Source organism: Bos mutus, chromosome 3 (genome assembly GCF_027580195.1).
Source record: "Bos mutus isolate GX-2022 chromosome 3, NWIPB_WYAK_1.1, whole genome shotgun sequence".
In the NCBI taxonomy this organism is placed as follows: Eukaryota; Metazoa; Chordata; class Mammalia; order Artiodactyla; family Bovidae; genus Bos; species Bos mutus.
In genome coordinates this window covers 46,901,241-47,189,598 of record NC_091619.1, presented here as the reverse complement: position 1 = coordinate 47,189,598, position 288,358 = coordinate 46,901,241, and the positions used below count along the sequence as shown (strand labels likewise).

Sequence of the window (288,358 nt, the reverse complement as noted above, 5' to 3'; positions counted from 1 at the left end):
GCATGGCTCTCTCCACCCTGATTGTCAGCAAGCCAGCATGCACACACTCTGTGCAAGTGGAATCTAGGCTTCTCTAGTCCTTCTGTCTGTCTCTGCAGATTTTCTAGCAGTCAAGGGGGCTAGTCTCCTCCACACAGGAGTCCAGGATGTTGATGCCCAGATTGTGGCTTGACAGCTTGCTTTTCAGGGGCACAGGTCCCAATGCGATGCCTTTTTGTCCCAGCCAGTTACATGGAACCACTTTTTCTTGCAGGTTTGGTTGTATAGGAGTTCTTCTGCTGGTTTCCAGTTAGTTTTCTAAGAGAATTGTTCCACATGTAGATGTATTTTTGATGTGTTTGTGGGGGTGGGATGTGTTCCACATTCTCTTGATCCCACTCCCTACTTCTCACAGGGGACTATCTAGCCATTTTGAAGCTACATACTACGGCTGATTATAAGAGGACCTAGGATCAGTGATTCTCCAGTAGCAATAAACATACCCAATGTCCAGAGCTTTGTTTCTAAGTACTGTTCTCCAAAAGGTCTGATTTTAGGCCTTGAATGAGAGAAATACCAGATAAGCCTGGCATCATCTTGTCAAATTAGAAAGTAAGGAAGTGCTCAAGGGGAAAAAAAGGGATTGGCCATGTCAAAAGGACACAGGGGCCAACCTGAAATACCTCCCAGTGGACAAAGATGGAACAATTTGAGCAACTGACTAAATAACAATCATACTGGATTATAACCCAAAGAATATATATCCATGAGTCCATACTTACATAAATAAGAGAATAAGTAATAAAGGGGAGGAAAGGGATACATCTTTACAGAGGGATCTCTGATAATGTGTGTTGATATTCATCCTCCAGGATGTGGAAGTTAATTTCCTTCCTCTTGAGAGCAGGCTGGACGCACTTTTAAGAACAGAGTGTAGAAAGAGAAAAAATACTTACATTCCAGTGGAGAAATCTGGCAGGGCCCAGCCACCTTAACTGAGTGATTGTGGTCTAATTCAGCAGTGAAGTCAGGCTGCTGCCATGTCCCCAATGTAGTCCTCTGAGAGCACTTCCCCTCGGTGACGTTCTTCCCCTAAACCCGTTCAGCTCAGTCGTGTCTGACTCTCTGTGACCACATGGACTGCAGCACACCAGGCCTCCCCATCCATCACCAACTCTCGGAGTTTACTCAAACTCATGTCCATTGAGTTGGTGATGCCATCCAACCATCTCATCCTCTGTCATCCCCTTCTCTTCCCGTCTTCAATCTTTCCCAGCATCAGGGTCTTTTCCAATGAGTCAGCTTTTCACATCAGGTGGCCAAAGTATTGGAGTTACAGCTTTAGCATCAGTCCTTCCAATGAATATTCAAGACAGATTTCCTTTAGGATAGACTGGTTGGATCTCCTTATAGTCCAGGGGACTCTCAAGAGTCTTCTCCAACACCACAGTTGAAAAATACCAATTCTTTGGCACACAGCTTTCTTTATACTCCCAACTCTCACATCCATATATGACTACTGGAAAAACCATAGCCTTGACTAGATGGACCTTTGTTGCAAAGTAACGTCTCTGCTTTCTAATATGCTGTCTAGGTTGGTCATAACTTTTCTTCCAAGGAGTAAGTGTCTTTTAATTTCGTGGCTGCAGTCACCATCTGCAGTGATTTTGGAGCCCCAAAAAATAAAGTCAGCCACCGTTTCCACTGTTTCCCTATCTATTTGCCATGAAGTGATGGGACCGGCTGCCATGATATTAGTTTTCTGAATGCTGAGCTTTAAGTTAACTTTTCACTCCTCTCTTTCATTTTTATCAAGAGGCTTTTTAGTTCTTCGCTTTCTGCCATAAGGGTGGTGTCATCTGCATATCTGAGGTTATTGACATTTCTCCTGGCAATCTTGATTCCAGCTTGTGCTTCTTCCACCCCAGCATTTCTCATGATATACTCTGCATATAAGTAAAATAAGCATGGTGACAATATACAGCCTGAGATACTCCTGTCCCAATTTGAAACCAGTCTGTTGTTCCATGTCCAGTTCTGACTGTTGCTTCCTGACCTGCATACAGATTTCTCAAGAGGCAGGTCAGGTGGCCTGGTATTCCCATCTCTTGAATTTCCACAGTTTGTTTTGATCCACACAGTCAAAGGCTTTGGCATAGTCAATAAAGCAGAAATAGATGTTTGCTATTCTTTGGAACTCTGCATTCAGATGCTTATATCTTTCCTTTTCTCCTTTGCTTTTCACTTCTCTTCTTTTCAAAGCTATTTGTAAGGCCTCCCCAGACAGCCATTTTGCTTTTTTGCACTTCTTTTTCTTGGGGATGGTCTTGATCCCTGTCTCCTGTACAATGTCACAAACCTCATTCCATAGTTCATCAGGCACTCTATCTATCAGATCTAGGCCCTTAAATCTATTTCTCATTTCCACTGTATAATCATAAAGGATTTGATTTAGGTCATACCTGAATGGTCTAGTGGTTTTCCCCACTTTCTTCAATTTAAGTCTGAATTTGACAATAAGGAGTTCATGATCTGAGTCACAGTCAGCTCCCGGTCTTGTTTTTGCTGACTGTATAGAGCTTCTCCATCTTTGACTGCAAAGAATATAATCAGTCTGATTTCGGTGTTGACCATCTGGTGATGTCCATGTGTAGAGTCTTCTCTTGTGTTGTTGGAAGAGGGACTTTGTTATGACCAGTGTGTTCTCTTGAAAAAACTATTAGCCTGTGCCCTGCTTCATTCCGTATTCCAAGGCCAAATTTGCCTGTTAGTCCAGGTGTTTCTTGATTCCTACTTTTGCATTCCAGACTCCTATAATGAAAAGGACATCTTTTTTGGGTGTTAGTTCTAGAAGGTCTTGTGGTCTTCATAGAACCATTCAACTTCAGCTTCTTCAGCATAGAACTTCAGCTTGGTTGCAGCATAGACTTGGATTACCGTGATATTGAATGGTTTGCCTTGGAAATGAACAGAGATCATTCTGTCGTTTGGGAGATTGCATCCAAGTACTGCATTTCAGACTCTCTTGTTGACTATGATGGCTACTCCATTTCTTCTAAGGGATTCTTGCCCACAATAGTAGATATAATGGTCATCTGAGTTAAATTCCCCCATTCCAGTCCATTTTAGCTCGCTGATTCCTAACATGTCGATGTTCACTCTTGCCATCTCTTGTTTGACCACTTCCAATTTGCCTTGATTCATGGACCTGACATTCCAGGTTCCTATGCAATATTGCTCTTTACAGCATCGGACCTTGCTTCCATCACCAGTAGCATCCACAGCTGGGTGTTGTTTTTGCTTTGGCTCTGTCTCTTTATTCTTTCTGGAGTTATTTCTCCACTGATCTCCAGTAGCATACTGGGCACCTACTGACCTGGGGAGTTCCTCTGTCAGTATCCTATCTTTTTGCCTTTTCATACTGTTCATGGGGTTCTCAAGGCAAGAACACTGAGGTAGTTTGCCATTCCCTTCTCCAGTGGACCACTTTCTGTCAGACCTCTCCACCACGACCCATCCGTCTTGGGTGGCCCTACATAGCGTGGCTCATAATTTCATTGAGTTAGACAAGGCTGTGGTCCATGTGATTAGATTGGTTGGTTTTCTGTGATTGTGGTTTTCAGTGTTTCTGCCTTCTGATGGAGAAGGATAAGAGGCTTATGGAAGCTTCCATAAGCCTGACTGAGGGGGAAACTGAGTCTTATTCTGATGGGCAGGGCCATGCTCAGTAAATCTTTAATCCAATTTTCTGTTGATGGATGCAGCTGTGTTGTCTCTGCTATTTACCTGGGGCCCAACCATGGTGGAAATAATGAAGATAATGGTGACCTCCTTCAAAAGATCCCATGCATGTACTGCTACACTCAGTGCTCCCAACCCTATAGCAGGCCACCGCCCTAAACCTGTAACTGCATCTAATCATGAGAGAACATGAGGGTCATTCTTCAGCTTGCAGGACATTTTATAAAATACCTGACCATGAATCTTCAAAAGTGTCAAGGTAATGACAAATAGGGAAAAACTAAGAAATTGTCCCAGACCAAGGGAGACACAACAAATAAATGCACTGTGGTAGGGTGGTGGTGAGGAGATACCCCTCGTCCAAGGTAAGGAGCAATGGCTGTGCTTCGCTGGAGCAGCCGTAAAGAGATACCCTACACCCAAGGTAAGAGAAACCCAAGTAAGATGGTAGGTGTTGCAAGAGGGCATCAGAGGGCAGACACACTGAAACCATACTCACAAAAAACTAGTCAATCTAATCACAGTAGGACCACAGCCGTGTCTAACTCAATGAAACTAAGCCATGCCTGTGGGGCAACCCAAGATGGGCGGGTCATAGTGGAGAGATCTGACAAAATGTGGTCCACTGGAGAAGGGAATGGCAAACGACCTCAGTATTCTTGCCTTGAGAACCCCATGAACAGTATGAAAAGGCAAAATGATAGGATACTGACAGAGGAACTCCCCAGGTCAGTAGGTGCCCAATATGCTACTGGAGATCAGTGGAGAAATAACTCCAGAAAGAATGAAGGGATGGAGCCAAAGCAAAAACAACACCCAGCTGTGGATGTGACTGGTGGTAGAAGCAAGGTCCAATGCTGTAAAGAGCAATATTGCATAGGAACCTGGAATGTCAGGTCCATGAATCAAGGCAAATTGGAAGTGGTCAAACAAGAGATGGCAAGAGTGAACATCGACATTCTAGGAATCAGAGAGCTAAAATGGACTGGAATGGGTGAATTTAACTCAGATGACCATTATATCTACTACTGCGGGCAGGAATCACTCAGAAGAAATGGAGTAGCCATCATGGTCAACAAAAGAGTCCCATATGCAGTACTTGGATGCAATCTCAAAAACGACAGAATGATCTCTGTTCATTTCCAAAGCAAACCATTCAATATCACAGTAATCCAAGTCTATGCCCCAACCAGTAACACTGAAGAAGCTGAAGTTGAACGGTTCTATGAAGACCTACAAGACCTTTTAGAACTAACACCCAAAAAAGATGTCCTTTTCATTATAGGGGACTAGAATGCAAAAGTAGGAAGTCAAGAAACACCTGGAGTAACAGGCAAATTTGGCCTTGGAATACGGAATGAAGCAGGGCGAAGACTAATAGAGTTTTGCCAAGAAAATGCACTGGTCATAACAAACACCCTCTTCCAACAACACAAGAGAAGACTCTACACGTGGACATCACCAGATGGTCAACACCGAAATCAGATTGATTATATTCTTTGCAGCCAAAGATGGAGAAGCTCTATACAGTCAACAAAAACAGGACCAGGAGCTGACTGTGGCTCAGACCATGAACTCCTTATTGCCAAATTCAGACTTAAATTGAAGAAAGTGGGGAAAACCACTAGACCATTCAGGTATGACCTAAATCAAATCCCTTATGATTATACAGTGGAAGTGAGAAATAGATTTAAGGGCCTAGATCTGATAGATAGAGTGCCTGATGAACTATGGAATGAGGTTTGTGACATTGTACAGGAGACAGGGATCAAGACCATCCCCATGGAAAAGAAATGCAAAAAAGCAAAATGGCTGTCTGGGGAGGCCTTACAAATAGCTTTGAAAAGCAGAGAAGCAAAAAGCAAAGGAGAAAAGGAAAGATATAAGCATCTGAATGCAGAGTTCCAAAGAATAGCAAGAAGAGATAAGAAAGCCTTCTTCAGCGATCAATGCAAAGAAATAGAGGAAAACAACAGAATGGGAAAGACTAGAGATCTCTTCAAGAAAATCAGAGATACCAAAGGAACATTTCATGCAAAGATGGGCTCGATAAAGGACAGAAGTGGTATGGACCTAACAGAAGCAGAAGATATTAAGAAGAGATGGCAAGAATACACAGAAGAGCTGTACAAAAAAGATCTTCACGACCCAGATAATCACAATGGTGTGATCACTGACCTAGAGCCAGACATCCTGGAATGTGAAGTCAAGTGGGCCTTAGGAAGCATCACTACAAACAAAGCTAGTGGAGGTGATAGAATTCCAATTGAGCTATTCCAAATCCTGAAAGATGATGCTGTGAAACTGCTGCACTCAGTATGCCAGCACATTTGGAAAACTCAGCAGTGGCCACAGGACTGGAAAAGGTCAGATTTCATTCCAATCCCAAAGAAAGGCAATGCCAAAGAACGCTCAATCTACCGCACAGTTGCACTCATCTCACACACTAGTAAAGTAATGCTCAAAATTCTCCAAGCCAGGCTTCAGCAATATGTGAACCGTGAACTTCCTGATGTTCAAGCTGGTTTTAGAAAAGGCAGAGGAACCAGAGATCAAATTGCCAACATCCACTGGATCATGGAAAAAGCAAGAGAGTCCCAGAAAAACATCTATTTCTGTTTTATTGAGTATGCCAAAGCCTTTGACTGTGTGAATCACAATAAACTGGAAAATTCTTCAAGAGATGGGAATACCAGACCACCTGACCTGCCTCTTGAGAAATTTGTATGCAGGTCAGGAAGCAACAGTTAGAACTGGACATGGGAACAACAGACTGGTTCCAAATAGGAAAAGGAGTTCGTCAAGGCTGTATATTGTCACCCTGCTTATTTAACTTATATGCAGAGTACATCATGAGAAACGCTGGACTGGAAGAAACACAAGCTGGAATCAAGATTGCCAGGAGAAATATCAATAACCTCAGATGTGCAGATGACACCACCCTTATGGCAGAAAGTGAAGAGGAACTCAAAAGCCTCTTGATGAAAGTGAAAGTGGAGAGTGAAAAAGTTGGCTTAAAGCTCAACATTCGGAAAACAAAGATCATGGCATCCAGTCCCATCACTTCATGGGAAATAGATGGGGAAACAGTGGAAACAGTGTCAGACTTTATTTTGGGGGGCTCCGAAATCACTGCAGATGGTGACTGCAGCCATGAAATTAACAGATGCTTACTCCTTGAAAGGAAAGTTATGACCAACCTAGATAGCATATTCAAAAGCAGAGACATTACTTTGCCAACAAAGGTCCGTCTAGTCAAGGCTATGGTTTTTCCTGTGGTCATGTATGGATGTGAGAGTTGGACTGGGAAGAAGGCTGAGCACCGAAGAATTGATGCTTTTGAACTGTGGTGTTGGAGAAGACTCTTGAGAGTCCCTTGGACTGCAAGGAGATCCAACCAGTCCATTCTGAAGGAGATCAGCCCTGGGATTTCTTTGGAAGGAATGCTGCTAAAGCTGAAACTCCAGTACTTTGGCCACCTCATGCGAAGGGTTGACTCATTGGAAAAGACTCTGATGCTGGGAGGGATTGGGGGCAAGAGGAGAAGGGGACGACACAGGATGAGATGGCTGGATGGCATCACTGACTCGATGGACGTGAGTCTGGGTGAACTCTGGGAGTCGGTAATGGACAGGGAGGCCTGGCGTGCTTCGATTCATGGGGTCGCAAAGAGTCGAACATGACTGAGCGACTGATCTGATCTGATGCTGGAACAGAAAAAGTAATTGGTGGAAAATGGTGATCCAAATAAAGGCTGTGGTTTAGTAAATAATGTAGTACCAGCGTTGATTTCTTAATTTTCACAAATGTACTGTGGTTATGTCTGATGTTACATAAGGTGGAGGTGAGGGAAGGTATGTGGGAGCTCTCTGTACCTTTTTTGTGATTTTTCAGTAATGCTAAAGATATTCCAGAATGAAAGTTTCTATTTTAAAATGCTTTACTGTTCTCCAGCCTCAAATACTCTTATAATGTGTTGTTATTGTTTAGTCATTGAGTCGTGTCCAACTCTTTTGCGACCCCATGGACTGTAGCTTGCCAGGCTCCACTGACCATGGAATTCTTCAGCCAAGAATACTGGAGTTGGTTGCAGTTTCCTTCTCTAGGAGATTTTCCTGACCCAGGGATCAAACCTGAGTCCCCTGCCTTAGCAGGCAGTTTCTTTACCACTGAGCCACCAGGAAAGCCCCTTATAATGTGTAGGTAAAAGATTTATGAGAGTAACAGTTTTTTTTCCTACCTCTTTTTTGAAAATCCCAGCTTGGTGGGGTCTGGTATCTCATTTAGGGATGTAATTTTTACTATTTTTGACACTCAGCTGCAGACTGCTATTTAAATTTCCTGTTATGTTCATATATGCTAACAAATATCTCTATGGTGATGTACAAGAAACTAAAACCTAATGGCCTGTGGACAAATGTACTTCAGTGGCTCAAGGAGAAGAAAGAGCAATTTCTTATGGTTTATTCTGATATACTTCTGGAATCTGAGCCATGTCAATGTATCACATCTGTAAAATTTTTAATTTAAAAAAATGGCTTGGTTGTATTACTCTTGAATCAATATTTGATGACTCAGGAACTGTTTTTCTACTCTTGTGCCTCCTGAGAAAGATCCTTCTGTATGTTCTATGTTGAGATTCATTGGGTGTTTCGAAGCCATTTTTCCTTCATAATGCTGTAATGTCATTTGCATTTGGGTTCCCTGCCGGGGTCCTGCCCCGGCTGATCCAGGGTATTTGAAGTGGGGACGGCGTTGGCGACCTATTTATTTAAATATTTTATCAAAGATATAAAGAGTAATAGAAGAAGGATAGCTCAGTAGGAAAATTCAGTGGAGAAAAGAGGCTGAGTAGCTTGGTTTACACGGGAGACCAAAAAAACTTCAAGACAAGAAGTTTGCACCACTTACGTAGGCCGCAGGCGTCCTTCCGTTCTCCCAAAGGAGAGGAGACACTGAGGCCTCCCCGGTCGGATCTTAGAAGCCCAGGCATAATTAGTAAGCATGGTGGGTTCCGCGCTCCAGATGGAGACTCAGCCAGAGTGAAAGAGAGAGAGACATGGGGAGACCAGTATTTCGAGAAACTGATCCCAATTCTTTATTTTCCATGGTCTACTTTTATACACTGAGATGTTATGCAAAAGTCACGTGGGGTCAGCAGTCCTGACTTTTATCAAAGTCAGGTGCTTCATACAAATATATACAGAGGTCTTAGGGGTGTTACATCATCTTCTGGCCAGGGGGGCCTGCTGACAATTTATGACTCTCTCCTTGTGACAACGGTCAGTCAACCAGGACACTTATTTCTCCAGGGGTGATTATTCTTAAAACAGATACCACCCAAATAAAGTTACATTCCTACAGGGTGAGGGTGTAGTGGGTTTTAGTTAAGGAAAGAATTTACTTAGCCTAAGGTCTAACGTGATTAATATCAAAGGTTAATACTTATTTCTTCTATATATTCATTAATGTGTGTAAGGGCAGGGGATGTGGAGACTTAGCAACAGACATTGGCTCAACAAATGAAAAACCCTTCACCAATACAATTTCTAATCAGCCCATTATACTTATACTAATAGTTTTCTAACTTTTCTAAGGAACCTGTTTTTAGAAGGTTTAAAGCATCTCATGCCTCTCATGGTTGGGAGGCTGTGAGCAATCACATGTGGCCGGACAAGCCTGTCAGGCAGGCCAGAGAACCTTCAGAGGAGTTTGTAGGTTAAAACACTCTTATCACGCCCAGGAATTATTATTAACTGGAGCTCTAGGTTAACTCCTCCGAAAGAGGTCGTGGGGTACAGCCCCCCTTAAAGTCAGAGATGTAGGTGAGAGCACAAAGTAGTAAAATAGGCAGGCTCTGGTAATGGGGGTAGATGCTCGAGGAGTTCCAGGGGGACTCCTGAGGCTCGATCCCGCCTTTGCGTATGTCGAGCCTCCTTCCTCATGACCTTTGTCACGGGCGGAGTACCTCACTCTGGCCCCCAACAGTTCCCCTTGCTTCATCTTCACACATTTCACAAAATATTCGGTAACTGCCTAATACTTTAGCAATTTGTCAGATAATTAGGGACTTCATGGGTTGGGATTATTTCCACTCTTTGGGGCCCACAGAAGGAAAGAAGAGTGCGATGCTGTGAAGGTATTTGTGGGTACATTAAATTCATTAGGAGGAACATTCCTGGGCATTTTTCCATTTCAGGAAGGGCTCTAAAAGAGGTCAGCTTTCTCATCTACCTAAGACAGGTACCACCCACAGTTTCACTCATATATTTATCACTCATTTCTAAAGCACTCATTCTGTTCATAACAAAACTCTCAAGCTTTATATGTCTTCATAAAGAGGATAGAAATAAAGCTTGTGGTTTCATTAGTACACCTTCTGACTGAGCCAGTCTTTAGCTGTAAAAGTTCCCTAAAGAAATGTGATTCTTGTGTTGGAGTTGGTTGTTGTTATCCAGGAAGGGCCAAGATATGAGACTCAGCAATGTCACTCCCCGAGTTTAGGTTTTGGGTGTCTGTGGGTCCCTATAATCAGTTTCCCAGCCAGGCATTAGCTAAACACTGACAGCACAGATGCTTGGCTTTGTAAGGTGTACATTGCAAACAGGGCTTTAACCTTCTTTTTATTACTTTAGATCTTATACATTTTGGTTGCTGAGAATTTTAAATAAGTATCTTTTTTAAGATAAATGAAATCAACATCTTTGCCACTTATTCTATCTTTTCTTTTTAGCAAGTCTTTTCCCTTGTTTAATCGATGCATCCCTCAAACTCCTGAGTGTTATTCTCTGTTTGCATCTGTTCTGATCAATGATGTGGACTCCCTCCATCGAATTCTAAGTGGAATAATGTCAGGAAGAGACACAGTCCTCGGCCTCTGTATCCTCGCCTTTGGTAATTTTTCATTAATTTTTCTTCAATGACTATTTATACCAAAATTTCTAGCACTTATGTGTGCTGTACAATGAAAAACTTCACTTCATATCTTTTCTTTGTAGATATTGTCAGTGTTTCAAGTTCAAGTGGGGGAGGGGTAGTAAGACTGGGAAAAGGCCAGCTGATCCTGCCTAGAGGCCTCACTAGGTGGAGGTTGCCTTAGACATTGATGATGTTCCAGGGTCTGCTCCTCAGCTCTGCCTGAAGATGGATGTGCAGAGCACATTGCCACTTTGTGAACTGGCCATGGAAGGTGCCAGAAATGCATGTCCAGCAAGTGTGGACATTCTGTAGCGCCTCTTCCTGCAGGCAAGCCAGGTCAGAGCCTACTGAGGAGGGGAAGGAGGGTGTGTCCATCATGTTAGCGCCAGAGGGCACTGAGCCGGTGGACCCAGCTCCTCCTAGGAACAGGCTTGCTGGGTTGCAGGCAGGTCAAGGCTTTGCACCGGATCCTGCCTTTTCCGGGTCTTTCTGGAAGCAGCCACTTCTCCACTCCTGATGGTTTAACTTCCCTTTTGCTATTTTAGCTTGATGAGTCCTTTTAGGAGTCAGCCTTCTCTTTGAATGAGTTAATACTCTCTGTTGCTCTAGGCAATAGTAGTTAGTGGCCTGTTATTTACCCCTGTCATTTACAATGGCTGCCTCCCAACCTTGGAAGGTTGAAAGAAGCTCTTTGATCATCCATTAACATCATGTTTCCAGTTTATAAATTGAGGTTTCCATAATTTCATTACCCAAAGTTTACTAATTCCTGAATGCTTGGGGGTGCTTAACTAGCCACCACTGTGTAACTTCCAGACTTCTTATGACCCACATGCGCCAGGCATTGTGCTTATTGTTAACTCTTTAAACCTCATCAGAATCCTGTCACCATTTGTATGAGAGGAAACTGAGGCCTAGAGAGGTCTGAGCCTTGACCAAGGTTACACATCTAGTGGAGGTGGCAGAGCTGGGACTCGGCCCAGATCTGTCTGATTTCAAACCCATGATCTTAATCACTACACTGAAATGCCTATATGTAATCTTGAATTCTGGTTCAGAAGAAAAGTAAAATAGTATCTATAAATTCACTGAAGTTCCCTGGTGACTCTGATGGTAAAGAATCTGCCTGCAATACAGGAGACCCAGGTTTGATCCCTGGGTTGGGAGAAGTATTTTTGCCTAGGAAATCCCATGGACAGAGGAGCCTGGTGGGCTACAGTCCATAGGTCACAGAGTCAGACAGGACTGAGTGGCTAACACTTTCATTTTCAATAAATTCATAAGCTTAAAAACCCCCAAAGTGGAAACAGATATGCAAATTTTTATACATATATCTTATATAATTATCTTACATTTTTCATTTTTAAAGGCATTCATCTTTCATATTTAGTGAGGATATCTGAGAACACAAAATTAGAACTTTTAAGTTATGAAATCAAAAGAGTTAATTTTAATAAAAAAATTTTAGATGTTTCATTTGGACATAAAAAAAAAGTTTAGGGTATTTGGGAATAATACCTGCTTTGAAAACATTTTTATAATTCAAGAAGCATGCTAGCGCTTTCAGGACATGGCTTACTGTCACAGGCTGAACTTGTACATGCTTCAGGGGGTGGCCTGGGTATGTCTTGTTTTTCTGTTTGATAGAGGTCCGAGATATTTCGAGATTGAAGAAAGTCCTCAGCCTTCACTCTTTCAGAAGGTTTAGTCATTCCAGCCCCATCGTCATCACCTTCATGCCTTGATTGTCGTTAGAATTTGTATGTTTTGCTTAATTTTCTAGCCTTGTCTTTGGCCATGATGTTCACCTTCCGCTTCATCACCACCCTTCTGGTTCACATTTTCATTGCACTGATTGTTTTGGGATTGTTGTGTAAGTATTTCCACTTGATTGGTTTCTTCTTGATCAAATGAAAAACCTTTCTATTACATGTAGAACTTAAAAGCTGGCATTTTTGAGCTACATGGGATCTTAGAGAAGCTCTTGTCCATCCCCCTCATTTTATGTAAGAGGAAACACAGGCCCAAAGAGGACAGGGAGGACTCCAGGACTGCTTCTGTCTCACAGCTAACAGCAAAGTTCCTGCCTGGCCTGCCATCTCTTCTGCACTCTCAGATGAGCCAGCCCAGTGAGTGGTACTGGTTTTATCCATTAAAAGCCAATTCTAGTGCCTGTTGCTAAGTCGCTTCAGTCATGTCCAACTCTGTGTGACCCCAGAGATGGCAGCCCACCAGGCTCCCCTGTCCCTGGGATTCTCCAGGCAAGAACACTGGAGTGGGTTGCTAGTGCCTGTTGGAAGCCCTTTAAAGAATTTTTTCTGAATTTTCATATCCCCCATTGGCACGTAGGGGCCCATATTGCCCTGCAAAGGCTCAGGCCAGTCTGAAGAGACACAGCCCTTGAGCTGGGCAGGGTACCAGAGACATGTCCCATGCCCACTGTTTGCCTTTTCAGTGCTGGATCCTGGGTCCATCCAGTTGTTGTCAGGGAAGAAGATCTGAGGGACAGGGGCAGGCAGGAAGATCAAGGCAGCAGTATAGGATCCTGGTATAGGATATTTTAATTTTTAATAATTGGTATGACCAAATAAATACTTGGCATGACCATAGTGTTTCATCTTCTGAACAGTCAGTTCTGTCCTCAGCACCTCCCAGCCCTGCAGCTCACAGGTGCCCCGTGTGCCTGTGCTGGAGGACATGCAGGACGGCTTGTGAGGGATGCCCTTTCCCACCTACAAGTGGTAAAGATGCCCTCCCTGAAGCCACTGTGGAGGTGGTGCAGGTGTCACCAGGTCCCTAAATGCAGAGCATTTGTGATGTTAGGACATCTGCCAGTTTTGTAGGTGTCAAGCCAGTATCCATATAGTCAAAGGTATGGTCATTCCAGTACAGATGTGAGAGTTGAGCCATAAGGAAGGCTGAGTGCCAAAGAATGGATGCTTTTGAATTATGATGCTGGAGAAGACTCTTGAAAGTCCCTTGGACAGCAAAGAGATCAAACCAGTCAGTCCTAAAGGAAATTCACTCTGACTATTCTTTATAAAGACTGATGCTAAAATTGAAACTCAATATTTTTGCCACCTGATATGAAGAGCCAACTCATTGGGAAAAGACCCTAATGCTGGGAAAGACTGAAGGCAAAAGGAGAAGGGGGCAACAGAGGATGAGATGTTTAGATAGCATCACAGACTCAGTGGACATGAATTTGAGCAAACTCCTTTGAGATAGTGGAAGCCAGAGGAACCTGGCATGCTGAAGTTAATGGGGTCGCAAAGAGTTGGACATGACTTGGCAATGGAACAAGAGCAAGGCCGATATCCAGGCTCCTCTGGAGTTGTCACCTGCAGAGCTGGTTTGGAAATTTTAGCCTTTGGACTCTAATGTTGTTCCTCTCACCATCCTGTCTGTAAGGTTTCCTCCAATGCTCACACCCAGCCCCACCTGTGGGCTAGGCTCACAGGACACACCTGTGTTTTGGAGTCACCTTCCTACATCTCCCAGAGATCCACAGCCACCCTAGGCCTGGCAGCTCCTCGATGGACCGCCATGGCCCTGCCTAGCTGCTTCAGAGGGTTGGTCATTGCCTGTAAAGCCCAAGGGATTTGGGACCCACTGCCTGAGCAGGGCCACCCAGTGTCAGGGGGCAGGGTGGTTACCTCATGGCATGTGTGCTGAGTTCCACTGCTGTTTTGCTTTCCAGTTGTCTGCAGTGTCTTATGGTGGCTGTACTATGACTATACCAATGACCTCAGCATAGAACTGGACACAGAAAGGGAAAATATGAAGTGTCTGCTGGGATTTGCTATTGTATCTACAGTAGTCACGGTAAGAAGCACTCTTCCAGCAGTAGATCAGGTAGCCTGCCAGAACTCTGAAGTCCAAACAGTTGCATTTTAACCCCAAACAATGAGCATTTGTTTTTTTTTTTTTCACTGCAGAAGGTGCGTACGTAGTAATGTAGTGACTGTACATACACATTTAGTGCCTTCACATTTCATTTGAGATACCTGTGTAGGAATGCAATGCAGCCTCAAAAAGTGAAAAAACAATCTTACCTCTTTCCAAGTCATTTCTGCCATCTCAGCAGTTGACTCGTTACCCTTGCTGATCCGTCACCCTTGCTATAGCAGGACCGCTTTCACCCCCAGGCAGCTGTAGGGTGAACACTACCGTGTGGAGAGGGAGGCAGACTTGTAACAGTTCCTCCTTCCTGGTTTGAGAAGAGCCCCACCACCTCCTCCAGCCAGTGGACGCTTTGCTCCCAAAGGCATGACAGCTCCCACTGCCCTTGAACACAGAGAGCCCTTTGTCTCCAAACCTGCCGGCCACTAGGTTCATCTGGTTTGCAGGGAGCCTGCTGCCTCCCCAGTGAATTCTCTGGCTGAGAGCGGGCAAACAGAATATTGAGCCTGGAGATATAGGTTGTTGGGGGAGGATGGTTGGCAACTGAGAATCATTCAGGCCACTTCCTGGATGCCGATCGTGGTGCTGACATCACAGGCCTGGACAGGCCCTGGGGTTGGCTTCAGGCGGCCCATGGGCATCCTTTAGTGTGTTGCTTCCTAAGCGTTATGTCATGGAGGCATGACGGGGCGGGGGGGTGGTTTCACATGCCCATTAAATGTTTCAGCAACTCAGTTCTCATAAGAGCCTCAAACTCTCTCACTGACTCAGCTCTCTCCTTTAAGGAAATACTTGAGTTCTCACATATGACACAGGCCTCACATTTTCTCTTCTCTAGGGAAGGAAATGGCAACCCACTCCAGTGTTCTTGCCAGGAGAATCCCAGGGACAGGGGAGCCTGGTGGGCTGCCGTCTATGGGGTCGCATAGAGTCAGACACGACTGAAGCGACTTAGCAGCAGCAGCAGCAGGGAGGTGTCAGGTTTGTGTTCCTCACATGAACTGCATCTCAGGGAGCAAGTATCCGATACAGCAAAGCTCCTGGTTTGTCCTGGGTCCAGGCCCATGGCTGAGCCGGGGCCTGGACAGGAGGCTGGAGAAGAAAGGGCTCCCACACCCCAGGCCAGGTGCTGGGCTGTCGGGCACAAGAGGCAGGGAGAAGCAGGGCTGGGAGCCAGGGGCGCTCACCTCCTTCCACTTCCCCCACGACCATTATCCTTCCCAGCCCTCCATAGGGCTCCCTTTGTCTTCTCACACTGAACCATCAGTGGCCATCAGATGCCAGGTCAGGGGATTCTCTTCATTGAGTGTAAGGATAGAGAAAGGGGAGGCTGCGAGAGGAGAGGGAGGAACCGCACCACAGCTCACACACCATTCATTGACACGTGTGTCACTGCTACTTCATTTCTGCCAGGTACCAGTTTCTGGTGAGCTTGTTCTGATAAGATCCCTAGGACTCTCTGTCACCATCACCATTTCTGAACACCTGTTTTGCACAGGGCCCTGCCCTAGACAATGGAGCTGGCCAGAAAAAACACACAGCCAGCACACACCCCACCATGAGATGAACTACAAAGCCAGCAAGGCCATGACGTGATGCACAGGGCAAGATTCCCGCCGTGAGGGGAGCTGCCTAGGAATATCATTTCAGTGGTTTCAATATACCCAGTAGCAGCAAGAAGAAAAGGGGATGAATGGCATTGGCTGCCCACCTCAGGGTGTCAGCCTAGGGCCGCAGGCTGAGATGCAGCAGTTTGCAGCCTAGAGCCCAGAAAGGGGAGTAGAAGCTTGACACCTGTGGTGACTCAGCTCTGCTGCCCACCCCACACCCCAGCACTGTCCCCAGTGGGTAACGCTGATCTCCCTGAGACTAGGGAATAATGGGATAGTTAACTCTTCAGTTCTGGTCAGTACCCTCGTGGTGTACTTTGAACATGAGGAGAGCCTTTTATATACACATACACATATTTAAGTTGAAAAGCACACACATATTAAATACACACATTTTAGCATTCCATTCAGGAGCTACCAGCCACTCAGGAGATCCAAGTTTATTTGCCTAAAGATTCTATCATTTTGCTTCATTAAAATTTTTAGTAAAAAACGAAGTCCCTCTTCCTTGTTGATTGTGCTAGGCATTGAGGACACAGAAATGGAAATTCCTACTCAGCTTTCACAAGTCTCACGTCTCCTCCAGGCATCTCTCCCTGGGTCCTCAGGCCAGTCCCCACAGCTGGGTCACAGCTGGGCCCTTCAGGCCCCGGGAGCAGTTTTGCACATTTTATCCCTCTGTCCCTTGACTTCCCTCCACTTGACTATGAGATCCACATGGGCAGCAACACCCGAGTCCAGCGGGAAGAAGAATGGCATCTTGGGCTCCGGGAGTGGTGTGCTGGGTCACGTGGACAAGAGAGGAGCCTGTAGGATGTTCCCTTGTTAGGAAGGGACCAGACAGGGGAGGTCCTGATTTGCGGTGGTGATGATTTCAGTCTTTATCCAGGAGCTCTGGGGAAAGGTCGAAGGATTCTGATCTGGGAGATGACATCCTTGACTGCACGTTTTACAAAGATCCCTTTAGCTTGTGTTGGAGCAGGGATGAGGTCAGGAGTAGGGGGTTAAGGGAATTAAAAGCAGAAGGTAATGAGGAGGTTATTAGGGGTCTAGGAGAGAGAAGATGAGATTTGAGCTGTGGCATCAACGTGGGGAGGAGAGAATAGACTGGGAGCTCTGCCAGCAAACTGAGATTGTGCTATGGCTGTCGCTTTGCCAGCCCTTGACAGTAAGGGATGGCCCTGCCCTCAAGAAGCTTGACGTCAAGTAATGTGCCACGCAGGCAATAAACATCCACAGCAGAGGGTGCTGAGTGCTACAGTAGGGGAGGATGGAAGCCCGCAAGAGAGGAACCTAACTTTTTCTTGGAGAGTGCAGAAAAATTAGGACTGCTGGAGTAGGGAATATGGGGGAAATAGATTTTTGTGTGAAGATGATGGAGTCAGTTCTGGACACGTTGAGTTTGGCACACTGGAGGATGCCCACTGCCTGGTCAGTAACTGATTGCTTACTCATCCATCATGTAGAGAAAGGTGAGGTTGGAGATTTTTGTTTTAAATTGACAGCATTGCATAGCTTGTAGGATCTTAGTTCCCTGATCAGGGATTGAACCTGTGCCCTCTGCAGTGGGGGCATGGCGTTCTAACCAGGGAACTCCCTGGAGGTTTTTATTTGAAAGTTTCAAGCATCTAAGAAGGATGCTATAACCACAAAAGAGCAGGAAGGACTACCCAAAAGATCCCAAGGAGCAGCAACTGAAGAAGAAGGAGACCCAAAGGAAAGAGCGTTGTTCTGTGGTCCCTTGCCCTTCTGCAGTCCTTCAGCATTCTCTGGCATGTGAGGTGCTATTGGGAAAAAGAAATAGTTCCCTGATGCCAAAGGACCTTATTCTCTCTCTCTCTGACCAGACTGCAAGCTCATTTAGGGCAGAGGCTCTATCGTGTCCACTGTTGTAGCAGCAGAATCTAGCATGAATATCAGCACATAGTAGATGCTCAATTAGTACTTGAGAACATGTCTATTCCATTATAATAAAAGTAGGAAGAACTGTTTGCTGAGATGTCAGTAAAATATTAGGGTTTAAGTTCGTCTCAGTTCTTCATTATTTTGAATAATTTAACCCCTTTTTCATCAGGCAGTTCTACTCATCTTGATTTATGTCCTCAGAAAGAGGATCAAATTGACAGTTGAACTTCTCCAAGTCACCAATAAAGCCATCAGCAGCTCTCCGTTCCTGCTGTTCCAGCCGCTGTGGACGTTTGCCATCCTCATTTTCTTCTGGGTCCTCTGGGTGGCTGTGCTCCTGAGCCTGGGGACTGCAGGTAAGGGCCGTGGGGATGGGGTCCACGATGCTGGAGTCAGGCACAGAGGCCCCAGCATTCTGGAACCACTGGCCTGTTTTTGTAGGGACCAGACTTCCCATGCAGCTCAAGGCCTCTGGTGGCAGCCGTGATGGTGTTTGAGGCTCTGTCATGGGGAGATGCAGGAAATTCTTTTCCCTCTACTGTATCAATATGTGAAAAAAAAAAAAGACCCTTCTGAAATGTTGTTGCTATCTCAGAAGAACCAGTTTAACAGGAGTGCACACAGACCTCTGCATTGCCTTGCTCCTGAGAAGACAAGGCTGTTTCATTTGGGGGCAGCCGTGCACAGTTTAAAAATAAAAGGTTCTGTTACCAAGAAAAGATGAAAGAACAGAAATCATGAGACAGTTGGAAGTCTCAACTGGGGCAACATTGAACAATCACGTTCTAGCTCATTTCCTCGACGCAGTCTTAGTCCTGGTCGGATAGGAAGGCAGTGGCCTCGGTACCTGCAGGAAAGTGAATGCTTGCTGAAAATTTCCTGAATTCTGAGCTCTGTACTAGGTGCTTCCTTGTGTTCTCTTCTTTAAGCTTCGCAACCCCCTTTTTATGCCAGTGTTGTTATGTTCGAGTTATAGGCAAGAACATTGAGGTTCTAGTAAGTAATTTGCTGAAGGCCATCCAGCTAGCTGACACCAGCGCTCTAGAACAGCTCTAGCTCTAGAACCTGAGCTCTTTCCACTGCCTCACATGTCCCTGTGTCTCAGATACGGGGCTAGGAAATCAAACTAGGCCTCCTGAGCTTTATTCGTTCAAGTCGAAGCAGTGTTGTGACCACAGAGACTGGCTGGCAGATGCGGGCTACGCCCATACTGTGGTGTTTGCAGCCTGTGACTAGAGGGCAACATGGCAGGCTAGGGGCTGAAGCCAGAGCGGGCTGGGAGTGAGGTGTGGCAGGGGGTGGCAGGACTTGACGCCCTGGGTGGTAGACTGTGGTGCTGAGCCCTCGTCCTCCAGAACCACAGGGACGAGGTGGGGCCTTGGGAAGCATGACTTGGGACCAGGGAGGGACCTTCCTCCTCCAGCCTCCAGGGCACAGTTGCCCACTCTGCTGTCATTACGGGCTGTGAGTCTGGGTGGAGGGAATTGTCTCTGTGGTTTGGAGCAGGACACATTCTTTAGTTCTTTCTTTAATGCACAAATGTTAGGTGAGGGCTGTGGGGCAGGGTCCTGGCAAGGCACTGGGGAAGAGAGGTGGCCTCTGCCCACAGTGAGGATGGCAAAGGTAGGGGAACATCACTAGAGGAGAAATTTGGGGAGCTGTGAGAGTACCATGGCGAGGCTCCAGCCGACTTTGTGAGACAGGGAAGGCTTCTCAGAGGATGGGCTGGAAATCACCAGATGATCAGAAAGTACAGAAAGAAGCAAAGGGGTTTAGTGGGGTCATGTCCAAGCATAGGAGAGAACCTGGTCCTAGAGGACAGGCGAGAGCTGGTCCTGAGAGTTGGGGGCCCAGTCGGAAAGGAACATGCCCCAAGGCCAATTCTGGCAGGGGGTGACTTGATCTGCTAGCAGGGTGCCCCTCCAGTTCTCCTTCTTAGGTCCCAGTTGGGTCCAAGGCCTGGGAAGCATTAAACAGCCTGGGCCCCAGGGCTGAGAAGAGGGTGGGGACAGTGGGCTGCTCTGTAGGGTAGAAGGCAGCATGTTGGAAAGTTATGTATTAAAGCATGGCCATTTTGGAAGGAGATAAATGAGCAAAAGTGAGATGAATTGAAGAGCAGGAGGGACTTCCCTGGTGGTCTAGTGGCTAAGACTCTGCTCCCAAGGCAGGGGCCAGGGTTTAATCCCTAGTTGGGGAGCTAGACCCCACATGACCACAACCAAGAGTTTGCGTGCTGTAGTTACAAGATCCCGCAACCAAGACCAGACCAAATAAATAAAAATAAATATGAAGGGCAAGAAAGGAAACTGGGTGCCCAGGACGTGCTGCAGGAATCTGTGAGCAGGTAGATACCAGGCTTCCAGGAGGCCTGATGTTGACAGAGCTCCTGCCTTCCCTCCTCCCCAGGGTTGGGCAGCATAGAAACCAGGCCACCTGCCTCTCCTTTCCACTCACCTGTGGGCCAGCGTGGTACACAGAGGTCCCTTTGTCTTCAAAGGCCTTTTCATGCAGTGCCAGGATGACAAGCCCCAGGCCTGGGCGGGTCATCTGCTGCTGTTTGGATCCTCAGCAGATGCCCATGTGATAGGCGGGTGAGGGACGCCCGCACAGCACCTGTCTCATTTCACTTTCCCTCAGCAGATGCCCAGGTGGGGGGTGGTGAGGGACGCCCGCGCAGCACCTGTCTCATCTCATGTCCCCTCAGGCAGTCACAGAGCCCTCAGCCCCTTCTCCAGTCTCCGCCCAAGGTCCCCAGTGTTGTGGGGGTGTCCTCAGTGGTACCTACTATGAGATTTTTATTGTGTCACATGACTGAATAGTTAATACTTTATTGTGTAAAACAGAAAAAATGCATAAAAAGTCAACTTAGGTTGATAAGTTTTTGCCATTTTTTGCTGAGCTGTTTATCTAGTGACTGTTAATAAGTCCCTTAACTAGTTGACAAACTTGGGCTTGTTTGGGGATTCCTTCAGTGGAGCAGAAGAAATGACAGGCCCCCCAGAAATGACAGTAATTAGTCAGTTGGGACTTGTATGCTACCAGCAATGTGACAGTGATTACTAGAATCCAGTGGAAGAAGTAGCTACAGGAACACAGTAATAGTAGGTGCGGTTGGCAGGTTGAAAAGAGCCCAGATGACCTGATGACCCTCAGTTATCATTAGGTGGTCAGGAAGCCTCAGAGTTGAAACAGTAGAAGAAAGGGGCCTGTTTGGGCTGGGGGTGGCTTTCTCTCCCAGTGGTACTACAGTCAGAAGAGATCTGTCATCACAGGAATGTGCCTAGCGTGCTGAAAGGCAAAGGACTGCTTGGAAAGGAAGAAGCAGGGTCAGCTAGAGGGACTCCCGTCAAGGGACCTGGGATCTAGGCTGGCTCTGGCCTTCCTTGAATGTTAATCTGGGCTTCCTTTTTCCCATTTTTGCAGTAGATAAATTGTGCTTTCCCCAGGCTGCCTCATAAAGAAGTTAGGAGGCTGAGATGGGACTCGAGCTTTGCTTTGCAAATAGGGGGCTTGTATGTGTTTCTTATATTAGGAACTAATGTCAACCAAGGAATGTCTAGTACTAACTTCAGGTTTGTGGTTTGTTCTCTGCCTGGCATATTTGAGAACACAGTCTAAAAGAAAACTGTCCTCTTTTTAGGTTATCAGAGATCTAGAAGATAATTGAAGTTATTTCACAAAAGCTTCCTAGTAGCCCAGCCCTGTCCTAGGAACAGGGGGAAGAGGGGTAGCTCTGGAGAGATTTGAAACAGCTCCTGCTTTTCCGAAGTTTATGTACCCGTGGGGAAGTGTGAAGGGAGACAGCCTCCATGAACATCTAGTTGTCTTTGCACATGCTGTGATCTTAGTCTAGAATCTTCTCCCCTTCCTAAGCCTCACCCCAACTTTCTGCCCATCACTGCTTGGAAAACGAGTCATTATTCAAGATTTGTTTTGAGTAATATATTTCTTGGAACTATCCCTGGCGGCTCAAACAGTAAAGAATCTGCCTGCAATGCAGGAGACCTGGGTTCAATACCTGGGTCAGAAAGATCCCCTGGAGAAGGAAATGGCAACCCACTGCAGTATTCTTGCCTGGATAATTCCATGGACAGAGAAGCCTGGCGGGCTACAGTCCATGGGGTTGTAAAGAGTCGGACGTAACTGAGCGATTAATACTTTCACTTTCAATATATTTCTTGGAAACTCTCTTATAAATTGCCTAAGCATACCGAGCTATTTCTTCTTTTTTTTTCCTTACATTTTGTATATGCTTCATTCTTTTAAGAACTATTCATTGAATGCCTGTTGGGAACTAGAGATACAGCAGTGAACCAGACACAGGGAATGGGGAAAGGAGCATAAATGTGTTATGTCAGGCGATGACAAAGCCTCTAAACAATCACACAAGATAATGACTTGTGTGCTGTCCCCCCTCAGGAGAATGAACATCTGGAGGGCAGGGACTGTGTATTTTTCTTTCTGTCTCTAAGGTCCGTGCACAGCCCTCGAGTGAGTTCAGCGTGTGCTGAGTCAGGGAGTGAATTCACATCCATGTTGTATTGAGTGTGATGTATACACAGAAAGACCTAGGTAAGCTCCAGGCATGATGGCCATGCGATTTTCTTCTCTTTTTCCCTGCCCCGTGCTGTCAGAGCAGAAGCTGAGCCAGTGGGAGGCACAGGCAGGCTGGGTGTCAGCAGGACACCAAGCCAGTTGGCTGGAAGAGGCCAAGTGCACAGAATGTGGTAGAACATCGGACTGTTTTAAGTTGGGCCTGCATCATTTGGGAGATTATCCCAATCAGCTGCACTGCCTTCCTTGAGAAACTGCCACTAATGATTCACACTAATCATTAGTAACATGTCAGTCTTTCAAACTGCTTTAAAACTTGCTTGTAATACCCAAATTTACAGCTAGCTGCATGATGCATTTCCTCCAGGTTATGATGATGATCTCTAGGAAGACTTCCTGAAAGTTGTCTCAAATCTCTTTGATTGGATGTATTATTTGAGGAAGATTGGTTCATTCATTCAAGCAGTCGTTCATTGAACAAGTATTTATTGAACATTTACTATATCAGATCCTGTTATAGATGCTGGAGATACAGCTTTTCTTCCAGTTTGAAGGCTACAGGGAGATAAGCATTAAATAAAATGAGTAAGTGAATTTTATAGTATATTCAAATTTGATAGGTGGTAAGGAAAAAAATAGAGCAGAGAAGAATAATAAATGCTTGTGTTGTACTGTGTGTGCTCAATCATGTCTGACTCTTTTGCAACCCCATGGACTGTAGCCTGCCAGGCTCCTTTGTCCATGGAATTTTTCAGGCAAAAATACTAGCGTGGGTTGCCATTTCCTACTCCAGAATAAATGCTTAAGGAGCCCCAATTAACCTGTTCTACTTTTTGCCATAACACTTATCAGATTAACTTATCATAACACTTTAAATCAGATTCGAGACAAGTTTACCTTCAAGCCCCTAAAGCTTAAAGTTCAGGGTCTTTCATTTGCAAGGACTCTTGCAAGGTTCAGTACCTAACTACCTAACTTTGTATTCTTCGTCTTATCAAGGGACCCTCAAACTGTGTAAAATTCAGACATCTTAAATGTATTCTAGCATTTATTATATTTCCATAGTATATTTTTAAAACAAGAAATGCTTGAGGAGGGGATTTAATGATTGGGGAAGGCCTTATTGAGAAGATAATTGTGAGCAAAGATTTGAAGGAGGTGAGGGCAGAGCCCTGAGACTATGTGAAGGAAGGGGAAGTGTTCTAGGCAAAGGGGCCAGCAAAGGCAGCGGCTCTGGGGACACAGGAGGGCCGCTCCCCAGAGTAGTGTGGTTGAGGGGGAGCATGGTTCAGGCTGGGGTCACAGGGTCAGATACTGGGCCTCCTGGGCCATTACAGAACTTTGTTTCTGAGACAGGAAGTCATTGCAGCATTTTAAGCAGCAGAGTGGCATGGTCTGACTCACATTTTCATGGCAGTGATTCAAGGAGGAGGTGTTAGTGACTTAGAACAGGGTTGTAATGGTGGAAATGCCGTGACATACAGGTTCTGTGTCTATTTTGAAGAATTTCCTAATATTACATTAAGGATGTGAAAGAGGAGTTGGGGATGACACTGAGGTTTTTTAGCTTGAGCAACTGGAAGATGAGATGGCCATCAGCTGAGACAGGACAGGACTTTGAGTGGAACATCTTCCAGGAAGAGCAAAAATTCATTTTTAGTTGTGTTTATTGAAATATCTTTTAGACATCCAGGTGGACATGTCGGGCAGGGAGTTAATGGTTTGAGTCTGAAGTTTCTGGAGAGGCCCAGCTAGAGGTCTACATTTGGGAATTGGGGAATACATGAATAGTATTTAAAGCCAGGAGATTTGAGTGAGTGCAGATAGAAAAGAAATCCAAGGACTGTGCTTTGGGCCATGTAAATGTTAAGAGGTCTTGGAGATGAGGAAGAAAAAGGAAAGGAAATTGAAAGGGAGCAACCAATGAGCAGGAGAGGAACTGGGGTGAAATGTTGAATGTGTCGTAAGCTGCTGATCAGGTAAGAGCTAAGGATTGACCATTGAAGTTAGCAGCACGGAAGTGAAACAGAACCGTTTCAGAGCAGTGTGGGGGAGTGGATCACAATTAGAGCGGGTTTAAGAGAAAGAGAAAAAGAATTGGAAAGAGTAAGAGACAACCTCGAGATATTTGGCTGTGAAGAGGAACAGAGAAGTAGGAAGGAAGCTGGAGGAGTAAAGGGAGTTCAAAAGTAGGGGGTTTTAAGATAGGAAATTATTAAAAATGATTCAGTAAAGAAGAATATTTTAAGGAAGCAAGAAACAGAGGGAAATTTTCTGAAGTGGTATCTTCAAGCAGATGAGAAAGGGGATCTAGTGCAGGGGCTCCCCTTAGAACCACGGACACTTTATCGTATTAAGGTGGAGTGTCCAGTTATGGACACACGCAGCTGAGGGGTAGAGATGGGGTAGATGCTCCCAGAGACTTTCCCATGGCTTCAGTTTTCTCAGAGAAACCAAAAATGAGGTCACTGACTGAGCATGAGGATAGGAAAAAAACTCTTAGACAATTGGAGGAGCAATTATAAACAGTCCAGAAGAAGGGGAGGCGAATAAACTAATGTAGCAGCATGTGAGTTCCTGATATTCACTCTGACTGTATCTTCTTTCTGATTTTTTTTGCTTGCCTTTTTTTCATTTTTTTCCCGTAATAGCTGACGTCCAGCATAAATCTAGAATGCTGAATAAATATTTATTAACTTCACAACTGAAATCATATCTACTTATACCTCAATTACAGCTAAGCAACTGCCTGTTTAATCCTTATAACAGCTATACGTATGGCATTTAGAGCCACGAGACTGGTTGGAATCAACAAGGAAATGAAAAGTAGGTATTAGTATCTTCAGATTTTAAAAGGCCCTGCAAACTCATAACCTGCCTGAGGTTGTTCAGCCGTTAGGAGACAGAAGAGATATATGAATTTCAGTCTGTGTGACTCAGACTCTGTAACCCCTGCTCCGAGTTCATCTTGTCTTCCCTCTTCATGTTTACAGTTAGAGAACGGAGGCCCAGGTGGCTTATCACAAATGTCAAGGCCGAGATTGGACCAGGCCTTCATCCTGTTCAGTGCCCTTTTCACTACCATTCCAGATCAAATCTCATCTTGGGATCCAGTTCCCTAGCATCTGTTAGCTACAGGTGGTGGTAACAGTATTGTAATGTGTTAGTATTATTAACAAAGCAACTGATACTTTGATGAGAGGCTCTTGCCTGCACTAACCTAGCTATCCAGGAGAGGGCAGTCATGTGTGCATAAACACATCTGCCCCACCCACAGTCGTGTTCTAAGCTTCTCCCTGAAGCCAGAGCTCCTTCACAGATTCTTCACAGAACGTTTGCTTAAAGCTGTGGTTATCAAGCAGCAGTTTGTTTACAGACATTTGGGTTGTCTTAACTGGAGGAGGGGAGGGAAGATGCTTCTGGCATCTAATGGGTAGAGGCCAAGAAAGCTGCTTAATGTCCTGCAATGCATAGGGCAACTCCCCCACTTCGCACCCCTAACACTCATGTGATCCAAAATGCCAATTGCTATGTTGAGAGGTTGAAAAACCCTGCCCTAAAGGAAAGTCTGTAAATAGCCTGGTTATTACTGAACCAGAAGAATGAATAGTTGATGGTTTCAGTAAAGATGGTCAAAAACAGTCAAGTGGTCAGTGAATAATATCTGTACCCATTGTGCTTCTTTGAGGAATGCCAGCAGTGTGGTGGCCTGTATGGGTCCTGATGTATCCCTTTTAGCCATCCTCCACTTGCTGACTGCTGCCATCAGTGTGCCAAGCTGGGGTGTGTGTGAATGTGCCATTGGCAGCCCCAGGGAGACACAATCCCTCCTTAGCACCCAAGGCCTTTGTATTTACTTGCCTTTTGTCTGTTGAGGAAATCATCTCTCCTCTTCTTTGGAAACTTCATCCATCCCCAAATCACGTGTGATATGGTAGTCCTGTGCTTGCAAACGCCAGTGTGTCCCCGTCACTGGTGACCCCATGCTTGTTGACTGGCCCCATCACTTCTGCTGTTCCAGAAGCGGCTCTCCAAGTCTCCACTCACCTGATCTACTACATACGTGTGCCTGTCAGTCATGAGGGGCCGCCTCCTTTGGGACTGGGAATGCTTTTCTAAAACACATCCATTTTGGAAATGCGTAAGCATTTATTAGCGCCTTACCTGAAATAGAGATTGCCTCCAAGCCAGTGAATCCAGTGTTCAATAAAATATTAACTTCTGTCTGAACCAAGCTGATCTAGTATTTCTCACAATGTGACTCTTGTTCGGCAGAACACAAAGCAGGAGTTACTAAGAGCAGCCTTCGTCTGTGGAATCAGTTTCTTCTACAGCATGATTATCTTTCCCACCTCCTTTGCCCAGACCCTATTGTGAATGTCTAAAGACACGAATTATGAACCTGAGAGCAATTTATAGCTATGAAAGGAAATATTAGTATGAAACTCTCTTTAAATGTTCTTCAAGTTGTAGGTTTTGCCAGAGACTAAAGTGCATCTTCTTTCTTGCAGTTTGTTTAAAATATACAGCAGGGAACTTCCTTGGTGGTCCAGTGTTTAAGACTGCCTTCCAGTGCCGGGGGTATGGGTTCAATCCCTGATTGGGGAGCTAAGATCCCCTATGCCTCACAGCCAAAAACCCAAAGCGTAAAACAGAAGCAATATTGGAACAAATTCAATAAAGTTTTTTATTGATCCATATAAAAAAATCTAATAAAACAAAACAGAGCAGAGAACATCTAGAAATCAAGTGTAGTTGCGGAACTGAGATTTGGTATGGAATTGAGTTGAATTGCAGAGCCAATTCAAGGGCTTCTTTAGATGAGAGCAAATAAAGCGGGACATAGTCAGTGACTGGTAGAGCATTGCTGGGGTGATCGCACTGGCCTCAGTTTAATATAATATTGTGCTCCTGAAATTTAAGTAATAATCGTCATCACTTGTGGACTGATATTTCTATGGGCCAGTACTCACCAGGTAATCCCATTCTACTCTTTCTTGAATAACCATCAGGAAATGAGTATTACAGATAAGGATACTAACACTCCAAGAGGCCAAATAACTTGCCCCAGGCTACCCAAAAAGGATAAAGCTGACATCTGAATCTAGGAGATTAACACTGAGGCCCACTAGCCATTTTAAATGTACTAGGAGAGTTTGCTCTTGAAATCTGAAATTAATCCTTTTGAACAAATGAAGATTCTTGTCTTTATTGACTCTAAATTTTTGGTGAAGCATGGTTCTATAACATAGGGTTCTATAACACAGCTTTCATCAACATAAGTTTTGTTTACATCACAGAGTGTTGTGATAGAAAAACCACGGGTTTTAGAGTCCACTGTGTCCAGGTTTATATTCTCCCTCCGCTAATTATGAGCAGTGAGACTTTGCAAAAGTTACTTGACTCTTCCAAACCTGTTTTCATATCTGCAAAGTGGAGCGGCCATTAGAAGATAGATCAAGTGTCATCTTATACAAGTTGCCTACCAGTTATCATAATTACCACTATTAATATTATTCATAAGTTAAATGTGGGTTCTCAATTTTAGTTTTGCTATGAATCTTAAGTTATGGTGGGAACTTCAAACTTGACGTTGACATCTGTGTTTCGTGTGATGCCAAAGTCTAGAACTGAGGAAGAATGGCCTCTTGAACTTGCTTCCATACTTAGGAAAACACAGATATAAAGCATGTTTGTGTTTTAAACTTTAGGAGCTGCACAGGTCGTTGAAGGTGGCCAAGTGGAATATAAGCCTCTTTCAGGCATTCGGTATATGTGGTGGTACCATTTAATTGGCCTCATCTGGACCAGTGAATTCATCCTTGCATGCCAACAAATGGCTGTAGCTGGGACGGTGGTGACGTGTTATTTTAACAGGTAGGTCTAGCATGTTACTGCTATTGATTTGCCTATGTGCTTCATGTTGTGTGTCTCAAAAGATATTTTGGAATTTTGACATGACCTCTCAAAAGAGATTGGCAAGAGAAAAAGACTAAGCTCAAAGTTAGGCAGAATGGTGGGATGAATTGAGAGACTGAGATTGAGATATGTACACTATTGATACTATGATAAAATAGATAACGAGAACCTACTGTATAGCTCAGGGGACTCTACTCAGTGCTCTGTGGTGATCTAAATAGGAAGAAAATCCAGCAAAAGAGGGGATAAATGTATACATATAGCTGATTCACTTTGCTGTACAATAGAAAATAACACAGCATTGTAAAGGAATTATACTCCAATAGAAATTAATTTTAAAGAGTTAGGCAAAAAAAATTTGGCAGGATGTTTATTTAGTAGCAAAAAGAAATACTATATCTTGAATCTGTCACATTTCCAACCTCTTTTGCTTTAAGCTAGAAAACCCAAAAAGAAGCCAAACACAGAAGTAATCAAACTGCTTAGAACTGAAAGATATTCAAAAGAAAGGGTTGATTTCTCCTGTAAATATCCATTCTTACTGACTTCAAACTTTAAAAAAATTACTGATCTATTTGGAACACACTTCAGTAAGTCCTATGAGCATCATTTCATCCTATGTAAAATGAGGAGAGTGTTTTCTTTGAAAGCAGTTTTAAATCCTAAGGGAATTGTACGTGACTATAAAATACAATTCATGTTCTTATAGTTAAATGCTAGTGAATTCATTACTTGCTTTTCTGTTCACTATGATGCTTGTTTAAGTGTTTATCCTCCGTTACCTCATCAAAATACTTGAGGACACATGCACGTACGTCTCGACTCTCTACCTCTTTTGTGTTTGTGAGATTCTCCGTGAGGTTCTCCGTGAGGCAGATAAAACCACAGGCAAGAAGGACACAGCCAGTGCAATGACAGGCTTGGACTCAGAACAGGAAGTTTACTTCTGATGGGGCTGGTCCTCCTCTAATGTCGCAGACTAAATGGGCAGAAAAACATGAGAGTTCCTGGGGGCAAGAAAGTCATCTAGGGATGATTCATGCTGTAGAACAATTACCTCCCAACGATAAGCAGTGCTATGGGTTTTATTACAGTGGTGCTGTTGGGAGCCTCCTTCTTTAGAGACCCCGTCAGACACACGAAAGGCTGTAGCCCTTGGCACTGAGAGCCTTTGCGCCTTCGGAGGAGGTGGCGTGTGCTGCTTGCTCCTGAGTACATGAGCAGAGATTATTTAACCAAATTGGCCAGCAGCATGTCACATCTCTCTGACAGCAGTGATTTTGTTCTATTTTAGTAACACAAAATCAAAACATTTTCAGTGAGGACTTTTTATTTAACCTCCAGTGAAGTGTATGTATGTATCTCCTAATGCCTTCCCAACTCTAACTCCCCTCCCCCAAAATCATGAAAAAATGAAGAAAGCATAAACACACAAGGGCAGCAGGAAGCAGGCAATGACAGCAGCTGAGAAATGTGATGGCAATCCAGGCCAGTATTCCTGCCGGGATAATCCCATGAACAGAGGAGCCCGCGGGGTGGTAAAGAGTAGGACATGACTGAGCGCGAACGAATGAACGAAGAAGCATCAGTCAAATTTTGAAAACTCAAGACAGGATGAATGAGCGGTGAGCAGATTGGAGAAGCCTCAAAAAACCTATCTCTGTGCATTTGGTGGGAGAGGAGGCTAATTTGAGCCATGAAAATCTAGAGAGATTCAGGAATTCAGGTGTAAAACATGCTTGCAAAGATTAGTTAAAGGTCTTACTAAGGAGCAGTTAAGCCCCACGGCCCATCCTTCATACCAGCAGATATAAGTTGGGAGCTTTGCTCGCTGGAGAAGTCATCAGAGAGGGCCTGGATGTAGGGTATCTGGCACAGCCAAGGCTGGGACAAAGCTCTACCCTGAAAGAAGGGAGAGCAAGTGGAAGTCTAAGAATCTGCCTGCAATGCAGGAGACCTGGGTTTGATCCCTAGGTTGGAAAAATCCCCTGGAGAAGGAAATGACTACCCTCTCTAGTGTATTCTTGCCTGGAGAATTCCATGGATGGAGGAGCCTGGCAGGCTGCAGTCCATGGGATCACAAAGAGTCAGACACGACTGAGCGACTGACGCTTCACTTTCATTCTACTTGCTACCAATCCACACTCCACAGCTCAGTCTCCAGGATGTTGACAGCCAGGCTGATATTTCTTAGGCATGAGATTATCGGATTCTTCTTTGGAGAAACTATAACCCAAAGCAAAGACTTGCAGATAGTACCACGTGGGGATCCCCCAATGAAATGACCTGATGCCCTGACTCTGAAGCAGATGGTGAAACTCACCAGTCAGCAGTCACCCTTGTATAGAACCTCCAACTCACTCTTTGGTTCCTCATGCTTAAATGTAAACCTATAGCCAGTGATTATTAAAAATTTGAAGAAGCCTGTTGTGAAAGAAAAAGATCAAAATGAACAAAACAAGCAACCAAAAAAATTTAGGAAAAATAGGGGCAATGCAGGCAGCAAAAGAAAACTGCAACAGCAACTCTAATAATATCTTCAGAAAGAACCAAAAAATGTTGCTTTCATAAAATAAGAACCAAGAAAAAAAGAATAGTGAGAGAACAGAAAGACCTCTTTGTTGTTAAAAATATGATTGCAAAAGTGAAAGTTTTCTACTGATGGATTAAAATATAAAGTTGAACTCCTCCAGAAGATAGAACAAAAAGATAAAGAGATGGAAAATAGGAGAAAAAAGATAAAATTTAGGACACCCATCACCTGACTAATATGAGTTCTAGAAATAGAGAACAAAGAAAAAAGGGAGGAAATTGTCAAAATTTCCCAGAGCTGGAGGACATGAGTAAAGAGAAGATCCCAGAAGCTTTAGAGAGAAAGACCACAGGTAAAATATCAAGAACTAGAACCAGTACAAGGTCTATACTCTGAAAACTATAGAACACGAATGAAGGAAATTGAAAATGATACAAATAAATGGAAAGATAACCAGTGTTCATGGATTGGAAGAACTAATATTGTAAAAATATCCATACTATCCAAAGCAATCTACATATTTAATGCAAAACACCCATGACATTTTTCACAGCACTAAAAAAGTCCTAAAATTTATACAAAATTACAGAAGACCCTGACTAGCCAGAGTAATCTTGAAAAAAAGGACAAGTCTGGGGGTTTCACACGCCCTGACTTCAGAATGTACTACAAAGCTGAAGTAATCAAAACTACAGAGCTACAGTGGTATAAAAACAGACACAGAGATCAATGGAACAGAATAGAAAACCCAGAAATAAACCCATGCGCTTATGTTCAGTTAACTTACAGCGAAGGAGGCAAAAATATACAGTGGGGAAAAGAAAGTCTTTTTAATAAGTGTTGCCAGGAAATGGACACCTATGTGTAAAAGAATGAAATTAGAACATTTTCTCATACCAAAATAAACTCAAAATGGATTACAGACCTAAATGTTAGTCCAGAAACCATAAAACTCCCAGAAGGAAACAAGCAGGACACTCTTTGACATAAGTTGTAGTAGTGTGTTTTTGGATCTATTGCTTCAGGCAAAGGAAAGAAAAGCAGAAATAAACAAATTAAGCTTAAAATCTTGTGCACAGCAAAGGAAACCATCAACAAAATGAAAAGACAGCCTACTGAATGGGGAAAATGCTTGTAATTGATACGAGCAATAAGGGGTTAATATCCAAACTATTTATTAATGAAGTCATACAACTCAGTATAAAAAAAGAGAACCCAATTTAACAATGAGAAGAATAGATATTCTTCCAAAGAAAGCATACAGATGGCCAACAAACACATGAAAAGATGCTCAACATTGCTAATCATCAGAGAAATGCACATCGAAACCATGAGATATCCCCTCATGCCTGTCAGAATGGCTACTGTCACAAGGACCACAAATGTTGGCAAGGACATGAAAAAAAGGGAGCCCGAGTACACTGTTGGCGGGAGTGTAAATTGATGCAGCCCCTGTGGAAAATAGTGTGGGGGTTCCTTAAAACTTGAAAATAGAATTGCTGTTTGAATGAATGCCACTGCTGGGTATACAGCCAAAGGAAATGAAAACACTAATTCAAAAGATATATACTGCCTCACCACCCACAGTGTTCAGGCAGCTTTATTTACAATAGTCAAGTCATGGAAGCTACCTAAGTGTCCATCAGTAGATGAATAGATAAAGAAGATGTGGTATATTTATACAATGGAATATTAACCATAGAAAAAGGATGAAATTTTGCTATTTTGCAACAATATGGTTGGACCTGGAGGGCATTAGACTTAGTGAAATAAATTAGAGAACTACAAATACTATATGTTATCCTTTAAATGTGGAATCTAAAAAATAATATGACAAAATGGAAACAGAATCACAGATTTAGAGAATAAACTAGTGATTTCCATCTGGGAGAGGGAAGTGGACAGAGTCAGGGAAAGGATAGGAAACCAAGAGGCACAACTACTGTGTGTACTATAATAAGCTGTATATTGACCACCGTGTGTACTATAAATAAGCTGTATATTGACTACCGTGCATACTGTAATAAGCTGTGTATTGACTACTGTGTATACTATAAATAAGCTGTATATTGTACAATACAGGGGATACAGCCAATATTTTAAAATAACTCAAGTGAAGTATGATCTTTAAAAATATTGAAACACTGTGTCATACATCTGAAACCAGTATTATAAATCAACTACACTTCAATAAAAAAATAAATTTAAAAAGAACTAGAATGGAATCTGATGTTCAACAGCAACTCTGAACCAGGGAGATAGTAGGACAAAACTACCAAAATCCTGAGAAATGATTATTTCCAACGTAGAATTCTATACCTATTTGTACTATCAGTCAAAGATAAAGGAAGATAAAGTCCTATTCAGGCATGCAATATCTCAAAAGATTTCCTCACCATATCCTTTCTCCTCTGAAACTAGTGAGTAAACGAGGTGGGAAAAAACATGAGTTTTAGGAAATGGGCTCCAACACTGTGAGGAAGAGAAGGGAATTTCCAGGAGGGTAGGTATTTAGCAGGTATAGAAAACCTCCAGTCCAAGGAGGAGCAAGAGAGCAGTGGGCTCCAGGAGGGATGCCTCCAAGAAAAAATAAAAAGGAAACGTAGAGAATATCAGATATGTTGTTTGAATATGTGGAGAAAAAGAATTATACTTTGATGAAGCATTTGGTGAAGCATGTGGAAAACCACGCAAATAAAAAATGTGAATTTTTTTTTTTTTTAAATAGAAAGTACTTTTATTCAGTATTACTTCCTCCCAGGTAGTGTTGTATTATAGGAGCTAAGAATAAAATGATAGAGAAACAAAATCCCTGCTCTGAGTAGGTTACATTCTGATGTGAAAACACTGTATGTTCTTTTATATATATATATATTTTTTAATTTAATTTTATTTTGTGAAATATTAACTTAAAAGTCAAAAAGCTATAAAGAAAATATAATCAGAATACACTGTTTCGAACAGTTGTGAATGTTATTTATGTACTGATAATGTAAGCCCTAAACATTAATTAAAACATTCTCAGTGGTGAAAGATTGAAAATTTTTTCTCTAAGATCAGGAACAAGACAGGAGTGCCCACCCTTACCATTCCTATTCAACATAGCACTGGAAGACCTAGCCAGAGCAATCAGGCAAGAAAACGAGGAAAAAATACATACGAATCACAAAGAAAGAAGAAAAATTGCCTTTGTTTGCAGGTAATATGACTTTATTAATATATAAAGAAAATTCTAAAAACTTCATCAAAAAAACTGTTAGACTAATCAATGAATTCAGTAAAGGTACAGGATACAAAGCATTCAGAAAACAGTTGCATTTCTCTAACAGCAAAATATCTGAAGAAGAAATAAAGAAGACAGTCTCATTCACACTGGCATTGAAAACAATAAAATACTTAGGAATGAATTTAAGGAGATGAAAGCTCTGTATACTGAAAAGTATAAGACTGATGAAAGACACAAACAAATGGAAATATATCCTGTGTTCATGGATCAGAAGAATTAATATTGTTAAAATATCCTTATTACCCAAAGCCATGTATAAATTCAGTGCATTCCCTGTCAACCTTTCAGTTATATTTTCCACAGAAATAGAAAAATTCTAAAATTTGTATCACAAAAGAGCCCAAATAGCCAAAGCAATTCTAAGAAAGAAGAACACATCTGGAGGCATCGTCTGTCCTGATTTCAAACTATACCACAAAACAGTATGGGACTGGCGTAAAAATAGACCCATAGCTCATTGGAAGAGAACCGAGATCCTAGAGAGGGGAAAGGATAATCTCTTCAATAAACAGTTCTGGAAAAACTGGATAACAACATGAAGAATAAAATTAAACCCCTGTATTACACGGTTCACAAGAATTAATTCAAAATGGTTTAAAGACTCAAACATAAGAACTGAAGTCCCTAAACTCCTCTGAGAAAACATAAGGGAAAAGCTCCTTTACATCAGTCTTAGAAATGATTTTTCACATATGACACCAAAAGCACAAGCCACAACAGCAAAAATTAGTGAGATTACATCAAACTAAAAAGTTCTACACAATAAAAGAACCAATCAACAAAATGAAAAGACAGCTTATGAAATGGGAGAAAATATTTGCAAACCATTTGTCTGATAAGGAGTTAATACCAAAATATATATATAACTCCTATAACTCCACAGTAAAAAAAAAAAAAAAAATTCAGTTAAAAAAGGGGCAGAGAAGCAGAACTTCCTTTCCAAAGAAGATACAAAAAAGAGGCACATGAAAATGTGCTCGACATCACTAATCATCAGGGAATACATATCAAAACCACGATTAGATCCCCCCTTATGCCTGTTAGAATGGCTGTCATCAAAAAGACAAGAGGTGCCTAAGGTCGGCAAGGATGTAGAGAAGAGGGAACCCTCCTTCACTGTGGGGTGGGGTGTGCAAATTTGGTATACAGCAATTATGGAAACTGACAGTATGGAGGCTCCTCAAAAAATTAAAATCAGAACCATAGGATCCAACAATCCCACTTCTTAGGTATATATAGAAAGGAAATGAAAAAAGAATCTTGAAGAAATGTCTTCACGCCTGTGTTCATTGTAGCAGTATTCACAATAGCCAAGACACGGGAACAACCTCAGTGTCCATCGAAGGGTGAATAGATGAAGAAGATTTGGTGTATATAATGGAATATCATTTAGCCGTGAGAAAGAAGGACATCGTGCCATTTAAAATAACACGAATGGACCTTGAGTCCAATATGCCAAGGGATACGTCATAGAAAAACAAAAAGGGATGATACCACTTACATGTCGAATCTAAAAAAGCTGAACTAATGGAAACAGGTAGAATGGTAGTTGCCCGGGAGTGGGGTAGGAGAGAAGGGGAGGTAGGGATTACGGACACAAACTTCTAGTTAGAGGATGAGTAGTTCTGGGGATCTAACTACAGCATGATAATTGTGGTTAACAATACTGTGTTATATACTTGAAAGCTGCTAAAAGAAGAGACCTTAAATGTTCTCACCACAAAAAGAAGAAATGGTTAATTATATGAGGTGATGGAGGCATAAGCTAATGCTAAGATAGTAATCATTTTGCGAAATATATGTGGATCAAATCAACACATTGTACACCTTGGACTTACATGCTGTTACATGTCGATTATATCTCAGTAAAACTGGGGAGAAATCTTTTAGAGCTTCAGTATAATTATACTGAGAAAAAGAGGAGTGGGGAAATGAGTGTACTTGGGAGTTTAAGCTGCCAAGGAGAATGAAACCTGTGTCTTCTGTAGTGGGAAGTCAGTAGACATTCTCTGAGAATGAAAAAAATGAAGAAATTTCAGTAAGAACAAGTAATTTAGGAGTGTGAAGGTGGGTTCCAGAAGAAACAGCTAAAATATTGCCTCTAGGGAGAGACAATTAGTGGTGGAGAAAAAAAACTGCTGTTTTTCCTGTTACACCTAGCAGTGCTATTTGACTTTTTAAGATATTTCACATATTTGATAAAAATAAACTAATTTAAAATAAAGTGCATACTGACTTATTTTTAGCACTGCTATTTCATTTATTAAAGAGTTCTGCATTCTTTTTGACTGTGTGCTAATTTTGAAACCTCAAGGTTTTCCCTTATCTCAGGGCTTATAATTCTTTAATCTCATGTTCCAGTCTGCATGCAGGGTGAGAATTAAATATAGCCAGAGTGCATTCATCTCTGTCATTCATTTAAGCAGTAAGAGGGATGAAGAGGTCATCCAGGGAGCATCAAGTACCAGGACATGGGCATCCTGTGTAATTTCCCTTTTACCACCATTTGCTTGAATTTCAGAGAGGTCAACTGAGAGCCATAAAGATGGGGCTGGGGTGGATAGGAAGGAGCCAGCACTGCTCAGTTTGGAGAAGGGACGCTTGAGTCATGACTTCATCGCTTGCAAGTATACAGAAGATGGTTTCCAGCTGCTTTGGATTTGCTGAGGAGGAAGTGAGGAAGTGGATTCACAGCTGAGCCTAAGGAATTTCGGTAGGAGACACATGAGTTTGCTAACCCTGACAAGAGCTGCTGAGGACCTGTTCTTCATAACAAAGAGTTTCCCTTTTCTTTGGGATTGGATAAATGGACCTCACAGCTTCCCCCACAGTCCTCCCAACTTCATCTTGCAGTGATTCTGCTGAAAGAAATGTCAGGAAAGGACGAGGTCTCTTCAGGGACACACCACGCTCCTTTGCCCAGGACCAGACTGACAGTGGAGGCCAAGCATCCTGTGCAGCCTGATCCTTGTCCAGGAGCCGCAACACAGAATGAATTATCCATGCTGTTGAAGAGTTCTCAGTGAGCACTCGACTGGATCTAACCAGAACTAAAACGTGCCTCCAAGATTCCTAAGTTTCTGGAGTAAGTTATGTTGAAGCAAATCATAGCTGCAAAATAGCACTTAGATACTATGACCCAAAGGCGTTACAGACATAGGTGAACGAGAGCATTAAACGCTTTGCACAGGACTTCCCTGATGGTCCAAGGGTTAAGAATCCGCTGGCCAGTGCAGGGGACGTGGGTTTGATCCCTGGTCCAGGAAGATCCCCACGTACCACAGAGTAGTCGAGCCCTGTGTGCCACAGCTAATGAGCCTGTGTGCCTAGAGCTTGTGCTCTGCAACAAGAGAAGCCGCCGCAATGAAGAGTGGTCCCTTCATAGTCGCTCGTCGCAACTAGAGAAAGCCTGCGTGCTGCTGTGAAGATCCAACACAGCCATAAATAAATAAAAATGTTTAAAAAGTAGTGCTTAAAAAAAAAAATGGTTTGCCCAGGGACTTGAGCTGATACTGTGTCCTGGGACCTCCTGGCTCCATCACACAGAGCCAGGCACCTTCAGCACTCAGAGCAGCCACAAGTTTAAACCTAGAGGAGCTGGGTGTGTTGGGGACATCCTGGAGTCTCCTGCTCTCCCCAACTGCCCGGGGCCTTCCTAGTGCCATTACCCACAGAACCCAGCGAAAGGTGCCCAGCATGCAGTACTCCCTGTAGACAGAAGCGGAAGCCCACCAGGAGACTGTGGCATCCTCATAAGCCCATCACTGAGCTGCTCAGTAATGTCCCTCGCGGCACTGTGGTCCCAAACTCCAGTTCTCAAAATGTGGTGAAGTATTAGTTTAAGCTTCACTAGGTGTAACCAAAGCCTTTTCCTGAAGGCAGGTTTTGCTGCTTGTGAAGAGATGAAGGCCCCAGGGACATGCACAGCAGAGAAGGGGTGACAGGGTAATATAACCTTTGAATGTGGATAAGAGTCTAGGGCAGGAAGATGGTGTCTCCGAGAGCCCCCAATGATTGACCCTTTCCTGTAAGGTGGTATTTAGTTCTTAGGGTGGGGTGTTGAGTGAGTTCTGGCTCCACAGGCTGGCCTGGTTTGTGAGCTGGCCCTCTTTTCAGATTTTCTCTCCCAAGTGGTAAGTCAGCTTCTGGAACATCTACGTCTTCTTCCAGCCAAGCCCAAAAGCGTCTGGAGCCATCACCGGGATGTGACACGGATGAGCGCCATCCAGACAGTGCAGACACCACCCTGCCTTAAGTGGTCAATTCCATCCCTGTGAAACCTCAGAAAACGGATGCCTAAGCCCAAACTTCAGTACCTGGAGGACCAGCCCTTGAGGCCTGTGAATCACTTGTTTCCGTATCAGATGGAGAGCAAGCACTGCCCTCGTCTGCCTGCATCCCTGCTTGAGAACCAGTCAGTTCTAAGGCACATGGATCTCCTCAATGGGAAAGTAAACAGTCTTCCTCTTAAAAAAAAAAAAAAAAAAAAAAAAGGACCGAGGAAAGGGAAAAAAAATGTGTCAGATTTTCCTGGCTGTGCTACTTTTCTAGTTTATCAGATCTAAGTGAATTCATATCAGCAATAGCTTCCCTGGCATTTCCTATTTTCAACAATATTGAGTTGAAACACACATCGCCCTTTTTGTGGGACGACTGGATTGCAGCTACTCTGCTCCCAATATTACTTTCATGTTCTCTCTTCCTTCCTGGATGATTTAAATAACAGCAAAATGTGGCCATTGCCAGCTCTTGAAACATTTCTGGCTGCATTCCTTTTCCTCCCTGAAAACCTAGGCTCTGGTCAAAACCTTAATTCATAGTGACTTATTAGCAACCAGAGCGAGCTGTAGAATAATCCATTATGAAGAAAGCAAGCCTCCCTTGGAGCTTCTCGGAAAGGGCCTCACTTTCTAGAACTGGCCTCAGTGGGCCAGGGGAGGGGTGACATCAGCCCTCAGGCCTTTGTTTTATCTTTCAGGTGTGGGGGAGGGGGAAGAAAGATGTGCCCATTCTGTTCTTTTTCACTTTTTTTCCCTGCCTGTGAAACTGACTTTCGCATTCTTGAGAGCTGTGTCATGACAAGTCCCGTAAATGATTCACAGTGAGGTGACCTTTACAGAACGGAGGAGAAATCAGCTGGGTTTCAGGAGCTGGGGAAGCCAGAACTCTTCCTCCCTCTGCTGTGAGCCGGATACTCTGGCTGCCAATCCTGGTCATGTGATGTGGTAGTGATTTTCATCACCAAGCTAATACTGGCAATATTTACAGATGAAAGTGTGTAATTTAAACCTAGGGGATTATTATATAATTAAACTTCTGAAACTGAAAATGGGATCAATACCCAATTTAATGGATTGGTGGAGGTGGTTAGGTGTTGTAAAGAGGAAAACTTGTTCACCTCATCAGAATGTTTTAAAATTTTCTCTTCTTTGTTTGTAACATTGAATACCACCAGAAATATTTCTTAACTTAGTCCAAGAAATAATTTAACCTTAGCTAGCAAGGAGTATAAAAATTTTGCCAAATGCAGATGGCGTCACTGCTTTCTAAATTGTTAGTACCGTAGATGATTTGAACCAGAGACAAGTTTTTTTGTTTCTTTCTAAATAGTGTTTTTTAAAATGCTGTCTTTTTTTCTCCTGTTCCCAGAAATAAAAGTGACCCTCCTGATCGCCCGATCCTTTCATCTCTCTCCATTCTTTTCTGCTACCATCAGGGAACAGTTGTCAAAGGGTCATTTTTAATCACTGTGGTGAGGATTCCAAGAGCCGTTCTCATGTACGTGTATAACACTCTGAAAGAGAAGGTAAGGCAACACGTTAAAACAGAGTGTGCTCTGTGTTTGGGTCACAGAAAAGTGAATCACTGGAGAATTGCACTGGGTCCCAGGACAGGAATGTGACCTGTGCCAGGGGCCATTCAGAAAGCTCCAATGGGCTTCAGGTCCCATCCGCACCCCACCCCCAGCAACCTTCCTGTCCAGCTCCCTGTTTTGTTTAAGTTTGTTGGATTTTCTCCAACATGGTGGCACAGGTGGTGTAGGGAGGACATAGTTCTTAGCTTGCTGGGTTTTCTTCCTATTTAAATGCTGAACAAATGGGAGAAATTCTTAAGATGAAATTTAAGCAAGGTTTTATGGATATTTATCATGCTTTTTTAAAGAAAGAAAAATATACCGTAAGATGAGGAGATTTCCCCAGCTTCTGTGTCTCCTGGAGGGTGTCAGGGGAAGTTAGTTGCATGTGCCTGTGTGCGCGTTCATGCTTAATAGTGAGAAACGGGCAAGCTGACCTAAATCTCAGCTCAAAAGACAGAAAACTGTGGGGCTTTTGTGCCTGGGGGTTTTTCTTCTCCCTGGTTTTAATTTCCATGCACATTTGGTTATGAATGCCAGTGGAAACCAAAACACCAGGAAAACAGCTGTTCTCGTGGTATTTCTGGCCTGCCAAATAAGGAAAGGTTGGATTTTTCCCAACTTTTCTGTTCTCACACAATGTTAGTTTCCCCACCCCCCCATCCCCACCTCTGTGTTGGTGACTTGGTCAGAGTTTGATAGAGTCCAGCCATTTGGGCATAGGTATGTGCTTTTAGTAAACGGGGAAAGTTTTACATGTGGATTCGTAAATGATACTTTAGAATTGTTTTTGTTTGCTCTTTTGAGCAGAAATCTGAATTGTTGAAGATTTCGATCAGTCAGTGTTAGTTGCTCAGCTGTATTCGATTCTTTGTGACCCCATGGACAGTAGCCTGTCAGGCTCCTCTGTCCATGTTCTCCAGGCAAGAATATTGGAGTGGATTGCCATTTCCTTCTCCAGAGATTCTTCCCAACCCATGGATCAAACCCAGGTATCCTGCATTGCAGGCAGATTCTTTACCATCTGAGCCACCAGGGAAGCCCAATCAAGATTTAATTGTAAATCAAGATTTAAGATTAGTATATTAATTAAGAGCAGTTGATTGGCTTTCATATAAAATTATCTAGCTTCCTTACCTTGAAATGCACACTAAGCCATCACCCCGATCAGAGAGTATTTTCTGTTAAATATTGCTTAACTACGTGTTTGTGACTTAAAGAGACATTTCACCATCCAGGATAAATCTAGCTACTCTGGCTGTTGCATTTTGAAATCAATCCTTCAATTTTAGGAAACTTGGAGAAAGATTTCTTGAAGAACAGAGCAACTTTTTATTTCAGGTAGATTCATATAGTTTATATATATTAAATATATTCATATATGTATATCATGCTCTGCTTAGTCGCTCAGCATCTGCCTACAATGTGGGAGACCTGGGTTCAATCCCTGGGTCGGGAAGATCTCCTCAAGAAGGAAATGGCAACCCACTCCAGTATTCTTGCCTGGAAAATCCCATGGATGGAGGAGCCTGGTAGGCTACAGTCCATGGGGTTGCAGAGTTGGACACAACTAAGCGACTTCACTCACTCACTCATGGACTATAGCCCAACAGGCTCCTCTGTGTATGGGATTTCCCAGGCAAGAATACCAGAGTGGGTTGCCATTTCCTCCTCCAGGGGATCTTCCTAACCCAGGGATCAAACCTGCATCTCCTGTGGCTCCTGCATTGCAGGTGGATTCTTTACCTCTGAGCCATCAGGGAAGCCCTCATATATGTATATATGCATGTGTTATGGCATAAAGTGAAGAGGAACTCAAAAGCCTCTTGATGAAAGTGAAAGTGGAGAGTGAAAAAGTTGGCTTAAAGTTCAACATTCAGAAAACGAAGATCATGGCATCTGGTCCCATCACTTCATGGGAAATAGATGGGGAAACAGTGGAAACAGTGTCAGACTTTATTTTTGGGGGCTCCAAAATCACTGCAGATGGTGACTGCAGCCAGGAAATTAAAAGACACTTACTCCTTGGAAGGAAAGTTATGACCAACCTAGATAGCATATTCAAAAGCAAAGACATTACTTTGCCAACAAAGGTTCGTCTAGTCAAGGCTATGGTTTTTCCAGTGGTCATGTATGGATGTGAGAGTTGGACTGTGAAGAAGGCTGAGCACCGAAGAATTGATGCTTTTGAACTGTGGGGTTGGAGAAGACTCTTGAGAGTCCCTTGGACTGCAAGGAGATCCAACCAGTCCATTCTGAAGGAGATCAGCCCTGGGATTTCTTTGGAAGGAATGATGCTAAAGCTGAAACTCCAATACTTTGGCCACCTCATGCAAAGAGTTGACTCATTGGAAAAGACTCTGATGCTGGGAGGGATTGGGGGCAAGAGGAGAAGGGGACGACAGAGGAGGAGATGGCTGGATGGCATCACTGACTCGATGGATGTGAGTCTGGGTGAACTCTGGGAGTTGGTAATGGACAGGGAGGCCTAGCGTGCTGCGATTCATGGGGTCACAAAGAGTCGGACACGACTGAGCGACTGATCTGATCTGATCTGATCTGATACATTAGTACTAGATAATCATAAGTTAATAAACATCAGGGAACTCACTGTACCCCCCAAAGCTAGGCACCTTAAACTCTTTGGGGAAACAGCTTCCATAAATCTAACCGTCAATGGGTCAGCCTCTCTGGCTGAAGTCTAAGAGGTTATTTCTCACTTCCTAGATCCCATAAGGACTAAGAGGTCAAACTCCCTTTTAGTGATGTCACGGTTGGAGAAATGTGTCCTTTCTTAGGTTAAAAAAAATAGTCTTCCTCAGCAGCCATACAGCCCCATACTGTATCTGCAGTATAAGCATTTCATACGGCCACTGTGAGATCCTTCTTACATTAAATGGCTCATTCACAACCATAGCCAGGCTGAAAAGGATGCAGGTCAGATTTCATCTAGTGGAATTAACACTGGGACAAGAAAATGTCTATATAAGGCTAAGTTGTCCCTGGGGTCCTAATAGAAAACTATTTCAGGATTGTTTTCAGGGATTCTCCCCCACCCCCACCCCAGTCTGGGCAGTAAGATACATTTAATCACCCCTTCCCCCAACAAGTTTTATTAATTCATCCATTCTTGAGTTATACACAAATTCAAGTTGTATTTCAAAGGACTAACTTATCCCCCAAAATTTAACCCTGAAAGTCTTAATATGGGATGTTTTTCCAAAAAATTAAACCTGATTTTTTTGTGTGTGTGGACACATAACTAGTATCTACAATGCATTAGTTTTATTGTCTGTGGGATGTGAATTTCACATGAATATAAACTATGGTTTGAAAAAGCAGAGTTTATGATTGAAGACACTTAGGAAAACATGAAGAAAGAGAGGTTTTTTTTTTTTTTTTTTTACTAGAACCAAAAGGTCTGGTTCACCTTTGCTAGTAAAAACAGGCTAATCCATTTCCCTTTCTGCTGAACTCAACAGCACTCCTAACAGGTAAGCCCACAGAAGAGAACCCTTGCTCATCAGTATAGTAATGATAGTAATTAGTAGTAGCAGTAGCACATACAGAATAGAAGAACTTCTGTACCCATGAGAATTGCTGTGGTGCTTCTCCAGGTACACAGATCTCCAAGTAGGAACAGGGTGTGCTGGAAGACACTTCTGTTGGCCTCTTTCCTGTGCTGTTGGTGACACTGTTCCTTTCTTTCTGAACTGACCCAGCAGGACGGTGCCTTGTCCAGGTGCATGTCCCAGTGCTGCTGCTGCTGTTTCTGGTGTCTGGACAAGTGCTTGCGCCATCTCAACCAGGTACGTCTCCCGCGCCGGGGACATGGTGTGAGGGCCTGCCAGTGGGCACTGTCTCTTAGGCCAGGGGTTAGCCAGTTTTTCTGTAAAGGCCAGATTGTGTAAAAGTTTTCAGGTTTTGGGTCATTTGGGTCTTGGTCACAGCTACTCAGCTCTGGTGCCGCAGCAGAAAAGCAACCACAGACAGGATGTAACTGGATGGGCCTGAGTGCGTTCTAGCAGAACTTATGGGCGCTGAAATCTGAATTTTATTTTTTGTTTTTGCTCCCCTGTGTCTTTGTTGTAGTGCCAGGGCTTAGTTGCCCTGCAGCATGTGGGATCTTAGTTCCTTGACCAGGGATCAAACCCACATCCCCTGCATTGGAAGGTAGATTCTTAACTGCTGGATCACCAGGGAAGTGCCTGAAATCTGAATTTTATATTTTTTATGTGTCAAGACATATTCTCCTTATTTTTAATTTCTCCAACTTTTTAACAGAATTATTCTTAGCTCTGACCTGAGGGAAGCAGAGATGGATGGATGGATCTGGTTCCTTGGCTGTCATCTGCAGTCCTTTACCTTAGAACCTTAGGTCGTTAATACAAGTCTTCAAATTCTGAAAGAAATGTGTCTCTCTTTCAAAAAAAAAAAAAAGGAGGCTTTAGAAACTCTAATACATGCATATGTGTCAACTGAGAGCTAATTTTCAATGTCTTCTCCAAGAACTATAATTTTCCTGAAATAGGAAAAGGACTGCCTCCCTAATTTTTATATATTTCACCAGCCTTTCACTTTCAAGCTATAAATATTCCTTTAAAAATCAGAAAAATTATATACTGTGATTGTTTGAATTTCAGATTTTTTTCCTCCTGAGTCTTTCAAACCGGTGGAAAACTAGATATGTATTTTATTTTTCTGTTGATAATTTAGGAAATTTTAATAACCCTTAGTCAAATTTACACAAAGCAGTATTTTTGTAAGTCAGCAGGCTGTTTTATAATTTAAATGTTCACAGTACTCGCTTAGAAAAGTACTTCTTATTTTTGCCCCTCTTCCTAATAAATGTACCAGTAGAAGTAAAGGGACTAATTAGACCATCTATGTTTAATGTCTTATAAATGGTGTTAAGAATACCTTTCATTATTCGGGGGAGATTGTAGTCTTCTTCTAGTAAACCCTATATTTAAAGCTCTTCTTAAGACTCTTGGCATACATTTTAGAGTGTGTTTAGCTTTCACTTGGATCACATCAAGCAAGCATGTATAAAGCACAGTAAAATACTATTGCACCTTTCAGAATGGTAGGTCCCGTAGCAAGTCAAGCCAGACCCTGTGAATGTCTTGTCACAGTGTAATGTACAAGCCTGTCTCCCCTAGAACTCTGTGTACACATCCAGACACCAACTTATTCTATGAAGATGCTATTGAGATGCATTACAAATATTTACTGTGATAAAATACATATACATGAAAATCAAGCTAAGATACACATAGACGGACTAGAAAGACGAAAGCAGTGGAACCTTTGATATACCGATGTGTTGGCCACATGGTCCTTTAGGGCCCTAAAGCTGAGTTGCTGTTCCCTCACAGTGTTAGTAAATTCAGGTTCTTTCCATGTCCCTCTTTCACTGCTTCATAGACCCCCACCCTGGGGCTCTATGAATACTGCAGGGACCACCGCTTCAGGAGAGGAGAAAAATGGGTGAGGAGGAGGAAGGATGGGCTCTGGGCTCATATCAACATCACCACCTCCCGCCCCTGCCTTCCAACCAGAGCAGCTCCACTTTTATCTGGTTGAGGAGTGAGATTCCACTGAAGGTTTCATTTAAAGACAGGCTCTGCTGCTTGAACACACTTGAAAGCCACTGTCTCAAACTATGTCCTTGCTTGTTTTCTCTGCCCTCTTATCCTAAGGGATATACTTTCTGCATTCTGATGTTACAGCATCTTATATTAACCCTGTACCTTTACTTTTGGGATTTCAAAATGTTTCCAAAATCATAAGCAGTGTTAGTATTAATCGCAGTATAATTATTATAAATTGTTGAAATCCTTTTAACAGACGTACAATGGGAATGATTGTCCCTGAATCACAAAAAGACTCAGCTAGCCTCGAGGATCCAGCTCATGGTGAATCAGTGTTGCAAACAGGGATGGGTCTTTGAATTTTGATCTTGGTGCCAGTGATTGTGCCTGGGCCTAAACCAGCTGCCAGAGCAGGTTTTTAAAAAAAACATGTATACATATGTATTTTTTCCATTCACTTATTTGGCTATGGGATCTTCAATCTTTGTTGTGGCATGTGGGATCTTTAGTTGTGTTACTTGAACTGTTTAGTTATAGCACATGGGATCTGTATCCTAACCAGGGGTGGAACCTAGGCCCCCTGAATTGGGAACTCAGAGTCTTAGCCCCTGGATCACAAGGGAAGTCCCTAGAGCAGCTTTAATGTGGGGTGACTCCTATAGGACTGGGCACTGCCAGGTGATGTGGGCACTGCTGGGACGTCTCAGGTTTAGGAGATTGAGAAAGAAGAGGAGGAAGAATAAAAGAGAAGAAGCAAAGCGAATACTGATGAGGAGGGAAAGGTCACCTGTTGTCCAAACAACTCCTGGAAAGCAGAGTGAAATAAAGATTTGTAGGGACTTCCCTAGCAGTCCAATGGTTTAGACTCTGTGCTTCCAATGCAGGGGGTACGGGTTTGATCCCTGATTGGGGAACCAAGATCCCATATGCCATGCAGCATGGTAAGAAAAAAAAAAAAAGATTTGTAAGAATAAAGATGATTTTTGTGGAGTCGTGGCCAGAGCTATTGTCGATCTTATTTGGCAGTGGACAAAGGAAAGGGAGCTTAAAGTGAGAGAAGGAGTTTAGATTAGCCTTTGAAAAATTTCCTGGCACTGGAATGAGTTACTAGGAAAAGATTTTCTCTGGAAATCCGATTTAAAAGAGTTGAGGCTTTTTTTTTTTTTAAATTTTGCTAGTTTTGTGCAGAAAGAGCCGGGAAATGCTAAAGGGGAATGAGATCCATTTGTTACCATCAGAACCCAGATGCTCTTCTTTACTTAACATCAAGGAGCGGGCTGTGTTTCAGCTTTGCTGCTTAAAAGCCTAATCCGTCTTCCACAGCCCTGGGAGGAAGCCTAGTGGCAGTTGCCGCATTTTGTTGATACCCAGCCTAAGAGTACGAGGTAATTCACCTGCAGGGTAGGGAATGAAATTCCACATCTCATCGTTTCTCATTACTTGCCTCTCTACATTGTAAATCCCAAGTGTGTGTACACGTCACACATTTATCTATCCAACATCTATTTATGCTGTATTCAAACCATTAAGGTGTAACAAGGAGGGGACTGTGATGAAACAGAGTCTATATAAAGCAAGTCAGGGCTTCAAGGAGCAGACAAACTAGTGTGGGGAATGGGGTTCGGTGAGACACTTGCATGAGATATTTATATAACTGTATGTGCTGGAATGCGGAGAAGGCAATGGCGCCCCACTCGAGTACTCTTGCCTGGAAAATCCCGTGGACAGAGGAGCCTGGTGGGCTGCAGTCCATGGGGTTGCTAAGAGTCGGGCACGACTGAGTGACTTCCCTTTCACTTTTCACTTTCATGCACTGGAGAAGGAAATGGCAACCCACTCCAGTGTTCTTGCCTGGAGAATCCCAGGGACGGGGGAGCCTGATGGGCTGCCATCTATGGGGTCACACAGAGGCGGACACGACTGAAGCGACTTAGCAGCAGCAGCATGTGCTGGAATGAGGTCTTTGAAGTTCAGGAAAGGGAGTCTTGGTATGGGGAGGTGCTTTGACTTGATGATTAGGAGAGCTTGCACTGAAGAGGTAGGATTTGTCAGGCATGAGCATAGAGCATCACCGGAGGTCACAGCTGATAGCAACAACAGTAGCCATGGCTTCTTGGCACTCACGGGCTTCCCAGGTGGCGCAGTGGTAAAGAATCCACCTGCCAATACAGGAGATGCAAAAGACACGGGTTCAATCCCTGGTTTGGGAAGATACGCTGAAGTAGGACAGGACAACTGCTCCAGTATTCTTGCCTGGAAAATTCCATGGCAGGCTACAGTCCATGGGGTCACCAAGAGTCAGACATGACTGAGCACATAATACACGCACTTGACCCTCACTGTATGGCTAGTTGTGTGCTCAGCACTTTCCTGCAGTAGATCAATTGTGAGTTTTCACTGAAGCCCCCTGAGATAGTTATCTCCAACATAGAGATGAGGAAACCGAGGCTTAGAGAGGGCCTGTAGTTAGTTAGTGGCAGAACTAGGAGTTGAATCCATATCCATGTTGCCTCTGGGACCCAAGCCCTGAACACTGTGCATTTTAAAACAGCCAGAGAGGGAGTCACAGCCACTGCCTAGGGTGGGTCTCTTGAGCACCTGCTTGAGCCAGAGTCCAGACTGGCTGTGAAGCAAGGCTGATTTCAAGGCAGATTTTTGTGGAGGAGGACAGGAAAGGTATGGGAACAATGAAGGGGGTGAAGGCTGGATCAGGCAATTATAAACCCAGAAAAGGCCAGTCAGGGTGGTCTAAGCTCACCTCCTCCCCTCAGGCATGCCTGTGTCAGAGCTTCTGGGAGGCTGACTGGCCAGGCTGTTCTTAGAGTTTTTCAGATGAGATCCTGCAGCCTCCCCCTCCCTTCTAGCACTTTGCAGGAGCCCAACTGAGAAGGCCCCAAGTGGGACCTTGCAGGCTAGCCCATCAGCAGGAGGCCTGCCCTTATTCTTATGGTCCACACATGGTTCCCCATGGAAATGCCTTCCTGAGTGCACATCTTGTCCACGGAGGACACAGACATCTGAACTAGTGCTGATGGTGGCTTTAGATCAGTGTTCCTCTAGGTTTGACACCAACTGGCGGGCTCACTGGTTTTGGAACTCATCTTCCTGAGGGTTCCAAACTGGTTAAACGTTCCAGAATGTTCTCTCTTCAATTCTTATAGGCAAATGGTAGAATTTCATGGATTTTCATTTTCACGTTACAACTAAAGGCTTTTTACCAATCAGTAAAGTGCCTGGTATGTTTGCACATGCATGGTCGGTCACTCAGTTGTGTCCAGCTGTTTGGGACCCTATGGACCATAGCCCACCAGGCTCTTCTGTCTGTGAGATTTCCCAGGCAAGAATACTGGAGTGGATTAAGAAAAAAATAATGCTGGAGTGGGTTGCCATACCCTTCTTCAGGGGATCTTCCCAACCCAGGGATCAAACCCACATCTCCTGCATCTCCTGAATTGCAGGCAGATTCTTTGCTGTGGAACCACCTTAAAGCTTATTCAAGTGTGTCATTTGGGAATCAGAAGTGGTGTTTTACTTAATTTCCTGAGGTCTCAAATTCAGAATTCTATTGAGATGTCTGACTGCCAAAGTGAAGCCTGATGAGCATTCAAGGCTTGTGAGTGAGCCCAGGCAGAGATGGGATTTTGCAGACTGGGGAAGGAACCTTCACTGTGGGTACCACCAGAGTCCCCTTGGTGTGGCTGTGTTGTTCAACTACAGTCCTACTTGTCTTGTTTCCCACTTCATTTCTGGTGAGTATTGGCTGTTGTTTAATGCATTGTATGTTTATCATGTTGAGCATTGCCTTCCTTTTCAATTCTTTGCTCTTCCAGAAGAAGTGGGAATGGCTGTAGAAAGTGAGCTATGGGCTGAGGTCAAACAGGTTTGAAAACGATTTCCAACCTGTTTCCTGGAAGGAGCTCTTAAGTAAAGGCAGCCCCTGGCCAAGTATGGCAGCAGTTGGTTTCTGCCTTCTTGCTGGAACTTGGGTAAATCCCTCCACCTCACTGAGCTTCTGCAGAAGAAGAGAGTCAGTTTGAATGACCTGAGGTCCTCGTTGGGAGTGCTCAGCCTTGTCCTGGTGGCTTGCGGAGAGCTGGGGCACACAGGTACCATGTTAGCACATTGCAGCTGTGACACGCTTTGTGTGGAATGTGGGGCAGGTTGGAAAACCTGAACTGCGTGTCTTCCCATTGTGTCCAGAACAGCAGGATCATTTTCTTTTTAATATTTATTTATTTACTTATTCAGCTGCACTGGGTCTTAGTTGCAGCATGTGGAATCTAGTTCCCTGACCAGTTCTAGAACCCAGGACCCCTGCATGGGAGCATGGAGTCTTAGCCACTGGACCACCAGGACAGTCCTGAATCTTTTTTTTTCATGTTGTTATTCTTATCTATAGTGAGGACTTACCCTGGGATCACAAAGGTGGGTGACGCTTTATGTTGCCTGGATCTCAAGCCTCCAGAATCTTGTCAAGTGGATTGAGGATGTGAGTGAACTGCTATCTTCATCCCCTTATGGCAGTTCTCCCAACACTGCTGCTGTAATGACAGCAACAAGTACATCAACTGGTGACTGGATGCGGTAAAGTGCCAGTCACTTCAGTCATTCTCAACAGTGGAGGGTAGTGTCCAGAAGCTATTACTCCCCATTTCTACTGTGGGCCACTATGCAGGGTAGCTGGGTGAATCTTCTGCCGTATCTCCTGGTCAGTGACTTGAGAGGATGGAGTGACTCAGATCTGCTTTAATGCAGCCCATCAAGCTGCCAGCCCACTTTACTGTGACGTCTGTCTAGATATGAAATATCAAGAAATGCATGCAGAGATTATTGCCTCTTAGCATTTGACTGGAAATGCCCATAGCTTCCTGACTTCTGACTAACAAATATACTGGTCAGAAAAACTCCAGATAATCCTGTCGAATCCAATACGGAGAAAAACTTGCTGCTACTTGGCAAACATACACATCTCTCCCCTCCCTGCTTCATACCCCAGCCCACACTGCCTGCCACTGCTTGTCTTTCAGGGCACAGAAAGTTGGTCTTTGTCTTCTAAGGCTTTGTGGCAGACTTAACTCTGTAATACCCCAAAAACCTTCTCTCCCCCCGCCACCTCCCTTGAAGTTAGCTCAATTTCAAATGCTTCTCTTTCTCACAGTCCATCAAGAGCGAAGGCACTCTGTGACTTTTCTGTGTCTGGTTTTGGTTCATCCTTAGCCAGCTGGCAAACCTCCAGGGACTCCTCTCTACTCCCCAGAGCAGCATGTGCAGCTCAGAAAAGAAAAGTAATGAATATTGTGCAATTCCTCTGCGTTGATTATGAAAATGATGTAAAGGTTCTTAAGAGGACGTGGTTCTTGGGGTAATTGACATTGCCTCATCACAGAGCGTCCAGACAGCTGTCCTTTCCGTGACAGTGGCGGTTCCGAATCCTGCCACCCCCGCCGACTGGCTTAGAGCTATTCTGGGGTGGCCAGCTGACGGCGAGAGCCCTGGAGAGATTCCTCTGTGTGAGCATGGTGTAGAAGGAAACACACACGTGTGTCAATATGATCATTTACATTAAGGCCCATTTATAGATGATGGTAATCCTCACAGCCCAGCTGTTTTGTGCCAAATGCTACTGTTCTGACTTTAGATAGAAAGGAATTGAGACACCTATCTATCAGAGGCCCCAGACTGTCTGGGAGAAAACTGACTGTGTCCTCATGTTTCCTGGTGTGTGGCTCAGAACCTGCTGGGCTGAGGGCCCTGGCTTTATGTGGCTTCCTGGGGAGCAGCCTTGCTGGAGCCCGGCTCCCACCTGCCGTGGGTGTGTTGCAAGGCTCAGACATCAAGAGGGTGTGGCCCTAAAGCCTTCTGCCCCAAGTGGGCCTCAGCAGCCTCTCGTCCTCCTGGGGAAAGGCCCAGTACACAGTTGCCATCTGTCTTTCCTAACTTGAAATTCTTCTACCTTCTCAGAGAAGCAGTTACTGTTTGTTGAATGAAAGATGGCCTTATTGTAGGGAAGGAAGGGTGAGTTATGTAGGGGGCCCTCAGCTAATCAGAAAATGCTCCTGGGAGACAACTGTTGGGCTCCCTCCAAGGTATGCAGCAATTTCCCAGGTGGCTCAGTGGTAAAGAATCCACCTGACAATGCAGAAGACACGGGTTCTATCCCTGTGTCAGGAACATCCCCTGGAGGAGGAGATGGAAACTCACTCCAGTATTCTTGCCTGAAGAATTCCATGGATAGACAAGCCTGGCAGGCTACTATCCATGGAGTCACAAAGAATTAGACACGACTGAAATATCAATAACCTCAAATATGCAGATGACATCACCCTTATGGCAGAAAGTGAAGAGGAACTAAAAAGCCTCTTGATGAAAGTGAAAGAGGAGAGTGAAAAAGTTGGCTTAAAGCTCAACATTCAGAAAATGAAGATCATGGCATCTGGTCCCATCACTTCATGGGAAATAGATGGGGAAACAGTGGAAACAGTGTCAGACTTTATTTTTTTGGGCTCCAAAATCATTGCAGATGGTGATTGCAGCCATGAAATTAAAAGACACTTACTCCTTGGAAGGAAAGTTATGACCAACCTAGATAGCATATTCAAAAGCAGAGACATTACTTTGCCAACAGAGGTCCGTCTAGTCAAGGCTATGGTTTTTCCTGTGGTCATGTATGGATGTGAGAGTTGGACTGTGAAGAAGGGTGAGTGCCGAAGAATTGATGCTTTTGAACTGTGGTGTTGGAGAAGACTCTTGAGAGTCCCTTGGTCTGCAAGGAGATCCAACCAGTCCATTCTGAAGGAGATCAGCCCTGGGATTTCTTTGGAAGGAATGATGCTAAAGCTGAAACTCCAGTACTTTGGCCACCTCATGCGAAGAGTTGACTCATTGGAAAAGACTCTGATGCTGGGAGGGATTGGGGGCAGGAGGAGAAGGGGAAGACAGGATGAGATGGCTGGATGGCATCACTGACTCGATGGACGTGAGTCTGAGTGAACTCCAGGAGTTGGTGATGGACAGGGAGGCCTGGCATGCTGCGATTCATGGGGTCGCAAAGAATCGGACATGACTGAGTGACTGAACTGAACTGAACTGAACTCACACACATGTGCACACACACACGTGCACATACAAGGTGTGCCGCTCCTCAAGACAGGAATACCTCCCACTTATCAGGCACTGTGTGTGCCAAGCACCAAGCTGTAACTGCTTCACATGTATTAACTTCCTTCATCCTCACAAATAATCCTATGAGAAAGGTACAATTATCACCCTTTTTCTTTTTCTAGTAGAAGATGACACTTAGATTCAGAGAGGTTAAGTAGCAACTTGCTCCAGGTTCAGTTCAGTTCAGTTCAGTCTCTCAGTCGTGTCCAACTCTTTCCTACCCCAAGGATGGCAGCACGCTACGCTTCCCTCTCCATCACCAACTCCTGGAGTTTACTCAAACTCATGTCCATTGAGTCGGTGATGCCATCCAACCATCTTATTCTCTGTCATCCCCTTCTCCTCCTGCCTTCAATCCTTCCCAGCATCAGGGTCTTTTCCAGTGAGTCAGTTCTTCACATCAGGTGGCCAAAGTATTGGAGTTTCAGCTTCAGCATCAGTCCTTCCGATGAATATTCAGGACTGATTTCCTTTAGGATGGACTGGTTGGATCTCCTAGCTGTCCAAGGGACTCTCAAGAGTCTTTTCCAACACAGCAGTTCAAAAGCATCAGTTCTTCGGCACTCAGCTTTCTTCACAGTCCAACTCTCGCATCCATACATGACTACTGGAAAAGCCATAGCTTTGACTAGACGGACCTTTGTTGGCAAAGTAATGTCTCTGCTTTTTAATAAGCTGTCTAGGTTGGTCGTAACTTTTCTTCCAAGGAGCAAGCGTTTTTAAATTTCATGGCTGCAGTCACCATCTGCAGAGATTTTAGAGCCCAAGAAAATAAAGTCTGTCACTGTTTCCACTGTTTCCCCATCTATTTGCCATGAAGTGATGGGACAAGATGCCATGATCTTAGTTTTCTGAATGTTGAGTTTTAAGCCAACTTTTTCACTCTCTGCTTTTTCACTTTGATCAAGAGGCTCCAGGTTACACAGAAGGAAAGTACGAGAGTTGAGTGTTAAGGTTTTGGGGACCTAATCAGTCACCCCCTCATCCTAATAAAGTTCTGAACAGACAGATCCAAGAGACAGCAGATGAAGATTAAAAATACCACCTTGAATATCTAATGGCTGGGGGTGGAAAGTGCACTGTAAAAGCAGGTTATTAATGTTTCACCCTTGAGACGAAGAGACCAAACCATTCTCTCCCAGGTCCAGCCAATAGCGTACCCCAGCTCCTGAAGTCTCCCCTGTAAACTCAGTGGGTGAGCTGAGAAGGTGTGTTCCCAGGGTTAGGTGGATCCCAAAGTGCTGAGCCAGCCTGTGCTCTGCCCCTCCCTCCAAACTCTCAGGACATGTTGCCTTATTGTTCTTTGTCCCTTCCCGTCATGGCATGTTCTAGGTATGCTGCAAATATGCTGAGGGAGATGGCCTGTGGTTTTAACTTTGATCTATGGAAACTGACTTTTGAGTCAGCAAAATCCAGTTTTCCTATAAATAAGGAAGCAGGTGACCCATGAAAACACTGAGCTCCAGGGAACAGTGTGTGACCTGAGGTGGAGGCAGTCGCCCGTTGACTCCTCCTGTGTTCCTCACACCCGCAGTCTAGTGCCTGTGGTGGGCACCACACTTACAACTGAGGCTGGGTCATCATCTGTGGTGGTGGCCCGGGTGGGGGCCGGGCAGGGGGATGGTTCAGATGGAAGATAGAACTTCCACAATCCAAGTTTGCAACATTATCCAAGTGCTTAAACGGAAAGATTATAGATTAGCTTTGACATTTCCCAAATTCATTTAGTGTGGGAAATGAAATTAAACCATCAACTAGCTCCTACCTCAAATCTAATCTTCCTTATGATGGAGAGCAGGTGTCTTCATGTCATTTCTCGTTATCTGCATCTGCTTCTGGAACAGAGATGTTGTCCAAGGCTCAGACTGCTCACCTCTGAAACCACGCCCTCTCCTCCTCACTGCCAGACCCTTCTAAGGGACTGAATATGGTCTTCAGCTGTCGCTCCCCAACTGTTTTTGTCTTAGGCATTAGGCTTGTTGGGAGAAGGTGTTGATTGTTGGCCAGAGACTAGAGAATGCATTCATAAATTTTTTTTTTTAAAAAAAGGAAGGTGGTGTGAGTCACAGTGGTGCAGGGAGTAACAGCCACTTTGATGTGGCAGGTACTGATTTCACATTCTGCTACAAGCTAGAGCCTGACGGTGTTCTGGGCTGCCGCTGCCACCATGTGAGTCTCAGCTTTGACTGACTTCCACACAGTCAAAGATGAACCACAACCACAATCTCAGATGTGAAAGAAATATTATATCATGACTCTCAACCTAATTTCTGGCTGTGAACTCCCATTCCACTGAACTGGCAGAAAGTTAATCCGTTATTCTTGGGCTATCCCTCCATGGGGTTATACAAAGTATCAGGTAGCCCCGGGCATTAGTACACACAGTTTGCCCTTGATTCGTCCATCCTCCTATACTCATGGCTCCTTCAGGACCTGCTGGGGAAGCAGGAGTCTTCTGGAAGGCCATTTATTGCCCTGTCTGCATAGATGTGCCTGTGGGTAGGGTAACCAACCCTCTTGCTTTCCCTGAGATTGTTCTGATTTTAGTTCTGAAAGCCGCAGGTCTCTGAAACCCCCTCCCGCCCAGCAAACCCAGACCTAGGAATGGACACTTCCATTTAGAGTCCTGCCACTTCTCCATGCTCTGTTAAAAAGAAAAAAAGCAGACCTGGACATGTGTTTGGAACCCACAGATCTCTCCCTCTCCTTTCCCAGTTCAAGGAGGGGTCTCATTTTCTAACTGGGGGATAGAGGAAGACCACGACCACCTTTTGTTCCCAGACACTGGGGTCATGTTGGGAACCCCCTTCCTTCACCTTCTTCACTGGTAGGAAAGGTTTAGAGAGCTAAAATTTTGGAAATCAAAAGCCAGTAAGAATTTTACGCTGAGTGTCTTCTTAGTATCCTACCCTCAGCTCCCTCCCCTCACCTGCGGGAATGAGCCACAGATTGAGTCCTGTGGGAATGAAGCAGACAGAGAGACCAAAAACAAGAAAACAGATGCAGGAAGAGAAACAGAAGTCGAGAACAGAGTGAACCATCACACACATTGGGGACCACTAGACAGTCCTCCTTCCATTTGAGGTTTCATCTCTACCAACATTTCAGAAAAATAGGAGAGGAAGTGACTAAGAGCATTTTGGCACAGTTAGCATTTTTATCTAGGCAGGGCTAGAAAATTCCTTAAAGTTTTGTCAAGTGGATCCAGTCTTTGAAGTTCTTCAAGTTTTGTCTTCTCCCTCCTTTTGTCTTTTCCAGAAGACCTCAGCTGGCACAGGGGTGGGGCAGGGAGAAGCATTTGCTAGACTTGCATTCATCCAAGGAGTGAGACAGCTGAGGCTGGATGACTTCATCAGGAAGCATCTTGGTGGGGGCAAGAAGGGCCCTCAGGGACTGTTGGCCCTGCCAACATCTTGCCTCCATCAAGACAGCAATAAATAAACTTCGTGAGGTCCAAGAACACAAACCTGTCAGCCTGGCTCAGTGCCCGGTGCCCAGCCCTGAGCCAGCAGAGGCACACCTTCCATACTTGTCTTTGGATGGAAGGATGAGCCCGTGCTTTCTCAGCACCAGCCCTGGTTTGTGCTGCCGTCACACAGCCTAGAGCATCTGCTAGGGATATCAGGGAGACAATAAAGAAAAATGCAAGCTCATAAGAGGTGCCCTCGCTTGTTGGAGCTGCCCTGACAGCACCTAGGACTGACTGCAAGGCAATCTGCTTTCTGAGCAGAAGTGCTGGTGGTTAGAGGAGGCCAGAATGGAAGAGCAAGTAGTCTTTGGAGCTTCAGGAAGAAGAGATCTGTTATAACAGCCAGTGTCTTTAAACAGATGCATTTTTCTTATAAGAGAGTTTCCATTGCATGCTGGGCCACGCCATGCACAGAGCAGTGATTACCCCCAGCAACCTCTCAATCGATTACCAGGCTCTCTGTCAGCAGGCCTCATAGGTCAACTGTTGCTTTGCCCGCCCCACTCCCATCAACAGCATGTTCATGAAGGGACAAGCACCTGACTTAGAAATTATTCCCCCCATATGTGCAATCTATGAAAACATGTAAACATTCCCATTCATTTTCCCCATCTCCCTCTTGCCATTTCCTCAGGCCTGAGCTTCAAATCAGAGATGTTTGACATTCTCTTAAGAACCAATCTTCTTGAGTCTGTGAAAAACATAGCCATTTCAGCTCAGACAGTGCTCAGTCATGTCTAACTCTTTGCAGCCCCATGGTATAGTCCGCCAGGCTCCTCTATCCATGGGATTCTCCAGGCAAGAATGCTGGAGTGGGTTTCCATTTCCTCCTCCAAGGGATCTTCCCAACCCAGGGATCAAACCTGTGTCTTTTGTGTCTCCTGCATTGGCAGGCAGATTCGTTACCACTGTGCCACCTAAGAAGCCATTTATTGAGTTTTTATGGTCTGTCAGGCACCCTGGTAAACATTTACATACATGGTCTAAGTTTGTCCTCTCAAGGACACCATGCAGGCGTTACTGCCACTGTACAAATGAGGAAGCTGAGGCCAGAGGCTGAAGAGCTTACCCAGGGTGCTAGCTGCTATGTGGGGATCCTATGACTTCAAGTCTGTAGCCCTACTGGCTTCACCGAGCTGCCTGTCAAAGGTAAGAGTAAGGAGGAGGAAATCAATGGTCTTCACTCACCAGAGACAGCCAATCCATTTAGTCTTCTTTCTAATAAAGCCTAAAGTCAAAAAATAGTAAGAGCATTTCCCATCCCCTGTATTTCCCTTTGCACAGATCCACAACTTTAATTTTGCCATATGGACACCCAGGCCTGCCTTTGCCTCCCTCTTTTCAACCACCAATGATTTCCAGGTCAGATGAGGTTGACGCGGGGAGAGCCCTCTGAAAGGGCCTGGGGGAGGCAGGTGGCGCTCCTGTGCAGCCCTGTATCCAGGGCCTGCTCACCACTGAGCACTGCATCCTTGTCCTGGCGGGTTCCCTGGAGGGGCGCAGAACTCTGCTAGCATATCAGTGATGGCCAAGTTCGGCAAGATGCAGGGCCTGACTAGGCTTTTTCTGGATTTGAGGAGAGGAGAGGGCATGATTGTGAATATCCGATTCGTGTCCATTTTTTATCACCTCTGCCTGGTCATTTAGCCTCTTGAGACTTCTGCTTCCTCATTAGTTAAATGAGAGGGTTTTCCAGGGTGGTGTCTGGGATAACCTTTTAATCCTAACATTCTACTGAAGGAACAAATGTACCAATGAATTGAATTTGACTTTGGATGAAGCATTATTTGGAGGCCATTCTTGGTTTGCAGAAAGCATCTTCCTTTATGCATTCAGTGTGCATAAAGCCTCACAGAGAGGGCGTTTCAGCTGCGGGCCTCCCCCCACCCCCTACTCCGTGCCCTGCCCGGACAGAGTCAGAGCAGCTGGCCCAGAGCTGAGTGTCACGCAGCAGAGACAGTGGCTGCGCTGCGTACATGCCACTCAGTAACTAAGACCGTCACTATGGAAGAAGCTGTATGTGTTCAAACCTCTGATAAAGTCACGGCAATAACGAAACACACTAAACTCGGGAGGCAGGGAAAAAACGGGGGAGGATTCATCTTTCACCATCTGTGCTGCTGAAACTTAAGCCATGGTGTTAAAAAAATAAGCACTCTAACCTCTTAACGTTTTTCACAATAATTTTAGAAAGATTGTTTTTTGTTAGAAACCGAAGTCTTGTGTGTGAAGATACGTTTGTCTGACATTCAAATAGTCCAGTTTCAGTTTCGTTTTGTTGAAGTCGAATTCACATTCGTGCTTTCATTTTACAGTACTTTTTGTTTCCAGTTTTAGGACCCATGCTTCCCTGCCCATCCATCCTCTTTTCTGTCTGTCTCCCTGCTGTGTAGCTTTGTGGGGAAACACTGGGGTGAAGTCCACGTGATATTAGCAAGGGTTATTTCTGAGGGGAGGGGTCAGAGTAACTTTTTCTTGCTTTCTTGTTTGTCTCTATGTTGATTGATCTTTTTTAAAGACGAGCATGGAAATGATAGAGCCATTCTTCTAAATAAGCAAAAGGAAAATGTATTTTAAAGGAGCAAACAGGACCACACTGCCTGTGTGTGTGTGTGTGTGTGTGTTAGTTGCTCAGTCGTGTCCGACTCTTTGCAACCCCACAGACTATAGCCCGCCAGGCTCCTCTGTCCACGGAATTCTCCAGGCAAGAATACTAGCACCCAGCTTTACTGGCAGTATCAGGCCCCAGCCAAGGCAAGTTTCTTCCTCTCCCGCCTCCCGATCCCAACCCCGAAGGGTCTGGCAGGTTTCCCCACTCCCCTTCTCCCTGGACTTGGGTAACTGGTGAGCGGTGAACTCTTGGATCCAAGCGGCAGATGCCAGGCCTGGAGGCTGTGCCCCTTCTTCCTCAGCATGTGTTTGTGGTAAAAACGGAGCTGAGATGAAAGTCGCTGGTGATGGTTCCTGCAAGTCTTACCAGAAAAGACCCCTGGATGTACCAGGATGGCTCTGGGCACAGATTTCACTGTATTTCTTTCAGTCCCTAGGAAAGTATGAACACCAGTGTTATTTATTCATCATCCAGTGTCTCAGGTTTGTTTTCATAGTTCTTGTTTTATTTTGAGTTAATAAATATCAGGATTTTGTGAGGAAGGCACTCCAGAAATAAAGCTGACTATTCACGGCAGGGCTTTTGGCAAACGCCTTTCCTCCTGTGCAGAGGGAAACTGTTTACCTTTCTGAAGAGTCAACAGAAGCTCGGGTTCACAGTTCCGCCACCAGAAGAAGGGCCCGCTTCAGTTTCATAGGTGGACTAATAGCTGCCCTTCGCTGATGAAGGACGTGGAGTGGACTGGGCTGGCTTCCGGCTTGAGTTAAGGAGGGAAAATATGCTTTCTGTGTAAAAGCTGCAATTAACATTCTTGGACAACTCTCAGAGTAAATCAAAGAAATAATCCAACTTTTCTGTTGCCTAAAATTACACTTTAATCTCTTTCCTTTCTCTTCAAAAAATAAGAATTCTCTGTGAAATGGGAATAATGTACCCATGGTGATTATTTCACTGAGTTGAGGTGAGAAGCACATCAAGTAAGATGATAGCAGGAGGGTGCCTGGTTCACTCTGAAGTACTGCACAAACATGAAGCATCTCTAGCGAGAACCTGAGAGCGGGTGTTAGTGTGAAGTGACATTACTCAGTGGGGCTGTTGAGCCAGTCTGTGGGGGCAGCGTTAACAGGAACCCAGCCTCTTTCTACTAACCCATCCTGCCACATCCTTGGGTCTTTTTAATGATACGTCTCCTGAGAGCACCACTTTATTATTTTGAATCTTTTGGAAGGAAGCACAAAGTATAGCTCAAAGTAAATGTTTTCCTGATGGGCCTGAATGAGTCAGAGGTCCATTTCTTGTAAGTGACGCAATGTTGGTTGCATGCCTGTGTCGGGGGTATGCTACCCAACATCTCTGCGCTCTAGTTCGCATCATCCACTTGTGGTTGTTAAGAGGATTAAATGTTTTCAGGGGAATATAGAACAAGGTCTAGCACATAGTATGTATTCCGTGAGTGCTTGCCATTTTCAATTATTTATTTACACACAGAAGTTGCACACCTGCCTACTGATAGCAAAACAAAAAAAAAGGCCACAGGAACAAATTAGGAAGCTGCTTCCAGGTTTCTGGCAAGCAGACATATCCCTAAGGCATCTCTTGAAGTGGGGTATAGGGGAGTAGAGTACCTGGCATGAGTTTAATTCCTCATACTCTTATTTTCTTCCCACAGAAGAGTTCTTTTTGGGGGAATCTGGCCCCTGGCTTCTGATAGCTAATGATACCAATGTGCTCAGTTCCAGGGCCTGAAACTGGGCTCTTGTCTAACACTCGGAAATGAATTGTCCAAGGAGACACATGTGCTGACAAAGCAAGGGATTTTATTGGGAAAGGGTGCCCGGGCGGAGAGCAGGAGGGTAAGGGAACCCAGGAGAGCAGCTCTGTCACATGGCTTGCAGTCTCGGGTTTTACGGTGATGGGCTTAGTTTCTGGGTTGTCTTTAGCCAACCATTCTGACTCAGAGTCCTTCCTGGTGGTACATGCCTTGTTCAGCCAAGTTGGATGCCAGAGAGAAGGATTCTGGGAGGTGGTCAGACATGTGGTGTCTTGCACACGTGAACAAGGTACACGCCTTGTTCAGCCAAGATGGATACCAGAGAGGATTCTGGGAGGTGGTTGGACATGTGTCTTGCACGTGTGAACAAGGTACACGCCTTGTTCAGCCAAGATGGATACCAGAGAGGATTCTGGGAGGTGGTTGGACATGTTGGTGTATCCTTTTGTTCAAAAGGACAGGACCTCCTGTCATAAAACAACTCGTGCAAATGGTTACTATGGTGCCTGGCCAGGGTGGGCGGTTTCAATCAGTGTGCTTCCCCTAACAAGTGGGCATTAGGTACAACTCAAGCAGAGCCCAGGAGGCACAGTGGAGGTGTCTGGGGGGGCCCCAAAGGCTTTGGTGAGAATGAGCTTTGGGAGGTGCAGGACTTTCTGGCTCAACAGAAGACGGTGAGAAGAGATCTGCCCTGAGCCTTCACGGGGCAGCCTGGGGGAGCTTCCAGAAGCACAGACTGTGCCTTCCTGTCATCCCCCTTGCTACACAGCATGATGTTTCAGCCCCGCTGAAGTCCGGGTCTGGGGGAGTCCCACCACACTTCTCTGCTTGACCCCTGAGTCTCACTTCACTGTCTCCTGCTGCCGCCTTGGCCCCATCTACCCCCGTTCCCTGCAGGAAGCCAGCCCAATGCCAGTTCTATGACATCTTCCATCCCTTCCCCTCCCCCATGAGCCCTCCTCCCCTGACCCCCGGCTGGGTTTCCACTCCACTATGCTGCTCTCTCCCTGGAGCTTGAGTTGTAGCTCATAATTCACGAGTCCTCCCAGCCATACAAGCCCCCCCACACACCCTCCCCTGCAGCTTGTGACAGACCCTGGCAGACCGTCCAAGAGTCTGAAAGCTGATCCACCTGTACCTGCAGGGAGTCCTCAGTCCCAGGCAAGAGAGTGACAATAGGACCTAGTGTTGAGGTGTCAAGTGGGTAAACCTGCCTTGTATCGATTTTGTGTTTTCGTGGGTTCCATCTCAAGGCATAGATATGTCCACTTGTTCAGTCATGCTAAAGAAACATGCACACTGAATTTTGTCTGGTAATAAAAGCCCGGTGCGGCTACCTCCTTTTTTCTTGTTTCAGGATCCCATGATTAATCTTGACCACCAACACAATCTATTCTCAGTTCCTTATCATATCAATTCTTTCCTAATGTGGTGTTAGGGTCTGCAGATCACTTTAGCGTTCTGTCATCCCAGGAAGATGCCAGTGCTCCACGCCCAGACTTACAGCACTGGACACTTACTGCCGTCCATCTTCCAGCTGCCTGACAAGGAAGCACTTCTCCTCAGAATAAGTATAAGTTAGCTAATGCTGAAACTGCAGAAATGTTCGATCCATATCCTGTGTCGTGAGTGATTCTTCCCTCCCCCAGCTCCTCATTCAGACATTAATTCTAGGTCTCTCTGCAGCACGCAGGGTTGAACCTTGTGGTAAAATGCTAGCGGTGCAGTAGCGGCAGGAAGGCATATATATAATTTCCCTGTCAGAGTGGTTTTAATGCTCTCTTTCATGGAGCATGAAACATTAAAGAAAAGATAAATGGTTACGGGCCCCCAAGATCTGTGGAGTCAACACATGTGTGAGAAAGTACCATTTTAACACTTAATTATTTTAGCCAAGGAATAAAATCTATTTTTATTGCTTATGAGCAGTGGTGCTAAACTGACTATGAGGTTGTGATCTGTAGGAAAAGGAAATCTTCACAGAAATTGTATACCCAGCCTGAAACAGGGAGACCACCAAGGACCGCAGTTTAAGAGGAGACGTGGAGGGGTGGGGGCTGGGGACAGAACCCAAAGAAAGAGGCCGAGTGGCATGTGGCCCTGCTGCTGAGCAAGATCACGTGGGGACCTGGGGTGTCACCTGGGAAGCAGGTCCTGCCTCTCCTGGGTCCCTGCGAACGTGAGGGATTAAAGCCTACAGAGGAAAAAACCGCCAGTCCTTTCCGCACCTCCTCAGTGCTTAAAGAATGGCCTCTGTGTTTCCCAGTTGTAAATGAGATCATCATTGGTGAGGTCTGGAGGGAAATAACCACCCTCTATTACATGCTTTCTATGTGCCTGTGCTTTGCTAAATGCTTTATAGGGAAAATGTTCTTTAATCCTCCCAATGTCCCTTTGCAGTAGGTGCTATAATTCATTTTATAGATCAGGACACTGAAGTCTGACAAGGGGGTAAATCAACCAAAACTGACAGCCAGTCAGTGGTGAAGACTCTGGGACTTGAACCCAGAGATTACCTGCCGACGGGGCCTGTGCTTACCTTAAGCACCATGCTTTTAAATAGCCTTTTGATAGTGTCATACCCAGAAAGTTAGAATGAAAAAAAAAAGCTCCCTGATTTTCCAGAGCACTTGGGACAATGCCCTTGACCTTGGTTTTCAGTCTGTAAAAGACTGATTCCGTCATTTACCTACCTGCCCTGCACATATGTCTTCAGGACGTTGAGTTGGTGGTGAGGGCTCTGAGAACCTTAGATGATCAAAGATGCTTAATCAGATAATAAGCAATGAGTTTTCACATCACTTCTCAAGACTTAAGTCCTCAAACTAGTGGACTTAAGTCTGCCAACAGCCAGTTTGAGATTTTAAAAGTGAATTTTACATGCATTCGTTGTAAGTCGGAAATCCAAAGTTCTTGTGGAATACCATTAAGGCACTTCTGCAGGGACCTCATCTGACATCTGACGGAGAATATCCTGCTGAGGCAGGCAGGGTGCCCTCCCTGGGGAGGTGAATACCCAATCTTTCATCTTTGAGAACCAAATATTCCTTTCTAGTTGACCGTGGGGAAGAGGGAATTACCAAGAGAGGGTGAGTTAGGTTTCAGGTGTGCAGCAAGGTGATTCTGTTGTGCATGTACATGGACTTATTCTTTTTCAAATCTTTTCCCATTTGGGTTGTTACATAATATTGAATGGAGTTCCATATGCTATACAGTGAGTCTTTGTTGCTTGTCCATTTTAAATATAGCAATGTGTACATAGCCAAAAAATAAAAGATAATTCTATGGCCTTACTCCCCTTCTCCTCTGTAACTCGCTCTGATTAAGACGTGCACCACTGGGAGCTGGATTACTGCAGTAGACTCCAAGTTGGTTTCTTTACAGTGTTTTTGAATGGGTGTATGAAAGGATTAGCTTTATGTCATGAAATAAAACTTTCATCCTTTAAGCCAAAAGGAAAGGCAAAACCGAAGCAGGTAGCATTCCAGTGTATTTTCCAAGAGAGATTATAAATTATTGTAAACTGACAGTGCAAGTAGCATTTTAAAGATTTCAGGGGAAATGTAAATAGATGGCTTTGAAGTTATCATATAGTTATAAGGAAAAGGTATTTTGGAAAAATGGCCCAAGAAATCTCATATGAACACATACACCCACTTGTCCTCTTCGATTTAGTAATCCCATTTCTGGAAATTTATCCTTAAACAATGATCCAAAATCATGAAATTAAGATGTTTATTACATAGTTATTTATAATAGCAAATATTTGAAATAGTTTAAATATGTCCTAGCTACATATGTGCATGCATATACACACTCCTGATACAATATGTATTTATTAAAAATTGGAATAATAAAAGTCAGGGAGCAACATGAAGATGCTTATTTCCTATGTAAAGTAAGTCAGATATATAACGATGACACTGTACCATTTAAATTGTATATCTTTTCACTTCTAGAATTTCTGTTCCATTTCCTCTTCATTTTTCATATCATGCTGTTCATTCTTTATGGTCACTCTTCCTTCTCTCATCGTCTTAACATCTTAAACATACTTCTTCAAATGCTTTATTTCAGATTGTTCTCAAGGTGCAGATTCTCTTGGTTGATGCGCTGTTCATTTCCTTGAGTCTCCTGTAAATTTTTCCTACGAACACTTCAACTTCTTCAAGTAGGGTTATCTGTGGGGCTCCACCACTCCCTGCCCTGGGGGATATGGTTTCCTCTGCCTCTGCCCAGACCCTAGTCATTTCAGGGCTCCCAGGCGGAAGTTGCAGTTCTTGACCAATTTCCTTGAATGACTGAGTATAAATTCTGTGATTGTACAGTTCAGTTTCCTGGCATGGGCCTGAGCAGTTTCTTACCCACAAGGGGTCCAACCCCCAGCCCCTCACTCCTAAAGCCCTTACTGATTCCCTGCCCCTTGAGTCTTTGTGGTTCAGTGGTCACCATTAGGTAGGGTCTGCTTTGTTTCTAGTACCTAAACTTCTTTGGCCTCAAACTCTGCTGTGTATTAAGATAGTTATGCAGTACTGGTCATTTAACCCACTGTATTGACCAGAAATATTTCTTTTCCATTTACTACAATTATGTGAAAATGTATGTGCATATATTCCAGAGACTGAAAGGGACTTTGAAATGACTTTTATGGGTAGAGATAGTGGGTTTATAGTAACTATTTTGCAAATATTCTGTACTGGCATTGTATTATCTTTAAAACAGTAAAACTCATCATGTTTTTAACCATTGTCTTTTATTTCAGAATGCATACACTACAACTGCCATTAATGGGACAGATTTTTGTACATCAGCAAAAGATGCACTCAAACTCTTATCCAAGAATTCAAGTCATTTTACATCTGTTAACTGCTTTGGAGACTTCATAATTTTTCTAGGAAAGGTAGGATGTCTTAACTAAAATAATAAAGTAACTTGGGATCCAAAAATTAAACCATACAACAAGACTTTGACAGAGAACTGTTTCCTAAGCAAAAAATTTACTCCGTGCTGGGCCTCATCCTCTCATTTAATCACCAATCCTGTGAAGCATCTCTGTTTCACAGGTGAAGAAACTAGGGCTTAATAATTTGGCTAGGATTCCACAGTAGGTTGAGTCAGGATTCAAATCTTGGTTTTATTCTTAGCAATGATCTACTCTACCATTGTGATCCCACTTTTTCATAGAATGAAGACTCTATGACTTCAGAGAATGAATGTTTTATAGGGGTTGTCATAAAAATATGAAAATTGGAACTTCCTGGTGGTCCAGTGGCTACGACTCCATGCTCCCAATGAAGGAGGCCTGAGCTCAATCCCTGGTTAGGAAACTAAATCCCACATGCTACAACTAAGACCCAGAAGAGCCAAATAAATATAAATGAATAAATATTTTTTAAAAAATGTATGGGCATAGTGTTAAAACCTGATGAAATGTCTACATTATTAAGAGCATTAATTTCCTAAATATACAGAATTATTGATATCTCAGATGGAGCCAGTTGCATTCCTGCTGTCATCTTTTTCTAAGGAGTTGTATGTCATCTTGTGAAAACCTCATTTTTCCTACCTACGAACTAAAAATAACATCCCCTTTCCGGGTTGTAGGTTAGAGTCCCTGAAGTAGCAGTACTCCAGCCCCTTCTTAACCGTGCCTCAGGTTGAAGGTTCTTTATACTGGCTGGTGTCTCTCTCCGTGGAGTTGTCACTCACTGGGCTTCATTCTGCACACCTCAGTTTGCTTCATCCTGCTTCCACCGGACTGCCTTTCAAATTCTTGAAATTTCACAGACAATTTCACAGACATCCTGACCCTCCTTCCACATCTTCACTTTTCTAAGCTAGACGTCCTTGCTTCCTCCAGCCATGCCTCCTCACAGGACACGAATGCCGGTGGCTTTCACGGAGCCCCAGAGAGAACAAGCTCTAGTCTCCACTTGCGCCAGTGTCAAATACGGGGACTCATGACTCCTTGTTTAGCACTGTGTGCTCCGGCGGCATTTGGTGTATGTCTCCAGGGCGTCACTGTCATGATGCCGTCAGGAACAAGTTAGAACACGCTTGGATTGCACAGATGTGTGCTAATTGCACATATATTTTAAGGCACAGCTGGGTCCCAGAGACTTTTCGTGTGACAGTAGCTCTAGAAGCACAAACTGATTATGCCTTTTAAAACAGCCTAATAATCCAAGTTGTAGTTATATCTAAATGGATAATATTGTTTACATTAGCTTGGTAGGGTTGTGGGTGATACATTTTGTAATAACTACTTCAAAAAATTTTTATTAAGAGGTTTCATTTTTATAACAGACTTGTGTTTTATTTTAGGCAGTAATTCATTTTCTTGTATTTCTCAAAAGGAACACATAATTACTGATGGTTTTTTTTTTTTGAATGAAGTGGCATGCAGATTCACATCCATCTTTATGGATATCCAAGCACGATGAGGGCTCTGGGGGGTTCCATTTTGTCTGGTAAAGAATTAGGTTCCTCACGGCCTATAATCATTTCCTGGAAATATAGTAATTACATATAGCAAAAGCCTATTATCCTATTATCCCTACAGCAGCACTGGAAAGCCCATCCACTTTAATCCCCAGGATAAAAGCAATCACATGTTTAACTGCAGTACATCCACTCAATGGATTGATGCATCATTGTTTTTAAAAATAAGGATGTATAAAAAAAACTGTTCTAATGAAGATGCTTGTTGTAGTTTTTAGTAAAAGAAAAAACAGACAAAAAATTTTGTGAGGTACCATTGCTTAGTTGCTCAGTTGAGTCCGACTTTTTTGTGACCCCATGGACTGTGGCCTGCCAGGCTCCTCTGTCCATGGGAATTCTGCAGGCCAGAATACTGGAGTGGGTGGCCATTTCCTTCTCCAGGGGATCTTCCCGACCCAGGAATCAAACGTGCATCTCCTGCAATGGCAGATGGATTCTTTACCACTGAGCCACCAGGGAAGCCCTGAGGTACCATTACATCTACATAAATAAAAAAATTAGGCATAGATAAAATGAAAGTATATATACTCTTCCCATTCTCCAGATTAACTGGGTTTTCTTTTGGTATCATCATAGCTTTTCATTTTTTCTTCATATATTACTGTATCCAGTTTTCTGACAAGTACTCATTATAGTAAGGCATATACACCCCCACATATGCACATATATGAAACTATTACTTATACCTGACAAAAATCTTTTCTACAATATCCTAACTAATTTATAGACATTTTCAACAAACTCTTGTTTTGGACAGGTGTTGGTGGTGTGTTTCACAGTTTTTGGAGGACTGATGGCATTTAACTACCACCGTGTGCTTCAGGTGTGGGCAGTCCCACTGCTCTTGGTCGCTTTTTTTGCCTACTTAGTAGCCCACAGTTTTTTATCTGTGTTTGAAACTGTGCTGGATGCACTTTTCCTGTGTTTTGCTGTTGACCTGGAAACAAATGATGGATCCTCAGAAAAGCCCTACTTTATGGACCAAGAGTTTTTGGTAAGTAAACATCTCATTTCCTTTTTCAACCTCCATCCTCATAATCTCAAAAGTGTTGAAGACTCACACATAAAGGAGGCTGGCACCCAGCTTATTTTCTCTCCCGGGTAGGCAGGCTCTGTGAGCTTCTACCACAAGACCCAAGTGTCCTGAGAGTGAGATTTGCCTTGTATTTTCTGAGGCTGATCCCACCTCCCTTATTGAAACCTTCTTCTTGGAGAAAAGTGAAGCTGAACGATTAACACTTAGTAAATGACCCAGGGTAGGAGGTATTTTGGGTGCAGTAGCCATCCAAGTCCCTAATGGTCTTAATGGCTTATTTTGGCCTGTTGTGTGGTCCGGAGCTTTCACAGTTGATCTTTTTTCTAAGGCATTTTGCATCCCCAAATACCATGTCATACCAGTTGTATTTTAGGGAACGCCCACTCCCATGGAGACCAGTCACCTTCAAGGCCACTATTGACAGACCTCTGATTGTGAGGCCCTTTGTTAACCAGGGCACAAGGCTGAGAAAAGCCACACCCTCAGTAGAGCCCCCACCCTATCTGGAAATAGCAGGCAGCTGTTCCCAACAGCTTTTGCAACACAGTTGTTGCATATTTGCCTTATCCTGTGTAGACAGGGATATTTTAACAGCTGAATGAATCTTCTCATCTCTTTCCCTTGTCTCTGTCAAGTAACATTTTAACAATTTTCTTTCACTGGATTACCATAAAATCTAGGCATTAAGGCCCTTCTGCTTTGAAATAGAGAATGCAAAGCACTCCTTAGTCCAACCAGGCACTGAAGTTTAAAAACACTTCTATGTATCCTTCTCCCAAAAGAACATAAAAATACAATAACACTTTAACATATTTGGTATGTATTCCAAAGAACATGTTTCTTATGGTTCTTATGGTATTAGGAAGTTAACTAGGTCTCTACAATTTACACTTTTTTGATTAAAAACCCACTTTGAAATCTACCCCCCAAGATATCTTAGTTCAACAGGGAAAACTTTAAGGATTAAATTCCCAAAATGATATGGCCAAGTAAATGACTGCCAATCAGTGTGGACACAGAACACTGGTCTAACTCATTCTTTTATTTTTCAGAATTTTGTAAAAAGGATCAACAAATTAAACACAAGGGCACAGAGAAACAAGAACTCATTAACAAGCGAAGAGGGAACAGAACTCCGGCCATTGTGAGACAAGTGCCCGTCAGGTATTCGTACCTGAAAAAGTTTCCTTCTCCTAAGAGCCGTGCGCAGAATAAACGATAAGGCCCAGTGCGGTCCCATTGTGGTCCCAGTTCTTCGCCACTGTTTTTGTCCCCATTGTTTGACCACGTTACAGTACTAGAACCAGAGAAAAAGTATGCAACCTTTTTGTACCAAATGAGACTGAAAAATCTTTTAAGACCTTGTTTATGCGGTCAATTAAAAAAAAAAGCACATTATGTAAAAACTCATTTCAGGGCACCCTGAAAAGGACTTCCTCACTCACAATCAATAAACCTTAGCAGAAATCTCTGGAATATTGCCCTACTACAGAGAACTTTTTCCTAATCCTCCACTCCTGGAAATGAGCTATTTATGTTACAGCTTTTCAAAGTACAATTCTTCAATTTAGGGACAATTAAAACCAAAAGTATAACTGGAAGTACCACCTGATGGGCATGGCATAGAATAGGCACAAGCTTAATCAGATGTGAAGTTAAATTTTGTTCAAAGTACAAGGCTACCTCATAGAAATGAGCAAACGTTCTGCATAAGTGGTTTTCAAGCACGGCCCCACCTGAGAACTGCCTAGAGGAAGATTTCAAGTTCTTCTGCCTGGACCCCATTCCCAGGTTTAGATTCAGTGGTGGGTCAGAGAAATGGGGGCAGGGGAGTCCTTGGGCTGCTGCTGCTAAGTCGCTTCAGTCGTGTCCAACTCTGCAACCCCATAGACGGCAGCCCACCAGGCTCCCCTGTCCCTGGGATTCTCCAGGCAGGAACACTGGAGTGGGTTGCCATTTCCTTCTCCAGTGCATGAAAGTCAAAGTGAAGTCGCTCAGTCCTGTCCGACTCTTTGCGACCCCATGGACTGCAGCCTACCAGGCTCCTCCGTCCATGGGATTTTCTAGGCAAGAGTACTGGAGTGGGGTGCCATGTTTTTCCTTTTTAAAGCTTTAAACAAATAGAAACATCTAACATGTTAATTGGCAGCCTTGCTTCAACTAGATGAACAGGTGAACAGAATTACCCACTCTCCTAAAAGGACAGCCAGTCTGGCTTATTTGGCAGGACAAACAGTGAATATGTTTCCCTAAACCCCTCTTCACGCAGGGCAGAAAACTCCGTGCAGGCTCAGGTCTCCTGTAACAGATGCAGATTACGACTTTTCTCTTAAACAGCACCATTGAATTAGCTGAACTCATCTCCTTTTAAGAAAAGGATTTACAGAGCAGTTTCTCTAAAACATAAAACTTGGTCATTGTTGTGTGATGAGCAAGTCAACTGGGCTGGTTTTGTGGGTGCAGACACCCCTATGTCCTCATTATCTGCCTCAGCGAAAAACAAGCAGGCACGGTTCACCCCCAAGGCCTGAGAGAGCCAGTGCTATCGGAGGAAATCACTTGGCTGAGAACACATCCGCAAGTATGTTAACCACTTGTCTCTTCTTCATGATTGGATTTTTTTATCATTATAACACTTAGATGTTTGACCTCCTCCATGTCATACCCAAAGGTTAGGTTTTGCTAACGCTATAAATCCTCATCTGTTATCAAACAGCATGTCCTATCCCTGATCCAGATGTTTCTTAGTATCTATTCATCCTAGAATATGACATAAAATCACCCTACCCCATCCCTAATGTTTCCCAAGATGATTTTAAGATTATTCCAAATTGGATTTTAGAATGAGGTAGAGGCAGCTGAAGCACAATGGGATAAGCCAAGGGTCAAGTGATAGTTTGAATCCTGGCTGGCATTTCCTGTGTGCAATGGGCAGGTCCCTTCATTTTTCTAAGCTTCGTCTAGAGCATTCAGTCCCAGTGTAATGGTGTGTAGATTCAGTAAAGAAATGTTAAAGTACCTTGTAACAATAGCTGGGAAAGAATACTTAAAAAAAAAAAGAAGTCTGACTCTACCCATCTGAAGTTAGCCAGAAAAATAATCAGCCTGTGGCTCGTATCAATGTTCAAAAAAAATATTTATTTATAAAAAATACAATGGGATAGGTTTATGCTGAGAAATGCAGCAATAAATACAGTGGAAGAAAACAGAGCAATTCTACATCGATACATTGGCACAAACAGGAAGAGCAAAGGCACCCCCAGACTTTGATGTCTGCAGGCCAGTTTTGTACATGCTCCTTTTGAAACACCACTCAGAAAAGATCTCGTCGCCTTAGGTAAAAAATAAGTACACATATAATCACAAATGCACACTGATCAGGACTTTATTTAAAAATTAGCAAACAATACTGTAGAAACATTGATATGTAAATTTCTAAAACGCTGCATCTTAAATTTAGTTGGCAAAGACCACATTTAGCTATAAGCATGTTTAGTCTTCCATGTAGAAACAAGATACTAAACCGGAAAAAAAAAAAAAAAAGCTTCCTATTGTTTGAAAATACCAGTTTAAGTAGAGGACTGTAAAAATGCATAGATTTTTAATGAAAGAATTGACTGTACAAGAGTACTCCCCTTTCACAGTATTCCTTTTTACTTCATATGTGAGTTATTGGTTATGCTGTAGGATTTAACTGTCACAGCACTAAAAGGCAACTATTTAGGGAAGAGGCAGAAAAAGGTAAAAGGAATGTATGTAAGGCAATAGTTCCTTTAGGTACAATAAGCATAATAGTGTTTTAGGAAGACAAGATAAAAATTACTCAAGGCTAGCTTGGTTCTCACTGAATAAAAACAATGGGCTAAATACTGAGCTCCTCTGTGAATCTAATAATCAATGCCTTGGTCACCATACTGGTAATCTCTGGGGTAGTCATCTTGGTACTCGCCATGATATTCATCGGGGTATTCTGCCTGATAATCACTATCACTGATTTCTGACCCATTGGTTCCTGTTCCTTGGCTTCCGTTGTGAATGACAGGTTCTGTGGGAGCAGCACAGTATTTGGGATCATACACTTGCCGCCCAAGCCCATACACACTCATTCCTTTCTGGGAAGCGACTTTGTTGGTACCCATCTGTAGGGAAATCGTCGAGTTGTCCACAGGTTGTAATGTTAGCTTCTGATCGTAGATGTCTCTTCGGGTACCCGGTGCTAACATTCCCGCCTAGTATTAAAACATAGCAAAGTTAAAACAGCAGCTAAAATCTTTTCCTGTGAATTGTCTCTAAATGATGAAATGCACATTGAACATGAACACTAGTAACTTTCATTCGGTTCAGGGGTAAAGCTAGCTTACCAAAATATCTTAATGCTGAATCTCTCTTACAAAGTACTATTCATTGGCTTTCAAGCTAGGTCAGTCCTTCCCTTCAAGTCCTTGCTCTGCTATAACGTTGCTCTGTGGCCTCAGACAACTTAATTTACTTTCAGTTTTAGGTTTCTCATGTACAAGGTGGAGACAATACCACCTCCTTTGGATTAGGGAGGAGACTGGACACAAAGACTAGAAACACAACGCAGAGTGCTGGCATAGCTGAAAGTTATAGCTGAATGCCTACTATGACCATACACGCTCTCCAGGTTGCCAACTTCAAAAGTCTGTAATACATTTAACAAAAACCACACTGATGGAACAGGAAATGGCAACCCACTCCAGTATTCTTGCCTGGAGAATTCCATGGATAGAAGTTCAGTGGGCTATAGTCCTTGGGGTCGCAAAGAGTCAAGACACAACTGAGCACGCACATACGCAATGTATAATATAAAATTTTTACTGCTGTGTAAAGCAAATAAAGATCTTTCTCAAAACATTATAACTTAAAAAAAAAAAATTTCACTCTGAGCAGTCCTTAAGGACTTGAGGCTCTGAGGTGCCAAAGAGCCAGCCATCTCAGAACATCTACTCCCCTCCTTTTCACAGGCCGGTAACTCACCTCATCTCTTCCTTTATGCCAAGCACATGCTTCAGATTTAATCGGTAAAAAATACCTGAGTGGCAGCCCTGAGACAGAGCCCATGTGACAGGACAAGCTCCATAAAGGGCAACAACAACACGCCTCATGAGGTCATGACGAAACGCTTTCTCAAAACTTATCCCCACTCCTGCTGGATATAAGACGTATTCTGCTCTGATGTAGTCATGGGTGCATCTCCTTGCGAGGCACTAGTGATCTGTTTTTCACAGGAAATACCTCCATCGTGCATAGTGTTAGAATACTATTCATAGCATTCTCCTTGTGCTGATTTCCATCCACTTATGCACACATTTACCAGGCTGCTAGCTAGAGTTCTTTGTAAAACACCAGATAATTTTACCTACCAAGTTTGTTGAGGGCTCCTTTAAAACTAGGAAGCATTAGAAATAAGTAAAAAGTCAGAGCAATTCACTTGGATTCGGAGCAAGAACACTGTAATAAACGTATCTTTTTTTTCCGGTTTGGTAGAAACGCCAGCTGTTCTTACTGCCAATAACAGCCGTGGCCACACGGTACTTGTGTGGCTGCAGAAAAGGTCCTTTGATCCTTTTGCTTTCTCAGCAAATCTTACTTTCCTCAAGGAGTATACTCTATATATATATAGCACAAAAATAACCACTTTGAACTTGGTTAATAAGAATAAGGTTAAGTGTGAATTTAAATGGCCCTTTTGTACTCTCTGAAACAAGTATAATCAAGGTATCACTTACCTGGCTGGCTCCTTTGTTGGTGCCCATTTGCAGGCTAATTGTGGTCTGATCAAAAGGTTTGTCAGTTTGCATTTTGGGATCATAAAGGTGCCTCCTCGTCCCATAGGCTGTCATACCTGCTTGGCTGGCGCATTTGTTGGTTCCCATCTTTTAAGTTAAAAATAAAATCACTAATTATCAGAAGTCAACAATCTATAGGACACAACCAAACTTTCTGTTCTGCTAAAAAAGATTTAGCAAAAAGTTGGACACGACTAAGCAACTGAACTAAAAAAAGATTTCTTAGAAGGGACGCCATTGACAAGTCCCCTCCAGAGCTGAGGTTGCCATTAACTAAATACAAAACCTTTATGCTTTTACAAATAAAATTTTAAGGTGCTCATTTGCAAAAGAAAAATTTCAAAGACTTCATTGGATATAAAACCTCACAACATAATCAGATAAAAATGTGCACACAGGAAGAGAAGGACAGACACACACAAAATTACGACACTGGCAGAATTGTGACTAATTTCCTATGCTACTCTTTCTCCCACACTCTGTAGCACAGGCAACCAATTAAGGGGTACCTGCTTCAGCCACTTAAAGGGACAGAGCAATCTCTGGCTCAACAACATGCTTTTCTACTCCAGATGTGTTTTGTATAAAATGTGATAGTAAATGTCAGGTGTCTTGTCTGGCAGCTTAGCAAGGGCTTAAGTTTCATTAAAATCAACATTTTTAGGGGAAAAAAGCTACATTTTATATCTCTAATTCACGTATCATTAGACACAGAGAGGCAGAATGAAGAATTTAAATTCAACCACATTGAGAGAAAATTTTAACTTTTCTTCTCCACTGTGAGTAACATGGCTTCAGGGGTAACCAGCATACCCTGTTCCAGTTGGGGACACATTTCTACTGTTGGTCTTTTGTCCTTAAAAACAAAGATCTATTAAAGGAAAACTGTATCATTACAAGTTAAACCTGTGTATTGGAGAAGATAAAAAATATAGTAAGCAAAAAGCAAGGGGGGGAATCACTATAGTTCTAACATTTAGACACTCACTCGTGTATTACCGTTCAGTTTTACCTTGTTTCTGTGTATATACACAGACACATGTACCTACAAATACACACACACACACAAAAAATATGCATGCGCATTTTAAATATAAAACTGGGATCACGCTGACAACAGTATTTTATAATCCTGATTTGTTTTCTTTAATCTTTGAACTCTTGTATTATCATCTTTTCATTACTAGTTCCATTTATGGAGTTACCGTATTTTTTTTTGAGTAATCAGTTATCATAATTTAAATAACTGATTACTGGAAATTCATATTTGTAATCTCTCGCCATCAGTACAATTTTGTACTGTGTAAAAAACAAATTCATCTGTCAGTTATACTCCAATAAAGCTGAAATTAATGAACAGATCCACCTCATTTGACTCAATCAACAGAGGCGCATTGTATCCAAAAGGATCAGATAGTAAAGCCCTTAGCATACTAGGCATTTAGCAGTGGTGTTTTTGTGACATTCTCTAAGAGAACAACATAAAGGAAAAAAATACCTGAATGAACAACTCCCCAGTACTGACAAACCATGCTTTAGGGTAAATAAATGACTGGCTTTGAGGTTTTATAAAATTGCTTCATTTGGTCAATAACATTTAGGAATTTATAAAATATGTTTTCTTGGAAACTAGGACAACGTAATTAGGACTAAAAAAAACATTTCCTGGAGAAACAATTTCTAAGTCAGAGGGCATGTCTGAGGTTTCTTCTAAAACCATCATTGTCCAATGGGCTTTAAATGGAGATAAATTGTATAAGCCACATATCCATTGCAAAATGTATATATATATATTCCTTAGACACTTTGGATGGTGAAAAATAATAAGCAATACCACATCATTGTTGTCTAGTCACTAAGTCAGCTCTGACTCTTTTGCAACACCACGGACTTTAGCCCGCCAGGCTCTACTGTCCATAGGATTCTCCAGGCAAGAATGAAAAAGTGAAAGTATTAGTCACTCAGTTGTGTCCAACTCTTTGCGACCCCATGGACTGTAGCCCTCCAGGCTCCTCTGTCCATGGAATTCTCCAGGCAAGAATACTGGAGTGGGTTGCCATTTCCTTCTCCAGGGGATCTTCTTGATCCAGGGATTGAACCCAAATCTCCTGCATTGGCAGGCGGATTCTTTACCATTGAAGCCACCAGGGAAGCCCCAATACCACATTACTTACCTGCAAACCAATTACACTCTGGCCAGCTTTTAATTTTCCTTCATCAAAACGTCTTGTTTGTTTTTCTGCATACTTAACTCCAATGTCAATGGTTGTATGGAATCCTTTTGTTTTGGCCTACACAGAAATATGCACACTAACTGAAAAGGAACACTTACACAGATTCTGCCAACAGAGTTTTACAGAAGGAACAGCAAAGAAATTATAGGGTCCACAGATAAAGGTTTCATTCGGTAAGACCAAGCTCGTGGTGAAAAAAATATCTAAGGCCATTCAAACTACACTAGAGACCTCTGAAACGTGAGTACTCTAATTAAGCTATCCAGTATGAGGCAGCTGATGTCAGCAGCCTTTCTCCAAAGCTAATAATTACCACAGAGACAGGCTTCTCCCTGCCTAGCCTGAATTCCCATGAGGGCAAAGACGCAATTAATCACCAATGTAGTAGGGATTTCTTTAACCAGCCATTAAAGACATATACGTACCAGACCTGCTAGGGCCACCAACGTAGTCTGAACCTGGGTCATGTTTCCATTCTCAAAAAGATCATTTGCTTCAAATATGTCATGTGGCTTCATGCCATAAGCCTGAATAGCTTTAATAAAGTTGCCGATATTCTCCAACTATTAAAAAAAAAAAAGCATATAACTTTTGGAGCTAAACACTGACATTCATATTATCTAGGAATTCTAAGTCTTTATGACTAAATACAAGATGCAAGGCAGAAAGCTACTTGGCAAGGATTCTTAACCAGATACATAGTAAGTGTAGCTCTCTTAGAAAAAGGGAAAGAGTATTTCATAGTGGATTACATAATGGTCTTTTTAAGCAGTCAGGTTTTTTCTTTAAAGTCAAGACCTTCCTTACATGTTTTAAAGAATTCAGTGTCTGAGCTATCCAAGACTGGAATTTTCTTTCTCAAATGGTACAAAATTACATTAATGCACAATTTATTGTGTTTAAATTTTAATTTTTAAAAAATGTGTGGTTACTAAATGATTATTCTGTCTCAAAACATGCTCAAGACAAAAGATTCAATTTTACTTAATCATACACATTCATAAACTAAGACTAAGGTTAATACCATGTTCTACAGTCAACCCTTGGTTATGTTAAATTCCTTGATTTTCCCCTTATTCATCTTGTGGTCTAGGTTGTCTTTCTCTGTGTAAGCTGTGTCGACTCCTGAGAGTGCACAGACTAAATACAGAATAGGAAAACTTCTAAGCTAAACATCTAAGAGTCACAGAACTAATTCTAAGTAATTATGGAAACATTTGAAAAGTAACACTATCAGAGAACTAAATATAGTCATGTACACAGATTTCCGCTAAAATGTCTAAAAACTGTAATCAAGTTCTTGCTGCATAAAGAGTAACCAACTAGAATCAGGGGTTGCTGGTTTGGCTGTTACCTGAGGCCAGTTTAATGAGGACTCATTGACCTTCTTCACTGAGCCTGGCTGTAGCTTGTTTATGAGTCTGAAAAGAAAAGCATTAAGTGACAGCATACTTATTGGAACAAACCAGGACTGGAATGTAAAGTTGGTCCTTTCAACATCAGTAAAGGAAAGCATTAAAAACATTTGCAGAATATCAAGGTTTGCCACCCTGGACTGGGAAAGAGGGCATGACAGAGGTGACCCTGGGAGGCCTGGAAGAGCAGCCACGTCAGGGCCAAGACTTACTCGCAGAGGATAATGCCATCTTTCAAGCCCAGCTGGAAGTTGGCGCCAATGCTCATGCCTGTCACCTCTTCTATCCAATTGCGGAGATCTTCTTCTGCCTGATGATCATACTTGGAAGCAATCTGAAATACAAGTTACCTAACTTTAGAAGTTTCACACTAAAGCACCCAAAGCTGCTGGTTCCTTCTTATTAATTATTCATTCAGACCATATCTGTGACCTGCAGTAAATTACCTTCACTGGAGCTCACTGACAAACCTAACCATTTGAGCTTCAGTAACTAATAAAACTGTTGTGATTAAGGAGGTGTCATACAAAACGATGAACAACACATGGAGGGAAGCTGGGACTGAGAGGGAGAAAATATGGATCAAGCTAAAACAGATTCCCGTTCATGACACACAGGAAGTGAAAGGCTAACAGTGTATTTCGATATGGCACTGGCAACTTTAAACGTCGAAGATTAAGTCATCAGCTACCACATGAAGTGAGAGTACGGGTGGCAGCATTCTGATACGTGCAACTGTTTTACACAGTACTGCAACTGGCCAATGCCCAACAGTCTAACAGTTTTGTTGCCTAGAAAGTTTGGGTGTTTCTGTGTCTATTTGGCCAAATACACAGCACCCTACGCATATACACACACCTTCCTCACAATAATTATTGTACTTACACTAGAATATTGAAATTCTGCTTAAGCATAGTCTGTATCATATTAGACTCCTCACAGGAAGGAAAAGCATTTAATTCACTTTTGGACTCTTAGTACCCAGCACTGCCTCCAACACCCAACCATTTAATAAGTAAAAGAAAAGTTTACTCTCTACTTACAGAATTCAACAATAAATGCAACATTACCAACACAGATATCTGCTTTACTATCATACATGCTAAAAATACCTGCTACGAACAGGTTTTAAAAGATCCCTTCATAATAAAACCATAAACCTCAATTACAAAAAATAATAATAAAATGTAAATATTGTTAAAGATCACATGCTCAAGTACTTAAGCTGTTCCTTATCCCAGGGTCAGTCCTTAAACAGGCTGATCAGAGTTATTAAGGAGAACACAGCTGGGAAGAAGGAAAGATTAGGTCATTTTTCTGCTCATTAGCACAGGTGAAAAGTGCCCCCAGCACACAGACAATGCCCAGGGGGATGGCCATCACAGTAAGCTTGGGAGTGAGCTGCAGCATTGATGGAAATGGAAAGAATTGGTAGAAATGTTTGCTTCTATAACATATGACTGAAAGAAATGAGATGGCATGATGACATTTTTGTCATGGAGAGGCCCTTCAAGTTCCAGTCTATCCCAGACACAGAGGAAACCTTTCCCCTCTCCCCACCAAGTTGGGCTTCTGCTCCAGTAATTACTGTGCCTTTAGGAAGACAGGAGCTTCCCAGGTTGTGCTAGTGTCAATGCAGGAGACAACAAGAGATGCAGGCTCGATCCCTGGGTCAGGAAGATCCCCTGGAGAAGGGCGTGGCAGCCCATGCCAGCATCCTTGACTGCAGAATCCCATGGACAGAGGAGACTGATGGGCTACAGTCCATAGGGTCACAAAAGAGTTAGACACGACTGAAGCTACTTAGCATGCACACATGTTGAGACAGCAGTCCTTATCATCTGCATTGCTCCCCAAACTAGAGAAAGAGCTCAACAGCCTTTGACAAAATAGTAACTTATTTAAGCTGCAGATTTACTTGACCAGCTATTGAAAATGGAAATTCAATGAGTTTATATTTTCATGTTAAGGTAAGTTAACACTGTGCAGTGTTTCCTGGATTAAGGTTTGGCTTGGAGATTAGTTTATATGAGATAGTTCAGGCACAGCACTGTGTGTTAACTTCCTGCACGAGGACCCCCAATCCCCCCAAATCACACATCTATCTATTCTGACTTCCTGCCAGTCTGAGTTACATGGGCATCTAGAGGTGTGAACAGGGAGAAGGAGGTAGTGATGCTCAAAGATTCTGCCATGGGAACACACAGCCTCTGGTGTGAAGGAAGGAGCCATCTCCTATTATATATACCTCAGACAAATATTCCTGGATAATGCATCTCCTCCAACATACCAAACATACCTATTTATGCATGGCACCTTTAGAAAATGGAATAAATAACAAATTGGGAAAATTTTAAGACTTGGCTCTATTTTCACACTGAAATCCTGTTCTAGGTGGCTAGAAAAGAAGTCCTCTCTATATAAATTTGGGAGTAAGGGGAAAATGGACAGAAAAGGACAGGCAAAGAAGAAAGCTAGACAGTAGTACTCCTTAAGCACAGCTATGACAAACAATATCTAAGAGTGAGTTGAATTTTTTTCAAAAGCAAAGCGCTCTCAACTGGGAGAGGCATTTCAATGAATCAAAGAAACACAATATCCTCAGCTAGGAGGGGCTCTACCTTGGCTAAAGCCTGGCTCTACCCATTTTGCTAGGGACCACTGGTTAATTCATCTCACTTCCAAACCATTTCCTGTCCATACAACAGGAAGGCTGAATAAGTGAACCAGGTCTGCTCCCATGCTAAGCTTTCTGTTAAATAATTTGATTAATCAGCAAAATTTGTAAAGAAATTCTTTCTCTTATGTGAAAATGAATAGATACACGTACTGATATAACTGAATCACTTTGCCATACAAGTGAAACTAACAATATTGTTAACTATATGTACTCCAAAATAAAATTTAAAAAGAAATTCTTTCTCTTCATATTTTCAATTGTAGAGATGGAATTATGTTGGAGGGGTTTTGTTTTTCTTGTGGGGTGGTGGTGGTAATTCTTAACCAAATCAGACCAATTATTATTCAACCAAAAAAACATAAAAGCATATTTACATTTCCTGCGTTCAAAATGTTTCTGACAGGTTTGGTGCCATGTCCCAAACCACAGAGTGGTTACAGATGTAACATGAAATATCCCTGAAGGAACACCAGAGAGAAATTTTTATCTCCTCTGTTCACTCCAGTACTCTTGCCTGGAAAATCCCATGGATGGAGGAGCCTGGTGGGCTGCAGTCCATGGGGTCGCTAAGAGTTGGACACGACTGAGCGACTTCACTTTCACTTTTCACTTTCATGCATTGGAGAAGGAAATGGCAACCCACTCCAGTGTTCTTGCCTGGAGAATCCCAGGGGCAGGAGAGCCTGGTGGGCTGACGTCTATGGGGTCACACAGAGTCGGACACGACTGAAGTGACTTAGCAGCAGCAGTCAGTGTTCTTATCAAGACAGAGATGAGAGAAAAATCAAGGACTGGACTTAGAGGGACCTGGGTTCAAACCCTTACTCTGACTAGTTACAGGTGGGGCTCTAGACCACTTGCTGACTGTCTCTGAGACACAGACTTAATGTAATAATAGCACATGCAAAGAAAAAAATCATAAGCTCATATGTGCAAAGCTCAACACCCCAAGTGATAAACTAAAAAAGAAAACTAGGTATGCTTCCGCATCATGTAATGATTGGTTTTCACTTAGGAGTTTTCCTTGAAGTGAAGGAGTAGCAAGGACTTTCCTGCCCAAATGCTGCTAATAAGTGACTGCTTTCTGCAGTCATGTCAGCTTAATAGAGTTCAAAACTTAGGAATGTGCACTTTGTTTTTAAGTTTAAAATAACAAATTTATGAAATCATCCAGGGAGAAAAATCTATTTCAATTTGTCTCTTAGCTTGCAGCCTGCAGCTCTGTTCCACTGGATGCAGAAATCATACATTTCCTTTAAAAGTATCCTAGAATACGCCTCAAACTAATGTTTATGTTGTTTAACTACACAGGTTATTTTTAAACTATTATATACATCTTTTAAAATCAAGGGACTGAGAGCAATTAAAAATAAAAAGTAAGCTTTGGCCAATAAAATTTACTTACTATTTTTGTCTAAAAATCTTTCATTTCTAAATGTCAGGGAGTAAGCAAATGCTGACATTCTTTTCCCTTGCACCAAAAAAGTTACCTTGAAAAATTACTTAATCTTATCTCATTAATACCTTATGGAAATTTTATTTTAGTCTGTTTAAAAATCACTCCTCTAAGTTGGTTATAAACATTGACTTCTGTACTAGTCTTTAAGATTTATTTTATTTGACCTTCCTAGGCAGCTTTTAGAATTTCTGCCTGGTCCTTTCAAGTCCACAGCAGTCCCTGGTTCCTCATACGGCCCTGCCTCCTTCCCTAAACACCTATCCTTCCCTAAACACCCAGGAATTCCCTATAGCTGCTGCTGCTAAGTCGCTTCAGTCGTGTCTGACTCTGTGTGACCCCATAGACGGCAGCCCATGAGGCTCCCCCGTCCCTGGGATTCTCCAGGCAAGAACACTGGAGTGGGCTGCCATTTCCTTCTCCAATGCATGAAAGTGAAAAGTGAAAGTGAAGTCGCTCAGTCGTGTCCAACTCTTAGCGACCCCATGGACCGCAGCACACCAGGCTCCTCCGTCCATGGGATTTTCCAGGCAAGAGTATTGGAGTGGGGTGCCATTGCCTTCTCCGATTCTCTATAGCAGGGCCTACAAACTCTTCTCACACCAAGACACTCTTGCAAATGACTTTCCTACAACTGCAGAGAACACCTGTTGGAGGCTTCTCTCAGGAGCTCACCAAACACCCCCACCTTGCCAAATACAATCAAAAAGCAGAAATGAAGACTGGGAAAAAGCCTCCAGGGCATCTGATGGTGTAGACCATCCTCCTGTTACAGTGCTTCTGAGCCAGGCCAGGCCCACAGTGGCTCCAGCCCCTGCTCCTTCCCACGCTCTCTGCAGAGCAGCCAAGAGCTCCAGTGTGGAGTCACCCTACAGTTCAAAGGCAGCACAGCCCTCCAGCTGTGTGAGCTTTCTTTTGGATTTCTAAAATAACTTGTTTAAAAAATAATTAATTATGTAGAGCAATGCATTCTCTTAGATATTACAATAATTTGTGACCCTCCCTCAACAAACTCTGTTCCTTTATATTAAATTTGGGGGAGGTTAGGAGGCAATTAGGAAAAACATCTAAAAAGACTCCTTGGGAAAGAGATGAGGAAAACAAATTGTTGGCTCAGTGGGTAAAGAATCTGCCTGCAGTGCAGGAGACACAGGATATTCAGGTTCGATCCCTGGGTTGGGAAGATCCCCCGGAGAAGGAAATGGCAACCAACTCTAGTATCCTTATCTGGGAAATGCCATGGACAGAGGAGCCTGGTGGGTTACAGCCTGAAGGGTTGCAAAGAGTTGAACTTGACTGAACAACTAAGCGCAAACACACACACACACAGAATTAAAAGTACAGGTCTCTCTTCACTCCTCCCCCAAATCCCACATCCTTCCCACCTCCCCAGGGGTAAGCGCCTGTCCTGTCTGCAAGTCTTCTTCCAGATCGCATTTATCTTACACTAAATAGTGTGCAAAACAGCACTAGAAAAAGAGCCCCTTCAAAAACACAGGCCCTGAGGGCCTACACTTCCTAATAGTAAAGGGAGACAGAAGATCAGATAAACGCCTGCTCCTGCCGGCTGTCACGAATTGCCCAGCCCTTCCTGGCACTGAAGTCTGAGAAGTTTCCCTCAGAATCCCTACAAGGGGACAATGAGTAACAAGGGAAACCAAGCCTCAAAAGCATCTCAACAACTGACCTGCAAGTGCTGTTCCCACACTGTACTATGGAGCATTCAGCCAAGAGGCGATTTAGTAGAAAGATGGAGCAGTAGCTGGCATGAGGGAGAGTGATGATTATATACGTGCAAGAAGTGTCTGAGGGCCCACTTACACCCAGGATATCCTAGAATCGACTAAAGAATAAGGGCGTGTCTTTCCCATATATTCCTTCTCACAATATATATATATATTTTTTGGAAACTCCTATTTTTCTGTACAGTTTCTTCTTTATTTTTAAATTGGAGTATATTTGCTTTACAATATTGTGTTAGTTTCTGCTGTACAATGAAATGAATCAGCGATATGTATACATATATCCCCTCCCTCTTGGGGCTTCCCTGGTGGCACAGATGGCAAAGAATCTGCCCGCAATGCGGGAGAGCTGGGTTCAATCCCTGGGTCAGGAAGATCCCCTGGAGAAGGGAATGGCAACCCACTTGCCGGGAGAATTCCATGGCAGAGGAGCCTGGCACACTACAGTCCACGGGCGCAAAGAGTTAGACTAGACTAAGTGACCAACACTTTCCTTCCTCTTGAGCTTCACTCCCACCACCCCACATCCTACCCCCTAGGTCATCACAGAGCACTGAGCTGAGCTCCCTGTGCTCCACAGCTGCTTCCCACTAGCTATGTATTTTACACATGGTAGTGTAAATATATCAAAAAGACTCTGATGCTGGGAGGGATTGGGGGCAGGAGGAGAAGGGGACGACAGAGGATGAGATGGCTGGATGGCATCACTGACTCGATGGCCGTGAGTCTGAGTGAACTCTGGGAGTTGGTGATGGACAGGGAGGCCTGGCGTTCTGCAATTCATGGGGTCGCAAAGAGTCGGACACGACTGAGCAACTGAACTGAACTGAACTGAATTCCCCAAATCACAACCCCCTCGTCCGTGCCCACATGTCAGTTTCTCTATGTCTGCATCTCTATTCTTTCCCTGTTGTTAAAACCTGAAGTAGACAGACAGGTTTCGATCTCTGGTAGTTACAATAGCATCCCCCAAATTTCAGCTATTCCTGAACTCTCACTAGACTGTTTCAAGCCACCAGGACAATCCAGCATTACCCCAAACTTTCTATGTAAAATCACATTCAATGTCAGCTTCCCTCTTTAAAGTGATCCAAGTGTGTGTCGGATTCTTCCTTCAATTTCCTTCTGTATTCCTTTTTCCTTTCACTCAAATGGTGACTGTGTAACAGGCATGATTCAAAGGCAGAGACTCTGCCCTAAAAGCTTAAGTTCTAGTTGCTGCTACTGCTGCTAAGTCGCTTCAGTCGTGTCTGACTCTGTGCGACTAAACAAGGTGTATTGAGACATTCACCAAAAAAAGAATTATTGTTATTCAGTCGCTAAGTTATGTCTGACTCACTGCGCCCCCATGGAGAATAAAGAAGGGTATTTTAAAAGAATAGAGTATTTAAACTAAAGGGAGAATAGAAAGACGGGGACCACCAGCCTCAAAACAAGAAACAAATAGTCGATTTCCACCTTCCAACTTCCACCTGAAGTATCAAGATGCCGCTTCCCTTCCTTTGCTTTTCACTTGTTCTGATTGATACCTCATGCAACACAATGAACAGGCTTTAACAGGGTTTACCTACCTTAAACCCCTCCCCCAACAGATCCTCCAAGCATGTAAAACACCTTGGTAAATTTTTAAGTATTCACGTCGGGGATACAACAGACCAAAGATCACATGCTTTAAAAGTCCAACTTCCAAAAACTGTGTTTCCAATTCCAGAGTGACCTAAGTAACTTAACTCTGGCGACCTCATTTCTTACAAGTAGTCTTCTTCCTTCCAAGATCACTGTGAGAAGGAAGCCCATCTCAATGCCTCACACACACACATCTCCTAATTAACACTAGCCATTTATATCAGCTTGAAACTGTGCAACTCAGATGGCGACTCAAATTGATCTTTTAACTGAGATCACATCTGGTCTCAGGAGTTAATGAAGCTCAGGTTCTTGATGTCCCATCACAGAAAGAATTCAGCGAGAGACAAAATGATAGGTAAGAAGTGATTTAGAAACTCACTCGACAGAATGTGAGCTATCTCAGAAGGTGAAGAGTGGCCCCAGGATATGGGGTTGTCAGTTTTTATAGAGGTGGGTAATTTCATAAGGCGGGCTTCCCAGGCAGCTCAGTGGTAAAGAATCCACCTGCCCATGCAGGAGATGCAGGTTTGATCCCTGGGTTTGGAAGATCACCTGGAGAAGGAAATGGCATAACCTACTCTAGTATTCTTGCCTGGGAAACCCCATGGACAGAGGAGCCAGGCAGGTTACAGGCCATGGGGAAGCAAGAGAGTCAGATACAGCTCTGTAACTAAACAACAATTACATAGGGTAATGAGTGGATGTAGAGTTGGACTGTGAAGAAAGCTGAGCGACGAAGAATTGATGCTTTTGAACTGTGGTGTTGGAGAAGACTCTTGAGAGTCCCTTGGACTGCAAGGAGATCCAAACAGTCCATTCTAAAGAGATCAGTCCTGGGTGTTCTTTGGAAGGACTGATGCTAAAGCTGAAACTCAATATTTTGGCCACCTCGTGCGAAGAGCTGACTCACTGGAAAAGACTCTGATGCTGGGAGGGATTGGGGGCAGGAGGAGAGAAGGGGACGACAGAGGATGAGATGGCTGGATGGCATCACCGACTTGATGGACATGAGTTTGGGTGAACTCCGGGAGTTGGTGATGGACAGGGAGGCCTGGCGTGCTGCGATTCATGGGGTCGCAAAGAGTCGGACATGACTGAGTCGGAGCAACTGAACTGAACTGAACTGAACGAGTGGAAAGAGTATTCTGGCTCTTTTGGGGAAGGGGTGGGGATTTCCAGGAATCGGGCCACTGCCACTTTTGACCTTTATTGCGGGACTGCAGGCCTTTAAGTCATGGCACCTGTGGGTGTATCATCTAGCTTGCTGATGTGTTACAATGAACACACCCTAAGGCTCAAGATCTAGCGGAAGTCAACTCCATTTGGTTCTAGTCAGTTTAGGTAGTGTCCTCGGCCACGTCATTCTTTTAAAGGTGTGCCCTGCCCCCTTCCTTCTGGTTTCAAGCTTGAGTACAGACCTGTATGAACCAAATCCCACACCAGCCTGTTCTCTTTACCGTCCACAATTCAAAAACAACATGCCACTGCAGACAGGCTCATCCCACACACTGCCCATGGCTCCTGTCCATTCCCATCACCACACATCTCCACTCTTCTTCCTGCCTGTCTTTGCATTCCAAATTCTCATTCTTTTCAGATTACTGCTGGTGAAAAGGGATAAAGTATTTTTTTAAGTGGGTTTGTCAGAAAAGAAGCAGACTCATAAACACAGAGAACAAAACTAGTAGTTAACACCTTGGGGGGAGCAATTTAGGAGTTTAGGGATGGGGCAGTGGCAGGTACAAACTGTTGGTTGTATAGTAGGTTCAAGCATGTATTGTACAACATGGGGATTATAGCCAAGATTCTGTAACAATTATAAATGGAACATAACCTTTAAAAGGTTTATAAAAATTTTTTAAAATTTCTTGAATAAATAGTAAAAAGTATAAAATTGAAGGAAAAAAAAAAGAAGTAGCTAGTACAAATGTTCAGTCTACTATCCTCAGCTTTAAACACTGGATTAAAATTGGCTCCTGTGGGAATGATAAATACCAAGTGCAAGACAACAGCTTCTCCAGCGAAGAGAGAAGCATGGGATCAGGGGCTCAACTGTACTTTTAACATACTTTTTTTAAATGGGAAAAGAAGTTTTTTTTTTACTTAAATTAAAGGCAAGTTTATATCTTATGGAGAGTAGGGGGTAGGAATTCTAGAGAAAATCACTTTACACTGATATCAAGGTAGACTGCAACTTCCTCAAGTTCACTATAGAATCTGAGACCATCCTATGGCCTGAAGTTACTAAATATTTACAGGAAATGACTATATATTTCCCAGCTATGGAAATCCACATCTGCCTGGGGTAAACCAGAGCAACATCTAAGGGCGTTTTAAATGTGGGCCCATCTCTGAGAGGTACAGCTGAACCTTCAGATCAAGGTAGCAACATATGGCACCAGCACAAAATTTCCTCTCCAAATATGTACAGTCAAACAAATACAAAAATACTATGACTCAACATATGAATACTGTGAAATTAACAAAAAATTAGAGATTTTAAAATAAGAGGACCTGATCCAGGGCCTAAAGCAAACAGTATAACTAGGGAATGGCAGGAAAATGCAGAAACAACAGAATGTCAACTTTGTCTTCTCTATCTGGAAAATGACCATCAGACTACAGAATTTAGAATATACACAGTTAAAAAGTAGATTTAGAAAGTTAAAACTTAAAACAAGGAGGAAGTAATCATAGAGGCTGGATTCCCAGAAAAATCCAGACTCAAAAATAATGATGAGTAAAGATGTGCATACTGAATAGCTTCCCATGTAAGGAATCTTGGCAAACAGTTAATAGGAACCTAGAGAGGAGCCCACTCCTCCCCACTCTCACCCAGAGACAAGGGCCTCTCCTTTACAGGCTGAAGAGCCTGGCTGTCATGCTTGAGTGGACTCCAGAAAAGGTGTGTTGGCACTTAGGGGGCAGGACAGTCGCCACCAGGAGCCAGTGTCGGCATGCAAGGCACATCTAAGAACACCTGCCTGTGTCTTCTTGATGGTAGAACAGGCTTCACTCATCTTCCACACTTGCAGCCTGTGCCTGCCTATAGTGGATACTCAGCAAATTGGTTTTTTATTCACCAAGACTATTACCGGACTAGGGAAATGCCACAGATTAAAAAATCTCTCTTGTTACCGAAATGCATCAGCATTTGAATGGCTGGCTCTTATGGGCATCACATCTCCTTGATCTACCAATCTAGTCATCTTAGATGGATCGCTAGGGACATATCTGTTTTACTTTCTGATAAAAAGTCCCTTATGTCTATGGCACTCCTGAAACCCAGTTTTGTAACCCTAGAAGTAGGGCCAGGTCAGAAGCAACAAACGTGCCCACTGTGCTGATCTACGTCAAGGCGGGAGGGGCTCCCAGGGATAGGCAACCAGAGGCTAAGAGTGAGATCTCTGCTCTTCTGTTTTGGTAATTAATGATTTGAAACTATTAGACACACTTATTAAACTTACAAAACATAAATCAGGAATAGTTTAAAAAATTCTTTTGAATTCTGAAAGATCCTAACTTAATAAACAAATTCTTTAAGATATATGTAAAATCCTGCCCCAAAATTCTAGAACTAACTAGTAATGCTTACTCAGTGATCCTAAGAAAAGTGAGTGCTATTTTGGTCTGCAGAGGTCTACAATTATTTATAAAATACACACTATTGCTCATCTTATTTGTTTGATGAAAGCAGCCTCATGAGGTAAATCAAGGAAAGGATTATTTAAATGAAACAAATGTGAGAGGAGTATGTGAACTATAAAGCCTTAGGCAATTATCATCACCCCTACTTTAGAGACTGAAAAAAATCAACCTGCCAAAGCACGGATTGGAATCTTCCTTCAAACCACCTCATCAGGTGATGACATTGATCAAAACAGAATGAGTTAGTGCTCTGTAGTCAAACAAAAGAGTTAGTTAATAATCCCATTGTGCCCTGGTAGTCAGTTCTGTGTGCCACACTCTAAAAGAAGACATTGACAAACCAGGATCAGTTTCTAGAAGGAGCAAACTAGGTGGGGAAAAGATTAGGAAAACCGCATATAGCCTATCATGAGACCGGTCAGCTGGGAGCGGCTACATTTGACCTAGAAGGGTCTCTGGGGGCCCACGAACAGACTAGTACCGTCTAACTATGTAGATGGACGTCGTAAAGAAGAGGGAGTGATTTACTCTGAACGCCACACAGACCCTGGATTAAGCACAGAAATCCTGGGGAGCCAACTAGAGGCACACAGGAGGGGAGGAGACGGGCAGCAATGTGGCACAGGTGGCAAGGACACAACTCAGAGACCAAACAAGATTTTCAGGCACTTGTCTCCTCATAGGACTCTGTGTGTGTGTGTGTGCATACGCACGTACTCAGCCACTCAGTTGTGTCCGACTCTTTGCAACCCCATGGACTGTAGCCCTCCAGGCTCCTCTGTCTATGGAATTTTCCAGGCAAGAATACTGGATCGGGTTGCCATTTCCTACTCCAGGGGATCTCACGGACCCAGAGATTGAACCTACATCTCCTGCATTGGCAGGCAGATTCTCTACCACTGTGCTACCCAAGAAGCCTCTTAAATAATCTGAGTCGGGCATGTGAACAGTACTGAAGATGATTCCTTTCTTTTTCTGTAATTACAAGGAGTATCATTGGCAGTAGTCTTTTTGTAGCTTGAGAATGTCTATTCATTGGCAAGTTTGCTTCATAGGATAAGTCTCGGAGTCCATTATGACCTGAGGCAGAAAGCATGAAATCCACCCTCACATCCCAAGTGTCAACTGTAAACTCGTCCCTCCCCAGCTTGGAAGCCCTCTCCACTTCCAGACCACTGACCACACACACCCAAGTGTTCCCAGCTGCCTACCCTGGCACAGAGTCAGAACACACACACTGCCCCTACTCTGAGCTTCTGATGGACAACAGTGGAAAGTAGACCAAGGAGAAACAGACCCCACCATCTCATTAGCTCTCAGGAGAGCTCCTCCTGGGGGTCCCTTTCTGCTTACTATGATAGAGTCTGCCCATTGGAGAAACGGCTTTATACAATCAGAACAGAATAGGATTGACACATCTTATTTTACATGTAGTATAGATGCTGGCTAGAGATATGTCTTGAGAGTCTTAAGATGTATTGTCTGTGCAAGCTATCACTGCCTTTTTTTCCCCCATGAAAACTAGAGGGAAGGAATTTTCCATGAGGGCACTCTCGCATCTCAACAGTAAAAACTAACTTCACATTGTACCTGATTGTAATGCAATCTGAGAGCACAGAAAGGGAGGGAGAAAGAGAGTTTCTCTGGAAGCACGGAAGCCTCCATCAGATGGCTGCACCCAAACACCAAGGTATCCTGGATGCTGTGTCATGAAGCTTGCAGGTCACCCAGGCACAAATAACAAAATCAGCCCAACTTCGCATCCTTTCCAATCAAGGGCCAAGGAAGGGAATGAAGAGACAGCAGTGCCCAGGCTGCAAAGGGGGCTCCAGGAGGACTGAGCAGAGAAGCGGCTGAATCAACAGTGTTTTCCACATGTAGGCCTTGGCCTGGACCCTCTTCTCCTGCTACTGCTGTGTATGCCATCAGATATCAGGGGGTCTGTGAGAAGAGCAACACAGCACTCGCAACAGAAAAAGGGTGTCTTATCCACCTCGGTTCTGTTTCTCTGGTCCTCATCCTTTATATTGGGTTGGCCGAAAAGTTCATTCGGGAAAATCTGAAAAAACTTTTTGGCCAACCCAATACCTTCCCCGTTTTTCATGGCAAAGCTTCTTCTCTGTGCTGCTTTGCTCCCACCCGCCATGTGTATTGAGCCCTGGCCTTTATCTAGTCCATCAATGGGGAAGCGCAATGAAACAAGTGCATCTTCAGTTGAACCTGCTGCCAGCCTCGAACACTGTCTTGTTTCTCTTCTTATCAAGACAACCCTCCCCATTTCCTCACTTATTCCTAAACTCCACTCCACTCCCATCAGAAATTTGCTCTACTGAAAATGATCTCTTAAAAGCTCACCAGTGGTCTCTCCGTGGCCAAGTCCGGTGGCCTGTTTCCTTTTCCGGGCCTCTCTGCAGCACTCCTGGGGCCCCCTCCCACCTCTCTTCCTTCTGACCTCTTGTTAAAAGATCTGGAGCTTCCCCCTCTGGTCTGCCTTCTCCTCCTCCCATGAGAGATGCCAATTTGCCCTGAGTTCTGACCTCAAATTAAAATGGTTAGGAGCATGCGCCCCAGAAACTGAATGCTCTATTTAGAATCCCATCTCTGCCATGCCCATTTCCTCACCTGTAAATCAGAGATCATTAATAACACTCACATCAGAAGGTGCTGAGAAGAATCAATGACTTCATTTACATAAATCTTAAGACCCCAATAAATGTTAACCCTTCACTTTCTATCTACATTTTGCTGGCCACTCCTGTCCAGGTACTCTTTGATAGCTATTTTGATAAGGTTATCATTTTGATGCCAACTGAGCTATTAAAAAAAAAAATTACAGTCAAATAATTTATAAAAAGAGATGCCCTCACTCCATTCTTTAGCCTCATCTCATTGCCAACTCCTACTTGAGTCTGGTGGAAGTGACAGATGGAGTAGGGGCCACAAATGTCACTGACTTAAGACTTGAAAATAAAGAACTAAAGCAAGAGACTTGAATTTCGACAAGGTTTCTCTGATAGTTTTGTTTGTTTTTAACATCAAGAGGAGATCTCCCTTCTTTTTTGAACCATTAGTGAGAACTAGTCAACTGTTTTTTAAGGCAGCAAGTTGGCAATATCCATAAGCACATTTAAATGTTGGATCAGAAGTTACACACTTTTCCACACAAGTGCCTTTTTAAGGAAATATCCACCAGTAGGGAAGTAATGAATAAATACATAATTGAAGTCCACACGATAGACTATAATTCAATTTCTAAAATGTCCAAATGATATTTAAAGTTGTACAAGCAGTTGGGTGGGGGTAAGGGATACAGAATACTTTTGCTTCTTTACTTTCATATTTTGGTAATTTGCATTCTTCCTGACAAATATTTCATTCATAAAATAAGGATCAAAAAAGAAAAGAGTTTCTCATAGGCAAAGAAGATGGCATCCCAAGGTAGGTGCATCGTATTCACGCAGTGATGACTTGGCCAAGGTCACGGGCTTGGCAGGGATTCATCTGGACCACGTGTGGCTCCAAAGTCTGAGTCTTTTCCACCCCTGAATGTTCTCCCACTCCCACCCTTCTAACTAAGCTGAGACAGGAACTCTCTAAGCTAGCACAGGCAACTCTGCGGCCTGCAGACAAAGGATTAAGAACCGAGAACAGGGTGGTGGCTTAGACTCTGTGGCTTAAAAGTCCTTCCAACTCAGGGAGATGTGAGAAGGCATGCAACAACAACCAGCACCGTCACAGCAGCAGATCGGTGCGCCGTGAACTTGCTGCGGCTTCGATTCAAAACAGCCCCGGAATCTGCAGTCTCGAAGGGTGTTGCCAGCGTGGTTCAAAAGTTCATAATGAGAGATTTGGCAGAGATGCCTCAGACTAAAAACATTTCAGTTCTTCCACTGGCCCCTATAAAAAGTAGCTTCCTTCCACATGCATGTTTTAGAAAATGCTGGAAAGGGTGTCAACAGCAGAGTTGTCACTGAAAGGAGAAACAGAAAATGAAAACAACAAAGCCCAGAGAGGAAGAAATTTAGGAACAAAACCTGGCAGGCAAAGTGTGTGTGTGTGTGTGTGTGTGTGTGTGCGTGCGTGTGTGTCCGAGGTGAGGTTGGGGGAGTGAAGAAAGAGAAAGACAGAGACGAATGCATGTCCATTCAGGGGAAGAGATCTGGCTGTGGGAGCACTCTGAAGAGCAGCCCTAAGGTTCCAGCTCAGCTCCTAAGGGCCAAGGACTCCAACAAGCTCAAAATGTGCTATTTCATATAAGTAGAGTTTCTATACTCAATTAGAAGTATGATTGCTGTTGCTATTTTTGCTTCCAAAGTAGAATCACATGTTGGAGTTATGAGAGACTCACTACACATGGTATTGATTATTTTCTCTATTTCCTCCCACGTGAAACAAGAGGAGGGAGGGAAAACTGCAATCATAAAGCACTCTCCCCATCCAATTGAGGCGCCTTCTGCAGCACTAGGCAGGCAGAGAGGCTTAAGATAATGATGAAAGATTAGTGTGCAAACATCTGAGAAGAGGAAAGAAGAAACAACAATGATATCATAGCAGTGTGCCTAGCCACTTAGCAGCCGGGATCCCCTGGAAGACGTGTGGGCGAAGAGAGGAAAGGGCCGTAAATGCTTGACTATGACTTGCCCAAAAGGCCTCCTCTCTTTATACTCGCATCCCTAATTCCTGACCTTCCCAGGGCGGATATGCCTGCCTCACACTCACACCCTGAAGCTTCCTGGTCCTGGGGGGGAAGAGGTTCCCTCCCTACAGACCTGGGGGAAGCTAGGAATTAAGTCTTTTCTCCTCACAGACTTGCTTCACACAGGTCTAGGGAGAGCCTTCCTAAAACCATTTAGGACTCAAGGCCTCCAGCGACAATGCTACAAGAGAAATATGTTTAGCAGTCCATGCGGAGGAATACCCACCCTGTCTGAAATCCAGAAATGAAAGGTGTATCTTGTCTAACAGAAATCGATTTCTTAGGAAGAAAAAGCAAAGTACTGGTACACCCAGAAAGCGAGGCCTTTAGCTCTACACAGAAGTCCACGGCCCTGAGGGCAGTGTGAACAGAGACAGCCCAGGGTTCACTGCAGGACTCCATTACAGGCTGCCGGGGGAGAAGGTGTGATTCAGGACTCAGGGAGCAGAGCACAGTCCTGAGTTAGAAATAGGGAGGTACTGCTTGGCTCTGTAGCCCCCTATCTGCCAGAAGCCTCATTCAGACACAGACTGGTGCATGAATGTTCAAGTGCTCAAGATAATCTCAAAATCTAGAAGGTAAAAGCAGCACAGATTGGTGCATGAATGTTCGAGTTCTCGAGATAATCTCAAAATCCAGAAGGTAAAAGAAGCTGGGGAGAACACAGGACTGAATCTAACCAGCAGAGCAAAATGGAATAATTGCTAACATGTACATAATGTGTACTTTGGGTTCTAGGTATTATTTGAAACATATTACATAGATTATCTTGTTTATTTTACCCCAAACACTACAGATAGGTACTAGCATACCCACGCTTTACAGATGAGACACTGAGAGGTTATTTGCCCAAAGTCACAGGGTAAGAGGCAGAACCAAGATTAGGAGCCAGTCAGAGCCTCCAGGGCCACCAGGTTCTACTTTCTCATGGAGTAGAACTTAGAGGGGACCCACGTGACAACTTCAAGTTCACAAAGATTCCCATGGTCATGCTTTCATAAAATGTGCAAAATACTTTTTTTTTTTTTTGTACTGATGAACTCTAAATTGTATAAGCTTCAGGCCCCACAAACAGCGTGAATCAACTGCAGGCTCAAAAAACCCTTAACAAAAACCTGAGCACAAGTACATATGAGTAACAGTTAAGAGCCCACATGGCTAGAGCTCAGAGTTCAGGAAAGCCAAGGCACATAGTATGCACCATAGAAGGATGCCTAGAAGAAAATCAAACCTGTGAAAAAATTTTAACAAGTTCCTTCCCATGACCTAGTCATATTGAGATGAGAAATAAGCATTTCCCCTCTCTCTTGGATATAATGGTCATGACTGGCTGAAAAACCAAAACCACCCAACTGTCCTTTTTTTTTTTAATGTAATATATAATATTAACTGGGGTCCCTGATACATTGTTCAGTGAAAAGAAAACAATTACTGATCTCATAATCCCACCTGGAAAGGGAAAACGCCTACAGAAATAGAGGATCTGACTCTTGATGATGGTTGCAGCAAGGTCTTCACTGTCAAGCTCACTTTGGGAATTTTAAAGGACAGAGGTAGACAAATAGCACTATTTCCACAAAGAAAAGAATGTAAATAGCTATAGATCATAGGATAGTGAGTTTGATAATGATCCTCATTAATATTCCAGAGTAAACAAGTCTGAGTACTTTAAATGGGTAACAGGTACCTCTTCTCAGTTCAGCAAACTGTGTTTTCTTTGGGTTTCCCTCATAGCTCAATCAGTAACGAATCTGCCTGCAATGCAGAAGACCTGGGTTTGATCCTTGGGTTGGGAAGATCCCCTGGAGAAGGAAATGGCAACCCACTCCAGTATTCTTGTCTGAAGAATCCCATGGACAGAGGCACCTAGCAGGCTATAGTCCATGGGGTTGCAAGAGTCAGACACGACTTAGCAACTAAACCACTAACCACCATTTTAAATGGGTAGTAGGTACCTCTTCTCAATTCAGCAAACTGTTTTTCCTTTAATTGTTTTGGTCAAGACAGGAAAACAAACCCCCAAAGCAGGCAAATTGCAATGATACACCCCTACCAGGACTGGCACATATCCAGGTGGGCGTAAGGGCCACTTCACAGGAGGCCTTTTGGGAGATGACCAACAGAGTCTTGCAGAGGGGATCTCTACTGTTCCTCCCTAACCTTGGAGCCTAAGAAAGAACTTCAACAAGAAGGAATTATCTCAGTGATAAATTTTCAGTGTAGTATTAACAATGAAAAACTGAAGAAAAATGAACTATAAAAATCTCCACGTCCTTCAAAAACTTCACACTTGTACCACAGAATTTCTTTACATAGACTTCTCAAACACTGCTACTTTCCAGTTTCTAGAGACAGTAAAATCTATTCCTGACGAATAAATTCATTAAATCAATAAATACTTATTGGGCATCCATTTACGTGCCAAGTTGTATTCTAAAAGATAGATTTTTGAGATATCTCACCAATGAATAAGACAGAGATCCTACTGCTGGTATAAAGAGATAATAAACAAAAAGTTCTAAATTAAAAAGCTATTACTGAACTGTAAAGTCAAAAAAAAGCTAAAGCTAAACCTATCCATACATTTTTATCAGGATTCTCTAGCAGCAAAACGAGGCAGACTACGTTACAGCACAATTTACAGCAGGAGTCCACTATCACCCTGGGGTTACTCTGATCGGTGGAGCAACCTGCTTGTCCAAATGGCACTGGGCTGGCAGGCCGGCAGGGTCTCAATGGGACATTTGGTAATAATATTTAACTGGACATGGAACAGCAGACTGGTTCCAAATAGGAAAAGGAGTACGTCAAGGCTGTATATTGTCACCCTGCTTATTTAATTTCTATGCAGAGTACATCATGAGAAATGCTGGGCTGGAAGAAGCACAAGCTGGAATCAAGATTGCCGGGAGAAATATCAATAACCTCAGATATGCAGATGACACCACCCTTATGGCAGAAAGTGAAGAGGAACTAAAGAGCCTCTTGATGAAAGTGAAAGAGGAGCGTGAAAAAGTTGGCTTAAAGCTCAACATTCAGAAAACTAAGATCATGGCATCTAGTCCCATCACTTCATGGGAAATAGATGGGGAAACAGTGGAAACAGTGTCAGACTTTATTTTTGGGGGCTCCAAAATCACTGCAGATGGTGATTACAGCCATGAAATTAAAAGACGCTTACTCCTGGGAAGGAAAGTTATGACCAACCTAGACAGCATATTCAAAACCAGAGACATTACTTTGCCAACAAAGGTCCATCTAGTCAAGGCCATGGTTTTTCCAGTGGTCATGTATGAATGTGAGAGTTGGACTGTGAAGAAAGCTGAGCGCTGAAGAATTGATGCTTTTGAACTGTGGTGTTGGAGAAGACTCTTGAGAGTCCCTTGGACTGCAAGGAGATCCAACCGGTCCATCCTAAAGGAGATCAGTCCTGGGTGTTCATTGGAAGGACTGATGCTGAAACTGCAACGCCAATACTTTGGCCACCTGATGCGAAAAGCTGACTCACTGGAAAAGACCCTGATGCTGGGAGGGATTGGGGGCAAGAGGAGAAGGGGACGACAGAGGATAGATGGCTGGATGCCATCACCGACTTGATGGACATGAGTTTGGGTGGACTCCGGGAGTTGGTGATGGACAGGGAGGCCTGGTGTGCTGCGATTGGGTTGCAAAGAGTCGGACACGACTGAGCGACTGAACTGAACTGATATTTAATTATTACTCTATGATTGCTTAATTTACTTTTTAAAGACTTACAATTTTAGTAGTAAATCATCCAAAGTGGTTTTTGTCTGTTGAGGGATACCATCTTGAAACCAAAAAGACTGTGTGAGAAGCTACTTTGCTCAAATCAGACATTCCTTGGGAGCAGAAACTGTGAGAATGTACATTCCAATTCCATTCTTCTTAATATCTCAATTAGACCCCTCCCCAAAAACATACCCAGGTAAGATCACTGCATCTCCACTCACTCCTGCCCCACAGCTAACTCCTCCCCCACAGCTAACTCCTCCCCTTCCCTGAGAACTGTAAGTGCCCCCTGCAGCACTTGCTCTAAGACTGGTGAGGGCATACTTCACTAAATCCTCAGCTTTACAAGAAAGTACCCTGGATTCCCAGGTGGCGTGGTGGTAAAGAATCCGCCTGCCGGTGAAGGGGCTGCTGGAGACCAAGCAAGGTTCAATCCCTGGGTCGGGAAGATCCCCTGGAGGAGGAAATGGCAACGCACTCCAGTATTCTTGCCTGGGAAATCCCATGGACAGAGAAGCCTGGCAGGCTACAGTCTATGGGGGTCAGAGCTGGACACGACTGAGCATGCATGCATGCACCCTGACTCCAACATCAGAACCAAGTGTCGGAAATGCTGTGCTTCCCTTTGGGGCCTGTCATGTTTCCATGGTTCATAAGGCACAGGGGTATTTACCTCTGGTCCCTTAGATGCAGCCAAGGGCCTGGCTCAACTTGTATGATCCATGTAAGACCTTTCTACTTTATGTTTCCATCTCTCACTGAACTATCTACAGCAGCTTCTATGTTTTCCTGGACCTTCTACTACATATAGTCTTTGTAGATTGCAAGTTATAATCCTTTTCTTGTTATTAGAGAGAGACTGTTATACTGCAGGCTAAAGGATTCTACTTTTTTTAGGCTGTTTTCAAACATCTTTTAGCCAATTAAAAAAAAAAAATTGTATATTCTGCCATGTATTATCTTCTCAAACAAGTATCTTAAATTGACTGAAATTTTATTATTTAAAATTTAAATTTAAATTTTCCTTGAAATTTTATTAATTAAAGCTGCTGCTGCTGCTAAGTCGCTTCAGTCGTGTCCGACTCTGTGCGACCCCAAAGACAGCAGCCCACCAGGCTTCCCCATCCTATCTAAGATCAAAGGCTTCCTCAATTCATTGATGAACTGCTTTCGCAGCTCAAATATAAATAGACTAAAGGCTTTTTAAAATAAAATGGAATATTTAAAGAGGCAGTGACATACAAGTCTAAGACATATAATACCAATGCTAATTTTCTATTATAAGAATTAATATCCACAACATACTCATTGAGTACTTACTACAAGCCAGACACATCTCAGTAACACAGAGTTTAGAGGTGGTAACTATTACTCCCCCATTTACCGATTAGGAAACTAGGACAGAAATGTCAAATAACTTGCCCAACATCATTCAAGGCAGGTAAGTGGCAGGGGGGGATTAGAACCCACATCTGCCTCACTCCAAGGTCCATACCACACTCCCACTCCCCACATGGTTAAATGAGGTTTTAAGGGAAAAAAAAAAAAAACCAAAACTGACATTTAAGCAACCTATTATAGAGAAAAAGCAAGTTATGTTATGCAATACATTGAGAAAAAAGCAAGAAGAAATCAAAAGCTATCCAAATGAAGCAGTGTCAAGGTTCAAGTTCCACAGACCCACTCATCAGGTGGTTATGAGCCCTCAGCTGAAATGCATTATCTCATACCAAGAATTAGCAAACAGGGATATTTGATTTCCAAGCCCAATTAAAACAGCATTAAATGAATAATCATGATGCCAGGAAGTGACAGGTGGACAGCAAAAATAGCGGGGAGGGGGATAGACAATAGTGACTGGTAACAGAACAGCCTTAAGTACTGCACTGAACTAAGACATCACTCTTCGAATTTAAATTCTTAGAATATTCCAATTTTCTCCTGTGATCTTGAGCAAATCACACCTCTCTGAGCTTCAGCATCCTGATCTGTAAATGATGTTGGATAATCCCAGGAATCCTCCCCGTCTCAGAGGGCTGCTCTGCTATGGAGATCAAAAGACTTCCTATGAAAGGATACAGTCTGAAAGAACCATATAAATGAAAGGGGTTATTAAAGGTTGGTTTGATGCTTAAAGGGATAAACCCACAGTTATACAAACCAAAAGTGAAAACCAACTTTCCAAAGATCCTGAAAGCTGAGGTTTTACTATTTTTAAGAATGTATAATAATTACAGTTATTAATGATCTAGCCTCAGTCTATGCACTTCCTTCAGTCTACTCAATAATAAGTAGGAAAGGGGCAGAAGTTGCTTCATTAATCAGCAAAAAGATGATATTAACAGCCAAGAAAAGTCAGTCACTTGAAGGACTGCCAAGGTCAGTACCTCATTTACAACGGAAAAGGTAGAGACTTAAGGTTTGCCATACAAGTATCTCAAGGGCAAATTAAAATTAACGTGCACAAAGCCAGGCCAGGCTATTACATCCAGCAAATTGGACACGCTGATTCCACTGAAAGGATTCCTAAAGGTCCACTTGCAAACCTTGGAAAGAACAGCACAATAGTCTAGGGGTTTTCAGTTGGTGGGGTTTGTACTCACAAACCACTCACTTTTCTGTTCTTCAAAACAGTGTTCAGGAAACCGCTTTCTAATACAGGCAACACACTTGACAAGGTAAAAGATCTAGATTTCAATTTAAGATACACAAACTAAAATCAACTGCTTGCTTCAGAGATTGTTTAGAATTTAGTAACAACTGAATTAATAATATGATGTGGAGACTATATCAGGGATTGGGCAGAGCCACAATTCTCCCTTGGGGTGTGACAATGGTGCGCTTCATAGTCCCTGGGTAATTCCCTCCACACTTCCTACACCCCCAACGCTGGGATGTTACAGTTCTGACAATGCCGGTAAATTCTACCAGAGGTAGGACGGTTCGGGGGCAATCCTGACATGCTTCGGCTCCCGGGAGGTTAATGGGAATTAAACCACAGCAGCCCTCCTTTGTGGCGCTTTGGCCAGAACAGCAGAAAGGAGACAATGAGCGTTCTGTGCGCAGTTCCGCGCGGATTGGCTGTTCTCTCCCCCCAGAAACCCCTGATGTCATGGGCTTGGAATGCAGGGAGGGAGGAAGGAAGGAGAGGGTTTGGGGAGGGGGACGCCTCTCATCTCTTTCCCAGACCGAAAGTCCCAAAGATAAACTCAACGCATTCTTATGCTGGGCAAAGTGGCAAAACCGAGGGTTACCAAAGCCCAATCACTCCAAACTACAGTCCACCTCGGCAAATAAACCCTGAACAAAAGCAACGCACGAAGATTTCCTTGATACCGTTAAAGTCTAACGTACTACAAACTTTAGTGTTTTGGTTTTGTTTTCTTTTAAGGAAAAAAAAAAAGCTCAAGTCTACAGCAGATATTCCCGAAGCGGCGCGCTCAGGCTTTGTTTCCTCTTGCCGCAAAAGCAGCAGCAACTGGCACCGGGATTCGAAAACCAGGAAGGGTTCTGGTCGGCTCCCGTCCTTCCGGTGGTCCTAGGGCCCTTGCCTCAGGCCGCTTAGCGGTCTCCCACCCCGCAAGAGGCGAGGAACAATGGGGACCCAGTTTGCCCACTAACCGCCTAACTTTATTCGCGGCTTTGAATTCCGCCCGGGGGCTAGAGTGTCTGCCAGGGGCCCGGGCCGGGGTGGATGGCGGAGGCTGCTCGCTGGGTCCCCAGCCGTGCCGACGGGCCCCACCTAAGGGCGAATGACCAGGCAGGAGCGCCCCCTTGCCGGAGGGGTGCGTCCTGCAGCCGCGGACCCGCTCCTGGAACCAAGGGACGGCGCTGAGGGATTCCAAGAGCCTGGGAACCCACCGCCCGTCGCTAGCCTCGGCCCGCGGCGCTGGAACAAAGCCAGCTGAGCGCCCGGGAGCCTGCGCTTGCAGCCGGGGACAGGACGGGGACGCGCAGAAACTGTCGCGCACCCCCTTCCCCGCCCCGACATCTACTATCCGCGAAGCCCGCCAGCAAAGGCGCGCGGGGAGAAGCGCGGCCCCAGCCACCCGGGTCTCAGGGTCCCGGGGCGGCGCCCTGCATCCCACCTCTGGCCCCAGGGTCCCGCCCCATCCGAGCCCAGGCGTACCTTGTTCTTGACCTCGGCCGAGAGCCCATAGGAAGGGCCCTTGTTGAAGTGGGTCATGATGATTCGCGCGGCGGGAAGAGGCTGAGTTCGGGTCCGGGGGTTTCTTGCGCTCGGTTTCCCCGCTCCTGGCCCCGAAGAGTGGCCGCACTACAAGATGCTCGGAGCTCGCTCTCCTGGGCGGCGCAGGAGTCGCCGGGACGCGGCGGCGGGACGCGGGCGGTGCCTCGGCTACTCGGTCGGACGAGGTCCCCCAGACGCTCCCGCTCGGCTCCGGAGTCCCGCACGAACTGCCCCCCACCGCCTCCCCCGGACTTCCAGGGATTGGCCGACTAGCCCGACCAATGGAGGGCCGCCGCCTCCCGCGTCTCTGGAGAGGGGGCGGCGCGGCCAATTGAAGGGCGGCGGGCGCAGCGCTCCTCCCGGCGCGGGTCTCTGGCCCCGGTCCCCGCCCTCACGCCTTGCAGGGTCGAAGCGGCCCCTCCTCCAGGCCCGGCGGAGCCGGCAGCGCCGGCGGAGGCCTGCCCCGCAATGGGAGTCGCCCTGGCTACCGGGGGCTTCGCAGAGGCCCGGAGTTCGCGTCAACTTCCAGGCATCCGCTTGCGGCCAGCAAAGGGGAGGGAAGCCCACCAGGGTTGACCCGTGGCTGATCCACCGCCTCCTTCTGCCTCCTCCCTGGCTGCAGACCCCACGCGCGCAGGTGGCGGGCAGGACCCCTCCATTCGACGCGGGGGGCAGCCTTGGAGCCCCTGTGCCCGAGAAAGGGGGGCCCCCTCCTCCGACACCTGCTTCTTCCTCCCTTACCCTACAGCTTCCCACACCTGTTGGTCTGACCTCTCCACTGCTGCCGTCCTGGGAACAGTCAAGGCTTCGGGCCAAATTCGAGCTCACTCGGTGTGCTGTACGGAAAAAAGTGGGGAATGTGCCATGGCAGAGCCTGGGCATTTTAAATAATTTTCTGGATTCGCACCAACTCCTTTTTACAAGCATCTTTTATACGGGGTTCAGCTAATCCAAAAACCTAGGTGACTGTTCTCTTTCTCTCTCTCTCTCTCTTTCTCTGTCTCTAATCCGTAGGCTTCTTTGAGCCAGATCTTTTGTGTAGAGCTAAGTAAACTTGTATCCTTTAGGCCAGAAGGGCCTCCATCCTTTCATGGTCCCGCTTCCAACGCATCACTTTCTTTCCCTCAGATCTCAAATAACTTGATAGAGAGGAGGAAGGGAACAGAACTCTCCTCATTCATCAGTGCCTGGCACCGTTCTAGACACCTCCCAAACACGTTCTCATTTACTCCTCTCAAACAACCCCGTAGGTAGACATCACATCCATTTTAGGGGTGATAAAGCCAAAACTCAGAGACCGAAGTGTACTGACCCAGGTCTGCCAGCCTCTGAAGCTTTCCCTCTTGCCAGAACTTTCTCGTGCACGCTTAGGATATGTTTCTATCCCTGAGAGTCTAGTGTAAGAGTTCTGTTTAGCAAACACCAGTTACCATGCCAGAACAGATCATGGAACCAGGTGTGGCAAACTGCTTGAGAGGAGGAGTCAAACTTTTTCCCGTAGTTGAGCCCGCTTGGAACAGAAATGAACAGGGCAACTTTGAAAGAAAATGCACAGAAAGTGCTATTAGCTTTTCAAGGGCTTTTGACTGATTTGGTGGAGGGAGGGTAGAAGGTGCAGGAGACTAGTAGGGAGGAAGGGAGGAAAGTGAGTGATTTATATGTGATTTGCTAATTTAGTCAGGAGGTAGGAATGATAATTAGGTCAGTCGTCCCACACAGAAATGACACAGTTGACCCAGGATTGGTGAGGCAAGCAGTTTAGGCTGCTTTTCCAGTAGTGTGATAGCGGCTGAGTGTCATGAACAAGACTTCACCCACTTTTCTTTTGGACTAAAGAGTGAGAGATGGTGGCCAAATTTGAGGTACAAGTCACAGTTCTATCACATGCTGTTCCTGCTGTGATGTAAGCTTTTCTGACTACAGTAAGATGGAGAACATAGAGTCAAAATCTACTTTCATCTACTTCAAGGTCATTCCTTGTATCATAGAATATACAAGAATCATATTCAATTTCATCATGGAAACAAAGACAAAAATGTGACTTTTTTGTAATGGGGGTTATTGTTTAATGGGTACAAAGGTTAGCTTGGAATGATGACAGAATTCTGGAAATAGTGGCAATAGTCATAAAACAATGAAAATGTACTTAATGCCACTATATACTTTAAAATGGGTCTTTTAAAATCCCTCCCTTTCTCTTCCTTGCTACCCAACCTGATCAAACAACCATGGATACCTTTTCTGTCTCTGCATGTCAGTTTGTGTTTCCTAGAATTTTATGTAAATGAGACCATACAATGTTTCCATTTCAAATGGCTTCTTTCACTCAGCAAAATCATTTTGAGATTTGTCAACATTGTAGCATATATCAGTAGTTCATCCTAGTTTTATTACTGAGTAGCAGGCAATGGCACCCCACTCCAGTACTCTTGCCTGGAAAATCCCATGGATGGAGGAGCCTGGTAGGCTGCAGTCCATGGGGTGGCTACAACTGAGCAACTTCACTTTCACTTTTCACTTTCATGCATTGGAGAAGGAAATGGCAACCCACTCCAGTGTTCTTGCCTGGAGAATCCCAGGGACAGGGGAGCCTGGTGGGCTGCCGTCTGTGGGGTCACATAGAGTCAGACACGACTGAAGTGACTTAGCAGCAGCAGCAGCAGCATTCCATTGTAAGGTTATACCACACTATGCTGTGCTGTGCTAGGTCACTCAGTCGTGTCCGACTCCTGTGACCCCATGGACTGCAGCCCACCAGGCTCCTCTGTCCATGGGGATTCTCCAGGCAAGAATACTGGAGTGGGTTGCCATGCCTTCCTCCAGGGGATCTTCCCAACCCTGAGATCGAACCCAGGTCTCCCCCATTGTGTGTGTATATCTATCTATCTATCTATCTATCTATCTCTCTCCATCCTCTTGTTGATGAACATTTATGTTGTTTCCAGTTTTTAGCTATTGCAAATAAAGCTATATGAAAATTCATGTACAAGTCTTTTTATGGACATATGCTATCATTTTTCTTGGATAAATACCTATGAGTGGAATGACTGGATCATAAGAAAGGTATAGGTTTCACTTTTCAAGAAATTGCCAATCTTTCCCAAAATAATTGTACCACTTTATATTCCCACCAGCAGTGTACAAGAGTTCCAGCTTCTCTGCATCCTCACCAACACTTGTTATAGGCAATATTTTTAAGTTTAGCAATTCTAGTAGATGTAAGGTGATATCTCATTGTGGTTTAAACTTTAATTTTCCCAAATAAGTAATGATACTAGGCATCTTTTCATGTGCTTATTTTTGTCATGAGTATATCTTTTTCATGAAGAATTTTTTCAATCTTTCCCCCATTTTGTGTGTTTTCCTATTATAGTAGACATCTTTAACTTATCATTACCAGAGTAGATTTAGAAAATCCTGACCAAAATCTAACAATAGAATGTGTCAGCAAATGCTAGAAAGTAAAATTTCACGTTACAAAATAACTACCAGGTGTGGCCCAACAATCTTAATTATTTTAACTGGAGCTGCCTTAATATGCAGAATTGAAATAAATGTTCTTAAAGAGGTCAATACTACCTTTCCAAATTCCCATTAATTAAAAGAAGTTGGTGGGGAGCTGTAAGAAAGTGTTCTTTCACAGATACAAATCTGTGGGTCACATTTGTCACATAACTTCCCACTTGGACAATAGCAAAAAAATGTTTGGGAGAATACACCCTGTAAATACACAATGCTGGAGAATTACAAAGAAGCAAGAAGACATCAGTTAATCCTATTAGAAGATTCAGAGGAGACTAAGCAACTTTTAAGCACCTACTATGTGCTAAGCAATATTAGAGGTGCATCATGGGCAGCAAGATCATATAATTTATTACCCAAATAGGAATACTTCCGAGAGTGAAAAGGGGTACTGCTAATATTGTTTGTCTCAGGCAGTCCTAGTATGTCTCCTTGATAATGTTCTTTTTTATGATCCAAAATATCCGTTAGGCTTCCCTGGTGGCTCAGTGGTAAAGAATCTACCTGTCAATGCAGGAGACACAGGTTTGATCCCTGGTCCAGGAAGATCCCACATGCCTTGGAGCAATTAAGCCTATGCAGCACAACTACTGAGCCTGAGCTCTAGAGCCCAGGAGCCACAATTACTGAAACTTGTGCAGCCTTGAGCCCTTGCTCCACAACAAGAGAAGCCACCTCGATGAGAAGCCCGTGCACTGTAACTGGAGAGTAGCCCCTGCTTGCCACAACTAGAGGAAAGCCCATGCAGCAACAAAGACCCAGCACAGTCAATAATAACCATGTGTGTGTGTGAAAGTCGCTTAGTCCTGTGCAACTCTTTGTGACCCCACGGACTATACAGTCCATGGAATTCTCCAGGATAGAATACTGGAGTGGGTAGCCTTTCCCTTCTCCAGGGGATCTTCCCAACCGAGGGATCAAATCCAGGTGGATTCTTTAATCAGCTGAGCCAGAAAGGAAGCCCAATAATAACACTCATAAATAATAAGTATGCCTGTTTTAGTCAGTTCAGTTCAATTCAGTTGCTCAGTCGTGTCTGACTCTTTGTGACCTCATTGACGGCAGCACGCCAGGCCTCCCTGTTCATCACCAACTCCCAGAGTTTACTCAAACTCATGTCCATCGAGTCGGTGATGCCATCCAACCATCTCATCCTCTGTCAGCCCCTCCTCCTCCTGCCTTTCCCAGCATCAGGGTCTTTTCAAATGAGTCAGCTCTTCACATCAGGTGGCCAAAGTATTGGAGTTTCAGCTTCAGCACCAGTCCTTCCAATGAATATTCAGGACTGATTTCCTTTAGGATGGACTGGTTGGATCTCTTTGCAGTCCAAGGGACTCTTAAGAGTCTTCTCCAACACCACAGTTCAAAAGCATCAATTCTTTGGTGCTCAGCTTTCTTTACAGTCCAACTCTCACATCCACACATGACCACTGGAAAAACCAAAGCTTTGACTAGATGGACCTTTGTTAGCAAAGTAATGTCTCTGCTTTTTAATATGCTGTCTAGGTTGATCATAGCTTTTCTTCCAAGGAGTAAGCATCTTTTTATTTCATGGCTGCAGTCACCATCTGCCGTGATTCTGGAGCCCAACAAAATAAAGTCTGCCACTGTTTCCACTGTTTCTCCATCTATTTGCCGTGAAGTGATGGGACTGGATGCCATGAGCTTAGTTTTCTGAATGTTGAGTCTTAAGCCAACTTTTTCACTCTTCTCTTTCACTTTCACCAAGAGGCTCTTTAGTTCTTCACTTTCTGCCATAAGGGTGGTGTCATCTACATATCTAAGGTTATTAATATTTCTCCAGGGAATCTTGATTTCAGCTTGTGCTTCATTCAGCCCAGCATTTTGCATGAGATACTCTGCATATAAGTTAAATAAGCAGGGTGACAATATACAGCCTTGACATACTCCTTTTCCTATTTGGAATCAGTCTTTTGTTCCATGTCCAGTTCTGACTGTTGCTTCCTGACCTGCATACAGATTTTTATAATTAAAATGATCACTTCATTTAATGGCATCACTCACAACAACCCTGAGATGGTAAATATTATCTATTCCCATTTTGCAATCAGAAACTAATATTTAGAAAGGATACACGACTTGGCCAAAGCCAGGTGGTTAATGGAGAGCAAAATTAGGATTTGAAACCAGGCTTGCTTTAGGATGATTTCTCAAAAACCAATTTCCCAGATCCCTCAAGAATCTAAAATCTCTTTGGCAAGGTGCATCTGCTCTTCTTTTTTATAATTTTGGCTTCATCTCGTCCATCTGTGGAGTACCCACCACTCACTTCATGTGATACGTTAGTCTCTCAATCACAGACGCATTCACTTGGCTGACATGTCAAAGGGTTTACCCTACGCCCCAAGGAAATTATTGGGTCCAAGGAGGCATATGATTCAAGCAGGGCCCACCATTGTTCTTTTTGGTCAACAGATATAGAATCTGAATATTTGGTTACAGCAGATAGAACACTAACTCAAAGTGATACAGACTGGAAAATGGATTCATGTGACAGAAATGTTGAAGTAGGTCTAGCTTTATGCATGACTGACTCAGGGACTCAATCAAAGGGTATCACAAGCCAGTATATCCCCATATACCTCCTCTCTTCTGTTGTCCCTTCCCTTTTGGTGCCAGGCTTACCACCAGAAGGTCCAGGCTTACATCCTAACCTCTCAGCAGCCACACACACACACACAAGATGTAATAGAAAAATGAACCATTTCTCACCAGTCCCAACAAAAGCCCCAGAACTGAGTCTCAATAACCTGCGTTGGGTTACCTATCCCTCTGAACAGCAATCTCTTTAGCCACAGGAGAAAAGCTCTGACTGGCAGGTCTGGCCCTGAGATGGTATGGGAGGTGAGTAGGCAGCTCCCCAATCACCACAGGATTCTTTTTCCCAAAGAGGGTCCCTAAACTTTATTTGCCTCAGGCAAAAAGTCTGGAGATAACCTGTAAGGAAGTCATCCAGAGTACCCAGCTCCTCCTTCTCTTATCGTTAGGCACCAAGATCTTGTCAATGGCTTACCTGCATTCCCTTCTCTTCATTTCCAATAGCCTAGAGTTGAGGTTCTTATCATGTCTTGTCTGGGAATGACATCCTGACTGCAGGCTTCCTCTCCCAGATTTATCTCCAAAACTGATGCCTTTCAGCATGGATTGCCTCAAAAAAAAAAAAAAAAAAAAAAAAAAAGTATTACTTTTTAAAAAGAGTATTTTACTTTCTATAAAGAGTATTATTGGGAATTCCCCGGTGGGCCAGTGGTTAGGACTCCCTGCTCTCACTGCCAAGGGCTCCGGTTCAGTCCTGATTGGGGAACTAGGTGATGCATCATGGTAGAAAATAATAATAATAGACTATTACTATATGATCCTGGAGAAGGGAATGGCAACCGACTCCAGTTTTCTTGCCTGGAAAATTCCACAGAGAGAGAAGCCTGACAGGCTACAGTTCACAGTGTTGCAAAGAGTTGGACATGACTGAGTGACTAACACACACAAACACACACACACACACATACACACACTCACTATATGATCCAAATTTCACTTCCATGTGTACACACAAAAGGCATGAAAGCAGGATCTTGAAGAGATATTTGTACACGCATGTCCACAGTAGCATTATTTGCAATAGTCAAAGGTGAAAACAATCCAAGGGGCTATCAAAGGATGAATGGAAAAGCAAAATACGGTATATACATACAATAGAATATCACTCAGCTTTAAGGGAAAAAAAGGAAATTCTGACACATGCTACAACATGGACAACCCCTGCGAATATTATGGTAAATGAAATAAGCCAGTCCCCAAAGGAAAAATACTGTAGGATTCCACCTATATCACAGAACCATAGAGACAGAAAGCAGGCTGGTGGTTGCCAGGGGCTGGGGAGCGAGGAATGAGTTCTTATATAATGGGTACGAAGTTTCAGGTTTATAAGATGAAGGATTCTGTGGATGAATGGTGTGATTGTGGCACAACAATGTGAAATACTTAAGGCTACTAAATGGTACACTTAAAAATGGATAAAATGTATGTTGTCATTTACCACAATTTAAAAAATATGATGCCTTAATCACTGTTCTAAATATACTATGATCATGACATCCACCCTACTTACAAGTCTCGTGGCTCTTCATTTGGCTACAGGGCCAAGCCCAAGCTCTCCCACTCACAAGGTTTTTTCATAATGAGGATATCAAGAAATCATGTATGCAAAGTGCTTAGGGATGTGGCAATGCCTGGCACAGAGCGTTCACTCAATAATTGGGTGTTATTACCATTATCATCACCACCACACTATTATCTGGCCTCTCCATACTTTTCTGGCCTGAGTAGTCCATGCTGTTTCACAATTAGGTGCCTCTACATAACCTGTTTTTTTCTGCTTCTGTTCTTTCACATTTATCTTTCAAAATCCAACTCGAATATTGCCTTTCCCCCAGAAGCCTTCCTTGAATCACACACCTCCAGTAGATTTATTTATTCCCTTCGCTGTGTGTCCTTTCTAAATATTTTGTAAATACTCCTATTATTGCTCCTGACACAGTGTATTTAATTTACATGCCAATCATCTTCCTAGATTCTGAGTAGATTTAGGACAGAAGACTGTATTGTTGATTGCCTCATTCCTCAGCATCTTATATTGCCACCCTTACTGCTTACTCAGTGAAAGACTATGACAAACACTTTCTTACAAATCTTACCCCATTTAACCCTTACACCAAGAATTTTAGGAATATACTACTGTCTTCAGTTTTTTGTGTTTTTTTTTTTGATGGAAGAAGCAGAGGCTCAGAGAGGTTAATAACTTGTTCAAGGTGGGACAACAGTGATATTACCAGAATTTAGGGTTGTTTCTGCTTCTGAATCGCATGGTTTTATTACTGCACTATACTGCATCATTATAATTCACAGTCTCCTCAGGGAGGAAATGCAATGAAAGCAGGAAAGTGAGAGCTAAATTCTGAGATTGCTCAGATTTGGTGAGAGGAAAAAAAAAAAAAAAGTAGAGAGAGAGAGACGGAACAAGTGAAACAACAAAGTGAAAAAAAAAAATCATAAAAGGAACCCAGAAAAAAGGTAGAAGAGAGTTTTAAGAGCAAACGTGAGTAACTATAAGACCAAAAAAAAAAAAAAACTTTTATTTTTCACTACGTTCCTTCTTGATGAAAAGCCCCAAGAGCACAGTAGAAATCAAATTACTGGGGCTTCCCTAGTGGCCCAGTGGTTAAGAATCTGCCTTGCAATGCAGAAGACACCAGTTCAATCCCTGGTCTGGTAAGATCCCACATGCCGTGGGACAACTAAGCCCGTGCTCCACAACTACTGAGCCCGAGCTATGAAGCCCACAAACTGCAACTACTGAGCCCCTGTGCCACGGCTACTGGAGCCTGCGTGCCCTAGAGCCTGTGCTCCAGAGCAAGAGAAGCCACTGCGGTTAGAAGCATGTACACTGCAACCCGCTCACCACAACTAGAGAAAGCCCTCGCACAGCAACGAAGACCCAGCGCAACCAGAAGAAAACAACAACAAAAACTATTTTTAAAAAGTTTAAAAAAAGAAATCAAATTACTGGTAAGAAAAGGAAGGGTCAGTGAAGAAATGGAGGCAGCAGAAATGGGAAAACCCATCTCTAGTGGGAAGAAGCAGAGAAGTGCAGTGGTTCTTAATAAAGCAGGTGGGCTGAGAGAAGCAGGTGTACAATGGAAGGGGCTGAGAGAGCTGCACAGATGGCTGGCTGTTCGTGGAGCCAGAAGACCCAGCAGGAGCTGAGACAGTAAAGTGCTTCTTCTGGACTTCTAGGAGGGAGGGCTGCCGCACCTCCTGCCTCGGTTTCCCTTTCTCTTTATCTCTCTCCTTCCTCCCTTCATTCCCATATTGATTCACTCCTCATTCATTCTCTTCCTGTGTCTTCTCTGCTCTTCTTTCTCCTTCTACTTTTATTCTTGCCTTATTCCTGCCTGAAGCCACTGGTAATATCTAGTCATTTTATATATTGTCATTTAAGATGAAAGAAATTGTTGACTGTTGAAGCTTGGTGTTCAAAATCAAACCAATCCCCCATCAGCTGCCAGAACTTGGCAGTCTGGGGAAAGAGTTTAGGAAGAGGGGTGAGATCCCAATCAGAGATTCACAACCTTCGAAAAACTGTTATGCAAGGCTGTGTCTGTGTGTGTGTGTGTGTGTGTGACATTTTTCTTGAAGAGAATCCTACTGCTTTCCTTAATTGTCAAAGGGAAAGAGGATCATAAAGGTTCTCATTGCATCATACAGTTGCCTCATTTTAGCTTTATAGTAGTTGTGTTCTTGATTTTGAAAAGGATGTGTTTTAAAACTTCTGTTGTAGAAGTAGTGTTAACATCGAGAAATCAAGAATCTCAGTTAAGCAAACCATTTTGAAATGCAAAATGACTCGCATTCCAAGCTTTGTTGCTTGTCAGAAAGTTTAGATAACTTAAGATGGTATCAAAATACTAATGCTGTTTAATTCCTTTGTAAACTTGTTTACTCAGGAATGCAAAGGCCAGAGTTCCTTATTGAAATGCAAATCCTTTTCCCTCTTTGAGACAGCAGGAATCGTTTTCTCAATGGTCTAAATCTCGGCACATAGCACTACTCTAATAAAGGAGAATGTTTTCACAGAAAGTTGCCTAGCACCTGTTTCTTAAAATAAATATGTTTACTGTTGGAAAAGAGGCATTTTGTTCAACAGTATTAAAAACATTAATATAGTCAGCCAAACTAACTGGGTTTTTCTTTATTAATTTTTATCAGAATATAGTTGCTTTACAATGTTGTGTTAGTTTCTGCTGTACACCAAAGTGAATCAGCAATGTGTATAAATGTATCCCCTCTTTTTGGATTTCCTTCCCATTTAGGTCACTGCAGAGCACTGAAGATAGTTCCCTCTGCTATACCCTAGGTTCTCATTACTTATCTACTTTATATATAGTATATGGGGTCACAGAGAGTCAGATATGACTGTTCAACTGAGCGTGCACACACACACACACACACACACACTGTATATACATCAATCTCCCAATTCATCCTGCCCTCTCATCCCCTTTGGTATCCATACATTTCTCTAGGTCTGTGCTCTATTTCTGCTTTGCAAATAAGTTCATCTGTATTATTTTTCTAGATTAACTGGATTTCTCTTTTACTTCTCAGTAGATTAAAAACTCCAGGAGGGCAGGAACCAATCTGTTCAACATTGTTATCTCCCACACTTTATACACAGTAGCCATTCAATAAATATCTAATGAAAAAATGAAAAACAGCAAGCTGATAACAGAATGTATTTTATAGAAATCACTTTTTAAATTTTAAATTTATTTGTTTTTGAATTTAGAAATCGTTTTTGAAGGCATGTCATTGGATCAACCTTTCCCTCATTCCATTCATTAATTATTTGTTGCGTACCCACTCTGCACTGAGGGCTCTTCTAGCCTCAGGAAACAAAATGGTAAATGAGATAGTTAAGATTCTTCTTTTTATTTCTTTATTTGGCCATGCCATGCACATGTGGGATCTTAGTTCCCCAGTCAGGGATGGAACCCATGCCCCCTACATTGGAAGCACAAGTCTTAACCACTGGAACTTCAGGGAAGTTCCCAATGGGAAAAGAATTTGAAAAATAATAGAATAAAAATAAAAATTTTAAAAATTTATAAAGTAAAAACCATCCTGAAACCTGAAACCTGCTTAAAAAAAAAAATCCTTCTTGGGGACTTCCCTGCCAATCAAATGATTTAGACTCTGTGATTCCACTGCATGGGGCATGGGTTTGATTCCTAGTCAGGGAACTAAGATCCCACATGCCTTGCAGCAAGGGGAAAAAAATTCTTTTTAGGAGCTTACTTAAGCAAATACAACAGGGGAGATAATTTCCTGTAGTCATGAAGACAGCGTATCAGTATTCTGCTGGAGAGTCTGTGTGTAGCTTCAGAGAGGGTAGCCAGGGAGCAGTGATGTTTAAGTGGAGACAAAGGCCAGAAGATTCAAGATACAGAGAGAACTGGCTGGAGGTCTTGAGCAAGATGGAGAAGGATGGGCGTGGGAGAAGTAGGCAAAGGACAGATCAGGAAGGTATTGAAGGTTGCGAGGAGTTTGGCCTCAAAAGAGTAACAGTGGTGATCTGAGGTCCTGAAAAATTCTTTCATACTTATTTTCTGAAAAATAAGTGAAGTATTGAGATGACTTAAAAATAGAAATTCTTGAGTGAGTTATCTGATACCTTATCCCCAAAAATGACATTAAGTAGGTGGACCCATTTTCCAGTCATTCTGGATAAATAAGCCCCTATTATATTATAATGCTTGTTTAAGTAAAATTCTTATTACTTAGGGGAGGAATGTGGTCACCATAACAGGAAAACATTTTTCCACTCTTTTTTGTGTGTTTAGAATTGGCCACTCTATTAGTTTCCATTTCTTTCTCCAATTTTGCATTTTAAAATGCTTGGATCCTGATCACAGATTTTAAAAATATTTTGACCTCACCCAGTCTTTTTTTTTCAAAAAGTTTTCAAAGCAACTGCATTGTAAAGTGATGCAAGCACTCTTTACTTTCAGCTTGAAGCAGGTATAGGTATGAATTATCGGCATTACAGTCATACCTCGAAGATACTATGAGTTCAGTTCCAGATCACTGCCATAACGCAAATGTTGCAATAAAGCAAGTCACACAACTTTTTTGGTTTCCCAGTGCATATAAAGGTTATGTTTATACTACACTGTAGTCTCTGAAGTGTGCACTAGCAGTATGTCTAAAACCACAGTGCACATACATTACTTAAAAAAATACTTTATTGCTGAGAAATGCTGGCCAACATCTGAGCCTTTAGTGAATCATAATCTTTTTGCTGGTGGAGGGTCTTGCTTTGACGTTGATGGCTGCATACTGATCAAGGTGGTGACTGCTGAAAGCTGGGGTGGCTTTGGCAATTTTGTAAAATAAAACAATGAAATCTGCCACACAGATTGACTCTTCCTTTCATGAACAGTCTCTCTGTAGCATGCAATGCTGTCTGACAGCATTTTGCCCACAGAAGTTTTCAAATTGAGGTCAGTTCTCTCAAACCCTGCTGCTGTTTTTTCAACTCAGTTTATGTGATTTTTGAAATCTTTTGCTTTCATTTCAACATTCTTCACAGCATCTTAACCAGAAGTAGATTCCATCTCAAGAAATTAATTTCTTTGCTCCTCCTTAAGAAGCAACTCCTTATCCATTCAGGTTTTATCTTGAGATTAGGTCACTTCAGTCACATCTTCAGGCTCTGCTCCTAGTTCTCTTGCTATTTCCACCACAATTGCAATTACTTCCTTGATTGACATTTGAGGGTTGAAATCAATGAGGGTTGAAAATCAACCTCTTCCAAACCCTGGTAGTTGTTGATTTTTTTAATCTCTTCCCATGAATCACAATGTTCTTGATGGCATCTAGAATGGTGAATCCTTTCCAGAAGGTTTTCAACTTACTTTTCCCATCCATCAGAGGAATCCCCAATTGATGGTAGCTACAGAGTTATGAAATGTATTTCTTAAATAATAAAACTTGCAAGTTGAAATTACTCCTTGATCTGTGGGCTGCAGAATGGATGCTGTGTCAGCAGGCTTGAAAACACCATTAATCTCATTTCACATCTCAATCAGAGCTCTAGGTGACCAGGTGCATTGTCAATGAGCAGTAATATTTTGAAAGTAATCTTTTATTTCTGGGCAGTAGCTCTCAACAGTGGGTTTAAAATATTCAATAAACCAAACATATGTGCTGTCATCCAGGCTTCGTTGTTCCATTTATAGAGCACAGGCAGAGTGAATTTAGCCTAATTCTTAAGGGCCCTAGGACTTACAGATTAGTAAATGAGCACTGGTTTCAACTTAAAATCACCCACTGCATTAGCCCCTAACAAGAGAGTCAACCTGTCCTTTGAAGCTTTGAAGCCAGGCAGTGAAAATCTGTTTTTTAGTATAGCACCTTCATTAATGATCTTAGCTGTATCTTCTGGATAACTTGCAGCAGGTTCTGAATCAGCACTTGCTGCTTCATCTTATACTTTTACATTATTGGAGATGGCTTATTCCCTTATACCTCTGCCAGTTTTAAGCTTTTCTTCTCCAGCTTCTTCGCCTTTCTCAGCCATCTTAGCACTGAAGAGATTTAAGGCCTTGCTCTGAATTAGTCTTTGACTTAAGGGCATGCCATGCGTATTTTGCTCTATCCAGACCACTAACACTTTCTCCGTATCAGCAAGAAGGCTGTTTCACTTTCTTATCATTTGTGAGTTCACTGGAGTAGTACTTTTAATTTCCTTCAAGAATTTCTTTGGTTAACTGGCACAAGAGGCCTAGTTTTCAGTCTTTCTCTGCTTTTGACATGCATTCCTCACTAAGCTTAATTATGTTCAGCTTTTGATTTAAAGAGAGACATGTGAGACTCTTCCTTTCACTTGAATGCTTAAAGGCCATTACAGAGTTATTAATTGGCCTAGTTTCAATATAGTTGTGTCTCAGGGAACAGGGAGTTGTCCAAGGAAAGGCAGACTGAGAGGAAGTGGCTGGTCAGTGGAGCAGTCAGAATACACAACATTTATCAATTAAGTTCACTGTATTATATGGGCATCATGTTATACAATTACAAAAGTAACATCAAGGATCATCATAACAAATATAATAACAATGAAACAGTTTGAAATATTGTGAGTACTACCCAAATGTGATATATGAAGTGAGCAAATGCTGTTGGAAAAATGATGCCCATAGACACTCAATGTAGGGTTCCCACAAACCATCAATTTCTATGAAGTGTAATATCTTCAAAGCACAATAAAGTGAAGTGCAATGTAACAAAGCATTCTTGTATTTCAAACCCGAAAAATAAAAATCAATTTCAGCTATTGCTTTTGAATTGTTTGGTTTCACTACTGTCTTACCAGAAGTTATACAGGAAAAAAAGCATGTTTTCTTCCTATGGTTATGTGAGGTTTAAATAATCACAGAGAATTCCCTAGTGGTCCAGTGGTTAGGACTTGGCACATTCACTGACTGGGCCCCAGGTTCATCCACGGTCATCCACTAAAATCCTGCAAATCTCAAGGCATCATTATAAGAAAAAAAAAAAAAAAAGCTTCTATAAAAAACAAGTTAAAAATAGATTAATAATCATATATTATTATTTTTAAGCTTATGTTTCCAAGGTGAAATTGTACTATTTTATTAAAAACTCTCAATTGTTCATCTTACATTTTTTAACATGCTTTTATCTTTGCATACATGAGTTAAACCACTATTGGTCTTTATCACGCAATTAGCCTTAATAATGATCATCCTTCTTTAATGCAAGTGTAGGAGAGGAAAAGATTTTACCCTCTTGGGTTTGGTCACTGGTGATTGCAAGTGAAACTGACAAAAGACATTAACAGGAGAAAAAATTGACTATGCATGCACATGGGAATGGATGCGAGAGTTGGACTGTGGAGAAAGCTGAGCACCGAAGAATTGATGCTTTTGAACTGTGGGGTTGGAGAAGACTCTTGAGAGTCCCCTGGACTGCAAGGAGATCCAACCAGTCCATTCTGAAGGAGATCAGTCCTGGGATTTCTTTGAAAGGAATGATGCTAAAGCTGAAACTCCAGTCCTTTGGCCACCTCATGCAAAGAGTTGACTCATTGGAAAAGACTCTGATGCTGGGAGGGATTGGGGGCAGGAGGAGAAGGGGACGACAGAGGATGAGATGGCTGGATGGCATCACCGACTCGATGGATGTGAGTTTGAGTGAACTCCGGGAGTTGGTGATGGACAGGGAGGCCTGGCGTGCTGCAATTCATGGGGTCGCAAAGAGTCGGACACGACTGAGCGACTGAACTGAACTGAACTGCACATGGGAGCTTCACAGAAAAGAAGTGAAATCCCAAAGAAGTGTCTAGGCTTGAGAGCTTATCCCATTTTAGCATAGGGCCATGAATGTGGAAGAGTAACAAGATAAAATAAAGGGGTTCTGGCTTCTGGTGGCATAAAATTGGGGGAAGGGAAATATATGAGGGATATGAATGGAGATAAGGGTTATTTTAGTAAGGTTTGCTATGCAAACTCCAGTGATAAGAGTCTCTTGTGATTAAGCGTCTCTTAGTACAGGAGAGGGAAGGGGGTGACACCTTTACAAAGGGATATTTATTTCCTGATTTTAGGCAGAAAAGAGGAAGGCAGTAGTTTCCTCCTGTGTCTGCTGTTTCTTAATTGCCTTCATTTCAAAAGAATACACATGCTAAAACAACATATTTTGGGGTGAATAGTCTGAGCCTCTTCACGTTATCCCCATTATTACAATTTACATCCACAGGATGGGGTCATGCTTTATGTCTATCCCTTAATGGTTCCTAGATGAATCCCAAGTACAAAGTGATGTGCACTTTTTACTTATGAGTTTAAATTGAGGTATAGTTGATTATAGGGCTTCCTAGGTGGCTCAGTGGCCAAGAATCTGCCTGCCATGCAGGAGATCCGGGTTCAATTCTTGGGTCAGGAAGATCCCCTGGAGAAGGAAATGGCAAGCTCCTCCAGTATGTCCTGGGAAATCTCATGGACAGAGGAGCCTGGCTGGCTATAGTCCACAGGGTCCCAAAAGAGCTGGTCTTGACTTAGTGACTAAACAACAACATGGTCAATTATACTGCATAGACCTCAATTAAAAGAAACTGCAGAGTTGCCTCCTTAGAACTACTGAATTACTTTTATAACCATCCAAAAGAGTGATTAATATATAACTAGTCAGCTCCTCCTGGAGAAGGCAATGGTACCCCACTCCAGTACTCTTACCTGGAAAATCCCATGGATGGAGGAGCCTGGTAGGCTGCAGTCCATGGGGTCGCTAAGAGTCGGACACAACTGAACGACTTTGCTTTCACTTTTCACTTTCATGCATTGGAGAAGGAAATGGCAACGCACTCCAGTGTTCTTGCCTGGAGAATCCCAGGGACGGGGGAGCCTGGTGGCTGCTGTCTATGGGGGTCACACAGAGTCGGACACGACTGAAGTGACTTAGCATAGCATAGCATAGTCAGGTCCTCCAGATGTAAGCCAAAAGTACCATTCTAATCAATGTTAATCCACAAAGGATAAGGGAAGGTTGGCAAACAGTGCTCTTAAAATGCACACATCTTCTTATCCAATGCATTTATTCACTCGACAAATATCTGTTGGGTGCTTACTGTGTGCCAGGGTCTGTTTTAGACTCTAGAGAGATAGCACTGAGCAAGACACAGTACATGCCTTCAATATCATGGCTTCCCCTGTTTAGGTTTCACTATCTGAACTGATTCATGAAAAGTCAAGATGTTTGTTTTTTTATATTTGATTTAACCAAAAGCACATGTACCCCAAAATAGCAGCCCACCCAGTCTTGCCCTACTCTTGTGAGACTCACCTGTGCTTCCAGGATGAAGATACACATCTCTGAGTTTACAATGCCTTTCTCACATGAAACGTCTCACTGATAACCATGGGTGGGGTGGGAGGGGGTACACTCTGAGCCTCATATATTTCACCTTCACATTCGAGGTTCTAGGCAACGACTTGCTTTTCGTAATTTAGCAAAACAGCTGTGTCCATAAAGCTTTTTTCCCATATGTCCTTTTCTGCTTTACCTTTTCTTTTGCTCTTTCTTTCTCTCTATTTTCTCCAGGAAACCTTCCTGGATCCTCCTTATATGGTTAAATACCTCTTGGGGGCTTCATGACTTTTAGTTTTTAACCTCTGTCATAGAAATGGTCATATACTATAATTGACTAGCCTCTCGTTTCACTAGACTATGTGCCCCTTTAATTTAGAAATTAATTCTTTTATATCTATGATGACCATATTAAAAGAAAGGAAAAGAAGAAGAAAGGGAACATGTGTGGTGAAGTTGATAAGAATTCCCCTATTTTGGAGTCAGGCATACTTGGTCCAAACTCAGCATCAGTGATTCTTAATTGTGAAACTCTGGGCAAGTTACTTAACTCAGTTGGGTCTCTTGCTGTCAATGCTAAGCAGAAGCTTAATAAGCATCTGCTTAATGAAAGAATAATAATGATTATTAGAGGTCTGATTATGATAGCTAAGATACATAGCACTTACCCTGTGCCAGACACTGTTTTGAGCACTTTCCATATGTTATTACCTCTGTTAATCTTCACATAATCCTGTGAAATGATGCTATTGTTTTCCTTCTACAGATGAAAGTGAAGAAACTGTGGCTCAGAGAGGGTGATCTGCTAGATTGCTCAGGGGGGCTCTAGAGTCTATTCTTGTAACTCTTACTCCCTGCTGCTGGCTACTGGATACTGGCTGAGAGAGAGAACAGAGGATGAGAGAAGATGAACATAAAGAATCCCCTGCTTCATTCTTCCTTACTGTTTTCTCATTCCCTGGGGATGACCCACCCATATCTCCCAAGTACTTTTCTTCATTCTGGCATCCCTTCCTTTCATTCCAAACTCTCCCCTACCTACCAAAACACCTCTCTCTCTGATTTGAGGGTCTAACAGTACACTGAATACCCTTGCCCAAAGAGTCTCTCTTCTTTACTTGGGACCATCGTCTTCCTCGGCAGAACCAGCAGCCTTGGAAGACTTTTGTGGGAGCACGGGTCCACCCTCATGCCCACAAGAGACCTTATTAATTGGGAGAGAGATCTTGGCTTCCTTTTCAGTTTCTGAGCTTTCCTTCTCACTTAATTCATATGCTTTACGTTTACATGTTATAAGTCATTCCTAAAAGAATACATATATACCTCTAGGATGGAGAAGGCAATGGCACCCCACTCCAGTACTCTTGCCTGGAAAATCCCATGGATGGAGGAGCCTGGTGGGCTGCAGTCCATGGGGTCGCTAAGAGTCGGACACGACTGAGCGACTTCACTTTCACTTTTCACTTTCATGCGTTGGAGAAGGAAATGGCAACCCACTCCAGTGTTCTTGTCTGGAGAATCCCAGGGACGGGGGAGCCTGGTGGGCTGCCGCCTATGGGGTCGCACAGAGTCAGACACGACTGAAGCGACTTAGCAGCAGCATACCTCTAGGAACTCTTAGTACAGAAGCACTGGTTAATAAAGTAGATGGGCCTCTCTGAGGACCCCTGAAATTCACTCCACCCATGGGGTGAGCCCAGCGCTAGGCTTATATCGGTCAACTCTCCCCTTTCAGTCTAGCTGGCTAGAAGACCAAGATGGGACTATCAATTCTCTTGCTTGGGTTTGTTTGTTTGTTTGTTTGCCACAAGGCTTGCAGGATGTTAGTTCCTCAACAGGGATTGAACCAGGGCCCTGGCACGGAAAGTGCCAAGTCCTAACCACTGGACCACCAGCACATTCTCTCTTGCTTGGGTGTTTGATCCTTGGTTGGTCATCTCAATTTAGGTCTTATAAATTTAGAAGCTATGAGGTGGTCATTTTCCATTTTATACATAGAAAAGCAGGTTTACTAGTTAGGTTCCAGGCTCCAGCTTCTTTCATAAAGACCAAAACAACACCAGCTTAAACAAGACTGAAGCAGGTTTCTCCTTCCTAAACAGTCTGAACCTGGCTCAGATGGTAAATAATTTGTCCGTGTTTGATCCCTTCATTGGGAAGATCTCCTGGAGGAGGAAATGGCAATCCACTCCTGTATTCTTGCCTGGAGAATTCCACGGACAGAGAAGCCTGGTGAAAGTCAGGAAAGAGTTGGACACGACTGAGTGATTCACACACCCCCCAACCTCCGTGCGCACACCCCCTCCCCCCACAAGTCATCCTAAACCAATCTAATGGCTCCATGGAGTTGGCCACCAGGCTCTTACCTTGTGTCTCTGCCATTTTCTACTGGCAGCTTCCATCTTCAGGTTGAAGAAATGGCTTCAGTTTTGCCACTTTGAGCCACACCTAGCCAGTAAAGGAAAAGAGGAGCTCTTTGTCCATTCAAAGAGGAACTCTTCTATGTAAAGAAGGAGTTCTTTTCTATGTAAAAGCATACCCTGGAAGTTGTAAATGTACGTCACTCCTGTTTGTATTGCATTTGACCAAAGCCTAGTCAGCAGCTTCAATTAGCAGCATGGGAGGCAAAGAAGCATAGCCTTTGGCTGGCAGCCTTGGGTCCAGCTAAACCTCTATACCCATGGAAGGGGAGGAGTGATCTCACAGGTACAACAGTCTTACCTGGTCTCAAGCTCACACAGTTGGCCAGCACAGAGTCAGCATGAAATAGAAAAAGAGGCAGCCGGAGGCTTGGGACCTACAAGGAGAGCCATTCTGGTTCCTGTTGGCACTGAGGTTTTAGTTTTGTTCTTACTGAGACCTAGCAACTTTCTTTCTCTTGCTTATAATAAAGCCTTGGTTTTGCATAAGCCAGCCCAAGGGCCCTTCTGTTCCGACACCAAAAACCTTTGTCCAAGACAGGCAACCTGGTTATATGTTCCTCAAAATCAACATTTTACTGTCTTATTCCTGACTGTGGGTTTCCATAGTGCCCTGTGCTTAGTAGACAAACATTGATTCAACTGAATGTATTGCTGCCTTTTGCAACTGGATACATTTACTATTTGTATCATTTTTACTGGTTACAGACTACAGGCTTTCAAATTACTTCAAAGAACAGAAAGGGTGGGCCTGCAACAGGATCAGGGAATGTTTCAATTTGAAACTTGAAGTGGAAAATACTAACAGTTTTGGCACAGGCCCTTCCCTGAAATCTGTCATCACGATCTTCACCCACTGTTATGCAAACCAGGAGGACCAGGAGGGTTTGGTCCTTTTCTGTGAATGGACAAAGGCTTGTGGATGTGTGAGTTAAATACCAACACATCCAGCGGACACTCACGTTGAAAATGCTCTAGCCCAGACATGGAGAAGAGTCTCATGTGAAACTTTTTTTTTTTCAATGTTCTAAATTTAACCAGCTGGAAAGAGTAACATTCTATTAAACATTTTTTTAAAACATAAAGGGTTTGCTTTTTTAATGGGAAAGTTGCCTTTCATCAAAAGGATGGAAAACAATACTCCTGACTAATTCATTTGATACAAAGCCCAGCACAACAACATACCCAAATACATGGTCTGATGATCATCTTCAAGAGAAAATAAAGCAAGGGGTTTTGAGAGGCTTGCCTAACCAGGGCCAGTAAGTGGATTCTGTGGTAACATAATGAAAACAGCAGGACTGAAGTTAAACCAAAGAATTGTACATGTCTGCCTGGCACGCAGAAAGTATTCAATCAATTCTCGGTGAATGAATACATTTCAAAACTGATGCTGAAGCAATTAGTCAAGAAATATTTATAACACAATACATTTGCTTTTAACTCTTAGAACACAGGATTTGTGAGTGAATATCAAAATTAATTTACACTGGCCAATGAAACCAAGTCCACTTTCCCTAGTGACTTAGACAGTAAAGAATCTGCCTGCAATTCAGGAGACCTGGGTTTGATCCCTAGGTTGGGGAAGATCCCCTAGAGAAGGGAATGGCTACCCACTACAGTATTCTTGCCTGGAGAATCCCATGGCCAGAGGAGCCTGGTGGTCTACAGTCCATGGGGTCGAAAAGAGTCAGTCGACTGAATGGCTAACACTTTTACCTTTTCAGGGGATAAACTATATGAAGGGAGCAGGAAGACTTTTAAAGGATGATGATCTAAAAATTATAAGTTATAGCACTGCCAATTTTTGCCATCCTCTACACATTGCAGTTAACCTTTACAGTGCTGAAAGATTCCTAATATCTTCACAATTTTATAGAGAGGTCATTGAGGACAGAAGCTGCCTGGCAGCATTGTTTTTTCTTTACTCTTTCAAGAACATTTTCTCAAGTCCTATATTTCTGAGTCTTTATGAAAGTGATATGTTCACTGATTGATATTGAATTTGCTGTGGTACCAGTATTTTCCAAAAAAAATATTTTTCTTTCATAGTTTAGCACTGTGTCTGGAGGCCTCCAAGGCCACTCCCAAGTTCGATGATTCATGAGCAGGACTCACAGCACTCAGCATCCTGTCCCACTTCTGGTTCTAATTTGTTTATTTTTAAAATTTTATTTATTTATTTAGTTTGGTTGTGCTGGGCTTTTGTTGTTGCGTGGCCTTTTCTCTAGTTGCAGCCAGCGGAGGCTACTCTCGAGCTGAGGCGTCCGGGCCTCTCTTTGCGGTGGCTTCCTTTATGGTGCACAGGCTCTAGGGCACGCGGGCTTCAGCAGTTGTGCTGCATAGTCTTAGTTGCTCCATGGCATGTGGGATCTTCCTGGATCAGGGACTGAACCTGTGTTTCCTGCACTGGCAGCAGGATTCCACTGGGCTCTGATCTTTTACAGTGAGAGGATACCAGGCACAATCCGCAAAGGAAGAGCAGGTTGGTGATGACTGGGGAAAGCCAGGTGCAAGCATCCAGTGGTCTGTTCCCAGTGTAATCCCAAAGGACACACTTGGTTCTTTGATTAAGCAAAGAATTTTGCATGTGAGAGAGATGCCATCCAGAGCTCCTTGGAGACTCAGTGCCCGAGGTTTTAACTGGGCAGACAGGCGGCCTCTGCGTGGCACATGCCCAAATTCCAGACTGTCAGAAGGAAAGCGGGTGTTGAGCATAAACCACATTGTTTTTATAAACAGTTTGGGCACAGAGAGTTGGTCTTATCAGTTAAGGGTGGGAACTTTCTTAAAATCTACTTTCCCAGACACCAGCCAAGGGCCAATCTTGCAAGCCGATCTCTTCTTGGATAGCAGTTTAGTCTTGTGTATTGGTTTCATATGATTTCAAACTCACTTTTCTTCCCCACCTTGGGAATTCTTTTTTTTTAATTGAAGGATATTTGCTTTACAATATTGGTTTCATTTCTCATTCCAGAAAGGTCAGCTTGCCTTTCTGGAGTTTTCTGCTATCCTTTAGAAGTTACTGTGTTGGAGTTGTTCCATATTTTGATGAGTTTCTGATGTATTTGTGGGGAGGCAGGCAATCTCCTCCAGTGGCAACCCACTCCAGTGTTCTTGCCTGGAGAATCCCAGGGACGGGGGAGCCTGGTGGGCTGCCGTCTCTGGGGTCACACAGAGTCGGACATGACTGAAGAGACTTAGCAGCAGCAGGCAATCTCCTAGTCTTACTCCTCCATCTTGTTGCCAGTCCTCTTACTTGGTTTTTTGATCTAAGAATGAGCTTGTTTTGATCTAAGAGCAAAGTTGTTTACATAGAGGAAGCTGTATCTTGATGTCATCAACATCTGTTGGCGTCAATGAGCATTCTGTAGGTCAGCTGTTGGCGGGCACTGCTGGGGGCCTGTGGATAAGAATGCATGAGCAGTCACTTGGGCTAGGGCACATTTCAGCCTTAAACACCGAGTTGGTGAGGACTTACCAAGAGCACTCTGTCTGGGCAAGGCTACCCTTTGCTGATCTAAATAGCCCTCTGAAGATCCTGGGGTATTAGCCCCTGCCTGGGCAAGGCAACTCTTTGCCAGAAGTGGTGAAAACCTTGCAGCAGCCTCTTGAAGGAGAGTATCTTGCCTGCCAACCCCAGCACCTTCATTCCTAGAAACATGGGCCTTCTGCTTCTCCAGCAGCTGGAAGTTAGCTTCTGGTTGGTTAAGCCAACTCTTCCAAACCAGCTTACACAAAGGCACAACTCAACTAAATTTGGATTTTATTCCTTTCATCTCCCCCTTGCCTGGAACAATAATGTAATTAATCTATCAGTGGTTTGGAACATGTTATTGCTTTATTGGCTTCTAAGAGACATTATCCTGTATGCTCTTGGCTTGTGAAATTATTGTAATTCCCACAATGAACCTATGTTAAATGAATAATTAGTAAAGACTTTCTCAGTCTCTGAACATAATTTATCTGAAAATAAAATAGCCTGCTAAATTTAACTCTTCTCTGCACAAATATCATCAGTAGAATATTGATAATCATGACAATGACATTAATAAGTTTGATGTATTTTCCCCCTGAATTGAACTTCTAGTTCCTTTCTTTGATCATTATGTAATTGACGTTTATGGAGCCCTTATCACACACTGGGCACATGGTTTAAGTCATTTAAAAAATTTTACAATAAACCTAACCTACTGTATAGAAGAGAACATTTAGACCAACTGGAGTTAAATAACTTACCTAGTCTCACAACTAATAACAGGTAGTGCTAGGATTGGCCAGGAGGGTCTGACAGTGGAACATGGGCTCTGGGGGGATTTCTTAAAAATTTTACCACACCCCTTTCATATCTTCTCTTTCTTCCTTTTAATGTGGTCATCGAAAAACCTACACACACACACACATCTATATTTCCCCATGTTGTACTGGTAGATCACAAAGACAATCAAGAACAGAACCTGGTGTGATTAGCCTTTAAAGACACGTTGAAATGAACAAATGATTAACCAGAACAACTGAAAGTCTAGCGTTTATGAACCTCATCCTTAAGAATAATATCATGCTGATTCTTGAAACTCAGTAGAAGGAGCTCAGTGCAAGAAACCTGGGCCAGTCACACCTATAGGTACTTTCTTTACCTATTTAGACCTTTTAGAACTGTTTTTATATTTTTCAAAGCTTAGAAGAAACTTCAAAACTTATATCTTATGAAACAATGCACATGTTTATCATAACTTCTTAAGTTTTTCCAATATGCAGGGCACAGGATTACTGCTTTTATTCTTAAAAATAAATAAATAAGAGCCATGAACAATGGAAGATGTGTCAGAGGCCTGTCTACCTGCTGCTCACAGACTCCTCTGGAGCCCAGCTTCTACCCAGGGGAGGCCAGAACACTGCCATTACACAGTACAATTGGATTTGTCAGAAAGTCACACTGGTGATGCCAGTGCCTTTTGAAAGAAGCCATTTGCCCTAGATAGGTTGCAAAGGACTAGGAGGACCCTGCATCTGGGTCCTAGGGCAGGGATGAAAACAAGTTCATAGCAGCTGAACCAAGAAGCATGATGCTGCTAGGAAGTTAGAGCTGAAAAGATTTCAGAAAGTATGAAACTGAGGGAATGATAACTGTTCACTTCTTTGTAATTGATTCATTCAGGGCACTGCCCCAAGGTGATGACAATCCCTAGTTTATAGGGTGTGTGCTCAGTCATGTCTGACTCTTTGCGATCCCGTGAACTGTGTAGCCCGCCTGGTTCCTCTGTCCATGGAATTCTCTGTCCACGGAGTGGATTGCCATTTCCTTCTCCGGGGGTCTTCCTGACCCAGAGTTAAAACCCGCATCTCTTGCATCTCCTGCATTGGTAGACAGATTCTTTAGCACTAGCACCACCTGGGAAACCCCGTTTATATGGTGCTTAACTGTTTTTTCAAAGTACTTTCACATACATCATCTCCCATCCTCCTCACAGCAGCTTGGAAGGGAGGCCACATCTATATTATTATACCCATTTTGCTGACAAGAAACTAAGACTCGAGGATAAAGTGACTTTCCCAGTGCATCAGGATTAGTGATTAAGCCTGGACACTGTTTCTCAATCTTTAATGAGCAGACAAACCACTGGGGACCAGTAGGTCTAGTAGCTCTGAAATGGGGTCCAGATTCTTCATTTCTGACACATTCCCAGGCAACATGAGAAAAGTCAGAATGCAGAATGCATTAATTTTCAATTGATTTTTTTCTTACTGTGAAATAAAACTTACTTTCACAAGAGTATACAAATTACATGCAGAATGGAAGAAAACATTTGCAAATGATGCAACTGACAAGGGATTAATTTTGAAAATATACAAACAGTTCATACAGTTCAATATCACAACAGTCAACAACCCAGTCAAAAAATGGGCAGAAGACCTAAATAGAAATCTCTCCAGAGAAGAGATACAGATAGCCAAAAAGGCTCATTAAAAGATGCTCAGTGTCACTAATTATTAAAGAAGTGCAAATCAAAACTATAGTGAGGTATCATCTCATACCAGTCAAAACAGCTATCATCAAAAAAATCTACAAATAATAAATGCTGGGGAGGGTGTGGAGAAAAGGGGACCCTTCTACACAGTTGGTGGGAGTGTGAATTGGTGCAGCCACTATGGAGAACAGTATGGAGGTTCCTTAAAAAACTAGAATTACCACATGATTCAGCAATCCACCCCTGGGCATACATCCAGAAAAGATGAAAACTCTAATTAGAAAAGACACAGACACCCCAATATTCACAGCAGCATTATTTGTAACAGCAAAGACATGGAAGCAACCTAAGTGTCTTCTGATGAATGAACAGATAAAGAAAATGTGTAATGTATACAATGGAATATTACTCAGCCATTAAAAAGAATGAAATCTTGTCATTTGAGGCAACATGGATGGACCTAGAGATAATCATATTAAGTGAAGTAAGTCAGACAGAGAAAGACAAATATATGATATAATTATATATAGAATCTAAAAAAAAAGGATATAAATGAACTTTTTACAAAATAGAAACAGACTCAAAAAATACTTACGGATACCAAAGAAGAAAGGGAGAGGTGGATAAATTAGGATTTGTGGATTAACAGATACACACTACTATGTACAAAGTAGATAAACAAGGACCTACTATATAGCACAGGGAATTATATTCAAGATCTTGTAATAACCTATAATGGAAAAGAACCTGAATGACTTTGCTGTACATCTGAAATAAACACAATATTGTAAATAATCTCTACTTCAATAAAAAAATTACATACATACTTTAAAAACTGCTATGAAGAAAATGCCATGTGACTCAAGCACCCAGAAAGAAACCGGGTATTACCTGAAGCCTTCTCTCTGTGTCCCTCCTTGATCTTTAACTCTCTCCCTCCTCCTGGGAGGAAACCCTATCTTGACTTTTGTGATCATCATTTTCTTGCCTTTTTCTGGAAAACCGAATCTTTGAGGTGATGCTTTTTCATTGTCCTGGTTCCTGATTCTTTAGAGTCACCAAGTGGTTCATGTATGATGATGGTGCATAGGCCAAAGTGACAGGCCATGTCTTTGGAAATCTTTAGTAGGACAAAGTCCCTCAGAGGACCCCAGTCTGTAAGTGTGCAGAAACAGAGGCACCTGCCCTCTAAAATACTCACCATGGGAAGTGGTGTCCTGGAAGAAATGGATTGTGGATCCTCACTACTGCACCAAGTCAATATTTAACACATCGGTTACAGTTGGTCAAAGTTTGTTACTGATGGCGGGACAGATAAGAAATGTCAATATCCAGAGGAGACTGAAACCAAGGAAGAGGTTTTAAATGTTCAGTCAGCCTGGGAGTGGTCTTGCTCATGCCTGTCTTTCACTTCATGGAATTGTCACTCATGATTTTCAGAAACACATCTTCCTAACATGGCTGCTTGTAAACATGAATCTTTGCTTTGCCCAATGCCCTGTCTGATTAAACACTGGACTGGTGGCATATCCAAAGGGGCTATAACATTGGGGCTGCCCACCTTATGTTCAGCACCAGGTGGTCTGGAGAGTCTTAGTATAGCAAAGAGAGAGGCTGAAACTTCCCAGATAGCTTGTGAATAGGGCTGAGGATAAAGACTGGAAGGCAAACAAAGGCACTTACTTCTCTATAGACCAACCCTTTCCATGCAATCTGTGCTTTATGCATAGCTGGTAGCTACAGCTGTATAACATAGCATCTCAAAACTTAGTGGCTTGAAACAACTTGTACTTTCTCATGCTTCTTTGGGTTGGCCGAAAGGTTCTTGTCTTACCTGGGCACTTTGGCTGGAGAGTCAGCTGGGCTGGAAGGACCAGCATGGTTTCACACACATAGCTGACAGTGGTACTGGCTGAAATCTGAGGCATCTCAGACTTCCTCCATGTGGTAACTCATTCTTTTTTTTTTTTTCCCTTTGGCTGCGGCATGTGAGATCTTAGTTCCCTGACCAGGGATTGAACCTGTGCCCTCTGCAATGGAAGCAATCTCATAATATTAACCACTGGATCTCCAAAGAAGTCCTGCAACTCATTCTTAAATGTTTGTTCCAAGGCAACTAAATATTCAGGATTTTTGCCAGCCAGTTGTTATGCCTCTGGCAGCTTGAAATCAGCCACAATGGGAGTGTTTCCACTACAAAAATTAAAAATTGGCAAATGCTGTTAGGTCTTCTTTTCATGAGTGTTGGTCTACCAGGGCACAACTGCCTACATCTGTGTGGGTCCTACAGAACCTTACAGAGTGGGTGCTTGGTATGTGTTTGTTCATTGAGTCTTCGGTTAAGAGGCAGAGAGTTGGTTAAGACAGCATGCTGCAGTTTCATCAAAAATGTAAACAAACAAACAAACTCTGTAAAATGTGGGGACTAAATCAAGATAGCTAAATTTGAGGGATATGTGTGATTACTAAACACCCACATACATACCCTATGTATTGTAAAGAGTATCAGCAACTCTGTTAATTTAAACTGTTATGGTGGGTTTTGGATGGAGAGTGTTTGACTTTGACATAAATATGTAATTGAATACTTATATAAGCTGAAACGTAAGTGGAATAATTGAGTTTCCCACAGGACAGTCTCCATAAAGCTACACTGAGGTTGTATCTAAGAGGGATACGGAGTTGAAGTCGAGGTCGGACAGTTCAAGAAACAAGCCTCTGCTATATCCACATATCTTTGTCTCTTCTTCACTGTGTTGTCTGTGCTCTGTAGATTTTGATTTCTGTCTGTCTTTGGCTGCCTCTGCACACATCTCTGCCTCCTTTGGTGTTGACTAAGTGGCAAGTTTGTCTATATTTCTTCGCATCTGTTTGGGTTTTCCTTAGATCTCTGTCTGGGTGAAAGAGGAGCATGGGCAGCAAGATGGTTTAATAGCTTTTCTCACAGTTTGCCATGCCACTTCACAGAGCATTTCCCCTGTGCCCTGGAATGAGATAGGGAACATCTGGCCACTGACCTGTTGTGTTTCCAGGCGTCCTTCACATCCTGAGAATGACTGATTAGGTCCTTGGGACATCCTTCCACTACCATCCCAGGTAGACTCTTAACTCCTATTATTTTTCTTTTTTTCCTTATTTATCAGCCAGAAAAAGAGGAAGAATAAAAAAGTAAAGTACATAAATATAGTCTATCCCTTTTTAACTCTGTTAAAAAAACTATCTCCTCTTTTGGCTTCCTTTACTCTGCCCAGCCTTAAAAGTGAGTGTTCCCCAAGGTTTTCTCTTCTGACCTTTGGCTTCTGTCTCCTCTCACTCATTGGGTGGTCCTGGGTGACTTAATCCACTCCCAACTACTGAAAAAGATGACTCAATCCAGGCAGCCCCAGACCCATGCATTCACCTACCAACTGGACATCTGGACATACTGAAATATCCCAATGACTCCCAAGGCTTTTTTTTTTTTTTTTAATTGGGGGATAATTACTTTACAATGTTGTGTTAGTTCCTGCTGTACAACGTGAATCAGCTATATGTATATGTATGTATATACATACATGTATACCCTCCCTCTTGAGCCTCCCTCTCATCCCACTCCTCTAGGTCATCACAGAGCACCTAGTTGAGCTCCCTGTGCTATACAGAAGCTTCCCACTAGCTGTTCATTTCACACATGGTAGTATATATATGTTAATGCTAGTCACTCAATTCATCCCACCCTCTCCTTCCCCCACTGCGTCCACAGGTCCTTTCTCAACGTCTGCATCTCTATTCCTGCCCTGCAAATAGGTGTGTATGAACCATTTTTCTAGATTCCACATACATGTATTAATATATATTTGTTTTTCTCTTTCTGCCTTCTCTCTGTATAACAGGCCAATGCTCATTACACCCTCATCTGCACTCATTATCTATTTCTTTTTTTTTCCCTTGAGAATTTATGCTATTTTATTTATTCCAGAAAAGTTTAATAAAGGAGGTGAGATTTTAGCAGCTGCTTGAATGAAGGATGCAAGTCCTATTTATAATCATTTGCCTTCCTATTAGCCCATTGTGCTCCTCGCTAGCACCATTATCTATTTCTTTAAACCTCAGTTAACGAGAGCCATTCTAGTCACTGTATTCCTCACCTTCAAACAAGTCTTTACGTTTCTACCTGCTTCAGTTACCCATTGTGCATAGCACAATGCCTACAAACTTACTGGCCTAAAACAACAACGATTCACTATTTCTCATAATTCTATGGCTTGCTGGGTAATCCTCTATTGTTTCTCCTGGGCTCATGACACTGGCTGCAGAGAGCTAGAGAATGAACCAGCTGGGAGATCCAAGTGGCCTCACTCATAAGTCTGGCCGTTGATGTCGGTGCTGGTTGTTGGCTAGAGGGCCTCGGCTCTTTCCCATGTGGGTTCTCATTTTCCATTAGGCTAGACTGGCCCGCTCACATCAGAATCTCAGGGCAATGCTCCAAACAAGCAGCAGCTGCCATGCATGTTAGACCTAAACTTCAGAACTCTCATGTCACATCTGCTGCATTTTGTGTGTCAACCGAAATCCCAAGGCCTACCCAGATTCAAGGAGGCAAAAAAATGGGCTACACTTCTCAGCAGGAGAAGCAGCAAAGTCACATGGCAAATACATACTAGGAGGGGAGGACTTTGTGGGCGTTGAACAAACAACCACGCTGCCATATTAAGGACTATAGAATTTGTCCCATGTCAACATCTATCACAATCTGATCTGTGTTTTAGGATGATAAGTCTGGTAGATTGTACATATGGAGTTAAAAAGGCCAGAGATTAGAGGCAGAAAGCCCAGTAGGGAGCTTGTTGCAATGTGCTAGGCAAGAAGCAAGAGGGTCTCGCTCACAGGATAAGGATGGGGAGCATGAATAGGAAGGATGTGTGTGTGCATACTCAGTTGCTAAGTCATGTCTGACTCTTTGCAACTCCAAGGACTGTAGCCTTTCAGGCTCTTCTGTTCATGGGATTTTCCAGGCAAGAATACTGGAGTGGGTTGCCATTTCCTATTGCAGAATAGAAGGATGAGTGTGAGATATTTCTGGAGTAGATTTCAGAGTTGAGTACTTACTATATGCTCAGTACTAGCATCGGAGAAGGCAATGGCACCCCACTCCAGTACTCTTCCTTGGAAAATCCCATGGATGGAGGAGCCTGGTGGGCTGCAGTCCATGGGGTCACTAAGAGTCGGACACGACTGAGCGACTTCACTTTCACTTTTCAGTTTCATGCATTGGAGAAGGAAATGGCAACCCATTCCAGTGTTCTTGCCTGGAGAATCCCAGGGGGAGCCTGGTGGGCTGCCGTCTATGGGGTCGCACAGAGTCGGACACGACTGAAGCGACTTAGCAGCAGCAGCAGCAGCAGTACTAGCATATGTGATACAGGGAGATGAGATGGAAGATACTAACTAGTGAAACAGAATCCAGCCAATTAAGAGGCATTCAAATGTTTAAGAAAGAAAATACATGTAAGAAAAAGGGAAAACTTAAGACATTAGAAGTGGTAGTGAAGTGCACCCCTCTTTTCTCCTTTTGATAACAGAACCTTTCTTCCGATAGTTCCTTTTGCATGTTTCAGATGGGACTGGTGAGCCTGTCCAGACCCTCACCCAAATATACATATCTTTCTACACTGGGGCACGTGGTCCAGCACTGGCCAGAGTGGTTTCCCGCTCTGACCTTAGTACTGGTTCAGGGATGCACATAGGACCCAAGACTGAATGAGAAGCATCTGCCCCAGGTCAGCCCCACAGGCACTGTCTAGGAAGACGCTCTCTTTCTGCTAGGCTTGCCGAGGGTCAAAGATGTGAGGCCGGAGCAGTCAATGCCATGTTGCTCATTGTGTAGAAATGGGTGAGAGCAGGGTCAGGCAGGGGTGAGGGATGGGAAGACTGAACTTTAATGATACACTTTTTGCTCCTGGATTCCAGCCATGCTTAACAGATACAGCCAAGATTTCTCATTTACACAAACCAAGAAACCCTCTTTTTGCTTAAGCTAGTTTAAGTTGAACTTCTTTCACATGCAACTAAAAACATTCTGACTGGTACAGAGACAACCACAGACTGTACAATCAGGGGTTGCGAGGATTCTTGTCTCTTGCTTCTCTGTGTTCCTCTCCAAACCATCCTGCATACTTCCACTACATTGTTCTTCTGAAATGTTTTTTTTTTTTTTTCATGCAAAAATCTTCTAAGGATCTCCATGAGTTATATATTACTTCAATTCAAGCACAATCCAGATTTAATTTACCTTTTTATTAACAAAAAAACCAATGTTCTCCCTGAACGCTCTTTTGTCAGATTGTTTTTTTGACTATTCTTCAAAAATTACTCTCTCATTTCTGCCTCTGTTTTCCTGCTCAAGCCTCTCATCCACCCTCCTTGAAATGTCCTCACCATTCCCTCTGCTCATTGAAATCCCACTCAGGTTTAATGTTTCAGTGCAAGCACACACATCTTGCATAAATGCTCTTGCTGAACATAACAGCCCAAGAGTCTTTCCTTCCCCTGAACACCCATTGTACGTCTCTTCTCACCTGCTTATTGCACATGTAATAGTATGCTCTGCTTTCTGCTTTTATTTAACCTTGTTTTCCTCATCAGATTTTAAATCTGTGAAAGGTCTAATGGTGCGAGGTCAAATACACAGGAAACTGACACAGGGTGCTCTGTATTATTGCAAAAGGAAACACATTCACCAAAGAAAACACAAAAGGGTTTGGAGTTGAGCTGGAGTAAGTCTTCTTAAAAATACATACAATAGAAAGTGAGTGTTCACAAAGAAGACTGTGGTAGCTCCCAAATTCTTTCTTCCCTTTTGATAGTGGAGAATGGTTGTTGGGAAGTGGCTTCCCAGTCAAGGGCCACATTTCCCAGCCCCACCACCCTTCCTGATGGAGTCATATGATTAATACCCAGCAGTGGAAAACTAGTGGAAAAATGTATGTCTCATCTGGCCAAGGTGGTTAAGAAGATGTGCCTTTTCTGCTCTCACTTTCCTTTCTGGTGGCTGCACACAGAGGACTCAGAGGCTCAGAGGCCCAGAGGAAAATGGAGCATAAGATTAAAGAATTCTGGGTTTCTGAATCACTACATAGTGGAAAATTGGCCCCTGACAAGGAACCCTGGCATTCAGCTGCTCCCTGAGCAAGACATTCTACCGTGTTCAGCCATTGAAATTTGTAGGAGCATTTGTTATAGCAGTGTATTCATTAGGGTTCTCCAGAAAAACAGAATCAATATGATGTGTGTATCTATCTATTTCACCGAGATTTATGTTAAGGAACTGGCTCACATCATCATGGTAGATGGCAAGGTCAAAATCTGCTGGTTAGGCCAGCAGGCTGAAATCTAGAAAGAGCTAATGCTACAGTTCAAGACCAAAGGCCATCAGCTCAGGCATTTACTCTTGCTTGGGGAAGGTCAGATTTTGTTCTCTTTAAGTCTTCAACTGATTAGATTAGGCTCATCAATATCACGGAGGGAAGTCTGCTTTACACAGAATCAACCAATTTAAATGTTAATCTCATCCAAAAATGCTCTCGTGGAAACACCCAGAATAATATTTGACTGCATATCTGGACACCATGGCTCAGCCAAGTTGACACATAAAATTAACCATCATAAGCAGCCACTGTTTCCTTAATTTACACCAAATGTGCTGAGAATAGCAACCTACTCAGGCAGACATGGCATATTTCTCTTTCACTTGCCTTCCCTTAGAGGCTGTTCCTATTCTGGTAAAGGAAGACACATTATTTTCAAAATAGGATGGAAACATCAAACTTTCTACAAAGGTATAATAAATTATTTGAAAAAGCATTGGAGAATACACTATGATCAATATACCATAATCCATCATGACTGCATCAGAAAAGATATAATCAACTGAGTTTTAATAATTAAACTCAGTTTATAAGCATCTGCCTGCAGTGCAGGAGACCTGGGTTCAATCCCTGGGTGGGGAAGATCCCCTGGAGAGGGAAATGGCAACCCACTCCAGTATTCTTGCCTAGAGAATCCCATGGATGGAGAAGCTTGGTAGGCTACAGTCCATGGGGTCACAAAGAGTTGGACACGACTGAGCGACTTCACTTTCACTTCCTAGAATTAGGCACAGTGAATATTATCACCAAGGAGCCTTCCCTTCATGTCCATTGTCAACAGAAAAGAGTGATGTGTTATTCTTGTGATGAGTGGTTTTTCAAGCAAGATCACCTGACCCCTGTCATTCATCACTGAGGCTTCCATGACTTGGTTCTTGGCTCTTATAATGAAGCTGGTGAGCAAAGGAGAAAAACAGGACTGAAAAGAGGATTGCTGTACATCAATATCTCAGAAAATAACTTCTGTACCTTCAACAGCAAAAAGATCACTCAAAAGCTAAGTATCTCCCTGACGCTCATCACATCTTATAAGAAAATGGTGGAAAGGAATTGGTATTTTTCTTAATATTTATACAACACTACAGGCTGTATATCTTTGACAATACATTGAAATGTTTACTATTTACCCAGCATTCTGGTCAATACTGCATAATGATCTAGGTAACTTACTACCCTCTTCCTGAAACCTGCTCTCATCATCCTAGAGCTTTTTATTTCAACAGGCATGTATTTAGTTAACAAATATTAATTGAGCATCTACTATGGATATAGTGCTGTATCAGGAACTGTAAATGATTCAAAGGAGTAGAAACTGTAGCCTCACACATTTCAATAAGCTCTTACTACATAATCTCCGTGTACGCTAACTCTGTGTGTGTGTGTGTGTGTGTGTGTGTTTACAAGTGAAGGATAAAGCTATCCTTCTTTAACTCTATGTTCCTACTTTTCTCCCGTGTCTGGAGTATCTGAATACTCTGTTTGCCTGTGACCACTTGGAGGGAGCTAGTTTTCTGGGTCTCCTCCCTTGAAGGCATTTCTGTCTCTGATCTTTGAATTGTGATGAAATTACACTCACAGCATGGACAAGAGGGGCCCAGAAGTCTGTGGTTCCTTATCTACTTCCCAGTGGCTCCTCCTCGATTCTAGAAGGACATTATGGCAGGTGTAGCATGAGGAGAAAGTCTGTTCACTTGCTGACTTGCAAAGGGTGTGAGCAAAGAACCAGTACCCCACATACTCTTGCACCCCCAGACAGCGGGGAAGCCCACCTCACATGCATATTTTGCTTGGTGCATGTACAACCCAACTGCTGGAGACCAGATTCTAGAGCAGAAAGTCACCTGTCTGTAGCCTCCCTCCTCTCTTCCTCCTTTTCTTTTCCTGTTGTAGGTTTCTTGAAGCTCAGCAGGTCTTGGATCCATGAATCTGGAGCAAATCTTCCCTGTCTAGCAGCGTGAGACGGATACCCGGATATCCAAGCCTTCAGTCTGCAGTCCCTTCAGTCCCTCAGGCGTCATTCATGCCTTGGGGTGGGGGGAGGGGAGCAGCAGCAGGAGAAGACTTCCTCCTTCACCATCTGGTGCAGCTCTTGGTTTATTTATCAGACTGAGAAGTTTACACTGAAGTTTAGGTATTTTTGTTGAATTGAACCTTTCATGATTCCTCTGGCTAGGCTACAACCCCAACATCCCAGTTTACCAGGCCTTGTTCTCGAATTTACTTGCTGCTACCCTGCTCACCCCAACTCTTATCCCTGCTGAGTCTCCAAAGAGCAGGGAAGCCAGGGAGGGGCTGGAGGAGGGTGGGGTTCCTGCCTCCCTTCATCACATAAACAAGGAAGTGAAGGAAGCTTCTGTATGCCTAGAATGCCAAGCATGGAATGCTGTGCATCGAAGCGTTTATATTACTCGGCTGGGATTAAGCATGAAAAGCTTTACTTCTTCAAATCAGTTAAGCTTGAGCTTCCATGATGCATTTCAGGACATGTGGTTATCATTTTAATTATACTTCAGTGCTTGTACTGGATGTTCTGAAAAGTTTTAATTAAATAACAACAATAACAGCAGCTACCATTTAAATCTATGCCCCTGGCAGGGCACCATGTGCTTCAGTGGGTATCTTTAACATTTGCAGTTATCCTTAATTTTTACAGAGAGATAACAGGCACAGAGAGGTAAAGCCAACAAATAAAAACTTGCCCAATGACACACAATAGGGCAGAGGTAGAAGTTGAATTCAAATGTGGGGCTTTTGTTTGCCAAAATTCTTTTAATCTCTTGGAGTTGGTGATGGACAGGGAGGCCTGGCATGCTGCAATTCATGGGGTCGCAAAGAGTTGGACACAACTGAGCGACTGAACTGAACTGAACTGATCTTCACAGGAGAAATGACATAGATCAAATTACACTTTAAACCTACTGAGATTTGCTACTCATACAGGTCTGATGAAGCCTTCCATCAAGTAAATAATAGCCTGTGTATAAATCCAGACATTATATACACATGTTTATATAATAAATAATTTTTAGAATGTTTAAGGTAAGCTATAATATTTGGATCACAATAAACTGTGGAAAATTCTGAAAGAGATGGGAATACCAGACCACCTGACCTGCCTCCTGAGAAATCTGTATGCAGGTTAGGGAGCAACATTTAGAACTGGACAGGGAACAACAGACTGGTTTCAAATAGGGAAAGGAGTACGTCAAGGCTGTATATTGTCACCCTGCTTATTTAACTTCTATGCAGAGTACATCATTAGCAATGCAGGGCTGGATGAAGCATAGACTGAAATCAAGATTGCCGGGAGAAATATCAATAACCTCAGATATGCAGATGACACCACCCTTATGGCAGAAAGCAAAGAAGAACTAAAGAGCCTCTTGATGAAAGTGAAAGAGGAGAGTGAAAAAGTTGGCTTAAAGCTCAACATTCAGGAAACTAAGATCATGGCATCTGGTCCCATCACTTCATGGCAAATAGATGGGGAAACAATGGAAACAGTGGCTGACTTTATTTCTAGGGGCTCCAAAATCCCTGCAGATGGTGATTGCAGCCATGGAATTAAAAGACTCTTAGTCCTTGGAAGGAAAGTTATGACCAACCTAGACAGCTTAAAAAGCAGAGGCATTACTTTGCCAACAAAGGTCCGTCTAATCAAGGCTATGGTTTTTCCAGTGGTCATGTATGGATGTAAGAGTTGGAATGTGAAGAAAGCTGAGCACCAAAGAATTGATGCTTTTGAACTGTGGTGTTGGAGAAGACTCTTGAGAGTCCCTTGGACTGCAAGGAAATCCAACCAGTCCATCATAAAGGAAATCAGTCCTGGGTGTTCATTGGAAGGACTGATGTTGAAGCTGAAACTCCAAAACTTTGGCCACCTGATGTGAAGAGCTGACTCATTTGAAAAGACCCTGATGCTGGGAAAGATTGAGGGCAGGAGGAGAAGGGGAGGACAGAGGATGAGATGGCTGGATGGCATCAGTGACTCAATGGACATGAGTTTGAGTAAACTCCGGCAGTTGGTGATGGACTGGGAGGCCTGGGGTGCTGCAGAACATGGGGTTGCAAAGAGTTGGACATGACTGTGCGACTGAACTGAAGTGAACTGAACAATATTTGGTCCTTCTATTTGAGAAAGTAAAGATGTTTCAAAAACACTAAAGGGGCCTTTGTTATTCCTTTGCAGATATATATTGAGTGCTGGTCTGTGAGAATAAAAAGGTGGGAACAGCAGAGGGTCTCTATCCTCATGAAGTATATAGCTTTTGTCTTCCTGGAGCATCTTGCCTTTTGTATTGGGCTGTTTAGAAAGAGGGCTTCCCTTGTGGCTCAGCTGGTAAAGAATCCGCCTGCAATGTGGCAGACCTGGGTTCGATCCCTGGGTTGGGAAGATCCCTTGGAGAAGGGAAAGGCTACCAACTCCAGTATTCTGGCCTGGAGAATTCCAGTTTAGAAAGAGGATGTCCATTTTTGTGTGGCAATGGTCAATAGCTTAAAAAACGTTTTTTTCCCCCTATGTATCACAGTAATGCATTTTACTGTAAAAATGAAAAAAGCAAAGACTATATAATATGTAATATTATATATATAGAATATAGAACTATATATATAGAATAGAATATATATAGAATATAGAACTATACAAAGTTAGTTTCCAGTATTGGCAGCCTCAAAGAAGCAATCGGAATTATAGATGAAAATATGTAATGAATATTTAAGTCTCTTCCTCCAAAGGCAAAACAGAAGATACAAGCTGGCACCCCTCCTCTGGCACAGTGCCCTGCAGGGCTCCTGGCACTTTGTTTCTAGATGGCTCCTAAGCTTGGGGCAAGCAGAAACTCAGCTAAAAGTAAATACAAACAAAAATTCTGGCCAGAGGGTCTTCCAAAGGCTTTTCTTCCCCTCTTCCTTGTTAATTTATTTCCATGAAAAGACGCCAAAGACATTTAAAATTGGGATTGTTCTAGATAACCCAGGGTAGATGGCTACCAGACATATATGGGGGATCACACCACAAGAAACACTCAAGAGATATCTGCCAAACGAAGGAACTAAAACTCTGTCTGGATATTTAGAAAATTAAACCAAAACAACTCTGGAATACAACATACAAGACTCATCAGGTTTTATAGGTTTTCCATTTAACCGCCTTCTTCCCCCCTTATATGCAGCAAAGGGAAAAACAGCCAAGAGTTTCTTGGCTGAATTGTAAAATTGTGCTTTCAGTTTCTGCCATTTCAGTTCCTGTTATCATGCTCTGAGGTGCACTGAAGTGCAGCAAACCCCTGGGGTATGCAAGGCCGCTAGAAAAACTTTGACTGCAGCCCCGGCAGCAGGAGATATTAATAATGGGATGTCAACACAGTCCACACTCAGGAACCTCTGGGAAAAGAACCCGGAGACAACCCTGGGTTTGTGGTACGGAGCACCCTGTGAAAATGCCTCACTGTGAGAGCGGCACAGGTTTTACAAGGGCTGTGAAGAAACACATTTGAGTTAATAAAGTTCTTTATTGAGTGTTTACTGTGCCGCACTGTGCCTTACATCTATTACCTCACTTCATTTTCAAAACAACTCTCCAAAGAAATCATGACTATAATCTCACCTCACAAATGAAACAACTGAGGCACAGAGGGGCTCTGTGACTTGTCCGGGGTGAGGGCGAATGGCAGAGACAGGAGGAAACACTGGCGGCCTGGCCCAGGCCCCCACACAAAACCACTCTGCTACAGGAACTTGATCCAATACGTTGTAATAAGCTATGATTGAAAAGAATCTGAAAAAGAATATATACCTATACATGTAAGCTTCCCGGGTGGCTTGGTGGTCAAGAACCTGCCTGCCAGTGCAGGAGATGTGGGTTCGATCCCTGGGTTGGGAAGAACCCCTGGAGAAGGAAAATGACAATCCACTCCAGTATTCCTGCCTGGGAAATCCCATGTACAGAGAGGTCTGGAGGGCTATAGTCTATAGGGTCACAAGAATCGGGCACAACTTAGCGACTAAACCATCACCATCACCACCGTAAGAGAATCACTTTCAGAACACCTGAAATGAATACAAAATTGTAAATCAACTATACTTTGATAAAAATAAAACACCATCAAGCCAAAAATAAATAACTAAATAAGGACGAAAGCGGGGGGAAAAAACCAACCCCATCCAGCTAGAGTGCCCATCAGATGGCAGAGAAAACTGATGGATTACTGGGCCACTAACGTTTAGGTTGTTTTTACCGCCCCCCTCCACCGCCCCCACAATGTGAACAAAACATATCTGAAACATAGACAATAACACTTTAAAAAGTTCTTCTATAATTTGTTCACTCTATTCATTTTTTTCTGTTTTTTTGGCTGTGAGATCTTAGTTCCCCGACCAGGGACTGAACCCATGCCTCCTGCACTGGAAGCGTGGAGTCCTAACCACTGAACTGCCAGGGAAGCCCCTGTTGATTCTTTCTGGACAGCATTTATCGAGTCCCTACTATGTGCTAGCCCCTGTCAGGAAAAAGAAGGTGAATAAAGCATAATTCCACGTAAGAGTGTCTGTGGTGAGTTTTGGAATCAGCCTATGCAGGGGTGAGGCGGGGCTTCCCAGATGGCGCTAGTGGTAAAGAACCTGCCGCTCGTGAAGCAGACGGTAAGAGACTGGGTGCGGTCCTTGGGTGGGGAAGATCCCCTGCCTGGCAGGCTACTGTCCATAAAGTCACACAGAGTCTGACATGACTGAAGCGACTTTGCACACATGCACGCACACACATCCAGGTCTGAATCTCACTTCTGCTGTCTATCAACTGTGGGACTTTGGGCAAGTTTCCTAACCTCTCGGAGTTCGGTTCCTCCCATAGAAAAGAGGAATAGTAGCAGCTCTCCTCCAGGGTTGCCCTGAAGAATGAATGTGCTAAGGTGTGCAGGGTGCCAGCCAAGCGCCTGACACATTGTACACATGGCAACTACCAGTGAGGCTTCAGGCTCGGACCCTTATACCCTGTGAGGGAGGTGAGACACATTAGACAAAACAAATGATGCTTTCCCTGTGGGATCCCCCAGTGTGAGCCACAGAGAACCACTGGATAATTTATGACCAGGAGCGCTCCACTGCAGAAATGCAATCACTGTGGGTATTGGGTAGATCAATGGGAGGGTGAAGGCCTCTGACATCTTATTTACTAGCTGGGTTAACTCCACACAGCCTCTGAATGTCTGCTTCTTCTAATCTAGTTAAGTTGGGTGCATGCGTGCTAAGTTACTTCAGTCGTGTCTGACTCTTTGCGACCCTATGCACTGTAGCCCACTAGGCTCCTCTGTCCATGGGATTCTCCAGACAAGAATACTGGAGTGGGTTGCCATGCAACCGGGGATTGAACCCAAGTCTCCTGCAGCTCCTGGATTGCAGTTGGATTCTTTACCACTGAGCCATGGGGAAAGCCCCGCTAGTAAGTTTCAGGTTGGCTTAAATGATGCCAGAGTTTCTTTCAGTTATCAATTCTCTTTTAATCAACCTTTTAGTCTATTCTTCCTGGAAGCCACAAAAGAAAGGAACCATAATTGAATTGCTCCACAAATAGGGTAAGGTCTTTTATCTTTTATTTTGAGTTCCATTGACAGGCTAAGCATTAAAACTGGCAATCACAGGCCAGAGTCAGATGATATACGAGAATGCTGGAGCTGTAGCACATCAAACAAAATCCTTAGGGTACAGAATTTTTTTTGTGTGTACTTAAATTATGAAAGTAACAGATAATTACCCAATCAGAGAGAAAAGTCAAATGCACAGAAAACTCTACTCCTAAAAAGTGAATGTCCTTTACTTCCTTAATATTAACTCCTCCACAGAATAACTTTAAATAAAGAAACAGATCTTAATGAAGTCAATTTTAGAAATCGGTTTCTGGCCGAAGAACCAGAACGACAAAGTTCACGCTTAGCCCTTTGTTGTGTTCTTGTTATCAGCCATTCGGTGATAGGTAGGATTATTTTAGCTTTCACCTAGTACCTTATCTGAGTTTCAGGTATGCAATTATGCTTTTATTGCACATTCTCCAATGGCATAGTGTGCTGTGTCAAGTTACTTTTTCTCACTTTAGTTCACTGGATGAAATACAGTGGAAAGTAGCCGAGGAGTTAGAACACAGGAGTTTCAGAGCTTGTGCAAAAGCTCTGTGTTTGGCAGTGCCTTTGGTCTTACGCCTCATCTGTTTAAAAAAAAAGTAAAGATATCCACTTATAAATCTTCAGTTTCTAAATTTCATGTTTTCACATCTGAGCTATTAACTTCTTTGTATGGTACTCACAGAAGAAGACAAATAAAATATCCAATTGAAATTATTTTTTTCTTTTGCTGATTGCAAGCAGAATTAGTATATTTGTGCTTTGGCAAACTGTTACTCTTATGGTCTTTTGTTTAAACCCCCAAATGGTTTATTTTATATCTCAAACTTATATTCAAATGATTATATCTGATTTATTTTGCATGTCAGCCTAACCACTAAGCATATGTCATCACATCACTTAATTTATAACAGAACATAAATTTGCTGTGTCAGCTCCTTTAGTTAAAATAGAATCCGGTAATTTACAGTCATCCACAAAAGAATTCACAGTGACTACTAAATAACAATAACAATAGCCAAGAGACTGGGGTAGAAATTTAAAAATCAAAGGCAGATTTCTGGGAAAAAATTATTTTCTTTAAAAAAATTTCCATTACTTTTTCTCCCCCCAATCTTCTTTTTTGCATCCTGCTGCCTTCAGAGAAGGCTTTACACACACACATACACACACACACTCATACACACCATTCATTTTCGGAGGAGTGGGATGATTGAATAGATACAGAAGGAAAGGAGATAGGTTGTTTGTTTTACCATTAAATTTCGAGCCTCAAGTTGAAGAAAAGAGTTAAAAATAAATAAATATGTCCTTTAAAGCCTCAAAATCTTACGTATAAGTTTTGTTGCCTTCTTTGGGGAGGAAGGGAAGAGTTACAGAAAATCTAAAGAAAGTTATGTCCTCTCTTTCCAAAGAATGCATAGCTAAATTTCAAAAATGTGCAAATATTTCCATGGACCCTGTTTTAAGGATCCCTGGCTTAGTTACTGAAGAAACAATATTGAAAAATATTAGCAGATAATAGATAATAGGGGTAAACCAAATCCTTAGTTTTCCAAAAGATTCAACGTATAATTTGTGTATGGTATAGATCAATTCCCATTTATTACCAAGTGAAAACTTAAGAAAATAACGTTTGCAGGTTTGGTTAGACAAACCTGGGGTTTAAACCATTGTATCCCTCTCTGGAACAGGAAAGTAAAAAGTAAGGAAATCCTTCCATTGTGTAACTAACTTGTTTTTTTCTCATAACTTGAAGACACCTTTTAAAACATGTTGCCTTAAATCTATACATTCAGTATCCTATGGAAGCCAAGACTCATGTGGTGACACTTAGATACTTTAATTGTGTGGACATTCACCTCTAAGGTGTTGTCAGACAATAGAAACAGCAAAAAATCCATAAAAACTTTGACACTGAATGGAAATTGCCTTGATTAATGTCACATTAGAAACTTCACAAAAATCCCTGATGCTTGTAAGAATTCAGTGACTTCTGTTGCTCATACCAGATCACTCTAGTCCTTGTGAATAAGAAGAAGAAGCAGCAGCCCACCAACGCGCATGTTGTCACTTACCCCATTGTTTTTAGGATGGAAATAAAAATCTGTCTTGTTTCTTTGTGAATTCCTCCAGGGGTTCTCACTGATCTTCAGAGAAAGGCAGTCTTCTAAGAAGACTCTGTTTAAAAAAAATTGCAACATATGGGAAATTGTAGTAATAATTTGAAACATTGACTATACCAAAGCCTTTAACTGTGTGGATCACAATAAACTGTGAAAAATTCTGAAAGAGATGGGAATACCAGACCACCTGATCTGCCTCTTGAGAAATCTGTGTGCAGGTCAGGAAGCAACAGTTAGAACTGGACATGGAACAACAGACTGGTTCCAAACAGGAAGGAGTACGTCAAGGCTGTATACTGTCACCCTGATTATTTAACTTGTATGCAGAGTACATCATGAGAAACGCTGGAGGCCTGGAGGAAGCACAAGCTGGAATCAAGATTGCTGGGAGAAATACCAATAACCTCAGATATGCAGATGACACCACCCTTATGGCAGAAAGCAAAGAAGGACTAAAGAGCCTCTTGATGAAAGTGAAAGTGGAGAGTGAAAAAGTTGGCTTAAAGCTCAACATTCAGAAAACGAAGATCATGGCATCTGGTCCCATCACTTCATGGCAAATAGATGGGGAAACAGTGGAAACAGTGTCAGACTTTATTTTTTGGGGCTCCAAAATCCCTGCAGATGGTGACTGCAGCCATGAAATTAAAAGACGCTTACTCCTTGGAAGGAGGTTATGACCAACCTAGATAGCATATTAAAAAGCAGAGACATTACTTTGTCATCAAAATCTGTCTAGTCAAGGCTATGGTTTTTCCGGTAGTCATGTATGGATGTGAGAGTTGGACTATAAAGAAAGCTGAGTGCCGAAGAATTGATGCTTTTGAACTGTGGTATTGGAGAAGACTCTTGAGAGTCCCTTGGACTGCAAGGAGATCCAACTAGTCCATCCTAAAGGAGATCAGTCCTGGGTGTTCACTGGAAGGACTGATGTTGAAGCTGAAACTCCAATACTTTGGGCACCTGATGCGAAGAGATGACTCATTTGAAAAGACCCTGATGCTGGTAAAGATTGAAGGCAGGAGGAGAAGGGGACGACAGAGGATGAGATGGTTGGATGGCATCACCGACTCAATGGACATGGGTTTGGGTGTACTCCAGCAGTTGGTGATGGACAGGGAGGCCTGGTGTGCTGTGGTTCATGGGATTGCAAAGAGTCAGACGCGACAAAGCAACTGAACTGAACTGAAAGAGAAAACCAAAGAGAAAGATAAGAGACTCCACTATAGGGGCCTGAAATGGCTTTATTAAGCCCATCACTTGGAAGCATATTGAGAAGCAGAAAAGTTACTTCTACAGCCAGCATCCTGAATAAACTTCTTCCAGCTAAAAAGGGCCTTAGAGAGGTGACTAAGTCATGAGGCTGGAGCCTCTGTGAATAGGATGAGTGCCCTTATAAAGGACACCCCAGAGACCTCTTTTACCCTTTCTGTTACCTGAGCTTATATCCAGAACACGGCTGCCTGTAAACCAGGAAATAGCTCACATCAGGTGCCATATCTCCAAGGCATCTTGATCCTGAACTTCCCAACCTCCTGAAACGTGAGAAATAAGCGTATGTTGTTTATAAGCCACCCAGTCTACAGTGTTTATTTTTTTCATAGTTGCTCAAATGGACGAGGACAGAAAACATGGCAAAAATGGAAAAGAAAAATAGATTTTAATGCACATTAATATTCCCAACAAAACCACACTTTGGGTAAGAGAAGATGAGATGGGATGAGATGGTGCAGTGAGCACAGAGGCAAAAAGCACAGCGTCTTGAGTCAGGCTCGTCTGGGTCTGAATCCTCAAGCTGCTGCCCAGTGGCTGTTTGGCTTCAGGTGAGTCACCAAATGTCCCTTGGTTTCTCTATCAAGGAAAGTGGAATAATAGTACCTATAGACATGGTTGTGAGGGTTCAATGGTCAGGTAATTAGTGTTGGGGCACTGTGAGTACCTAATACATTCTTGTTATAATTACCAGTGTCTCTGAAGGAGACACTGCTATGAAATTAATTTCACTGAATCATAGAGTTCATTGTAAAACTTGAGTTGGAAGTCCTTTGAGAGCAAGAAGTACTCATTTCTTATTTTATATGTTAACAGTTTAAAAAAAGCATTCAGTTCAGTTCAGTCGCTCAGTCGTGTCCGACTCTTTGCGACCCCATGAATCGTAGCACGCCAGGCCTCCCTGTCCATCACCAACTTCTGGAGTTCACTCAGACTCACGTCCATCGAGTCAGTGATGCCATCCAGCCATCTCATCCTCTGTCATCCCCTTCTCTTCTTGCCCCCAATCCCTCCCAGCATCAGAGTCTTTTCCAATGAGTCAACTCTTTGCATGAGGTGGCCAAAGTACTGGAGTTTCAGCTTTAGCATCATTCCCTCCAAAGAAATCCCAGGGCTGATCTCTTTCAGAATGGACTGGTTGGATCTCCTTGCAGTCCAAGGGGCTCTCAAGAGTCTTCTCCAACACCACAGTTCAAAAGCATCAATTCTTTGGCATTCAGCCTTCTTCACAGTCCAACTCTCACATCCATACATGACTACTGGAAAAACCATAGTCTTGACTAGATGGACCTTTGTTGGCAAAGTAATGTCTCTGCTTTTGAATATGCTATCTAGGTTGGTCATAACTTTCCTTCCAAGGAGTAAGCGTCTTTTAATTTCATGGCTGCAGTCACCATCTGCAGTGATTTTGGAGCCCCCAAAAATAAAGACTGACACTGTTTCCCCATCTATTTCCCATGAAGTGATGGGACCGGATGCCATGATCTTCATTTTCTGAATGTTGAGCTTTAAGCCAAATTTTTCCCTCTCTACTTCACTTTCATCAAGAGGCTTTTGAGTTCCTCTTCACTTTCTGCCATAAGGGTGGTGTCATCTGCATATCTGAGGTTATTGATATTTCTCCCAGCAATCTTGATTCCAGCTTGTGTTTCTTCCAGTCCAGAGTTTCTCATGATATACTCTTCATATAAGTTAAATAAGCAGGGTGATAATATACAGCCTTGATGTACTCCTTTTCCTATTTGAAACCAGTCTGTTGTTCCATGTCCAGTTCTAACTATTGCTTCCTGACCTGAATACAGATTTCTTAAGAGACAGGTTAGGTGGCCTGGTATTTCCATCTCTTTCAGAATTTTTCACAGTTTATTGTGATCCACACAGTCAAAGGCTTTGGCATAGTCAATAAAGCAGAGATAGATGTTTTTCTGGAACTCTCTTGCTTTTTCCATGATCCAGCAGATGTTGGCAATTTGATCTCTGGTTCCTCTTCCTTTCCTAAAACCAGCTTGAACATCAGGAAGTTCACGGTTCTCATATTGCTGAGGCCTGGCTTGGAGAATTTTGAGCATTACTTTACTAGCGTGTGAGATGAGTGCAATTGTGCGGTAGTTTGAGCATTCTTTGGCATTGTCTTTCTTTGGGATTGGAATGAAAACTGACCTTTTCCAGTCCTGTGGCCACTGCTGAGTTTTCCAAAAAAGCATTAGTACTGAATAATTAAATACTCTTATTCCCCTACTAGCTGCCTTTGGCTGGATGCAAATTTAAGAAGTTATGACCAGGTTAGATTACTCCATCTAATAAAGGGATAGAATGTAAAGTCTGCTGCTGTTTCCTCCAGCAGTAAGAACAGTCCTAGGAAGTAGTAGGTATGTAATAAATATTTGTTGAATGAATGAGAATAGACTGGGATAGGGAGAAATCTTGAAGAGCGTGGCCTGAGAAAAGAATGGGCAAAGAGTTGTGTATGTATTATAAAGGAAAAAGGAAACATAAAAAGAGAATTTGCGCAGCTGGTAGAGGAAGAGGGAATTAGAGGAAAACAGTGTTCAAAGGAAATTGTAAAGATGTTTTGCTAGTGATGTGTGATGCAACCCGCCTCCCCCTCATCGCCCGTGGAAATCACCACTGCCATTCAAAGCCTTTGGAATCATATTTTGGGTGTTTGGCAGGTGACAATGTAGCCCCTGATCGCCAAGACAGTCCCTGGGCCCAGGAAATCCCATTACATTTGTGAGGTATCTAGATGAATAAAAAGGGACCCAGAGAGGTCAAAAGATTTGGCCACAGACCTAACTAATGATAAGATCTGAACTCAGATCTATTGATTCCTGCCTTCCATGAACTGGCCATGAACAGGCCGTGAACAGGCCCTCCCACGAACTGGTGTGAGGCTCTCTTCGTCTGCTCCCATTCTGCTGCCATACTTATTCAATTTTATGGTAAAGAAATTAGAACGTGGTTAGTACAACCTATTTCTGGCTCTGCCCACACACTGGGCCTGTGTTCACAGATGCTGCACTGTGATTGAGCGTCCAAAGATTTCAGACCTGGCATGACCATGTACCATCTTGTGGAGGCTTGGAAAAGGCACAGCTTCTCTGAGCTTTATTAAATCAGAGCCAAGACTATTTACCTCTCAGTGTCTTTGCAGGGATCAAGTGAGATGCTGTGAAAGTTGTACATAAAACAGTAAGTATTAGACACATGTTTATTGCAGGTTTTTCTTTGGCCATGCTGCTCAGCTTGCAGGATATTAGTTCCCCAACCAGGGATTGAACCCGAGCCCTTGGCAGTGAAATCTTGGGAGTCCGAACCACTGGACTGCCAGGGGATTCCCTAGACACATGTTTATTAAGTAATTATTTCTATTATAATTTGTTACAGTACTGGTATGATATTTCTTAGAAGAAATTATGTTTCCCTTTTTTCTACTACCTGAATTAATGATTCACAGTTCAGTCATTTTTTAAAAATCTTATTTTCTTTTATTATGTAATACATAGTCAATATAGAGTTTTAAAAATTATAGAATGAACTTCATACATAATTCCTTAACTCAGAGATAGCCATTTTAAAACTCTTATATGTTTCTATCCCTTCTTAAACTTTACATTTATTTACATAGATTTTCAAATTGTGCTCACAATATATATTTATTTGCATCATTTAAAAAATTACTTAATAAAGCATTTCAAGCATTTTTCTATGCCATTAAATATTCTTCAAGGAAGAGATGTTTAATGACTGCACAAATAGTCCATTATCTGGACATATCATAATTTACTAATTTTTACATTTTTCCAATTAGATTGTTTCTGGGAACTTCCATGGTGGTCTGGTGGTTAAGACTCCATGCTTCCATTCCAGGAATCATGGTTTCAATCCTTGCTTGGGGAACTAAGATCCCACATGCCATATGGTATGGCTAAAATATTAAAAGTTAAAAAAAATAGTGTCTCCAACTTTCTTCTATTATAAATGCTACATTAATAAATCCATTTATGTATAATCTCAATCTAAGCTTGCCATTCTCTCTATATTTCAGTTTCCTCATCTGTGAAAATATAATAAAGATCGAGTGAGTGAACGTATAAAAAATGAAGGATTATGCTTGGCACATTATAAACACTCAATACTGTTAGTTACTATTATTAATACCAACCTTATATATTTGTGCTTAATATCCAAGAAATTACTAATTAGAGCATTTGGCATTAAATACATCAAATTATGCCTTCTAAAAATACCATAGGAATATATTTATAGCTTTGTTCGGAAATTTGCTTTTTTTCAAATTACCTATAATTCTCTGGATGTTCCATGATGAATAGACATTGAAAGTATGTTTGGTTAGATTTTATTTCTGTGCCTTAGTATGTCCTTGGAGGGAAGGTGGGGGTCTTAACATATTAGAAGTAGTTTCCTGGTTTTAGAGTTGAAAGGAAATCAACAAAGACCTGCTTATTTGATTGGCCAAACACTTGTTTAACAGGGTTAAAATCTAGTTAAGGTACCTTCTTGATGTTCCGTGGTTGGTCTAGCAGCTGTGGGTCAGGAGTTCAGAACAAAAAGTGAAATCCTAGGATTAACTGTCATACTCTTGTATCAAATGTTTTTCTGTTGAGTCAGCTTCCCATGGTAATTTTTTTGGATGAGGCTTGGCTTACCACCGCTGTCTGCCACATTCTCACTTGGCACCAGTAATGTCGTTGGGGGTAGAAAAGCAACTCATCTGGTGGAACACAGCTTTTTGGTCTCTTTCCTGTGTCTCAAGAGGGCCCTAGGGATCTGCAGGGTCTGCGGGTTTTGCTGGATGGCAGCACGAAAGGCAAGAGCATGGCATCAGGAGGACAACAGTTGAAACCCTGGCTCCACTGCTAACCAGCTGCGTGACCTCAGGCAAGTGACTCAAGCTTTTTGTGTCTCAGTTTCATCCTCTGTAAAATCAAGATGGTAACAATAATACTAATCTCTTTATTCCCACCCCTAACATTGCCAGAAGCCTAGCCAAGAGCTTAAACACCCACCCTTGCCATTGTCCTTCACTGTCTCCTTTTTAAAGCTTTTTTTTTTTTTTTTGCCACATGGTGTGGAATGTGGGATCTTAGTTTCTTGACCAAGGACCGAACCTGTACTTTCTGCATTGGAAGTGCGTCTTAACCCCTGGCTACAGTAGTCCCTGTCCTTCTCTTTCTACCTGGTTCCACTGAAGAGTTTTGTGCACTGTGTCCTGCCCCCAGCCTGCAGGGCCTAACCTTCCACACTCTTCCCCACTGGAAGCCACCCTGGGAGGGCATATCTCAGGAACAGAACCCTGCAACTCCTAGCAGCAGCCCTGGGCCACTGAGGCAGGGAATTCTGGGGTCCTTCGCTGCCAGAGTTGGTTCAGAAGGGAGAGTGAGCTCAGGTGATCACACCCTTCTGGCCTCACACACAGAGGGAGGTGGCAAGTGGAGGGGTCTCCAAAGTGTGAGGCCTCCGTTGCCTGGGTCTGAGGAGGAAATGAGTCACTGCGTGTGCTGTGCTTAGTGCAGGAGCTAGCATGTTGCTAGCATGTAATAAATCATGGAAGCTGCTGTTATTACTCTTGTGGTGGCAGTGCTGTAGTTAGAAGGGATCTCAAGGATGATCTTGCCCAAATCCTTCGTGTTATGTGAGGAAACAACAGACATACTACAGTTAACTGTGATTAAACACACGTACAGTGGTGGAGCCAGAGCCTGACTCAGGCTCTCACCACACAACTGCCTCTCCTCGGCTCCATGATGCAATCCCTCACAAAGGCCTGAGGGTCTGCACCAATTGTCATATGCCCAGTCCACAGAGGTGACCTGTGCTATCGCTGTCTTCTGGATGGGGGCAGGGATTGTGGCCTTGGAGAAAGGGGACACCTTTAGTGGCAGTCAGCGCCGGGAGCCTCCTGTGAAGGTCTTGTCAGGTTGATGTGGGAACACCTCAAATATTTACTCAACAACGAGAGGGCACAGCCCTTACACGGATAAAGAAGAAGGTGACATTCCATCCTCGATAGCAGTATAGTGAAAGGCCCAGGACATTAAGTCAGAAAAACTGATTCTGGTTCAGGAAACAGATTTGCAGGCTGAATTTCTTTTCATGAGTGAAATATGAAATAAAGGTAACCTGTAAATTTCCTTCCTTGTTCTCATTTTAAAACCTAGCTTGTTTCATTTTACCTATAATCAATACATTTATCTTTTTTAGCAGTTGAAGATTTCCTACAAGATTTGTATTTTTAAAACTTTTAATTATGTAAATGCCCGAAGATATATGAAAGTAAAGGGAATAAAATGATGAGGGTTGGGTATAAAGCCCCGTCCACCCACTGTCCCGTTCCCATATTCAGTGATCATGTATGGCTAAGCCTGTTTCATCTGTAAACCTGAGTTCTTTCCCCACCCTGGCAACAAATCTTGAATCAAATCTTAGACCTTTTACTTAAACAAATTTTATTTTATAATGGAGCATAATTGATTAACAATGCTGTATTAGTTTTGGGTATACAGCAAAGTGATTCAGTGATATATGTATCTATTCTTTTTCAAATTCTTTTCCCAGGTAGCTTATCAGAGAATATTGAGCAGAGTTCCCTGTGCTCTACAGTAGGTCCTTGCTGTTTACCTATTTTCAAAAGGGCACTGTGTGATGTCAACCCTAGACTCCCTATCTATCTCTCCCTGCTGCCCTCCCCCACCCCCAACCCCGCCCTCCATCTTTCCCACTGATAACTATAAATTTGTTTCCTAAGTCTTTGAGTCTGTTTCTGTTTTGTAAATAAGTTCATTTGTAAACAACGTCATATGGTATTTGTCTTTCTCTGTCTGACTTACTTCACTCAGTATGGTAATCTCTGGGTCCATCCAGTTCAGTTCAGTTCACTTGCTCAGTCATGTCTGACTCTTTGCGACCCCATGGAGTGCAGCAGGCTAGGCCTCCTTGTCCATCACCAACTCCCGGAGTTCACTCAAACTCATGTCCATTGAGTCGGTGATGCCATCCAACCATCTCATCCTCTGTTGTCCTCTTCTCCTCCTGCCTTCAATATACCCAGCATCATGGTCTTTTCCTGGGGGCTCAGATGGTAAAGCGTCTGCCTACAATGCGGGAGACCAGGGTTCAATCCCTGGGTCGGGAGGATCTCCTGGAGAAGGAAATGGCAACCCACTCCAGTATTCTTGCCTGGAAAATCCCATGGATGGAAGAATCTGGTAGGCTACAGTCTATGGGGTCATAAAGAGTCGGACATGACTGAGTAACTTCACTCACTTCACTCACTCACTCATGTTCTTTTCAAATGTGTCAGTTCTTCACGTCAGGTGGCCAAAGTATTGGAGTTTCAGCTTCAGCATCACTCCTTCCAATGAATATTCAGGACTGATTTCCTTTAGGATGGACTGGTTGGATCTCCTTGTAGTCCAAGGGACTCTCAAGAGTCTTCTCCAACACCACAGTTTAAAAGAATCAATTCTTTGCTGCTCAGCTTTCTTCATAGTCCAACTCTCACATCCATACATGACCACTGAAAAAATCACAGCTTTGACTAGATGGACCTTTGTTGGCAAAGTAATGTCTCTGCTTTTGAATATGCTATCTAGGTTGGTCATAACTTTCCTTCCAAGGGCTAAGTGTCTTTTAATTTCATGGCTGCAGTCACCATTGGCAGTGATTTTGGAGCCCTCCAAAATAAAGTCTGTCACTGTTTCCATTGTTTCCCCATCTACTTGCCATGAAGTGATGGGACCAGATACCATGATCTTAGTTTCCTGAATGTTGAACTTTAAGCCAACTTTTTCACTCTCCTCTTTCACTTTCATCAAGAGGCTCTTTAGTTCTTCTTTGCTTTCTGCCATAAGGGTGGTGTCATCTGCATATCTGAGGTTATTGATATTTCTCCCGGCAATCTTGATTCCAGCTTGTGCTTCCTCCAGTCCAGCATTTCTCATGATGCACTCTGCATATAAGTTTAATAAGACAATATACAGCCTTGATGTACTCCTTTTCCTATTTGGAACCAGTCTGTTGTTCCATGTCCAGTTCTAACTGTTGCTTCCTGACCTGCATACAGATTTCTCAGGAGGCAGGTCATGTGGTCTGGTATTCCCATCTCTTTCATAATTTTCCACAGTTTATTGTGATCCACACAGTCAAAGGCTTTGGCATAGTCAATAAAGTAGAAATAGATGTTTTTTTGGAACTCTCACTTTTTCGATGATCCAATGTACGTTGGCAATTTGATCTCTGGTTGCTCTGCCTTTTCTAGATCCAGCTTGAACATCTGGAAGTTCATGGTTCATGAACTGTTGAAGCCTGGCTTGGAGAATTTTGAGCATTTACTAGCGTGTGAGATGAGTGCAATTGTGCGGTAGTTTGAGCATCCTTTGGCATTGCCTTTCTTTGGGATTGGAATGAAAACTGACCTTTTCCAGTCCTGTGGCCACTGCTGAGTTTTCCAAATTTGCTGGCATATTGAGTGTAGCACTTTCACAGCATCATCTTTCAGGATTTGAAATAGCTCCAATGGAATTCCATCACCTCCACTAGCTTTGTTCATAGTGATGCGTCCTAAGGCCCGCTTGACTTCACATTCCAGGATGTCTGGCTCTAGGTCAGTGATCACACCATCGTGATTATCTGGGTCATGATCTTTTTTGTATGGTTCTTCTGTGCATTCTTGCCACCTCTTCTTAGTATCTTCTGCTTCTGTTAGGTCCCTACCATTTCTGTCCTTTATTGAGTCCATCTTTGTATGAAATGTTCCCTTGGTATCTCTAATTTTCTTAAAGAGATCTCTAGTCTTTCCCATTCTATTGTTTTCCTCTATTTCTTTGCACTGATCACTGAGGAAGGTTTCTTATCTCTCCTTGCTAGTCTTTGGAACTCTGCATTGAAATAGGTGTATCTTCCGTTTATCCTTTGTCTTTCGCCTCTCTTTACACAGCTATTTGTAAAGCCTCCTCAGACAACACTTGGCCTTTTTGCCTTTCTGCCTTTTTCTTGGGGATGGTCTTGGGGATGGGTCCACCCATGTTACAGCAAACGGCATTATTTTGTTCTTTGGAATGGCTGTCAAATATCAGACTTTTACCATATCAGTCATAAACTTTTCTGTAACTTTTTCTAAAACTTTTCAGCTTTTCTATAAGATTTTGATGAATTTTAAGCTCTCTCTCCATCTTTAGACTTAGCTTGTTCAGCTGGGGAATCAATGGACCAAAGCTTGGGCCATTCTAGAGGCCTTGCTTGGTCACAGGTCCAGATAACTCGGAGGAAATCAGCTTGAAAATGGAGCCCTATAATTTGGCTGCTGGGCTGGAACTGAACAAGGAAACATTTTGGATACTTTTTATTCCCTGCTGAATTTCTGCCAACTCTGTATATGGTATTTCCATAAAAGTCTTGTTTTCTTTCTGTTTTCTTTGAAGAATGAAACTTCTTTTCCCTTTTTCTGAGAGAGGAGAAGACTATCATTCCAGACTCCATGCCTCCTGCCACTGTTGCCTTCCCTTCTGTTTGATTTCTGCACAAGTCTCAGTTTGCAAATTCTGGGGTTTGGCAATTCACAGGAAGATCCAGAAATGGGAAGGGTGGGTCTATTCGATGTCACTGAAAGATTACTGAAATTCAAGCACTGGCACTTGAATGAAAACTTTGAAAAGTTTTCTTTATAATCATTGAATTTTAAATAATTATCCCAAGAAGACTGAGGGAAGAAAAAGGAGGCCAAGTTCATATTTCCCTGCCAGAAACATTGTTCTTATTTTCAGTTGAATGGCTTGGCTATTAATTAAGGCTTCGTGCTCTGCAGCTATCTCTTTTTCTACATTCTTGCCACTAATCGTCATACATGTGACACATGACTTCTGTTTAAATACTAAAGTTTATTAGAGTGGAAAAAAAAAACCCCATCAGTTACACAGGAAAGGAAAAGAGATTAGGAACCAAGTCCAAGCATTTGCTTATTCATCTGCATATGGTTAAAAGATTTAAAAGAATTCACTGGTTTCTGTTTCACTGCTACATGCAGGCCAAGGAGCAAGGAGAAGAGGGGAAAAAAAAGCCTTTTCCTATTCATGGTGTAGAAATACATTTTATTCCTTTTGCCTTGGAGGGAGAAATCGTTTCCTCTCCTAATATTAAGCCAAAGTAACCAAACTTCAGAGGGATTGGCTCCTTCTGAAAAGTTATTGTTCTAATTACCCATCGCTTTGAAATGAACTCCTCCAAAACTTAGTGGCAGAAAACAGCACCCATTTAATTCTGCGCATGGACACTCTGGGTCAGAAACTCAATGGGAGCGGAGGGAGACCTTTTCTCTGCTCCGAGGTGGGAGGACTAAAAAGGCTGGGAGTGACTCAGATGGTGGGGCTGGAGTCATCTGGAGGCTTCTCCCATCACATGTCCAGCATCTGTATGGAGATGACCCCAAGCCTGTGCTCAGCTGACTGAACCGCAACACCTACAACCTGGCCTCTCCGGGAGCCTTTGGCTTCTCATGGTCTGGGGATGCCCCCGGGGAGAGTCTGAGTTAAAATGTATGTCACTTCCCACTCTCACTGCATTCTGATGGCCATGTTTAGATCTGGGGAAGAGCAGCCAGACTCCATTCCCGCGTCGGGAAGCGGCCAAGGCATACTGCAGAGCACGTGGCTGGCCAACTTTGGAAAATACAATTCACCTCAGTCGTCTGGGGTGAGGCCCTTTAGGGAGGAGGTGGGGGAGGGACTTAGTGTGCACCGAGGCCATCTTCTCCTGCCAGGCCCCCTAACCCCTCACTGGCTCTTTTCATCCTGTTCTTACTCAGCTCTTCCCCAATAGCCGTGCTTTGTCCCCAGCACCTTCAGTCTTTGTTCAGTCTCTGGCTGTGGGCAGAGATGGAATCACAGTAAACAAAAACGCTCCCTGTAGCTGCTTCCTGGCTGCTGTGCTTAGTTTTCTGTTTTGTCTTTCTTCATCTGTATCAGTTCAGTTCAGTTCAGTTCAGTCGCTCAGTCGTGTCCAACTCTTTGCGACCCCATGAATCACAGCACGCCAGGCCTCCCTGTCCATCACCAACTCCCGGAGTTCACTCAGAGTCACATCCATCGAGTCAGTGATGCCATCCAGCCATCTCATCCTCTGTTGTCCCCTTCTCCTCCTGCCTCCAATCCCTCCCAGCATCAGAGTCTTTTCCAGTGACTCAACCCTTCGCATGAGGTGGCCAAAGTACTGGAGTTTCAGCTTTAGCAGCATTCCTTCCAAAGAACACCCAGGGCTGATCTCCTTCAGAATGGACTGGTTGGATCTCCTTGCAGTCCAAGGGACTCTCAAGAGTCTTCTCCAACACCACAGTTCAAAAGCATCAATTCTTCGGCGCTCAGCTTTCTTCACAGTCCAACTCTCATATCCATACATGACCACTGGAAAAACCATGGCCTTGACTAGACGGACCTTTGTTGGCAAAGTAATGTCTCTGCTTTTCAATATGTATACACACCCACAAATATCCACAGACAGATTCTGTGACTATTGACAGTGTTTTTCATTGAGAAATAATTCATATGCCATAAGGTACATCCATTTAAAGCATACAACTCAGTGGGTTTGTATGTTCAGAGTTGTACAAATCATTACCACCATCTAATTACCACTCAAAAGAAAAGAAATCCCATATCTGCTTAAAGTTACCCTCATTGCCTCCTTCCACAGCCCCTTGGACTTCCCAGGTGGCACTAGTGGAACCCACTGCCAATGCAGGAGGGATGTAAGAGACATGGGTTCCATCCCTGGGTGGGGAAGATCCTCTGAAGGAGGGTATGGCAACCCACTCCAGTATTCTTGCCTGGAGAATCCCATGGACAGAGGAGCCTGGCAGATACAGTTTACGAGGGTCGCAAAGAGTTGGACACGACTGAAGCGACTTAGCACAGCACAGCCCCTTGGAAACAATGAATCTACTTATTCTCAATGGATTTGCCTATTCTGCACAGTTCATATACACAGAATCATACAATATGTGGGTTTTTAGGATTGGCTTGTTTCCCTTAGCATGTCCTCCAGGTTCATTCATCCATGCTTAGCATGTTATGAATTAGTACTTCATCCCTTTTGTGACTGAATGATATTTCATGGTACAGATATACCACTTTTGCTAATCCATCCATTTGTTGGTGGATGTCTGAGTTGTTTTCACCTTTTGACTATTGTGAATAATGCTGGTATGAATGTTTGTGTACAGGTTTTTGTGCGAACATGTGTTTTCAATTCTCTGGGGGTATATACCTCAGAGTGGAATTGCTGGATCATACAGTAACTTTAATTCTTTGAGAAACTGCCAAACTGCTTTCCACAGCTGCTGAACCATTCTCCATTCCCACCAGCAATGTGAGGGTTTAGTTCCTCCACATTCTTGGCAACACTTGTTATTTTCTGCTTTGTTTGATAAAGGCCATCCTAGAGGGCAGGAAGTGGTTGCTGCGCTTAGTTTAAGGACAACCTACCTCCAGGTCATGACATACCAAGGGAGCTACCTTGGTTGCCTGGAGACATCAGGTTGCATAGGGCTTTCTGTGTGTTAGGCTCTGTGCTAAAGGCATTACATGTATCTTCTAGTTTAATGCTCACAGCTCTAAAAGTAGGTACCATTATTATGCCTATTTGACAAGTAAACAAAGTGAGGCACAGAACAACTTGCTAGAAAAGGGATGAGGTTTGGAAGACATGAATTTCTCATATTAAAAAAAAAAGGCTAGAGAACTTGGATGCTAATGCAGGAGTTTGGTGACCTAAGTAAAAGTTTAAAAAAAATTTTTTTTTTCCCCAAACAAAACAAAATCACCAGGCAGATTATAACTGGCAGAATTCTAAGCTGGCATAGAATTCTACCCCATGATGCCCACACCCTCTATGATCCCCTATCTTGAAGTAGGAGTTGTTGTTGTTTAGTCACTAAGTTGTGTCTGACTCTTTTGAGACCCCATGGACTATAGCCCGCCAGATTCCCTTGTCCATGGGATTTTCCAGGCAAGAATCCTGGAGTGGGTTGCCATTTCCTTCTCCAGAGGATCTTCCCAGTCTAGAGACTGAACCCACATCTCCTGCATTGGCAGGCACATTCTTTTCCACTGAGTCATCAGGGAAGCCCCCACTTAGGAGTGGGACCTGTGAATATCATGGGCTATTAATCTCCTGATGACATTATTAATATGGCAAAAGGGATTTTTTGGATATTATTATGGTCCCTAATCAGCTGACCCTGAGTTAATTAAAAGGGAGATTACCCTAGGTGTGTCTGACACAGCCATGTGAGTCCTTAAAAGAGACAAGCAGCAATAGAGACTCTCCTGCTAGCCTGTACGAAACAGATCACCATCGGGGACTTCCCTGGCAGCCCGGTGGTTAAGATTCCAATCCCTGGTTGAGGAACTAAGATCCCATATGCCACACAGCAAACCGCCCACCTACCCACCAAAGAAAAAGAAACAGGTCACCATGAGTCCTACAACTGCAAGGAAATGAATTCAGCCAGCAATACCCTGAATAACTTTAGAAGATCCAGAGGTTTAGATCAGAGCCCAGTCCTGGCTATCACCTGGATTACAGCCTTGTGAGACCCTGCGTAGAGAATCAGTTAAGTCCTGCATGGATTTCTAAGCCAGAGCTGCGAGATAATAAGTATTATTCGAAGCCTGTAACTTTGCAGCAGTTTTGTTACACAGCAATAGAAAACTAGTAGGCAGAGCACAGACTGATGAAAGGCTGCTAGAGGAGGTGAATTCACTGGTGTGCTGTTATAAAGATCAGCTCTCAAATGAGAGCACGAGGTCAAAACATTGTCATAAGACGTATTGAAATGTTATTTGCCTTTTCCCTGCACATTCTTTCATTATTTTATAGTTTTGTAAATGCTACAATGATGTGTGTTGATATCATCGCTCTGACGGATAATGCAAAGTATATATACTTGTCTATTCTTATGTTTAAAAAAATTCTGGTTTAATTTCTAATGTGGTAAATATTGACAAATATAGCCCATGTAAACAGAAGTTCATTGGGATCTTTCAACAGTTTTTAATGAGGTCTTGAGACCAAAAAGCTTGAGAAGTACTGATCCAGATGAAATGGAACTAGAAGTAGGTCTAGACAAAGTCTAAAATTTATGTACTTACCTCATGGCTACATTCTGTCCTGAGCTGTGGTAGGTATGACCAAGAATGAAGCAAGGACACAATAATATGAGGTATAGTCCCTCAAGTAAGACAAACATAAAGAAATAATTAGCAAAAGCACTGGTGTCTTCCCTTCACACGTGTTTACAAGCACAAGGTATTGCAATCTGGTGGTGTGTAATCAGCTTTAACTGTGTGTGTGCGGCTAGGACACAGAGTGTGCAGAGGGGCTTCCCTGGTGGCTCAGTGGTTAAGAATCTGCCTGCCAATCCAGGGGACATGAGTTCTATCCCTGATGCGGCAAGATCCCACAAGCCGTGGAGCAACTAAGCGCATGGGCCACAATCACCGAGCTTGTGCTCTAGAGCCCGGGAGCCGCAACTACTGAAGCCCGCAAGCCTAGAGCCCATGTTTCGCAATGAGAAGCCACTGCAATGAGAAGCCTGTGTATCTCAACGAGAGTAAAGCCTGAGCAGCAACAATGACCCAGTGCAGCCAATAAACAAATAAAATTGTATGTATATATAAAAAAGAAGTGTGTAGAGAAGTTGCTGAAACCAGGCTATGGGTAACAGGGGAGATAATATGGGAAGTGGGAAGAGGACAAATACATCAGGCACTCGGCCTCAAATCTCATCTAAAGTGACCCTTAGAGAATCCTTTCCTGATTTTCCTCTTTACAGCACCCAGCACTGTATTCCCATCACAGCATCCTGTTGGTCTACTTTTTAGCACTTTTCATATTTCAAACCTAACACAGCTGTTCAAGTAAGTCTGGCTGGAGCTAGTGAACCTTGGTTCAAATGCCAGCTCTGCTCCTTTCTAGTTACACAATCTTAGATAAGTTACTTAATCTCTTTATGCCTCAGTTCCTCAACAAACGTGCTAACATAACAAGAAATTTATGTTAAAGAGTTAGCTGAGTTGTGACCATGGGACTAAAAAGGAAGCTAGATAAGAACTAGTTCAAAGGCAGAATTGATGGGTAAAATCAGACGACAAGGACAGGAGAATGAAAAGACAAGAGAAAATTCTGAGGCTATTTTTTTTTTTTTTTAAGGCAATCTATTATATGTGGCTTAAAGAGTAACAAAACAAAAATTACTTCAGTTTGCTGTTTGAGTGAGATAGCAGAGCCTGGCATTGGTGATCACTCTGGAGGGAAAAGGAGACATGTCAAATCCATGTTTAAAGTGAGTGGCAACAAGAACACAACTTTGCTTTAGAGTGCTGGGCTGTTGAGACTTACAGAAGCAGGCTCATCACAACCCACTCCAGTATTCTTGCCTGGAAAATCCCTTGGACAGAGGAGCCTGGCGAGCTACAGTTCATAGGGTCGAAAAGAGTCGGACATGACTAAATCAACTTAGCACACATGCGCAAATGACATTAAAGTGGATAAAAGACGCTTCATGTAAAAGAGCTTGCTACCAAACTCTTTTCGGTGAGCTGGGGATTTTTAGAAGATATGAAGCATGATTCCAGGCAGGGAGCTGCACAGTACGGGGTGGTACATTTTCCAATGTTAATCTCTTCTGGTAAAGGCAATCAGAGTATGTTTGAAGTTGTTTTTGTAAGGGGACGCTTAGGCCAGCTCCCTTCTAGCAAGGAACTCTTGCTTTTCAGTTTAAAACTGTACAACATTCCTCTTGTTGACATGGTATCATAGCACTCTTCGTTCCAGCACAAGCTTCCTGTGATGACTCTTGGAAGCCCTCTCTGAAACAGTTTGGTTTTGACCTGGCAAGCTGCTGAGACCCTTCAGGACAGCTGAACTGTAGATAAAATCTTCCAGGGAAGTAGGTGTGGGCAGGATGTGTGGTTTGCCTGCCTCATTTAAAGACTGATACAACTAATTTCTTATGAGCAGTCTCTACCAGTAAGAGCTGCATTCCCAAGTGTTTCAAGAGAAATTGGAAAAGACAAGCTAGCTACTGATTTCTTCAGTTTGAATCGAGAGTAGAGCACTAGCTTTCTTTACACCACAGAAATGCACAGCAGAATGGCCTCTACTGCAACCTCAAATCAGCCTCTTTTGCTAAAGTGTGATCTTGAGGATTTGAATTAGACATAACAATAAGGCACAGGGGAACATGAATTTGTTTACCAAATAATCTGGAACTGAACAGGAAGGCATGATCCTGTGTGGCTCAGCCAGGGTCTGAATGTGTGCACAGCAGCCCCAGGCCCTGCAGATATTTCTAAACTTTTAGTGATATACATAAGATTCTTTCTCTGACATTCCAGACTAACCACTGTCTAAGTTAAGGCTCTGCAAAACATCTGGGACATATGTTTCTGGAAAAAATCATGGTCTCTTTACTACAATTCTCCATGGCCTAAGCCCGTGCAGGAGCCAAGTCATCAGGCCTAGCTGTGGGGCCCCCGGGGCAGTTGCTCTGGAGCACAGACAGGCATTAAATGCACTGAACACAGTCCAATTTCACTGAGCAACTATTCACCCAGTGGCACTTATGAACAAACTCAAAGACACATAAAATGTATGTGCTACTGTCCCTAAAAAAATCACTTTCTCCCTAGAAAAATAGAGGCTCACTTCATTTCCACTCCTGGTTGAACCACACAAATACATTGTCTGGTATTTCAGACCTTTACGTCAGGTGACACGGAGCCAGTGCCTGAGGTTTGAGAATTAAAGTCAAAGCGCAATGAACTAGCGCTTGGCTATCCCATAGCCACCAAATCCAGATAGCAAGGTACTTTTTCTGTTCTGAGTGTCTTCTGCCATGTGCTTCTCCAGCCCAAAACCCAGGAAAAGGTACTGGTGACAGATGAGCCTACTGGACTTCAGAGAAGGAGATTTTCTAAAAGTACAAGAAAGGCTAGAGTAGCCTCAGTGTTTTAACTGTAGGTCATCTTGGGTGATCACTCTTTTCTCCAAAACTCAATTTCTTTTTTAATTTATATATTTTTATTAGCTTTATATCATACTTATAAAAAAGATTTAAGAGGAAAAAAAAATTAACAAACATCACAAAAGGTCTTCTCATTGTCTGTTGCCTTGTTAAAGTAGCAAGGAGGGGAATGGAATTCCTGTTTATTGCAGACCCGCCAGGCCAGGCCCTGCACTGGGTGTTGTACTTCTGTTAAAGTTGACATGGCTGTTTAGGAGAAGAGATTCTCAAGCTGGGCCAGCTAAACAACCTGCGAGGTCCAATGCAAAATACAATTAGAGCCTCTTGTTCATAATATGTGAAGAATTCAAGAGGAAGACAGCAGAGTATTAAACCAAGTGAGGGGCCCTCCTAACTATGGGGCCCTCAACTGGCTCTGTTATTAAGCTTGAGCTTGAATTCCTACATTGGCACTTACCAGTCATGTGATTCTGGAAAGTCATCTGTAAAATGGGGATAAAAACAGGCCCTACCTCATAGAGTTGTTATTAGAGTTAAATCAGTTACTATTTGAAAAGTGCTTAGAAGAATACCTGGCATTCAACAAGAACTCACCTAAATGTTAAGTAAATACACACTTTACTGAGCCTACACATCTTAAAATGCCAGAGACAACTATAGCCATGAAATGCTGAATTTACTAAAATGCTAAAAAAAAGTGTTTTGAGAGTTCGGCCATGATAACAGAAACATGTTCTTACTCCTATGACAGTAGTCAGTTTTCCATTTAACAAACAAAAGATTTTTAAAAGATATTCTGGATTGAGGCCAACTACTCACAAAGCAAAACTGAAGAATAAAAAAAGATACTGGTTTATGCGCTCAGTTCTGGAAGCCTGTGGAGTGCAAATTGTCATGAAGCCAATTTAATATAACTGCTTCCTTTATGCTGAAAGGATTCACCAGGGACCTCTCTGTTTCCATACAGGAAATAAAGCCTGTTGTGTCTGAACAAAAACTAAGAAATATTTTTCTTTATATAATGCAGAATACTGTAAAAAAAAAACAAAACAAAAAACCAAACAAAAAACCTATAGAACAGGAAATGTGGCTAATCATACAAATTCTATATTTAGCCCTAGAAAAAATATTAAGTAAAACAAGTCAGGAGATAATTTGCAGGCAGCGATAAATACTTTTACATAGAAAGGAAATTTGGAGCACAGAGACATACATACTTAATAGTTTTATTAATGTTTGTTTTATAAGAGGAACCTCAGGTTCCTCACTGGGTTACTGACACATTTCTTTACTCTTGACCACCAATAATTCTCAGGATTTTCAAAAGCTTTTTAATAAAAAACATGTAGTTTTTTTGTTCCCCATTTACAGTAAACACTGTGGCTAGCAAAATTCTAAAGAAGTAAGTTGTTGTAGGTCAAACAATTCGCCCGAGGTACACAGATTTGGGATACTTCTCCTTAAGAGTTGGCCACTGAACAATGAAGTAATCGGAGAGGTGAAACAGAATCTTTCCGGACAGGGATAAATGTTCCACTCGGCAGATGCTCTCAACGTAGACAATGATCACTTTCTTTATTCCCAGTATTCCAAGGAGAAGGGCAGATATACAGATAGGAACACATGTTCCTGGTCCGTTACACAACACCTTGGAAAAAAAAAAAGTTGAAGGTCAAATAAAAACACAGGATACTACTCTAAGTGAGGCATTTAAAATAAAAACATTCTAATCTTAGAGACTTTTTTTTTAATTCCAAGTCTTGAGTGATTCCCTGTTAAGATCCAGTCTGCAGCAAACTCATGTGCTTGGGAGCCAAGTGGGGCGGTGCTGTTGGCTCCCCTGCTTATCAACTGCGTGCCCTGGGGAAAATGACTGCACTTCTCTGCACCTGGGTGGCCGGCTTTGTGCTAAGGGACGCATGTACACAGTGCCCGGTGTTCGGCCACCACCCACGGGATGCGTGTGTGTTGCTCTTCTGACTGCTTTGTGGATCTTGAACGTTAAATATATGGAAACCAGCTGTGATTCACTGTTTTCTAATGTGCTGACTTGTTTGTGTTGATTTTTTTTAAAGCAATCTTTATGATAGTTGGAGGACTGACATGAAAGATATAGGAGAAAACATCTTTAAATGACCAAATTACGTAGAACATTTTTGTTGGAGGTGGAATCACTGTAGTTCAATCCAAAAAAACAAAAACAAAAACAAAAAAAACCCAAAAAAAGCGGGATATTTGAGAGAAGGCTACCAAATGAATGAGGTTTTCCCTCAAGAGAATTCAATCCACACTTGTAATCCAGAGCCTTTTAATGCTTTGAATTCTGCTAATCTTTTTTTTTTTTTTTAATAGAAAGCCATTGGTTAAAAACAATTTAGTTGCTGAATTTAACTCATAGAGTAACTGCAAAGAATTTTTATAGGTTTTTTTAAGAAAATGAGAGGAAACCTATTACACAGAACTGTGGGTAAGTTCATTGTTTGTTGCTTAGATGCTAAGTTGTGTCCGACTCTTTGTGACCCCATGGACTGTAGCCCACCAGGCTCCTCTATTCATAGGATTTTCCAGGCAAGAATACTGCAGTGGTCTGCCATTTCCTTCGCCAGGTGATCTTCCCAACCCGGGGAATCAAACCTCCTGTGTTTCCTGCATCGGCAGGCAGATTCTTTACCACTGAGCCACCAAGATCATTTATTATTATTTTTAAAACATTTTGCACATCTTAATCATATGTTCATGTTGACTGAACTAGTAAAACCTAATTAAACATTTTTTACTCCAAAAATCATAAAACAGAATATGTGTGTCAACACACACTTACTAGGCATAGCCTATGATGTCACACGAGCACTTCAGCACAAGGTCTGCAAAACTTATTATTAGACATTTGCGACCCCATGGACTGTAGCCTGCTAGACTCCTCTGTTCTTGGGATTTTTCAGGCAAGACTCCTCTGTTCTTGGGATTTTTCAGGCAAGAATACTGGAGTGGGTTGCCATTTCTTCCTTCAGGGGATCTTCCTGAGCCAGGGATTGCAGGTGAATTCTTTACCACAGAGCCACTTGGGAAGCCTCAGAGAACTTTAGAGCTGAAATAATCATCTGAGCATTGCGGGGACCCTCTCTGACAGACATGTGTCACAGCTGTGAGACACATGGGAGAATGTAAGGGTTTGGTAAAGGGCATGTGACCTAAGTCCCACCTTTCGCCGAGGTAGGACCACCTAGAACACCATTTACAGAGCTCTGGGGTCAGACAGAGTAACCTGTTTTCAGGTGGGAACCAATCCTTTTTAGTTTTCCTTAGCTCTTACCTGCAAGTTAAACCCCCTGCCTGTCTCCTATGAAGAATTTTCGTTGAGACTTTCTCCTGAAGTCCCAGCTACTAAGCTGCCCTCCAGGCTAGCGCTCTTTAATCCTCAATGAGTTGCCCCTATAACCTTTCTTCATGGACCCTCAAGGGAGCATGAACAAAAGAAGATGGAACAGGGAGTTCCATACACATGCATTAATATATGATATTTGTTATTCTCTAACATACTTCACTCTGTATAATAGGCTCTAGGTTCATTCACATCATTAGAACTCACTCACATTCATTCCTTTTCATGACTGAGTGATATTTCATTGTATATACATCCCACAATGCTTTATCCATTCATCTGTCAATGGACATCTAGGTTGCTTCCATGTCTGAGCTATTGTAAATAGTGCTGCAATAAACATTGGGGTACATGTGTCTTTTTCAGTTATGGTTTTCTCAGGGAATATGCCCAATAGTGGGATTGTTGGGTCATACAATATTTTTACACCTAGTTTTTTAAGGAATCTCCAGACTGTTCATCATAGTGGTTGCATCAATTTACATTCCTACCAACAGGGCAAGAGGGTTCCCTTTTCCCCACAACCTCTCCACCATTTATTGTTCATAGATTTTTTGATGATAGCCATTCTGACCAGTGTGAGGTCATACCTCATTATAGTTTTGATGTGCATTTCTCTAATAATGAGCAACGCTGAACATTTTTTCATGTGTTTATTAGCCATCTGTATGTCTTCTTTGGAGAAATGTCTGTTTAGGTCTTCTGCCCACTTTTTGATTGTGTTGTTTGTTTTTCTGGTAACAACGGTAATCTTAATTACCACCTCGGCTCTCACTACCACTATTTATTAACAACCCACTGTGGTCAGGTACTGTGCTAAACACCTCACATGTATTCTTTTCTTTATATCTCAGATGTATTTTTTAAAATTTTTAACTAGAGGACAATGTGTGTTGGTCTCTGCCATACAACAATGTGAAGCAGTCATAAGTGTGCATATGTCCCCTCCCTCCTGTGTTAAGTTAATCCTCACAGCAATCATTTGAGTTTTTCGTTCCCTTTTCACAGAATATGAAAACTGAGATGGACCAGTTGCCAGACCATGCATTGCAAAGGTGGAGTTTCCACCTTTGTTTCCAGTCTCCACCTTTGTTTCCAGCCTCCTTTCCTCTATGTGACTCCTAACTGTATGTGGGAAGTAGAAAGACTGGACTAGATGACCTTTCCCATTAGTTCCAGGATTCTAGAATTCTCTGAGTCTCATTTGTTTCTGGTTTTGTCTGAAGCCTAAGTTACAAGACTGTTCTGAATCCTTTCAGGGTTTAGAATTCTAAAAATCCTATTAATGCAAGGTTTCTCAATAGTGGCACTATTGACATTTTGGACTGGATTATTTTTGCTTGCGGGGGCCAGTCCTGTGCATTGTAGGATGTGGAGCAGCATCCCTGGCCTCTACCCACAAGATTCCAGTAGCCAAGACGGTCAAGAATGTCTCTGGGCATTGCCAACTCTCCAGTTGAGAACCGCTGTTAATGTATTCCCTAATCCTTGGATTATTTGTGTTGCTTTTTCTCATTTTTGTCTCCCATAACACAGAACAAAGTAAAACCTGCAGCTAAAAAAATAATAAAAAGGGTTGCATGTTGGATCTTGAATGTCACAAAAGTATTTTCATGTTTGTTGCCTTTAAAAAAAAAAAAAAGAGTACAGGGCTTCCCTTGTGACTCAGTGGTGAAGAATTCGCCTGCCAGTGCAGGAGACATGGAAGTGATCCCTGATCTGAGAAGATCCCACATGCCACAGAGCAACTAAGCCTGTGTGCCACAACTACTGAGTCTGTGGTCTGGAGCCTGAGAGCCGCAACTACTGAGCCCACCTGCTGCAACTACTGAAGCCTGTGCGCCTGGAGCCCAGGCTCCCCAACGAGAGAAGCCACCGCAGTGCAAGGCCAGTGCACAACCGGAGAGCAGCCCCACTCACTGCAGCTGGAGACAAGCCTGCAAGCAAAGCAGACCCAGCACAGCCAAAAATTAACAGATGTTTAAAAGTACATATCCACACGTGTTCCATTCAGTATCTGGTTGGCTGCGAATATATATACACACACACACACACATATGTATTATATATTATATATATATACAAGCTGTGAATATATTGATAGAAATGTCTGGAGATAGGGGCACTGGTGGGAGATGCTTTAATAACCTGCCATGGACCAGAAGCAGAGACTGTTAGGTAAAAGTGGAAATTCAAGGTATTTTGTTTGTTTGCCTCTGTTGTATCTTGATTTTGAGGTACCTTACTGCAAAAAGCCTAGGAACAATAAAATCACAAAACCCTAAACCAAATACTAAAAAAAAAAACCCTTAAAACTTAAATGAAGGAAAGCTTTTAATTACATACAGGTTTTAAATCTGAGTTTTACAGAAGCCTTATTACTGTTGTTGTTCAGTTGTGAAGTCGTGCCTGACTCTTTTGGGACCCCATGGACTGTAGCCTGCCAGGCTCCTCTGGGAGTTCATGGGATTTTCTAGGCAAGAATATGGGAGTGGATTGCCATTTTCTTCTCCAGGGGATCTTCTGGACCCAGGGATCGAACCTGTGTCTCCTGCATTGCAGGTGGATTCTTCACTACTGAGCTACCAGGGAAGCCCTTACAGAAGCCTAGGTAAATATTGAAAAATTGTGGATTATGGAGTTTCTGTTATTCAACAAAGCATATCAGAAAGACTTATTTCAAGCACTAAACAAAACAGAATTTACTGAGACAGCCTGGGGAAAGAAGATTTTAAACAATATAATGGTTGAAGTTGTCTTTTTAATTAAAAAAAAAAACACAGAAATACTCTTTCTTATTTTTCTCTTTCCTAAAATACAAATTCTCAGTATGGGTGCAGGGTCATTACTATCTTTCTACCTCACTATCTTGTACACTGCTTATGAGCAGGGTCAACCTCTAGTATAACCTATGCTGTGCATGTATGACAAAACAGGCACTCATTAAATTCTGCTGAAGGAAGGAATAAAAAGACATATTGAGGGACAAGGAAGCTGGAAATCATTTGCCTGTCATATATGAAGTCAAAGGCTCCTGTTGCCAGATTCGACCTTGTTTGTAGCTCTATCACACACATTCATCATGAGCATAAAGGCTGTGACTGACAGCTTAAAAATTCTTTTTTTTTTTTAACCATCTCACATCCATTGCCTTTTCCTCAGGGGAACCACTGTACCCCTTGCTCTCAACTTAAGTGCTTGAACAGAGTTGAGTTCACACTCAACTACAAGGAGAGGCCATATGACTTTAGTCTGACCAAAGTGAAAAGTGAAAGTGAAGTCGCTCAGTTGTGTCTGACTCTTTGCGACCCCATGGACTGTAGCCTATCAGGCTCCTCCGTCCATGGGATTTTCCAGGCAAGAGTGCTGGAGTGGGTAGCCATTTCCTTCTCCAGGGGATCTTTCCAACCCAGGTCTCCCGTACTGTGGGCAGATGCTTTACCATCTGAGCCACCAGTGAGAGCCCTAACTTTCCCTGGCAAAAATCATTTGTTCAGGGAAGAGCATCCAATCCAGTGAGAACCACAAGACACAGCAGGACATGTGTTGGGGCTACTAAGAGAGCAGTACCTTCTCTGCTGTACTGGCGCCTAGGAGAATGTGGGCCTGGCACTGTTAACATCACTCTTGCCACCACCTGGAGAGCTGAGAATGAAGCCATCACACAGCACAATGGAGCAGAGCTGAGGGATGAAGACAGGCCAGGTCCCAAAGGCAGCATTTAAGGTCCATGAAGCCAGCTGTGCCTGAAGGAAATCATATCTAGTCCTAGGTTTGCAAGGCGTGCGAGGGAATACATTCCATTTTTGCTTAAGCCAGTTTGGATCAGGACGTCTGTCACTAGCAATAAAAAGCATCCCAACTGACACAGTCCTTTATTTTGTCTAACTTATTGCCTAGCCTCTGATTGCTTACAGCGCCAACCGGTAGGTGCTCATATGGGCCTGCTGGATGAATTAACAAATCAATAAATAAATGTCTCTGAAAGCAGGAAACCCAAGATATAGATATACTAAGGATAATGTAAGTTATGGGTCCATAAAACAGAAAGAGGTGAGGGCTAATATAAACATGAAGTCGTGAGGGTAGATGATCCAGATCAAGGATTAAGAGCAGTTACAAAAGGACTGTTGTTCCAGAGATTTGGGTCACCACAGGTCAAGGCCTGTTGGTTGAGATATGACACCGGCACAGGCGTGCCAACATATATTTAACTAGGGTAGTCTGAATTTTACTCCTAGCCTAGTACGAACCCCATACACAGAATATGGGCCAAGACCTTTGGGGTCCTAGGTTGGTTTGAAGGTCAATGAGGGTGATCCAAGGATATGAAGGTGAGCTTGAAAGCCAAATGAATTGAAAGTTAAAGTGTTAATCACTCAGTCACGTCCGACTCTTTGTGACCCCATGGACTGTAGCCCACCAGGCTCCTCTGCCCATGGGGTTTTCCAGGCAAGAATACTGGAGTGGGGAGCCATTCCCTTCTCCAGGGGATCTTATCGATCCAGGGATGGAACCTGGGTCTCCTTCATTGGCAGGTGGATTCTTTATCATCTGAGTCACCTGAAAGCTAGATGTGTGTAAAAGTTAGTCGTGTCTGACTCTTTGTGACCCAGTGGACTGTAGCTGGTTAGGCTTCTCTGTCCATAGGATTTTCCAGGCAAGAACACTGGATTGGGTTGCCATATCCTTCTCCAGAGGATCTTCCTGACCAAGGGATCGAACCTGGGTCTCTCGCATTGCAAGCAGACTCTTTACCATCTGAGCCACTGGAGATGCCCCACAGAGAGCCCAATTATGGCTGTAATCTGAAAAGACTGGACAGAAAAGCAGATTCCATCTCTGAGACCATGGCCTGAAAACTACCCTCTTGCACAACGTCTTGCTGGTGGAGGTGGAAGCTGGAGAGAGCTAAAGAACTGCAGGAACACAGCTGCAGGCAAGGTTTTACTGAGCTTCCAGGGCCACGGATAAAGCTGGGGGGAATTCAAACCTATTGTCAAAGCTGAGCTGGCTCAGCAGGTAGTCTTTGGAGGTCACAGGTCCTGTCAAAACCAACACTTACATGTATAGGATATTGGTTCCACTGTGCAGATGAGGGAGGGAGTAAACGCTGAGGCCTGGGACGAGTCAGGAGACACAGGAAGAGCTCAGACGTGAGGCTTCCTATGAAGCCTTATAGGTAGGGTGCTTAAGAATTAACCTGAATAAGAAAACCACAAGGCGACCTGGCTAAACCGACAGAGACAAGATCTTCAGATTTGGCTAAAAGAAGAGTAATGGAAACCCTAGAGATGGTTATGTCAGTGAATCACTGAGCTAAAAGGCAGGGAGGGGAAAGTGAGCAGGGGAGAGGGGGAGCTCACATGTGAAGTGGGGCTGGGGAATGGCTTACAGAATGGAATGAAGGAGCTGTACATGAACATGAAGATCGGGAGAAAAGAGTAAGAATTTAGACTATTTAGCGTAAGATTGGTTTGGGAAAAATTGTACTGAGAACATGGCAAAGGTTAAAAATGGTGGCGCAGGAAGTCTACCATCACCAGATTTTCTTTTCAATATTTATAACTTCCCAGCTCAATGTGAAAAGTGCAGAAAAGCATAAAGTAAAAAATAATCCTTCTAATCTCATCAATCTGTCAACATTTTGGTGTATTATATATACATTTATATTTCACTATAAAATATGTTCATGTATGCACATATATAATTCTGAGAGCTTACATATACATATTATAAAGTTCTTTTCAGTTATATTTTTGTGTGTTGTAAAAAGTTTTTAAAATTCATGATTTTTAATTACTGCATATATTTAATCCTATGGATATATCATAATTTATCCAACTATTCCTTTATTGTTGAAAATTCAGGCTGACTCATTTTTTTTCTTTTTGCTATTCTAAATCATGCTGTTATGAACATTTTGTATATAAATCTGTGACCCCTAAGGCTTTCATTTTGCATTAAACTATGTTCCAGAGTTCTTGCTGAGTGAGAGGTTAGAAGAAACAGCTTCAAGGACTTAATAAGGAAGTTGTAGAAAGTTTAATAAAACAACTGTCCTGAATTGGGGATGGGCCATGTGGCCTTTTATTTCGCTTTTTTGTTCTTGTCTGGAAACAGTGATTTCCCACTGTAAGAGCTGGGGCAGCAGGCCGAGCCCAGCTCTCACGGCACCAGTGAGATACCCTGTCTGCGTCCCCTCTGCAGCCAGTGGATGGGCTGTGACTTGACCCGATGTTTCTGCCTAGGTCCAACCAGGATCTAGTGGTGCAGAGAGGCAAGGCCAAGGAGAATCTGTTCTGGTGGCAGAGGAACCACTGGCAGAATCTGGCATCCAGGACCGGGGGCCAGCTACACCGTTCACTGTCCAGCGGTGGTGGTGGCACTGCCCCTCCAAAGCAGCCCTGAGGTTCTAGCTGCTCGGCTCCCCGGCTTGTCCCTCCATGCTTACTAATCCTCCTTCATTAGCTTTCCCAGTAACTCTCAGCGCTCTCAACAGTCTTTCACTGAATTCTTTTTCTGTTTCAGCCAGCCAGAGAGGATTTTTATGGTTCGTTAACAAAGAACCTGATCGGTCTGGAAAAAGACAAAGGTTTTGAGAGCAGCAAACTCAGAGTGAGAGAAGGAACAGTTCACGTCAGAACAGTCGCAGGATTTCCGCGGGCAGGGCTCCGAGCGCTGGCCCGCGTGCACAGGAAGAGGCAGAGTGAGACATGGGTGAGGATGCAGAGGTGGAAAAGGTCAGGGTGAGTGCTCTGGCATAGGGAAAGGACACTCTCAAGTCCTCATCTCAGGAGCAGAGGAGGGCAGGAGCAGTGGAATAAAAGCCTCAGAAAACTGGAGAGAGAAGCATCTGAGAGTAATCAAGAGGGTAAGGGAGAAAATGCAGTCAGAGGGCAGGTGGTCTGTAACACGTAGAGGATATCTTCAGAGGACCGGAAGGCCGGGGGCGGGAGTACAGCCTGAGCAAAGGCAGTGCCGAGTGTTGGTGCTCACTGGAGGTGGACAGCCAAGAGGAACTGGACGCAGAGCAGATGGGATGACGTGTCTGCTTGGCTCACACTGTGGTACACTGCATTTCTTCTTTTTTATGTATATTTAATCATCTGAGTAGTAACAGTTCAATAGGAACATCTAAACATCAAGACCCACATGAAATAACCAAAGAAAGCCACATGCAAAAACCCAAAAGAATCACTATTCATGAACTTCAAGGCCTCTTACAATTCTATTGCTAACACACAGCATTTTCAGAGTTGTCATCATTGTGTACATGGCATTTTGAGGTCTATTTTTCCGAATATATCACTTCTTCCATTCGATGTTTGTACACGGGCATCAGCTGCTTCCCTGCTTGAACATGTCACAGTCCACTCAGGCCCTGCCCTACTCCTCTTTACCCAGGCATCGCTTTCATCTTTTAAATCATTTCCAAAAAGGTTAAGTTATAAATCATTTTTATCTAGGCTAATGGCTTATGGTATAAAGACAATGAATTTGTTAGTTCCTCAAATATCAGTTACTTCCATTTTGTTTGATAACAGCTCAAGAAAACTGTTCCCAGTGTAAATTAGGTTCCTGGACCCAATTCCAATGTGTGTGTGTGTATGTATAGGCTTCCCCACAACAAACAATGCTATGGACACCAACGGGTTGTCCTACTGTTTAACTTAATTCTAACACTATCTACTCTGATATAGAATCACATTCCACAGGTTAATGGCTCAGTCCCCAAGACCACCCTCCCCTTCAGATGCCTGTCACAAACTCAGATTGTTACTCACATTACTGACCAACTGGCTATAAATCAGAGGTTCCCATGACCCACTCCTTGAGGTCGAGTCACATGCTAGAATGGTTCCAGAAATCAGAAAAACCAGTTTACTCACTAGTTTATTGATTTATTATGAAGGATATTAAAGGTCACAAACCAATAGCCAGAAAAAGAGACACACAGGGTAAGGTATGGGGCAAAGGTGTGGACTTTCCATGCCATTCTCCCTAAGTCTGTACGTGTTAACCAACCTGGAAACTCTCCCAACTCTGATCTCTTGAGTTTTTACGCTGGCTTCATTACATAGTCACAATTGATTAAACTACTGGCCATTGGTGACTGATCCATCCTCCATCCTCTCTCCCCTGCCAGAGGTAGAGGCTGGGGGTAGGGTGGGAGTGGGATTGAAGTTCTGACCCTTTAATCACACAGCTGGCTCCACTGGCAAGCAGCCCCCATTCTTGAGTGCCTTCCAAAAGTCATCTCATTAACTTAACAAGGCACCTTTATCACTGTCATCACTTAGGAAATTCCAAGGGTTTTAGGAGCTGTGAGTCAGGAACAGTGGACGAAGACCAAATATATACCAAAAATATTTTGGTGATCTGAAAATCACATAATCATATAATGTAAATGTTGGTCCTGTAGTATCTTGCTCAACTGATAAGTTCCTAATACTGACACCCCAATGTTGATTACTCCCAGTCAACCAGAGTATTCTTGCTCATGCTGCATTCACATAATCCATCAAGAAGCCTCAAGGTGCTTATGGACCAAGGCTTTGCAATCACACAGGTTTGAGCTGTCTGCTTAGTAGCCATGTGAATAGGGACAGACTGCTTATTCATTCTATATCTCAGTTCCTTCACTCACAGATTCATTTGTTCAAGAAATAGTTATTGAGTAAGGATAATATGCCAGGTACTGTTCTGGGTATTACGGATATTGTTGTTTACTAGTAAACAAAAGCCCCTTCTCTCATAAAGTTTACATTCCAGTGGGAAGACAGAAAACACGAGGTACACATTTATATAATATAAAGCAGAAGGGGACAGAGACACATGGAGGTCAAAGGAGACCTGAGAGGAGGTGACTTGGGGGCTAGTAAGTAATGAAGTGGCACAGTATTTTAGGTAAACCAACTAGAGCAAGATGGAGGAGAGAGGATGTAGACTTCGTGGACGGACCATAAATCGGGGCCAATAAAAACAGTTTGGGAGGTTGGGGAGGGTTGTGGGCTTGAGACTGATTATAATTTAACAGAGATGACAGGTCCAGGTGACTCTTTCAGGGGCTTCCACCTCTTGTGGTGAATAAAGTAAATGGAGACATATATAGGGCATGATGAGACTGTCCTGAGGGTCCTTGCTAATGTATTCTCCTTCTTGGGAGTTAGAGATGGTAAGGTAGAGAATGTTGGGGTGCATTAGCAGCACATTGTCCCAATCACTGGACCGCCAGGGAAGTCCCCAGGTTAAGCTGTTTTGTCCTTGTGTGGGAAACCAGACTTCCCAACATTCCGCAACCATCCTGATTTGTTGGGTTTGGGTTGAGATACAGAGGTGGAAGTTAAGCATGTGAGAGATGCACAGACAGTAGACACCAGTGGCCCCTCACAACTCCGGGATGTTCACCAGCAGTTTCAATGCATGTCGGTAAGACCTTACCGACCCAAGGCTCCACATAATTTGGCCACTCCATAAATGTTTATGGCTCCTGTGACTGTAAGTACAGAGTAGGCAAAAGAGCTCAAGGGGGACTTCCCTGGTGGTGTAGAGGTTAAGACTCTAAGCTTACACTGCAGAGGGCACAAGTTCCATCCCTGATCGGGGGAACTAAGATCCCGCATGCTGTGCAGCATGGCCAAAAAAGAGTCCAGAGGTTGTCAGTGCCCACACTGGAGAGGCATTTCATTGCCTTGCCCTGATGTATTTATAAAAATAAATACAAAGGGGCTTCCCTGGTGGTCCAGTGGTTAAGAATCTGTCTGCTAGTGCAGGGGACACGGGTTCAATCCCTGGTCTGTGAAGGTCCCCCATGCCTTCATTGTGGCATGTGGTAACTAAGCCACAACTACTGAGCCCACCGGCTTCAATGACTAAAGCCCAGCACTTAAGAGTTGAAACATGTAAAATATCATGTAAGAAACGAGTTGCCAGTCCAGGTTCGATGCACGATACTGGATGCTTGGGGCTAGTGCACTGGGACGACCCAGAGGGATGGTATGGGGAGGGAGGAGGGAGGAGGGTTCAGGATGGGGAACACATGTATACCTGTGGCGGATTCATTTTGATATTTGGCAAAACTAATACAATTATGTAAAGTTTAAAAATAAAATTAAATTAAAAAAAAAAAAAAATAAAAAAACAAAAACCTAAAAGAAAAAAAAAAAGAGTGCAGGCTCCACAACGAGAGAGTAGCCCCTGCTCGCCACAACTAGGGCAAGCCTGCACGCTGCAGCAAAGACCCAGCACAGACAAAAACAAATAATTCTTTTAAATAAATAAATACATAGATAAAATCAGTACTTATTATTATTTTTTTTAATCTGAATGGTTAAGCTGTGCCTTCTTTGCATCATCATTAAAGATCACTGTCAGGCTAGCCAAACATTGTTTTCCAAAGCTTCCTGGCTGATTCTACTTTCAGTTGAGGAAACTGAATCTTTTAGTTTTCCTGTTCTCTGGGCCAAATGGTCAAGGTGACGATTTCCTGACTTCTTGGTCTTTTTTTGTTTTCATTGTATTTTCAACACTCTGAAATGTTTACATGGAGGCCTTTAAGTCCTAGTAATCCAGTAGTTTTTCCTCTTGTTTTCCTCACACCATATACTCAGAAGCACCGATTGCTAGTGCTGGGTGCAGTCTCGGGAGTCACTTAGGTTCAGTCCTTGCCCTCTAGCTTGAGAAGGGAAGGGAAAGATCTCGATACTCACAGGGATGCTACTACTTGCCAGGTGCAGAGCCTAAGTGTGGCATTCTGCATAATTATCCCACTTTAACCTGGCTGAAATGCAGAGCAATTAAGTGACCTATGAAAGATCAGACAGCTGAGACTCAAACCAGCTTTAGAAGACAAGCCTGGGACTCTCTTGTCCCTCATCAGGTCCAGCATTAGTTGGAAGTGGGCTGAAAGCAAGGCAGACACCAGGGCACAAACAACACAGGGAGCTGGATTGAGGCAAAATTCTGCCAATAGATGTTCATATTTTATAGCTTTAATTGAGAAATTAGTGACAGACTATAACATACCATTGGGCTACGATGGATTGCAAAAGCTTTTCAGCAGATAAAATTGGGGGGTAGTGGTGGAAATGGTTAACATTTTCAAAAGAAAAGGGAGTATCCTTTTTAAACAGGAAGGACTGGCTTGAATTCAAAGCAATTATATAATTCCTGACTTCTGTCAAGGCCCTCTCTCAGGCAGATAAGTGATATTTTATTCATGATCCTTCCCTAATTTCTTTTACATGAACCTATGTATAAAATTTCTGTCTTGCTGAACTGAAAACTACTCAGCAGTTTTCCTTGGATAATTTCCTTTATGTACAGATTGTATGTACAGTAATAAAAGGTTTACAAGTTTTTTTTTTATAGAGGATTATCTAATTCCTTAATTCCAAGCTGAAAGGATAGATAGAAACACTTGTTTGCGAGTTTCTGGTTGTGTGTATGAGAGAGAGACAGACATAATACTCAAAGACAATGAAACAGAGGCGAGAAGACAGAATTCAACAAAGTGAGACGCATTAGGAAGCTGTACCTTATTGCAGCTTAAAGAACATGGTATTCTAGAGCTGAGCTTGGATTCCACACCTAGAATCAGAGGTTCAGAGTTCTCCAGAGAATATGTGCTTCATTCCGTGCAGTCAGAGATTCAAAAGGCATTTCTCTTTGTCCACCACGCATCTATCTAGATCCTAGCATTGGTGCCCCTGACTCCATTGGTAACTTGCAGGAGCAGAATGACACTGCTTATCAAAATCAGTATCTTTTGGAGGTTTTTCTTGCCTTCAAGCTTAGCTGAATTTTGCTAAACTTGTTTAGGAATGTTCAGCTGTACTAACAACTCTCTCTTATTATAGACTGAGAAGACAGGAGTATTGGTAGAAACTGAGAGAAGCACTGGGTTTGCCCCAGTTCTGTTCAGAGAGGGACCCTTTAAACCAGCAAGGAGAGAAGCGACTCCATGTTAGTATTTCACAGCCCTCCGCATCACATTCTCCCAGGGGTACTTGTTAAAAATGCAGATTTTTAGGGGAGGGAGAGGGATGGACTGGGAATGTGGGGTTAGTAGATGCAAACTATTACATTTAGAATGGATAAACACAAGGTCCTACTGTAGGGTGTAGGGAACTATTGGGTTGACCAAAAAGTTCATTTAGGTTTGGTATTTATTTAGGTTTGGTATCTTACAGAAAACCCAAATGAACTTCTCAGCCAGATCTCCTGGAATAAACCATAATGGAGAAGACTATTTAAAAAAAGAATGTATATGTGTGTGAAACTGAGTGACTTTCTACTGCAGAGATAGATACAATATTGTAAATCAACTACATTTCAATTAAAGTGAAAGTGAAAGTTAGTTGCACAGTTGTGTCTGACTCTGGGATCCCACGGACAGTGTAGCCTGCCTGGCTCCTCTGTCCATGGGATTCTCCAGGCAAAATACTGGAGTGGGCTGCCATTTCCTTCTCCAGGGAATCTTCCTGACCCAGGGACTGAATCTGGATCTCCTGCATTGCAGGCAGATTCTTTACCAACTGAGCCACTATGGAAGCCTGATATATTTGAATTAAAATGAATAAAAAATTCATATTCTTTCCAAATCAGAATCTCTGGGTCTGGGGCCCAGGAATACGTATTTTAAACATGCTCCCAGGTGTTTCTGGTACAGATTAGTGCTTGGAAACCTCTGCTCTGCACTACAGGAAGGGGGCTGGCAATCTACATAAGCGTTGCCTCATCTGTCTTCCTGCGAAGGGGTCTGAGTGTGCTAAAGGAGAAGACAGCGTGGAGGGGTGGCGGGGGGAGGAAACGCGGGGACTGGTGAGCCATCAAAGGCCACTCTCTCTCTCTCATCCTGCTCAGAAACCACTCTGGGGACAAGGAGCTCAGTTGAACTCATCTGGAAGAGCTTTTCAGTGAGCCTGAGGCTCCTAATAGCAGTGAGAACTGCCAGAAATTGAGGAGCTCTGCCAGGACGCCCCTCTTTCCCTCCACTGGCTAGGCTTAGAGATCAGCTCCTTACACAGGGAGCACCCCTGGTTGGATCCTATCTTAGAGACCAGAAGTTAACAAGTTAACTCTTTAATTATCTAACTCTTTAAAAATGGTAAGTGGACAACACTGTGAGGATAAGGACAGGCTAAAGAGAAGGAAGGCACCTGAGGGCGGGCGGAAAGGGACACTGATGAGGAAGAAGGCAAGGCGACATAAGCTCTGCCACTCTGTCTCCTTTGCTGCCAAGAGGCCCCATCCCAACAAGCAGTGTCTCTGCAGACGTGGGGAAGGTTGCTCATGCTTCTTGGCATCACAGCCGGGTCTTTTGGGGGTGGGGGGTGGGCTGGACAAGCAAAGCCTCAGTGGTGGGGCTCAGTCTGTCAGTAGCACTTGGGGCGGGGGGGCGGTCCTTTGCCACAGTCATCTTAAGGGCAGGGCAACAGGTTTTGATTCAGTAGATAATCTCTGAAACATCTTGGTTGACCAAAAGTCAAATTTTGTTAAGAAGAAATTCTTAGCTACTATGGAGAGAAGACCAAACCTTCAGGTTTTCTCATTCACATGTGCTCTCTCCTCAGTTTTTGAAACAAGTTTCTGTCTTATGGTCAACAAGATGGGGTATCTGAGGCATTGACAGTCCAGGGAAAGGGCAGTGATGAGAGCGTGGACCCTGAAGCCAGACCACCTGAGAGTGAATCCTGGCTCTACCGCTTTCTACCCTGTGACGCTGGGCTAGTTATCTCAGCTCTCTGAGCCTCAGTTTCCTCATTTGTAAAAATGGGGACTGAAGTCGGGCTTTCCACATAGTGTTACAGCGATGACTAAGTGAGGCAGAGTCTGCCAAGCACTGAGAACTCAGCAAGTTCCTTCTGTATATTTGCTGCCATTATATATTTTTTTAATCTCTCTGCCTAAGGCTGCTTCACAACAGTGACCAAAAGAGGGGTCTCAGAACTGGAGTGGGGACAGAATCCTTGTGTCATCTGTAGCTGATGCTCTTTCAAGATCAACAGTGGCTCTTTTGACCGAATTGCAGTCTTCCCCCTCCTGCAAACCCTGCCCAGGGCACCGTTGGGCCATGGTCCAGGCATCTTCTGTTGGGGCAGTAGGTTCTCGCAGCCTCTTTTAAGAGCCTTTTAACGGAAAAGGTGGTGGGCCCTATTTTGTTCAGTTTAGCTAATAGGACAAATAACGTACACTGGACAACTTACTGGTAGGGTTTCCCAGGGCAAGATTGCAAATAAAATTCGGGTACAGGGATAGTCTATTCTAGGGTATAAAATGGAATTATCTTCACCAGGATTAAATCATACTTCCTGCCTGTGGCAGAGCGTTTCCAGGGAGAGTACGCGCCATGCAGCTCTTAACGCTGCTGGTTCATTGTTGCTCAGACTCCCCACCCCCACAGGCTGTCTCACCCCATTCAGCCTCCCCCAGCCCGGCCCACCACGGTTTCAGTCTTTGAAAGAGAGCTGGGTGTGGAAACAAAAGCAGGCTCCCTTTGGTCCGGGAAATGTTGGCAATGAGAATGCTGGAGGGGAACTGAAGTCAGGCACTCACACATGTGATAGATGCTAACTTCAAATTTGATGTTAATTATAATCAAGCATGTTTAAAGTCCATGCTGTAATTCTAATTAACTATCACCAGCCTGTCACAATGGATGGTCTCATCCGTATGACTCCATTAGGATATTTACTCATGAATTCAATAGTTTCGTCCTGAGCAGAAGGGTAGCAGAGTACAGTGACTAGAGCATAGATGCTGCAGCCTCAAGCTATCCGGGTTTGGATCCTGTTTCTGCCACTTAGTGTCCCTCATACTTTGGGCAAACCAATTTTTCCTCCCCTTATGCCTCAGTTTTCTTATCTGCAAAATGGGGATAAAAATAGGATATGGTTATTGTAATGATTGAATGAGTTAACACATGTAAAGTCTATGAAAGTTAATAAACGGAAACCTCAGTTAAAATTGAGGTGGGAGGCCAGAAGGTTCTCACGCCCTATGAAGACAGAGCAACAGGGAGAAGACAGACTCCTCTTCTTGCCTGGCAAGAGCTCACAACCAGCCAATGAAAAGCCACTATTCTTCGAACTCTCAATTCCTCCAACAGACTCTTTGTTCACTATCACCCTCCCAGCTTCCTCTCCCCCTCTTTAAGAGAGGTTCCCTCTTCTTGTGGCCTGGCAGCAGGGATTTGCACATGGCTCACCCATGGTTACTTCAGTTCAGTTAAGTCGCTCAGTCATGTCTGACTCTTTGTGACCCCATGGACTGCAGCATGCCAGGCTTCCCTGTCCACCACCAACTCCCGGAGCCTGCTCAAACTCATGTCCATCAAGTCAGTGATACCATCCAACCATCTTATCCTCTATCATCCCCTTCTCCTCCTGTCTTCAATCTTGCCCAGCATTAGGGTCTTTTCCAATGAGTCAGTTCTTCACATCAGGTGGCCAAAGTATTAGAGCTTCAGTTTTAGCATGAGTCCTTCCAATGAATATTCAGGATTGATTTCCTTTAGGATGGACTGGTTTGATCTCCTTGCAGTCCAAGGGACTCTCAAGAGTCTTCTCTAACACCACAGTTTCGAAGCATCAATTCTTTGGCGCTCAGCTCTCTTTATGATTCAACTCCCACATCCATATGTGACCACTAGAAAAACCACAGCTTTGACTAGACAGACCTTTGTTAGCAAAGTAATGTCTCTGCTTTTTAATATGCTATCAAGGTTGGTCATAGCTTTTCTTCCAAGGAGCAAGCATCTTTTAAAACTATGGTCGCAAAAAAACCACAAAAAAACAAAAAACTACGGTCGCAGATCCTCAAATGGCAATTCTTTGCTGATCCCAAGTAAACACACTTTTGGAGAAGTACCTGGCAGTCTATTTGTTTACAGTCAACAAGTATTGTTTTTATTTTGTTTTTTAACTTATTTTTTAATTGGAGGATAATTGCTTTCAATGTTGTGTTGGTTTCTGCTGTACAATGACATGAATCAGTTATAACTATACATATATATATCCCCTCCCTCTTGAGCCTCCCTCCCACCCCTCCCCCATCCCTCCCCTCTAGGTCATCACAGAGTACCAGGCTGGGCTCCCTGTGCTATACAGCAGCTTCCCACTAGCTATCTATTCTATACATGTTAGTGTATATATATCAATGATACTTTCTCAATTTATTCTTCCCTGTCAACAAATATAATGATGCTTGGCGTTTTTCTTGGCACTTGGGTTTGGGAAGACAAGTAAGCCATTGGGGAGCCTACAATCTAGACACATGGCACTGTATTCAGCCCTTATCAACAAGCACTTTGCACAAAACAGGTGCCCAAAAAAAGTCTTAGGGGAGCTGGCAGAAATACTGATTCACTGCTGGGTCTCTAGTTTTCCTCAGTTTAATATATCAAAATACTTCAGAAAAAATAATGGCTTTATACACTGACTCTACAAATATGAACAAAACCCTTTAATAGTATGTCATTAGTTAAAAACTCCTTGCTCCAATATTGGGTCTTTAAAAACTATGAAATGGAAGGAAAACCTTTCATCTTGAAACAGAGAAAATAGTTTTCCATTGTTTTGTGTAACCAGTTAGAAAACTAAAATGTATGTTCACCACAGATATGCCTAATACTGCTCTGTTGTGATGGGAACAGAGTGCTCTGTTCAATTAGTACCCTACTCCAGTACTCTTGCCTGGAAAATTCCATGGACGGAGGAGCCTGGTGGGCTGCAGTCCATGGGGTTGCTAAGGGTCAGACATGACTGAGCGACTTCACTTTCACTTTTCACTTTCATGCACTGGAGAAGGAAATGGCAACCCACTCCAGTGTTCTTGCCTGGAGAATCCCAGACGGGGGAGCCTGGTGGGCTGCTGTCTATGGGGTCGCACAGAGTCGGACACGACTGAAGTGATTTAGCAGTAGCATGGACATAAAGAGGCTTCTCAGGAGGCGCTAGTGGTAAAGAACCGGACTGCCAATGCAGAGACACAGGAGTCTCGGGTTCAATCCTTGGGTCAGGAAGATCCCCTGGAGGAGGGCATGGCAACCCACTCCAGTATATACACTTTCCTGAAGAATCCCATAGAGGAGCCTGGCGGGCTACAGTCCACAGGGTCACACAGAGTTGGACACAAATGAAGCAACTTAGCATGCACACACACAGGGATATAAAAAGGGACTGTTCCAAAGCCATCGAGTCATTCCTCTTTCCTTCCCCTTCCACCTTGCAAAAGTATTCACTGATCTTTTCTTGTTTACTGTTTTTAGATCCGTTTCAAAACTGAAAAGTTCTGTAACATCCTATAAAAACTGACTAAAAGGAGAGAGCCTGTCCCAAGGACTGAATTCCCTCCATCCCAGTCAATAAAAGAATGCAATTAAAAAAGCCCAAAGAAGAAAACTGTTCACAAAACAAAAAAATATCTAGCTTAGTATCCACCTAAGAACTTTTGTTAAATCTGTTTTTTTGAGGGAAAAACTGAAATAAGGCTTTATGTGTCTATTATGAGAATGGCTGACATAATTATGCGAGAGGCAGGACAATCTACAACTCCACAGCATTCTTGATAGTGCCCCGCCCCCCCCGCACCAAAGCCCCCGACTGACTTAAATTCTCTGGCTTTCTTTTTCTTCCTCTCTCTTTCCCATCAGTGGAAGGCATATCTCGGTGTCACGCCATACCCTGCTGCCTTATCTTGCCAGAGGGCTCCCTCTGGGGAAACTGGTCCAGCCCCTCTTGCTGGCCAAGTTCATCTGTCCTTTGGCTTGGTCTCTCTCAGGCTGAGTTTCCCATGTTAACTCTCTAATCCTGCTTGGGAAGGGCAGCACTGCCATTTGAATTCTTATAATTCTAACTTTATTTTATAGTTTCTTTAGTATTTATTTCTTTGGCGGTGCCAGGTCTTAGTTGCCACCTTCGTTGTACTGAGGTCTGAGTCGTGGCACGTGGGATCTAGCTTCCGGACCAGGAATCAAACCTGCCCTTCCTCCACTGGAACCTTGGAGTCTTAGCCGCTGGACCACCAGGGAAATTCCTGTTTTCACTTCAGAAAAGAGCCCTCTTACCAGATACATTTTACTCCTCGGCCCTCCGCCCTGGCATCCTGACCCTGCCAATTCTACTCCTGAAGGCCCTTAAATCTGGGTGCTGCTACTTGGCGTAAATCGATTTCCTCTCACCTGGTTCACCTCCTCCCTGTTCTCCCAGGCCTGCCTTCTCCCCTGTTTCATTCCCATAGTGCTGCTACGTGGCATTCACCTACAGTACAAACCTGACCGTCTCAGCTTTTGTCATCAGTAGCTTCCTGCTGCCCTCAAAAAAAGTCCAAGTACCCTGAATTAAAAGTTATTCCCTAAAACTATCTTTACTGTTTTCCTTCATCACTGTGGTTTCCAGGCTCAGCTGAATTCTTTTCTACAGTAATAAAGAACCTCATGAATATTATTTAAGTTAATATAACAATAAGTGTGAGGAATCAAAACAAACATTTCCCATGTAATATAAGATATCTGCTTGTAGCCGTAAATTGTACTTTGGTGACCCTTCAAGAACAACCAGTTTTTGTAGTTCTAAAGTAGATTTAATTGTCTCTAATGCTTCCTTTTTCCAGATTAATGAGTTGTGTAACACGTACACCAGGATTAGAAATGATTTGTGCTTACTGTGCTTTAGGACCAGTATTCCTGCTTTTTATTTCCACTTTTTTTGTTTTTTAAACAGTAGTGAGGAGGGGAAAAATGACCAAACGGGCTCAAAAAGAGAAGATAAAGAGGACAACAAAGATATATCAAGCCACTGAGTGACTAATTCTACTTTCAGCTGGTCCTGATCAAAGGGTGACAGCTAACAGGTATTCATATTCTTCATAAACAGCATCTCATTTCACCTTAGTCCCCACAGCCACAGTAAGAGATGGATATGATGATTCATATTTTATAGGTGACGAAACAGACTGGCAATATTTATTTTGCCTGTTATGGTAATCACTGGTTAGGTACAGAGCTTAGAGTTAAGGGCGCGCTCTCAACCCTCCTGTTTCCCCGGAGGGAAGGGAGTTTCCAGGTCCCAGGAGGGAGGGGTGAAATCTCCTCTCAGGCTCCCCACTAGGTCCTTCCCCGTGGGAGGAGTGGCCTGCCTATGGGTGAGGTCAGGAGATGAGGATGCACCATGCCCCTGGATTTCTTCACTCTCTTCTCAGCCTGTCTGTCTTCAGCATCTATCCTCTATACCTGGCTTGTGTGCTGAGTAGAGAAGAGAGGCGGGTCTAATGCCTAATTCAGCAGAGAAGTAAACCCATGGTGGCTGCATATGTTAGCCACATCCTCTAATCTGGCTTCCAACAGTTGATAAAGCTGATATTTTGATTTCTACTGTCTTATTTCCCAATTGGCTGGGAACATAAGAGAAGAAGACAGAAGGTAATTAATTGGTTGCCTAGAAGGCATATCGGAGAAGGCGATGGTACCCCACTCCAGTACTCTTGCCTGGAAAATCCCATTGACGGAGGAGCCTGGTAGGCTGCAGTCCATGGGGTTGCAAAGAGTCAGACACGACTGAGCGACTTCACTTTCACTTTTCACTTTCATGCACTGGAGAAGGAAATGGCAACCCACTCCAGTGTTCTTGCCTGGAGAATCCCAGGGACGGGGGAGCCTGGTGGGCTGCCATCTATGGGGTCGCACAGAGTCAGACACAAATGAAGTGACTTAGCAGCAGAAGGCACATAATAGGCACTTGATAAACATTTGTCAAATGAATGAATTTGTCCAAGGCCACAAAGCTAATAAACCGCAGAGTAGAGACTTGAATCCATGTCTGTCAGAAAAGCCCATAGTTTTCTAAAATTTCCCCTTCAGTGCTTCTTGTAGAGTGTTCTGTTTCTAGGCTTCAGCTCATGCTTTAGCATGGCTGCCAGGAAACTGGAAACAAAGGCTAGTGTAGGCATTAACGGCCTTAAAAACAAATCTGCCTAAGAATTTGGCTGACAATCTGTCTATAATGTGACCATGGACAAGTTCAGTCTGTCTGCCTGCTGTACCATGGGCTATTACAGACTGAGCCCACGGGTACATGAAGAGGGACCCCAAGGATGAGAACAGCAGAGGAGGCAGCACCAGCAGTGCCTGTAACAGACTGGGCAGGAGAGAGGAGGGCAGCCAGGCAGGAAGCAGGATGTGCACAAAAGGGGTGGGACAAGGGCCTGGGGACCGAGACAAGGAAGGCCCCAGGGACTTAGCAGGGGATGGCGGGTGGGGGATGGGGAGAGAGCAGGGGAAGGAAAAGTGAACAGAAAAATCCCAGAAAAAGAACAAAAGGCCGCAGAGACGGGAAATAAAAACATGTTCAAACAAAGAGTATAAAGCGGAGACAGATAAAAGAACAGGAGTAAATCACTTGCTATGAAAATAGCCACAAACTGATTTTCCATTTCATGTCAAGATGATGAGAAGTGAGGTCTGTCCTGTGTGCCAGCAGCCTTCAGGAACTAAGAAATAAAACACCCAGGTTGAAAATAGTTTGGGGAGCCAGAGGATGACAAGATTCCTCCTGCAGGCAGAAGTGAAATGAAAGGAATGCCAGCATCTTCTCCCCCTTCTCCCCACCAATCCCCACTCCGGTCACAAAGGAGGGGGAGCTGCTTGGCTGGCAACCACGGATGAGCTCAGCGGGGACCCTGTTCTGACTGAGCTAATAGAGTTAGTTTTTAAGAGAATCTGGTGGAACTCAGGATTGTGTGTTCACAAACACCATATTAAAAAAACAGGGTCATCGCTGCCTTTCACGCAGTTTTTTTCAGTCTGTTTAAAGGCCGGGTTTCGTCTTTTTTTCCCCTCACTAGAATAGCACACAAAGACTTCTCTGACACACTGCATCCACGGCAGATGAAAGTGCTTAAGTGTGAGTGAAAGCAACAATGTTCAGAGTGACATTTACTAGCTGCAAACAGTGAAATCAGAGCGCTCCAGTTCATGGAGATTAAATGTCAGGCTTTAAACATTTAGCAGAGTATTAGCTATGGAAGTTTTTAAAATTTAGGATTTGGTCTTACACTGCAAGCAGCACTTAAAGGGTTTTTAAAGCAAATAGTTGAGTCATAAGCTGAATAAGAATATACATTTTGTACTGAAGGTGGGACAAGTGCAGGACAGTCATGGGGTTTGGCTCAATGATGCTAGAGGTGGTCGCCGGTCTTCATTCAGATAAGAAAAAAGTGACATTCCCCACATTTCACGTTATGGAAACTACAAGTCAAAATCCAAAACACAGGAGTTTCTAGGCACATAATTTTCCACAGTGGGCATAGACTTTACAAGCCCAAGGGTTTTTACATTACTGTTTCAGGATGAATGCTTTTTAATACACCTAAAAAAAGTCAGAGCTGAAAACAGATTGCTTTTTTCTTTCAAGAATATTTTCCATGGATAAATTTATGCATGATAAAATTGTCTATACGTGCCAAATATAACATCCGTTTGAACATGACTAAATAATAAAATCTCCAAATCTGACAATATCAGCAGTCCGTGCTTCCTTCATTCAAAACAGCTGGTAAGTACCTCCTCTATTTTGCTTCTTATGAGGTGCTGGACAGATACAAAGCCAATGAAAATGGTTAACATTTCAAGCTTTGCTCTAAACGCTTTGTAAGCAGTATATTATCCCCATTTTACAGATAAGAAAAACTGGGGCTTCCAGAGGTGAAGGGCTTTGTTCAAGACCACAGGACTGCTAAGTCATGCAGGATTCAAACTCTAGCCCTTGACTCTAAAGCCTGAGCAATTACCTTCTACTCAAGGAACTCTTACTCTGACAGGCACATGAACAAAGTTTAACACAAGAAATGATACAACAAAGATATCAACAGAGACACAGAGTGGGTAATTCTATCTGAGATCTGGGACCAGAGGAGGAGACATTTCAGCTGAGTCTCCATGTATGAGTAGGAATTTTTCAAGTTGAAAAAGTAACAGTTACTCTAGGCATAAGGAGCTACACTAAGATCATGGCATCTGGTCCCATCACTTCATGACAAATAGATGGGGAAACAATGGAAATGGTGACAGACTATTTTCTTGGGCTCCAAAATCACTGTGGATGGTGACTGCAGCCATGAAATTAAAAGACACTTGCTCCTTGGAAGAAAAGCTATGACAAACCTAGATAGCAGTATTAAAAATCAGAAATATTACTTTGCTGAAAAAAGTCTATATAGTCAAAGCTATGCTTTTTCCAGTAGTCATGTATGGATGTGAGAGCTGGACAATAAAAGAGGCTGAGTGCCGAAGAATTGATGCTTTCAAACTGTGGTGCTGGAGAAGACTCTTGATAGTTTCTTGGACTGTTAGAAGATCAAACCAGTCAATCCTAAAGAAAATTAGTCCTGAATATTCATTGGAAGGACCGATGCTGAAGCTGAAGCTCCAACACTCTAGTCATCTGATGAGAAGAGCTGACTCACTGGAAAAGATCCTGATGCTGGGAAACATTGAAGGCAGGAGGAGAAGGGGACGACAGAGGATGAGATGGTTGGATGGCATCATTGATGCCTCAATGGATGTGAGTTTGAGCAAGCTCTGGGAGATGGTGAAAGACAGGGAAGCCTGGCATGCTACAGTCCATGGGGTCGCAAAGAGTCGGACACGACTGAGAGACTGAACAACAATGGGGCTGCACTACTCCAAAATGGAAGGCTTGGCATGCCAATGGAATGCTTAGAGTTCCTGAGCATTTGAAGGATGGTGATCGTGGAGGCCAGAAAACAAGGGTATTATAATAGAAGAAGATATAAGGGAGGTTGGAGCAGGGGAAAGAGAGGGTCCCTGAGTTAGGACAGGCAGAAGTGATGGTCTATGACCCACCAGATGTGCACAGTGAGGGAGATGAATCTGCAGTGGCTAGCTTTTTGGATAACTGTAAAGACTGAGAATGAAGAAGGTTAGGAAAGATTGAGGAGCGAGGCTAGAGAAGAGGAAGATGATTTCTTGTTCAGTTTCAGAAAAGCTGAGCTACAGCTACCTGAGGGACATGTGGGCATCCTCTCTACTACATTCTCTACTTTAATAAACACTGAGAGCCTCTTGTACCAGGTACTGTGCATGCTAAGTCGCTTCAGTTGTGTCCAACTCCTTGAGACCCATGGACTGTAGCCCGCCAGGCTCCTCTGTCCATTGGATTCTCCAGGCAAGAATACAGGGAGTGGGTCGCGATGCCCTCCTCCTGGGGATCTTCATGACCCAGGGATCAAACCCATGTCTCATTATGTTTCCTGCATTGGCAGGCAGGTAGGTTCTTTACCACTAGGCCACCTGGGAAGCCCCACCAGGTACTAAGGAAGTTAAAAAAAGGACAAAACTGAGTCTTGCCTTAGAGTTCATGTACTGTACAGTCTGGCTCTCAATGGTGGTAATGATAAGGGAACGAATAGGGTTGTTTCTGCTTGTTACAGTGACCAAGGGGTGGTACTTGCATTTAGTGGACAGGTGACAATGATACAGATATTCTGCAATATTTGGGTTTCAGTCAACAAGCCCCTGTCCCCCATCCCATTGGTCATCTGGATGGGTGACAACCCATTTACAATCACCTGAAGGAGAAGGCAATGGCGACCCACTCCAGTACTCTTGCCTGGAAAATCCCATGGATGGAGGAGCCTGGTAGGCTGCAGTCCATGGGGTCGCGAAGAGTAGGACACGAATGACTGACTTCATTTTCACTTTTCACTTTCATGCAGTGGAGAAGGAAATGGCAACCCACTCCAGTGTTCTTGCCTGGAGGAGCCCAGGATGGGGCAGCCTGGTGGGCTGCCATCTATGGGGTCGCACAGAGTCGGACACGACTGAAGCGACTTAGCAGCAGCAGCAGCACAACTTAAAACCTAACTCTGTTTTACATACAAAAACAAAACTTTTTTACATATTTTATATATACACTGAAATCTTATAAGTAGAATTACCAAGGAAACTGAAGGAAGACTGCTATACATTGTGTTGTCTGGACCTTTGCCAGGACAACTCATTACTTAAGAAAACTACATCATGAGTTGAGGGAGATGAAAAAGTTTGGAAGATGGAAGGTGGTGATGGTTACATGACAAAGTGAATGTACTTAATGCCACAGAACTTAAATGCTTTAAATGCCACAGAACTTAAATGCTTTTAATGCCACAGAACTTTAAATGCTTAAAATGATGCATTTTATGTTACACATTTTAAAATAAACAAGTTATAAATTGAAAAGAATTAAAAAGGAAAGAAAAAGAATACTGTATCATGGGAAGCAAACACATTCCTAGTTTGTTTGTTTTTTTTTGAGTTACTGATGCAATGTGCCTACACCAGCCTGCAGCACAGCTGCCCTAAAAGTGCTGCTCCCACATTCCAAATCCATCTACTTTACTGTGTTTCCTGGTGTGGTCATTCCTGGAGATTGTGTGAAATATGTAACTTGAATACAATTTGTTTTTCCTTTTAATTGCCTTAATATGAGGGCTGGAGAATGGCATGGCAACCCACTCCAGTATTCTTGCCTGGAGCATCCCATGGATAGAGGAGCCTGGTGGGCTATACAGTCCATGGGGTCGCAAAGAGTTGGACATGACTGAGTGACTAAGTGCAATATGAGGGCATTATAGTATATTTTTGGAATTGTGTGCTGCACAGGTGGGTTATATTAATTATGAATTTCACATAGTTAAATGTGAAACTATATGCATTATATTTTATGTGTGTGTGTGTGTATATATATATATATATATATATAAAAATATTAAAGTGCTTCCCTTGTAGCTGAGTTGGTAAAGAATCTGCCTGTAATGCAGGAGACCCAGGTTCAATTCCTGGGTTGGGAAGATCCCCTGGAGAAGGAAATGGCAACCCACTCCAGTATTCTTGCCTGGAGAATCCCATAGACAGAGGAGCCTGGCAGGCTACAGTCCATGGGGTTGCAAGAGTCAGACACAACTCAGCGACTAAATCACCACTATATATATTATAACATATATTTGTTATAATATATAACATGTGTTTGTTACAATTTATATATATTATACTTGTTATAAAGAGAATACAATTAGGTTGAAAGAATACAATTAGGTCCGACTCTTTGCAACCCCATGGACTGTACAGTCCATGGAATTCTCCAGGCCAGAATACCAGAGTGGGTAGCCTTTCCCTTCTCTAGGGGATCTTCCCAACCCAGGGATCAAACCCGCACTGCGGGCGGATTCTTTACCAGCTGAGCCACAAGGGAAACCATTAAAAGAATATAATCAGGTTGAAAGTTGAGAATCACTAGTGAGAGACAGACAGGTATGAACAGAATTAAAGCACAAGCGAAAGCATGGCAGTACTTCAGAGAGGTAAGAGTACAAAGGGAGAACAAGGGGAAGAGATACTACTGGCCATGGTGGGCCTGGGAAGGCCCACGGTGTAGGTCTGATGTGAGCAGGCACTGACTGACAGCCTCTGTGAGAATAATTTCAGAGATGTGGGGCTTGGTATCTGTCTCCAGTGATATCCATTCCTTTTGACATGCCTTTGATTTTTATCAAGTTCTTTTTGATGATGTTCTTCCTGTATCTCCCCTAAATGCCCCTTGTTCTTGGAGGCTCCAGTAGGCAAAGCACGATGAATCCTTAGCCCATCCTTAGCGTCTCTTCCAGAAACTGAAAACTGTGGTCTCTGTAATACTTTCTGGTTAATCTTCTCTTCTTTCGGCTAAATCTCCGTACTTCCTCCAAGTGTTTCTCATATAACTTGGTTTCATATTCCCTTACCATCTGGGCCATTTTCCTCGGAACATGCTCCAATTTGTCAGTGGCCCTTTAGAAGTGTGGTGCCTAGAACTGAATGTGGTTTCCAGCACTGAAATATATAACTATATTTCCTAATATCCCCCCTAAAAGGGAAAAGTGTTGTTGCTCCACACAGTGAGATCAGGATGGGGGAGGGAACAGGGGAGATCTATCTTAATCCTCAATATATCACCAGTATTGAAAAAAATTTTCCTTTCTTTTGTTTAAACATGTTAAATCTCAGTTTTTAATAGTCACAAAGAGAGTGCAGATCTCAGAGCTATTTTTTTCTTTCTAGTTTGTTTTTGTCTTGAGGATTAAATGAAAATGTGGGTTTGGCTAATAAATACTAACATTTATTTTTATATGCCAATAGCATCTGTTTACCACCCTCCTGTAGTCATTTCTTGTCTGCCCATGTCCCAGGTCTATCGAAGATTGGCAAGTATGCTGCCCATTCTAGGGGCTTGGCCTGTAAGTTGGAATCAATATTTCTGTATTAAGCATGGATGTGGTGTGTGCAGAAAGCCCCATGTATTCCTGTATATCTAGTGAATGTCAGCTTGAGCCCTACCATGCATAATTCTATCCAGGCTTCTGATTTTTCATCCCATTTTGGTCTGAGAATGAAGCCCTGCAATAACTTGACTGGCTCTTACCATGCTGTCCCTTGGGACTGAAACAGCACCAGTTCATCTCCTCATTGTAGGTATAAGGACTCTTGAACCCCAGTACACCATCCACTGGTCTGAGTCTTTGGAAGCTATGCAGAACTCTGTAGAAGAACATCACTCTGATAGAAACACTAGCTTCCTATCCACCCTGAATGCAAAGACGTCAGTGGATTGATCAACAAATAGGGGACTGGTTAGCCTCAGAAATTTAAGCCCTTGATGTCACATCAACTGGCTGCCCATGTCTCAATATGCTTTTGCAGTGGAACAGACCAGCTCAAAGGTAAGCTAGGTGAGGGCTGGGTTATTTGCCTATTTTGTTAGTTGATGTACCCCCAAGCCCTCAGAACGCTGTTCATACTGCTTAACAAATATTTGCCGAATGAATTAATGAAATGACCTTATGTAGCAGACATCTCGGAGAAGGTAACGGCACCCCACTCCAGTACTCTTGCTTGGAAAATCCCATGGACGGAGGAGCCTGGTAGGCTGCAGTCCATGGGGTCGAGAAGAGTCGTACACGACTGCGTGACTTCACTTCCACTTTTCACTTTCTTGCCTGGAGAATCCCAGGGACGGGGGAGCCTGGTGGGCCGCCGTCTATGGGGTCACACAGAGTCGGACACGACTGAAGCGACTTAGCAGCAGTAGCAGCAGCAGCAGACATCTATCTTTGTTTTGCCCAGTATTCCCTTCTTTTGTGAACTGCTGCTTGATGGTGCTGCCAATAATGAGACTGAACAAGCTAGTAAATGGGGTTATGAGTACTAGATTCCCTACAGTTTAAGCAGGTATTTGTACTCCTTCCTACGTCTGGAGAATCAAGGCATAGTGTCAGGAGGTTTGATGAATGCGAGTGGTACATTTTGCAGGTAGATCATTCAGAGGCTAAACTTTATGTGAATCTCCATCACAAAACTCAAGGCAACAAGATAAAATCTATCTCTAGTGAGAATACGCTTATGTTTCTAATATTGTTCATCTTTGTAACTAATCAAATACTAGTCTCAGGATATATCTTACTCACATTGAAATAAATTTGGGGTGAAACTTTTTCAAACTTATAATGATGGAAGAAATACAACTTTTATAAGGTCAGCTATACCATGATAATGCTGTTTAAGGTTTCTCAGAAAAAAATAACCTGTGAAACATGGCAAAAATGCATACTGGATTAAAATGACCCAATAAGTGGGGAGTGGGAAGAGAGTGTTATTAATCTGTGAAATATGGAAAAAAATTACATACTGGATTAAAACGACCCAGTAAGGGGGGGGCGGTGGGAGTGGGAAGGAAAGGGATAGTTGAATAAGACGTTTTAAAAACTGTGGTAAAATATATATAACATAGGACTTCCCTGTGGTCCAGTACTTAAGAATCTGCCTGCCAGTGCAGGGGAGGTGGGTTCAATCACTGATCTGGGAAGACTCTACTTGCTGCAGGGAAACTAAGCCCAAGCGCCACAACTACTGAGGCAACACACCGCAACTACCGAAGCCCTCGCACCCTTGAGCCTGTGCTCCACAGCAAGAGGAGCCGCTGCAAACGAGAAGCCCGTGCACCACGACAGAAGCAGCCTTCACTCGCTGCAACTAGAGAAAGCCTGTGTGCATCAACAAGACCCAGTGTAGCCAAAATTAAATTAATTAAAAAAATTAAAAACTACACATAACATAAAATTTACCCTTAAACCACTTTTAAGTATTGTTGTGCAACCTCACCACCTACTGTCTCTACAACTTTTATATCATACCAAACAGAAACTCTGTACCCAATAAATAATAACTCCCCATATCACCTCCTCCCAGCCGCTGGTAATCTCTATTCTACTCTCTATCAATTTACCTATTCTAGGTACCTCATATAACTAGAATGAAAAAATATGTCTTTTTTGGGGTCTGGTTTATTTCATTTAGCATAATGTTTTCAAATAGATGTTATAGCATATATCAGAATTTCATTCCTTTTTGTGGCTCAGTAATGATATTCCATATACCACATGGTGTTATGCATTCATCTCTTGAAGGACACTCTTTTGACTGTGGCTAGTGTGCTATGGGCATCAGTGTACAAATAAATCAGTGACTCAATTATTTGAGTCATTTGGGGTTAAAACCAGGAGTGAAACTGGTGGATCATATGGTAATTCTATGCTTAATTTTTTTGGGAACCAATATAAGGCTCTTAAAGATAACTTATAAAATAAAATTTATTAATTTAGTAACTGTATTCTGCATTAATAAAGCTATTCCTCACATGATACTTCATATATCATTACTGGAGACAGAGAGACTGCTTCAGTAAAAAGAACTGAGGATACATCATTTCCTTGTACTGAAGGAGGAAGTTTCAAATAACTATAGATCCCCAAGAAGGTAAGATATGACAAATAACTGCAACCTGGTAAAGGTCCGTCTAGTCAAGGCTATGGTTTTTTCAGTAGTCATGAATGAATGTGAGAGTTGGACCGTAAAGAAGGCTGAGTGCTGAAGAACTGATGCTTTTGAACTGTGGTGTTGGAGAAGACTCTAAGAGTCCCTTGGACTGCAAGGAGATCAAACCAGTCAACCTAAATCAATCCTGAATATTCACTGAAAGGACTGATGCTGAAGCTGACACTCCAGTACTTTGGCCATCTGATGTGAAGAGCCGACTCATTAGAAAAGACTCTGATGCTGAGAAAGACTGAAGGCAGGAGGAGAAAGGGACAACAGAGGATGAGATGGTTGGATGGCATCAGCGATCCAATGGACATGAGTTTCAGCAAGCTCTGGGAGATGCTGGAAGGACAGGGAAGCCTGGCGTGCTGTAGTCCATGAGGTCGCAAAGAGTCGGACACTACTGAGCAACTGAACAACAACAAAATGTAAACGGGGCTTCTCTGGTGGCTCATTGGCAAAGAATCTGCTTGCCAATGCAGTAGACAAATGTTCAATCCCTGGGTCAGGAAGATCCCCTGGAGCAGGAAATGGCAACCCACTCTCCAGTATTTCCTAGAAAATTCCATGAACAAAGGAGTTGGGTAGGCTACAGTCCATGAGGTTACAAAAGAGTTGGACATGACTTAGCAACTAAACTAACAACAGAATGTAAACACCAGGATTTTCACAAACATGAAACAAAACCTTTAGAAAACTCAGACTTTCATTTAGAAATAAAGACACAGTGAATCCCACTATGTATCATACAACTGTAATCTCTGTATGCAAAATAATTGACCAGTTTGCTTCTAAAATGTAAAGGTTATGAAAGACAAGGAAAGACTGGAGAAATGTCACAGATTAGAAGAAACTACTGAGACCTGGTAAATAACTAGGATAGGAACCTCGGATTGGATCTCGAACAGAAAAAGTACAGTGACGGAAAAACTGACAACATCCAAATGAAGGCTGCAATTTAATTGTTAATGGTTATTATACCAGTGTTAATATCTTGGTTTAGGTAACTGTAGCACAGTTTTAAAAGATATTAAAACCAGTGAAAGCTGGATGAATGATACACATGAATTCTCTACTATTTTTTCAACTTTTGTGTAAGCCTAAAATGACTGCACGGAGAAGGAAATGGCAACCCACTCCAGTATTCTTGCCTGGAGAATCCCAGGGACGGGGGAGTCTGGTGAGCTGCTGTCTATGGGGTCGCACAGAGTCGGACAGGACTGAAGCGACTTAGCAGTAGCAGCAAAATGACTGCAAAATAAAAAGCAGTCCATATTTTAAAGAAATTATACCAATTCTCTACACTATCTTTTTCAGAGGATAGAAGTGGAGGGAAAACTTCCTAACTCATTCCATGAGTCCAGAATTACCCTAATTCCAAAAATTGACAAAGACATGAGAAGAAAACTATAGATGAATTATAGCTCAGTTGGTAAAGAATCCTCCTGCAATGCAGGAGACCCTGGTTCGATTCCTGGGTCAGAAAGATCCGCTGGAGAAGGGATAGGCTACCCACTCCAGTATTCTTGGGGTTCTCTTGTGGCTCAGCTGGTAAAGAATCCGCCTGTGATGTGGGAGACCTGGGTTTGATCCCTGGGCTGGGAAGATCCCCTGGAGAAGGGAAAGGGTACCACTCCAGTATTCCGGCCTAGAGAATTCCATGGACTGTATAGTACACGGTGTCACAAAGAGTCGGACACGGCTGAGCAACTTTCACTTTCATACATTAATATCTTTCACAAACATAGATGCAAAAATTCTCAACAAAATACTGGCAAATCAAATCCAAGAATGTTTGAAAATAACTATACACTACAATCAAGTGTGATTTATTCCATGTATGCAAGCCAGGTTCAACATTTGAAAATCAATTCATGTAATCTATCACAGCAACAGGATAGAGAAGAAAAATCACATTATCATATTAATAGATGGAGAAAAAAGTATTTGATAAAATCCAAATCAATTCATGATTTAAAGAAAACTCTTATAAACTAGGGATAGAGGGAAATTTCCTCAATTTGATAAAAAAAAATTATGAAAAGCCTATAGCTAACATCATAGTTATTGGTGAGAAACCAGGAGTTTTTCCACTAACATCAGGAACAAGGAAGGGACGTCCACTTTCATCACTCCTAATGTGAGATAAGAAAAGGAAATAAAAGGTGTACTAATTGGGAAGGAAGAAATAAAACTGTCTTTGTTTGTAGATGGCATGATCTGAAAGAAATGAACAAAACATTCCCGGAAGTAGTAAGAGATTAGAGCAAGATTATAGGATATAAGGTTAATATACAAAAGTCAATCACTTTTCTATTGAACAATTGAAATTTTCAATTAAAAACACATAACCATTTATATTAGCACCCCAAACCATGAAACACTTAGATATAAATCTAACAAAATATGTATAAGCTCTATATGAGGAAAACTACAAAACTCTGAAAAACAAAATCAAGGAAGAATAAAATATATATTCCATGTTCATGGATAGGAAGACTCTGTACTAACAAGATTTCAGTTCTTCCCAACTTGACTTGTAGATTCAATACAATCCCACTCAAAATCTCAGCAAATTATTTTGTGGATATTAACAAATTGATTTTAATATTTATGTGTCCTAAATCACTTCAGTCATGTCTGACTCTTTGTGACCCTAAGGCCCGCAGCCTGCCAGGCTCTTCGGTCCATGGGATTCTTAAGGCAAGAATACTGGAGTGGGTTGCCATGCCCTCCTCCAGGGGATCTTCCCCACCCAGGGACCGAACCCATGTCTCTGATGTCTCCTGCTCTGGCACCTTTAATATTTATATGGAGAGGCAAAAGACAGAACAGACAACATAATGTTGAAGAACAAAGTTGGACGACTGACACTACCTGACTTCAGTAAGTAAGTACTGACTTTGTAATTACTGTAGAGCTACAATATCAAGGCAGTGAGATACTGGTGAAAGAACAGACAAGTATAACAAAAGAGCATAACAGAAAGCCAGAAGTAGAACCACATAGTCAACTGACAGTTGACTATACAGAGTGAAGCCAACACAATGGAACAGAGATAGTCTTTTCAACAAATGGTGCTAGAACCACTGGACGTCCATATGCCCCAAAGAAAAAAGATACAGATGCCTTCTTATACAGATCTTATACCCTTCACAAAAAGTAACTCAAAGTAGATCACAGACCTAAACATAACATGCAAACCTATGGGATTCCTAGACGATAACACAGAAAATCTATTAATAGATGACTGTGGGTTTGGTGATGACTTTTTAGATTTAATACCAAAGGCACAATCCACAGAAGAAATAATTGATAATTTGGACTTAGTTAAAATAAAAAATCAATTCTTTAAAAGACTTTATCAATAAAATGAAGACAAATCACAGACTGGGAGAAAATATTTGCAAAAGACATGTCAGACAACGAACTATTATCCAAAATATACAAAGAACTTTTAAAACTCAAAACTGAGAAAATGAACAAATCGACTAAGAAATGGGCCAGATCTTTACCAACACTTCACCAATAGCAAAAAAGCATGTGAAAAGATGCCCCACATCATACATTATTAGAAAAATGCAAATTAAAACAAGATACCAGTACATATCCACTGTTGTTGTTATTCAGTTGCTAAGTCATTTCCAACTTTTTGTGACCTCATCAACTGTAGCCCACCATGCTCTCTGGCCATTGGATTCTCTGGGCAAGAATACTGGAGTGGGTTGCCATTTCCTTCTCCAGGGGATCTTCCTGACCCAGAGAAGATCTGGAACCTATGTTTCCTGCATTGGCAGGCAGATTCTTTACCATTGATACATGTCATTATATATTTCTCAAAATCTATTGAATGTGTTAACACCAAGAGTGAATAATAATGTAAATATGTGGGCTTTGGATGATACTGATGTATCAATGCAGGTTCATCAAATATAATCAGTGTACCATTCTGATGAGGGATATTGATAATGGGGGATATGATGCCTGTGTAGGGCAGAGGGTACATGGGAACTCTCCATACCTTCTGCTAAATTTTGCTGTAAATCTAAAATGGCTCTAAAGAATAAAATCTACTTTAAAAAAAGAGAGAAAGAAACAAGTTACTGTATACTGTTATTTCTATCAGCCATGTGACTACTCATTTGTTTAGTATGGATTTAGAAAATACCACAAGAAATGAGTTAGTTCTTTTCACCATTCCTAAGATCTGCAAAGAAAATAAAGTTTTTACTGACTGGAAGTGAAAATGATATCAGCATATCATCCCATACTTAGTGAAAAGTTCTATGAAATTGGAAGAGAAAATTCCAACAGGACCTAGCAGAAATATAAACAAGCACATTCTTCTTTATGTAAACAAAGAAACTAACAAAAAATAACATCAGGGGAATTGTTCTTATCGTATACTTAGAAAACTGTGTGCCTCTCCTGCTACACTATGATCATAAAGCCATCTCAGAAAAGAATGAGCGGGCCCGGAATCTAAATTAGCCTAGAAACCCAAAGATCCAATTACTGGGTTGGCCAGAAAGTATGTTTGGGTTTTTCTATAAGATGTTGCAGAAAAACTTGAACAAACTTTTTGGCCAATCCAATCCTTTCATGTAAAGCAGGATTCAGTTCAGTTCAGTTGCGTCTGACTCTTTGCCACCCCATGAATCGCAGCACGCCAGGCCTCCCTGTCTATCACGAACTCCCAGAGTTCACCCAAACTCATCTGCATTGAGTTGGTGATGCCATCCAGCCATCTCATCCTCTGTCATCCCCTTCTCCTCCTGCCCCCAATCCCTCCCAGCATCAGGGTCTTTTGCAATGAGTCAATTGCACTCATCTCACACACTAGCAAAGTAATGCTTAAAATTTTCCAAGCCAGGCTTCAGCAATACGTGAACAGTGAACTTCCAGATGTTCAAGGTGGTTTTAGAAAAGGCAGAGGAACCAGAGATCAAATTGCCAACATTCGATGGATCATCGAAAAAGCAAGAGAGTTCCAGAAAAACATCTACTTCTGCTTTATTGACTATGCCAAAGCCCTTGACTATGTGGATCACAATAAACTGTGGAAAATTCTTCAAAAGATGGGAATACCAGACCACTTGACCTGCCTCTTGAGAAAGCAGGATTAGCATTCTATTATTCCTTGTTATTGAAATTCAAAAAGTAAATCTGATAATTATTTTAGTCTTTACTTTGAATGAGTAAAAGTGATAAAAAGTGAATTTCAATTACTTCATCATATGTACTTCCATGTAAACATGGTTTGGATCTTTTGGTGAATGTCACAGTAATCCACAATCTCTAGTTTAGGGAAATACTATCCAACTCAATGAGAAGTGGAGTTGGAACTAAACTTAGAGAACTATTTTCCAGTTGTTTTGTCTTATTAGAGAAAGCTATGAAGTTATTATAGTACAGCTCAGTAAGATTTTGCTGCTCATTAAGTAATAATGAATTCTCCATATCTGTTACTAAGAAATACAAATGCTGCATTTGCTGGTCACCAAGGCTATGCTGGCAGCATTAAGTGAAGTTCTGAGGTACCTCTAATCAGGCAGTCCTCTGCAGGTCAGTCACACTTACATCATCATACACTGGGTTTCCCCTGGAGAACATCTATACGCCAGGGCCAACAGGGCCTGTTCCAGCCAGTCCTGCTTTGGTGGAATTCCCTAGAATATCCCATTAGAATCAGTGAATTAAAGACTCTTAAAGCTGGAAGGAACCTCAAAGATCAAAAGTGATATCACAGGGAAAAGTATAACTTGGTAAGATGTTGTTCAACTCTTTTATGGGTTTGTGCCATTGATTATACAACAAAAAAACAATCCAGAAGAATCTTTTCCTCTCATCAAAAATATTAGAGTTGCCATTTATATATGTAATCACAGAAATTGAAGAATTGCCTCATTTTTCCAGTGCAGGATAAGTAACAGGCTGTATTTGAACTTGACCAAAAGCTATTGTTTATTTATAATTTATCCTAACACTCTACTACTTCTGATGGAAGTTTCCTGTGCTTTATAATAAAAATACAGCAACCAGAACCTGGATGTTTACAGTGTTTTGCCAACAATTAAAACAAACAATCTACCTAATCTGCACTGACTTTATAGACAAAAGAAATCAAACAATTATTTCAAAGTTCCCAAACTAACTTATTGGTCTAATGAAGACTAGACTCCAACTTGGATATTTTACTGTTTTCAGGTCCCCAATGAGATAAAATGCTTCAGCATATATTTTTAGCCTCGAGTTTTTTTTTTTTTTTAAATAGCATTGCCTTTAAATAACTTTTCCTTAAACAAAACAAAACAAAACAAAAAAATCCAAAAAACCCTTCAGCATTTCTAACTTTATGATTCTCTAATTGAATTATGAAATTAAATGGTGAAGCAATAGCTTAGTTTATTCAACTTTTATCATTTTATATTTAGAATCATTCTCAGAAATCCAAATTGGCTGATTACTGAACAAGTTCTAATTACTCCCCAGAGACTGTGGGAGCCGGAGCTTTTAGCATTGTTCACTGGCTGGGAAACAGGCTTCCTCTTGTAGTGCCCGATCTGTTATTGATTTAAAAACTGACCCAAAGAGCTATTTGTTCTGGGTTCTTTGAAGTACATTTGCTGCTCCTGCCTTCTGGAACTGTTCTGTCAGACATCCTGAAGCCTTATGCCTATTCTTCACTATGTAGTTTGTGAATGATGGGATAATGGCTCATTAATCAGCTCTCACCTCCAAAAGAGGGTCTGGGATTTAAAATACCTCCAAATAAACACCCTGGTGTTTCTGTTTTAAACCCTGAGGCAGGTCAGTTCAGTTCCCAGTCCACATGATCTTACTAACCCAGGACTTGGGGCAGGGCCTGCCTCCAAGATTATAGACTCTTCTGAGCATGAATGCCACCCACATCTCATGCTCACCTCCATCTTTTATGGTGGCCAGCTCAGGTCTCAGCTCACAGCAGTTATTTAATGTAAAATAATAACACCATTGTAAATAATTTACTTATCTATAATTAATTTACAAATAAATTATAATTTTTCATAAACTTATTTACAGATAATTTTTATTTGTAAATAATAAGTTTATAAAATAACAACTTCAGGAATAAATGACTTCAAAGGATAGAGATTCAGATTATAACCAGTAAAAGCTTGCTTTGATACCCAGGTTTTACAATCCTAAAAAATGGCATCAGAAGGCAATTTTTATATTGATAGTTTCAGGTCCTCTTAAAAAAATAAAGAATAATTAAATTAGTAACATCTTCCTTAAGAATCAAGTGGGTATTTCAGGGGAATGGCAGCAGAGGAAGAATTGAGTTTCTCAGGTTTGGTTATGTTTCCTAATCTTTTTCAATTTGAAGGGAGCTCTGCATAGTTTTAGAGACTTACTGTGGTTTGCTCTTAGAGAAAGAGGAGGTCCACGTTCCCATGACCTCTGATAACTAGGAGTACAGGGCACACCTGGCTAGCAGGGAGGGAGAGTCTCAAGGATAAAGGTGACCCATGGGACAGCTGAAGGGTCCTCTGAATGTCACTCCCTACCATTCAGTGGCACCTAAGAAGGAAAAGAAGGAGGTAGCCGGGGAGGAGAAATCATTAATAACTGGCAGAGAAGGAAGACAGTGTGGTGCACTGGGAAGAGATGGGATCAGGAGCTAATTTTTGTCATGCTGTCTTCCATTTCCTTATGATCCAGTTGTTAATCAGAGACCTCTATAAGCACCCAATACAGTCAGAAGATTTTGTTTCTGGCCCTTAAAGTACTCATAATGTAATCTGGGGAAGGGGAAAACGAATGGAAGTGAGATGACCAGAGAATGGTGAAACGCCAGCCTATAAAGGCCTAAGAGTTCATGGATGGTAAAGGTCTGGATGGAGTGATAGTGCAAGACACAGCTAAGAAGAAGCTTCCAGAAATTGGGTAAATGAACAGTGCAACTGAGAATCAGGCCCATGCAGATGAACTCCTCCTTGAGAGGGGCAGATTCAGAAGGATGTTGCTGGTGGCCCGGCAGGAGAGAGAACCCTGACAGACTGCTTTTGGAAGGGCTGGAGTCAGTGATGAAAACACAAGAGGGCCAAAAAAGAAAGAATGAGAAGCAAATAATCCTCAGTTGTTTTCACGCCTGAAGGGGCTCACTGTGGCATGAAAATCAACATGAAAACAGACACATCACATCATCCAGGCATTCCTTGGCCTAAGTTTAAAAATATTTATTAACTCCTTGTTAGCCTCTCAATTTTTGGAAGAGAATATTTAACCTGATGATAAAGGGGTGAGAAGCACTGAATTATGCATATCAGTCTGATCAAATCTTTTGTCTCAGATCATGAGTTAGTGATTGATCACTATGCTTTTAGACGTAGTTTTAAAGATAAGATTATATAACTATTTTTTGAAATATGATTTTTAAATAAATTTAACAAAGTGATTTTTGTTAAGTGATTGTGTATAATAGTGTCATACAATGAATTATTTATCTTTCCCTCTACTATGAGATAACTAAAGAGGAATATTTTAACAAATAGCATTATATTTCTCGTTAAGTCATATGATAATTCTATACTGAATTCCTGCCAAATTGATTAAGCTCCAAACACAATATATTTAACAAACACATCTGGTATTTTGGTTCCCTTTTGAAGGAATAATCTCAGTAATAGGATACTGACATGAATTGATAAGAATAAATATTTCATGGTCTTTAAAAGTTATATCACAGTTCACTTACCTCATGTGGAAAACTCATAAGTAATTAAAACTCAATTATACTTGTAAAATAAATTAACAAAGTATGCTGCTTGATAAATATATTTTATTATATTTATTTACCTAATAGCTTTTTACCAAAATCAGTAATTTGCAAAGTTTCTTCTCAACATTAATGCATACAAAAGACATTATTCTTAAATTATGTGCATAAGGTTTTTATTGTTCTCCTGTTATTGCTTTCTCCCTAAAAATTGGTTTTGTGAGTCATCAGAAATTTTCAATCATTTATAAAAAACCAAACTTAAAATTAAAAAAAAAAAAAGGTGAAGAGGACCTAGGAATATACCATGGAGGCTCCTTATGTATACACTAGTTATATTCACATAAGACTAAGAAGTACGTATCATGGTCTCTGTTCTACAGAGGCAAAGGAAACTTATGCATATCAAACAGCTCACTTAAGCTTGCCCATATATTAGAATGGCAGACCTAGATCCTCAACCTTAGTATACCTGCTACCCAAAGCTCATTTTCTCTCTTTCATGTAGAGAATATACACTTGGATGCTCTAAGTATTAGTTGCTCAGTCATGTCTGACTCTTTGTGACCCTGTGGACTATAGCCCACTAGGCTCCTCTGTCCATGGATTCTCCAGGCAAGAATACTGGAGTGGGTAGCCATTCCCTTCTCCAGGGGATCTTTCCAACTCAGGGGTTGAACCTAGATCTCCTGCACTGCAGCCAGGTTCCTTACCATCTGAGCCACCAGGGATGCCCTTAGAGAGGAGGGAAATCCATGTTTCATGTCTAGTGTGGCCTAGAGTTGAGCCTGGAGGGTGGGAGTGAGAAGAATGGGGTTTGTCAACCATGCTTTGCTATTAGTTCTAAGACAATACAAGGCAAGCCCCCTCTTGGCTTTATAATCTAAACTTTAAAAGGAAGATGTAGGATTAAACAATTGCTAAGGTATCATCTGTGAACATTTATGAGTCTAAGTGTACAAGTAGATTCCCCACCAGGGAATGACTTAATATGACTGTTCTAATTAAAAGAGGAGGGGGGAATATGAGGACACATATTGATCTCTGTATACAGAAATCCACCAGGCTATAAACAGTTCTGTCACAAAAGCAGTGGCAGCTCTGGGATTTTAAGGAGAAAGGGTTCAGGGATAGCAGGTCTGTCTTGCTACCAAGTACACTGAGCCCACTGCTCTCACTTGTATGGCCTGCATTTAGTCCCCTGAGTGTATGGGGCCTACAAACCACTGCGTTGAGCTACCACCACCCACTCTGGTCGCCAAGAGAGGTATGAAGGCTGAACACAAACACAACCTGCTCAGGGAGCCTACATAAACGAGACAACCAGAGGTAAGAGAGTATGTGCCCCAGACAGGACGGTCACTACTCAGCTCTGGCTGATACCTCCCTGCAGTCACCTGCTCTTCCAATTCCTCAAACAGACTCAGAAATATGGGTTTTTGTGCACCATGAAATACCTGAAACCACCATGTGGTACAAAATGCCAACTAGCTAGGTGAATCAGACAAAACATGTTTGTATCTGCATGTGATCCAATGCTTATCAGTTTGCTTCAGAATTAGCTGATAAAAAAGAAATGCAGGAGACCTAGTCTTAAATATTAAAAAAAAGCGGGGGAGGGCCCTCATTGAAGTGGACAAAGAAAAGGCATTGAGAAAGACCTTTCCCATTTTATTTGGATAAAGTCTATCAGTAAAGGATAAGCTCTTACATGTCTAACTCTAATAATGCTTACAATTTTTGTCAGTACCTATCTGCTTCCTATAGTCAAGGGGAAGAGAACTTTTAAAACAAAGGTGAGTGTGCTAGGGACACTCACCTAGCACAAAAAACTGGGAGAACTGTGGAAAATTAAAATTAAATTCTATCTCCCAAGAGAGCTAAGGGAAGAAGAATTTCTACAGTAGAAGGTGATCAAGACAGCTATAGAAAAGTAAAGGTTAATGGGCAAAACTACGGGGCTTTCAACATGAATCCCAATGGGAGGTCAGAGGTATGAGTGAGAAAGCAGAAGACAGAGAAAGAACGGCCACTGTATAAAAAGAGACAGAAGAGAGAGTGCCGCTCTATAGGGCAGGGCAGTAGAAGGGTAGCCAAGCACTTGAATGTGTGTGTATAGGTGATAGGTGTTCTGCAAATAAACTATGAGGAACCACAGAAATGTTCTCAGAAGTAAGTCATCACAATTTAAAAAAACATGTTTTGGGCATCCACTATATCTAAGATACTGCAATGTGCAGGAGCTTCAAGGCGCCATCAGTCATTCAGACAGGAGGTGAACAGAGCAGGAGTTAGTGGTTTTAAATGGCAGGGAATCTATCACCTTCCTGGCAGAGGCAGCGGCCTGTTCAAAAGCAAGTGGATCTGACACCTGTGCTCTGTCTACTTCTTATTCCCATTTGATCGGGAAGAGAGGCTAAGCTCAGACAGGCTAACTGATTAGCTTCGAGTCACATGCCTAAATATTCACAAGGCTGAGAGTAAACCCAGAGCCTCCTGATCCCCAGTGTGGCATACTTCCTCCTGTACCAAAACCAAGGTATAATGGGTGCAAGCCAGAGAAAACAATAATGCGGAAAACAACAATGTGGAAGAAAAAATGTAAAGCAAATATTCAGAACAAATTCTTGATGAAAGCTATAGAACAAAAATGAACTCTTCTGTGACCTGAAGACTGGAAGTCTGCCATGCACAAGTCTCACCCAGTTCTCCTAGGGAGGAGGGAAATACACACCTCCACCCACGCCCACCCCAATTCTGTTCTCTGTGCCTACTGAGCAGTGAGGGTTTTTTTTTTTTTTTTCCTTCCTCCTTGTGTGACTTCACAGAGATGAATCATGGCTCCTTGAAACGCTGAAACAGGAAAGCTGGCTTGGGAATAATAAAACAGCAACAAAGTCCCCTGAGCCCTGGGCACTGACTTCACTAACAAGACTTATCTACAAAATACTGTATTGTATAAGCAAATCTTTTGAAATTTAGCATCTGGAGCTTTTAAGATGTGGACACAACTGATTTGAGCACGAGACACCTGTCTTTAGAGAAAAGTAATTATTTAGCCCATAAACACAAATGTGTTTTCACGAACTGTCAACTATAAATATTTTTTAAAAGTTGCTTTGTCAAAGATTTGCATAAATGGCTTAAGTGTGACTTCAGGAAAACCAAGAATGCAAAACGGTATTCTGCTCACAAATGGAATTTGCTGCCCTTTGCAATTTTATAGGTGATCCCTCTGCAGATTTCATTCTTTACGGCAGAATATGGAAATTTTGACATCATAACCATATGAAACTTATAAATCTGCTATTCACATTTCTTAAAAGGAATGATCAGTCACGATATGTTCTTTCTATAATTTAGAGGTCTTATCAGCAGGGAATGTCTTGCTGTTTTTAACAGAGCTCTCAAGCTCTCTAACCTAAATGGGCCCTTTTCACTACTCTAAGCAATAATGCTAAAATATCTTATTCTGTAAGCCACAGCAGTGTTTGAAATTTTTAGGGTTTTATTCATTTTTCTCAGTAAATCTAGGGTAGTCCTAAGTTTCCTCATCCCTGATTATAAGGTCCTTTGGAAGAATATTTTTATAATTATTTGTCCATGTGTCTTAGAGAAAATCAGAGTTTGCCCTTTTCATCCTGTAGCAAGGACCCTTGGCTTACATCTCCTGGTATAAGTGGAATCTCAAATGTTATGCTCCATATAGAGAAGTGATAAGCTTTCCACAGTTGATTTTTCTAACACTAGAAAAAGAAATCCACGACCAGGAGGCTTTGCTGTATTCATGCTACAAAATATAAGAATTACACCAGGAGGCCAGGAGAAAAAGAAACCACTGAAAAGCAAGCTACCAAAGAGGAAAAGCCAGCCTAAAAATGTAAGTTTCACCCAATGATTTGGGGGGAGGGAAATGAGAAATTTAAAAGGCAGACTATGACAAAGATAGCATTTAGTCTCCAGAGGCTGCTGGAAAACACTACGTTTCAATCTTTTTAAAAAAAAAAAAGTAAAACACTCTAAGTGGTTTCATGATACTCAGGCATTAAAATACAGCAACTCTTTATGAAAATGTTTTGGAACCTAATACAGGTGCTACTTAATACTGTCTATGTACTAAACGCTACTGAATTGTACATTTTAAAATAGTTCATTTTATGTTATGTAAATTTTATCTCAATAAAAAGAAAAGTAGAGTAAAGCAACTGCATTCTGCTTAAGGTGAATGAGAAATGTTTGCCATTTCCTTTTGATTGCTCCGACAAAGACAATATTTAATGCTTCAGAAACGTGCCACCAAGAAAATCCTTAGATGTATTCCAGGGATTAGTTCAGTGGGTGCAAATGTTAGCCAAGGAGCAGTTACACAATGTTTTTTCCCCTATTCTATTTCTTCCACCTCCTTAAAAGCTCTAAGCAGTCATCACTAAGTTTTAATAGCTTCTCTGACTCTTTCCTTCCTATATTCCTCCTACCCAACTTCTTTCCTTCAATATTTATTGAACTCCTACATGCCCCAGAGCACTTTAAGAGGTGCTAGGATTGCCAAGATGAGTAATACATCTTACCTTTCCTCAAGGAGTTCACAGTCTGCATTCAAATTTAAAATACTCCCCAAGCTACTTCCATACCAACCTGAGTTCCAGACATCTCCAAATCGTTAATGACTGCACTCGACTTGGACTATAGCAGCCCTTCCTAAGCTCACCTATTTCACACTCAGATATTTGTGTTCTGATTGTGCTCCTTTTTTTTCTTTTTAGTTCAGACCAAAGGGAAATTTTTAAAATCCTAGACAAAAATGGCACCTTAGTGATTTTCAGATACTATAAATATAGAGCTATACTGATTCATGTGAAACTTTAAAATAGGCACTGTAAGGTTCTGAAACTGGCTGGTTCTTAGGAATCATTATGAAAACTGAAGATCATTTCAAAGATTTCCTTTCTCCTGATCTCACTCTCTGTTTTCACTTAGCTACTGGTGCCTTCCACCACCTTTCTGCACAAGGCCAGGTCTCTCTGAGGTCACTGCCTCTGATTACATATCAGTCCTTTCTTGGAAAACAGCTTTGTTCCCATCACGCTTCCCTGACCCTTTCACAACTGAATTTCTCTTCCTTCAACTTTTGTTTCGGTTTTCACTGTAGCCACGTTGTTATCCTTATGAAAAGAGGCTAGCTTTCATCTCAAGAGGAAGAGGGCCCACCAGACCCAGATCTCATCTGTGCCTGTGATGATCTGAAACAGCGACAACTCAAAAGAGTGATGTAGGCAAAGTGAAACGAGAGAAAAATGGTAGGCAAAGCCATACTGGCTTCTGCAGAGGGGAAAAACATCATGTTTACCAAGTAGAAAAAGGATCAATTCAGAAAAGAAAAGAAAAACTGTTTTCAAGCTTTGGAGAATCCCCCAAAGTGGAGGAAAAAAAATTCAAAGCAATCTCTACCTGATAATACACAGCATAATTTTGACACAGATTTTAAGGGCACTCAAAATGTGAATCAGAAACCATAACATTTAAATCAAATACCTCATTTGGGGATGGAAGCAGCTACAGCTTGTCGCCTAGCCAGTGTGTCAGTGGCACAGCTGGTAGTTTCACTCGCAGCTGGGAAAGCAGTTCCTCAGGCCTAAGAAACCAGATACGTGGGAGAATGTTCACGTACAGTCACTCCTCACTGTGGGCTCTGAGCTTTATCAGACCTGCTAAATGCACACACAATACCAACTGTATCTCTATGAAAGTTGCTAAATTTATAGTACATGTATGGAGGGGAAATAGACATTGGAAAAAAGTAACACTGGTATTATTTTAATGTGCTACAGAGGATTGGTCGACAGAGGAACAGGAACTGAACACACTTAAACAAATGGCTCCAAGTATGATTTCATTAATCTTGGAAAACAAGAAGCAACAGACGACTGTGAGCTAATTGCTTCTTATTTGACTTGGCTTGAAAAATCATATTCTCACTTAACTCCAATTACAGATAGGCATCTTGGGCCAGCTGACCTTTTCTTTGTCTAGCTTAGTTTCCTTTGAACATGCTATAAAGGTTCTCATCACTGAAAAACATAATACCAGATGAAGGTCATTATACAAAGAATCAAACCAACACAAATTAAGGGGAAAAACAAAGTTCTTGTAAAGGTTCTGGCATATCAACAAGAAATTAACTGACTCTTCCTAATGTCTGAAACACATGTCAATCAATAGGCCAATAAAATTTTTATATACTATGCAAACAAGTGGTAATCTCAATACCACCCAGTTTGTGGTTTACCACCCAAAATACTTCATTAAAAAAAATCATAGTATTCCATTTATGGACAATAACCCATTATGCACATCATCAACTTGCTACTGCTATGAACTTAGACATTTCACAGCTCAAACTGGATATAGAACATGGAAAAAAAAGACTAAGTAAAAGAATGGATTTCTTTCATATAAGCATGAGTGTACATGTAATAAATACATCTACATTTGTCATGGTGAATTAAATCAGCTTCAGCTTCAGGCAAAGAGGCAGTGTATTAGGTTGAAATGGTCCATTTCTTTCCAATTTGTTATACATGTAGAATCTGATATTTATTTTTTACTTGATTAAAAATTAAAATAGGTTTCATTTTAACATGCAGAGCTCTTTCTCTGAGTATTTCATTTAACAACAGCCAGGTTGGAAGGAAGCCAGTAATCAAACACTTGCAGACCTGGGAAACCCTTCTGGTTTTTCAGACTCTTTAATAAAGCCTGAGAAGAACACCAGTTTAGGGACCAGGCGTCTTTGTTTTTGTGATGACTCACATCATCCAGTATTCATTCATTTATTTTTAAGTCATTCCACAAATATGTGGAAGACACTTTTCTAAGCAGGGACCACGGGAAACAGAAAAATACATGGCCTTTATCCTCAAGAACTTTACAGATCTCTCTCCCTGAACGTAAGCAGTCCTCTTTAGTTCAATGATCAGTAACTCACAAATTCAATGTTCTCTTTTTCACCTTGAAACAAACAAATTTTTCTGTAGAAGTATGTTTCCAAGAATATGAGATCAGCCAACTTACTGAAAAAATGATTCAAAGACCCCCCACTTTTAGGAGAAGCTAGAAAAACACAATAGTGAAGAAATACATGGGTTTTGAGAGACAAAACAGTGAACTATAAGGTCTACTTAAAATTTATATTACTGCAGGATCCATGTGTACATTACAATAGGGGGAACAGGGCACTGAATGGATTACGAAGAGCTAAGACCAATGAGACCATTTAGACATAGCTTTAGAATGACTCATGAAATGGTCCATGTCTTTCACAGTTATATGTAGACCTATTAGATGGAAAATCAGCAAAAATATAGAAGAGCTCAATAGCATCATCCATCAAAAGGATCTAATGGACAGTTATAGAACATCCTGTACAACACAGCAGAACACACATTCTTCTCAAGCACCCATGGGATATTCACCAAGATTGACTATATCCTAGATCATAAAACATTAAGTCAACATATTTAAAACCAAAGTGTGTTCCCTGACCAAAATCAATCAAACTAGAAATCAGTAATAGGGGAAAAAAAAATCTCCAAAAAGAAATTAAAGCATGCTAAATAATCCATGGGTCAAAGAAAAAGTATCTAAGGACATAAAAAATACTTAGCACAAAATGAAAATATATCTACAGGATGATGCTAAAGCAGTGCTTAAAGATAAATTTAAAATACTAAATGCTTACATTAGATCATTGATTAGACCTTTCTTCTTTTCTAAGTCCCTACCTTAAGAAACTAGAAAAAGAAGAGCAAAATGAACCCAAGACAGCCACAAAAAGGAAAAAATAAACAAAAGAGAAAATAGATGAAACAAAAACCTAACTATTAGAAAAGATCAATAAAATTGATGTCTCTAGTAAGACTGACAAATATAAAAAGAGAGAAAACAGAACCTCCCAATATCAAGAATGAGACCAAAGCTATAACCACAGACCCTAAACCTGTAAAAAGGAAAAATTAGGGAACATTACAGCTCTATGCACATAAATTTGAAAATTTAGATTAAATGGAACAATTCCTTAAAAACCACAAACTACAAAATCTCACTCAATATAAGACAGAGAACCTGAATAATCTTATGTCTATTAAAGAAATGTAATCTGTAGCTAAAGCTTTGGAAAAAGGAATCATCAGGACCAAATGTTTTTACTGCAGAATTTTACCAAACATTTAAAGAAGCACTAACGTAGATTCTAAATAATTATTTTCAGAAAATAAAGAGGGTGAAACACCTACCAATCATTTTATAAGGTCAGCTTAATTTCAATACCAAGCTGAAAGTCTAAAGCAGAAAGCTAATGACAAATACCCCTCATGAATATCATCATTAAAATTCTCACAAATTACTAGCAAATCAAATCCATCTATACCCAAAAATGATTATACACCATGATCGGGTAGAATTCATTCCAGAAATGCAAGTCTGTTTCAATATTTGAAAAATCTCTCACTGTATTGTATCAACAGCTAAACAAAAAATCATGGTTGTATCAATCAACAAAAAAATTTTGGACAAAATTCATTTTGTCATTAATACATTAATTTTTCACTAATGTGATTAATAAAAGCATGATCAGAATACCAGGAATAGAGGTTGTGATGGTTAATTTTACATGTCAATTTGACTGGGTCATGAGCTACCCAGAATTTGGTCAAAGGAGATCAAACCAGTCAATCTTAAAGGAAATCAACCTTCAGTAGTCATTGGAAAGACTGATGCTGAAGCTAAGCTCCAGTATTTTGGCTACCTGATGTGAAGAGCCAACTCATAGGAAAAGAACCTGATGCTGGGAAAGTATTAAACATACTAGAAGTCTTAGCCAGTGCAATAAATTAAGAATTAAGAAAATAAATTAAAATTAAGAAAACAAAACAATAAATTAAGAAAATAAAATCCCAGAAAATCTATTTAGATGACAGGATGAGATAGTTGGATGGCATCATAGACACAATGGACAAGAGTCTGAGCAAACTCCGGGAGATAGAAGAGGAGAGGGAAGCCTGGCATGCTGCAGTCCATGGGGTCGCAAAGAGTTGGACACAACTTAGCAACTGAACAACAACGTCAGTGAGGGGTTTTGGGGTACGATTAACATTTCAATCAGTAGACTGAGTAAAGTGCATTGTTCTCCCTAATGTGTTAAGCTGAACACCTAAATAGTATAAAAAGGCTGAGTAAAATTCTATCCTATTGTTTCTGGTTCAGTTTTTCTGGAGAACCCTGACTAATACAAAAGAGAAACTTCTTCAACTTGACAAGGAGCATCTATAAAAAGCCTAAAGTTGACATCATAATCAGTGGTGAAAGAATGAATGCTTTTCCCCTAAAATTGGAAAAGAGACAAAGCTGCTCCCATCACTCTTATTAAACATAATACTAGAAGCCCTATTCAGTGCAATAAAGTAAGAAAAGGAAATAAATTATATACTGATTGGAAGAGAAGAAATAAAACTTTCTTATTTGTAAAAAATATGATTTTTTTCTAGAAAATCCAAGAAAATCTATTTAGGAAAGCAAGATCACAGAATCTGAGTGAGATAAACAAAGATCAACAGTATTTTGGTATGTTAGCAACAAACATGTAGAAACCAAAATTAAAAACACAATTCCATTTATAACTTACAATTTTCCAAAAAAGTGAAATACCAAGATACTAATTTAAAACACATGCATATAATTTAGATGCTGAAAAATGACAAAACATTGATGAATAAAATATAAGAAGATCTAAATAAATGAAGAGACATGCCATGTTCACATTTTGGAAGACTCAATATAGTAAGGATGTCAATTTCTCCCCAATTGATCTATACACATAATGCAATTCCTATCAAAATCCCAGCAAAACTCTGTTTTATGTATAGAAAAACTTATTCTAAAGTTTATATTGAAAGGGGAAGGGATCAGAACAGCTAAGACAATTTTGAAAAAGAAGAATGAAGTAGGAGAAATCGCTCTACCGGAAGTTAAGGTTTGTATGCTATAGCAACCACAAGGGAGTGGTACTGAGAAAGCAGAGGCACAGATCAAGGCGACACCCAACTACCTTATTTTTCAAACTTCTAACTGATTTTTTTGTTGATTTTTTTTTTATAGTTAGTAATCATTCTCTTAAAAAAAAATTATTTGGTGGCACCATGCTGCATGTGGGGTCTTAGTTCCCTGACCAGGGAGGATTCAATCTGAGTCCTCTGCAGTGAAAGCAAGCAGAGTCTTAACCACTGGACCACCAGAGAAGTCCCTCCAACTAATTTTTAACAAAGGGGAGAAGCAATTCAATGGAGGAAGGAAAGTTTTCTTTTCCTTTTCTTTTTTTAAAAAAACTTGCGCTGGGCATCCAGGCAAAGTAAGCCTTCATCTAAACCTCACACCTGATACAAAAATTGATTTATACATTTAAATGTAAAACATAAAACTATAAGACTTTCAGAAGAAAATATGAGGAAATCTTTGTGATTGAGGGCTGGATGAAGAGTTATAGATATGACAATAAGAGAATAATCTATGAAAGAAAAATTTGATAAATTAGACCTCATCAAAAGTAAAAAGTTTTGCTTTGTGAAAGACCTTGTTAGGAAGATGAAAAGACTATGAAGTGAGGGAAATTATTTGTAAACCACATGTTGGACAACAGTCCAATATCTAGAATATACAAAACTCAAAAGTAAAATGAAAAATTCAATTAGAAAATGGGCAAAAGACATGAACAAGCATTTCAGTGAAGAAGAGCTATTAATGACAAATAAGCACATGAAAAGATGTTCAACATCATTTGCCATTACAGAAATACAAATTAAAAACAATGACATATCACTACACACCTAAGAAATACTGATAATACCAAATGCTAGAGAGAAGACAGAGAAACTGGATCTCTCATACATTGCTAGTGAGATGTAAAATGGTATTGCCACTATGGAACATGGTTTGGCTTTTTTTTTTTTTTTGGCTGTGAGGGTTGTGGGATATTAGTTCCCTGACTATGGATCAAACCCTTGCCCTTGGCAGTGAAAGTGCAGAATCCTAACCACTGAATCGTCAGGGAATTCTTGGCAGTTTCTTATAAAGCTAAATTTGTACTTTCTATCAGACCCAGCAATCTTATTCTTGGGCCTTTATTCAGAAAAGTGGAAACCTGTGTCTACACAAAAACCTATATATGAATAATCACAGTAGCTTTATTCATAGCAGCAAAAAACTGAAAAATAATACAGATAGCCCTCAGTATAAATGGTTATACTGGGCTGGGCTGGAAGAAGCTCAAGCTGGAATCAAGATTGCCGGGAGAAATATCAATAACCTCAGATATGCAGATGACACCACCCTTATGGCAGAAAGTGAAGAGGAACTCAAAAGCCTCTTGATGAAAGTGAAAGTGGAGAGTGAAAAAGTTGGCTTAAAGCTCAACATTCAGAAAACGAAGATCATGGTATCTGGTCCCATCACTTCATGGGAAATAGATGGGGAAACAGTGGAAACAGTGTCAGACTTTCTTTTTTGGGGCTCCAAAATCACTGCAGATGGTGACTGCAGCCATGATTTTAAAAGATGCTTACTCCTTGGAAGGAAAGTTATGACCAGCCTAGATAACACAGACAACCTAGAAAAGCAGAGACATTACTTTGCCAACAAAGGTTCGTCTAGTCAAGGCTATGGTTTTTCCTGTGGTCATGTATGGATGTGAGAGTTGGACTGTGAAGAAAGCTGAGCACCGAAGAATTGATGCTTTTGAACTGTGGGGTTGGAGAAGACTCTTGCGAGTCCCTTGGACTGCAAGGAGATCCAACCAGTCCATTCTGAAGGAGATCAGCCCTGGGATTTCTTTGGAGGGAATGATGCTAAAGCTGAAACTCCAGTACTTTGGCCACCTCATGCGAAGAGGTGACTCATTGGAAAAGACTCTGATGCTGGGAGGGATTGGGGGCAGGAGGAGAAGGGGACGACAGAGGATGAGATGGCTGGATGGCATCACTGACTCAATGGATGTGAGTCTGAGTGAACTCCAGGAGTTGGTGATGGACGGGGAGGCCTAGCGTGCAGCGATTCATGGGGTCGCACAGTCGGACACGACTGAGCGACTGGACTGAACTGAACTGAACTGATAAATGGTTAAACAAACTATAGTACATACATAGGATGAATTCCTATTTAACAATAAAAAGGAATTATTGATACATATTAAAAAACTGAATGGATATCAAGGGCATTAAGCTCAGTGTATAAAGTAAATTTCAAAAAGTTTCATATTGGGTGATTCCACTTATAGAATATTCTTGAAATGACAAACTATAGTGATGGAAAACGAATTAATGGCTATCATGGAACATGGACTGGGGCTAAAACAGGGCTAGCACAGTTCTCTGGCAGTGATGTGAAACAGTTATGTACCTCGACTTTGACACATGGATTAAAACAGCATAGAACTACACACACACACACACACACATGCACACATAACCACACATGAACACATATGAAAAACAGTGAAAACTGAATAAGGTTTTTAGTCTGGTTAATAGTATTATGGGGACACACACACACACAAAGTGTGGTTTTAGAAAATTACTGTAGTGTGTGTACTAGTGTGTGTTGTGTTCTGTTGAGTCTGACTCTTTTGTGATCCCCATGGGTTGTAGCCTCTGTCCATGGAATTTCCCAGGCAAGAATATTAGAGTGGGTTGCCATTTCCTTTTCCAGGGGATCTTCCCAACCAAGGAATCAAACACGTGGCTCCTGCCGCGTCTCCTGCATTGCAGGAGGGTTCTTTACCGCTGAGCCACTAGGGAAGACCCTAACAGTATTATACTAATATCAATTTTGCACTACAATTATATAAGACCACCACTAGGGGAAGCTCGGTGAAGAGTACCTGGAGTGCTATGTACTATTTCTGCAACTTCTTTGAATCTGTAATCATTTCAAAACAAAAAAAATGCTAAAAAATCTACTCAAATGCTTTTTAAAAGAATCTCAGCTACCAAACAAGGCGCAGGCTGAAGAGATGTAAGAACTATTTCTGATTTTAATGGCTTCCCCCCGCAACAGAATTACTATTTCATGTCTACCTGTTATTTCTTTATTCCATTTTCCTTGAAGCTAACTAAATATAAGCTTCTTGAGGACACTGGTTATATTTTATTTAGCCAGTGCTGCTTTCAGTGCTGCTGCAATACAGACATTAAAAAATACTAGTTAAGTTTCTATTGAATAAGTTATCTAATTTTGGCAGAACCTGATACATTTCTAAGAGAATTGGAACTATGCTACTCTGACTAGGTTTGTGACCATGTTGCTCAGACATCTCTGGATTTTGAGCTATTTATCCATAGAACAGAGATAAAGAGTACTATGTCACAGGACTGCTAAGGGAATTAAATGAGTTAACATATGTAAAGCACATAGAATAGTAACTGACACAGGGAGAGTTGAAAAAATTTTATTTTTCTAAAATTTTTTAAAAATACGACTTTAAGGTGTTCCATTCACATGAATCAAAATGATAAATCAATAAAATGTTTAAGTGGTCATTTCCTTTAAATACTATTGCACTTCAATGAAAAAAAAATCTGTTTTTTTCCATTCAGAAAAATTCATTTCATTCAGAAAAATCTATGGGGTTTATAGAGAAAAAAGTCCCATATGTCATCTTAACAAGTACCCATAATTAACATTATAAAAATGACTACCTTGCTACTGCATTCAGGTCTTAAGTTTTGGATCTCATTAATTTCTAATAACAATAAAATATTATATGTGAAATGCTAATTAATAAAGGTACAGTCTAAAGACTTCAATCTTATATACATTATGTGATTCACTCAACTGACTTATTAATCTTTTACTCTTCTTAAAATGACCTTTTTTCTATTCTCTGACCGATTAACTCTTATCCATCTTTGGTTAAATGTCATCTCCACTCTCAAGCCATATCCAGCTCCCCAGAGGACCTGCTGCTAAGTCACTTTAGTCGTGTCCGACTGTGCGACCCCATAGACGGCAGCCCACCAGGCTCCGCTATCCCTGGGATTCTCCAGGCAAGAATACTGGAGTGGGCTGCCATTTCCCTCTCCAATGCATGAAAGTGAAAAGCGAAAGTGAAGTCGCTCAGTCGTGTCCGACCCCCAGCGACCCCATGGACTGCAGCCTTCCAGGCTCCCCCATCCCTGGGATTCTCCAGGCAAGAATACTGAGTGGGGTGCCATTGCCTTCTCCGCCCCAGAGGACCTATTGCACTACAATAACCCAGCTGTGGGCAAGACTGCTGTCTACTGTGCTTACTTTCATACTTCTCACACTCAGGATAAATCCTGTCATAGAGCAGGGTCCCTGACCACCATTTGTGAGTGAGGGAACCACTGAGTTCTTCTGTGATACTCCCATAGCAGTGTTCATTCGCCACCATAAGGCACCAGTAACTTAGCACAGTGACTGAACCATTCATCAAAAATACGTACTGAGAGGTTACCAAGTGCCAGGCACTGCTGCATCAGTACAGTAACACGGCAGCTGCAGTTTCTTATGGAATGACAAACACATATATAAAATAGCTTTTCTTTTTCTTTTTTTTAAATTGGGATTAGGACTCTGAAGAAACTAAAGCAGGGCAGTCTCTCAGAGAGGTGAGGACATGGGCTGGAGGAAGGGCTTGTATCAGGGGAGGCCTTTGTGAGGAGGGAACATTTGAGCTCAGAGAACAGAAAGGCACCAGTCACATTTAGACCAGGTGTGAAGAGCCCCACCCACAGGAAACAGCATGTACAAAGGCTCTGAGATATGAATCAGATGGGTTTGTTGGAGGAGAAAAAAAGGCAGGTCTGTCTGGCACATAGAAAACTAGGGAAAGAGAGGAGGAGGAGAAGAGGTCAGAGAAGCTGGTCAGGCTGGAGCATGCAGGCTACAGTGAGAAATTTGGATGTTATTCTAAGAACATAGAAGACTGCTGGATGTAACAGCATTCTGTGAGGAGTAACAGACTCTGATTTACATTATAAATCACATTGGCTGCTGAGTGGTAAAATTGCAGGGGGTTATGAATGTCCACAGGCAGGCAAGAGACCATGCAATGGGGATGGGGTGGTGCTGGATGGCAGGCGGACAGTGAACATGGACGGAAACAGACAGAAATCATGATAAATTGTGAGGACATGGCTGGCAGGGCTTGCTGTTGAACAGGAGTAGGGTGTGGCAGTGATAAATCAAAGATGTCTCCTGAAAACTTGACTTAAGTAAGTTTACCAAGATGGGGAAGAGTGTGTGTTTGATCCCTGGGTCAGGAAGTTCCTCTGGAGAAGGGCATGGTAACCCACTCCAGTACTCTGAGAAGCCCCAGGGACAGAGAAGCCTGGCAGGCTACAGTTCATAGCGTCGCAAAGAGTCAGATATGACTGAAGTGACTTAGCATGCACGTACGTGTGTGTGTGTGTGTGTGTGTGTGTGCGCGCGCGCATGCAAGAGCTCAGGGAAGAATACTGGAGTGCGCTGTCCTTTCCTTCTCCAGGGGACCTTCCCAACCCAGGGATCAAACCCACATCTCTTGTGTCTCCTGAGTTGGCAGGTGGAATCTTTACCACTGTGCCACCTGGGAAAAAATAGGAAATACCTACGATTTTGAACCAAGAAAGTTTCAGATGCATATTGGATGTACAAGTGGATAAGCAGTACAAGGGGAAAAGCAGTAGGCATTTAACATATACTTTCAATAACTAACTCTTTGATGATGACAGACTCACCTAGAATCAAACATATAATACAGCATCGCAAACTTCACCAACTCTACTTGCTGTTTCCAAGGTTACAGAGACAAACATAAAATAATGTGATCGGAATGACTAGAAAACTCAGCTCATTTGATGAACTATGTCATTTTTGGCTGCTAGTGATGTTCCCTGACCCAGATTCGTAATTCGGCGAAGGAGTTGAATTTTGGGTTAGAAATTTTAGATAAATGCTGTAACTCGACTCTGGTATTTGTGCCACTTAAGAGAGGGTCTTAAAAACACTAGCGTGGTGAGGTGTAGAGAGGAGTAAGCAACGATTCACCAAATCACTTTTACTCAAAGATAAATTACATGCTATATATGAAGCTACTGGGAGGCAAAGATTTGAGGCTTTCAGCCACGATTCAGATTTTAAAACTGATATTTATTAAGATATAATTTACAGAGTGAAATTTATCCCTTTTAGCACACAAGTCTTAGTTATGACAAACGCATGCAATTAACAACCACCACCATCACCACCACAATCAAGATTTAGAACAGCTTTTCACCCAAAAATGTTCCTTCAAGTTTTTTTTGTAGTCAGTCCCTCCCCCACCTCAGATGCTGGCAACCAGCGATCTATTTTCTGTCCAATTGTCTTTTTAGACTCAACAATACCCTTTGGAACTTACAACTCTTATTCACAGGATGCCTGGCAAAGCCATATTTCTTAGAAAAATATGATACGTGAAATATCAGAACCACCTAAAAAGTTATTTCATGACCTTGTAAAAGAAGAAACCATCCATTCCAATTAGTAAAGACTAGATTCAGGCCTCCAAATGAGAGTTTATAACCTATCCTCTAAGATACTTTTCATCTAATAATTGGCTTAGAAGAAGCAAGCATGACTTTTTTTCCACTGCGTGGCATGTGGGAGCTTAGTTTGTTGACCAGGGATCACACCTAAGCTCCCTACATTGGAGGCTTGGAGTCTTAACCACTGGACTTCCAGGGAAGTCCCCCAAACAAGTATGCCTTTTAATACATGCTCAATAAGCACAATTCTACACTTTTCCCTCAAAACAACCTGAGTTTTTGGATTACTATCTCATTCAAAAAGTTAAATTAAGATATAATATTACATATTCTTACAATGGTTTTACATATGATTTTCTATAATAGAAAACTGATAAATATGAATTCAATTTTCCACATCAGTCTCATTTGTAAAATTCTGTAATACTTCTTTATTAATACTTATTTGAATTATCCATTTTGTATTCTAAAAATATTATATTTTGACAAATATACATGATACTTAATTTTGAAATATACACTATTATTACTATTATTCAATTAGATCAGTCTTTGTTAAATCTATTATGAAAGCAAGTACTTAACTTGAGCTGTTGGGGTATATTTAAATTTACATACTCAATTAGAGGACTGATATTTAATGTAATTTATTTTAAAATTAATTTATTAATTGACTTCTAATTGGCCTACATGAATGAATACACCTTCCATGGTGAGCCAGAATGGGGCATACAGTCCAGTAGTTAAGGCTTTGGGCTGTGGAATCAGAAAGACCTGGATTCTAGACCTAGCTCTGTTATTTCCTGGTTTTGCATACTCTGGACAAGTAACTTCCTGTCTCACAGAGCCTGAGAGTCCTCCTCTATTAAATGTGCGTAACAGTACTACCCACCTCACACAGCATGAACGAAAGTACTAAGGACCAAGCCTGGTACATGTAACTGTGGTCAATAAATGTTAGCTATTATATACCAGATGGAATTTCCATTTAAAAAACACTGAAATGTTCTATTATTCACCATTCGCTCTGAAACAAGGAAAGTGACTTTATTTCTGTTTTACAGATGACAAAGTGAGGAACAGAGACAGTTGAATGGAGAGTCAACTTACTGGCTCAGGTGCACACAACTGAGGTGAAGCAGAAAATCACCTTGCTGTTTAGACAACTCAGGTAATTTAAGGTCTGATATTACTATTGTTTCTAAAAGTGGGGTTTTCTTTTTTAACAGAAGTAAAAAAGAAACTTTGATCAAAGTCATAAGAATGCACAAAACCAGACATATGGATCAATGGAACAGAACAGAGTGCCCAGAAATAAACCCAGGCACTGTGGTCAATTAATTTTTGACAAAGGAGGCAAGAATATACAATGGAGAAAAGGCAGTTTCTTCAGCAAGTGGTACTGGGAAAGCTGGACAGTCATGTGTAAATCAATGAAGTTAGAATACATCCTTATACTATACACAAAAAGAAACTAAAAATGGCTTAAAAGACCTAAATGTCAGACATGATACCATAAAACTACAAAACATCATAGGCAAAACATTCTCTGACATAAATTGTCACTCTATATTTCCAAGACAATATTCTTTCTATAAGCAAAAATAAACAAATAGGACCTAATCAAACTTAGAAGCTTTCACGCAGCAAAGGAAACCCTCGACAGAACAAAAAGACAATCTACAGACATGGAGAAAATATTTGAAAATGAAGCAAACGTCAAGGGCTTAATTTCAAAAATATACGAACAGCTCATACAACTTAATAACGAAAAACCAAATGGGCAGACGATCTGGAGACAATTTTCCAAGGAAGACATATAGATGGTCAACAGTACATGAAAAGATGCTCATCATCATTAACTGTTAGGGAAATGAAAATCAAAACTCACACGAGTCAGAATGGCCATCACCAAAAAGTCTACAAATAGTAAGTGCTGAGGGCATGGAGAAAAGGGAACCTTCTTGCACGGTTGGTGGGAATGTAAATTGATGCAGTCACTGAGGAAAACAGTATGGACATTCCTTAAAAAATTAAAAACAGAGTTGCCATATGACCTAGCAATCCCACTCCTGAGCACAGATCCAGAAAAGATAAAAATGTTAATTTGAAAAGATACATGTTCACAGCAGCACTATGTATAATACCCAAGACATGGAAGCAATGTAAGCATGCCCAACAGATGAAGGGATAAGAATGTAGCATACATATACAACGAAATATTGCTCAGCATAAAAGAGAATGAAACAATGCCATTTGCAGCATCATGAATGGAACTAGAGATTATCATACTAAGTGAAATAAGTCAGAGAAAGACAATACCATATGTTATCACTTATTCGTGGAATCCAAAAACAAACAAAACCGATACAAATGAACTTATTTACAAAACAGAAACAGACTAACAGACATAGAAAACAATCTTTTGGTTACCAAAGGGGACGAAGGTGGAGGGACAAATTAGTTTGAGGTTAACAGATACAAACTACTATACATAAAAGACATAAAGAACAAGGTCTACTGTACAGCACAGGGAACTATAATCAATATCTTGCAATAACCTATAATGGAAAAGAATCTGAAAAAGAATATATATACATACACACACACACAACTGAATCACTCTTCTGTATACCTGAAACGAACACAACACTATAAATTTACTATATTTCAGTTTAAAAGGGCAAAAATACTCAAAAGAATTAGTGCCATTTATAATTTATTTAAAAAAGAAAAAGTTAAGGACAAATACAGGAGAGAGCTGCATGTTGTAGTTCTGCTTTTGAAATAGGAAAAAAGGCCTTTTACCCGTTAACTTGGTGTGTGTGTAAAAGGGACTTGCACTAAATGGGAGTTCATTTTGTGACGCCAACCATATCAGAACAGCAGACTGGACAATGCTCAGGTTTGAAATAATTTTGAAAACTCAGTTTAAAATGGAAATAAGTACCTCACATTCCCTCCTTTCCCCCCTCTTATTCCTTTAGAAACATAATAGTTTTTTTTCCTTCCACTCTTTATAGGCAAATTTATGGCACTCATAAAATTTTAGACTAAGTTTGAAGGAAACTGAGAGGACATCTAGTTCAGTCCTTTTGTTTTAAGGTAGAGAATGAGGCCCAGAAGGGATCTAAAATCAAATAAAAGCCAAAATGAGCCTGGACCCAGTGTCTTCATGCCCCATCGGCTACTCTTCCCACCACAAGGGTATCAAACACTTCGGCCAGGCAGACAGCAGAGCCCTCCATGTCCACAGCAGACATCAGCCATCACATCATTGCCTCCTTCTCACTTTCACACCTTAGCGTCCTCAAGTCATCACACCCGAACCTGGCTGCTGCCTGTGACAGTGGCCATACCCCCAGTGACTTAGTAATGTAAACTCAAAACTTCCAGCTTAAAATGTGAAGACCATTTTTCTTCCTTCCATTTTATCTCTTAAGTTTCAGGAATAATTAAATCTTTAAGAGCAGTACACACATGTGTGCTCAGTTGCTCAGTCATGTCCAACTCTTTTGTGGCCCCATGTACTATAGCCCACCAGGCTCCTCTGTCCATGGAATTCTCCAGGCAAAAATACCAGAGTGGGTTCCCATTTCCTCCTCCAGGGGATTTTCCCGACCCAAGGATCAAACTTGCGTCTTCTGTGTTGGCAGGTGTGTTCTTTATCACTGAGTCACCAGGGAAGCCCCTTAAGAGCACTAATGATCTTTCAGAAAACATCTGAATTTTACACACTAAAAATGTGGTTGGAGACTGTGAGATAAATTTACTTTGTCAAAAATTTTAAAATAAATATAAGCAAAATTAATCTATGGTGATAGGAATCACCAGAAATTGGTTGCTTGGGGAGGGGCCAGTGGGGTGATAGAAATGTTCTATATCTTGATAAGAGATATAGTCTAATTATATACTTAAGATCTTTGCATTTCACTGCTTATAAATTATAGCTTTTAAAAACAATCTAAATTATTCATATGGAAAATTCCAGTTTTAAAATTCTAATCTAAAGGAGGCACTTGAATGGCAGTTCAGTTGGTGAAAGGCAAAGACCAAAGTGATAGAGATCTTTCAAAATCATCAGAGCTAAGTGCATTTTTGTCCAACTATTCATGAAAATAATATCCACTGTGCCAGAAATCATGTATAAAGTAAGTTAATCAAGAGTTTCTTTAAGGCTACACAGATTAATGGATTCTGCCTTAAACAGGAATGAGAATATTATTTAAGAGCTGTCTACACTATTGTGATAACATATCTGCTGATCTGCCTTACACTGAAGTGCATTTAGAATTTAGTAACAGAACTTCATCCACAGAGAATTTAAGACCATTATAGATAAGGAAGGTAAGGTTTAATACGGTGTACTAATAAAGTTTTCACATTTCTATATTCTGTATTACTTTCCTATAAAAACTTGGGAGTGTATGACATTCTGCCCATTGTATATCATTTCTGGTAACAAAGTTTTATTTGCCTACTAGATTGCCAATTTTTAAAATTTTTACTGGGGTATAATTGATTTACAATGCTGGGTTTGCTGCAAGTGTTCAGCAAAGTAAATAAGATACATATATCCACACTTTTTTGGATTCTTTTCTAAATAGGCCATTACAGAGTATCGGTAACAGAGTTTTGACAAAACAAGAAAAGTATTGAAAAGGAATAAAAAACTGGCTCTTTTCCAGCTGACAAGTAAGCACATGATGTTGGCTCAGGAACCACAGGTGGACAGGAGCACAAATTGGTTAAAGAAGTGCTCTGTTAGTTCTTACTGCCATGAGACAGAGAGGGAGGAAGAAGGCAAATTCAGGGTTCAAGTTATAGCCAGAGAGGGAAGACAAATTCCTCACCTCTTTCAGCAAAGTGCATTGAAATGATAAATCTTAGCACACATTAATAAAAGGCCTGGTACAGTATCTAGCGCAATGATAAATGGTAGCTGTTTACGAAAACAGCTTGTCCTATTACCAACAAAGCATCCATAGGAGAGTGACCCTTGCTCCCCTCCAAATACCAAATCTGGTATTTGGCACCAGATACGTACCAAATCTGGCTTCACTCGGTAAGTCAGGGGGAAAGACAGCCACATGGAGTACAAGGTGGTGAGCACTGAAGACAGCCAGGATTGCTGGACCTCCCGGCTTCTGGGAATGCGGTGAACATAGTATTCAGGAAACTGCAAGGAAATAGGGAAAACCCAAATCAACTGGGCCACCGATACGGGAGTTAAACATAGTAACAGTTAACATTTGTACAAACAGGAAGTGCTGGCTTGATTACTTTTAACTTTCTTTGGAATTACTTTTAAGCTAAGCCTTTTTCGTGTTTTATACAACACACATCACTGGGTTATCACAAAAAGTTCCTAAATATGACAGCCTTGTTAAAGTCAATATTGACAATAACTGTTAGTTGCTAAGTCATGTCCAGCTCTTTGCTACCTCATGGACTGCAGCCTGTCAGGCTGCTCTGTCCATGGAATTCTTCAGGCAAGAATACTGGAGTGGGTAGCCAGTCCCTTCTTCAGGGGATCTTTCCAACCCAGGGATCGAACCTGGGTTTTGTTCATTGCAGGTGGATTCTTTATGGTTAAGCCACCAAGGAAGCCTACTGACAATAGTTAAGGGGAATTTTCTATAAAATATGTTTTATGTAAAGACCTTAACATACTGATATGCAGAGTCATTACAAATCAATAATATAAGACAAGAAACCTAGTATCAAGATGGGCAAAGGAGATGGAACAGATAATTCTAAACAGGAAACATAGTCAAACATTTGAAAAGATGGTTAACAATTAAACATAAAAGGAAGCAATGAGTTATTTTTCACCTATCGAGTTGGCAGAGATTGTGGATATTTAATGTTACTGAGGATATAGGGAAACAGACATTTACATTCCCTTGGCAAACACATTGATGTAACTTTTGGGGAAGGTCGTTTGGGAATATCTATAAGAATTTTAAGTTTGTCTATTTTTGATCCAGCCTTTCTGTTTCCAGAAATACATCCTACAGATTTATCCATATGCTATCCACTTTATCACTGTATTTGTGGAAATTGGAAACCGTCTAATATCCTCCAAAGGGATAGGAAAAGTCCATGCAATGAAATATATAAGAACAAATGATATAGATTTATATGAACAGAGATGGAAGATGTGCCCAGATAAGTTGTCAAAGTGAATATGCACGTTGCAGGACAGTATGTTTAATATGATCCAGTATGTATTAACAAATCACACAGTTATGTGTGTTGGTATACACACTGGTACACACATTAGTATTTGCATGAAGACATACAAATATTAGTATTTGCATGAAGAAATTGGTCCCTGAGCCACGGACCACCTGGTCTGAGACTCATAAAGCATGAACTCATGTGTGAAGGTTTATGCTATCCTCCAGGAGGGCATCTATGTAGTTCCTAGAATTCAGCATAAAGTGAAAATGGGGGACACATGTGACCACTCTCTTTTACATATGATGATAAAGGATATTCCCTTTTCCTTCCATGCTACACCAGAGAAGAACAAAAGCTCTGGGCTCAATATGTTATTCACTATTATTATTTACTTATTAATCATTTACTATTTCAGTGTGTTTGTTTTCTTACAAAGGATTAAGGTAGTAAATGTTCAATGAGAAAATAATACAAAGAGTTCCCAAACTATAGACCATACAAGGAGCAGAATCCAAAAGGGGGCAAACTTGTAAGGAATCTTGTTGGAGGTTGTGTTTGCCTAATTCGTGGAGATTATTCATTGAAAACATGTAATGGGTAAAATAGTCCTGTTAGCTGAAACTGAATTCCCCTAAAACTGAGTTCCCTTACTGAGTTTATGACTATCTCTCTATGCAAATCTTTATTCCCTTTATTGTCCCCTCTGACCTCAATCCTATGCTAACTGAGCACTAATCCTACCAGTGTCCGATGACTAAAATATATATTGCCAATACTCATTGCTAATGTACTAAAATCACTAGTATGTGTTTTCATCGTTAACATACAAACCCAGCTTGTTTCTCCAGGACAAGATGAGCTAACAGACCCCCGAGCCATGGACCCCCTGGTCTGAGACTCACAAAACAGAACATCCTGAGTCCCAAAACTATGATTAAGAAATGTCACAAGCCAATTAATACCAGTCTTTGTTCTTACCCTTAAAAAAAAAAAAGAAATCCCTAACTTGAAGAAAAAGTGGGAATGGATCTGAGGCTTGTCTCCCACTCCCTTACTTGGTGCCTGGCAGTAAACCCTTTGCTGCAGACTCTGGCTGCCGGAATTCGGCTCTCTGCACTGTGGGCACATGGGCCTAGATTTCAGCACTGCAGAGACAAAATCCCCCATTAGAAACCTTTGGGTCAGAAGTGTTGTGAACAGGTATTATAGTACATATACCACATATTACACAATACCCACCTTTAAAGTTTGGAGAAGTAACTGAAACTTCTCCAAGCTTCTTCAAATATTAATATTTCTGCAGCAAAATAGGAATATTCACACTAAGTGAGATGAGACAATACGCTTCACGCCAATTCAACCCAGGTTTTGCTATTAGATAAACTTGTGACAAACTTGGAACTTTTTTTCTTCCTTGTTTTCCCAAGCTTTCTAAGATTTCAGAATAGGGACCGTGGACCTGTACTAGACAATACATCTGAACCCAGTAAGATGTCATTATTATTACAGTAAAAATAACTCAGTTGAGTCTTATTATAAAGGTTTTTTTTTGTGTTACTTCCAAAATTTGAGGCCTGACTTTAGTATCTACAATATTTTATTCAAAAAGCATGGGTATTTACTATGCCCCTTGAATCTTTTAAAGCTGTGAACAATATAACTTAATTTTTTTTATTTTATTGAAGTTTAGATGATTTACAATGTTGTATTAATTTCTGCTGTATAGCAAAGAGACTGTGTTATACATATATATATATTCTTTTTCATATTCTTTTCCATTATGGTTTATCACAGGATATTGAGTGTGTAGTTCCCTGTGCTATATAGTAGGATCTTACCATTTATCCATTCTATATGCAACAGTTTGCATTTGCTAGTCCCAAACTCTCACTTCATCCCTCTGCCATTCCCACCTCGGCAGCCACAAGTTTGTTTTCTATATCTGTGAATGTTTCATAGATAAGCTCTGTTTGTCATATTTTAGATTCCAAATATGTGATATTCATGGTATTTGTGTTTTTCTTTCTTACTTCACTTAGTATGACAGTCTCTAGGTCCGTCCATGTTGCTGCAAATAGCATTATTTCACTCTATTATTAATATATATATACACACATGCACAACTGCATCTTCTTTGCTTATAGCTATGTAAAGAACAATGAACAATATTTTGGGGGGTATTTTTAGCGTCCTGAGGGGTTGGAAGGGAGATTGGTTTGACTCTGGCTTGAAAGTCCACTCCTCTGACTCCTTCCAGACACCAGAGAGGCAAAAACACAGGCCTTCAAGGGCCTATGCAAGGGTCTGGAGACAGCTCTCTGAGACCTGGACAAGGGAGAAGAGCCTACATCTCATCCCGGGTGGCAGCTTGAAGAAGCTGAGAAAACAGGTTCTGGAAATCTCCAGTCCATTCCCAGCAGAAGGGAAACTAGTGGAAGCGTGTTCTGGAGCCTCCTTGACGGGAACTAGAAAGACAGGCCTGAGGGTGAAAAAACAAGGTAGTGCCTGAAGAGGGGTGACCTATATTTGACTTCTGGATGAGCCATATAAGGAGCCCAACCTCATTCTTCGGATGAGATGCCAGGCTGGGGAGGGGGGTCCTGGTTCCACTCGTGGGCTGGAGATACCTGGGCCCATCACCACATGCACACAGTGACCAATCATCCAGTTTGCACAGGTGGTCCCAGTTTATATGTGTAGTCCCAGCATAATTATTAATAATACTTCCTTCTGCTCTCATAAGTGTCTCAGTTTCAATGATAGAGTCTATTGTTACCCATAGGGTGGGCAATGAGTAGGTAGGTTCATCCTAGAGATAGGAAAGAAAATTTATTCAGAATAGTCCAAGGCAATGTGATGCAAGCATCTACATTACCATCAAGGACGAGAGCTTAAGTGGTAGCTGTGAAGAAAGCCAGCCTGGAAGTTCTACCAGTGCGATAAACAGGGCAACAGAGAGGTGGTGACCAGTGTGGAGAAAGGTGGGTAGTAAGGACTGAGCTAGGCAAGGGGTCAGAACCATGACGGTTACTAGCAGGGGATGGGGCCAGGGTGAGTGGTGGTGGTTACATATGGTGCCACTTTCTGGCTTATGGCTTCACACCAGAGAGGCCGGTACCTCCAAATGCCATCTAAATTGTCAGGTAACTGGCAATCCTACCAAAATAGAGATTTCTCTCCAAATTCAAGTCTCTTCCCACCCAACTCCACCAGATCAGTTCTCAGAGGCACCTTTTCCGACTAATCTTTCTACATAACCCTGCTCCTCTTGCCTGTACACACACTCCTTTCTCCTCCAAACACCAGGCTTGCTTTTTGTTTTAAAGTTACCCTACTTACTCTCCTGGCATATTATATGTTTCCTCCACATGTCTGTCTGTTTGGTCCACTAGAATATAACTTACCTGAAGAGGCCAGGAACCTGAATCACTGCAATCTCAGTGCTTTTGAGTATTTGAGCAATGCATATTTACTGAATAAATGATTCGTACATTATTGGATATTAATAGAAAATAATTCAAGCTTCCTGTCACTTAGCTGAGATGTATTTAGACTAGGAATGAAGAAATGACACAAAGCAGGTAATTTCAGAGTGCTTCCATGGGCCTTATTTGTACAATCTACTCAATAAATGGGAATTCCTGGGGCTAGAGGGAAAATGCCCAAGCACAGCTCTGGGTTGAGAGTTCACAAACAGCCAGTGTCAAGAGGCATGAAACCCTAAGGGAGATGAGAAGGAACCAACGACAAATTAACGAGACCTGGGTACACAGCCTAGACTTCTCTCTGTGAAACCGACCATTCACAAGGGCCTCAAGGAACTTCTTAGCCCCTGTGGATCCTCTCCCCAGAAAACAGGTCCATGAGAGAGGAATGATCTGATGCCTGAGGTATGAGCACAAAGGGAAAGGGAGTGAGGTTAGAGAGCCTCCCACTGTGTATCTAAAAGTGTTTGAAAAATTCTATGCCCACTGGGTCTGTATTAACCTATGTGCAGGCAGACAGTCAAGTGGATGGAAGCCTAAGGCCATCCTGATATGGACGGAGCCCTCAAGTTATCCATGCCTGATACACAGAAGTTGGTGCTGGGGTGTCTGATGTCCCATGTCGCCTAGAAGAAATACTGAGAACCAGGCCAGGACAAAATCTTAAGAGAGTTTTTATTACTTTATAGAGTTTCAGAAGATAATCAAACATATAAAGAAGTAAATGAGGAAAACTGATTGACAGAATGCTTATATTTTGGTCTTCACAAAAGTTCCTTTGAAGACAAAGGAATGGAACAATTTCAGAGAGCTACAATTTAGGCTTGGCTATGACCAGGCATTCTGAGGAGTTGTGGCATCTGGAGCAATTCAAGTGAAGGCATCTTTATAGACATACTGTTTTTGTTAGTCTGTACCTTTGCCTTGAAGAAACTGTCCCGACCCTTTTTTTATGTCTTATTAATGGGATGCAGGACACAAAGCATGCTTCACCCATCATTTTACCCACTGAGCCACATCTCCAAATCTAACATTTGATTTGGGAGTGGCCACATGACCCAAGCAGGGTCAGCTTTTTCCTGGATTCTTACAGAGACCCAGGCACAGTTCTTCCTTTGAGAAACACTGTGGACTGCTAAACCGGCGACCCTCAATCCATTCTACTAGGGCAAGAAATATATACTTGTTTTGGTGTTCCTCTATTTACTAGGCTTTTCTATAACAACTTGAAACTCAACTATTATATTTGCTACCAAAACAGGATACTCCTGCACTACCAAACCAAAAATTGACAAATGAAGAGAAGACTCTATCATAAACAGATTTCCTGAATAGACATGAAGATCTATGTTGGCACTAGCAGAGACGAGGGCTGGTGGGGGGGACTGTCCCCCTGCTTCCTTCTTCCCAAACCTCTACACACATTCCTATCTACCCACTTCTTCCCTACATTCTTGCCACTTTCATGGTCCAAGCCATCACCACCTCTCACTATTACAATTCCCTCTTAATTCATCTCCGCTTCTCCTCTTGCTTGCCTTCATTTCATCCTTCACAGAATCTCCAGAGCGATCTTTTCATAATGTACAGCAGATCTTTCCTTTCATTCTCCTGCTTAAAACCCTCCAAAGGCTTACTGCTACTCTTTGGATGAGATCCAACTTTCTTACCACTGCCTCCAAGGTCCCATGTAGTCTGGGGCTGGCTTACCTCCCCAACCGCCCCCTGCTCACCCTAACCACACTGGTCTCCTTTCTGCTGTTTGAATGTGCCGGACTCATTCCTTCCTGAGGGCCTTTTCTGCTTCTTCTGAGCGGTCTGCCTTGCCCCGGGACTTTCTCCTAGTAAGCTCCTTCCTGCAAATCAGGTCTCTCTTGAATGTTCTCTCCTCAGAGGATTCACTTCTCCTCCATCAGCCCCTCCCTGACCACACTGTCTTCTTTTACTATCTTCACAGCTGTTCTTGGTAATGCAAATTAACTTGTTTGTGGTGGCTTGACTGCTCCCTGCCTCTCTCTCCAGAGCGAGAGCTCCAGTGAAGGACAGGATTTCGTGAGGCCGGCACGCAGCATGGTGTTTCATGAGTCACACGTGCTCTTCACCACTGAGTAGATAAATGAGTGTCATTACCATTTCTAGAAGTCCCAACCTGTGGTCTCTGCTGGGGAGGATAATGATTCTTTATCTCATACCATCTCAGGAACATAAAGCACCAATTAATCCCATCTCCTCATTTCACAGATGAGGAGTCAAATTTCCCAGGGGGACAGAGCCAGCAAGTGGTAGAGCCAGGACTGGAACCCTGGCCTTGAGTCCCTAAGCCTTCCTGCTGAGAAGCCGGACTCCCTGACACAGCTAGTTGAATCAGCTGCCCCTGGAGCTGTGCTTCCCGGCCTCCTGTCGTTTCTAAGACAGCCAGCTACCCATCCTGACCCATTTTCTCTTCTTTCTCTGTTCGGCAACCCGCCTGCCCCATGTGTCGCCAGCCTGCCACCCCCAGAGTGTGCTGCATCTCTATGGCAGCTGCTCTCCTGGCCTCCTCTCTCCTCTCTGCACTTTGTGCTCCGCTCTGCACTGTAGGTTTGGCTCCCCTCCCCCACCTACCGCTGTTACCAATGACTCCCTCCTCTGCCCCCAAGCCTTTCCAGGGAAAATTCAGAACAAAAACGCAGGGCCTTAGAAATCTTCAGACTTTTCTGTTGAATATTAGACCCGAGAGATGGCAGCCCACCAGGCTCCCCCGTCCCTGGGATTCTCCAGGCAAGAACACTGGAGTGGGTTGCCATTTCCTTCTCCAATGCATGAAAGTGAAAAGTGAAAGTGAAGTCATTCAGTCGTGCCCGACTCTTAGCGACCCCATGGATTGCAGCCCACCAGGCTTCTCCGTCCATGGGATTTTCCAGGCAAGAGTATTGGAGTGGGGTGCCATTGCCTTCTCCGAGAAACTATGTTGTAGTTGAGTCCTTTCTTTCTGTGTAGGTCAACATGGCCACCCTGCAGTATGTGTCTATCCTGCAATGTGATCCAGTTTTTTTCACACAATTGGCAGTGATATCAAAGACAAAGAGACACTCTCCTTAATTCTCTCTTCACCATATAGAGACATCCTTTTCATCTACCTATGTAAGCTTTCTCATTAAGAAGTAGCAGGGACCAGGCTTACATTACTGTGTAGCCCACAGAGCCTCCCAGTGTTCCCCACACATACTCGATTGATGTATAACCAAATCCACAGCAAAGGCGGAATGTTTAAGAGTTAAAAAAAAAAAAAAAAAAGAGTAATAGATTTTTTTTCAAGCTTCTAGTTTGTCTGGAATTATATGGAACACTAAGTGAAACGCTAAGGGTATACGACAACTTGTAACTTTCAAAGTGTCTTTCAGAATTACATCACTACTAAAAACCACAGACATATCTGGCTTTAGATTTGTGACAAGCTAAATAGGAGTTTATAGTGATTTAGATGGAAATAATTCCACCAAGGAATCCAGATGGCATCATAAACCACAACAGAGCAGGTCAAGTGGTCTATGAAGTCATTCTTCGCTGCTACCACACACTGAAATGTACAATACATTTATTATTTAGTGAATGCCATGCTAGTGCAGAATCTTGGAAACAAGACAAAATGAAAATGGTAAAATTCTATTCAACCAAAAATGGTTTCAGCTTTCTTTCATAACTGCTCTTTTTAATAATGAAAAGTATAATATACAGTAAAAGTATGTTGGATGACTCACCCAACGATTCTGAAATCAAGATGACCATAATTTACTAAAAAACACAAAAGGTTTTATAGGCATGTCCTTCCAGAACTTGGTAGCTGCTCACTTCACGGTAGATGATGACGATGCACCGTGAAGTGACTTAGGATGAATGAGCTGTGGGTTCCAAGCCAGGTTCCGCTCAGATAATCAGCTCTGAAACCCGGGTGACTTAGCCTCTCTGGACCTCAGATCTCTCACTGGAAAGCAAGGAGGCCTGGCTGAGATCAGGGAATCCTTAACCAGCCATCAGGATCCCACAACTCGTTCTCAAGCTTGACTCATCAAAGAAGACAAGGTCGCTGTTATAGCCCTGCCTCACAACTTGCAGGCATTCCTCACTTTACCTTGAGAAGTTCTTTTCTTATGTGGAGGTCTCAGGCTTCAGGGAAATAAAAAGAAGTTTGTTCTTGAAACAATTATGGGAGTCTGGCCCAAAAGATTTCTAAAGTCCTTCATAATGAACATTAGTTGTCCTTTTCCAGCAATAATCTGATTTTTCCTTTGGGTAACTCACTCTTGCTCACATTCGCAGTCAGATGCTTTTGGTAGGATTTTAGCCCGTCTCCTTAGCTCCCAACCTGTAGCTCCAAGAGTAGACCTGGAACAGCTTCAGCACCAGGGAACAACACTCACCTCTGGCTGTGATGATTAGCTGAAAGATGGGAACATGATCCAGTTGGAGATCATTAGGCAGCAGATGTTAGCTTGGATTTTTGGGGAAAAGAGGCTTTATCTCTCCCTCTCCTACATGCTATAAGAGACCTTCTTCTTCCTTAGACAGTTAGGGCAAAGACATGAAGCCAGGAGGTGCTAATGCTCTTTGCTCCCCTGTGGGGAGAGCTGGGGGCTGCTGGAGGCAGCACTGGGGGGCCCAATGGCGATGACTCTGTGGAAGATGGAGCAGAGACATGCTGCTATCCTTGGTGATCTCCCTGGGCAGCTGGACCAAGTCTTGCCAGAAACAAGACTGAATTTTTCCCATGTCGTAAGTCAACACATTCTCTTTATTGTTTGAGCCAGTTTTGAGTTTGGTTTTAGGGCACTTGCAGCTGAAACACTTCCTTTTAGCTTTAAAATGGTATGAATTTAAAGACTGTTTGCCTCTGCTTAAAAAGGAAAATATATTCAAATCATAGATGAAGCAGTCATTTACAACACTGGCTATCAGAGCTGGACTCTTCATTGTAAGCTCAGATAAACTCCCAAGAGCACCTACTAGGTGACAGAACCGGGCTGGGAGCACAAGGGTAAGTAAAATATTTATAAGGAACTCACTGCCATTTGGTAGAGTGACACAGGACAACTAATAATTGCAATCAGAGAGACTGATACAATAAGAGACATAATTATTAAAAATAATGTTAGCACCAAGTAAGAAATGATGAATTAATACTTTGATAAACTAAGTTAAGCTTTATGGAAGAGCTGTTTTATCTAACTTGGAAGAGTATGAGATTTACCAGGTCTAGCAGAGGGGGAAAGAGGTTCTTCTGGCATGTTCACAGCAGGGAGGCATGGAGTGGCATGGAATACCTGGGGAACTAGGTTTTGGCATGTAAAGAGCGGAGAGCAGCAGCAAATGGAGCTTGAGAAGTAGGGCCCCCAAAGCCATGCTAAAGAGTATGTGCTCAAATCTAAAGGCAAAGAGGAGATACTGAAGATGCTAAAAAGGAGAGTATGAAGAGAGTGGATAGAGGGGCCCTGCTGAGGGGTCTCAACCAGAGAAGGGAAAGCATTTGGGAGAAACAAATATACCAGGAGAATGATGCTGAAGGCCTAACGGATGCTCATAACACTAAGGCGAAGGACTGGAGAGGGCAAGAGGCGGGGATTAGGGATTTGAGGAGGATGGGGAGCTTAGGGTGACTCTCAGGTTTCTAGGGGAGTGATGGTAAAAGGGGAAACACACTGAGAGCATATCATTGTGGTTTGATTTTGAGCATAATTTTGAGTCAGAAAAACACTCTAAGTACAAAATATATCAGTGTTAGAGAATGTGTGTGCTAAGACACTTCAGTTGTGTCCGACTCTTTGCGACCCTACAGAGTGTAGCCCGCCAGGCTTCTCTGTCCATGGGATTCTCCAGGCAAGAATACTGGAGTGTGCAGCCACGCCCCCCTCCAGGGGATTGTCCCAACCCTGGGATCGAACTCACATCTCTTATGTTTCCTGCATTAGCAGGCGGGTTCTTTACCACTAGCACCACTTGTTAGAGAATACATACAGGTAATTTTCAGGTTGAAATGGGACAGAAAGGATTTGTACAGGAACATGGGCAATGGACTGACTTGGCAGGGTGGTAGACAGAGTAAGACAACTGGGAATCTAGGAAAAGGCAGTGTTGGGAAATCTAGATTCTAGGCAGGCGCTGACAGGTCTCAGGGTAACCTGGCTTGGAGCAGAGGCCTCATTTGTCTCAGACAAGTCAGACCTGACAGCCAATGGTGGGATCACGGATGCTTGTTGAGGATCCCTGGTCTCATCCAGGCCTCCTGGCTTCATTCACAGTGAGAGGCTGACGTCCAGAGAGACTAAGTTACCCGAGGTGATAAGGTGGTTGGTCATCAGCAGGACCCAGCTTGGAACCCAGAGCTCCTTTGTCATAGGTCACTTCGTGGGTCGTCACTTTCTACCATGACTCAGGCGCCTCTCACATCCTTGAAGGACAAGTGAACACCCCTGTACCCCCTCTTCCACTTCTGCCTCGTTCTAGTGCTCAGCTCTTTGGTCAATTGGTGATTGAAACCACCACTGGTCAGCCTCACTACTTGCAGGGCTTAGAACTATGTTGTCCCTGGCAGGATTGTGACTACTGGCTCCAGAATTATTTCCTGGAGCTTAAAGGCTAAAAGGGACCAAAGAATCTCCATCTATGCAAAAGGAAGGATAAAAGGAAACAGGCCACATCCTGATTTTGTGTCAACAACAACAAAAATTACTGTATACTTGGGCCCATGAATTTTTAAAGTATGCTATTTATGTAAATATTTAAATTCAAACACTGGTTATTATAATGTCTTTAATTTGCTTTAAAATGGAGAAACAACAGCATCATACTGTAAAATGTTACCAGCTCTGCATGTTGTCAGAAGCCCATACAAATTTCATTGGCACGGGGAAGAAGTTAAATTACCTGAAGGTTGAAATAACTGCAATATACTATTTACAGTTACTTTAATAACATCAATTCAGAATCTGATTCAAAGAAAGTTTAATTTGCCTTTGTTGAAGAGATGGAGGATGTGACAATTAAGATTTGGGAAGGAGTTTAAGCTACTTAAAATACTTGAGAACCATATATTATACATCTATCTGATGTACTGTTTTAGAAATAATCATTTATTCACTGAAAGAGCCACGGCAGGATCTCTAAGTGCAATACATTTTAGATACTTTCTATTTAAGGTATTTCAGGCATCTAGAATGATCCTCTTCCAAATTAGAGATATTTTTTACCTTCACCTATAATTGAATATAGTTAAGGTCCACTATAAAGAGGAAAAGTGCATGTATACACTGGTCACACTCTAAAAAGGTAAATACGTTAAACCATGAACTGTAACAAAACCCCATAACTGCTTTTACACAGTTCACAAACTTACTTCTTCTAGGATTGCCTGGGAATTATGTAAGAGAGATAACCAAGTGCATTAGCATTAGATTTAGAAGTCTCAGCAGTTAAACACAGCCTCAGTTCACTGTGTGAAGTCAGCACCCCACCTTGTGGAAAACAGCAGGTGTTGTTAAATGCAAGCACATCATGCTAATTTCAGAAGTTCTGGTAGATGAGTCCTACAATCAGGAAACTCACTGAATCACACAGACAGGCTAAAAGATGATACCAAGAGATCCCTATTTATTAAAGTAACAGAAAAAGTAATGTGCTTCCAAAAAATTTTACTAGTCCCTAAATATTAGTGCTGATGAAATGTGGGTATTCAGAAAATTACTACTTCCACTGGGGCTTTTCTCTCTTCTCAGCTTTATTTCTAAACAAACAAACAAACAAACAAAAAACCAAAAACCCCTCCAAAACACTTTGTTTTCTAATTATAACTTTAGAAAACACAGAAAATGTTCAAACAAAACTGAAAACCAACCATTCTTGGTAACGCTGAGATGGCTCCTCTACCCACTCTGTACAGTCTTAATACAGCTAACTTAAATCTTTCCTGCAACTGGAAACATGCTAAGACGGTCTTGGGTTTCTAAATCTGAAATAATTTCTTGCCTGGTAAATTTAACCGACTGCTTTCAGCAGCTGTCGTGATTCCTCCATTTGTTCCTGCGAGTGCTGAATTTCCCACCTTCCTTACTTTTCCCCAGGTTCACTCTTCGCGTCCCCCTACCCTTCCCGAGAAGCTATCTTCCCGCCCCCGCCCCCGCCCCCAACACTCTAGCTCCAGAGCTGTCCCTCCTTCACACGCAAATCAGCATGGTCTTTTCTCTCTCTGGGCCTGCTGAACACGGCTGTCTTCACACCGAACTCCTTCCCTGCCATCCAGAGAATTCCGCTTGCTGCTCTCCGACTCCTGGACTAAAGGCTTCCTCTTCCTTGGATTCCCCTTGTTTTGGTGGAGCGCGTCCTCTGTGAAAGGATTTATGGGGAATCAGTTTGAGGACATTTCTCCACTGTCATTCTGAATGCCATTAGAATCCCCAATGTGACTCCTTTCCTTTTTCTTTCTGGATGTTTTTGGAATTTTTCTCTTTAACCACGAGTTCTGAAATAGTATGATGATATATCTTGCTGTGACTACAATTTTAACTGGCTCGGCGGTAGTCCTTTAGTTTGAAGGTCATGTCCTTCGGGTGCTGGGAATTTTTCTTGGCTCTTCACTTAAAAAAAAAAAAAACAACTTCCCCTATGTCCTTGGTCTTTTTGGATAGTAGACTGCCAACATCTAATTTAATTATTTAATTTTTTACCTTTTCTCTACTGTTTTTGTTTTTTGTTCTTATTTACAGAAGAGCTCTTGAATTTGGTCTTCCAATGTTCTGATTTTTTAATTCTTATAATTAAAATTTTAATAGCCAAAGGTCTTTCTTATTCTATGAGGGCTTTTAGAAGGTAGATCTCATTCTTTTTTTATTTTTGTTTTTTTTAATTTTTTAATTTTATTTTATTTTTTTGGTGAGCAAGGCCCGTAGCTTTATTTTCAACAGGGGCTTTTATACCCTATAGAGGATAATAGGGGATGCAAAGTCAGCAGTCTTTGATCCTTATCAAAAACCAGGATTTCTTTCCTGCAAATTTATCCTTTACAAATGGTTTAGGCGATTTACATCATCTTCTGGCCAGAAGGCCTATTAACATTTTATGACTCTTGACAAAGACTTATTTTCTCTAAGAGTAATTATTTTAAGGTTTGGCGCCATCTTCCGAAGGTGTTAGATAAAGTTGCATTCCTATAGGGCAGATGTGTAATGGGTTTACAACAAAGGAAAGAATTTATTACCTTAAGGGTCTAAAGTTGCTAACACCAAGGCCACTACTTATTTTTTCTACATACCAACTATATTAATTAATACACATTCAAGGATACAATACAGAAGATGTGGAAACTTGGCAGCAAGCATTGGCTCATCAATGAAATCTTTTACTAGTTTTTTTTTTTTTTCTTTAATAGAAAATTATTTAATTAGTATACATGTGTTCCCCATCCTGAACCCTCCTCCCTCCTCCCTCCCCACACCATCCCTCTGGGTCGTCCCAGTGCACCAGCCCCAAGCATCCAGCATCGTGCATTGAACCTGGACTGGCATCTCGTTTCATACATGATCTTTCACATGTTTCAATGCCATTCTCCCAAATCTTCCCACCCTCTCCCTCTCCCACAGAGTCCATAAGACTGTTCTATACATCAGTGTCTCTTTTGCTGTCTCGTACACAGGGTTATCGTTACCATCTTTCTAAATTCCATATATATGCGTTAGTATACTGTATTGGTGTTTTTCCTTCTGGCTTACTTCACTCTGTATAATAGGCTCCAGTTTCATCCACCTCATTAGAACTGATTCAAATGTATTCTTTTTAATGGCTGAGTAATACTCCATTGTGTATATGTACCACTGCTTTCTTATCCATTCATCTGTTGATGGACATCTAGGTTGCTTCCATGTCCTGGCTATTATAAACAGTGCTGCGATGAACATTGGGGTACACGTGTCTCTTTCCCTTCTGGTTTCCTCAGTGTGTATGCCCAGCAGTGGGATTGCTGGATCATAAGGCAGTTCTATTTCCAGTTTTTTAAGGAATCTCCACACTGTTCTCCATAGTGGCTGTACTAGTTTGCATTCCCACCAACAGTGTAAGAGGGTTCCCTTTTCTCCACACCCTCTCCAGCATTTATTATTTGTAGACTTTTGGATCGCTTTTTTTAAAGATACAATGTCCTCTCATTTCTCTAACGTTATTGTTTTCCTTCAAAACCCCCTCCTCCACCCTTCCCATTCCTTTTCTCAAAATCCCTTTCCTGGTTAGTTTTGCTTTCTCTTATGTTAGGGACTTTCTTCCAATATTTGGTAGTCTGTGGATGCTGGTTCAAAGCAGTAGTTCTCAAGAGAGAGGGGGAGATTTCTCCCTCAGAGACCTTCAGGCGACAAGGATAAGAGACATGTTTGGCCGGAAGCCTGGGGGTGAGGGGTGGGACTGGGGGTGAGGGGTGGAGAAGGAATGGGTGCTACTGGCCTCTAGTGGTGAAGGCTGAGGATGCTGCTAAACATCCCCCAGGGAGAAGACAGCCTCCCCATCTAAAATATCAACAGTACCAAGGCTGAGAAATCCCAGTTCCTATTAAAGAATGAGGCATTAAAACGAAGACAGAAGCTCTGTGTGCTGGGTGGAACTTGTCACGTAGAGGACAAAAACAGGACTTGACCACTTCTCTAGGGAAAATCCCAAGTGTTGGAATACATAGCTCTATTCTCCAAAGCAAATCAGTTTCTTTAAAGTTAATGTTTAATCTCCTGCTTGGGGAAACATATGAACTGATGGCAAAGGAGACCTAAGTGGTATGCATGGGGGGAACAGGGGTAGTTATACACATTCCTTAAGCTCTCAGTTTTTAGGGCAATGTCTTAACCCATCTGCAATTTGGTTTGTTGTTTCCAAAGCCAAAATTTCTTTATTTAACCTTTCCAGTGGATAAACCTTAGGTTTTCTACCAGGTAATGGCAGAGAGGCTGGGAGCCTAACTGACAAGGCAGTTAGGCAGACTTCAACCAAGAGGCTTCTTTCCCACCCTACCCTGTACTCCATACTCCAGAGGTACCTGGTGCTATATTATTTTTTAGTCAGCAGCACTGCCCAATAACACTATCATTAATTAATTTCTAAGGTTTCCAGTATTCATGCTCTGCCTGTCCAACTACACCAAAAAAACCTCAGACTAAGGGTACTTCCTTTCCTTACTTTTTTAAAAACACAGTCCAAATTCTGCATACAGAAACTACTTAATATCCACTTATAATTTTCAAGGATTTTACTTTTGGGAAGGCTTCTAGGGAGCTGTTCTACCTGTCACAAATAAAGAGCATATAAAACAAACAGTACTGCAACCTCAAGAAGGTGTTTGGTGAAGAAAGTCTTTAAATTCACACTCTACATGGAAAGACTGCTAGAAAGCCAGTTAGAGCCTTTTCAAACTCAAGAAAGGATATTATCCCTAGCAAGGTTATATGATGCTACTAAAAAAAGAATTGGGGACAATCTCTCCTCATCTTCCCCAAGCCAGATTAGTATGCGATATATATTAGAAATCCATCTAAAGTCCAGCGGTTCCTTGCCCCTACTGAGAAGTCAAGCAGGGCCCAAAAGCATAATGTTCCGCAGTGCGCTGCCACCTGGTGGCAGCATGAGGGAATGACAGCAACATGGGGTGAGGAAGCAGCCGAGGGAGAGTCTTAATATTTTACAAAGTTCTTCAACACGTGGAAGGACTTTGAAGAATCATTTCTGGAGCTTGAAAGGCCTTTTTGGGTTGGAAGAGGAGGGGTGAGAGAGGAAGCGGGGGAGGGGAGAGAAAAAAGAGAAAGAGAGAGTGCAAGTGCACAGGACTTAGGAGATAGTTTTAAAGCAGTGCTGGGAGGGCCTGGGCAGCCCCTTTGAATTCCAGGTTGCATCCTGGTTCCTCCAGCCAGTGTAGATAGAGGCTGTTGACTCATTTGGGTGGTACAAAATATTATTTATAAAGACACTTGGAGATGAGGATGCTCCACTGATAGACTTCCCAGGGCCACTGATAGAATCTCCGAACTTCTGCTTGATTTCTCTTTTCTCCTCAACTCATATCCAATCTGTCAGGAAAATTCTATTACTCTACTTTCAGGAAAAAAAAAAAAATCCAAATTCTAACCATTTCCCCCTGTTCCTATCCCTAGTAATACAAGCCACACTCTCTCTTGCTTGGATTGCTTCAACTACCTAACTACCCTCCTTGGTTTCATCCTGTCCCTTACAGTCTACGGGCAACACAGCAACCAGAGTGATTTGTTTAAAATAGCAGTCAGGCCACGTCACTCTCTGGGGCAAAACCTTCCAACAGCTCCCTATTTTCCTCAGAGCAAGACAGGAAGTCCTCACATGGGCCTACAAGGCCCCACACCATTTGGCCCCAACCTACCCTTCCGTCTCTCCTCTGGTATCCCTCCCTCCATTCACTCTGACCCTCAGCCATTCCCCCAACATCCATTAGGCAGTTTTTCCAGACCACACCCTCTGCCTGAAATGCCTTCTCCCAGGTGCTCCCATTTTCTTGAAGATCCTGATCAGAATTGCAAATTTTTCCTCCTTGTCAGAATTCTCAATCCCCCACCCCAACCCCTGGCTCTTGGGCAATCACCCCCCAGCACTGATTGCCTACTAATAAGCTGTATGGTTTTCTTATTCACTCTGTCTAGTATTACTGCCTTTCTGATCCAGCTCGAGTAGATTGCAGGAATATTTCTGGCCTGTTTTTTCACTGATGTATCCCAACTGCCTATTACAATGCCTGGCAAGTAGAAAACACATATTTAATATTGAATTAAAAAAAAGTTGAAAAACTCTAGAATTCTGACTGCATCATAAATTGGGGAAAGAAATGCTGGGCTGGATGAAGCACAAGCTGGAATCAAGATTGCCGGGAGAAATATCAATAACCTCAGATACACAGATGACACCACCCTTATGGCAGAAAGTGAAGAACTAAAGAGCCTCTTGATGAAACTGAAAGAGGAGAGTAAAAAGTTGGCTTAAGGCTCAACATTCAGAAAACTAAGATCATGGCATCCAGTCCCATCACTTCATGGGGAATGGATGGGGAAACAGTGGTTGATTTTATTTTGGGGGGCTCCAAACTCACTGCAGATGGTGATTGCAGCCATGAAATTAAAAGATGCTTACTCCCTGGAAGGAAAGTTATGACCGATCTAGACAGAATATTAAAAAGCAGAGACATTACTTTGTCAAAGGTCCGTCTAGTCAAGGCTATGGTTTTTCCAGTAGTCATGTATGGATGTGAGAGTTGGACTATAAAGAAAGCTGAGCGCTGAAAAATTGATGCTTTTGAACTGTGGTGTTGGAGAAGACTCTTGAGAGTCCCTTGGACTGCAAGGAGATCCAACCAGAATCCTAAAGGAAATCAGTCCTGAATATTCATTGGAAGGACTGACACTGAAGTTGAAACTGAAATACACTGGCCACCTGATGCGAAGAACTGACTCATTGGAAAAGACCCTGATGCTGGGAAAGATTGAAGGCAGGAGAAGAAGGGCATGACAGAGCATGAGATGGTTGGATGACATCACTGACTCGATGGACGTGAGTCTGAGCAGGCTCTGGGAGCTGGTAATGGACAAGGAAGCCTGGCGTGCTACAGTCTACGGGGTCACAAAGAGTTGCACACGACTGAGCGACTGAACTGAACTGAACTGAATTGGTAGGTATTCTTGTTTGGGGTCTGATTCTAGGGAGAAGAATGCCTCTTACGGAGATTGGCTTTTGGCTCCAAATACACTTTTTCACATTAAGGAAATCATTAAAAATGTTAGAATAATAGGTTATTTGTTCAATGCACTGTTTAAGGACAATAAATGTAGGCAGCCAAGAATATGAATATGATGCAGATAAGAAGACTAGAATTCAAAGTAACTGCAGTATATGTGGGGTTTGAACATAGCATGCATTCAGTACCACCTGGCCCAGTAAACTATTGAAAAATATGAAGAGAGGCCCAGGAGGGTTTTATTTAGTGACCAAAACAGTGAGAGTTTGGGATAGCTATTTCACTTATTTACCCCACAGGATACTCTCATATATTTACTGCATTTACATCAAATCAAGAATTCAATCAACACTCTAGCAGAATGCTACAGTGCCAAAGGGGTGACACGCCCTTCCATGTCAGCAAGGTACTTAATTTGCGCTTTTGGTTTTTCATTTTTTTCTAATTAAAGTCACACTCACATTTGCAGAAAATCTAGAAAGTTATAAGAATACTTGCAGACTATATATAACAAATTCAAAATTGTTTACTATTCTATGAAAAACTGAAAACAATAGGGAAAAGGCACAACAATACTACATATCTAAGCATTATAAGGTAGACCTACAAGTACCAACATGGAAAAGTATGTACAGAGTTAAAAGAACAGAAAAGCTGACAGCAATGTACAGGGTGTGATTTATAGACTAGCCATGCTATGCTCTCCCACCTCTGTTTATACAGTTACGTATATATATGTACACATAATTCATAATATCCTGTTATAAGTACATGTATAACAGGAGGAAAAAAAAGTAATCCCAGCAGGATATGACTCAAGCTGGTGCAGTGTTTCCCTCTAGACAGTGAGACTGGAGTGGTTACTGGAAACTCCCATTTTTTACTCCCATACTTCTTTGCAGTCTACAGATTTTCAATTTAGAAACAAACAGAACTTTTGGAAAAGAAAAGAAACAGAAAAATAACTGTTTGCAGTCCTGCAGCAGGTAATTATGGGGCATACTGATTATAAAGATATGCTGAAATATCCACATAAGCATAATGTCTTGTATAGAATTGGCATGCACTGAATATTCCTTTTTTCCCCCTACAAAATAAACAAATAATCTTTCTTGGCAAAGCATTATACGTTTAACTATAGAGTAGTGAGAAATCTAGTCAGTGACCCAAAAGTAAAGAAGGTTGACCCTAATTTTCAACCCTTCAACTCAGTTTTCAGAAACTTCTATTATTGTTTTACATAAGAAAAAAGCTCACTCTTTTAATTTTTATGTGTATTCAAAAAATGTTTTATTCACGTGTCACTGAACTTCTGTCTTTACTGATATGATGTTAAGGTGCCAACTCAGGCTTGTAACAGAAGTTACAAGGAGTAATGGTTGTCAAGCCGGGTGGTTAACAAATAAGGCGCAGACTGAGAAGCAAATAAAAAAATGAACCAGAATCTACAGTGCAGTGCCCTGACTCTCACTTCCCTCAGTGTCCCAAAGGGGTGGATGTCCCTGCTGAAACACAGGCCAACAGGTGGATGACTGCTTCCCGGGAAGAAGCTCTGCTGTGATTTTTCACTTACCTTTATATAATACAGCTCTGGTAATTGGTTTTATTTGGAAAGGTTACCATCCAATTTTTCGAAAAGATATTACTTTAGCCACTCTTTACTTTAGAGATAATCCCAGTGGAAATTACATTTTCTTTAGAAGGCTTTTCCAGATTTTTTTCATACAGGTAATTTCACAGCTAAACATGGTTTTGTTTTTTATTTCGCTTAGCGTTCTGCCCCTCACCTTTCTAATCTCAGTTGCTTTCTTTGAATGGCATCAAGATGTTTCTCCCCAGAGAAGCCTGTTTCTCTTCAAAAGCTAGTTAAACTACTTAAAGAAACATAGACTGAGATGAGTTAAAAGTGCACCAGAAATAACTATTTCTCTTCACTCTTGTGTAACTATAAATAAGATAAATTATGTACCTAAAGATGTTAAATACAAGTAAAAATGTACTGAATCAGAGGAATTAGGAGGAATTTGAATGAGGTTTCTGCAACAAAAGTAGGTCATTTCTACCATTCAATAATAAGACTATATTATTAACATAAAATTTAGCTTTAAAATCTGCTAGATATTTATATCTATCATAAATAGACAAATATTAACATTTAAATATTTTTCTAAAAACTAACAAAAGTATTTAGAAATTCCATATTAGACCAAGTTATTAACCAAACAGTAGAAACTTCCTATGCTACTTGGGCAACAATATGTGGTTAATAATAGGTCACTTGTATCTTCTGGTTGCTGGGAAGGTCTTCTTTATGTTTTTAGAAGAGCGGGCTTGTGTTGAGAATGCAGGTTTTGGCTTCTTGCCAGAACCAAGTGGGACTTGATGCACTTTTATTCCTAAAGTGCTCTGAGGGATATGGATGAGACACCCCACCCAGGCACAGGGTGCAATTATTAATGCTTTAAAGTGGTACAGAGTTTCTGGTTTACTTAAGAAAAAAATTAGACTAAAAAGAGACAGTCAAGGACTTTAACTGCAGGAGTATTATCAACTGCTAGGAAACTGCAGTTGGTACAGTTATACCAGATTTTAAAGAGTGGGGAAAATTGGATAGGTAGGGGGCGCTATTTATTAGATGTACTAAAGACATTAATACAGACAGTGTAGAATAGGCATCTATACAGAGGATACATTAAAACTCTGACTTAAACGAAGATCCAAACCCTTCTCTAAATGGATTAAAATGCTGCAAGATACACAACAAAATATAGTTTTATCTGAACTGGAAAGAAGGGAAATCTCTGCTTGCTAGAAACAAGAAGAAAATGAAATGGGCGCAGTCTGTGACCCTGAAGTTTGGGAGGAGGATATAATGATGCAAGAAAGCTAGAGCTGGGTTTTGGGTTGCCCTCCCCAGGTTCCAGAGCAGAGGCCTACCGAGGAACAAAAAACTGAAGGCTGATAATTTCACAACAGTAACAGCTCCCCTATATCTGAAACCTAGAGTGCTCTGGGCTTAGTTCTTAGCCGCCTTCTATTTCCTAACTACATTCAGTTCCTGGGTGATATCACAGTTTCTCGTTTTGAGTATTACCATGTAAACATAGGTGACTCCAAAATTCATGTTGAAGACCAGCTTCCTTCAACTTCAGACTCATACATCTAACTGCACAGCCAACATCCTTGCTTATATATTCAGATATCTTACACTCAGCCCTGCTGTTCTCTCATGTAGTCTTCCTCATGTAAATGAATGGCAGTTCCATTTTCCTAGTAGCTCAGGCCAAAAATCTGGATGTCATCTCCCACTCTGTTTTTTCTCCACATCTTGCACCTTGTCTGCCAGGAAATCCTATTAGCTCTTCCTTCACAGTATGTCCAGAATCTGACTGTTCCCCATCACACCCACCACTGCCGTCCTTGTCCAAGCCATGCTGGTCTCTCACCTGAATTACTCCAATAGCCTCCAAACTGCTTTCCTTGCTTCTGCCCTTGCCTCTTTTAGTGTATTCAGCAGCCAAAATGATCCTATTAAAATATAAGCCGGATCACATCCCCTTTAAAACTTCCCAATGGTTCCCCATATCACTCATGGGGGGAAAAAACCTAAGATTAAAAATGGACCAAAAGGTCTTAAAGGATCTGACCCTGTTATCCCCACTTTAACATCTATGGCTTCATAACCTACTGAGCTTTCTCTTGCTTACTCTGCTTTGGCCACACTGATCTCCTTTGCTGTTTCATAAATATGCCAGGTACAATTCTGTCTCAGGGGACTTCACTGCAGTTATTGTTACCTCTTCAAGAACTGGCTTTCCTCAGGCTGCTTTGCACCATACCTCCATCAAGTCTCGGTTCAAGTATCACCTTTCCCAACCACTCTACCAAAAACTGCAATCTCCCTTCAACTCCCCAATATTCTCTGTTCCCTTTTACTGCTCTATTTCCCTGCTCTATTTCTCTCTTTAGCATTTATCACTAGCAAATTATACATTTTACTTAAATATCTTGTTTATTATCCCCTTACTGAGATATAGACACCATAAAGGAAGAGACATTTGTAATTTATTCACTAATGTATCCCTAGCACCCAATGGGAATGCAATAAATACTTGTTAAATAAATAAGTGAATGCCAAATTCACAGTTATTAAGGAAAAAATTCAAACTAGAATTCTAAATACAGAATGCAATCAAAGGACGGCAAAACCCAAACATATTTTCAAACAAACAAAATGGAAAGAATAAATCACTTACTGACCTTCCATGAAAGAACTAAAAAAAATATATATATTTCTAGAAGAAAAAGAGTGGATCCAAAAGAAAGGAGTAGTCAGGGTAAGAAAAGCAAATACTACATACATCTAAATAAATACTAACTGCATAAAATAATAGTAATAAGTAATATAAGTGGAATAAAAACAAGGTAGAACCAAAACCCTGAACAATACCATATAGGATGGGAGGTGGTGCTCACAGTTAAAATATTCTAAAAGCTTTTTCTTTTTTTCCAGAAGACTGGAAATAACAAGATTTTGATTTTAAGTTGGATATCTGTATTAACAGTTTAAAGAAAATACCCAAGGGAAGAGGGTAATTTCCATTCCAGGAGAAGAGGAGAACAATGAAAACTCAATCCAAACAGAAGGCAGAAACGGAACAAAAAAAAGATTCAAAGAAAATGGTAAGTAGAAAGAACCAAATAAAATAGTAGAAATAAATCTAATATATTAGTAACCAAAATAAACGTACATGTACCAAACATGTTTGTTAAGAGACAATGATTCTCAGTTTTGAATTTTAAAATTATACTTTGTCATTTATAAAAGACACATTTAAAACATCATGACACATGAAACTCAAAAGAGATGGAAAATACACAAACACTATAGCACAGATTACAAAAACAGCGAGAGAATATTATGAAAATATTAATGCCAATATGGAGAAGGCAATGGCACCCCACTCCAGTACTCTTGCCTGGAAAATCCATGGACAGGGGAGCCTGGTAGGCTGCAGTCCATGGGGTCGCTAAGAGTCGGACACGACTGAAGCGACTTAGCAGCAGCAGCAGCAATGCCAATATATTTGCAAAGTTACCAAAATTAAACATGTTCTTAGAAAAATATCTTTGTTACACTGATTTTTAAAGAAACAGAAAGGCTGCAAAGTTTTATTTCCATAACAAAAATAACACACTGGGGCCAGACATAGGGGCCATTGTATAACAGACAAGTTATACAAAACTTAAACTGGAAAAGAAGAACAAAATAGTGACTATTTGTTGGTGCTATGATATTTTATATATAGAAAACACTAAAGATTCCACCAAAAAACTATTGGAATTAAGAGACATATTCAGCAAAGTTCCGGATACAAAATCAATAGGCAAAACTCTTTTGTATTTCTACAACTATTAACAAACTATCAGAAAGAGAAATTAAGAGAACAATACCATTTACGACTGCATCAAAAAGAATAAAACACCTAGGAATAAATTTAGCCAAGGAGGTGAAAGACTTGTTTACTGAAAATTATTGGACAGTGATGAAAGAAATTAAAGAAGACACCAATAAATAGAAAGATATTCTGTGCTCATGGATTGGAAAAACTAATCTTGTTAAAATGCACCACCAAACCAGCTTTACAAGAAATTTTAAAGGAACTTCTCTAAGGTGAAAAAGAAAAGGTCACAATTAGAAACTGGAAACATGAAAATATGAATGGAAAAAATTAATCAGTAAAGGCTGTAGCTCAGCTGGTAAAGAATCTGCCTGCAATGCAGGAGACCCCAGTTCGATTTCTGGGTCGGGGAGATCTATTGGAGAAGGGATAGGCTACCCACTCCAGTATTCTCGGGCTTTCCTGGTGGCTCAGCTGGTAAAGAATCTGCTTGCAATGTGGGAGACCTGGGTTTGACCCCTATGTTGGGAAGATCCCTTGGAAAAGGGAACAGCTACCCACTCCAGTATTCTAGCCTGGAGAACTCCACGGACTATATAGTCCATGGGGTCGAAAAGAGTTGGATAGGACTGAGTGACTTTCACTTTCAAAGGCAAAAATACAGGAAAGGTAGGAAATTTTCCATGCACAGAGCTAGCAGGAAAGTTAGTAAAACCATCTATATGCACAATAATCAGACAAGGGATACACAAAACAACTCCTGGTAAAACATGATATCTAAAACAGTTATCATGAGGGGAGGAGAATACAAATGCAAAGTTGTTAAAATGCAGTTGAAATTAAGAAATCATGAATTTAATCATATATATAATCATAATCATATATATATCTCATGCAAAAAGAAAAAAGAATCCAAACCTAATCCTAAAGACAGTCATCAAATCATGAGAGAACAAAAGAAGAACAAGAAAGACCTAAAAAACAATGAACAAAATGGCAATAAGAACATGCATATTAATAATTACTTTAAATTTAACTGGACTAAATGATCTAATCAAAGACAATGAGTGGCTAAAAAAAAACACAGCTGCCTACAAGAGATGCACTTCAGATCTAAAGATCAGATCAGATCAGTCGCTCAGTCGTGTCCGACTCTTTGCAACCCCATGAATCACAGAATGCCAGGCCTCCCCGTCCATCACCAACTCCCGGAGTTCACTCAGACTCACGTCCATCAAGTCAATGATGCCATCCAGCCATCTATCCTCTGTCGTCCCCTTCTCCTCCTGACCCCAATCCCTCCCAGCATCAGAGTCTTTTCCAATGAGTCAACTCTTCGCATGAGGTGGCCAAAGTACTGGAGTTTCAGCTTTAGCATCACTCCTTCCAAAGAAATCCCAGGGCTGATCTCCTTCAGAATGGACTGGTTGGATCTCCTGGCAGTCCAAGGGACTCGCAAGAGTCTTCTCCAACACCAAAAGCATCAATACTTCGGTGCTCAGCCTTCTTCACAGTCCAACTCTCACATCCATACATGACCACAGGAAAAACCATAGCCTTGACTAGACAGACCTTTGTTGGCAAAGGAATGTCTCTGCTTTTGAATATGCTATCTAGGTGGGTCATAACTTTCCTTCCAAGGAGTAAGCGTCTTTTAATTTCATTGCTGCAGTCACCATCTGCAGTGATTTTGGAGCCCAGAAAAATAAAGTCTGACATTGTTTCCACTGTTTCCCCATCTATTTCCCGTGAAGTGGTGGGACCGGATGCCATGATCTTCGTTTTCTGAATGTTGAGCTTTAAGCCAACTTTTTCACTCTCCACTTTCACTTTCATCAAGAGGCTTTTGAGTTCCTCTTCACTTTCTGCCATAAGGGTGGTGTCATCTGCATATCTGAGGTTATTGAGATTTCTCCCAGCAATCTTGATTCCAGCTTGTGTTTCTCCCAGTCCAGCGTTTCTCATGATGTACTCTGCATATAAGTTAAATAAACAGGGTAACAATATACAGTCTTGACGAACTCCTTTTCCTATTTGGAACCAGTCTGTTGTTCCATGTCCAGTTCTAACTGTTGCTTCCTGACCTGCATACAAATTTCTCAAGAGGCAGATCAGGTGGTCTGGTATTCCCATCTCTTTCAGAATTTTCCACAGTTGATTGTGATCCACACAGTCAAAGGCTTTGGCACAGTCAATAAAGCAGAAATAGATGTTTTTCTGGAACTCTCCTGCTTTTTCCATGATCCAGCGGATGTTGGCAATTTGATCTCTGGTTCCTCTGACTTTTCTAAAACCAGCTTGAACATCAGGAAGTTCACCGTTCACATATTGCTGAAGCCTGGCTTGGAGAATTTTGAGCATTACTTTACTAGCGTGTGAGATGAGTGCAATTGTGCGGTAGTTTGAGCATACACACAGACTAAAAATGAGGTGATAGAAAAACATATTCCATGCAAGTGGAAATCAAAAGAAAGCTGGGGTAGCAATACTTACAGCAGAAGAAATAGATTTTAAAATAAACACTGTTACAAGAGACAAAGAAGGACATTACATAATGATCAAGACATTGCTCTAAGAAAATATAAACATATGCACCCAACATAGGAGCATCTAAATACATAAAAGAAATACAGACACAAAGGGAAAAATCGACAATAATAGTAAGGGACTTTAACACCCTACTCACATCAATGAACAGATCATCCAGACCAGATAGAAGATTAACAAAAAAAGTACTAGCCTTAAATGACACAAAGTCCTGATGGACTTAGGAGTATTTATAGAACATTCCATCCAAAAGCAGCAGAGTACACATTCTTTTCAAGTGCACATGGAACATTTTTCAGGATACATTACAGGCTTCACACAAAAGAAGCCTTGATAAATTTAAGAAAACTAGAATCCTATCAAGCATCTTTTCTGACCACACTGCTATGAGACTAAAAGTCAACTTTTAGAGAAAAGCTTCAAAACACATATAGACCTGTGAAAGCTAAACACTATGCTATTGAACAATGAATGGATTGCTGAAGAAATTGAAAAGGAAATTAAAAAAATATGTGAAGACAAATGAAAATGAAAACACAATGATCCAAAACCTATGGGATGCAGCAAAAGCAGTTCTAAAATGGACACTTACAGCAATACAAGCTTACCTCAGGAAACAAGAAAAATCTCAAATAAGAAATCTAGTCTCAAATCTAAAGGAGCTAGAAAAAGAAAAACAAATAAAACCTAAAGCTAACAGAAAAAAAGAACTTATAAAGGTCAGAGTGGAAATAAATGAAATAGAGACTAAAAACAATAGAAAAGATCAATGAAACTAAGAGTTGGTTCTTTGAAAAGATAAACAAAATTGATAAACCTCTAGCCAGATTCATTAAGGAGAAAAAGAAAGTGGGCCCAAATCGATAAAATCAGAAATAAAAAAGAAGTTACAACCTGCACCACAGAACTACAAAGAGTCATGATACTACAACAACTATGGGCAATACAAAATGGGCAACTTAGAAGAAGCGGACAAATTCCTAAAACTCTTACATGACTTCTCAAGACTCAATCAGGAAGAAATACAAATATGGACAGATCAATTACCAGAAATGAAAATGAATCAATAATTTAAAAAAAATTCCAAACAAGCAAAAGTTCAGGATCAGAAGACTTCACAGGTGATTTCCACCAAACATTTAGAGAAGAGTCAACACCTATCCTTCTCAAACTATTCTAAAAATGTGCAGAGGAAGGAACACTATCAAACTCATTCTATGAGGTCAGCATCACCTTGCCACCCAAACCAGACGGAGATACCACAAAAAATAAATTACAGGCCAAGATCACTGATGAACATAGATGCAAAATCCTCAACAAAACACTAGCTCTAACTGACTCTAACAATACATTAAAAGGATGATATACTACAATTAAGTGAAGTTTATCCCAGGATGTTAGGATTTTTCAATATGTGCAAATCAATAAATATGATACACCACATTAACCAACTGAAGCATAAAAGCCATCAGTTTAGTACAGTAGCTCAGTTGTGTCCGACTCTTTGCGACCCCATGAATCACAGCACGCCAGGCCTCCCTGTCCATCACCAACTCCCGGAGTTCACTCAGACTCACATCCATCGAGTCAGTGATGCCATCCAGCCATCTCATCCTCTGTCATCTCCTTCTCCTCTTGCCCCCAATCCCTCCCAGCATCAGAGTCTTTTCCAGTGAGTCAACTCTTCGCATGAGGTGGCCAAAGTACTGGAGTTTCAGCTTGAGCATCATTCCCTCCAAAGAAATCCCAGGGCTGATCTCCTTCAGAATGGACTGGTTGGATCTCCGTGCAGTCCAAGGGACTCTCAAGAGTCTTCTCCAACACCACAGTTCAAAAGCATCAATTCTTTGGTGCTCAGCCTTCTTCACAGTCCAACTCTGACATCCATACATGACCACTGGAAAAACCATAGCCTTGACTAGCCATATAATCATCTAAATAGATGCAGAAAAACTTTTTCATAAACTTCAACATCTATTAATGATAATGGGCATAGAGATAACACACTTCAACATAATAAAGGCCATATATGTCAAGTCCACAGCTAAGATCATACTCAAAAGTGAAAAGCTGAAAACATTTTTTTTTTAAATTAGGAATAAGATAAGAATGTCCACTCTTACCATGTTTATTCAACACAGTGCTAGAAGTCCTACCCACAGAAATCAGCAGGGAAACAGATATTAAAAAATCCAAACTGGAAAGAAGTAAAACTGTCACTGTTTGCAGATGATATGATACTATATATAAAAAATCCTGAAGACACCACCCAAAATCTGTTAAGAGTTCATCAATGAATACAACAAAATTTCAGGATACAAAATTAATACACAAAAATCTGCTGCATTTCCACACACTAATCACAAACTATCAGAAAGAGAAACTAAGGAAACAATCCCATTTACAATTGCACAAAAAAGAATAAAATACCAAGGAATAAACCTACCTAAGGAAGAAAAAGTCCTGTGTTTGGAAAATTATGAGACACTGATGAAGGAAATTGAAGACCACATAAACAGATGTAAAGGTATACCATGTTCATAGATTGGAAGAACTAATAATCTTAAAATGACCATGCTACCCAAGGCAATCCACAGGTTCAATGTAATTTCTATCAAATGACCAATGGCATTTTTCATAGAACTTAAAAAATTTTTTTAATTTGTATGGAAGTACAAAAGACAACAAAGCAGCCAAACAATCTCGAGAAAGAACAGAGCTGGAGAAATTGTGCTCCCTGACCTCAGACTATACCATTAAGCTACAGTAATCAAGAGGATGGTACTGGCAAAAAAAAAAACAGACACACAGATCACACAGATCTCTGTTCTCTGGCACAGAACAGAGATCCCAGAAATAAACCCATACACTGATGGTCGATTACTTAGGATAAATTTTAGGAGGCAAGAACACACAGTGAAGAAAAGACAGTCTCTTAAATAAGTGGCAATGAGAAAGCTGGATAGCTACATATAAAAGAATAAAATTAGAACATTCTCTAACATCAGGTAGAAAAAATAAACTCAAAATGGATTAAAGGCCTAAATGTAAGACCAGAAACCATAAAACTCCTGGAAGAACACACAGGCAGAAGACTCCCAACAGAAATTGTAGCAGTGTTTTTTGGATCTGTCTCCTAAAAAAAGGGCAACAAAAGCAAAAATAAACAAATGGAACCTAATGAAAGTTAAAAGCTCCTGCACATGAAAGGAAAACACTGACACAATAAAAAGACAGCCTACTGAGTGGGAGAAGACATCTGAAAATACATGATCAATAAGGGGCTAATATCCAAAAATATATAAACAGCTCAAATATCAAAAAACAAAGAAAAAAAAAAGCCCAGCAACCTGATTAAAAAAGGGGAAGAATATCTGAACAGACAATTTTCCAAAGAAAAGATCAGATGGCCAATCATCAGGGAAATGTCGGTTAAAACCACAATGAGATATTACCTCACACTTGTCTGGCTGTCATCAAAAAGAACACAGATAACAAATGTTGGTGAGGATGTGGAAAAAAAAGAACCCTCATACACTGTTGGTAAGAATGTACATTGGTGCAGCTATTGTGGAAAACAGTATGGAGGTTTCCCAAAAAACTAAAAATAGAGAACTACCACATGACCCAGCAATTCCACTCCTGGGTATATATTTGAAAAAAGAAACAAAAACACTCAAATCAAAAAGATACATGCACCCCAAGGTTTATAGCAGCATTATATACAACTGCCAAGATACGGAAGGAACCTAAGTGTCCATTAACAGAAGAATGGATAAAGAAGATGTAGTGTACACACACACATACACAATGAAATACTACTCAGCCATAAAAAGAATGAAATTTTGCCAAATGCAATGATATGCATTGACTTGGAGCATATTATACTAAGCGAAGTAAGTTAGAGAAAGACAAATCCTGTATAATATCACATGTGGAATCGAAAAAATAAACTAGTGAATATAATAAAAAAGAAATAAAATCACAGATACAGAGAACAAATTAGTGGTTCCCAATGGGGCAAGGGAAGGAGGGGCAAGTCGGAGAAGGGATTAAACTACACATAAAATAAATAAGTTATAAGGATATATTATACAGAATACAGCCATTATTTTATAATAACTACAAATGAAGTGAGAGAATAAATTTCCCTTGCTTCAAGCCACCCTGTGTATAGCACTTTGTTATAATAGCACTAGGAAACTAACACAGTATTGAGTCCTGAAACAGAAATGAAGCATTTTGGCTCATCCCATACCACATATTTCACTATGGCTGAATAATAGCGGGTGGATTTCAATCTTGTTTAACAGGGATCTTCCAAGAACACATTTTAGTAGTGCGTAAGTGAGGGATGGCCACCTGATGCAAAGAGCTGACTCATTTGAAAAGACCCTGACGCTGGGAAAGATTTGAGGGCAGGAGGAGAAGGGGACGACAGAGGATGAGATGGGTGGATGGCATCACCGACTCAATGGACGTGAATTTGGGTAGGCTCTGGGAGTTGGTGAGGGACAGGGAGGCCTGGTGTGCTGCAGTTCATGGGGTCACAAGGAGTCGGACACGACTGAGCAACTGAACTGAAGTGAGGGATGAGGGGCCTTCCCAGGTCACACTAGTAGTAAAGAACCCACCTGCCAATGCAGGAGATTTAAGAGACATGGGTTTGATCCCTGGGTCAGAAAGATCCCCTGGAGGAGGGAATAGCTACCCACTCCAGTATTCTTGTCTGGAGAATCCCATGGACAGAGAAGCCTGGCAGGCTGCAGTCCACAGAGTTGCAAACAGTCAGACACGACTGAAGTGAGTTAGCACGCATGCACACAGTAAGGGATGACGCTTACAAGTGACCAAATCGTAACTAAAACAAGGTTTAACTAGCTACAAAGGTCAGCAGAGGGTGAGTTACCCATTAGTGCATCCTGATTAGATGCACTATCGATAAGAACAACGATAGGGCTCATATGAGGGCAGCTCTGGAGTAACTGAAGGCAGGACTCAGCATCTGCTTTTCCATCTTGCTCTTCCTGTATATTAACTTCATAGTTTGCTCCAGCTGTCTTTAGCTAGCAGGTGAAAACATGACTGCTTTTCTCCAAGTTCTCTCTTTTATAGAGCTGAAGCACCTGAAGAAAGACTATTTCCATTCTCTGGGTCCTCAAGTCCAAAGAGCCCAGAGGGAACCATTTGAGTGGCCTGAGCCGGGTTGTCTGTCCATTCCTGAACTACCTGTTGGAGCTCCATGGCCAGGCAGGTACCAGAGAGAGGGAACGACGGAGACAAGCTAATGAAGAATAGCTCTGGTTTCTTTCCTTGATAAAATAGTTTTACTTTTTTTCAGTTTACTCCAAATTCTGATTAAAATGCTAAAATGAAGTGAGCAACGAGGAGCTGAGAAGTAATTTTTAAAGGCAGATACAGATATAATTGGAAGGATAAACAATAGTAACAGATAAATGATCAATACACGTAATACATTGATAAAGAACTTTAATGAGAGACTTCCTTGATGGTCCAGTGGCTAAGACTCCATGCTCCCAATGCAGGGGGCTCAGGTTCAATCCCTGGTCAAGGAATTACATCCCACATGCCACGACCAAGAGTTTGCACATTGCAACTAAAACCCAGCACAGCCAAATAAACAGATAAATATTACAAAGAATTACACTTTGGTGTGTTCTTAATAAAAAAAAAAAATTTAACGAAGAGCCAATAAGCACATGAACTGGATGCTTTAATGTATGTAATTATAAATAAAACAATTTTTGCAGTTGGAATTATCAAAAAAAAATTATCTATTTGAAACAAAAGAATATAAGAAATTAGCAACCATTTTTATCTGAAGATTTAAAGAAGCTTTTATCTTTGGGTAGTAAAGGCACTATATTTCATCGGCAATAAACGTGTGACTGTATTGTGTGAGCAGGGCACTGAAGTGCCATGAGAGAATTAAATTCAATATATAACCTGTAACTTTCTTAGACACAGAAATTATTACTTACCGTAGCACTGGGGTTTCTATCAGCTCGAATTTGTTCAAAAGAATTTATTTTATGGGTACTCATTTCATCAGTGTCAGCAACGATATAATGTCTAGGAGAATAAGCATTGGACAGGTTCTCCAGCAGCCTTAGGATCTCAGTGGTATGCCCACCTGGAAAAAATATTGGAAGGCCTAAGATGAAGAAACTTGTAATGGACATATCCATCTGATGATGTTATCCTACTGCTAAGTTTTGTGCATTTCTCAAAATACAGAAGGAATATATGGAAACAATGATCTGTGCCCCTGTAGAAATATTATTTCTATATGGGGGAAGAGGATAATATAAAAATAACATCAGTACCAGCAGTAAGTCATGCTACTGTTCTAGCTGAAGAAGGTACACAGAAGTATAAGACACTGTACTGTGTGTGCTCAGTGGCTCAGTGGTGTCCAACTCTTTGCGACCCCATGGACTACAGTCCATCAGGCTCCTCTGTCCGTGGGATTGTCTCAGGAAAGAATACTGGAGAGAGTTAGCATTTCCTTCTCTAGGGGACCTTCCTGACGCAGGGATCAAAACTGTGTCTCAAGTCTCCTGCATTGCAGGCAGATTCTTGGCCACTGTGTCACTTGGGAAGCCTGGTATAAGACACAGGTCCTGTTATCAAGAAGTCTGATGGGAGAGGGGCAAGACACGCACAGGTATATAAAGAGTGACGCAAGACAGCAAAAAACATTAAAATGAGGGGGACGGGCAAGCAAACTGTTATGAAAAGCAATGCCCTCAGCATAGAGAAGATCCCTGGTAAAGGCTGAGATGACTTAAAAGTGAAGCTAATGGGCAGACAGGTATAGGGATGCCAGTGGGTGGGGTGGGATCATTAGGACACGAGAAGACAAGATCCGGGATGGGTGTTCAAGGCTTGGTGGGAACACTGGGAAGAAAGATGAGGGTGAAGTAAGGTCAGCAAAGTAGGTTGGAAAATGGGAAGCAGCTGCTGAAGGCTTCCATGTTGTGAAGTAATATTAGGCAGGCATGAGCACTGATGGACAGGGAGGCCTGGCGTGCTGCGATTCATGGGGTCGAAAAGAGTCAGACACGACTGAGTGACTGAACTCAACTGAACTGAATTGATGAGCACTGATTGCTAGGGCTCAGATCTTTCTAAGGAAGACTTTTGTTCAACACCTCCTAACAGAGGTCTCAGCTCTCTGCAGGTCCTCAAATATTTACCAAACTTCATCCAACCACTGTGTGTTCAATTTCTGAAATCGTACAATCTCCAAAATTTTAACACTTTAATTTTAAAACCATGAATTTAAAAATCAACTGTGTTCATTAAGGTTTCTTTCAGGGGAAAAAAAAATCAAAAGAACATTTATTTATCTCATTAACTATATGCCAATTAAGCAAGACAATTGAACTTCTTAAGAATGAGCCCTATCTTATCTATTTAATTGCACAATCCCTTGGCCTCAGCCAGGTTGGTGTCTTTAACATTCTCTGTGTTCATCTTATTTGTTACCTCTTCTTTGCTTCTGGTCATGCTACAAAGCATAGACTTCCCTGGTGGTTCAGATGGTAAAGCGTCTGTCTACAATGCGGGAGACCCGGGTTTGATCCCTGGGTCGGGAAGATCCCCTGGAGAAGGAAATGGCAATCCACTCCAGGACTATTGCCTGGAAAATCCCATGGACAGAGGAGCTTGGTAGGCTACAGTCCATGGGGTCAAAAAGAGTCGGACACGACCGAGTGGCTTCACTAGTGACTCACTATGCTACAAAGCTCCCCCTGCCCCACCTCCCTGTTGTAAGAAAGCTTTCAATAGTGATACAAACAAACAAGTAGGATAATCAAACAAATTAAGTATGTGTTTTCTTGAAGCACATATATATTCTTATAGTAGAAAGGGAAAGATTACTCTCTAGATCCCAGAAGGAATTAGATATAGAAATAGTCAGCACAGAGTAAATATAAAGGGAATTAGAATCATACTTGAACTTAATAACTTGTCACCCATTTTCTTCTGTGAAAGTGAATGAAAGTGTTAGCTGCTCAGTCCTGTTTGACTCTTTGTGACCCCATGGACTGTAGCCCAACAGGCGCCTCTGTCAATAAGTTGTCATCCATCTTCTTATGCAAGTAATTCACACATCTCATACTCATCTTAGAATTTTTGTTTTTAACTTTGAAAAAGTGTGGTAGTTTGCAAAGTAGGTACTTATTTTCACAGCTAGAACAATTAAGGATAAAACCTAATATACATAACATCTTCCACTGCAGTTAAGACTTTATTTTACCTACTTTCATGGTCTTTTTTCCTTTTTCTTTAAAGGAAAGCTTCACTGAATACATTCTTTGAAAATTTAAGCTTGTTACTGAATCAAGTCATTAAAATGATGGGCTTTGTCTTCCATTTTACTCTTTCAATAAGATTTATTCTTTGGGAATGAAATCCTCTCAGTTCTATCTTAAGATGAACCCAGAATGCAATCACTTCTAACTTCCTTTGCAAGCATCCTGCTCCAAACCACACCTCTCTTGCATGGATTATGACTGTAGCTTCCTGGTCTATTGCCCTCACTGTCCTTGTCTATTTAAGTATCCACTATAGTCTATTCTCAACACAGCCTCTATAGTGATCCTACTAAAAAGAGTTGATCAAATTATTTATCTCTATTCAAAACCCTCCAAGGGCTCCCCTTCTCATATGGAATAAAAGACTTTTTGTAAGCTCTTGGGCCTCATCTACTTCTTCCCCACCTTACGCAGTCTACTCCAGCCACTCTGGCCTCCTTGCTGTTGGGTATCTGTCATCTCCCCAAGGAGGCTTTCCCTGACAATTCTATCTAAAATACAACTTCCTTTCTCTACTTCATAGTATTTATTGCTTCTAACTAACTATTCAGTCTATTCATTTTTTCTGTTTTGGTCTCCCCCACCCTAGCCCCAATAGACGGTAAACACCATGATAGCAAGGGCTTTTATTTTGTTACTGCTGTACCTCCAATGACAGACAATTTAATATTACATTTAAAATTGTCTAAGCAGGTCACATGTCTTTGAAACATATGCTATTTCAAAGACAAATAATAATTTTGATTGGTATTCTTTAAACAAGTGATACTTTATGGTAAGATTAAGCATTTTTTGGTATTCAGGGTAAACAAGGAAAATGCCTTCCCATCCTAAATTTTGGACATGAACTATTAAATTATTTATCTAACTACAAATCTTTCTTTGGTTTGGATGACTTTTGGAGGTCCTTGACTCTTCATACCCTCAATGGTTTGAATGACAGAGGGCACCACCTGCCTGACAAATTCTCAATTTTAGTTTTGGTTCCCAGTCTGCCAAATCTAATGATGTTAAGTGAATGGCTTGAACATCCATTCTTCCATCCATCTGCTCAAGCCAGAAACCCAGACATGACTCTTGAGCCCACCTTCCTATCACCCTCCACTTCCAATCCACAATTCTAGTGATTTTTATCTCGTAAATCTCACTTAAATGCATATACTTTTCTCCATCCCCTCACTCTTCAACCCCCCCAGTCAGGCTGTCATTTGTCACCTGAAATGTTCAAAAGTCCTACTTGTCTCCCTACCTCAGTCTTTGCAAGACATTCTCTTGACAATGCAGGCTGAATGGTCTTTGTGAAAGCTCAGATGCAACTGGGTCACTCTTCATTTAAAAATTCTTTAAAAGATCCCATTGCTACTAGGACTATCAAAAGTCATCACTTATTAAATGCATTACTATGTGCCAAGCACTTTGCTAAGCACTTTACCACCACATTTACTCTCTCAGCTCTTCCTAACTCACGTTTTTCGAAGTGGAAACAGAAGGTTCAATGAGGTTAACTAATTTGCCCAAGATCACCAAATTAGTAAGTTGCAGAGATGTCATTTAACTCCGGTATTATGTTAACTTAGAGGTAAGTGATCCTAATGACTACGTGGTAGGATGCAGTGGAGTAGTGTCGCTTTCTCTATGTGTGTGTGTTTGGGGGGTGTTAAAATACCCTCTCCAATTGTTACTTCCCCACATCCAACTCACTGCAGGAGTGCTCTCTCACGTCTGGCCATCCGAAGTGCCATGGCTTTCTTTACACAGCTTTCCAGACCTCAAAGACCCAGCTCCCCCTTGTCTGGCTAATTCTTAGTCTTCTTTCAAGTATCTGTTTAGACATCACTTCTTCCAGGAAGCCTCCTGCCTCAGGTTCAGATAAAGTGATGCCCAGTGTGAACTTACATAGCAGGTTCTACTTCCCAGGTTACAGCACTTTTCTCATTGCGCCAAGGATCCATTCTGTTTTTTGTTTTCTGTTAGTTTTTCTATATTCTCCATTTCGCTCACAGCTGTTCCCTCACAACTTTCAGTGCGTGGGACATAGCACTTCACGACAAGTAGTGTTAATCAGTTTTGTTATTTTCAGGGCTTAGTTTACTGCCTGCCCTCTCTCCCATGGCTCAAAACACATTAAGTGAATAAAGTAATGAATTACAGGTGAACATAGGTTTAGAACACTTGCTAATACTATAAACATTAATCTTTCTGGATGCAATTTTCTGGCATTTCTATATGTACACAGTGTGGGTGTGTATGGCTGTCAGAGCTGTCCATTTAAAGTTGTAAGCACGTACAGAGCTGGCCGATTCCCTTTAGATTGCATTATCTGACTGTACAGATTGTTGTTCATTCCCTGACGCAACATCCTAAGGTGTGTATTGTTCTCCTGTTAGTAGGTAATTGCTCCTACACTCGCAGATTTTGTATATGTATACTTAAAAATGCGACGATTCGGTTTGTCTTGTTTTTCATGCAGTAACTGTGATTCCTAAATTAAATCCCAAATGTCTAGATTAATAATGCAAAATAACAATATTTATTCAGGGAAATTTCATGTTGCATCAACAGGCTTCTGTGTCATCTTTGGTAACTGATACTTACTTTGTTAGAAAAATATACGCTATAGAAAAGTTTATTACAGACAAGTGTAAATTACCCATTTGTCAATAAACGCGCGGCCTGAGGCACATTGGCAACAAACCAGCGTTTTGCCCAAGTTGGGCAGACGAGCCAATCATGCACACAAACTACAAATCTCAGCATTCAAAGCTGCAAAAAGTCCTACTGGCGCTGCCGAAGAGCGCCGCGATGGACTCTGGGTTTTGTAGTTCCCGACCCTAGCCCGCCAGTCAAGGCCCGTATACTCACCAGATCCAGCCACCACCAAGAGGCTGAGAGACCGCCGAGGCACAGGAGCGCGAGGACTCAGGACTACCCACAGCCGTACTGCCAGCAGCAGCAAGGCCAGGGCTCCTGCAGCCGCCGCGAGGATAAGGGCACCACCCATTCAAAGAAAATACGCATGCGTGCTATCCCGGTGCCGGCCGCAGGAGCGGTCAGAGTTCAAAACTACGGGCTCTCCGGAGACTCAAACTCGAAGAGTGGGCGTCTTGGTGGGCGTGACTTGCTTGAGGTGGGAGGAGTTCAAGGCCAGAGGCGGAAGCCCGGGCTCAGACCGCTCTGCTGGCTTCCGGCGGGGGGTGGGGGGCGGGTTTCTGCTAACCTACAAGCCAGTGCATAAACTGAAATTCACGGATTAACGCCCTGGAGAAGTTTGGTTGCAGCTCATGAGAATGTCAGAACACCTGTGCGCCCTAAAGAACCCCCGGAGCGCCCAAGTTAGCAGGTGTTCCAGCTTTACCAACTTTGTGACTTCCACCTGAGGCCAATGGCATACATCGCCGTTTTTCTTTATGAAACGCCGAGAGAAATGTTTCTGTTGCACATGCGCAGCTACTGAAAGTGTTTGCCAGTTAAAGGTACCTTGGTACAGAAAGTTGAATTTAGGGTCTTCGTATTTCTCCTCTTTCCCAACACTCAGGCTTTTCACTTTTCTAGACGTTTTCACAGATCTCGAACAGTGTGACCTGAGTAGGTGATCACCTCAGGTTACACCGTGATCCTGAGAGGAGTGGACGCTCAGGGGTTCAAGGTGGCGGGCCAGAGATGACATCGTCCTATTCAGTTAATTTTACCATAAAGGCAACACCTATCCTATCTCAGTTTTGCTTAATTTTGTGTTTACTTAATTCCCATTACAGCAATATAAAAATACTGAGAGAAACCCCTTCACCCCACGTGTAATTTGCCTTCAGTCCCCCGTGGACTTGTAGGTTAGATAGGACAAGTGTACAGAGGAGTAAACAAGTCCAGAAAGGTTAAACAGCTTGCTCAAGTGAGACAGTGGCAGATCTAGATTTAGACAGTGGAAATCCCAACTCCTGCTGCATAGGAGTTTACATTGTGTATTCCTTTGCTAGGTCTTCTGTGATTGCTCAGATGGTAAAGAATCTGCCTGCAATGCATTAGACCTGGGTTCCATCCCTGGATCCTGGATCAGGAAGATCCTCTGGAGAAGGAAATGGCAACCCACTCCAGTATTCTTGCCTGGAGAACTCCATGGACAGAGGAGCCTGGTGGGCTACAGTCCACAGGATCACAAAGAGTAGGACACAACTGAGCAACATTTTCACACATTCCTTTGCTAAATTCAAACTTGCTTAGATCCTAGAACAGTGTTGTTAAAAATGTGATTTCTAGGGTACAGTAGGGAGCTACTGAAACAGAATCTCCAGGGGAGAGGCCTAAGACCAACTCATCTAACCAATCCATCTATTTGTATCAGCAGGCAAGTTTGGGAAATATTTAGGAACTATGTAGCATCATTTTCTGGCTAATGGACCTTGCAGCACTTTCTGTATTCTATCAAATCCTCTTAACCCTGTATCCTCACAATAAGGTCATAAGGTGAATATTACTTTTGCACTTTACAGATAAAGAAAAGGATTCTATAAAAGTTAAATTGCTTAAGATTACTTAGCTGGTAGTGGTGGAGAAGTTTTATAATTGTGGGTTTAGAAGTCAGTGCCTCTCAAATTTTGATGGCATCAGAATCCCCTGGGCTTACAATACATAGATGAAAGTCCAGAAGTAGAGCCTCTGGCTCAGTGTGAACAACAGCTTAAGAACATTACAAAGGATATAGTTTTCTTTTGTCTGCCCGCTCTGCCATTCCCAGCAATGGCTTCAGCTTAATGCCGTTTCCCCTCCTACTTAAAAGCAGATATTTAGTGGTCTCAGAAATTACATCTGGATAGGCAGTCTCCAGATTTCAAGAGGTTATCTTGTCATCGGGCCCTTTTTTGTTTGTTTGTGTAAGAGTGAGGAAACCTTTTCCAGAACCTCTCACAGAAGACTTTCACTCTCTGGCCATGTTATGTCACCTGCCCACTCATCAAAGGAATGAGACCACAAAGCTGGCTGGGGTAGGATGGAGGATGATATACAACTCACCTGTTGTATCTGGCTGTTTGGTGTAGGGTGGGTGCTGAACAAAATGGACATTCTCTTGGAGAGGAGGAAGTTGGAGGAGGGTGGAGGAGAGAGAATTGTTGGGTAGGCAAATAATAGTGTTTGGATTGCTGCGGAGATAGTATGTTTGAAGTGGTGCTGTAAACTGACACAGGCAATGCAGATGTTGGACATATTGATAATGTCTAGAATCCAAGCCCCAAGAGATACCCCTGCATTCCCTACTACCCATCCCCTCACTACTGGAATTGCCTGTACGAAAAATCAGCTTGACCACACTTAGTTGCAGGTGGAATGAATAGGGGGTGATCAAGCATTTTAGCGACTACCAGTAAATGCCGAGAATCAAAGAAGATGGAGTAGCAGACATTGTTTGGAGTTATTGGATGAGTTATTTTGAATTAAGGCTGACAAGGAAGTTGTGGACGCAGGGAGGAGCTGAGTGGCAGGCAGGGACAGAAGCCAAGTTGGGAACTCCAGAATGCAATAAATGTCTGCTGCGTGAGCCAACTCCTGTGAGCTTGACAGGCGTGGACTATAATTAAAAGAGGTCAAGAAACTATACTGGATTAATCAGAAAAGGCTGGACTGATCAGGAAGGAGCAACGAAAATTTCTTTTGGGGAGGTAAGCTGCACTGACAATGCAGATAAATGCACAGAGGTAAAGTGTATGAAGGTGTGAAAATGTATTAGTAATTGATAAACTGAATAATAATATTGAGCCATAATCAATCCTAAGTAAAGTCTGCCTGGAAGTGATTTTTATTATCTTCTTAAATCTGTTTTCTAAAATTTCTTTAACAAGTATTATTCATGAATATTTTTAAAAGTAAGATTATTTTGCACTATTAAATAGCATTGTACTTATTAATTTTTTTCAACATATTTAATGCACACATGCTGTGTGCTGGGTTTCATTGCAGGGGATCGTGTATGAGAAGGACACTAATCCAGACAAAAACCTTAGACAAGAAGATGACAGTGGGAGGCAGAAGAGGGTAGATTTGACATATATTTTATGGATAGAGTCAGTAAGACTCATTGATGGATTAGATATTGGGAATCAAGGTGACTGCTGATGTTTGGCTTGAAAACTGGTTGGATGGTGTCGTGCCAGGACTAGACAGGAAGAGAAACAAGCTTTTGTGGGTAAAGAAAGGGGAGGAGGGGGTGACAAGGAAGTGTTCTGTTTTGGGTGTTAGTTTGAATAGCCTGTTAAACATTCTAGTGGTTGTGTTAGTTAGGCACTTTACGTATAAATCTGAAGTCTGGGTTAGAGCTAGAGGTGTAAATTTCGAATTCAACGTATAGATGGTGTTTAAAGCCGTGGGACTAGCTGGGTGAGATCACTTAGGGAAGGAATTTGGGTCAGTCAGGTCCAACAGAAATCTCTGCAATGACGGAAATGTTTTGTGACCATGTTGTCCACTAGACACACTTGCCTCCTGAGCCCTTGAGATGTGGCTAGTGTGATGGAGGAACTGAACTTTTATTTCATTTCGGTTACTTTAAACTTAAATAGATACATTGACATTAGCCAATGGCTAATGTATTAGACAGCTCAGAGTAGAGAAGAGTCTGGAGTCATTAATATTTAGAAATCCAGTTAAGGAGATTGCGCCAGCAAAGAAGAAGATGGAGAAGAAAAAGCCAGGGAGCCAGGGAGGAAAATCAGGAAAAATGGTGTCCACAAAAACCACAGGAGGAAAATGATTTAAGAATAGGAGTCCAGTTAGCTACGTCACAGGCTGCAGATAGATCACATCAAGTGACTTGGGAACAAATTAGTCACTGGCAGTCTAGTCACTGGCAGTCTAAACAGGAGCAGCATTTCCATGGAATGGTGGTAGTGGAAGGCAGATAGAAATGGGCAGAGGAGAGACTGGGAGTTGCAGAGAAGCAGCATCTGTACATAGTTATTTCAGGTTTGCCTTTGAAGAGGAACAGATGAATTGGATGGGAAATGGAGGAGAATTTGTAGTCAAGGAAACATTTTTAAAATTAATTTATTGATTTTAATTGGAGGCTAATTGGAGGTGTATTGTGGTGGTTTTTGCCACACATTGACATGAATCAGCTATGGGTATAATGTGTCCCCCATCCTGAACTCCCCATCCCATACCTCTGGGTTGTCCCATTGCCCTGGCTTTGAGTGCCCTGTTTCATGCATTGAACTTGGACTGGTCATCTATTTTGCATATGGTAATATGCATGTTTCAATGCTATTCTCTCAGATCATCCCACCCTCGCCTTCTCCCACAGAGTCCAAAAGTTTGTTTTTTATATCTGTATCTCTTTTGCTGTCTCATGTATAGGGTCGTCATTACCGTCTTTCTAAATTCCTTATATAAGGGAAATATTTTTTAAGATGGGAGGTAATTGTCATATTCAGTTCAGTTTAGTCACTCAGTTGTGTCTGACTCTATGACCCCATGGACTGTAGCACGCCAGGCTTCCCTGTCCATCACCAACTCCATTTGATGTTAAAAATGATCCAGTAGAGGCAAATTGATGCAGGAGAGAAAGGGAATGAGAATAGGAACACATTTATTTATTTTTAATTAATTACTTATTTATTTATTTTTATTTTTGGTTCCACTGGGTCTTCATTGCTGTACATGGGTTTTCTCTGGTGGTGGGAAGTGGGGGCTACTCTTTAGTTACGGTAGGCAGACTTCTCATTGCAGTGGCTTCTCTCATTGCAGAGCACACGCTTTAGGGCATGCGGTCTTCAGTAGTTGTGGCTCTCGGGTTCTAGAGTGTGTTCTCAGCTGCTGTGGCTCACGGGCCTAGCTGCCTTGTGGTATGTGGAATTTTCCTGGATCAGGGATTGAACCTATGTCCCCTGCATTGTCAGGCAGATTCCCAACCACTGGACTACCAGGGAAGTCCTGTAATGCATTTATTTTAAAAATGAAAAGGGTTGAAATCTTGAGGACAAAGGGAGTGGTTGGGCTTTGATAGGAGGGACCCTTATTCCATGGTTACAGGATGGAGGGCAGGGATGTGGATGCGGTACTGGGAGGTTTGTAGAATTGGTGGTGAATAGAGAAGGGTGTGGAAACTTGGGTGCAGAAGAGTATGAGGAGCTCAAGAAGAAAGAATGCATGAATTAAGCATCTTGAAGAGTAATTGGCATACTTACCAGGATCAGCCTAGGATTTCTGAGTGGATTGGGATGCCCATTTGTAGCTTGAGATAGCAAATATAGAGAAAAACCAGTTGGCATGATTTTATGTTTCCCCCCACCCTACCCCGCCACTGGAAAATGCGAACAGTTGGCTTTAACCAGAGTTAAATTTTTGACAGGTGAATACGTTAGAGAGGTTCTTTTCAAGGGAGTGAGGTCCATGGAGTTTTCTCTGGACACAGTGGAAAGTGAAGACAGGGGAATGGAGGTGGGACTGTGGATGAATCATGGAAGAGTATAAAGTCAGTAGATTGGAGGCCTAAAAAATGTTTAAAAATTGCAATGAAAAGAGTCAGCGAACTTTAGAGATAAGAGGTGGTGGTCAGCAAGTGAGATGCTTGAAGCCAATACTGTTATTATTGGTGGTAGTAGTTAGGGTGTGACAGTATGAATGGATGAAAAAGATCACAGGGTGGGTGTGCACACCCAAATGGATGCTGAGGTCACTAAGGGGCGGAGAGCAAGAAAATGAGCTAGGATTTCACATCGTCAAAGAGTAAGAGGTTGAAAGATGATAGCAACCAAAAACAGCATTTTTAAAAAAGGATATTTATTTATTTGGCTGCACTGGATCTTAGTTGCAGCACTCAAGAAGGATCTTCTATCTTTGTTGCCACATGTGGGATATAGTTCCCTGACCAGGGTTAGAACCTGGGACCTCTGCATTGGGAGCACAGAGTCTTAGCCATTGAGCTACCAGAGAAGTCCCCCCCAAAAGCATTGGTTTTAAGCTAGATATGTTCCATCTGTCCCTCCAGATCCACATTTCTCCATTGCACTTAGTGCCATGGGAGCTCAAACCTAGATTAAACCAATTGGTTTTTTTTGCTCTCTGGTTCTGGTTGGGTTTGGCCATTGGGGATCCTCAGAATGGATGGAGGGAGGCTGTGTCCCTGAACTCAAGATCTCTGCTCTTCAACGTGGCTTTGTCTACACATCTCTCTCCTTCTGGGTGCCTGCGTTCCCTTTCCTTGTTCCATCAGGCCTAGGAATGATGATAGTTCCACTGATACTAACCTGAGTCACTGCATGACCTCTTGTGCCTTCCTTACGCCATTCACATCTTTGTAAATATGTTGAACTTTAAGCAGCACAGGTTTGAATTGTGGCAATCCGCTTATATGTGGAGCTTTTTCTTTTTTTTTCTGGTTTTATATCTTTTTTAATTCTGGACTTTGTACAATCACATGATCAAGTATCTTTTCCGCATTGAGTAGGTTAACAAATGATTTAAAAAAGAGAAAACAAAGTGGATGCAAAGATACCTCAGGAGTGACAAGTTGGTTTTTTGTGTGTGTTTTTAGTTGCTAAGTCATGTCCGAGTCTTTTGCGACCCTATGGACTGTAGCCCTCCAGGCTTCTTTGTCTGTGGGACTTCCCAGGCAAGAATACTGGAGTGGGTTGCCATTTCCTTCTCCATATGTGGAGCTTTTCAATAATAAGCACTTCCATACTCGTGATCTGAAGGTGGTTGAAATTGTGGATGCAGGAAACACAGACATGAAGGAATCATGGATATGGAGGGCTGACTATAAATTATACTAGAATTTTCCACTGTTCAGAGTGAAAACTCTAACCCCCACCCTAGGGTTAGGGTGAGAGTCAACACTGCAGTCCCTTTATTAAATCATCTTCAAATTAACCGCATACACCTGTGCCATCTGTATGCTGTCTTTTAGGGATGCTGATGCAGGGTGGTACAGTGGCATGACTAGAACTTCAAAGGAGCTGGAGTTTTTGAAAGAAGAAGGAGAAATGGTTTGGAAGCAGTGACAGGGGTCCAGAGGAGTACTTTCCCCACCTCCTGTAAGGATGTGAGAGTCAGACAGCCTCTCTTTGAGAGACATATTGAAGAAATGTGAGAGAGCAAGTTTTCAGCTTATGCAGCAAAGGGAAGAAGACATTCAGAAAGAAGTTGAAGATTCAGGGGAAATTTTCAGTTAAGATCAAGAGGTCTACAGGTGCAGTGAAAGGGTTTGTAAGGTGGTGAGGAATGCCATTTGGGTCATTTGGGTCAGTAACTACAGCGATGAGGCTTCTGGCTCATCTGGGAGGCTTCTGGATTGAAGTAAAGAGGGTTGAGGACAGGCTCTCAATTCATATCCATCCAGGTCTATTAGTACCTGTTACATGCTGCACTCTGTGGGCAGTGACAGTTAACACCCCAGCAGTGACTTTACAATGATCCTGGCTAAATGAACTGTGTATGTCTTACCAGAGCCTCCTAGAGAAAAGTCACCTTCCCATGCTCTCATGGGCTGCCTTGAAGTGTGGGCTGCCAGGAAGCCTAGCAGCGAAGCTCTTCCCACCAGAGTTCAGCGATCTTCAATCCTAATGAGGATGGTAAAGAAGAATGAAGCTTTTCTGCAAGAGCCTGGGAGATCCACTTTGGTCAGCATTATGTTTGTCCTTGACAAGGTAGGATAAAGCTGGAAGGGAGTTCTTAGCCTGGGCCAGAGATAAAACTATGGCCACCAGGATGGATGGTTGTATGCTTTACCATAAAGATCTTCTGGAAAGTTGGGTCAGATAGGCGACAGAAATTGTGCCAGTACAACCAAATATCTGAGTTATAGCCAAGACTTTTTTTTTGGCCAAATGTACTTAACATATAGGACTTCCCAGGTGGCTCAGTGGTAAAGAATCCACCTGCCAAGCAGGAGACACAGGAGACATGGGTTCTATTCCTAGGTAGGGAAGATCCTCTGGAGAAGAAAATGGCAACCCATTCTAGTATTCTTGCCTGGGAAACTCCATGGACAGAGGAGCTGTCGGGGCAAAGAATTGGACATAACTGAGTGACTGCACACACACATGCACATACACACACTTAGTATATATTTGAGTCACAACCTTTTCCTGATGAAGCCACTTCCTACTGTTCCTTGAATGCTACCTCTTTAAGGTCATTGTTTAATCCTTAACTGGCATTTTACTGTGTGCTTAATATATGCCAAGCACTCAGATCATGAATTAACTAATTTAATGCTCACAACAACTCCATGAGGTAGGCATTATAATGACCCCCATTTTGCAAATGAAGACATTAAGGTACAGAGAGATCACATCATTTACTCTAGGTCACAAAGCCAGGAGCTGGAAGTCAGAATTCAAAATATCTCACACTCTTAACTTCTATAGTATCATTAAATGTGTTTATTGTGTATTTACACCAGGTGCTGTGCTATACATTATAGAAAGCAAGATAGAAATACAGTATTGTTTACTATGCCTGACTTTTCAGTTGTAAAATTAGAGCTCAATAGGAGGAAAAGGATTTTGAAAAGTAGCTGTTTCACATGCTAGTCAAGAATTGGTTTACTGTTAGCTTTTTCTCCAAGTATTGATACATTAAAATACAATACTAGATTAGATAGGTTGACAGACAAATATATGCTGCTCTCTCTCTCTGGACATAAAGTGAGAGAACAAAATTAGTGTGTCTAGTCATTTTACTGTAAATTCATCTTAACACTTGATTCAATATACTTGCAGTGAAATGACTAGATATGCTATTTTTTTTCTCTCACTTTATGTCCGTTTATCTCAGCTATGCCTTTCCAGGTATGTTTATAAATCCCTGCCCTAGCCTGTGCACCCAGAATGCCTTATCAGTTCCAAATTTAACAAGACATTAAAATCTTATTTATAAATGTATTCCAAAACTATCATGGTAAGTACCATACCACATTATACTATTGACTAATGACAACCACAATAGAAGTAGCTCTTAATTTTCAAAGTTACCATATTTTCTGTTTTAGACTTATAAAGAAACAATTCCATTTTTTCACGTAACACTGCTTGTCTTTGAAATCTGCTGAATTAATTTTCTCCTCATCCCAACCCTTCCTCCTCCTCCCAGAGCCTCTGACCAGCACCTCCATCAAATCCATCTTTTCTTCTTCATTGTATATCTGCCCTTTATTCTGTCTTTCTCAAGTTGTTTTCCGCTTCCATAGAACTTTTTGTCCTTAACTTGTTATTATTGTTTTTCAGTCACTGAGTTGTGTCTGACTCTGTGACCCCATGGACTGTAGCATGCCAGGCTCCTCTGTCCTCTACTACCTCCTGGAGTTTGCTCAGATTCATGTCCATTGAATTGGTGATGCTATCTAACCATTTCATCCTCTACCAACCCCTTCTCCTTTTGCCTTCCATCTTTCCCAGCATCAGGGTCTTTTCTAGTGAGTTGGCTCTTTGCATCAGGTGGCCAAAATATTGGAGCTTCAGCAGCAGTCCTTCCAATGAATATTTATGGTTGATTTCCTTTAGGATTGACTGGTTTGATTTTCTTGACGTCCAGTGGACTTTCAAGAGTCTTACCCAGCACCACAGTTTGAAAGCAACAATTCTTTAGCACTCAGCCTTCTTTGTGGACCAACTCTCACAGCTTTGTCATGGCAAAGGGGCTTGTGTAAATCAATGAAGCTATGAACCATGCTGTCTCTGCAGGACTGCCTGAGACAGATGGGTCACAGTGAAGAGTTCTGACAAGACGTGGTCCACTGGAGAAGAAAATGGCAACCCACTCCAGTATTCTTGCCTGGATAACCCCATGGACAGTATGAAAGGCAAAAAGATATGACACTAGAAGATGAGCCCCCCAGGTTGGAAGGTGTCCAGTATGCAACTGGGGAAGGGCAGGGGGCAATTGGTAACAGCTCCAGAAAGAATGAAGTGGCTGGGCCAAAGCGGAATCAACGCTCAGTTGTGGATGTGTCTGGTGGTGAAAGTAAAGTCCGATACTGTAAACAATGTTGCATAGGAACCTTAGGTCTATGAATCAAGGTAAATTGGACATGGTCAAATAGGAGATGGCAAGATTGAACATTGACATCTTAGGAATCAGTGAAGTAAATTGGATGGGAATGGGTGAATTTAATTCAGGTGACCATTATATCTACTACTGTGGGCAAGAATCTCTTAGAAGAAATGAAGTATCTCTCATAGTCAACGGAAGAGTCTGAAATGCAGTACTTTGATGTAATCTCAAAAATGATCTCAGTTCATTTCCAAGGTAAACCATTCAACATCACAGTAATCTGAGTGTATGCCCCAACCAGTGATGCTGAAGAAGCTGAATTTGACCAGTTCTATGAAGACCTGCAACACCTTCTAGAACTAACACTGAGAAAAGTCCTTTTCATCATGTGGAATTGGAAAGCAAACGTAGGAAGTAAAGAGATACCTGGAATAAAGGCAAGTTTGGCCTTGGAGTATGAAATGAAGCAGGGTAAAGGCTAACAGTTTTGTTAAGAGAACCTGCTGGTCATAGCAAAACATCTTTTTCAACAACCCAAGAGATGAATCTACACATGAACATCACCAAATGGTCAGTATCAAAATCAGATTGATTGTCCTTGATAGAAACACACAAATTATGTTTTCATTCCTTTATCTGACTATACATTATTCCTTAACTTTATATGAAAAAACAAAATTCATATACACAGTCATACAAGCAGTCTGCCATTTAGTAGGCATTTGTATAGCTTCTCAACTACCTCTCGCAACCATCTTATGAACTTAAGTACTATTATTATCCCCATTTTGTAGGTGAGGAACTTAAGGCTCTACTGTGCTAAGTCAACACCACTGATGTTTTGATTTGACTTCCTGTGGATGTACTGTGGCCATCTAGTGGCTTCGGGAGTATAGTGATGTTACTTAGGGAAAGTAATTCATGCAGAAAATACAGAGAACATGTTACATTAAGAAGGAGATAAGAAGAATGAAACTTACAGATGTGCCTCTTAAAGGTTAGTCTTATTTTTCTCCCTAAAATTCTGTGTGAATAATATTGAGTATACTTTACAACAGGGGATATATAGCTCTTGCTGTGACGTGTAACCTGGTTTCTTCTCAGCGTCTCCACAATTTATTTAATATCCTAATCATTTTTCATCTATATTAGGTACTCTATTCACTGTGAATTACTTCTCAATTTGTTACAAACAGGCTTGACAATTTACTGAAAACCTTTTTTAAGATAGAAATCTCAGATGGCTTGGCTGTTTGCCAAACTTAAGATTCCTTTCTCTACACCAGTGCTCCAGTGGGATCTTTGCTGGTTATATTTGTTTTGGAGTAAAGTGGCACATTGGTAAAAGAATCTGCCTACCAGTGCAGAAGAGTCAAGAGAGTTGGGTTTGATCCCTGGTTTGGGAAGATCCCCTGGTGTAGGAAGTAGCAACCCACTTCACTGTTCTTGCCTGGAATATTCCATGGACAGAGGAGCCTGGCGGGCTTCAGTCCATGGGGTCACAAAGAGTCAGACATGAATAATCACACACACAAGTTAAAAAATAAATGAACCTGAGAAATTCTTAACACTCTGTGATACTTCATTTATGTTTTCCTGGGAACTGTGGAATGTCTGTGTCTTAACTTAGGAAAAAAAAAAAACAACTCTCAATTTCCCTTTCTAAAAAGGTACTATAAATGAAACAAAACCTTTTATGGTCAATTTCCTCCATCAATTATGCCTTTTGTCCTGAATCTTTAACTGTGCACTCTCATTGTATTTTTGCCCTTTAGCCTCTAAAGCTGAAGTCTTTCCCATTAAAAAATAAAAGCACAATCAATAAAACCCTCCCTCACTGGGCCTGGCTCGGCAGAAGTCCTTTAAACTACCAGTCCTGCACAGCCCAACCACACCTTCTATCCTTTTGCCAGAGTGTTTTTCCACTCCCAGTCTATTTTTAAGCAACTGGGCTATTTCATAGAACTGAAGCCTTCTGGTGTGCATAGAACAATTATTTTTCAGTTGTTGAAAGGCGGTCATCCTGGACATGTAGCTAGGCAGCCTGTTTTTGGTGGACTTCAAGTATATGGAGGCTCCTCTCAGCATATGGAAGAAACTTGGTCCTCCCAGCACTACAGAAGTCAGGTATTGATTGACACAGGGCTTGTCCTAGAATGACAGTGCCCTGTGCATACTAGTTACATCCATAATCTATTCCGAGGATCAGAGAGCTCTGTTGGGTTACTACTGTTTAAGATGTACATTATGTATATGCTGGACAGCTAGAACTGTGAACCACCCTGGTCTCTAGGACCCAATACCCCAACTCAGCCTTGAAGACTGGTTCTTATGTTAGTCCACATGCTAGTGGAACCAGTCATAACTAGTTACCATCATGTCTTTTCTTTCCTATAAAGTCAGTGTTGTTAAAGACTACTCCATACTTGCTGTCTAGTTTTTTTTTTTTTTTTCTTAATTCACTGAAATCTAGCTTCTGCCATAATTATTCTCTAGTAACTGCTAGATTATTAAACCCAAAGAAAATCTCCTTTTCTAATTTTTTTTTTTTTTTTCTTCATTCAGGCCACTGAATTTTTTCTCTGACTGACTTCCACGACTCCATTTTTTTCTTCCAACTCTCCTCATACTAATCATACTGCTCCTCATATTACTCTTTTTCTACTCTCCTACTGCAGCCTTATCTAACTCAAAGAAACTAAACCATGCCGTGGAGGGCCACCCAAGACGGATGGGTCATGGTGGAGAGTTCTGACAAAACATGGTCCATTGGAGAAAGCAATGGCATACCACTTCAGTATTCTTGCCTTGAGAACCCCATGAACAGTATGAAAAGGCAAAAAGATAGGACACTGAAAGATGAACTCCCCAGATCGGTAGGTGCCCAATATGCTGCTGGAGATCTCTGGAAAAATAACTCTAGAAAGAATACAGAGATGGAGCCAAAGCAAAAACAACACCCAGTTGTGGATGTGACTGGTGATAGAAGCAAAGTCCGATGCTATTAAGAGCAATATTACATAGGAAGCTGGAATGTTAGGTCCATGAATCAAGGCAAACTGCAAGTAGTCAAAGAGGAGATGGCAAGAGTAAATGTGGGCATTTTAGTAATCAACGAACTAAAATGGACTGGAATGAATTTAACTCAGATGACCATTATATCTATACAGTGGGCAAGAATCCCTTAGAAGAAATGGAGTAGCCATCATGGTCAACGAGAGTCCGAAATGCAGTACTTGGATGCAATCTTAAAAACAACAGAATGATCTCTGTTTGTTTCCAAGGCAAACCATTCAATATCACAGTAATCCAAGTCTATGCCCCAACCAGTAATGCTGAAAACACTGAAGTTGAATGGTTCTATGAAGATCTATAAGACCTTCTAGAACTAACACCTAAAAAAGATGTCCTTTTCATTATAGGGGACTGGAATGCAAAAGTAGGAAGTCAAGAAACACCTGGAGTAACTGGCAAATTTGGTCTTGGAATACGGAATGAAGCAGGGCGAAGGCTAATAGAGTTTTGCCAAGAAAACGCACTGGTCATAGCAAACACCCTCTTCCAACAACACAAGAGAAGACTCCACATGGACATCACCAGATGGCCAACACCAAAATCTGATATTCTTTGCAGCCAAAGGTGGAGAAGCTCTATACAGTCAGCAAAAACAAGACTGAGAGGTGACTGTGGCTCAGATCATGAACTCCTTATTGCCAAATTCAGACTTAACTTGAAGAAAGTAGGGAAAACCACTAGAAAATTCAGGTATGACCTAAATAAAATCCCTTATGATTATACAGTGGAAGTGAGAAACAGATTTAAGGGACTAGATCTGATAGAGTGCCTGATGAACTATGGATGGAGGTTCATGACATTGTACAGGAGACAGGGATCAAGACAATCCCCAAGAAAAAGAAATGCAAAAAAAACAAAATGATAGTCTGAGGAGGCCTTACAGATAGCTGTGAAAAGAAGAGAAGCAAAAAGCAAAGGAGAAAAGGAAAGATATATCCATTTGAGTGCAGAGTTCCAAAGAATAGCAAGGAGAGATAGAAAAGCCTTCCTCAGTGATCAGTGCAAAGAAATAGAGGAAAACAATAGAATGGGAAAGACTAGAGATCTCTTCAAGAAAATTAGAGATACCAAGGGAACATTTCATACAAAGATGGGCTCGATAAAGGACAGAAATGGTATGGACCTAACAGAAGCAGAAGATATTAAGAAGAGGTGGCAAGAATACACATAACTGTACAAAAAAGATCTTCATGACCCAGATAATCACGATGGTGTGATCACTCACTTAGAGCCAGAGATCCTGGAATGTGAAGTCAAGTGGGCCTTAGGAAGCATCACTACCAACAAAGCTAGTGGAGGTGATGGGATTCCAGTTGAGCTATTTCACATCCTGAAAGATGATGCTGTGAAAGTGCTGCACTCAATATGCCAGCAAATTTGAAAAATTTCAGCAGTGGCCATAGGACTGGAAAGGGTGAGTTTTCATTGCAATCCCAAAGAAAGGCAATGCCAAAGAATGCTCAAACTACCATACAATTGCACTTGTCTCACACGCTAGTAAAGTAATGCTCAAAATTCTCCAAGCTAGGCTTCAACAGTATGTGAACTGTGAACTTCCAGAAGTTTAAGCTGGTTTTAGAAAAGGCAGAGGAACCAGAGATCAAATTGCCAACATCCCTGGATCATCAAAAAAGCAAGAGAGTTCCAGAAAAATGTCTATTTCTGCTTTATTGACTATGCCAAAGCCTTTGACTATGTGCATCACAATCAACTGTGGAAAATTCTGAAAGAGATGGGAATACCAGACCACCTGATCTGCCTCTTGAGAAATCATATGCAGGTCAGGAAGCAACAGTTAAAACTGGACATGGAACAACAGACTGGTTCCAAATAGGGAAAAGAGTTCATCAAGGCTGTATATTGTCACCCTGCTTATTTAACTTATATGCAGGGTACATCATGAGAAATGCTGCGCTGGATGAAGCACAAGCTGGGATCAAGATTGCCAGGAAAAATATCAATAACATCAGGTATGCAGATGACACCATCCTTATGGCAGAAAGTGAAGAAGAACTAAAGAGCCTCTTGATGAAAGTGAAAGAGGAGAGTGAAAAAGTTGGCTTAAAGCTCAACATTCAGAAAACTAAGATCATGGCATCTGGTCCCGTCAGTTCAGTTCAGTTCAGTCACTCAGACATGTCCAACTCTTTGCGACCCCATGAACTTCAGCACGCCAAGCCTCCCTGTCCATCACCAATTCCTGGTGTTTACCCAAACTCATCCTTTGAGTCAGTGATGCCATCCAGCCATCTCATCCTCTGTTGTCCCCTTCTCCTCCTGCCCTCAATCTTTCCCAGCATCAGGGTCTTTTGAAATGAATCAGCTCTTCACATCAGGTGGCCAAAGTATTGGAGTTTCAGCTTCAACATCAGTCCTTCCAGTGAACAACCAGGACTGATCTCCTTTAGGATGGACTGGTTGGATCTCCTTGCAGTCCAAGGGGCTCTCAAGAGTCTTCTCCAACACCACAGTTCAAAAGCATCAATTCTTCGGCGCTCAGCTTTCTTTATAGTCCAACTCTCACATCCATACATGACTACTGGAAAAGCCATAGCCTTGACTAGATGGACTTTTGTTGGCAAAGTAATGTCTATGCTTTTGAATATGCTATCTAGGTTGGTCATAACTTTTCTTCAAAAGAGTAAGCGTCTTTTCATTTCATGGCTACAATCACCATCTGCAGTGATTTTGGAGCCCCCAGAAATAAAGTCAGCCACTGTTTCCACTGTTTCCCCATCTATTTCCCATGAAGTGATGGGACTGGATGCCATGATCTTCGTTTTCTGAATTTTGAGCTTTAAGCCAACTTTTTCACTCTCCACTTTCACCTTCATCAAGAGGCTTTTTAGTTCCTCTTCACTTTCTGCCATAAGGGTGGTATCATCTGCATATCTGAGGTTATTGATATTTCTCCCGGCAATCTTGATTCCAGCTTATGCTTCCTCCAGCCCACCATTTCTCATGATGTACTCTGCGTATAAGTTAAATAAGCAGGGTGACAGTATAGAGACTTGACGTACTCAGCTGGTCCCATCACATCATGGCAAATAGATGGGGAAACAGTAGAAACGGTGGCTGACTTTAATTTTTTGGGCTCCAAAATCACTGCAGATGGTGACTGCAGCCATGAAATGAAAAGACGCTTACTCCTTGAAGGAAAGTTATGACCAACCTAGGTAGCATATTAAAAAGCAGAGATATTACTTTGCCAACAAAGGTCTAGTCAAGGCTATGGTTTTTCCGGTAGTCATGTATGGATGTGAGAGTTGGACCATAAAGAAAGCTGAGTGCCAAAGAATTGATGCTTTTGAACTGTGGTGTTGGAGAAGACTATTGAGAGTCCCTTGGACTGCAAGGATATTCAACCAGTCCATCCTAAAGGAGATCAGTCCTGAGTGTTCACTGGAAGGACTGATGTTGAAGCTGAAACTCCAATACTTTGGCCACCTGATGTGAAGAGCTGACTCATTTGTAAAGACCCTGATGCTGGGAAAGATTGAAGTCAGGTGGAGAAGGGGACGACAGAGGATGAGATGGTTGGATGGCATCTCCGACTCATTGGACATGAGTTTTGGTAGACTCTGGAAGTTGGTGATGGACACGGACGCCTGGCGTGCTGCATTCCATGGGTTGCAAAAAGTCGGACATGACTGAGGGACTGAACTGAACTGAACTGAGTCTCCTCATATCACTATTACTCTACCTTCATAGTCTTCCTGGGCCTTTCTTTCTCTATTAATTCTCATAAAACACACACACACATATTTAAAAATATATTCAGGAAAACATTGGAAAAAATAAAATGGGAACTTGGGTACCCACCAGCTAGATAATTTTGCCTTCCTTCTTTCTTCTTCCTTCCTTCCTTCCTTCTCTCCGTTCTTCCTTCCATTCCTTCCTTTCTTCCTTGTTCAGACTGTCATTTTTTTTCCTCTCTAAGAAAGAAAAGCTTTATTTATACCACCATTCCCCCTACACTTTAGCTTTTTAATTTTTATTTCTGAGGTTTCTTAACCTTGTGTATCTTTTTTCCTAAGGTAAATGATTTTCACCGTAAAATCCATTATCTTCTCTATGGTTACATGCTCACTCATTTGGCAGTTACATTTCTTATCCTCTTCTGCAGCTAGGTATGATTTTGTGGTTAAGTTCTTGCCAGTGGAATATAACTAGAAGTGATGAGAAAATCTTTTGCCTTACTCTTTTTAAAAGAACATGGCTTGCCTTAGACGCCTTTCTGTCTCCTTCATGGACATGTCTGTGACCCACTGCAGCACAAAAGTGGGGAAGACATGGTAGGAGGGGATGCAAAACGAGGTAGAAGGAATCCAGTTCCTAAATGACCTCATAACACTGGATGCTGTGTCAGTCTAGGCCCAACTAGTATCTGAGAAAGAAAGAAACTTTCACTTTCTTTATGTCTGTGACTTCTAGGGCCTCTTTATCACAGCAATTTAGCATTTAATATAAAAATTGATACCTGGAAATGGGGAACTTCTAACAGAATCTTAAAACATATGGCATTACATAAACAATCAGACAATTGACAGTGAAGGAATAGATCTTTCAGGTTGGAAAACTGGTGATCCTTTTAATACCATTGCAAAGTGTTTGGTAGAAATTTTACCTAGTCAACTTGGAAGCCTGACCATCTTTCTATGGCAGAAGTTTAGTGGAAGCATTTGGGAAGAACCAGAAAATAAATGTGTGATGGTTGGTCCTTGCTGACTTTAGCAAGATTTTTTGAGAAAGAGATGAGCTCATATAAGAAATGAGGGTTTTGTAAACAGAAATGGAAGGAAATAGAGTGTATAGAAAATTTGGGCCTCACAGGATTAGAAAATCCAACTATTTTTGTAGTGCAAACAGGAGAATAAAGGTTGTTTTTCAGATATATATATATTTTTAAAGCCCTTCCATTAAGATTTCTCATGCTCAGTTGTGTGTGACTCTTTGCAACCACATGGACAATAGCCCGACAGACATCTTTGACCATGGGATTGTACAGACAGTGATACTGGAGACTACAATTTACTACTGTACAACTGTGCTCGTTTTCACATGCTAGTAAGGTTATGCTCAAAATCCTTCAAGCTAGGCCTCAGCAGTATGTGAAGCAATAACTTTCAGATGTATAAGCTGGGTTTAGAAAAGGCAGAGCAACCAGAGATTAAATTGCCAGCATTTGTTGGGTCATAGAGAAAGCAAAGGAATTCCAGAAAAACATCTACTGCTTCATTGGCTATGCTAAAGCCTTTGACTGTGTGGATCACAAGAAACTGTGGAAAATTCTAAGTGATGGGAATACCAGACCACCTTATCTATCTCCTGAGAAACCTGTATGCAGGTCAAGAAGCAACAGTTAGAACTGGACCTGGAACACCAGACTGGCTCCAAATTGGGAAAGGAGTACAGGCTGTCTTTTGTCACCTTGCTTATTTAACTTATATGCAGAGTACCTCATGTGAAATTCTGAGCTGGATGAGTCACAAGCTGGAATCTGGATTGCAGGGAGAAATATCAACAACCTCAGATATGCAGATAACACCACTCTAATGGTAGAAAGTGAAGAGAAACTAAAGAGCCTCTTGATGAGGGAGTAGAGGAGAGTGAAAAAGCTGGCTTAAAACTCAATATTCAAAAAACTAATATGGCATCCAGTCCCATCAGTTCATGGCAAATAGAAGGGGAAAATTGGGCTTCAAAATCACTGTGGACAGTGACTGCAGCCATGAAATTAAAAGATATTTGCTCCTTGGAAGGAAAGCCATGATGCACCTAGACAGTGTATTAAAAAGCAGAGATATCACTTTGCTGACAAAGGTTCTGTATAGTCTAAAGCTTTTCAGTAGTCTTGTACAGATGTGAGAGCTGGTCTATAAAGAAGGCTGAGTGCTGAAGTATTGATGCTTTCAAAGTGTGGTCTTGGAAAAGACTGAGTGGATCAAACCAGTCAGTCCTAAAAGAAATCAACCCTGAATATTCATTGGAAGGACAGATGCTGAAGCTGAAGCTCAAATAGTTTGGGCACCTGCTGTTAAGAGCCAACTTATTGGAAAAGACCCTGCTGCTGGGAAAGATTTAAGGCAAAAGGAGAAAAGGGCGGCAAAGGATGAGATGGTTAGATGGCATCACTGATTCAATGGACATGAATTTGAGCAAACTCTGAGAGATAGTGAATGATAGGGGAGCCTGGCATGCTGCAGTCCATGGGCTCACAAAGAGTCAGGCATGACTTAGCAAGTGAACAACAACAACGAATTAAGATCTTCTGACAAAGAAAGAAACCTAGCCTTTCAGCAAAGATCAGATTAAGGGTGCTAACACTTACTTATTTTTTAAGATTACTTCAAAGTAGCCACCGTTAAAACAATGAAAAGAGGAATGGGTAGACCATAGAATAAGCTAGTTTAAGAGCTAGGTCCATAAAAGAACTTTGGCATCATTTTTGACACATAACTGGATATGAATAGTACAAAAGCCTAAAAGGTTTTTTTTTTTTAAGGAAATTGCATTACTAAAGAAACCATAAATCTGCCTTGCAAAAGCCATTTACTGTGTTCTCAAGGAGTTTCTGGGAATGCTAGTCTCCAAGGTCCTCTTCAGTCTTGATCCTGGTGAATGGTGGACATGGAAGAACCTCCCAAAGAGTGAACCCAGGGGTCTGCAGGCATAACCAAGGCATCCAGATGGGTTCATCAGGGAATGTCTTCCACGGTCAGGGCAAAAGTTTCTGTCTGGAGAGAAAACTATTAAGGATTACAGGTTGCTACGTGTTTCCCATTCTTTCATTTTTCACATGGAAGTTTGTATTCTATTCCTGATCCACCATTACAGATTGGGTTGAAAGTGGGGATCAAGTGAATATTTTTTGGTTTATAAGTCATTGGACTGTATGTAGTCACATCTGGACATCTGGAAAGAGAAGGCTCTACTTTCCCCAGAGAGAGTAGACTTTGAACTGGCTATGGAAATGAATAGGCCCACAGATGGCTCCTTTTGGAGAGATGTTGAGCTGTATGGGAAGAAGGGTGCACTGAGACATCTCGGTGGTATGAGGGATTGACCAAATCTCTTTGTTTACCTTTACCTGAACTAATACAGTCTTGCTTGAGGTTCTGATTTCTTTATTCAGAAACCTATCTCCTGCATACTGACAGCTTTCAAATTTGTATGCCCAACCAGGATTCTCTTTTATATTCTAAACCTATATTATATGAATAGTAGACAGCTTTGCATGGATTTATCACTGGTAAAACCTTAATCACCAGATGTCCAAGACTGAAATGATTTCATTTCTCCTTAAACATGTACCCCATTGGTGATAGATTGCAATAAATGGTCACAAACTCATCCTGTCCCTCTACACACACCTCCTTGCAACTACTGAGCTGGTGCCCTAGAGACCGTGTTCCACAGCAGGAGAAGCCACCACAATGAGAAGCCTGCTCACAGCAGCTAGAGAAACCCGTGCAGCCAATAAATAAATAAAAAATGCAGCAGAAGTAATGATGTGGCAATTACGAGCCTAGACCTCAAGAGCCTTGCAGGCTTTGCTATCAGTCTCTTGGAAAGCTTCTACCATTATGTGAAGAAACTTGGGCTAGTCTCTTTAAGGATGAGAAGCTACGTGGAGAAAGATGCCCAGCTGACATCCAGCACCAACCACCAACCACCAACATGACTGGCAACATAATGTGCAAGGCCCAGGAAGGCCTCTTATTTCATAATTATTAAGAATTTCAAGGTAGAAATAGCAGAATGATGAGCGAAGCACAAGTCACGTGTGCGTGCCGCTGGCCTTGACAGATGGAGACAACACTTCAGAGCATCAACCCTTGCCAAACTGTCACAGCTGACTGTCACCCTATGAGTGAGCTCAGACAAAACCAGCTGAAGAACTTCCCAGCCAAGTTCAGCCCAATTGTTGACCAATAGAACTGTTAGCTAATGAACAATTATTTTAAGGCATGAACTTTGATGATAGTTTGTTTGGGCAGCAATAAGTAATTAAGTCATCCTTGTGCTCTCTTATCCTGGGTGATTACAGCCTGAATCAATCCAGCTCACCCACACTTTCCATCTCATTTTGTGAGGCCTGAGGAATCTTTATGCTACCTGCTTCTGGATATGTTCCTTCTTACCCAGAAATATATGTAGACTTGGACTGCTGCTGCTGACTACCGAGGCTTAAAATCTAGATCCTACCATTTCTAATTGTGTGACCTTGGACACATTATTTTTACCCCTTGTGCTTCTATTTCCTTATCTGTAAAACAGAACTGACCTTATCTTTTTTTTTATTAGGATCTGTGAAGGTTGGTTGAGTAACACAAATGGCACTTAGCTAAGAAGACCGTGCTCAGTAAATGTTAGTATGATGACCTTCGATTCAACACAGTATCTGTGAGATTCAGTATGAAACTTGCAGGAGGACTTCAGAAGACTTCTAGGGTTGTATGGAAACAGTATTCAGAGAGGTTAAAAAAACCCAGCAAAAATAACAGACGTAGTCTGGAGAAACTATTAAGTGGTATGCAATTAGAAACTTGACTTCTGATATCAGACTTTCTTCTCTCACATCTCAGCTTTGCCATTTGTTCTGTTTCTTTGTCAAGTTACTTAACCTCTTTAAGTCTTCATTTTATCAACTGTGAAGTGGGACCAAGGAAAGGAAATCTCTTATAACATTATTGTGAGGCTTGAATGAGGACTAAATGGTTAAGTCCTATAGGCCTAAGTTAGAGAAGTCCTGTGTGCCTGGCATGTAGAATATATGCACCACATGATACTTGAAATGTGAGTAATGGTTGGAAAGGCAAGCCAAGATCACGTTGAGAGGAGATTTACCAAATATGAAGCACACTATATATAAGCCTATAAGCAGGATATGAGGTAAGAGATAAGGAGCCAAAGAGAAGGCAAACAGATTAAGTTTGGAGATCAAGGCAGAAATGAAACCATTCAAGACTTTGGTTGCTGCATCAGTAACTCTGGAAGATCCATTGCATGTTTCCTTATACTCACTTAAAGTATAATGGCATAGCAGAAAATGCTTCAGAAGCAGATTTTGGATTAGAAGGAACAGCTGAAACAAATCTTTAGCTCATTCTCCATCAATTAGCCTTTGAGGGCTCTCTCTATTTTTAAGGTGAAAAAGTGAAAGTGTTAGTCTCTCAGTCGTGACCCACTCTTTGTGACCCCATGGACTGTAGCCTGCTAGGCTTCTCTGTCCATGGAATTCTCCAGGCAACAATACTGGAGTGGGTTGCCATTCTTTTCTCCAGGGGATCTTCTTGACCCAGGGATCGAACCTGGGCCTCCTGCATTACAGGCAGATTCTTTACAGTCTGAGCCACTGGGAAAGCCCATTTTTAGGGTGGTTCTTGTCTTTTCCTTCCTGGACAGCCAAGAACCCATTTATTCACAAATTATTTATTGAGTACCTTGGAATACAACAATTTCGAATTGTACTGTACTCCCAGAGCCTCAGACTAACAGGAGAGTCAGATAATTAAACCAGCAATCTCAACACTTGTGAGAACTTAGGAATCAGAGAAAGCTTCCTAGAAGAAGTTACATTTAATGTGAAACTTAAAATATAGATGAGTAGGCATCAACTAGGGCTTCCCAGGTGGCTCAGTGGTAAAGAATCCACCTGCCAGTGCAAAAGACATGGGTTCGATACCTGGGTTTGGAGGATCCCCAGAGGAGGAAATGGCAACTCACTCCAGTATTCTTGCCTGAGAAATTTCATGGACAGAGGAGCCTGGCAGGCTACAGTCCATGGGGTCGAAAAGAGCTGGGCATGACTTAGTGACCAAAAAACAACAAAGCATCAACTAAGCTGGTGAATGGGGGAAGAGTGTGGTTGTTGGCTGAGGGGAGAAGGGAGTATTCCCAGTCAAAATAACAGCTTATGCAGATGCATGGAAAGAAGACAATCAGGAACTTGGGGGAATTTAAAGTAGTTCAGTTGGGCTGAAAAATTGAGCTAGAAGCTAGAAAGTGCTAGACAGAAGGCGAATGAGATGAAATCTATTCTGTTAAGGAATCTGGGCTTTATCCTAAGGGCAGTGGGAATCGATTCTAGTTTTTAAGCAGAGAAGTGACATCTAGAAAGACTACCCTTATTATAATGTGGAGAACAGAAGGAGCAGGATAGAAAGCCTACTACCTGAGTTTGTAAATAAAATTTTATTGGAACACAACCATATACATTCATTTACATATTGTCTATTGCTGCTTCCAGGCCATAAGTGTAGAGCTGACTGACTGACAATCTGGCCCACAAAGCCTGAAATATTTATAATCTAGCTCCTTAAGAAACCCAGGGAGATTATTGTAGTAACCTGGATAAGACAATATTCCTGTCTTCCCAACACTGGGGAAGAAAGGAATCTTAGAAAGGCAGTCATTGTCAATAGCTGAAGAAATCAGGACCTAGATATAAACTGTCGTAATCTGTTTTGTTTTTTAACCAAATTGTTCTGCCTGTTTTCCTTTAAGAGTTTTATAGTACCCAGCCTTTCATTTAGGTCTTTAGTTCATTTGGAGTTTATTTTTGTGTATGGTGTTAGAGAATGTGCTAACTTCATTCCTTTATATGTAGCTGTTCTGTTTTTCCAGCAGCACTTATTGAAGAGAATGTCTTGTCTTCAGTATATATTCTTCCCTCCTTTGTCAGAGATTAATTGATATAGGTATGTGGGTTTATTTCTGGATTTCTGTTCCATTGGTTTATATTTCTGTTTTTATGCCAGTATCAAAAGCTGATTCCTTTAGGTCTGTTTTTCTTTCTCAGGATTCCTTTGACTATTTGGGCTCTTTTGTGTTTCCATATAAATTTAGAAATTTTCTGTTCTATTTTTGTGAGAAATGCCATTGATAATTTGATAGGGGTTGCACTGAATCTGTAGATTGCCTTGGAGAGTACAATCATTTTGACAGTGTTGCTTCTTCGAATCTATGAACATGGTATATCTTTCCATTTGTGTTATCTTTGATTTCTTTCATCAGTGTTTTAAAGTTTTTTGAGTGTAGGACTTTTGTCTCTTTAGATAGGTTTTTTCCTAGGTGTTTTATTCTTTTCATGAGATGGTAAATGGGACTATTTCCTTAACTTCTCTTTCTGATTTTTCATTGTTAGTGTATAGAAATGCAAGAGATTTTTGTGTATAGTAGAAAGTGTGAAAGTGAAGTCGCTCAGTCGTGTCCAGCTCTTTGCGACCCCGTGGACTGTAGCCTGCCAGGCTCCTCTGTCCATGGGATTCTCCAGGCAAGAATACTGGAGTGGGTTGCCATTTCCTTCTCCAGGTGTATAGTAGTAAGTCTGAGTGTTAGTTAAACAAGAGTCCACTTTTGGGCCCTGGAAGGGGTCCCCCTTCCTGCAACAAAATGTGTTAGTTGGGTACCTAGGTTAACTTTGTTGTACTCATAAACAAATTTGCTTACAAATGTGCTCTTAGAACTCATTTAGCACATTTGTAAGTCAAATTTGTTTATAAGTACAACAAAGTTAACCTAGGTACCCAACTAACACATTTTGTTGCAGGAAGGGGCCCCCTTCCAGGGTCAAAAAGTGGGCTCTTGTCTAACATTTAGAAATGAGTTGTCTGAGGAGACACATATGCTGACAAAGCAAGAGATTTTAGTAGCAAAGGGTGCCTGGGCGGAGAGCCGTAGGGTAAGGGAACCCAGGAGAACTGCTCTTCCAAGTGGCTCGCGGTCTCAGGTTTTATGGTGATGGGATTAGTTTCTGGGTTGTCTTTAGCCAATCATTCTGACTCAGAGTCCATCCTGGTGGTGCACACCATGTTCAGTCAAGATGGATGCCAGCGAGAAGGATTCTGGGAGGTGGTTAGGTATGTGGTGTCTCCTTTTGACTTTTCCCAAATTCTGGTTGCTGGTGGCTTATTAGTTCCATGTTCCTTACCAGGACCTCCTGTCATAAAACAATTCACGCAGATGGTTACTATGGTGCCTGGCCTTGGTGGGCGGTTTCAGTCAGTGTGCTTCCTCTAACAATTTGACTGTATAGTACTGTGTTGTAATAGGTTATAATACTTTTCACACATATAATACATAAAAATAAATACAAAAAATAAAATGTTTTTAATCTTATAGTACAGTACCTTGAAAAGTACAGTAGTACAGTATGACAGTTGGCATACAGGGGCTAGCATCAAGTGGACAGGCAGGAAGAGTTACTGACTGGAGGAAGGAGAGGATGAGGGAGATGATAAGAGTAGAAGGACTGTTAGGATGGAGAGCAAGCTGCAGTCACTCATGCCTGACATTGATGGAACACATGTTCGCATCTTTGAAAGTTTACAATTTGATGGTTCATATGTAGGAGACTTACTGTGTTAATTTTGTATCTTCCAACTTGACTGAATTCATTGATGAGCTCTAAACTGTTCTCCTGTGGCATCTTTAGGATTTTCTATCATGTTGAGACAGGTTCAAGCCCCTGTTATACAACTCTTAAACAAAATACAATATCTCCTGAAGTGTTCTGCAGTTTTGTAGACG

At 42.0% G+C, this 288,358-nt stretch overlaps 3 protein-coding genes, 1 long non-coding RNA gene and 1 other non-coding gene across 16 annotated transcripts in view; 3 read left to right on the top strand and 2 right to left on the bottom strand.

Moving 5' to 3' along the window:
- The window catches only part of SLC44A3 (solute carrier family 44 member 3), an 86,388-nt gene extending 16,785 nt beyond the window's left edge, over nt 1-69,603 (top strand). For 6 of the 11 annotated variants that reach the window (XM_070367635.1, XM_070367637.1, XM_070367646.1 and 3 more), the window contains 11 exons: nt 10,454-10,614; nt 12,422-12,511; nt 14,339-14,463; nt 18,226-18,412; nt 28,322-28,487; nt 34,118-34,261; nt 39,998-40,154; nt 43,925-44,011; nt 65,571-65,708; nt 68,067-68,303; nt 69,398-69,603. In XM_070367635.1, coding sequence (XP_070223736.1) covers nt 10,454-10,614; nt 12,422-12,511; nt 14,339-14,463; nt 18,226-18,412; nt 28,322-28,487; nt 34,118-34,261; nt 39,998-40,154; nt 43,925-44,011; nt 65,571-65,708; nt 68,067-68,303; nt 69,398-69,493 — 1,588 coding nt within the window. In that variant the 3' untranslated portion in view covers nt 69,494-69,603. The remainder of the gene's footprint in view (nt 1-10,453; nt 10,615-12,421; nt 12,512-14,338; nt 14,464-18,225; nt 18,413-28,321; nt 28,488-34,117; nt 34,262-39,997; nt 40,155-43,924; nt 44,012-65,570; nt 65,709-68,066; nt 68,304-69,397) is intronic. The other 5 variants (XM_070367639.1, XM_070367643.1, XM_070367638.1 and 2 more) reach the window with 3 other exon arrangements.
- Nucleotides 69,604-71,464: 1,861 nt separating this feature from the next.
- Nucleotides 71,465-101,839, bottom strand: CNN3 (calponin 3). Its single transcript, XM_005908715.3, has 7 exons — nt 101,535-101,839; nt 78,017-78,138; nt 77,744-77,810; nt 76,815-76,952; nt 76,330-76,446; nt 74,096-74,242; nt 71,465-72,574 (listed from the first exon to the last, which is right to left on the bottom strand). Exons 1-7 carry the CDS (start codon nt 101,589-101,591, stop codon nt 72,233-72,235), a joined length of 990 nt encoding a protein of 329 aa, XP_005908777.2. The 5' UTR covers nt 101,592-101,839; the 3' UTR covers nt 71,465-72,232.
- A 61,795-nt stretch (nt 101,840-163,634) lies between these two features.
- Nucleotides 163,635-262,879, bottom strand: ALG14 (ALG14 UDP-N-acetylglucosaminyltransferase subunit). Its single transcript, XM_005908717.3, has 4 exons — nt 262,631-262,879; nt 257,426-257,577; nt 225,098-225,229; nt 163,635-164,072 (listed from the first exon to the last, which is right to left on the bottom strand). Exons 1-4 carry the CDS (start codon nt 262,767-262,769, stop codon nt 163,842-163,844), a joined length of 654 nt encoding a protein of 217 aa, XP_005908779.1. The 5' UTR covers nt 262,770-262,879; the 3' UTR covers nt 163,635-163,841.
- TRNAY-GUA (transfer RNA tyrosine (anticodon GUA)) lies at nt 190,587-190,658 on the top strand. Its single transcript has one exon. It is a non-coding gene; the product is annotated as a tRNA-Tyr (tRNA).
- Nucleotides 262,880-262,887: 8 nt separating the features above from the next.
- LOC138987227 (uncharacterized) lies at nt 262,888-274,186 on the top strand. Of its 2 annotated transcripts, none has more exons than XR_011463665.1 (3): nt 262,888-265,419; nt 270,203-270,402; nt 273,544-274,186. It is a non-coding gene; the product is annotated as an uncharacterized lncRNA (long non-coding RNA). The 2 variants fall into 2 exon arrangements; XR_011463666.1 differs by lacking the exon at nt 273,544-274,186 and adding an exon at nt 272,440-273,478.
- The last annotated feature ends 14,172 nt before the right edge of the window (nt 274,187-288,358 follow it).

What these genes read in the sequence shown, in the direction of transcription:
- CNN3 (XM_005908715.3), bottom strand. Translation starts at nt 101,591, where the DNA reads ATGACCCACTTCAACAAGGGCCCTTCCTATGGGCTCTCGGCCGAGGTC. An exon ending in TGGTGGCCCTAGCAGGTCTG is followed by an intron (nt 76,447 to 76,814) that starts GTACGTATATGT and finishes ATTTCTGTGTAG; the next exon opens with GCCAAAACAAAAGGATTCCA. An exon ending in CCAACAAAGGAGCCAGCCAG is followed by an intron (nt 72,575 to 74,095) that starts GTAAGTGATACC and finishes TTTTAATACTAG; the next exon opens with GCGGGAATGTTAGCACCGGG.
- ALG14 (XM_005908717.3), bottom strand. Translation starts at nt 262,769, where the DNA reads ATGGGTGGTGCCCTTATCCTCGCGGCGGCTGCAGGAGCCCTGGCCTTG. An exon ending in CTTGGTGGTGGCTGGATCTG is followed by an intron (nt 257,578 to 262,630) that starts GTGAGTATACGG and finishes TATTTTTTCCAG; the next exon opens with GTGGGCATACCACTGAGATC. An exon ending in ATAGAAACCCCAGTGCTACG is followed by an intron (nt 225,230 to 257,425) that starts GTAAGTAATAAT and finishes ATTTCCTTGCAG; the next exon opens with TTTCCTGAATACTATGTTCA.